This window comes from Manis pentadactyla, chromosome 2 (assembly GCF_030020395.1).
Source record: "Manis pentadactyla isolate mManPen7 chromosome 2, mManPen7.hap1, whole genome shotgun sequence".
Classification (NCBI taxonomy): Eukaryota; Metazoa; Chordata; class Mammalia; order Pholidota; family Manidae; genus Manis; species Manis pentadactyla.
The window spans coordinates 108,075,635-108,363,992 of NC_080020.1; the positions used below are offsets into that span (position 1 = coordinate 108,075,635).

Here is a 288,358-nt window from a genome sequence, read left to right on the forward strand (position 1 = left end):
AGTGGATTCTTAAGGGTTTTTTATGTACAATATCATGTCATCTGCAAACAGGAACAGTGGAACTTCTTCCTTGCCAATCTGGATGCCTTTTATTTCTTTGTGTTGTCTGATTGCCGTGGCTAGGACCTCCAGTACTATGTTGAATAAAAGTGGGGAGAGTGGGCATCCTTGTCTTGTTCCTGATCTTAAAGGAAAAGCTTTCAGCTTCTCACCATTAAGTATAATGTTGACTTAGGGCTTGTCATATATGGCCTTTGTTATGTTGAGGTACTTGTCCTCTCTACCCATTTTGTTGAGAGTTTTTATCATGAATGGATGTTTAATTTTGTCAAATGCTTTTTCAGCATCTATGGAAAAGACCACGTGGTTTTTGTCATTCTTTTTGTTGATGTGGTGGATGATGTGATGGATTTTCGAATGTTGTACCATCCTTGCATTCCTGAAATAAATCCTACTTGATCATGGTGGATGATCTCTTTGATATATTTTTGAATTCAGTTTGGTAATATTTTATTGAGTATTTTTGCAACTATGTTCATCAGGGATATTGTTCCGTAATTTTCTTTTTTTGTGGTGTCTCTGCCTGATTTTGGTATTACAGTGATCCTGGCTTCATAGAATGAGTTTGGGAGTATTCCCTCCTCTTCTACTTTTTGGAAAACTTTAAGGAGGATGGGTACTAGGTCTTCACTAAATGTTTGATAAAATTCAGCAGTGAAGCCTTCTGGTCCAGGAGTTTTGTTTTTAGGTAGTTTTTTTATTAACTATTCAATTTCGTTGCTGGTAACTGGTCTGATCTACGTGACTCATTTTTAAGAGAGGAAACCATCAATTAATACCTCTTTCAAAGATGGTCCAAATGTTAGAATTATCAAAGAGGGACTTCAAAATAACAATTATAAATACAGTAAGAAATCTCATGAAAAAGGTGAATTGCATGTTTATACAGATGGGGAATTTTAGCATGACGATGAAAACAACACAAAGGAGCCAGATAGTAACTTAAAAATGAAAAATAAAAGATGAAGAGTTATTTTTGATGGGCTTATTAGCATACTCATCAGATGAAAGTATCAGTGAATTTGAAAACAATAAAAATTATTCTAATTAAAACACAAAGAGAAAAAATTTTAAAGGGGGTGATCCAGAACATCCAATAACTGTGAAACAATATCAAATAGGCTATCATTTGTGTAGTTGAAATCCCAAGAGAAAAGAACAGAGCAGAAGAAAAATTGGAAGAGACAATTTTTCCAAAATTGATGAATGAAAAACATCAATTCAGTGACCTAAGTAGTTCAGTGAAACCCAAGAAGAGTAAATACAAACAAAAAACACACATAGGCATATCATAATCATACTGCTAAAAATCAAATAAAGATGAAATTTTGAATCAAAGAAAAAAAAGAAATATTCTATACAATGAACAATGATGAGAATGATAGCTGACTTCGTATCAGAAAAAATGATGGGGATTAGCAATGTAATGTCATCTTTAAAGTACTTGTGGAAAAATTTTATCCAGAAGTGTGTATCTAGTAAAAATATCCTTTAAAAATGAAGTCAAAATAAAGTCTTTGGAAGCAAGAAAAACTGAAATGAATCATCTCCTGTAGACCTGCAGTATAAGAAATATTAAATACTAATGCTGTAGGTTTATTTTTCAATCATTTTTCTGTTTCATTTGTATAGTTTTGATCACCCAGTCTTCAAGTTCAATAACCATTTCTGCACTATTATTAATCCTACCAGTATTTTATTTTTCATTTCACACATCATAGTTTTCATTCCTAGAAGTCCAATTTTGGTCTTTCAAATCTTCTATCTTTACTTAAGCATGCACTTCATTTAGCATGCACAACATTTACTCCAGCTTCTTGAACATAGGGATTATATAATTGTTTACTGTCCTGGTTTACTAATTCTGTCTTCCATGTCACATCTAGATTGGTTTAATTTAGGATTTTTCTCCTCTTTATGAATCATAGTATCTTGCTTCTTTGCATGCTAATAAATTTTTGATCAGATGGTAGACATTATGAATTTTATCTTGTTGGAAGTTGTATATTTTTACATTCCTATAAATATTATTGAGCTTTATTCTTGAATGCTATTAACTAACTTAGAAATAGTTCAGTCCATTCAATCTTGCTTGTAAGCATTGTTAAGAGGAACCAGAGCAATATTCCATTTAGGGTTGATTTTGCTATTGCTGAGGCAAAACACTTTCTGAGTACTCTACACCACAGTCCATAAATAATGAGGTTTCCTACTTTAATTGGTGCCCTCTGTAAGCTCTGGATATTATTCCAGTTCTCTCTGGTGGTTCTTTTTCCAGGCTCAAGTAGTTTCCTCACCTTCATGCACTGATCAATACTCAGTTGGAGACTTACAAAGGATTCCAGGTCTCCAGAGATCTCTCTCCCCCTCTCTGCACAGCTCTTTCCTCTGACAGCTTCCTTGGCTTCCCCGGACTCCCTACTTCATCTTCTCAACTCAGGGAGACCACTAGGCTCCTCTCTCTTCTTTGTGGCCTGGGAAATTGGCAGGCAATGAGCTGGTGCAATTATAGGTCTCATCCCATTTGTTCATATAGTGAAGGGAATCACCACCCTTCATTGCCTGATGTTCAATGTCTTGAAAACCATTGTTTCATATACTTTATTTAGTATTTCATTGTTTGGACAAGAAAGTAAATCTTGTCCCTCTGGTTTTGTCCTCCATCTTGACTAGAAACAGAAATCTTTGTATGATGCTTTTTAAAATATTCTAAGTCTCTGTAGTCTGTACATTATGTCAGAAATGCTGACTTTTCCTATCAGACCCATTTAGGTAGGAATCCTTCTAGGGTTTGTATGACATAAAATTTAGGATACAATATAAATAGTAAGTACTGGCTTTGGAATGAGTAAAATAATCCATACATGGTAGTACACACAAAAAAAGAAAAAGCATTTGAAAGAACATTGACCCTATGACACTCATCCAGGTTTACCTACTTTCTTCTACTTTTTAGAATTCTTCTGACACTACTTACCTTTAGGAACATATGTTTTTGCATTTCCTGTGATACTTCCTACTTTGGGGAGGAAGTAGTATAGGATGTCTAAAAACCCTTTTAGATAATGAAGATTTTCTAAGTTTCAAACTTTGTTTTGTCTAGGTAAAGTAGCCTTGTGTGCTTTCTCCAGAATCTCTCCAGAAGCAAAAAAATGCAAACACATGCGACACACACATATCTACCAATTTCATACTAAATCAGTGTCTATGCCTTAGTTTTGGGCTGGACATGTAATTTAAGGATTTATTTAACTGAAATTAATCTCTGATGTCTCTCTTTTGGACCTCCCTTCTTCACTTCAGATAAACGTATTTGTTACAATCAATGATTATGAAATGATTAAAATAAAGTCACATCCTGTCTTCCAAAGTACACTGAAAAAGGCAACATGAGTAGTTTATTAATGCGTCTATCATTTGCAGTATTGAGAATAGACCACCAGCTGGTGTTCATATAACTAAATCCTTTTACTGAAAATTTAGAATGGAGAGATTGGCTAGATGTGGATGATGCATTGATTATATGAGTCAGTGCTATGCTCAGGCCTTGTTGCTTGGAGGAGAATGGCTATACAGTTCTAATGACTAAGCATCTTAATTTGAAATTCATATTACATGTTGCCTGCCAATGAAATAGAAAATGGGATTATATGACACACATAATACTTTTTGCTTCCATCTCTCATGTTAAAAAATATATAACATCTTATGAAGTTTCTACTGTTCAAAATACCTTTAAATTTACCATTTTAAAGTAAAAATCATATTAGTTTTTAAATATTACAGTTAAAAGTTAAAAAATACAGTTTTAAATCCTTACAAAGACAAACACTTTAATTTTACCTCTCTCAATTATGTTTGAGTCTACTAAAACAAAATAATGTTTAAAAATGTCTTAAAAATGAGAAAATTATTTGGATAAATTCAGGCAAAACTTTCCTAAGTAATGTTTGAAGAAGAAAATTGTAGGAACTGAAGCATTGGGTTCTATATTAAAAACTTTTGATTGAATGCTGTAACTCTGGAATTCCTCACATCAATCCCTTTTTAGCCATATTCCATAGTTGACCTCTGAATAGGAGGGTGATCTGGCCTTTTGGCAAAGTGTCCAATTTAAGACCTTTAGACCTGGAATGCTAGCTTTCTAGTTCAGTGGTTTTCAACTCTTGCTTAGCTTTGACACATAAAGGATGATGTCCCCATGCATTATACAAGGCATATGCATTATCTAGACTTCCCATCTGTAATTCCACTTCACGTTTAAGAAATTTGGGGAGGCAAGTGAAATGGCATGACTTTTTTATGGAATTAAACTTGAATCTTACCGAATTTACTTCAAAGTAAATCATCGTCAGGGTAGGAAATAACTTGATGCATGTAGTCCCCAAGTACTTTACTAATAAGCAGGCTCTCTTAGATAACAGCCAATTTAGGGATAGCGTAACTGTCTTGAATATTTGAAGCCTTGTGAATGTCAAGTGCCTGCTTGTTCCTTTCATTCCTCACTATATGCATAGACACTAACCTAGTATTAAATTGATAGATAAGTGTGTGTTGCACATACTCAAATTTTTTATTAGTCTAGTTCTCCTACTACAAAGCCACAAGTCTGTAAGTATTTGAGTATTTAAGCTAACAATGAATTACATCTCATCTTCCTAATATGTTGTTTTCCAATGACTATAGAATACATGAGTTTGAGTATTGGCTCTGTCACTTATTATCTGGGTGTCTATGGGTATATCACTTAATCTTGATGAGTCTCACGTTATAGACATAGTTTCTTTAAAGACTTAATGAAATAATGAGGAATGTGGTAGATAAACTAGAATATATGCATAAATATAAGGAAATTTCAATATCAGTGCCCTAATTTGTGAGGCAGTGATGACATTTATATTTTTTTGTCACTATTTTGTTCCTATGGTCCCAAACTAGGTAAGTTTGTAGATTTTTTTTTTTTTTTTGCTTATCCTTTATGCTCTAGGCTTAAGTTCATATTTCTTTCTTCCACACCCAAATCTTCAGGTTTATTTCTCTGCTCTTTAATAAAGATATGAGATCACATGGAAGTAGAGGTGGGAAAGCCACATAAGGAAAAATACATCATTTAGCTTTATTAAGTCCCATTTTTGGTTTTCACTAGTAGCCACCACCAAAGTTGGTAAGAAAATTCTTGCCAATCATATATGCTCATGCTACCTTCTCAACTTCCACTGCCCCATTCAATTTCCCCATCATCTCATTAAGGTGTCTTATCATCTTCCTGTTTGAACCCTCTAAGTTCTGTGCTCACTGAAGTTGTTCAGCACTTCAGGATTTGCTTGCATCATCACATAAAAACCCTCTTGGTGCCACATAAATGAGAACAAGCAAAGCAATACTCTTTTACTTCATTAGCATTCACTTTGCAGCACTAGACTTCTAATGAAGATTCCTAAGTATTCATATTCATTCAGGCTATTCTACATTTTATTTGACACATTTGGCTAGAAACATTTAGACACATTAACTGTTCTGCCAGTCAGAACAAATGCTTCCTGTGTTTGTGGATAAGCCAATTGATAATTATCCTTTGTTGAAAGCAAAATATAAAAACATGTTTTTTCCCATTTTCAATCTCCCTTTCTCTCTGTATGTAAATCATTGTATTTGGAAAAAAGGAGGTAATTGTTCTTAGAGAACGTTTGAATTGTTATTTTTAGCTTCTTCCAATGGTAATAATGTCCTCAAATTATGTTGCCAAATACAATATAGATATGAGCTGGAGAAGTTGGCATCTTTGATAAAAAAGAGTGATCTGATGGAGGAAAGGGTGACTTGAAGCTCCACCACCTGAGTAATGGTTGAAGGATCAATAATTATTCCAGAGAAAATATTTTATGGGCTAGAAAACAGAATTTGTTAGAGGATAAGAGAGGAATTTGATTTACTCTGTGTGGTCTCTCACGACACATAAATAGAAATCATAAGGAAGAAAATTGCAACTCAAAAAAGGAAGACCTGCTTAACAATTATATTTGTTCAAAAATAAAATGATCTGATTTTGGAATTCCACCGGATAATGGGGCCACCTACATGAGAACCTCAATACATCTTCTGAATACCATACAGATCAGAGAGAATGAATAAAGCCACCAATAACCCATGCCTACAGCATGACTAAAACAGAATACTACTTCAATTTACATATAACTAGGAAAATAAACATTCAGAAACCAGCAGAGCCACCCCAAGAGCCCCCTGCAGAACAGTGAGTGGGTACCTGGGGCATGAACACAGATATAATTATCTTCCAAAAGATGAAAGTCCTATCTTGAGAGCAGAAATGCTGAAAGCTGTATAATCCAGTAACTGTGTGTTCAGACTTGTGGTAATGGGGAATTGAGAAGGGCCTTGAAAGTGCCTGCCGTCAGAGGTGGGAGTTGTACCCCTTCTCTGGAAGAGTGGGATGCTTGGAAGGGGCAATGATTTCGAAGGGGAAGGGTTTTATGGATTTATTCGGGTAAGAAAGAAGTCGTAGAAAGTAAAAATTCTACAGAAATGAAAGAAAATAGAAACATCAGAAGACATCATTATCCTCTGCCCCACAAAGAATGCAGACATTAATTAAAGAACCTGCACTTCATGATACCAACAGAAGAGAGCACACTTGAAATAAAAAAATCTAATAAACCACTAAGCATACTTTTCTACATAGATTTGTTATTGCTGCCCTAGCAAATATAAGACATTCCAAAGTTAACAGAAAATAGAAGACAACATCCATTCTAAAGGTATTGTAATAAAAAAATATGAAAAGCAAAACATTTCAGAAGATGAAAATTATTCCCCCAAAAATCACAAAGCAGAGAAAAACTGTAACAAAATATGCCTATCTAAATTAAATATCCTTAAACAAGATGCAGTCTTGGGAAAAAAGTCTCGAGGGATATATTTTAAAGTTCAAAATAGAAATGAACATAAGAACAGGAAGATGTAAAATGAGAGTTAACTGAACTCAGAAAAAAAAAATGAAGATAAAGAAAAAAATCATCTATGAAATAAAGACTAAATTGGACAACATCCAAGGGAGAACAGATTAGACTGAGTATATAATAAGGGACATAAGAAAAAAAATAACAAAAATAAAAGGTCAAAAGGATCATCAAGAAAGTGACAGGGAAAAATTTTAAGGAAATGAGCATTAATGAAGATATTAGTGCAAAGATAACCAGAAGGACAGAAATAAAAACACCAACATAAAATACATAATATTTTATATACAACATGTAAAATATAAAAAATATTTAGAGAACATATAAAAACATAAATAGACAATATAGAAAAAGAAATGCAATAAATATACACAGTACAATATTACTTAAAAGAATATGTAATAATCATATCAATAAACAAAAATGGACTTAACTGACCTATTAAATAAAAACATTCTCAAATTGTCTCATGGAGCAAAACCCAGTTGCTGAACAAACCCAACTATTAAATAAACAGACCCACTTTAAACAAATTGATTTAGAAAAACTAGACCAAGTAAATGCAAGTAAACAAGAAGCCCTGATATTCTATAAGGGAAACTTGAGGCTTTAAAATATTAAATAAGACAAAGAGTTTACTTCATAATGTGAAAGGATCCAATTCACAGTGAAGAAATAATGGCTATGAATATATATTCACCAAGTAATGCAGTAACTTTCTTAAAAAAGCATAAATTACAGAAAACACAATGAGAAATAAATACAGTAATAATAGGGGATTTTAATACTTCACTCTCAAAAATAGATGAAGAGAAAAAACTAAGTAAAGATATATACAGCCTATATAATGCAATTAGTAAGGCAGATCTTATTGATACACATCAAAAGAACATACCTTCTTCTCAAGTACACATGAATCATTCAGTAAATTTGACTATCTATGAGGTCACCACAAAACTTCTGTTTCACAAAGGAAAATCAATACCACGTTTGTGATTATAAAACAACAAATAATGCTCAATTAAAAACAAAATAAAAAGACCTTCACTGAAAAATTTAAAACTTTCTATTCAACAATTCTTTGGAAAAGAGGAAATGAAAATCAAAATTTCAGAATTTCTAACATATCATAGTAAAACACTACATTAAAGTTTAATTCCCTTATAACTTGGGTATGGGTAAGGCATTTCTAATTATGACTCAAAATATAGATACAACAAAATAAAATATTAATAAATTGGACTAGATTTTTAAAACCTTTGCACAGAAAAAAATAAAGACAGAAAACAAATTATGTGCTGGGAAAAAATCCTTCCAACATGCATCAGAGATAAAGACTAGTCTTCCTGATGAAGAGTGCTTTTAAGTTTGAGGAAAAACAAGAACAATCCAAAAGAAAAATGGGAAAAGGAAATGAACTGAAAGTTCATAGAAAAGAAATACTCAAATGGTTCTTGAACATAATTATCTTTATAATAACCTAGAAAAATCAGGCTAAAGTAAGAGTTGTCTATACAATTACAACATATCAATTTATTACTAGCTACTATTTCATTTAGTAAATTATTTGTCTAGATTTCTAACCTAGTAATATATTGTTTTCACATGAAAGAAATACATATGCTTCAGGATTAGCCACTGAAACTCAGTAATGTACAGTGTAACTCTTCAAGAAGAGAACCAAGTGTCTAGACAGATGTTTGAAATAAATCTTATTGCCATCCACCCCCATCACCCTCTCCCCAGCCCTTACCAGTCAATAATTTAGTCTATAAACTTGCTTATTTTGGCTATGTCATATCAAAGAATTCATATATGTAGCCCTTTGTGAGTTGCTTCTTTGACTTAGCATATTTTCAAGGTTCATCCATGTTATAGCAGTCATTACTTCTTTTTATTGCTGGTATTCCATTCATTGTATGATATACAGCGTTTTATTTACACACTCATCAGTTGATGGACATTTGGGTTATTTTCACTCTTTGGCTATTATAAATAATGTTGTTATGAATACTTATATACAAGTTTTTGTATGCACGTTTTTTATATTTCTCTTAAGTATGTACCTAGCACTAGAATTTCTGGGTCATATGGTAACAGGTTTAGCATTTTGTGGAACTGCCAAACCATTTCCCAAAGTAATTGCACCATTTTACATTCTGACCAGGAATGTGTGTGCTTTTCTATTTCTCAACATCCTGGCTAACACTTCTTGACTGTAGTCATCCTAGTGGGTATGAAATGGTATCTAGTTGTGATTTTGATTTGCATTTCTCTGATAGCTAATAATGTTGATTGTCTTCTCATATGCTTTATGGCCATTTGTAGATCTTCTCTGGAGAAACGTTTTTTTAGATCCTTTGCTCATTTTTAATTGTTGACTTTTTATTATTGATTTCTAATAGTACTCTATACATTCTAGATACAACTTTTATCATATATACCATTTGTAAATTTTCTCCCATTCTGTGAGTTGTCATGAAAATATTTAAAGTCATAGTTTATTGGGTTTAAATTCCTCTAAAACCATTTTCCCTAAGTTTGTTCTACAAATATAAATATGTGTGCATGTGTGTGTGTGTATATATATATATATATAATGTATAATATCCTTAAATATACTTTGTAAAAAGGGGATCAAGTATGAAATAAGTAAAATGAGAAATGCCCCCAAAGTAAATGATCTTTAATTCACATTTCATGTTAGCATATAAAATTATGAGATGTTTTGGGAAATTGGCTTTATTTAATCCACTAAGAATTAGAGTTAATTCAGTTATCAAAAGAATTACTATACTTTAGAATACTGAAAATTCAATCTGATCAAAATCATAAAAGTCAAGTTAAAATAGTTATTTGTTGGTCACAAATTCTCTTTCTGTATGTAGCAATAGTACCATCTCATAGAAATCTGGGGATAGCAGGTGACAGGATTAAAGATGGTGGCATGAGAGGTGAGATAGAGGCCTCCTCCTATAACCACATATAATATGAAAATATAATTAAAACTAATCCTGGAAGAGCAACAGGAAAGAAGGCTGCGCCAGACTACATACATCCGGAGAAAGAACAGACCTCATAGAACAGAGTAATGTACCAAAGCCATGACCGGGCAGGACCCAAGCCATTCCCGCACCCCAACTCACTGGCAGGAGGAAGAGAAACAGAGCAGGGAGGGAGTGGAGGCCTGGGACTGCTGAACACCTAGCTCTGGAGATCTGCTCTGGGAGCACAAACCTATATTGCATGGTGCTGTGGTGATTAGTGGGGTTCAAAAGCTAAGACAGGCAGAATATCTGGAGAGACAGATTCCAGCCACTTGTGAAAGACAGGGATCCATATTCGGCTGCTCTGGGACGAAAGAAAGGCAGGCAGTCTGAGAGACTTTCTAACAGCAAGAGGGCTGCTAAAGAGGCAAGGATTGCACAGAGCTTACTGCTCAGGAGAAAGGACAGGTAGACAAAATTGTCCCAGTGCACTCTGCCCAGCAGGTTGGGAACTTTCAGGAGCTTCAGGCACTCCATCCCTCTGGCTGGATATGCAGATCATGGCCCCCCACTGTGACAACACAGCCTTCCTCCCAGCTAGCCTTCACCTGGCTTGCCGACCAGCAGCCACTGCCCTGGCATCAGGCCAGCCAGAGGGAAGCCCTGCCTACAGCAACTACAATCACAAAGCATAGAGGCTTACACCTGTGTGTTCGGCCCACTGGTTCTGGCAATGAACAGAGGCATAACAGCCAGGAAGCAGGAAACACCTCTTTCTCCCCCCAGGCAACAACATCACTCCCCTGCAACCCCCGACAATGCTGCAGGGGCTTAGCAGCTCCAGAGACTAGAGCTTCTGGACACTAGAGGGCACCACATACAAATATAAAATATCAAAGGAACCTGGTTCAAACAAAAATTGAACAAACACCAGAAAAAGAGTAAAAGGAAACCGATCTCATCAATCTTCCTGAAAGAGATTTCAAAATAAAAATCACAAACATGCTGATGGAGCTACAGAAAAATATTCAAGAACTCAGGAACAAATTCCGGTCAGAGATCCAATCATTAAATAACACAATGCAGGGTTTTAAAAGCAGATTAGATATGGTGGAGGCGACGATAAATAAAATAGTAATTAGACAAGAGGAATACAAAGAAGCTGAGGCACAGAGAGAAAAAAGGAACTCCAAGAATGAAAGAATATTGAGAGAACTGTGTGACTAATCCAAAAGGAACAATATTCGTATTATAGGGGTACCAGAAGAAGAGAGAGAAAAAGGGATAAAGTATTTGAGGAGATAATTGCTGAAAACTTCCCCAGTCTGGGAAAGGAGATAGTCTCTCGGGCCATGGAGGTACACAGATCTCCCAACACAAGGGACCCAAGGAGGACACCACCAAGACATATAATAATTAAAATGGCAAAGATCAAGGATAAGGACAGACTATTAAAAGCAGCCAGAGAGAGAAATAAGGTCACATACAAAGGAAAACCCATCAAGCTATCATCAGACTTCTCAGCAGAAACCTTAAAGGCCAGAAGGGAGTGCATGATATATTTAATGCAACGAAGCAGAAAGGCCTCAAACCAAGAATACTCTCTTCAGTAAGATTATCATTTAAATTTGAAGAAGGGATTAAACAATTTCCAGATAAGCAAAATCTGAGAGAATTTACGTCCCACAAACTGTCTCTACAGTGTATTTTGGAAGGACTGTTACAGAAGGAAGCGTTCCTTGGTTTAAACAACTGTCACCAGAGGTAATAAAAACAAAGTAAAGAAAGTAGAACAATTAATTATTAAGCAAATATAAAATTAAATTAACTACCCCCCAAAGTTAGTCAAGGGATAGACAAAGTGTATAGAATATGATACCCAATATATAAAGAACGGAGTAAGAAGAAAAAGGAGGAGAAAAAGAAAAAGAACCTTTAGATTGTGTTTGTAATAGTGTACTAAGTGAGTTAAGTTAGACTCTTAGATAGTAAGGAAGTTAACCTTGAACCTTTGGTAACCACAAATCTAAAGCCTGCAATGGCAATAACTACATATCTGTCGACAATCACCCTAAATGTAAATGGTCTGAATTCACCAATCAAAAGACATAGAGTCACTGAATGGATAAAAAAAGAAGATACATCTATATGCTGCCTACAAGAGATTCACTTCAAACCCAAAGACATACACAGACAAAAAGTGAAGGGATGGAAAAAGATATTTCATGCAACTAATAGGGAGAAAAAAGCAGGAGTTGCAGTACTTGAATGAGACAAAATAGACTTCAAAACAAAGAAAGTCACAAGAGACAAAGAAGGACATTATATAATGATAAAGGGGTCAATCCAACAAGAAAATATAACCACTATAAATATCTATGCACCCAACATGGGAGCACCCACATATGTGAAACAAATACTAACAGAATTAAAAGGGGAAATAGAATGTAATGCATTCATTCTAGGAGACTTCAACACTCCACTCACTCCAAAGGACAGATCAATGAGACACAAAATAAGTAAGGAGACAGAGGCACTGAACAGATGGACCTAACGGACATCTACAGAACACTCCACCCAAAAGCAGCAGGATACACATTGTTCTCAAGTGCACATGGACTATTTTCCAGAATAGATGACATTCAAGGCCAAAAAATGAGCCTCAGTAAATTCAGAAGAACTGAAATTGTACCAACCAGCTCTCAGACCAAAATGTATGGAACTAGAAATAAATTATACAAAGAAAACAAAAAAGCTCACAAACACATGGAGGCTTAACAACATGCTCCTAAATAACCAATGGATCAATGACCAAATAAAAACAGAGATCAAGTAATATATGGAAACAAATGAAAACAATAACTCAACACCCCAAAATCTGTGGGATGCAAAGACCATGCTGAGAGGGAAGTATTTTGCAATTCCGGCTAATCTCAAGAAAGAAGAGCAATCCCAAATGAAGAGTCTAAACTTACAATTAATGAAACTAGAAAAAGAAGAGAGAGAATAAAAAAACCAGAGCTTTGCATGGAGAGGAAGAATTAATATTGCCAAAATGGCCATCCTGCTTGAAACAATCTAGAGATTCAATGCAATCCCTATCAAGATACCAACGACATTCTTCAATGAACTAGAACAAACAGTTCTAAAGTTCATATGGAACTACAAAAGACCCCGAATAGCAAAAGCAATCCTGAGAAGGAAGAATAAAGCAGGGGGATTATGCTCCCCAACTTCAAGGTCTACTATAAAGCCACAGTAATCAAGACAATTTGGTACTGACACAAGAATAGACCCATAGGTCAATGGAATAGAATAGAGAGCCCAGATATAAACCCAAGCATATATGATCAATTAATATATGATAAAGGAGCCATGAATATACAATGGGGAAATGACAGTCTCTTCAAGAACTGGTGTTGGCAAAACTGGAGAGTTGCATGTAAAAGAATGAAACTGGATTACTGTCTCTAACTCCATACACAAAAGTAAACTCGAAATGGATCAAAGACCTTAATGTAAGCCATGAAACCATAAAACTCTTAGAAGAAAACATAGGCAAAAATCTCCTGAATATAAACATGAGCAACTTTTTCCTGAACACATCTCCTTGGGCAAGGGAAACAAAAGCAAAAATGAACAAATGGAACTACATTAAACTAAAAAGCTTCTGTACAGCAAAGGACACCATCAGCAGAACAAAAAGGCATCCTACAGTATGGGAGAATATATTTGTAAACAACATATCCAATAAGGGGTTAACATCCAAAATATATAAAAGCACTCACACACCTCAACACCCAAAAAGCAAATTACCCTATTAAAAAATGGGTGGGGATAAGAACAGACTCTTCTCCAAAGATGAAATTCAGAGGGCCAACAGGCACGTGAAAAAATGCTCCACATCACTAATTATCAGGGAAATGCAAATTAAAACCATAATGAGGTATCACCTCATACCAGTTAGGATGGTCAACAATGAAAAGACAAGAAACAAATGCTGGCAAGGATGCAGACAAATGGGAACCCTCCTACACTGTTGGTGGGAATGTAAATTAGTTCAACCATGTGCAAAGCAATATGGAGGTTCCTCAAAAAACTAAAAATAGAAACACCATTGGACCCAGGAATTCCACTCCTAGGAATTTACCCAAAGAAAACATGATCCCAGATTCAAAAGACATATGCACCCCTATTCTTATAGCAGCACTATTTACAATAGCCAAGATATGGAAGTGACCTAAACGTCCAACAGTAGATGAAATATTTAGCCTAAGAAAAGAAATCCTACCATTTGCAACAACATGGATGGAGCTAGAGGGTATTATACTCAGTGAAATAAGCCAGGCAGAAAGACAAGTACTGAATGATTTTGCTCATTTGTGGAGTATAACACAGCAAAACTGAAGGAACACAACAACAGCAGACTCACAGACACCAAGAAGAGACTAGAGGTTACCAAAGGGAAGGGGTTGGGGAAGGTGGGTGGGGAGGAAGGGAGAAGAGGATTAAAGGGCATTATGATTAACACACATAATGTAGGGGAGTCATGGGGAAGGCAGTATAGCAGAGAGAAGACATGTAGTGACTCGATAGCATCTTAGTATGCTGATGGACAGTGACTGCAATGGGAAGTGTGTGGGGGGACTTTATAATATGGGTGAATGTCATAACCACAAGAGATTTTTGTGTATTGATTTTGTATATTGTGGTTCATAAGATTGTATATCAATTATACCTTAATTTAAAAAAATGTATGTATTGACCAAATAGAAAAAGATAAACTAAGTTTTACTGTAAGAGAAACACTTAAAAATGAAGACAGATATTTTTTGAATGTAAATGGATTGAAAAGATACACCATGAGAACATCTTTTTTTTAAAGCTGAAATGGTTATATTAATACTAGGGGATGGACTTCAAGGCAATGAGTATTGTATTATCAGCAAAAAGAAGGATATTTCATAATGATAAAAGGGTTAGTTCATCAGAAGAATGTGTCATATATATGCATGTGTGCACCTAAAACAGCACCAAAAATAAATGAAGCAAATGGCAGAATTAAAAGGAAAATTAGGTAATTCTACATAGTTGAAGCTTTTAATATCTATTAGTGAATGATAAAATAACTATAAAAATTAATATAGCCATATAGAATATCTAAAAATTATCAACTACCTTGACCTAATATATAGCTATAAAATTTTCTACCCCACAACTATAGAATATAAACTCTTTTCAAGTACATGTGGTACATTCACCAGAATAGATGACAGCTGGGCCATAATGAAAGTCTCAGTAAATTTTAAGATTGAAATTTTCCAGAGTATGATCTCTGATTTTAGGAGAACTGAATTTGGTATCAGTAACAATGAAGTTACTAGGAAATAGAGATTAAACAACAACAAAAAATTTCCTAAATAATCCATGGATTGAAAAAGTAATCATAAGGGATTAGAAATATTTGAACTAAGTAATAAAAAATATACATTACAATATTTGTTAATATAAACTAATTTAAAGAAGGCTGGGGGGAAATCCAGAGCTTTAAATACTTATTAAAAAAAAGAACAAGAATCAATGACCTACATTTCTAACTTAATAAATCTGAAAGGAGAAAATGAAATAAAGATGTTCTAAAAATCTAAAAAGCAGAAAAATATAGTATAAAACAATAAAGTAGAATAAACCCAAAAGTTGGTTCTTTGAGAAGAATAAAATTAACAAAACTCTAGCCAGACTGATCAAGAAGGAAAAAGACAAATTATGGGATGAATGAGGTGATGTAACTACACATATTAAAAGGAAATAGGGGAATCAATCCACTTTTGGCATAACAGCATGAGTTTCATGGAATGGCTTCTTAAAGAAACTGGAGAATATTATTTTTAAAAAGCAACTATTTAAAGTATCTGTAAATGGTCCTAAGGAGCATACAGCAAAATGAAGTAACATTTATTCCAAAAAAAGTCTACTAAAAAGCAGTAAAAACATTAAGAGTCTATGAGATTTGAACCAAGACCTTTTCCCTCCTTCCCTCCTCCAGCTTAGCAAGAGGGAATCTCCAATTTAGATTGAGCCAAGAAATAGAACTCCCTTTCCAAGTCAGAGGGCTGTCTTCCTAGGAGGGGCAGGAGAAATGTCAGCATTTCTTATCCTGCCCCCAACTACATGCTGCTGAAGCTAAATTATAAGATGAATGTGCCTGAGAAGTGGGAGCTCCCTTCTTGGGAACAAAATCCACTTGTGGGATGGAGTCTATCTTGGGGCAGCACCAGAGAGAATACTATGCTCTTTTATTATAATCTTAAAATTCCTCATTTCCAATGATAGAGGAGGGCTGTAACATTTCCTCTGCAAAGTGCAAGTCGTTTGTGAGGAGGAGGTCAAATGATTGTGAGTCTCTTGAATGTTTTCTCTATGAGTATGGAATAGAATTTGGCTTTACTATCTTGTGAGCTTTCAAAGTTATCTGAAAATAGCAAGGACTTCCAGGAAAAGTTATTTTCACTGATTTAGTAGTAAATGTGATATAAAGTTAATTTATACTACCTCAGAAAAAAAACAGAAGCTGTATGACCATAATATTAAATGCAATGTCACAGAATATCCAGCCAGTAAATAGAAGCAATATATTTACTAAAAAAGAAAAACTTCTCTGATAACCAGTCAAAGACCTTTGAAAAGAAGCAATAGAAAGCTTAGTATATTTGCCATTCCCCAGTAGGGCAATCTTTGAACCGAAAAAAGAATAAAAACCACAAGGAATGAGAGAGGCACAAACTTGTTTTTTCCAGAATTTAATATTTTTAAGAAGACAGAAAGCAAAAAAGTTATCAAAAACATCTTAAGAGGTTCATTTTGGGGCTAACTGCTACCACTGAAACTTTTTCTTATAATTGATTTAAAGGAAAAAGGAAAAATTATGTTAAAAACACAGCAGCTAGTGTCCAATAAAACCCACCTGCAAAAAGGCAGGACAAAATGAGCTGACTGAGGAAATATCCACATCATGACCTTTGCAGCAAGTATCAAATGGTTTCAGTTTCCAAGGTCTAAAAGGAGGATTATCTTGCATGCTTAGATTCTACTTCTTCAATAATCCACTGAATGCCATTTGAAAAACCAGTTAGAGTTTCAGCCTCTGTATCCTGGACCTGTGAGGAGATAAAAGAGACCACTGTTAGTTAAGAAACTGAATAAAAAATTTTATGATTGTGAGGGACATTTTTCTAGACACTAAAAACAGGACTTAAAAAAATCCCAATAAACTTTGGGTGAGTCATTCCAGTTTTGTCTTTAGAGAGCTTACAGAGAAAATATAATCTTCTCTTCCGTCTTATAATTATTACCAATTTGAAGCTTATTATTTATCTTGGGACTCTGTTTTAGAAATAAGAACTACCATTTCCATGACTTGCATGTATTAGGGAAAAAAATTCCTCTGAAGAATCCACTTCAAAAAGTAAAACATTTTTCAAAGAACCCAGCTTATCAGTTGATAAATGTGACACCTTGTTGCAAAAGTCTAGCTTTAGGACTGCCACTCCTCCTACTGATAAGCTAACACTCCCACCACTCAGAAAGGTATGCCTCTATCAGCAGCTTTCAAACTGTGTTCCAAAGAGTCACCAGGGCTCCATGGAAGGAGGAGAAACAGGAAGGAAGAAAATACTGTTTTTCAGCAAAAGCATTTACAATTTTTAGTTTTCTTTATCTATTTTATCTAGGGACTTTCATGTAAGACTTCATTTGAAGAAAGGATTCCATAAAAACTAAAATTTGGAAATAAACAAACTGTAAAATGGAATCTGTATTTCTGATGGCCCTTAAAGCATAATACATTAATGCCGAAAAAACTATGTAGCGGCATCTAAAAAAAATCCCCAATTACTATCTCATTCTATCTATGAGAAGAGAGGCAAGTAGGGAGACATACAAACACCAATCAAATATCTCCCATCGAGTAATTCATTAAAACTGACTTTAGAATGGTATTTCATTAAAGAGAATGAGTAGGAAAGAATAAAATCAAATAGAAAACAGAGTGAAAACTAAAATCAGACTTTTCTCACCAGATAAAACAGTACCTTACCATCCATGGGTGGTTTAGATGATTCAGTTGCAGCTCATGGGCCAAATAAAAACAGGGCATTCTTTTTACATTCGCTTGAGAAATACAAGATAAAACCAGCATTGGTCTTCCTGAAGATCCAAAAGCTGGATCTGTCATTGCCATAATATGAGAAAATTCATCTTGCCATTCATGTCCTAAGGAATGTAGTCAAAATCCTTAATTTTCATTATTTGTAATTATTTTTGAAATAATCAAAAAATTCAAATTAGATTTAAAAAACAAAACAAGGGTAGCAAAATATTACCATGATTCAAACATAATAAACTGCTTGTATTGCTGTGTTAATTTACTGATTGTTCATAAAATGACATTAGGTAGTCTTGCAAGGATAGGAATTAAGGGGAAATCGGAGGGGAAAAAGCACGATTTAGATATCTCAATAGTTTAAAAGCTAAAGCACTCTGATACAGATACTTCCCTCTCATAAATTATGTAGCTATCATCACCCTTTCTTTCAAAGGCTTCAGGTTCATAAATGTAAGCATAGTTGCATCTACCTTTTTTATCAAAACTGACAATATGCCTTTCATTGAAGTGTGTAAATCACTGATTATTTTGTGGTAGGCAGAATTCTAAAATGACTCTCAAAGATTCACACCCTTTATTATCCCTTCCCCCTTGAGTGTGGGAAGGAATCTGCAAATATGATGGACATCACTGCCATGATTATGCTATATTATAAGGCACAGTTGAATTTAAGAAAGGCAGATTTTCCTTTGAGCCTGACCTAAGCAGGTGAGTCCTTAAAAGGTTCTTCCTGATGACAGGGATTCTCCATTGCCGGATTTGAAGATAGTGGGAGTCACAAGGCAAGGAATGAAGATGGCCTCTAGAAACTGAGAACAATCCCCAAATGACAGCAGTCCCCAGCTGACAGCCAGCAAGGAAACAGGGACCTCAGTCCTACAACAATAAGGAACTGAATTCAGCCAATAACCTGAGTGAGCTAGGAAGCAAATTTTTCCCTACAGCCTCCAGAAAGGGATGCAACCCATCAGATACATTAATCTCAACCTGTAAGACCCTACGCTGAAAACCCAGCCATGCCATGCGCAGACTTCTGACATAATGAACTGTGAGCTAATAGACAGGTGGTGTTTTAAGTCACTATGTTAGAGGTAATTGTATATTAATAGAAAATGAATAAACATCTAATGTAATTATCAACACAGTGCATTTAAATCTATCACATACCTTTTGGATTTTGACTTGTCTCATCTGATCTTTGTCCATTTTTCCCCTCTTTTCCTTCCTTCTTGTGGACTGAGTTTATTAAGGGTTCTGTTTTATCTTCATTACTGGCTTATTTAATTATAACTCTACTACACATTGTCTTGCCAATGGGTTTCAGCCCTCGGCAAGTTCACTATGAATTCAGCATGACCAAAGAAATGACAGTAAAACGTTCTTGGGGTGAAAGGGTTGTACCCAACTTCATTTCCATGGTGGCAGATCCGTCACTAAAATCCCACTCACTCAGAGTGAGTCTGCATGCAGCAAGCCAGTCTCTGCCTCTGGGCCTCTCTACCTGAGCAGCCCTCTCAGTCTCTGTCCTCAGCACTGCCACCACTCCAGTCTCATCTCTGCTCCCCTGCAGCCTTGCAGCAGTGCCATCATTTAGCCCAGAGTACTGGGCAGAGCTCTTTATACAGAGTCAAAACAACATACTGCCCACACATGTGTAGTGAGCTAGCTGACCAAGGCCAGGTGAGAATCCTGGCCACGGGAAACTTCACTTTATCCACACTCTACTCCTCCAGAATTCTCACCTCTCAATCTATGTACCTTCAATCCTCTGCAATGGTCCCTATGCAAGGAAGCTGGAATACTGTAAAAGAACCATGGGTGGGCCTTACAATACCCACCTTCTCCAGCCTCTCCAGCAAAAAGTCTTGCAGTCATACAGGCCGATTGTTGCTTTATCTCTGCCTTCTGCTTCATCCTCAGCAGCCGGAACTGCTGCTACAGTCTCAGTTGTTGCCACAGCACCAGTCATCCAATTCCTTTCTGTCTGCTCCTGCCTTTTCAAACCAACCCACATCTGGGTCCTCGTGACCTTCACGGGGCCCTTTAAATTCTTCCTTCAAGAAGCAGACTGTATTTCCTTTTGTGCTTGAGCCTGAGGATAGAAGCAGAGCATGAAGTGCTCCACAACCTGAGGCGGGGCCGCACCTCTCCTGGAAGAAACCGTGGTTGCCGAGTCCTTCTGGCTTTCCACCAGCTAAAAACCAGGTGGGGTTTCAACCGAGGATTGGCTGATGCCTCAGGCACCAGCAGGGCTTCCCCCACCCTGTTCATCAAACCTCTGCTCCTCCATTTCTGGGGCTGATGGCTCCACTACATCCTTCACCTGCCCCACAGCACCTGGCAGCCTGCATTCCCATACTGTTTCTTCTTGTGCTGCTCCTTCTTGGGCCGCTCCTTTTTCTTGTGCTGCTTCCTCTCAGACATCCTTTACTATTTCCACAGCACTTCACAGTGACTCCATTTCAATCAGCAACAAATTTTCTTTCTCGAGATGGACCCCAGTCCTCTACCCCTTCACAGTACCACATGTCCACAGGGGGACACTTGAATGTTTCCCCTTTCATTGGTGCAGCCTGCTGAAACACTCCTCCCATGAGAGCAGCCTTTTCTTTTCCTTGGTCAACAATGAATCCTGTCAGCTGTCGCCAATTTTCTTGTGAATATGGGTTTCAGCTCCGGGCAAGCTCACTATGGATTCAGTGTGACCAAAGAAATGACAGGAGAACGTTCTTGGGGTGAAAGGGTTATATTCAACTTTATTCCCATGATGGCAGGTCAGTTACTAGAATCCTGTTAACTCAGAGCAAGTCTGCATGCAGGCTGGTCTCTGCCTCTGGGCCTCTCTACCCACACAGCCCTCTCAGTCTCTGTCCTCGGTGCTGCCACCACTCCAGCCTCTGCTCTCCTCTCCTGCAGCCTTACAGCTGTGACATCGTGTGGCCCAGAGCACTGGGTGGAGCCCTTTATATAGAGCCAATAACAACGTATTGCCCACACATGTGTAGTGAGCTAGCTGACTAAGGCCAGGTGAGAATCCTGGCCACAGGAACCTTCATTTCCTCCACACACACATTTTAGTGGTTGCTCAAGGATTTACAATGTACATTTTTAACTTTTAACAGTCTACTTTTAGATAGTATTCTACAACTTCCAGTTACATATAAGTTAGAGCAGGGGTCAGCATGCTATATTCTGTGAATCCTTTTTTCACAAATTATTTTGGAAAACAGCTATCCCCATTCACTTACAAATTGTCTAGGCTACTTTTGCACTGTAACAGCAGAGTTAAGTAACTGTGAGAGATCATATGGCTCATAAGCCTAAAATATTTACTATCTGGCCCTTTAAGAAAAAGTTTGCTGACCTGAGTCAGATCCCTTGATAGGTTGTCCCAGCTCTTGGATGCTCTGTTCCCCACCACTACTCATTTTTCTCTTTGTATTTTAATTCGGATAATTTCAATCGATGTATCTTCAGGTTCACTGAAGATTTCTTTTGCTGATAAGTCTACTGAAGGTACTGTTTACCTAGTATATTTTTCATATTTTTGACATTCTTATTTTACTTTTTCATTAGTTTTTTTCTCTCTACTAAAAATCCCTGTTATACATAGTGTCCATCTTTTCCAGTAGATCCTTTAACATATTAATCATAGTTATTTAATGTCCCTTTCTGATAGCATCAACATACAGGATATCTCTGGGTATGGTTCCATTGACTGCTGTATTTCTTGACATTGAGTCATTTCATTTTGATATGTATCTTATAATTTTTTAATTAATGTAGATGTTTTATATAGAAGAACAGTAGAGACTGAAGTAAAGAGGATTTACTCCCAAAAATGGACATCCTTTTTCTTGTCAGGCCACTAATACAAGCGGGTAAGTCTAACTAGTTAGTAGTTAAATAGGATTTGGCTTTTATTGCTATAGTTAACTTCAGTGCACCATAATTCTTTCAGCAATGGGCTGCTGCTATCTTATTCTGAGTGAGAATAATGTATATATGTATGCCTTACTTTGTACACAAAAGATTTGGAGAAGAAATTATAATACTGGCTTGTGGCCCAAATATTCTGATTTCATGCCTATATAGCTTTGTGAATGGCAATTATTCAGCATATAGTGTTCTTAACTAATCTACTTTATTTAAAGTAAATACTCCATGCTACACATCTCTCTACTATATGGGTAATTAAAACAAAAGTAAAACTTTTTCAGTTAACTGTATAAATTATTTGAATAGGGCCAGAGGCAGATAAAACATCAATAAGAAAAAGTACAGAGGCATACAACAAAAAAATACTATATGGTTTTAGTATTAAATTATGGTATGCATCAGAATTCTGTAGGTACTTGTTAAAAAAAGCAGTAGCCCAAGACACAACCCAAATCTATGAATCATAACCAGGGTAGAAATCAGGCAGCTGTGTTTTTAATAAGCTCCCTAGGTGATCCTAATGCACACCAAGGATTGAGAACCGCGTATTAACAGTAATGATCATAGAATCATACTGACACATTAACCATTGTATTCTTAAATAGCCACAGTAAAGTCTAAAAATGTACTTTTTAATTTGCTTGGGAAAGAAAGTACTTTTAAAAAGAAAATAAGATAATGCTTACTTTTATGAGCTTCAGCATTTGCAACGTAGATGAACCCATCAACAACTTCACACACCTTCTGAATTTGTGGAATAACACTGTACCGGCTTCCTTGTTGATCATCTCCTTCATTCTGTAGACTGAACATCTTGTTAACTGCACTTGTATGCTCTTCTCTTGCTCTATCTCTTTCCTTCCTATAATAAAAATGTAAATATAAAACATAGACACTAAACAGGCTCCATCCCCATAAAATACTCTAGTCCTGATGTCTCAGGTAGGCCACCAAGTAGGTAGCCTTACCTGGTAGTTGAATATAGTATCAGGATGTTGAATTTATGTTGGTTGCACAACTGAAAACTGACTCCTGATCCAATACCTAAAGGAGAAAAATTACAGTTTTTAAAACAAGTCATTAATAAAGACACCAAAAGATCCCATTGAAAAAAATTATCCAGTTTAAGCAAAAAGAGAAAAAACTATACCAAGTTATATATAGCTTTGGAATAAAATGAAATGATTGTATTGAAGATGCTGTATGCAGTTTTCATTCCCATGGTAAAAATATGGATTTAAAAAAAAGAACTACTAGGCAAATAACATTCCTTTTCATATCATTATCATCATTAACTTTATTGCTATCATGTCAGAAGCAGCTGCATCAAAACAGCTACTGCTATTTATCCTTGAGACTAAGACTCATTTTCATATTTTTGTTTCTCATTAGTCTTACTCTCCACATATACATTCAATGAAATGTCTTTTTCTCCCTGTGAGAAGGTGTTTTTGAATTGATAAGTCACCAAAGCCACCTTAGAAAATTGAGGAAATAAGGCAGATACTAAAATTTGGAATTAAACTTGGGTTAGTATCCTGAGTCTGCACATATAGCCATGTTCATGTTGGCCTTAGTTTTGACAACAAAATGTAGAAATAATAGATATTTCTTAGGGTTAATGTAAGCATTAAGCAAGAAAACAAATGCAGAACTCCCAGAAGAATGGTAAATAACAGGTGGTAAATACTAGTTTCTTACCACTTTATAACTAAATCATTCAACTTTGTCCTTTCTTAACCTCTTCTCTTTTGGCTGTGTTAACACTCAGGGGCTAATTCTCCTCTTATCTCCTGGAAAGACCCTTCTCTTCTTCCATGGCTGTCCTTCTTTTTGCTATACAAATATCCTTTTACAATCTGTCTACTTCTCTCCTCCTCACTCCTACCTTTTGGTCTAAATTATCATCATTTCTCACCTAGACTTCTGCAATCACTTCTAACCAGTTTGCTACATCCATTTTGCCCCCTACTGTCCAGTCTTCCAACAGCATGTGGAAAGATTGCTTAAAAATGCTGATCTAATTATGCCTCTTCCCTGTTATTCAGATAAAAAAATCTTAATATTATCTGGCCTCTACTTACCTCGTTAGAACAACTCTATCTTTGTATCTTTAATCCCTGTGTTATAACCAATCTAGTTGTTTAAATAAGCCATGCTACGCTATCTTAGGTTACCATTCAAGGCAACACATACACAGAGATCTTAGTGGCTGGGACTGCAAGCATCCCAGACCAAATGACTAGTCTTCTGATCACCAGGTCTGGTGCACAACCCCCCCAAAAATGTCTACCAAAACAAATTCTACCATGTCTCTGATCTGTTTTCACCAATTTAACCTGAAGAGATTACGCTCTCAACATACCTCATTTCAGCCCAGTATGATCTCCATGCTGTTCTGTACCACCTTACCTATGACCCACCCCATTGTCCTTCCATGATCTTGCAAGATTTGAGGCATAATTAGAACATTTTAAAACAATCACTCCAGCTGCTGTCTGGAGAATTAAATTGCCATTTCATTATCAGACTTCCCTGTATCTCCAGTCTCTTCTGAAAATGTTCCTGCCACTCCATGACCTTAAATGAAACTGCCTTGCCTCTTGCCTCTAGATGTTGCTTCTCTTGCAGTGAATTCTTAAGTAACAAAGCTGCTTATTCTGTTACATCTCAGGGTAAAGAGGTGGGGTCAATGTTGTCTTTACTCCCCAGTGGCAGGTCCTGACCATTACTCACCCATCGTCTCCAAAAACCTCATCTCTTTCAGACACCCACACCGCTCAGCTGTAGTACCATCTCCCCTTCCTTAACCTTGACATTTATGAATTTCCTTTTGATAATTTCTTCCTCCAAACATTCACTGAAGATTTCAGCACTTGGTTCCCAATCTTACTCTCCATCCTCAGAAACTTCCAAGTCCATGAGGACTCCATATAATTCCCAAGTCTTGGTTTCTAGTCCAGATCTTGCTTGAGATCTGGATGCAAAAAGTAATTCATAAATTCATTCATTTATTAATCTATCAAACATATTGAGTGCCTACTGTGTGCCTGGCCCCACAGATACATCTAAGAATAAAGCTGACATGAATTCCTGCCCTAAGATTAATGGAACTTCCATTCAAGAGGATTGCTTAGAGCAAGCACATCTCCTATTTCCCAAAGTTATCAAAGTCACCATATTTTAAAGAGTAGCTGTCATTCTCTCTATGCAGATCCCTCAAAAAAATTTCTCTTTCTCTTCCTCTGTTCCCTTATCCTAGGTGAATGGCACCACCATCCAATGAAACCACACCAGAAACCTGGAGTTATCCTTTTTACTGCTAACACTCATTCACAGTGGTTGCTCAATAGGTCTCCATGTCTTTATAGTTCCTTCTAATCAATTCTCCACTCAGGTGCCAGAATGATCTTTCAATATTCAAACTTGACCACCCATTACTCTAATTAAAATCCTTCAACTGCTTCCAAATGCTCAAGCATGGCACAGAAGTATGCTCTCACCTGACTCTAGACACACAGAGCTCCTTTAGAAGTGTCACACACACCCAGGCCTTTGTGCTTGTAGAAATGCAGTTCTCAATGGTGAGAATATTTTTAACCTTTTTTTGATGGCCTACTCCTACTCATGCTAATGACTCATGTTAGGCACAGTGTCTAATGTGGAGCCTTCTCTGACCATTACCTTTCTAACCAGGAACTAATTATATCACATTCTAATTCATCTGCTTACTTATCACTGCCCTAACGTAGATCAAGTTTCTTCAAAGCAGAGGTTTTTTTATGCTCTACAATTCTAGCACATAATGGGTGTTCCCAATAAATAAGTACAACATAAGCTAGATTCTATACTGTTTCTTATATTTGTTACATATCCTTCTCACCAACTGTATTGTACTTTTTGTTGTTGATTTTAACAGAAATAAAGGGAAGGTGATAATTTAGCTCTTTTTAAAAATTCCAATATATATCAAAGTACTTGGCATGCAGTAGATGCTGAATGGTTTTTGCTAACATCTTTTAAAATATGCTTAAGTACTATACAAATACAACCTCTTCACAACATATAATTTACTTTCACATGATCTTACATTCTGGATTACACAAATTCAAGGAACTACGAGGAAGCCTACCTCTTGTAAAAAGTTAATTATTTCAGTCCACTGGGACCTGGGGGGGACTCCCAATCATGAAATCGCTATATTACATCAAAGAGTTAATGAATTAAAAAATTAATTTCTTTCTATTCAACATTCTGTTTCAAGCTTAAGGTGTTTTAATTATTATGTACTATAGACTAACACGAAAATTACCATCAATCTGCCTATGAGGCAAACCAGCTGTTGGGCAAAGTTCCTCAGAAGACATCAAGCTCAACACCAAGGATGTATTCAGTTCTTCCAAACCTGGTCCAAACATAGCAAACCGTGGTTCATTCTGAATGATCAATGAGTGTAAAAATGAGGTGACAGCTCCATACACAGGATGGCTAGATTTTGAGGATCTTCTTGTATACGGACAGCACATTTTATAGCTGTATAAAGTTATCACAATTGGAAAATTAACACAGAAAAAATTATTTAGCCAATTATTCATTCAACAAGATATAATTTATTGAGAACTTGCTAAACACAAGGGATACAATGACTACATAGTGCTAATCCTCATAGAGGCAATGGATGAGAGTAATCATAATATGTATGCCAAGTGCCATGACAGGAAAAAGCACAAAGTTCTATGGGAATAATAGTGGTCCAGAGTTGAGGAAGACTTTCCCAGAAAGTGATTACTTACTTTGTAATCTTTCATTTAGATCCTTTCATAGAACACTTGGTCTAACACCTGATTCAGTAGTTAAAATTCACTACAAAGAGAAGTGATTCTCAACCTGGGGAGATTTTTCCCTTCTGGGGAATATTTGGCAATGTCTGCAGACATTTTTGTCATCACAACTCGGGGTTGATGGGGCAGTGCCCCTGGTATCTAGCAGAGTGCCCCTGGTATCTAACAGACAGAAGCCAGGGATGTTGCTAGATGTCCTACAATGTATAGGACAGTATACCATCTAGTCCAAAATGTTAATAGTCCCAAAATTGAGAAACCCTGCATTGAAGATAAATTACAATTACCATAAATGTCCCCAGAAGTAAACAAAACAACACATACACACAATTATTAAGGCCACCAATATAACCAAATTTCTTAGGTATTCTTATTAACAACATCAAATCTAACAGTTTAGTAAGTGTTAAATATACAGGGAGGCTCAAATCTGCCCTTACAGATAACCAAGCCAACTAAGAATCATGTGAAACAATGTGAATTCAATAGTGTTCAATTTCTAACTAGGAACATCACATGCTATCAAAAATTAAAGCAAAGTTACCCAAATAAAAATAAAACCTAAAGCCTCTTTAACTAAATACAGCTGGTTAAGACAATCACTAACTTAACAAGATAATTATCTTTATTTAGGAACCTTGTAATCCATTAAGGAAAAAAATCAACTTTGAAGCTAGGTAGAGCTGACCAAGTCTCTCTTTTAGTTAGTTATGTAGGCCACTTATCGTCTAAACTTCAGGCTTTCCATATGCATTATTTGAGCAATATCAACCAACCCAGGGTTATAAGGATCAGAAATAACTTCTATGATCGCAAATGGTAGTTACTATGATTATTACTATCCCAGTGGAAAATTTGGTTCCACAGCATCAGATACACTTAATGATGTGGCTGCTTGTGGGACAATGTAAAAGTAAGTTAACGTCCAGCAAGTGAGAGTACAGTAACAATAAAATTACAAATAACATTCACACACATTTTAATCAAGTAGTGTCACAGACTTGATGTAATGGTATCTGGATTTGAATAAGGAAAGATTCTGAATAATTTAATAAAGGTGGAAGAATATTTGTACTTTAGGTAAGAACTGATTGTGTGCTTCATTTAATTTTTTCCCTATCATTTATTCAAGATATTTATTTAATTTTATCGTGTATGTAAGAGACATTATTAATGTTATTGAGCAACTGCAGTGTGCTGGATTCTATGAGGGATACTTTATGTGTGTTTACTTATTTAATCCTCATGCAGTAACAAGGTATTCACTTTATGGATGTGGAATTGAGGGTCCTTAAATTTGGGGCTTTCAATAAAGCAGGTTATATCCAAATCCAACAACATGTATTTTTAAGACAGCCTGATGGGGTTCTAATGTGAGCAGTCCTGTATTAACTATATGACTTGGGAAAATCCACTCAACTTCAATTACATATCCATAATATGAAGAAAAATACCTTCTTCTTACTGGGTGAGAACTAAATAAGCAAACATACATAAAGAATCCCTCATAAAATCCAATACACTATAGTTGCTCAATAACATTATTTTACCATTCGATATTTGAAAATGTCAATGTTTTTGGATAACAAAATCTTATTTCCCAGAACCTTGAGAATTGTTTTGTTCCCTGTCAAAGAACTGCTCTCTGATCTCTGGCTATTTCTTCTTTTGATATGTAAAAGTATTTATTACTTAATAAAATGACAATGTTCTAAAGATAATGAAAATTCTAAGAAGTGTTTTACTTCTTGACACATGAACTACCTATAATTATTCAAATATTCTAATCAGGCACTGTAGGGAAAATAAAAAATGTTAAAGTTGAAAGTGTCCTACAAAGGAAGTCAATTAGTTTAACCCCCAGTTTTTACAAAAGGACACTTAGACCCAAAATCCATGAAGAAACTTAGTAGCAGGGCCAAGACTTAGACTATTGACTTGCAATACAGTCAAATATAGTACCATCTTTTTAGTTCATTAAACTATATACTTACACTGCCATGTAGTCAAAAAATGCAGCATCAGTGATTTCAGATATAGGCTTTTTTAAGATTTCCAGATCCGGAAGAGACTTCCAGTCAACAGAAGACCAAGAAGGAAGATCCCGCATCAGGAAGTATCTCCACAGGATTGGATCTCGTACAGTTTCATTCCAATAATGACTTGTACTTCCCAACTGACACAGATCATGAGGTGAAAGAAATGACAAAATATATAGCTGTACATCAATCTGAAACAGGGAAGCAACAAGTAGGTAAAAGGGATGAATAATTTATGTTGGAAAATTTTTCTCTTGATACTAAATTACAAAATAACAAATAATTATATTACACTAGGAAATCAAAGACCAACTAAACAGTCTTCCAGCAATTAAATCTATCAAGATAAGTTACAAAACTAAAAGAATTACTATACCAGATAACCAAAGATCAACTTAAGAATATTTTTAATAATTAAATACATCATTCGGAAGTCACTTTCCTGCCATAAGGAAAATCTTAACTGAACATCAGAATCTTAACTGAGCACTTAATTTTGGACACACTGAAACATTCCTGAAAAACCAACTCTGATTCAAGTATTTTTCAAGCAAAATCACCAGTGCCCTTAATTTCTCCTCATGGGGATTTTGCCGCACCATTTATTTCAATAAATTACTTAAGGAAATAATTTATTCCTCAAAATAAAACCCTTATCAAGTGGACAAACCTCTGATTTTATTACTACATCAAAGAGTAAATTTGCTCTTTCTCCATAAAATCTATTAAGTCATTTCAAAGAATATCTGCAGGGGGCAGAACCTTGGAGGTATTCCAAGTCTGCAGTTCTCAATTTTCGACGGATGTCTGAGCGAGCTGACATCCATCTACCTGAAAAGTTTTAACAGTAAATGATGTGCATAATTCTTGTGGCCTGCTGTAACGTGTGGCGCTTATAACTTACTCATTTTCAACTGAGTGGAAACTCTTGTTACATGAAATACGGTATGATAATAGCCACAATACCCTCGAGTGTTTGGGTGACCCCCAAGTGTTTCGGTACGTTCAGCCTGGGGTGAAAGATGCTGAGAACACTGACGCTGGAGGATTTCCCGAGCTGACCAGAAAGACTAAGATGGTCTCCTTATTCCCTTAACCTGACATTCAGGGTGTCCTAGGCCCAAGATCTGTTTTGCCGGGTAGAAAACCTGAGAGTGCCCCTCAAAGTTGGTGTCGCCGAGACCTCTGGCCCGGCTGCGGGGCACCGGGGTCAAAGCCAGGGCGTTTCTGGCTAACGGCGGCTCCTACTGACGACAGTGCCCGGAATGGCACAGGGACGGCGCCAGACACAGCCCGGGCCGCGGGGAGGCCCCCAGGAGCCGCCCGGGCCGGGCGCCCCTCCGACCCCGACCCTGAGTCCTCCGCGGCCGGGGGCCGCCGCTCACCGGCAGCCGCGCCAGGGTGCAGGCCCCCTCATCCGCCTCCTCTCCGGAGGCCCGCGGCGCCGCTGTCTCCTTGCCCACCGACTGCCAGAAGCTCCTCCAGCCGCTGAGGATGGCCGTCTCCAGGCGGCCCCAGTCACTATGGTGCGGCAGAGGGGAGTCGTCCCGGCTGCGCCGCTCGCTTCCCGCCATGGCCGCCGGCGCCGCACGTCACGCGCCGCAGGGCCACGCCGCCGCGTCTGCTTCCCGATAGGCCAGCCCCCCCGCCTCTCGCCGCCCCGGGGCGCCTCCCTCCCGCCTCCCGCCTGGCGGGCGGGTTGCCCTCTGCAGGCCGATCAGCCTCCAGAGCTGGGCAGGGAACGGCGAGAAGGCCGCGTTTAAACGTGATTCCGAGCGGGACTTGAAGTTCTCGCCAACAATCCTTGCTCCGTTCGCTTAAGGCCTCAACCTCAGCCATGCTATAACCCACTGCTGTAAAATAGGCCCCTTTTAACTTGGTTACGTCACCAAGATGGTCCCTGTGGGGGGCACCCATCCTTCTCAGCATTACCTGTACCTAGTATAGGTGTGGGGTATTTTGGTTGGTTTGTCTGTTTTTCTGTCTCCAATTTACTGTTTGTTTTCTTGGGTATTAGCATAAACAGACTAGACGGGTCTTTAGGAGCCCAATCATAAAGGACCTTATGCCAAAATGAGGAGTCTAGATCCACTATATAAAAATGTAAGTACATTTTAAAAGTTGCTGAATGTATGCATATCATTAAATGGCAACAAAAATCAGATACGATAGTGTTGAAATCCCACTAGTGAGTTTTCTTATCTCAGAGAACAGCGGTCCGTTTTGCTCTGTCCAGCCTTCTAAAAGGGCTTTATGAAATTCTACCACGTTACAAGATAGTCGTTTATATTAAATGGGGCCTGGTAGGAAGGACACAAATACTTGGTAGGATGTGTCGGTCGTTTTCAAATCAATTGCTTCACTTCGTTTAATCCAAACACGTCGCTCAAAAACTGAATCTGTTTCTTAAAGGTATACTTCAATCTAATGTCATCAATACATAACTTAAAATCTCTAGGATTATCCAATAAAGATCATAACAGCATTATTTTTTAATACCATTCAATAAGATAAATACACCTAAATCAAAGTAACCCAGTGGTTTTAAAATTCCATTCTTGAGAGCAGACATAATAGATTACTACATAATCTAAACTGTCAACAGTAGTTGCTTACAATATCCAGGACATCCATTTTCTTTGTAAAGATACTCAATTACGGAAATTCTAAATTTTACAATCAACCTCTGTCCACCATTGTTTTATTATCTCACTTGTCAGACTATTCCTCAGATATAACCCAAATCAAATGGTAAAAGAATTAATCCCATTTTTAACAGTCTTCATAACAGAAGAATTCAAAATGGCAACTTCATAAAAAGTCTTCTGAGGATCATGATAGGCCATATATGAGAAACATATACATAAATTGGGTGTGTGTGTATACAAATATTTAAATATTCATGTACTTACTATACACTCACACCTACCTTTCTGCACATAGCAGAGTGCTTAATGCTTAATAATGGACACTTAGTGCTTATTGGCTTAAATTTACACTTCAAAAGCAAGTATCTGGAGATCTAAATGTCAAATGACAGAAATCCAATAAAGCCCAGTAACAGGTTCTATGAGATCTGAATTTGAATTTTCATTATTTTTCTTGCATGTTGCTAGAGAACGATAACCGAACCAATTGCAGGCATAGTTCTGAAAGGCTGTCTGGATGAGACAAAGACACACAGTTGATTAACCATGTGGCATTTTTCCTTCCTTTCTAGGAGCAAGAAAGAACTAGCACAAGAAAAAAAATACTAGTTCAAGTATGAAGTACTGAAATGGCTCTCAGCTCTCCTATAGTTATATGTGAAAATCTGTAAATGAATAGCTTACTATAATTTTTATTGGGGAAAATTCTGAATATATAAATAATATAATGAAATCCCATGTATCCACTAGCTAAGATTCAATAGATTCAACACCGGTTAATCTTGCTCCATTGCTATCTCCACCTAATACACACATTCCCAAATCTAGATTATTTTTAAGCAAATCTCAGATATAGTTTCATCCCTAAATATCTATGTCTCTCTAAAAAACAAAGTAACTTTTAAGAAACATAAAGCACTATACCATCACACTTAAAAATTTTTTTTTAGTATCACCAAATATCTGGTCATTGTTTTACTTCCCTGTCTACCTCAAAAATAATTTTTTTTACATTTAGTTTGTTTGAATTATAACCCAGATAAGATCCACATGTCACATTTGGTTGACATACTCCTAAAACTTTTTCATTCAATAGGTTTCCCCTCCTTCCCTTGTAATTTGTTAGAAAACGAGGTTGGTCTTTCTGGACTTAAGGGCATTTCAATTGTGTCTTTAACATATATTCCTGTCTCAGGCTTGATCAAATTTAGGTTGGTTTTGTAAAATATTTCACAAGTAGTACTGTGTGCTTAAATTGGGTGCTATAAAATCATTCTGTCTTCTAATGTTCAAAATGATCAATAGTTTCAAAAGCCTGATCCATTCATTATGAAATTCCCCATAAGCTTTTCAACCTCAAGGATTTAGCATTATCAATAATTGTTTACAAGTTACAAAATTTTACTCATTTTGTAGAAAAATTACTCCTCAGCAACTGATTGCTTTGTCCAAGATCTAGAATCAGCCTTATCTCCAGGGAGCATTTGTTCATTTTAATGGGAAATAGTATTTGGATATTATTTAGGGGTTTTTATATAAAGAGAATATATCCCACATTAAGAATTACAGAATTTTTCTTTGATTTTATGTGTCTTTTAAACTGGAAACCCTCATTTCTCATTACACTAACATAATTATTGACAAAATGATTACTGAGGAGTTTTGAGTTCTTTCCAGTTCTTTTTTTCCCTTGGGGATATCCTAGTACTTGAACAAATTACTGTGCTTTAAAGATAATTGAAACATTCAAGCCACCAACTCAATGAAGACAGCTCTTTTGTTTATTTTGCCTTGGATTTTTAGGGACTACTTTAAATTTTGATGTAATCTTCTCTTATAAAAACGTAGTACCTGGTTCCAAGGTGAAATGTACAAAATTCAAAGTTAATATTGAGAGAAGCCTAGGTTCCATCCCCGTCCCCTCCATCCTTTCCCCCCCACCTCCCACTGCCACCACAGGTAGCTGTTTTTAAGGTTCTGGGCTTTTTTTTTTTTAAATATAAGTAAAGTTACACATGAACATGTTTATATTCCTTCTTTCTTAAATGGAGTGTTATATACCTCCCTGTTTTTCAGGTGTTTTTCACCTTGTTTTAAAAAGGCCATTCCATAACTTCACAGAAATATTCCTCTTTACTTTTTACAGCTACATACTACTCAATGATATAAATTTACCGTAGTTAAATCTATTTTTAAATACGGCACATGTGATATTTAGAAGATAAATAGTTCATTAAATGCCTCTGACTTGTGAGGTAAGAGTGAGACCTAAAGGTACCAGAAACCAAGTCAATCAAGCTAATTGGTAAATGTAGAACTTGGTATACAGTGCATATATATATATACATTTGGAGGCTGGGGCTGAAACATTTCTAAATATTTATTGTACATTTTTTTCCAATCATACCTATACAAACACTTGAGATGCCTACCCAGCCAGTGATTTCCCTGAAACCTGCTTCCCATTTAAAATGGCCAGCACCACTTGAACTGAGGACAGGGCAGTGAGTGAGTACTCACTGGCGAGAACAAGAGGCTGTCACTCAATTATTCTGGCTGATGAGTATTGTGGTATTTTTCAGCATGATCAACAAGGTGTGCCGATACACAGAACTAGACATTAAGGAAAATAATAGTAATAACTATTTGAACTCTTGAACTGGCACTGAGTGAAGCACTTTGAACTATTCACTTGATCTTCAATAATCTGTGAGGTAGGTACTATTATTACTCCTGTATTAAATAATAGGATTTTAAGGCACAGAAAGGTTAAGTAATTCATGTAGAGTCATACAGCTAGGAAATAACAAGGCTGGAATTTAACCTCAGGTCTCGGCTCCAGAGTCCATAATCCTAATTACTATGCTACCCATTAGGACCAGAAGAAATAATGTTCAGATATCAATAATAAACGGAGATGATGAAAGTTTTCATTCTGAAACAGCATCCAAAATATAAAAGAAGACAAAGAACAAGATATAAATATGGTAACATGGTTTTATTTGTTTTTTTTAAGTTTATATGCTTAACATTTTACTTGGAAATCTTAACTAGAAGTAGGGGAAAAAAATGTAAAGAATACCAGCATGAATATGTAACATATATTTTAATTATAGATACGTTAAAGGTTTTTTAATGTAATACTTCCATAATATGGTATCTCATTTATGCTAAAAATTAATACAAGGAAGTGATACCAGAGAACAGATCCTGTATTCTGTGATAAATGGGGTATCCCTATGGGAGCCAGAGAAGGAGTCCTAGACGGTGGAGAGAGAAAAATGACAAGCAATCTAAACTAGCATGTCAACCAGCTACAGGTTTTTAAAAATGCCATTAAAATGAATCTGAGAATGCCTTTACCCACAGTTACCACTTTAATGAACACAGGGAATTCAGTGAGATTGTAAAGGCAGGAATGTAATTTTATTGTAGAGTTTTAGCCATGACTCTTATCTAACTTTACTGTATGCAGAAGAATAAAGTCTTTTGTCACCATTTGTAACTTAATCAGCATCAAACAATGAACAGAAGCCAGAAACTCTATAAATGCAGCAAAACAGACAGGCCCTTAAGTAAGTCTCAAAGCCTTAAACATCAGAAAATTCATGCTGGGAAAGAACCATACAAATTTAAAGATTATGAAAAACCCTTTAACAGAATTTAAGTTTTAGTAACCACCAGAGAATTCAAAATGGAGAGAAACTCCCCAAGTGGAATAATTGCAACACCTTTAGGTTATCACTCACCTACTAGTAAAACAATGGAGAAAAACCCTTTAGATATAATCAAAATGAAGTGCTTTTAAGTTGTAGCTCATTCCTTAATTCAGTATCACGCCTTCCAAAAGGGAAATTTTATAAATGTATTGAATGTGCAAGGCATTTTAACCAAAGGGGTGGAATTTGAAGACACAATCGCTAACAGAGGTGGTGTTTAGGGATGCCATTCCAAACCCCCTCAATAAAATAACACTCTTCTCCAGAGTTGCACTAGCCCGACCCTACTTTATTCTTCAGAGCACTTTCCACTTAACACACTGTACATTTAATTCTTAAAATGGGTTAACTTCCTCCACTAGAATACAAACACTGAAAGAAGGTGTTTTACAAAGCTAGCTCCTCAGTGCCTAGGACAAAACTTGGCATGTAGTAGGTACATATAGTTGTTGATGAGTAAATTATACTACTTTCCTTATTTGGTATCTTGAAATTACTGTATTCTAAATGAAACAGAATTTACTTGGCAGGTTTTAAGACATACAAAAATGCATTAGTAATACACCAGAGTAAAAGTCATTATATTATAAATGTCATGGTCTACAAATCACTCTCCAATTGTGTGGGGGATGGAAAACTTGTACAAAAAGCACCCAATTGTACCCTCCTAACTATACCAACCAGTGAGAGACCCAAGTGGTTCACAAGGGTCATGAAGGCAAAATGAAAGTTCCCGGCTTCTAAAGGGAAAGTTCTCCTGTTTTCTCAGGTTCTAAATCTAAATAATACTTTATTCCTCTAAGGAGTAATTTCCTATTTGCCTTGTCAACCACTGGTGTAGAGGGCATGGCAGTTTGGAATCCAATAGCAGCAACCCTTTTGTGCAGAGTTCTGCAATTAAGAATCATGTCTCTTATTAACTAGAAAATATTATTAAGGATCTACCAGTCATTAAGCACTATGTATAAAGACAATTTTTAAAATACAGAGTTCACCAATCATAAGGAAAAAAACTATAAAGCAATGTGATCAGTGTGATAATATGGGAGGGGAAGCAAAGGAACACCTAACTGACGAGAAAGGGCTTGAAGAAAGCCTTACATTTGCAACTGAGACCTAAAGCACAAGTAGGTGTTCACTAGGCTACAAAATGGAGCAAGCATTCCAGGCAGAAGTCATGAGGTCTTCAAAGGGTAATGAGGGAAAAAACACACAGCACACTGGGGAAGGAACCAGAAGTACTTGTGACTGACTATGATGCTCCAAAAGCAGTAGGGTGGGGGTGGGTGGTCTAAAATTCTAAAAGCCATACTAAAATGATTTAAATCTTTATATCTAGAAAGCTCAAAGGTATTTTCATAGTAAAACTTGTTAAAAAGCTAAGTTAAGTAAAAATATTCTTAGCTGTGTAAGGATAAGGACACAGGGGCAGAGATAGGGAGTGTCTCCATGTTCCAAGAGGCTCTATCAGTAAGTTTATGTTCATCAAAAAGGAAGCTGGGTTTTAAATTGAGGAACACTGGACTAGAATATGATTACACAGGATGAATTACAGAGAGGAGGCAGGGAAAGTAGGCAGAAACTAGGTTATGGCTTTCTGTGTTGCCCTGCTCCGCAGAAAACAGAAAAAAGAGGAAACACGAACTGGAAAAGATTTTAGATGACGAGATTAGTTGTTTGGACATACTGAATTTGTAATTATTATGAGATGTCTAAGTGAAGATATGTAATAGGCAGTTAGATAGTAGATTTACAGGGCAGGAGAGAAGCTGAAATTCAAGTTTCAAGATTGGAAGTCAGTGTAACATTACAGGTGGTGGAAGAAGCCATGGCTATGAATAACGTCACGTGAATATCTATATAGCAAATTAAAAAAAGAAAAAGGAGAAAGGAAAGAAAATGTAGAGAAGAGGAGGGGCAAAAGACAAAAAAAAAAGAACTCTAGGGAAGACCAATAACTAAAAGGTAAGCAGAAAAAAGGAAGCCCTGGGGGAAATGAGGGAGATGACAAGAGAGACAAGGTAGAAATGAGGAAGATTTCAACAGCAAGCAGGCTACCTATTTTCCTCTAAAAAAGGGGAAAATGAGTAGGGCAGAGCTGGTATGTAGAAGTCAACCTCCTTACAGTCTCATTTTTCTGTAAGATGGGACCAAGATCCATATGCTAGGGGAAGCGACCAAGGGCCTGAGGAAAATGATGAGGGAAGCCAGAGGTTTGGATTAGCCACCGTGGGAAAGGAAGAGGGGTTGAGCTAATGACAAGAGCCTTATACTGAGGGCTTTCTAAAATTGAAGGCAAGAGACTGTGATTCCACTTTGAAGGGCTGTGCTTACTTCCCATGGAATCAGCATCCCAGAAAAGGTTGATGACAGGGTTGTTAAGAGCTTGCAGAATGATTAGGCTGACAGACAAGGGGAAGACTATGGAGGGTACTTCATGTGGTGTCCCATAAAGCTGAGGCTGGATAGAGAAGGAAGCACATGTCAAAGGGGCTGATAGTTTAGGAGAAAGGGGAGCAGATAAGAGGGGGAGGCTACAAAGAAGTTAAAGAAATAGTAGAATAGAAACAACAGAGAGAGGAAAATCAGTAAAAATAAGGAAGTGATGAGCTGGAGAGATGAAAACTGCCATCAGTTACTGAAATTTAAGATATCAGAAAGAGAAACTCAGAATGGCGATATTCCACGTGGCCATGGCAGTAAGTTTCTGGAATGTGATGAAGTCACTGGCACAGAAGTCAAGGATATCAGCAAGGTACAAGACAGATCATCCCAAGATGACAACAGGAATTGAGGTAGACAGAAAGACTGTAAGTAAGATGCCGTTAGGCTCTCTGGCCTTTATCACTCACCTCTACTATTAAAGACAGAACATATTAGAATTTAATACATATGAAAAGATGTACCCTAAAGACATATGAGCTAACGGTAGACTAACCTAACTTGATTTTATCTTCGTTGTGCATTTGATAAAACATGCATATTCTGTTAAACAAAATAGGGAAATCATTTAATTTTCCTAAATGCCTAATAGAAAAAAAATTATAAATGCTGTTAATAATACATGGTAAATTAAACAATTACTTTGTGGAATCTTTCATCAGTATCTTATTCTGAAAATGGAATCTGAATATGTTAAAATTTTGTATTTCGCCAATTTTATGTCCCCAACATATATCCACAGTAGTGAAGTGACTTAGTTTTAATCATTGAAGCACAGCAAACTTCAAGACAGGAGATCAAAAAATAACCTAAAGATAGTTAGAATGGTCAATTTTATGTTATGTATATTTTACCATAATAAAAAAATGTGATCTAAAATAATAGAAAAAATCATTGTAAACTAAGTTGGATTCCTTCTTAGTATTGGTTACAGGGTATCTATAGTTCAGGTTGAGTTAGAACAGCATAGATGCCACTTTAGAAATTAAAGAATCGTTCCTTAACAGGTTTAAGAATATATATTGAAGATGGTGATGGCATTTAAAAAAGGGTAACCATGCTGGATATCTTTATGTACTATAACATTCTTAAATTCAGTGTCACTATGTCTTCTTTTCTGGAACTTTCCCATTTCATGGGTCTCTCTGTTTTTCTGTTTGAAAAGGAATAGATGAACTTACTAGTTAGTATGATGCCGAAAGAAGTTTAAAATTTGCTTTGCATTTGTTGTATTCCATTCTTGTTCTTTCAGGGGTCCTTCGCACACAGATACATACTTTTTCAAAATTTTTTCTCCTACTTCTCGGAAATCCAAGGGTTCTTTGTATGTAGTGTAGCTTGCTCCAGAAGCACCAGTATCCACTTCATGATTTTCTGGCTGTTGATCTGCACAATGCTTCAAGCCCCAGTAACACATTTCTCCACTGTACATCATTGCCAGCAAATGAATGTCACTAAATATTCCTGGGGAAGCCATTTAGAATTTAGAAGTTTAAAAAGCAACTCTGGTCACTAAAACTCTAATACATTCCTTTTATGTCATCAAACTTTTTCTTTCTCATTTAGCACTTACACTTAGAAAGCCAAATTATCACTAATATAATCCTCATTTAATTAGCACTTCTATCTATATTTTACATATAAGAGAGGTCCATCAACCCTGGCCAAAAAAACAGAGTATGGTCAGGTAATTTTTTTAAAGAATGATTTAGGTCTATGTGTTCTTAATCTTTTCTGGAGTCTCTTTAGGACCTCTTTGAGAAGCTAACCTAATCAATGGAACCTCTCCCAGAACATACACCCCAAAATCTGCATACAATTTCAGAGTACCCAGAGATTTTTCTGAACCCCACCCATAAACACAACTTTTATTTTGGGGTCTACTCTAGGATCAATGATATAGTTCCAGTTAAGTATTCTATACCTCCTTTATCTCTAAAAGAGTCTACACAAATTATGCATAAATATGACCCTTAGAGGCCACATAATTCTACATAACCAAAGATGTCAAATTGTATCTAAGATGCTATATGTTTCCAGGAAAAAAGAAATGTAGACTGCAAGATCTTCATCAAAAATTAAAAACATTATTATGGAATAAGGTAATTTTATAAACATTTATGGCACACCAAGTATATTAATTTTATAGAAAGACAGACCTAGGATCAAAAAAATCTGGTTATAAATTACTGATTTTCTAACTTTGAGCCCCTTTTTGCTAATCTGAAAAATGAGAATTACATGTGCCCTACTTATTTCATGGAATTTTCTTAAGGAATACATAAATAAAAATGTTTAAGAGCTTTAGAAACCATAAAATGCTATTAAATATGACTATTCAACTTCTTAAAGCCACTAAAACACGATGAAATGATTTATTCTAATGTGTGATTAGGAAAGTTTACCCCAAATAAATGAGAATAATCTCAGTTGCTCACCTAATATGGCTTATCAAAAATGACCAGGAAGGTACTAGAGATATGAAAATAGAAAAAAAATTCAACTTTCATAACTGTCAAGTTTCTATTATCTTGAATCTATTGCAAGCTTTCTCAAGTTTCAGAATTTATCCTTATAGCTATCCTTTTCCCTTCACCTCAAACTCAGCTTCTAAATAGTTGCAAGAGAAGGAACAGGTTTAGCAAAAGAGCTGACTCAGTTTATTAAACTGTTATAACAGTAAAAATAATCATTTAAGAACAGAATCTGAGGCATTTGTGAAAACATGATAGTGACACTCTAATAATTATGCTTTCTATGTATAAAACTATCAATAAGCATAATCATTTCTAACTTTATTCCTTCATAGTTAAAAGATCATAAACGTCAAAGAAAAAGCTGGATATAGCATTAGATGTTATTCAGAATTGTATTTTGTATTAGATATGGCATTTTGTTGAATATCCTTCTTATTTCCGTGGTCCTATACTCTGTCTAGTTAATCCTAAACAGAATGGTGGAGTGGAGTAATGAGTTAGAAGCAAAAATGAGGGAAAGGTTGACATTTTAAGCAGGCTAGAGCTTTGAGAGGAGGAACTGGCATTTCCTACAAAGTGAAACCTCTTGGGAAGGGGAAGAAGTGTTTGCCAAAGGAGATCTGGGATCCAATTTATGCCCAACTCTAATTAAGCTTCATTCTTTATAGCAACAAGGAATGATTGCTGCACAAGGTACACAGGTATCCTATGGCAAGGTGGTACTAAGCAGAGAATGAATGGCTATACGCTAAAGAGTGGGTCTCAAACCTGAGATGCATTAGAATTATCTGGGTATGCTAAATGCTGACTGCTGGGCCTCCACCTCTGGAGTTTCAGATTCAGGTATGGTACTGAGTCTGAGAATCTTCATTTTTTTCTCTCTTTTTACTAGTTTTTAATTTTCTTTTTAAATTTTTTTCTAATTGATATACAGTATATTGGTTTCAGGTGTACAATGTAGTGATTCAACAATTATATACATTACAAAATGCTCACCATGTGTCACTACACATTTATTACAATGTCACTGACTATATTCCCTATGCTGTACTTCTCAATTCACGTGACTTACTTACTTTATAACTGGAAGTTTGTACCTCTTTATCCCCTTCACCTACATTGTCCAGCTTCCCACCACCCTCCACAACAGCAACCACCAGTTTGTCTTCTATATTTATGAGTCTATTTTCGGTTTGTTTGTTTTAGATTCCACACATAAAGGAAATCATATGGTATTTGTCTTTATGAATATGTATAACAAAGTCCTATAACCTAGGCTGATGGCTGTTGGTCCACAGACCATGCTAAACTAAGGTATTAAAATATCAAAGGAAGGGATGAACAATAAAAGTAGGCACTTTCTCCTTCTTTACTCCCAAAAGAAATCCACTACTCTACAGTACTTTCTGCTGCTACAAATTTTCCCTGATATTTTTTCTATTAATACTTAGGATGCTTTTTAGTAAAATACTTCACTCTGTGCTATGCATGTCAGTGCACTTGCTGAACACACATGTGATGGTGTGGGGTGCAAGGAGGGAGATGGAGAATAACCTAGGAGGTCTGAGTGAGGGCAGGAAGGTAACTTTCACAGAAGAAAAAAGGGGGCCAGACTGACATGCCCTAGGAGCAGTGATGCCTAAATATGGCTCCATCATAATATGGGAGCTTATTAAAAATAGATTCCTGGACTCCATATATTGAATCAGAACCTGTATGTGGTACACAGAAATCTGTATTTTTAACAAGCTACCTAAGCAATTAGTGATGTCAATTCAGAGCTGCTCCTTTAGGGGATCTGAAATCCAGGTTCTGGGCTAAGCAATGAGCCCAAAAGGCTACTGGGACGGGGAGGTCCTCAGTAGTATAAAAGGGCAGAAACCAAGGGTGTGCAATGTTCAACAGTACTTTTGATTTAACCCACTTGACTCAAGGGTTATTCTGACAAGGCTATTTTTATAAGCACCCACAGAAGAATGAGGCTCAGAAATGAGGTGAAGAAGTTTACTGAATACAGTACTTGGCAATTTTTAAAAGCCGAAAATTTAATGGCATACATATAATGGTAAAAGGACAAAACGATTATCTCAGCTTGAGAAAAATAAAAAAAAATGGTACTAAGGATACACTGTTTTGAATTTTATCTAAAATTAGGTCGATTTTCATTAAGATCTGGCCACAAAAATATTTTGATGATTGATATAGAACTTTTCTTTTGGCAGTATTAAAGATTCTTCAGAATTACGTTACATATTAGCTAATTAAAACCAAAAAAATTAGAACCTTTCCAGGGGGGTCTTAGGAGTAACTTAGCCTATGAAAAGTAGGCTTCCTGGTTTCTAACCTACATCTTAAGAGAGATGGGTAGGGAAGAACAAACTACTTTAGATAAGAGCAAGAAGTTAAAACCAAAAGAGGACTAAGTCCTGTGGCAAAATGGCTATGGAGCAGATGTTTTCTCTTTTTGGCAAGAAAAGACATCCTTTTTGATTCCCCTGTGGAGGAAGCAATGGAAGTTAGGGGCCAGTGCAATCAGAATTATGACCTAAGAGAAGACACCAGTATCACACACATGGTGAAGAAAAAATTCCAGGCCATGAAAGTATCTTACCTTATGACTACAAATGGGAGAAAAGGGAAATTGGTGACTCATACCACTTTCTTTGGTTCAAATAGGTTTTAGTGTCCATCCCTGCTTTTTCTTTTATATCAATCTATGTGGATGGGTGAGGAGATTTTTAAAAAGGCATTTTCACTGTAGCTAATCAGTTCACTAGTTATCTGGAATAAACACTTACCACACATAAATCAAAACACCCCATGTTGTCAAAACTTCATGTACACTGAAGGAGCAGTATGCATTCATAGTAAGTTTTTTTAGGACAAGCTATTTGCCTGAATTAACTAAAAGTAACAACTTTTGGACACCAGTAGTCGATCATATGTTAATGATACTTAAATCATGCTCTTTTCTTCAATGTTTTGAAATAGAAAGGAAAAGCCTATAGAAGCTAACAGAGAAAGAATAATTAAAACACTTAAAAAATTAAAATATAAAATTTTCCCTAGGTTTTCTAATTATTTGATTTTTTCCCATCAAAATTTAAGATGAAATATAAATGAAAGTTTAGATATATAATCTAAAGTCACTTATGAGCTATGTGACCTTGAACAGGTCATCTGGCTTATTATAACCTCAGTTCCTCCATTTGTAAAAAGAGATGGTAAAAATAAGTGGTTCTTCCCTCCGGCATCTCAGTCTAAAACCCAAATGATACTCTACATCCAGTTCCTAACATTTTTAAGTGCACAGACACTTATGACAGAAGGTAACTGTTACCACCTAAAATTAATTCTTCACTTCTTCCTAAGTAAAGACTCAATTTTATTTGGGATGGTAATGTATCAAGCACAGGGCTATACATCACATGTTTTCTTATAGCTGTAAAAAGCCACATGATTAAATTCTGGCCAGAATATAGGTGGAAGTGTTGTAAGAAATTTCCAACAAGGTTTCTCCAAAGAAGCAGACTTGGCTGAAAGAAACATCCTTTTGCCATTTCTGTAGACTGAAATGTAGGTGAGATGGAAGGAGCTCCAGAAGCATCTTGACATATTGAGAATGGATGCAATATCTTCAACAGGGATGCATGTTGCACAACTCTGGGGAGTATTGTATACATAGTAGTTCTACATAAAGTGCTTTCCTCTGAAGCTGCAGTATTCCATCTCCAAAGATGATGGAGGAAAAAGATAGGACCCTGATGATACCATGGAGCCACCACAACAAGCTCTGAACCTTTTTTTATGTGAAGCAGTAGTAAATTTTTACCTTGTTTAAAAGTTACTTCCAGTCTTTGTTACAAGTAGCCAAACCTAGTGCCAGACTGGGGCTATGTGGGGATGCAAACTAACTAAATACAACACGACACATAACTCTCCCTAAATTACTAAACAGAGATTAGCAGCATTTTCTGTATAACTGAGAAGATATTTGAATTTTTTTAAGAATCCTTTTATTATTTTTGTCTATAATATAATTTGAAATTTATTTAAATCAGAGTTAAATCTAATAAAACTTCTTAAACTTAAAAAGGTTTAAAACACTTAGAAAACTTTAAAAAGAAATCACATTACCTTCACTCAGTAACTTAGCTGTGTCTAGGTCTTGGAAAGAAACACCTTCATTTAACTGGATAGGACACCGATAGTTTAGCATCTGTAGCAAGTAACTGATTCCATCAATAAGGTACTAAATGAAAGTCAAAGCCAAAGAATTAAAACTATAGAAACTTCAAATGTTAACTATTCCCCCATTCTTTACTCAAGAGACAATTGGCTAACATATAGCTAAGTCTTATGGCTGTTACATTACAATGGTAGGACCCACCACCCCAAAACTTCTGTAGCATAACCCTCCAACTCCAATTAGTAAGAGTTTGGTGAGTGGGTAATATTAACTAAGAACACAATTCAGTAATATACTTGTCAAACATTATCAAAGGAAGAAAAGAGTAAAGATAATAAAGATGTGCTCAATAACAATTTATTAAAAATATATGTACTTATTATAGTTTATAAATATTATGATCAAACTTTTACATCTCACAGTGTGACCTCTCATTTCCAGGTCCACATAAACCATGTGTACAATCAACCCTAGTTAGAATCCTTAGTAATACAGTACTAAGACAGGGTCTTTGTAATTTATTTGGCCAGAAGAGTCAAGACAAATTAGAGGCCACAATTTTCCAGAAACAGGGAAATGTGGATTCTTTAGGAGTGATCTGCTGAGAGTGAGGACTTACTACCAAGTCTGTTTTTTTCTGGCCAAAAAATATACTTAGAAATTAATACAAACTGTCTGTCTTACATTTAAAAAAATAAAAATCCAGAATTTACATAGAGCATGTAGAACTTCCCAGTTTACAAAGGGCTTTCACATCTTTTTTTTTTTAAATCTTCACAGTAATTCCAATTTGTTTAAGATTACATAGCTAGTAAGTAAACACTTAGAATGACGTTTTGATTCCACTACTCTTAATATTTTACCAAAGCAGCTTATTGAAACCTACAAATGTCAACAATCTAAAATGTATAAGGAATGTCCTTTACCTTTTTAAGCAAACTAGATTTTCTTGTGAGCCACTCTCTCCTTTTGGTCAGAGAATGACAATACATGTAGAGTAGGGCTCCTCGTCTCCAAGAGAGACATTCCATGAGTTCATCCCCAAGCAAATCACAGTGCTGAAATACAACAAACATACAGCTAAAAAATAAACTTTACATCTGTAAAAATCAAAATTAAATTACAAGATACTGAGTAATTAAGAACACACTCATTTCACAAAATTTGCCCCTCATTTAACTACTTACACAGGAATCAGTAAGAAATACAGAAATCTATTCCTACATGAAAATTAATATAACTACTCCAATTTACAAATTTTAGAAAATAATTCTGTAATAAACACTATTATATTTGTAATGTAAATATTCCATATTCATATTAAAAAGACAGCTTTCAGAAATATGTTACTTGAAACAGTATCATACCTATTCCTACTATTGCTAGAATAATGAAAAGATATACACAAAAACAATTTTAATAAATCAAGCATTTACTGTGTTTTGTCATTTAAAACTTGGGATTGTTTCCATAGTTAGCACCCCCAGAAAAAAAGAACAAAAAAGTTATCCAGATAGAGAAAGACAGCAGGAAGTTAAAGATGAGAAATTATTTGCTTGAAAGAGCAGCCAGGGCTAGAGACTTGGGAAAAATCTTGGGATCATCTAAACAAGGGATGGCAGTAAAAAAAATGCATACAGGTTGTCAGGCAAGACAGAATGGAGACTATCAGATGATTAAGAAAATATCCTTGTTATAAGTCACTCTCTCCTTGTAGCCATAGGGAGTGCCTATGTTCCTAGAATGGGAGAGAGAGGAGATAATCAGGAAAGATCAAGAGCAAGGCCTCTCAGAGATAATGAAGAGAAGTATAATGGTCTGAGAAGTTTGGGAGAATCAATGGTAAGAAAAGTAGCAAATATCCAGAAGGATAAGGACTATTAAAAAAAAGAGATGTAGTAATTAGATTACTAGGGACCTTTAAGAAATCAGAGCATATGCAAGAGTAAAGGAAGCAAAACTAACAAATATCTGTGTTTAGAAAATGTTTAGCCACTGTAATTATAATATCATGCCATCATGCAAATTTTCTGAAACATATTTACTAAAATATGATACTTTAGTTGTGATGTTAGTCTGAAATGTTAAAATCTCATATATCCTTCAATTTTAATTTAAAACAAAGATACACTTGAGAAGAGCAGTATAGCAAGAATTAGCAATATTACACCATAATTCAAAGGAGTGCAAAACTTACTTTGGGATGCATATTATTTTCTTTAACTACAATTTCTGGTTCTGAAAGAAAACTGATCAGTTCTTTCACTTTCTGTGAAGAGTCTTCAGGAAAATCTTCATCTACTAGCTTATTCTCCTCAAAATACGTCATGTCCAAAATAGCCTGAAAAGAGAAAAAAAAAGTATAAATGATTTAAACTTGAATGAATACTCTTACAGTTTAACTTTACGTGTATAGATGCTTCATTAGACATTTAAATCTTCTAGCATAGTATTTAAACTTGAAAAGTAGTCAAAATGTCCAGCTGTATACATAATGGACTTTACAGAAAACTTCATAGGTATTTTATTGAATTACTCAATTAATAATCTTGTTTCACTCTGAAAATGGAGATCTTTTTAATTGAGATAAGCTAATCACACCGATATTAATTATGAGGAAAAGTATAATTATTATACTTGACTATTTACACATACATACTTCCTGAACATTTTCTAACGCCTGCTATATCAAGTTAAGGTCACTACCTCTAGTTTTGTATATTGAATCGTCAAAGGATTTATCTGTTTTCCCAAATGCAGAGACAGTATTTGGGGACTTATATCCTGCCACCCAATAAAGACAGCATACCACTAACATTATGCAATTCAAATGGTAAGTCCCCAAGATGCTGTATTCAAGCACCTTAAAACTACCCAGTCCTTCTTTCTCTTTTTAATCTACTGGACTACGAAGTATTAGTTCTACCATTCATCACCTAACCAACCAAGGATAAGCTAATTTTATCCTTGGAGCCTCGGTTTCTTCATTGGTAAAATGAAGACACTGAGCTAAATGCTTTTTAAAGTTTCTTGCTTTGAGGGTAACATGGATTAATGTATGTAAAGCACTTAGAGCATTACCTAGCACACAATACCACTTACATGGCAAGTGTTCTCATATGGAAGACCTAAGTCAGGATGGGTGACATCTTCATTCTATGGAAAATGACCTGTTGATTCAGGTCTGGAGAATTTAAATCTATATTTTTAGGTCTTTTGCCTTCTCCTCAGAAATAAGTTAAAATGTTTAGAACTCTCCCATGTGAAAGAAATGAAACAAGCCTTCTGAATGCTAAGAAAGCCAGACAGTTCTTCCAAATTACAACAGCTCTTTGGGGTTTGTGAGTAGTTGTTATAGGCTCATTGAACCATGATGTCTGAAGGCAGAAATCATCTTTATATACCTCCTGGAAAGCAGAGTGCCAGCACCTAAGTGCTATAAATGTGCACTTTGGAAACTTAATTTACTTTCTATAACCACTTTATCTTTATTATCCCTTAGTAATCAAAGCAGGACATATGAAGCACTCTATCAACTATAAAATGTTATATCAAAGTTAGTTACTATAATGAAATTATGTTTTTTAATATCAACTTGTCTCAGCTGTATTTGAGAAAACCAAGAAAACATGTCTTGGACAGATCCTGAATTTGAGAGAAAAATAAATGCAAAAAGGGGGAACAGAAAAATCTTCTGGACCTGCCTGACCATAGCAGTGGGTATTATGTTAAGAATCCTAAGGAAAGATGAATTTCAGAGGAAAAAATCAGGGCCCTTAAAGAGACACCATTCCCTATTAATAACCTTTAAGAGCTTGGAAATTGCATGCTTTCATGTTTTGCTTAATTATCTATAAAAGGAAGTACTTCTGTTATCTGCATAGAATTTTTTCTTATCAACATATCTAACAAATATTACTGTGCATACTGTCTAAAAGTTTCACATCTATAGGCTTTATACATATAATTTTGAACAAAATTAAACACTTTAAAACAAAGAATGAATTGATTTTATTCACCTAAACTTTGCCGTCAGCTGTCTTAAATAAGCAATGTGCACCCAAAACATTTCAAAAACCACATCTGTTTCAGTACCTGTGTGTAAAGTTCTAGAAGATCTGACGGATTTGAACATTCTTTGTCATCTCCACACAGAAGTTTCAATTTTTCTAGAGCTGCGGAGGCCCGAATTAAAAAGTGATCTGCAAGAGAGAAAACACAGTTTCAGAGTGTTATTTAAACACAAAGTTATACATACTGAAATGATGAAATGAAATTAAGGTAATAGAATCTTTCTTAAAACATGAAATATATTTTAATGCCTAATTCTTAAGTTTACCATGGAAATTTATTCTGGGGAGTTACACTGAAAACTTCCTAGGCTCAGGTGCCACTTCTTAAAATGCAATCTCTATTTTTATTGTGCTGCTTTTATGATGTCAATTCACTCAGAATGTTTAATAAATTTAAATTTTTTATTGGGATAGTACAAATAATACACATAAATTTATACAAAGGGCTTCCACGAAACTACAAGTTCATAAATGTATTTTCCAAAAGAATATGATTAAATCAAATGGCTCATAAAATGTAAGCTCTAGCAATTACAACTTTCTCATAAATTTATGTAAATATGTAAAAAAATTTACAATTAAAATTACCTAATCACCTGTATATTTTATTCCTTTAAAAACCAAGAAATGGAACAAATTAGGATCCTTCAAAACCTGGAAATAATTCAACTAAATACTTCTGATATGCCCTCTAAAAACTACTCACCCTCCCACCCCTCATATTACCTAATTTCTTCCCTTTCCCTAATGTTATATTCTCTTTGCTCCTATGGTTTCACTTTCTCTATGGATTTTTCCTCCCTGTCCTACAAAGTGTTCATACCAAGGTGCTATCACCCCTCTGCATCACTTCATGTAGTCAAATTTAGATTTGTCCACCATCAAGACACTAAGTCCCTGAGTTTGTCCCCTTTGCTTCCCTCTTAAATATATACCCTTTCCTCCTCACTGACCAATGGATGAAAAATTGGTGCGGGCTTGTCTAATCCAGCCTCAGCACTTACAATGACAATGGGTCAGATAGATGAGCTGCTCAGTGTTGAAGTGAAAGACCACCAGCTTAAATTATGTCTGTGGCAATTGTATGAAGACCTTACTCTCTCAGGCGAGGACTAACCTGTAACTAAGCCAGGTACTGATTGCTTTAAGGTCCACTATTCACCTGAATTAAAAGCTACTTCGTTTGCACTGTCCTCCCATCTCTCCTTAGCCCAGAAGTATCATCCACACAACCCAAAAAAAGATTCTGTAGTGAAATGAAATTGTGTGGAACACAACACTCCTTATATACTTCTTTAGAGACTTAATTGATAATTATATTAATTTGTAGGATTATTTTAAATTTAAAAACTTGGACTGAATTCACTAAATCATTGCTGAAGGAATATCTCATGTGAACTCATGATGTAACTATGGGGCAGGGGTGATGGCTCACATTTTAGAAAATTTTTATAGAATGCAGTGTTCTTACTGTAACCATTCAAAGTAATGACTGGCAAGGTAAACACAAAAGTGATTCTATAGAATCCATGGAAAAAAATCCCTCTCATTGCATACTTCCATATAGTAAACATATTGTGCTTGTACAATGAGAAATAAATGAAAAAAAATTGACCAGAAATAAAAAGGAGGGCATTCTTAGATGGAATAATGTCTGGATGTATCTGATCTAATTTGAAGAAGACAACAGGAACTATCAATCCCTAAAACCTAATATAAATATACAGTTGTTACATTAAAGGACACATTTTGAATATATATTATTTTTGTTGTGTGGGAAAAGAATGCCAGGTTCAATTCAAATACATTCGAGATGTTTTAATTTACATCATAAAACTAGAAAATCTTGGTATTAATGTTAAAGCTCATGTGTACCACTACCATTATAACATTAGTAAATTTTCAGAACTTTACAAAGCCTCCAAACATGAATATATACCACTTTATTTTTATTTCCAGCCCTTATTCTAGACTGAATTAAAAAAAAAACTCTTTCATGGGAAAATGAGAAAGGCTTTTGAGTTCAGTGATAAATGAGGAAAAACATACTTCAATTTATTTAGATTAGTTCAAATGGTGCTGAATGGGATGGAGATCATTTAGACTGGTTCAAACAGTGCTGAGTGGGGTGCTGTATGGCTTATTTAGAGGTAACTCAGGTACACTGCTGCTCCTGTGCATGAACTAACTACTCGTGTGAATCTTGGGATTCACTTACCACAGACCAAAAAAGTAGGCTTCAGGGTGGTGTATGGGTTTTGATGAACATAATCCTAATAAAATACAATCCAGTAAATGATCTTCACCTAAAATAGTTATTTCACATGGAACCTATTCAGTAAATTCACCAACTGTTCAATCACCTAGGAAAATGTTCCACTCTTACTACCTAGTCCGATGACAATGGATCAGTCCACAAGAATTTAAAAACCTATCTCTAGTAAAGGTTCAAAACTCAAAATGAAATAATGTAGAACCTCTAGCAGCTGAGAAGTAACAAAAGAGAAGTAGAGTTAAAATCAAGTCAAGGTAATTCTCTAAGCCAGTTTTTCCTAAGAAAACGGCTTAGACATTTCCAAAAGTGTTCTAATACTGACAGAGCCCTCGTGAGAACTGACGTGATGTATGTAAAAGAATCGTCTACATTATACCAATGTAAATAAAGCTCTTCTGTAGACACTGTTCACGGTTGAGATTATAATCCAAAACACAAGACATAAATTTACAATGCAGCAATGAAAAGTGGAACTGTTACATACGCCTGGCTATCTTACCGCACGCAAAACCACCATTCTTTGAGTATTATCATCCAGCTTTAACTACTCATTTAAACTTGTGTGTACTTCTGTGCAGATTTTGCCCTTCTCCCAATCGCTACCGAGACAGTTGAAGGCAAGCAGCACTGATTTTACTGAGATGTAAGAGGTTTCCATGGGTTATGAAAACTACGGTTTGAACGCAAACGCCTTGGTTTATGGCAATGTGAGTTTTGGAGGTGGACATTTGACGGGGCAGCGGGGGTCAGAAGCTCAACACCTTCTGTAGCTCTGGCCTGGGATCCGCTCGGACCGTAGGCCGCAGCTTTCAGTACTTACGGCTGGCGAGCGCCAGCTCTGAACCACCGTCCGTCCGCCCGCCTCCCTCTCTTCCGCTCCCTCACCATCTTCGCCGGCAGCTTCGCTAAGTTGCTGTATGTGAGCCTGAGCCAGGTCACCGAGCTCCTCCACTCGCCTCACCACATTGGAGCCTGCGGCCGCCATGGCCACAACTGGCGGGCGCGCCCCAGCCACGTGACTGCGCGGGCCCTGGGTCACCTGATCCCCGGCTCGGGCGGAGTCTGAGGGCGGAGCTCGGCTGGTTGGTGGGAGGGGATCTCAGCCCCTTAAGAAGGCTGGCGCTGGCTTGGAAATGTTGTTCCGGGTTACTTTCTTCCTCTACTTCCCATAATCCCTAGCAGCAAGATGTCGTTAGGGGCGGGTGTGACTTTGTGACACGCCTCTCTCCCAATGGGAAGGCAGCTTTCTCCGCAGGGCGTAGGGCAGATAGCGTGGCCGCTGCTAGCTGGCTGGCGCTCCGCGGCCAGGACTAAGCTTTCCCATGTATAGTACGCTTTCCAGTTGTAATCAGAGCCGGCAGGAATGTCCGGCAATAGAACTGTCCGGTTTGGGCCTGGTAGCGAGGTTACCTAAAATAAAAGGATTATAATCTGATCAGAAATGTAAAATCTGACGGCCCCCTTGTAGCACATCCAAGTCTCAGAGGTTATTGTGCGTCTGGGTGAGGAGCTCCAAACACTAGGAGTTCCTAGTCTACATGGTTGAATGTCACTTTTCTAAATCTTAATAATAGCAGCTGGGTTTGTTTTGTTTCTGATATGCATTGGTTAGCCCACATTTAATTTTACTTGAACCGTCTCGTGTCCAATAGTACCACGATTTTGCAAATACAAAAATTTTGTTGCCGTCTCTTAAAGCGCACACTGTTGTGCAGTTCATTCTCTCAACTACGAGTTTCAAAGCACTTAGTCAACGAATCTAATTTACATTTTACATTCCCTATTTTCCTCCCTCTATTTCAAACAAATCTTTGACTCAGTTTTTCCGTTTTTTGATTTGACACAGTACATCTTGAATCATCTCCATCTTATTTTACTTCTTATGGAAAGTAGTCTTTTATTTAATAGGAAATACCAAAAGTAGGGAAACAGTGTGTTGTGATTTATAAGCGATTGACCACAATGGGTTTCTAACTGACCTTTGTAACACCAGTTTCTTTCTCCTCAATCCACCCTAAACATAGGGACAACAATCATGTATTCTTCAGTGCCTCCCACAGTGCCTGGCACATGATAAGTGCTCAGAAAATGTTAATTAATTGAACAAAAACTTCACATTATCTTGTCAGTATATTACTCTCTAATCAGGAAGCTGAAAGACAGGAAAGTTGCATTATATGATCAATGTGGGCAAAGAATTGAAACTTTAGTATTTAACACCTCAAAACACCAAACCTCACTAAGTGTATATTTTGAATAAAATTTACAATTCCAACGAGTCATTAAACAACTGGACTTTCAGCGGTAAACATACTTAATGCTGCAAATTATTCCCAATTGGTACTCAAGTGCACGCATGTCTTCAGAGATCCCTTTGGAAGGGATGAGAGCATATAGTACAGCCTTAATTTCCAGATGAAGAAATTGGACAGTATTCAATTATTAACAACTCCAAACCCTAGAATACATTATGCTGTGATTTGTCCACGATCATATCAAAGTAAGCGCCTGTAGAAGACTGTCTCACCATAGATATTAACAGGTAAAAGCCAACCCTCACCACTGCACACTGAAGAAAGTTCTTAAAGAGACAGAAACCCTGTCCTAGAGAATAGGAAATATGAGGAATTTTCTCCAGTTTTATAGATGGTTATTTTTACTTTAGGAAACCTACATGAATAGGTCCAACAGGAGAGAGAAACCACACAGTAATCTGAACAGGGAAAATTCAATGTAAAGAATTGTTGTGGGTTGAGTTAATTTTCCTCAGTTCTTGTCCCCACCACAACAAAGAATTGAAGGGCAGAGACACAGTAGTGAAGCAGAATGAAAAGTTTTATTTGAATACACTCCAAGGGAGGAGTGGACTAGAGTCAAGGTAGACAAAGGCAGATTTACTTGAATAAAGCAGAGAGGAAGGGGAAGCTCATAGAACGCCTGCTCAGCACTGGGCAAATTCCTTGCCAATTCTTAAAGCCAGGGTCACCTAGTGTCCAGTGTCCGCTTGAATCTACATGGCGTGGGGACTAAGTTCATACCACTCCAGGATATGGGGGAGCCACAGAGCACTGGATGGAGTGAGATTACGTTCTGAGAACTTCCCAAAAGCAAAGAAAGGAGATTTTCAGGCAGACTACTAAAGCGCAAGACTGTACAGCTGCAGTCCTGTCTGGGTCACCCAAATGACAAGGAACTCCTGAGCCCAAAACAGGGCTCTCAGTAGTTGCCCCTACTTGTCTGGAATAGAACGGGGAGAGTGACACACTTGAAGAAAGGGGAGTATGGGCAACCTAAGACAGGAGGCGTGCTTATGGGTTTAGGATTTGGGGTTTTATAGGGCTTTTTGGGTAGGAGTCAGCATAAGGCATGATGTATACAGGTGATTAATTATTCTTTTGAAGTTTTGTCTTAATAATAGGGTTATTTAGGTGACTGTGTTGGTTTGGATTTCAGCACTCTTTGTCCACATAGGTTTATTTATACTTTGGAGATCTGTCTACTGCCCTAGTTACAAAGTTACTTGATTAAGGGGCTGGAAGAAGAGGAAAAATAGCATGTAGGTTAAGTTAAAGAATAAGCTGGGTCTTTTTGCAGGCTAAGTAGATTTTATAATGACATGACCTTGTCTTGTTTCCCTACTCTACTTCATGGGGTAGGGCAGAGAAGTCATTGATTGGGGAATATCTGGACATTCCAAATTGTTCTTGGTCTTTGAAACTTCAACTAATTAACTCATTAACTCTGTGAGTCCTTTCTGGCTTTCTGGTTTTGTCTGGTTAACTTTGAGAGTCCCTTTTAGTGAGCTTTACTGGCTTTATTCTCTCTCCACCCATTCATATCTACTTTTCTGCTTAACAGAATTATTAACTGTAACAGGAGTTTGGAGTCACAATGGACTGACTAGTAACAAGAATAGGATAGCAGAGATAAGAGGCAGCCATTGCCCCTGGGGTAGAAATCCAGACCTTGTTCGAGATTTGTGACCTTGAGTGGTCATGGGTTGCTGGCTGGCAGAAGTCACTGTAGCCACACACCAGTGGAACTTGTTGGAACTTCACCTTCTGGAACTTGCCAGAAGTCTGCCCTCCAGGATGCTGGGGAAATCTGCTCATGGCAAGGTATCTCACAGGAGGTACTCTGCTATAAAGCTGCCCAAGATGGGTGTCAGCAGAAGTGGCTGGCTGCCATGCACTTCAGGAATCTGGTCCTAGGGAAGATACATATGTGGTGGGGTCCTGGTACCAGAGAAGCTGCCCAGGCTGCAGAAGCCTGCCAAGAAAGGACTTCAAAATCAGGAAGGCCTTTGTCTCCTACCATGTCTCTTTAGTTCCCTCTACTGACAGTTTAACATTGTAACAGCAAACAACAAAAAAATATTTTAAAGGTCCATACGTATTTTCATAAAACAGGCAAAAAGGATAAATTTGGAGCTGAGAGGCAATAAATCTATAAAGAGCACAGTGGAGAAGAACATGTCTGGCACAGTGAATAGCATACGCAAAGACTCTGAGTTTGACAGTTTAGAGGGATGAAAGAAGGCCTAAAGGCTCCTAGTATGAGGGGAAAAGTGGAGAAAGGTGAGGCTGAAGAGGACATGCAGTGGTTCTCTCTTGAGGTGGGTGCCTCATTCACAACCAACCCTGGAGTGAGCCCAGATTGGCCATGTCTATATTAACTGACCCTGTCTTCTGGCCATGGTGCATTCAATTATTAAATGAGGTGATCATTAGGTCAATATTTAATGAGCACCTACTATATGCCAATCAAAAGTTATTTGGTAATATATATATTACCTACCTTTGTGGAGATAGATCCAAGGGTAGATAATAAACAGATTCAGGGTACAACTCTGACAGAAGCCAAGCCAATCACATTCTTAATCCTGGTAATTTGAAATATTGAAGAAAGAAGCACAGAGAAAGACTAATCTCATTAATGTCAGCACTCCAGGGAGACAAACCCACCTGCTACTGCTGAGGTCCCTGGGGAAGGCCTTGATTTCTTTACCTCCCTGTACTTAAACTTTCCCTAACAGTCTCCTTTATTTTTTTCCTGAAACTAATTAAAAGTCAGATTCTGATGCTTGAAAAAGAAAAAGTTACACAACACAGGATGGCTATAGGTTAGTAGAGTCAGATCAGGTAGGGCCTGAGATGCCATGTTAAAGATTATAGACTTTACCTTTAGTGGAACAAAATGCTATTGATGCATTTTAAGCAAGGGAGTGATATGATCAGATTGTATTTTAATGACCTCACTCTGGTGCTGTGAAGACAGTGGAATGACAGAAGCATGAAAGTGGGCAGTTTGGTTGGGAGACCATATTGTTCTCTAATGACAAAGTAATTCATACTGGAATGGGGAGAATAGAAATGAGAAATGAGAGACTCAATTTGATACACCATACAAGTCAGTAGGACTTGGTGATCGGATTGGATGTGAGAGATGGAGGAGAAAGAAAGAGTCCAGAGTTACTTGGCCAATGGCACTGACATTTACTGACTCATACAAATCTGAAGGAGGAACAGATAGATTGGTGAGGGAGAGCAAGAATTCAGTATTATTGATTTTAGAGGTTCTTATGTAAACTCGAGCTAAAAAAGACTTTTAGTTAATGTACCTTTTTACATTCATCTAAAAAAGCAATTGGCGGCGGAGCCAATTTGGTGGCATGAGCAGAGCACCAGAAATCTCCTCCCGAAAACAAATATATTTATGAAAATATAACAAAGACAACTCTTCCTAGAACAGAGACCAGAGGACACAGGACAACATCCAGACCACATCCACACCTGTGAGAACCCAGCGCCTCACAAAGGGGGTAAGATAGAAGCCCCGGCCCGGCGGGACCCGAGCACTCCTCCCCCAGCTCCCGGCGGGAGGAGAGGAGTCGGAGCGGGGAGGGACAGGGAGCCCAGGACTGCTAAATAGCCAGCCCTAGCCATCTGCACCAGAGGGCAGAAACAGTGCATGCGTGGGTTCCTGGAAACTAGGCAAACAGGACAGTAAGACCTGTGAGCAGGTCCCTGTAGCCAGCACACCTGGGACAAAGAAAAGCAAGTGCTTTTTGGAAGTCTTAAAGGGACAGGGACCCTACAGCCGGATGGAAGGAAGCGTCCTGGGACACTTAGTTTAGCAGCAGAGAATCTGGGGAACTCTGGGCACTCTAACCCCCTGGGCAGCAGGGAGCACAGAGGCCCCTCATGGAGATAAATAGCCTCCCGGCCGCTCCCCCTTCAACGCGGCTCCACCATTTTGGAGCAGCGGCCAAAGCCAGGCCACGCCCACAGTAACAGCGGAGATAAACTCCACAGCAGCCGGGCAGGAAGCAGAAGCCCTGTCTGTGCACAGCTGCCCAGCACAAGCCACTAGAGGTCGCTGTTCTCCCAGGAGAGGAGGGCCACAAACCAATAAGAAGGGAAGTTCTTCCAGCCATGACTTGTCCCAGCTCTGCAAACTATTTCTATCACCATGAAAAGGCAAAATTACAGGCAAACCAAGATCACAGAGACAACAACAGAAAAGGAGACAGACCTAACCAGCCTTCCTGAAAAAGAATTCAAAATAAAAATCATAAACATGCTGACGGAGATGCAGAGAAATATGCAAGAGCAATGGGATGAAGTCCGGAGGGAGATCACAGATGCCAGGAAGGAGATTACAGAAGTGAAACAAACTCAGGAAGGATTTATAAGCAGAATGGATAAGATGCAAGAGGCCATTGATGGAATAGAAACCAGAGAACAGGAACGCATAGAAGCTGACAGAGAGAGATAAAAGGATCTACAGGAATGAAACAATATTAAGAGAACTGTGTGACCAATCCAAAAGGAACAATATCCGTATTATAGGGGTACCAGAAGAAGAAGAGAGAGAAAAAGGGATAGAAAGTGTCTTTGAAGAAATAATTGCTGAAAACTTCCCCAAACTGGGGGAGGAAATAATCGAACAGACTACGGAAATACACAGAACTCCCAACAGAAAGGACCCAAGGAGGACAACACCAAGACACATAATAATTAAAATGGCAAATATCAAGGACAAGAAAAGAGTATTAAAGGCAGCCAGAGAGAAAAGGGTCACCTAAAAAGGAAAACCCATTAGGCTATCATCAGAATTCGCGACAGAAACCTTACAGGCAAGAAGAGAATGGCATGATATATTTAATGCAATGAAACAGAAGGGCCTTGAACCAAGGATACTGTATCCAGTATGATTATCATTTAAATATGATGGAGGGATTAAACAATTTCCAGACAAAAAAAGCTGAGGGAATTTGCCTCCCACAAACCACCTTTACAGGGCATCTTACAGGGACTGCTCTAGATGGGAGCACTCCTAAAAGAGCACAGAACAAAACACCCAACATATGAAGAAGGGAGGAGGAGGAATAAGAAGGGAGAGGAGAAAAGAAACTCCAGACAGTGTATATAACAGCTCAATAAGCGAACTAAGTTAGGCAGTAAGATACTAAAGAGGCTAACCTTGAACCTTTGGTAACCACGAATTTAAAGCCTGCAATGGCAATAAGTACATATCTTTCAATAGTCACCCTAAATGTAAATGGACTTAATGAAACAATCAAAGACACACAGTAATAGAATGGATAAAAATGCAAGACCCATCTATATGCTGCTTACAAGAAACTCACCTCGAACCCAAAGACATGCACAGACTAAAAGTCAAGGGATGGAAAAACATATTTCAGGCAAACAACAGCGAGAAGAAAGCAGGCGTTGCAGTACTAATATCAGACAAAATAGACTTAAAAAACAAAGAAAGTAACAAGAGATAAAGAGGACACTACATAATGATAAAGGGCTCAGTCCAACAAGAGGATATAACCATTCTAAATAGATATGCACCCAACACAGGAGCACCAGCATATGTGAAACAAATACTGACAGAACTAAAGGTGGAAATAGACTGCAATGCATTCATTTTAGGAGACTTCAACACACCACTCACTCCAAAGGATAGGTCCACCGGGCAGAAAATAAGTAAGGACACGGAGGCACTGAACAACACAGTAGAGGAGATGGAACTAATTGACATCTATAGAACTCTACATCCAAAAGCACCAGGATACACATTCTTCTCAAGTGCACATGGAACATTCTCCAGAATAGACCACATACTAGGCCACAAAAAGAGCCTCAGAAAATTCCAAAATATTGAAATTCTACCAACCAATTTTTCAGACCACAAAGGTATAAAACTAGAAATAAATTGTACAAAGAAAACAAAAAGGCTCACAAACACATGGAGGCTTAACAATATGCTCCTAAATAATCAAAGGCTCAATGAACAAATTAAAATAGAGATCAAGGAATATATGGAAAGAAATAACAACAACACAAAGCCCCAACTTCTGTGGGATGCAGCGAAAGCAGTTTTAAGAGGAAAGTATATAGCGATCCAGGCACACTTGAAGAAGGAAGAACAATCCCAAATGAATAGTCTAACATCAAAATTAGCGAAACTGGAAAAAGAAGAACAAATGAGGCCTAAAGTCAGCAGAAGGAGGGACATAATAAAGATCAGAGAAGAAATAAACAAAATTGAGAAGAATAAAACAATAGCAAAAATCAATGAAACCAAGAGCTGGTTCTTTGAGAAAATAAACCAAATAGATAAGCCTATAGCCAAACTTATTAAGAGAAAAAGAGAATCAACACCAATCAACAGAATCAGAAATGAGAACGGAAAAATCACGACAGACTCCACAGAAATACAAAGAATTATTAAAGACTACTATGAAAACCTATATGCCAACAAGCTGGAAAACCTAGAAGAAATGGACAACTTCGTAGAAAAATACAACCTTCCAAGACTGACCAAGGAAGAAACACAAAAGTTAAACAAACCAATTACGAGCAAAGAAATTGAAATGGTAATCAAAAACTACCCAAGAACAAAACCCCCGGGCCGGACGGATTTACCTTGGAATTTTATGAGACATACAGGGAAGACATAATACCCATTCTCCTTAAAGTTTTCCAAAAAATAGAAGAGGAGGGAATACTCCCAAACTCATTCTATGAACCCAACATCACCCTAATACCAAAACCAGGCAAAGACCCCAACAAAAAAGAAAATTACAGACCAATAGCCCTGATGAATGTAGATCCAAAAATACTCAATAAAATATTAGCAAACCGAATTCAAAAATATATCAAAAGTATCATACACCATGACCAAGTGGGATTCATCCCAGGGATGCAAGGATGGTACAACATTCGAAAATCCATCAACATCATCCACCACATCAACAAAAAGAAAGACAAAAACCACATGATCATCTCCATAGATGCTGAAAAAGCATTTGACAAAATTCAACATCCATTCATGACAAAAAACTCTCAGCAAAATGGGAATAGAGGGTAAGTACCTCAACATAATAAAGGCCATATATGATAATCCTACAGCCAACATTATACTGAACAGCGAGAAGCTGAAAGCATTTCCTCTGAGATCGGGAACTACACAGGGATGCCCACTCTCCCCACTGTTATTCAACATAGTACTGGAGGTCCTAGCCATGGCAATCAGACAAAACAAAGAAATACAAGGAATCCAGATTGGTAAAGAAGAAGTTAAACTGTCACTATTTGCAGATGACATGATATTCTACATAAAAAACCCTAAAGACTCCACTCCAAAACTACTAGAACTGATATCAGAATACAGCAAAGTTGCAGGATACAAAATTAACACACAGAAATCTGTGCCGTTCCTATATACTAACACTGAACCAATAGAAAGAGAAATCAGGAAAACAATTCCATTCACAATTGCATCAGAAAGAATAAAATACCTAGAAATAAACCTAACCAAAGAAGTAAAAGACCTATACCCTGAACACTACAAATCACTCTTAAGAGAAATTAAAGGGTACAGTAGCAAATGGAAATTCATCCCATGCTCGTGGCTAGGAAGAATTAATATCGTCAAAATGGCCATCCTGCCCAAAGCAATATACAGATTTGATGCAATCCCTATCAAATTACCAGCAACATTCTTCAACGAACTGGAACAAATAATTCAAAAATTCATATGGAAACACCAAAGACCCCGAATAGCCAAAGCAATCCTGAGAAAGAAGAATAAAGTAGGGGGGATCTCACACCCCAACTTCAAGCTCTGCTACAAAGCCATAGTAATCAAGACAATTTGGTACTGGCACAAGAACAGAGCCACAGACCAGTGGAACAGATTAGAGACTCCAGACATTAACCCAAACATATATGGTCAATTAATATTTGATAAAGGAGCTATGGACATACAATGGCGAAATGACAGTCTCTTCAACAGATGGTGCTGGCAAAACTGGACAGCTACATGTAGGAGAATGAAACTGGACCACTGTCTAACCCCATACACAAAATTAAATTCAAAATGGATCAAAGACCTGAATATAAGTCATGAAACCATAAAACTCTTAGAAAAAAACATAGGCAAAAACCTCTTAGACATAAACATGAGTGACCTCTTCTTGAACATATCTCTCCGGGCAAGGAAAACAACAGCAAAAATGAACAAGTGGGACTATATTAAGCTGAAAAGCTTCTGTACAGCAAAAGACACCATCAATAGAACAAAAAGGTACCCTACAGTAAGGGAGAATATATTTGAAAATGACACATCCGATAAAGGCTTGACGTCCAAAAGATATAAAGAGCTCACCCACCTCAACAAACAAAAAATAAACAATCCACTTAAAAAATGGGTAGAGGAACTGAACAGACAGTTCTCCAAAAAAGAAATACAGATGGCCAACAGACACATGAAAAGATGCTCCACATCGCTAATTATTGGAGAAATGCAAATTAAAACCACAATGAGGTACCACCTCACACCAGTAAGAATGGCTGCCATCCAAAAGACAAACAACAACTAATGTTGGCGAGGTTGTGGAGAAAGGGGAACCCTCCTACACTGCTGGTGGGAATGTAAATTAGTTCAACCATTGTGGAAAGCAGTATGGAAGTTCCTCAAAATGCTCAAAATAGACTTACTATTTCACCCAGGAATTCCACTTCTAGGAATTTACCCTAAGAACGCAGCACTCAAGTTTGAAAAAGACAGATGCACCCCTATGTTTATCACTGCACTATTTACAATAGCCAAGAATTGGAAGCAACCTAAGTGTCCATCAGTAGATGAATGGATAAAGAAGATGTGGTACATATACACAATGGAATATTACTCAGCCATAAGAAGAAAACAAATCCTACCATTTGCAACAGCATGGATGGAGCTAGAGGGTATTATGCTCAGTGAAATAAGCTAAGTGGAGAAAGAGAAATACCATATGATTTCACTCATTTGTGGAGTATAAGAATAAAGGAAAAACTGAAGGAATAAAACAGCAGCAGAATCACAGTACCCAAGAATGGACTAACAGGTACCAAAGGGAAAGGGACTGGGGAGGTTGGGTGGGTGGGGAGGGATAAGGGGGGGAAGAAGAAAGGGGGTATTATGATTAGCATGCATAATGGGGGGATGGGAGAAAGGGGAAGGCTGTGCAACACAGAGAAGACAAGTAGTGATTCTAGAACATTTTGCTATGCTGATGGACAGTGACTGTTAAGGGGTTTGTGGGGAGGACCTGGTATAGGGGAGAGCCTAGTAAACATAATATTCTTCATGTAATTGTAGATTAATGAAAACAAAAAAAAAAGGAAAGAAAAGGGGGATTACTCCCTTATAGGATAAAACTAACTGTAAATCAATGATTAAAGCATTCTTAAATATCCTTAATTTTGATCATTTAAAGGATGTCAGATGATCAGCTATGGAAGTACATTTTTCTGATAATATTCCTTTCTCTTAAAAAAAAAAAAAAGCAGTTCCTGTGTGGTGATCTCCAATAAGTTCTTCACAATGATATAAAGGGCATATCAAAGTGTGGGCAAAGGGTTTGTTTGTGTTTATACAGAGGATCAAAGTCTAATTTGGCTACCCAGAAAACGAATTAAGATACGATATGAAGAACTTCCAGCATCAACATTCTCTGGAAGAGTCATTCCAGAAGATGAACATCAAAAAACTTCAACAAAGATCCTGGTGCTGTTGCAGTTGTAGCTGCATTCATCCCACTGGTTCCTGGACTTGCCATTGGAATAAAGAAGGAGATATCTAAGCTGGCCTGTGCATACAGTAAAACAACAAATTTGACTGGACCTATACTGTCGGAACTCAATCAAGAATTAGGAGATGTGCAAGTTGCAGTGCTCCAGCATCTTGCGACTACAGACTATCTACTGTTAAAAGAACATATGGGATGTGAACAGTTCCCAGGAATGTGTTGTTTTAATTTGTCTGATTTTTCTCAAACTATTCAAATTCAGTTAGACAATATCCACCATATCATTGATAAGTTTTCACAAATGCCTAGGGTGCCTAACTGGTTTTCTTGGTTTCACTGGAGATGGCTGTTAATTGTAGGTCTGCTTTGGTTATGTAGCTGTATTCCTATTATGTTAATGTGTGTGCGCAATTTAATTAGTAGTTTAAAACCTATACATGCTTATGTTACTCTACAAGAAGATATGTCAAAGAAATAATCAATATTCCCATATTTTCTTCCGTCTGCTACTTCTATAGCTTTACTTCTTCCTTCCTAATTACAACCTTTAAGTAGAATTCGTGCCTCATAATGAAATTACCGAGTATCATAATTCTTCCAAGTGGTAAAGATACCTCAAGACAAATGCTGGGCATAAAAGCCACAGGGCATAAATCTGCAAAGAAGTAAAAAGCTAACCTTTTCAAACAATAAGGCTTCTCTCTCACTTACCAACTTTACATTTCCCTGTATGGCCCCGGAAGATGACGGTTAGCCAGAGACGGGTAAGATTCCTCAAGGGAGGAACAACCTAAGACAGGCACAGTCACAGGGGGGCCATCAGGTGAGAAATTGGGGATCAACAGAGGTGAGGCTTAGAACCCCACCCCCCCTGTTTTGAGAGAAATCTTCTGCATCCGTGGATGTTTTGTTGCCCTTGTCTAGCTTGGATTAATACTTAGTCTATAGGCACAGACCTGATCACCTACATTTGCCCTCTTACAGCACTAAACTATGTTTTCTACCTTTATCTTGCATCTACCTACTACTTCAGCATTTTATTAAAAATAATAATAATAATAATAACAATAATAAGGGAGAAATGTGGGATTCACATATAAATCAAGTATAAAAATCAAACGAATATTCATATTTGACCTGATTGTTTATAGTTCATAATGCGTGATTAAAACCGAAAGTTTCTGTGATGACTGCCCTTGCACTGTTCACCATGTAAGAACTTATTCACTATGTAAGAATTTGTTCACCATGTAAGAACTTGTTCGTTATGCTTCAGAAGATTGGAGACTGTTGAGAATTAGGCTTGGGGTTGATTAATGATTGTGCATTGAGTCCCCTATACAGAATTTTATTGTTGTTAACAACCATTTGATGAATAAATATGAGAGATGCCCTCTCAAAAAAAAGCAATTGGCAATTCATTTTTGAATTTTATATTTGCTGAGAAAGAGAGAAAATTCCTCTGTCGGCATAAGAGCTGCTCTGTATGAAAGGACTTCAAAATTAAAGTTATTATAATTGAAGGAGTTGTAACTAATAAGAACTTTATATAATTTAAGCTTTAGAATAAATTCATTCTGGGACAGAACAGAAAGACTGTTAGGTCATTTAGGTTTTCTAGGTTTCATTTCACCTCACAAGAAACTATATACCCTCCTTTACTCTGCAATATAAAATTGAGCAAGGAAAGACAAGGCTGTGAAACAACTAGTTGAGTTTATTTGGGGTCTTAGAGATTGCAATCCTGGAACATGGTTCAGGAGGAAACCCAACTACATGCTCCAAATTGGGAAAAGGGATTAGGGCTTTTAAAAAGCAACAGGTTTTTAAGGGGGGAATTCCCAGGGGACTTACATGAACTGTTTTGAAAGAATTACCATCCGCTAAAGCTATTGTACCTATATTTAGCTATACACAATTGGTTGCTTAGGCTATTTGCTAGGCAAAAGTCTATTTTATTGCAGGCAGCATGTTTGTCCAAGATATTTGTGGTTCGAGGGAATGTGAACTTCAACATTCTTCCAAAAATAACCAGTTCCCGAAAAGAGGACATGCATAGACCCTACTTACCTAATGCCCTCCTGGCTCTATTTTAGTTCCTCTCATTGTCAATGTTAACTCCATTTTGTCAACCTTACAGTAACTAAACCTTTTCCATATCCTATGGGCAGTCCTGTTTTATGATTTCCTTTAATGCTTTTAATGATATCTGTATTACCTGCAAGACATGTCTGCAAGATAAACAAGTTCTGGTAAGTGTGTACTATTGCTGCAATATTATATAATTTCCAAGTTCTGTGCTTTGTCAGGGACCTGACATTTAAAGATAAAGTGTATTATTAGAAGTTCCCTAGAATATTAAGAATCTTAATACTTCTAAAACAAATTAACAGAACACACTGAAGCCTTCAAATAATTGTTATTTAAATTGCAAAGATTCTGTTAAAAGCTACACTTTGACTTATATTATCAATTTTTAATTCTTAATAGGCAAACACTTTTAAACTACAGCATGATTTTAAACTAAACATGATTTCCAACTGGCAGATCAGCCATATCAGCTTCTTAATATCCTAAAGAACATACCTTAAGGAAAGCATTGTATTAGGTTGAATAATTTTGGCTGCAGCTCTCATAAAATCCAAGTACAACCTAAACAATGAAGGAGGTACCTGGTTAGGAAAGCGAATCCCAGAGTTAAGACAGGCTTCAGTGCTGACATAAACCAGCAGCCCAAGCTCCATTTCTCTGCAAGTCTCTTGGCTCTGCCTTTGTGTGTTGGCTTCATCCTTAGCTTGACAGTGAAAGGGGTGTCAGCTATCCCAAGTCTCATATCAAAGGAAACTACTGTCAGAGGAAGAGAGAGGCAGTTACTACTGAAGGTCTCACAGAATTGTAAGGAAGAATTTGTCCAGAACTGCAGATCAAACATTTCCTCACATTTCATCAGTTCAATCTTGGTCACATGCCTGGCCCAGAACAACCAATGACAAAGGGTTAAAATTATCCTTATACTGATCAAGCCTGTATCAGTCAGAGATCCCCAGAAAAATGGAACTAAGAGGGGATATATATATATATGTATATATATATGTGTGTGTGTGTGTATTATACAAAAATGTGTACATTTAATATAAAATTAAAATAATTACAAACTTAAAACAATAATATATATGTATAATTTATATATATAATAAGGATATTCTCCTTAAAGGCAACTGATAGTGGATGTTAATCACATCTACACACTACTTTATAGCAACACCTAGATGAGTACTGGATTAGGTAACTGAATACCATAGCCTACCTAAATTGATACATAAAACTAACCATCGCAACTTCCAATCCAAACTTGTGAGGAGTGTGTCAAAGAAGGGTGGAAATGGAAACCTCTACAAAATCGGTATTCTTTTAGGAGGAGGAGGAGTGGAGGTCAACTAGTAAAGAGAAAACATCCACTTCTAAGATCTATCATAAATAAGTCCACTTATCTCTCTCATTTCTACTGGCAATCCCCAATAACATATTTATAATGATGAACATTTTCTCATATTGAAATTGTGTCCATATCAGAGAGTTGAGTTTCGTAAATGAATTTATAGGCAGTATAATGTTTGGAGAGGCAGACACACATAAAAAGGGTTTCTTTCAATTATACACTGTATCAGTGAATTAGAATTAATTAATCTGTCAATTATCGGAAAAAACCCCAGACGTTTAAACAAGATAGGTGCTCATTTCTCTCACATTCAAGATGTCTAAAGGTTGTCCAAAGTTGTATAGCACTCCATGGTGTCAGGGTGCCAGACTCCTTCTGTCTTGTTGCTCAGCCAGAAGTGGTTCCATTCCCAAGGTTACTGGTGGAAGTCTCGTCATCATATTCACAATCGAGCCAATAGAAAGGAAGAAAGTGAGATCATGTTCTCTCCTTTTAAGGGCATTTCCTGGAAGCTGAGCGACTATTTCCACTTACCTCCCACTAGCCAGATCTTAATCATATGGCCAGACCAGGCTATCAGAGGCTGGAAAATGTAGGTTTTATTCCTGGCAGCCCGTGTGCCTCCTAGCGGGGAACAGCTATCCTGGTCTGCCCAAAATTTAGGGCTTACATGAGACACAGGACTTCAAATGCTAAACAATTGGTCACCATAGTTGCATTACTCTGGTAGGAAAGGAAAATGCATATTGGCCATCTCGCCAATGAGAGAGATGCTTTTCTGTTGTAACTGACAAGAAATCAGACCTATAATAGCTTAATATGAAAAATAACTATTTGTTGGCTAATACAACAGAAAAACAGGCCTAGATAAAGTTACTAGAACGAGGTTCCTCAGCAATTGTCTATTTCCCTCTCTGTTGGCTCCATTCCCAGGCAGGTAAAAGGCTGCCAGCAGCATCGAGCTCCCAACCTAAGAAGAAATTCATCAGAAAAGGAGAGCCATCTCTTCACTAACAACCAGAACTAAATCAAAGAGCCTGGCTCTCATTTACCCGAATTTGACCATGCTTATCCCTGAACGCATTCCTGTCCCTAGAGCATCACTGTCTCTCAGGGCAGGGGGTCCATATCACCCAAACATTCAGACCTGAAAGAAGGAAAAGAAAGGTTTTTTTAAAAGAACTGTGGGTACTATTGTCAAGAAAAGGATGACTGGAGGCTGCTGAGTCACAAATACACAAATGTCCACTACAAACTGGTATTTCTATGGTTCCTAATCTCTTTGCTAAGACTACAATGTCTGAGGAGGGGAGAGCTTCAGTTCACTGCCAGGAAGAACATCTTGCTGTTACAAAATGGCTACATGCACAGGATACCTAGATGATGGCATAAAATGTTTTCTTTTTCTTTTTCTACAGACAAACATGTATTTATTTCTAATGTCTTATTTTTTGTTTCTCATGTTAACTTTATTTTAAAATTTTTATTAAGGTATTATTGATAAACACTCTTATGAAGGTTTCACATGAAAAAACAATGTGGTTACTACATTTACCCATATTATTGAGTCCCCACTCATACCCCAATGCAGTCACTGTCCATCAGTGTAGTGCAATGCCACAGATCCACTATGTGCCTTCTCTGTGCTACAGTGTTCTCCCCGTGACCCCTCACACCATGTGTACTAAACATAATACCCCTCAGTCCCCTTCTTCCTCCCTCCTGACCTGCCCTCCCACATGCCTCCCCTTTGGTAACCGCTGGTCCCTTCTTGGAGTCTGTGAGTCTGGTGCTGTTTTGTTCCTTCAGTTTTGCTTCATTGTTATACTCCACAAATGAGGGAAATCATTTGGCACTTGTCTTTCCCCAGCTGGCTTATTTCATTGGGCATAATATCCTCCAGCTTCAACCATGTTGGTGCAAATGGTAGGATTTGTTTCTTTCTTATGGCTGAATAGTATTCCATTGTGTATATGTACCACCTCTTCTTTATTCATTCTTCTACTGATGGACACTTAGGTTGCTTCCATATCTTGCTATTGTAAATAGTGCTGCGATAAACATAGGGGTGCATGTGTCTTTTTGAATCTGACAACTTGTATTCTTTGGGTAAATTCCAAGGAGTGGGATTCCTGGGTCAAATGGTATCTCTATTTTTAGTTTTTTGAGGAACCTCCATATTGCTTTCCACAATGGTTGAACTACTTTACATTCCCACCAGCAGTGTAGGAGGGTTCCCCTTTCTCCGCATCCTCACCAGCATTTGTTGTTCTTAGTCTTTTCAATGCTGGCCCTCCTTACTGGTGTGAGATGATATCTCATTGTGGTTTTAATTCGCATTTCCCTGATGATTAGTGATGTGGAGCATCTTTTCATGTGTCTGTTAGCCATCTGAATTTCTTCTTTGGAGAATTGTCTCTTCATATACTCTGCCCATTTTTTAATTGGGTTATTTTCTTTTGGGTTTTGAGGCGTGTGAGTTCTTTATGTATTTTGGATGTTAACCCCTTGTCAGATATTTTGTTTACAAATATATTCTCCCATACTGTAGGATGGATGGCATAAAATGGTTTTAAACAACACTTTCTGTTTGGCTTTCCTTCCTCATACCTCTCCCACCCTTTCCTCATGATCTTTATTAATCCTCTACTCTTACTCCCAATCAGTTTAAATCAGTTTTCCTACGTGGATATAGAAGAAAGGAACTTCCGATTCTTCAAGTCTCTGAGAGAAAATTATCCAAAAGGTCAACACACTCTTGTTTAGTTAATCTGGCCATATATTAGTTTAACACCAGTGATATTATGCAGACCATTTCTGTTGCTTTTTTCAGTCTTACGAAAACACCTCCTCCACACCCACACATATATATCCCTGCAGATATGTATCTTTTGTGTGTGTGCATGTGTATGAAGCAATTTAAACTTTCCAGAGATTACCTGCATCTTTATCTCTAAATCCTTTCAACAACTTTAAGTAGGTAGATGTAAATATTATTCTCCACATTTCACAGTTAAAATCCTGAAGCTCAGAAAACTCAAGTAACTTGCTTATGTTAGCAACTAACTAGTGGCAGAGTGCAGATTAGAACCTTGCTTCTCTCAGTTCCTATATCTCTGATCATTCCACAAGCCTGCTACCACCCTCACCTCCTTCCCCATTTCTGCACTTTGCAAAATTTCAACTGTTTTATATCTGGCACTTTGGGGAGGCTCTGTATTATACTAGTTACCAACAGGGGCTTCAGACAATGAGAGACCAGGGTTCAAATACTATCTACTCTTCTTCTCACACTTCTTCTACCCTGTTTAATATAACCCCATGCTTATGGTTTTGCTACCACTTATACAAATGATTTGCAAATTTATCTTCACCCCATAACTCTTAACTGAGCTTCACATTTCCATATACTCCTACATGAAATGCCAACTGGCTCTTTTTCAGTTGCAAATGCCATAGGCAATTCAAATTTAAAATGTCCAAACCTAGAATTATCATTTCCTACCCTTTCCGTGATTCCCCCAGGTCCTATCTTGGAATCATCCTTGAATCCTTTTACCCACTCAGTTCCATTCCACTCCCATTCAGACACAGAGTCCCAAATATTTCTCCTCTTTTCTATTTCTAAGTGGAGATGTATGACTATCCAAGCCAAAGTTTTGTTTACTGTCTTCAATTTTATTAGAAGGATGATTAACCCATTGTAGTAGGTAGAACAATGGACCCACAAATTGTCCACATTCTAATTTCTGGAACCTGTAAATATATTACTTTACATGGCAAAGAAGAATTAAGACTGCAGGTGGAATTGAGGTTGCTAATCAACTGACCTTAAAATAGGGAGATTATCTTTGATTATCTGGGGAGACCAGTGTAATCACAAAGATCAAAAGAGGAAGGGGGAGGCAGAAGAGGTCAGACTGATGCCATATGAGGACTTGGCTTGTCTCTGCTGACTTTGGAGATGGAGAAAGGGGGTTAAGCCCCAAGGAATGTGGGTGACCTCTATAATTTGAAAGACAACAAAGCTGATTCTCTTCTCCAACCTCTGTGTATTTGTTTTTTAGTTTCTGCCACAGATTGCCACAAAATTAGTGGCTTAAAACAACACACACTTATTCTCCTATGGCTCTGGAGGTCAGAGTTCCAAAATCAGTTTCAGTGGACTGAAAGTCAAGGTGTTGGGAGGGCCATACTCCCTCCAGACGCTCCTGTCCTTTCCAGCTTCTAGAGGTGCACTTCTTGCATTCCTTGGCTCACGGCCCCTTCCTGTCTTCAAAGCTAGCTAGCAGCGTGACATCTTCAAATCTCTATGTTTTTATCACATCACCTTCTCCTTTCTGAAGTCACATCTCCCCACATCCCAGATTCTTCCTTAAGAATCGAACTTCAAATAGTTTGTGAACTCTTTCAGGACTTGTTAGAAACTACGCATTCCTAAAGAATAACCAGCCTTTCCATTACTATTAGACAGACTAGCAGTGTCCAAAAGAACTTTCTGTGACGATGAATATGGTCTATAGTTGTGCTATATTTAATATAAATGGAACCATTTAATATGTGGACTTTCATGACTGGCTTCTTTCACTTAGCACAATGTCTTCAAGGTTCATCTATTTTTATAGGATGTGCCACTATTTCATTCCTTTTTATGGACAAATAAGATCCCATTGTTTGGATATACCACATTTTGTTTATCTGTTCATCAGGTGATGGGCTTCTGGGTTCTTTCTGCCTTTGCCTATTATGAATAATGCTGCTATAGACATTCCAGTCTAAGTTTCTGTGTGACCATGTTTTCACTTCTTTTGGGTATAAGTTGAACTGCTGTGTCATATGGCAACACAGTTGGAGGAACTGCCTGTTTTTCAAAGTAGCTGAACCATTTTACTTTTCTACCAGCAGTATATGAAGATTCCAGTATCTTCATATTCTTGCCAGTTATTATTTCACTTTTTGATTGTAACCATCCTAATGGATGTAAGTGGCATATCATTGTGTTTTTGATGTGGCTTTCACTAATGAATAATGGCGTTGAACATCTTTCCATGTGTGTATGGGCCATCTACACCTCTTCTTCAGAGAAATGTCCAAATACTTTGTCCATTAAAAAATGGGGTTAATTTTTTTATTACTGAATTGTGAGAGTTCTTCCAATACTCTAGATACATATCTATGAGAATCCTCAGAAATGTATGGTTTGTAAATATCTTCTCCTATACTGTAGTTTGCTTTTCACTTTCTTAAAGGTGTCCTATTTTTTTCTTTTCCTGCTCATGCTTTTGGAATTGAAGCTAAGAATCCATCACCACATCTGAGGTCATGAAATTTACTTCTATGTTTTCTACTAAGAGTTTTACTGTTCAGCACATTTTATATTTGGGATTTGATTTCTTTGAGTTAATTTTTGCATATGGTGTGAGGAACGGGTCCAAGTTCATTATTTTAAGCAGCAGATGTATCTGAGTAGGACATTCAGGTATTATATGCTTATACAAATTTAAGTGAATCAACATGCAGAGCGCTAAATGAGAAAAAAACAAGTACAGAGCTACAGCTTTATTTGCCATTGGCTTATTTTGTAAATTCAAATATAGGCATTGAGATAATGGAGAAATTCATTCTGAGGTCTGCCTCCCCACTGCCCAATCTGGGAATTTTTAATGTGTTAAAATCAGAGATACATTACAGTTGAGTGTACATGTTACTGCTTTGTTAGAGTTAACAGAATAAGTAGTTCAAATATAATTTAGAATTTAATTTCAAAATACAATGTTTGTGTAATCCCTGAAGTACTTCTACAGAGCCTTTACGAATAGATGGATTAGAAAGCCTAGATTAGCTAACCCTGGATTAGAAAGATACTGGCAATAATTGGACATTGTAGCATACTTTAACTTGTGGCCTATATGGATTTCCTGAAAAGTTTGGGAGAGCATGTGAGAAGACCAGATGTGTATTTGAAATGATAATTTAAAAAGTGGTTAACTTTGAGGGAGAAAGAAAGTTCATAAGGAAGCAATTGCAATACAATAATCCAGATGAGAGAAACTGAAACTGAAGTGTTGCACTGCAACAGAATGAGTAAAACTGGGAATTGGGGTCTAAGATATCTTGTAAAGAGGGAAGCAGTTTTTAATACCACATAGTTCAGGGGGGTTTCTGTATGATGGTTACCAGTTTACAAAAATATTGATAGCATCTGAAAAATACGTAAATTCACAGCGGGATAATCATTTAACACCTTGAAACTGGTGCAGACATGACTCACATCTTGCCATTTTGCAGCTCTCCTTAACCACTGCACCACAGGAGGCCACACAGGCAGGGAACAGAAGGGCTGAGATCTGAACCAGGGAAGCCTAGCTACAGAGTTCATGTTCTTTGCCATTTTGCCATCAACATTCAGTCCTGAAAGTGTACAAATTCATCCTTGAAAGTCAAGAGGCAAATATAATTTGGAATATGGAAGATACACAGGTGAGAAGAAAACCAGAAATGACAATCCCCTTCCATGTCAAGTTAAGAAGCCTGGACTCTGGATCTTAAAGGCAGTGGGGAAAACCATTCAGAGGTTTTAGGCAAAGGTAACACAATGAGACATGAGTGCATACAAGACCACTCTAGAGCATTTTGCTCCTTTACGTTTCCTTAGCACCTCAACATAATTTTCATTTTTCATTCCAGGAGTTGGGCCTTCTCCAAGCATCTCATACATTTATATTCCATTTCTTTTTCCTGAGAAAATGTTATACTTCAAAATTTGATTTACTTTTTTATCCATTAAACAAATGATAAGTACACATTACCTAGTATGAGGCACTGCTTCAAAGAGACTATGAAAATAAACTTACAAACTAGGTAAATTAGGGATGATGATTTGCATTATAAAACAGTACTTAAATGTACAGATTTATGTAACACCTCAAATTTATGTCTTTTGAATAGACTGGAGGAAAATTATTTGTCTGAAGGATTTTTTTTGCCATATATCAAAGGACCACTGTGTAAAATGATGCATGCATACTTTTTTCCCCCAAATGACCTAATTAAAAACTACTATTACTAGTTAAACCAAACAACATTTAATAAACAAGTCTTCAAATGTCTGTATTAATAGCCTGAAAAAATAAATACTCCATCAACTGCGAGAGCAGGAAGTCCTCGATAATGAGAGATGATGTTAATGCATTACATTTTAGGAAAATTTAAATCAAAATTCCTCAAGCAGAGATGACAATTTATAATCTAACTCTGACACACTGCATTTATTAGAAGGGGAATATATATATCCTACATATATAGTAACATAATACATGCTCTCTCTCTATATATATGTGTGTATACACTCACACACACACATAACATGACACAAAATAAACTTTCCTCATTGCCTGTCTGGAATTACTATTGAATTCAACTCAAATCTGTGTAGCAGATTCTCAGGGCAAACTTTCTCTACACAAGTCAGGGCCAGGTGTGGTGAGAGGGGACTGAGAAATGGGAGAAATGGGACGCTGTCCAGGCTCGGGAAGAGAAGTAGGGGGGCAATCCCTTTGCAGCCCACACTCCTGCCTTAGACAAGCAACGAAGTCCGCGAGAAACTCCCTGCGCCGCGGGAACACGAGATAAAGGCTATCCCCGACCTTGGGATAAGTTGAAGGGCCGACAGGGGGCTGCGGCGGCAAGGGCACGCCGGACGGGGAAAGCACCCGGCCGCCACGGGGGACGTTCTTCCCCCGAGATCCGTCCCGGCTGCGCGAGACCTACGCGCGGCCCCGGGCCCCTCCCAGCCTCGCTGCTCCGCGAACCTGCAGCCTCAAGGGCCGCGGGCGTGCCGCGCGAGAGGCCCCGAGGACGTCACAGACGCGCGGCCAAGCCTCCAGCCCTCCCCGTCGCGCCCACAGCCCCTCTCCACCGTCCCCTCCCGCGGACACGGGCGCGCAGGCTGCACACTCGGCCACACTCCCTCGCGCGCGCAGCCCGCCGCCTCCTCCCGCCCCCCGAGCGAACATGGCGGCTCTCAAACTCCTCTCCACCTGGCAGCGGCTCTGCGCCTCCGCCCGCGGGTCGGGGGGCGCCTGGGCCAAGGTAAAGTGCGAGCGAAGAGAAGGACGCGATGGTGCCCGCGTTTCCTCCGCTGTCCGCACCCTCGCTCCAGCTCGGGAGCTGGCCTCTGGGGCGCCGGACCCGGGGCACCCCCGCTCTCCTTGCCTCGCCTCTCCTTCGATGACTGCCTTTGCTGGTTTTGCATCCGCTTTCCCGACGGGGCCACTAGAGGCCAAGGAGCGCCCTGGCACTGCCTTGGCCTTCGGGGCTCGCTCGCATCTTCCCGGCGCCATCTCCGCCTCGCCGGCAGCCTCTTGGGAGAGGCTCTGGCTGCCGGAACGGGGCGAGGAGGGCGCGCGGGTTTACCGAGGGGAAGGGGTGCGCCCCGCATTGGGGCTCTCGGGGCGGGGGCGCTTCCAAGGGCCCTGGGTGCAGGGCCGGTTAGCCACCGGTCCGCGCGAGTTCACCGCCAAGGGGGCGGATGCTGGACGCCGCGTGGGTGGAGCGCCGCGCCCCCGTTCCGTCCCTTTTATGGCTGTGCGGCCGCGCGGCGGTGGAAAGGGGACCACGGAGTGGAGCGCTCGCCCTGGCACCCTCTCCGGCAAGCGGAGAAGCCCGTCGAAGCTTGGTCGTGCTTCGCGCCTGGTCTTCGGGCGCGGGCGACACCTCTTCCGAGGCCCTTTGGGGAATTGGAGTTAGAGGATTTCCGTTTTCAAAGCCTTTTGGAAACCTTTTTCCCGCCATTCACGGCCAACTCTCCACAGAGTGGTATCCGGAGGCACCCGCGTTGCGATCGCTGGTTCCTGTGGTGTGTTGTCCCGTGCTCTGTCCCCGCCCGTAAGCCCACACTCAGGTGGGGTTCCTGTCCAGAGCCTTCCTACACGAGTACTGGACCACAGCCCTACGTCCAGGAGGGTGGCTTACTTCGTACCTCCTTTCATGGAAACTTGGAAGCCTCTTCTTGGAAGGGAAAACGAAAGAGTTGTTTTTACTTAGTAGCTTGTTGAGTAACAGTTCTGAGCTCGAAAGCGTGCTAGAGCTCCTGCCCCACCCCATTACTCTGTTCTCTTTCCCATAGTCAGTCTCTGAGGGCAGTGAACACAGGCAGCCTAGCCCTTAGTGCTAGCGGATGGTTTAGAATGGTACATTTTACTAATAAATGCCACTTGGTGAGCATTTTGATAATTGCAACTAGCTTTGATATATAAAGCATTATTAAAAGGGAACTTGACTTTCAGATTGCTGCGGGTGCTGAAAACTAATGCAAACCCGGAAACGGAAATACCCTTGGGTCAAAGTCAGTAACAGTCTGTTTGGGCAGTTACTTATTTGCCCAAATGTAATTTACTCACTTTCCCTCCTTATGCATATTATTATTCCTTTTCCAAAGCCCACCAAACCTCTTAGGTGGCAGAGCTACAAATTGCTGGTTTTGCTGTACCATTGAAAGATCGTAACAAGTTTTAAGCTTTCGCCTTTCAGGCTTGATCGTCATAGTTCCAACTCCTGCCTTTCAGTGCAACCTCCACTCTTGGCACTTCGTGTCCTTGCTGCTTTAACTCTTAGACCCCTTTTCACCTCCTACTTCTGTTAACCTGTAACAGTGTACTTCTTCAACTTTTCTAATGTGTGCCTTGTCTTAACTAGATGAAAATTTGTTGGCTGGGACCACATTGTATGGTTTATTTTCTATCGGTCTTAACATTACGCACTACCCAGTACAGAGCAGTCACTTAATACATGTTTAATACATGGATGAGAGGACCCTGTGGGCAAACTTAGGCAGTAACCTTGATAATTGTTCTGTCAAACATAACAGGTAAAACGAGATAGGATTTGTTTGTTTAATACTAGGTAAGTCTCAAACTTGAGTGTGCATAGAATTACCTGGAGGCTTTATTAAAACAGATTGCTGTATTCACCCCCAGGGTTTCCTGGGTGGAGCCCCAGGCGTTGCATTAATGAGTTCGCAGGTAACGTTAATGCTGTAGGTCTAAGGACTGACCTGTCAGAGCAGAGCCCTTGATAGGACTTAGGTTAGAATAGACTCTCTGAAGGTATCTTCCTTTCCCCCAAACTATTTTGGAGGGAGCATTTAGTACTATTTTCCGTTTCCTGTGGAAAATTATTACTGGGAAAACTCATGAAACTACCAGTAATACTTTACCTACTTCTCTTTCTTGCAGCTATCGTTTTCCAGATCTGTCTCCAACCCAGACTCCTGCACTGCAGTCCTTTTGGTACAGCTTCTGTCTCCTCTACCTGGATGTCACTCAGCACTTCAAACTCTTTCTAACCCGTAATGAAGAAGCCATAACGTGGCTTTTCTCTCCCTTGTTTTCTTGTTTTTTGTTTTCATTGTGGTTAACTACACCAGTATCCATCCAGTGTGTGAACTAGAAATCTTGGAACCATTCTTCCCTCTCCTCCTTTCTCCGCCTCTAATGTTATCACGGGTCATGTTTGCACTTTTTTCTGAAATGCCCATCAGGGTTGTGCTTAGCACAAATTCCCAGCAACCAACTATTTCTTTATGGTAGATCTCTAATTGAATATTCCAGTTGTATTTAAAATTATTGTAATTGTTTATGGACTACTATCCTTACTAGTTTGTAAATTTCATCAGAGCAGAGACTATGCCTGCTCTGATGTGTGCTTTTGTTTGTTTTCTGTAGCCCATGCATTTAGAGTATTTGATATAACATGGATATTTTTCTGAAAAATAGATGAATAAATGAAAGAATGGGTTCCCTTGCCACTTCCTACTTCAGGCTCTTGTGTGAGAGTTGTGATATCTGTTTCAAAAGCTTTGCTATCCTTTCCTCATCGAAGGATGAAGCAGAAACTCTAATGTGGTCTTTAAGGCTTTTTACAACCTGTGTCAGTCTCTCCAATCTGTTTTTCATGAGCTTCTCCCAGTGGAACCTAATACTGCTTTTCCCTGAACACAGTGAACCTTTTTGCATCTCTGTGTTTTCATGCAGGCAGCTCTCCCATTCTGGATTACTCATCCTCATTACTATTTTAACTTGACAACTCTTCAAATTTTTTCATCCATGAAACAAAATGCATTGCTCCTTCATCTGTGCTCCTTTAGAGTGCTGGATATCCCTTCAAGGTTAGAAGAGAATATGTATGTTTCTGCAAAAATAAAGTGTGCTACTGCTATAGAGGATTGCCTAGTATCTGTAACTCTCCACGGGCTCCTTGTGATCTATTCATCTTGAGTGCTTAACTGGCAGAATTTAGTTCAAGATGAACATTTTACCTTTGGTAAACACTGTCCAATGCTTGACAGCTAAAGCATTTCAACACACCTCACCACCTCCTGTTGTCTGTGTTGTCACATCCTTTTTGCAATAATTCTGCAAGTGTTTCAGCCACCTGCATGTTACTGCCTTTTCCTCCAAAAATGGTTCTCTTCACCTCTTCCCATTTGGCCTCCCCTCCCCACTTTTGTTAATCAAATTTTGATATTGAAGTGGGCAGAATCAATCTTCTTATGTTCTGATTTAATTTAACTGTAAGGTGACATGGTAAATTTTACCTGAGTGTACAGTTCCGTGTATTAAGATAAGATTTATTTAAATATATAAAAAAGCAGTATGCTTCATGGATTTTTCCTTTTATAGATCTTCAAAGTGAAGTGAATTTTCATTAAGTTCTGGAGAGTTAAATGATGGGTAAAGAGAAATTTAGGTGAAAGAAATAATGGTGGAAGTGACTAGAAAGAAAGGAGATTCTAGTCTAGGAAGTCATAAGATATAATTTAGGCTCAATAGTGGAACCAGAACTCAAAAGTTATGCATAAGAATTTGAAGTAGAGGACAAAGGGTGAAGATAGGAAGGATTTTAAAGGGAGAAATAAATTCACTAGAAAAATTTTTCAGTGTAAGAATTTTGAGTATTTCTTATACTTCAATACTGAAATCATTATTATATACCTCCCCTAATGGTAATAGCAGAAATTAGTGGCAACATAAAATGGAATTTTGCAGAAGGTAGGAGAATGGAAAAACAAAAAAAGATAAATTAGGTGAGTGCAAAGGGAAATCTTGGTGAACAAAACTATCCCCAGAATAAGTAAATGTTGAAGCTGGTACAATTCGTTACTCTTCATCTTTTTGGGTAACCTCTGGAAACTTGAAGGCTATTTGCTTATATATTAATTTTTGTAGCAGGTGGTGTTTGGCTCTTTGAACGTCATCATTTTAGTACTTAAAATGTTATCAGAGGTAGAGGTCAATTTATGAACAGTTGAGGGCTCCGCTTTGAGTTAAGTTACCTTAGGAAAAAAAGGTAGGTGTTATTAGAGACATACTTTTCCCCACCTGCCTGCCTGATCTTAGGAGTTGTTAGCAGTGGATATTCCTTGACTCCCAGAGGCAGAGAGTGTGGGAGAGAATTTGGGCAGGAAAGAAGCCCATTGAGAGAACAGGCCCAAAGGCTTCCTTGGGCGCTGCCTCCCAGGCTCCAAGCAGCAGCTCTCTGGGCTCCAGGCCCTGAAGATCTGCAGTAAACAACGCCCGTGCAATTGGCTTCCAACATCCTGCTCTGTTTTCACCCACTGTCTGGACTCAGACTGCTAGATTGCTTCAACAGTCTTTGAACACTTAGACTGGCAAACTTGATTGCAAATAAAATAAATATATGAAAGTAATCTTAAAGCTAGAACCCATTTTTTTTTAAACCCTCAACAATGATGGCATGGATTAATTTGCCACATATGGAACATGCTAAAAAAACATTATTTATAGATTCAGTTATATGTGCATGTGTGTTTATGTAGGGTACAGTGGGGAGGTTAAAAATTAAAACTAAACTCCAGTCACTGACAAGTCAATGTTACTGGTGGGAAATGGGGAAGAGGTTGCATTTTTCCCAGAGGAAGCCAACATCCCCCTGGGTATCTTTCGCAGTCCAGACATAGGGCGGAGTGCTTCTGTACACATCGTTATTTAAATCTTATTACATCCTTAGCAAATAAACATCATCCTTTTGTAAACTGAAAATCACCCCGTCCCCACTGCCAAAAAAAAAGTCAGATTATGTAATTTTCTCAGTTTCATACAGTTGTGGCTGAACTGGAATTTGAAAGAAGGGTATTTTTAACTCCAAGATTACTGGAGTGTGTGACCCATTATGGCACACTATTGGTTTCTCGGTAAACAGCTATGAAATCTCAATATAACAAATATACATATAATAGTTGTCAAATATTGTTACCTGAATGTATGAGAAATGAAAATTACAGTGCCTGTGAATTCTTCATTACCTTGAGCCCTACTCACATTCCCTAAAAACATGAGTCACTGTTAATTGCCTTTTACTTCAGTATCTGGATAAATGTCAAACACTTGGGTGTTTTCTAAAATACTTCTGAGGTATTTTTAGGGGGTATAAGGCAAGGTTCTCAGTAATTTCTGACTCTGTAATGAAGTCAATTATCAGCTGAACAGAAGGAACGGAATTCGTGACAAGTATGTTCTTATATGCTTCTGTTTGTTTTCATGAATCTAATTCTCTCTGGTTCTATAGGAGAAATGAGTTTTCTTCTGACTTCCTCTCTATAGAATTCATGTTTCCCATCTGGAAAAATAGATCAGGTGACTAAGGTCTTGACTCTTCACCTTTTTTTTTTGAGCAATAAAATATTGTTTATTTATTTCAGTTTCTTGCATCTTTTATTTTTCCAATTTTATTGAGATATAATTGACATATAATACTGTGTAGGTTTGAGGTGTATAGTATAATGACTTCAGAGTGGAGGTAATGACAGCAAAGTTCTTCATGAAAAAATAATACACTTATAAATTTTTGTTGTATATAAATAATGAATTAGAAGTATAATAAGATGAAGGACTTTTAAAAAAACACTGGGATCTGGTCTTGCTTTAATAGTGTTGTGTAAATTACAAGATCTTGCCAAGCTTCAGAACTTGACCTATAAAATGAATTGTTGGATTAGATAACTGTATTTTTCTCTTTTCTCTTTTGAGGACATATCCTCAACTTTGTAAATGACTCATCTGTTGACTTAATTCAGGCTATCAAACTAATTTCTCAGATTAAAAATATACTTATGTATGTACATGTTTTTTTTAAAGAGAATTGAATAGATTGTTGTAATTCCACTTATTTCCTGTGTTTGGGCAGGGGGCCAGGGTATTCCGCCCTTCTTACCTGACCTTGACCATGGTTGAAATTTAAAGGGGCAAAAGTCCTCTGTATAACCTCTACCTCTGGATCTCATTTGACTTTCAGTCTAGTTCTTTTAAATCAGCTTTTGTACTAATTGACACTTTCAATGAAAGGAGTTTTTAGAGGAAGAAATGATAGAAACTCATTTATGCTCTTACCTTGAAACCATCTGGATGTCTGGGAGACTGATAGTGGGTGTGAGTTTACAACAGCTGTGGGCTTGTTAAGATGGCAGGTATCAGGAGTCAAGTACCATTCTCACTACTCATTCTCTTTTTAGATTGGATTTGTAATAAGAATAGAGGAAAGGTGATGTTTAGTGTGAGTGATTAATTGCAACACAAACAACTCTCTAATTTTCTCCTGTCCATATTGTGGATGAAGTATGAAGAGGAAAACAGTTTAAAACTGATCTTGAATGCTCACTAGATAACCTGTTTGCACAAAGTAGTACACTGTGATAAGACTTTCTATGCGTCCCTTGTAGGTAATAGTTTTCTACAACCATAACTCCAAGCCCCATAGGTGAATGGGCCTTTTTGTGTGCTGTTCTTTATTTGTCCCTTGAGGAAGCCTTCTTTGACCCAAGACTGGATCAAGGGCTCAATTCTAATTCTGTAGTATTTGTAGTATTGGTTATGCTGTACGTAACTTCCTCCAGAGAAGTAGTCTTATCTGAAGACTCACTAGATTGACATAAACAGCACAGTCCTTGGCACGTGGTAGTTTTATGTGAATATTTGTTGATTGAATGGAAGGTTAGGTTGCTTTCAGAAATTGATGCTTGATGACATTTTTATTGTGAATATCTGTTCCTGGATGTGGGCCATTTTCCCTCTTTCGGATGGCCACAAATGACACATTGGTCATAAACACCAGGGGATTACTCTGATAATCTGTGGATCGAGTATTTCCATCCCACTTTTAAGATGAACTACTTACATTGCCACTCTTTCCAAGATCAGATAGTGAATTATCTTTGTGTATATACAAAGTGAATAAATTGCTGTATGTGCAAAATAATGATACTCACTTAAATTTTATTTTTTAATGTTTTAGGAATGTGTTTGCTACTTTTCAACCAGCACGCATCGACATACCAAATTTTACACGGATGCAGTAGAAGCTGTAAAGGACATCACTGATGGTGCAACACTGCTGGTTGGTGGTGAGTAATAGTACTGTTTTCCTTGCATAATGTTAACATCCTTGTTTTTTAGCAAAGCAGGGAAATCACAATGGCAAAGCTATGTAGATTAGAAATGCCAACTATTTTATTACTTAGTTATTGTTTCTTTTTATTTATTGCATATTAGCTATGTTTTATTATAGTGTACACTTAGTGTTTCACTTTTTCTCTGTTTGTGTTTTTCTATTATTTTTAAAAACTGAAGCTTTAAATGGTGATATATTATTGGTAGCTTTGAAAAAAATCCCTAGCTCCTTGGGAATTCTGTGTAACTTAAAATATTTGCATTGATTTTATCAGCCTGTACCTAGCCCCTCCTTTTGTTACTCCTCATTGTGAGACAAAGAGTACACAAGCACCTGTCTGGTGTTGAGGCTCCCAGGTTCCGTTGTTCGTCTTGGTTGGAATGTCTTTTAGAACCATTGCTTCATGTTCATTAAACTTACTGCCTGATTCTTACAAATTTCTTTGGATTTCTAGGTCTTGGTCACAGATATCAAGGCTTATGTTTCGGTCTCCTCGTTCACTCACTCACTCACTCACTCACTACTCATTCATTCATTCATTCATTCATTCATTCATTCAACCTATCAGTCATTGAGTGGACATTTTAAACCCAATACCCTTTGAGGAATTGTGGAACATATAAAGAAGCAAAGACCACTAGTCAAGGCTCCCAATTCTGCAGTCTACTCAAGCATATAAAATAAACATGCTTGAAAAAGTAACTGTATAAGGGTTGAATTACATTGCAGAACAATAATAAATATGTAGTTAAGTGCAAGTTAAACATTTTGTAGCTATATTAACTAGTTGTACTTGACTTTATTCTTATGATTCGAAGATTTGACAATGATGTCTGGTAGTATAAATGGTGCAAAACATTTAGATCCAGCAATATAACCATATATTGAGTTGCTGAGATATATCTGTGTATTTTGCTTAGTAGATTTAATAACATGCTTTCTATTTCCTTTCTTATGGAAAAGACTAGGATACACTTTCATAAAGCAACGTTACCTTCTTCAAAAAGTATTTATCTTTTTGGCTTATAGGTTTCGGGTTATGTGGAATTCCAGAGAATCTTATAGGAGCTTTACTAAAGACTGGAGTGAAAGGGCTAACTGTAGTGAGCAACAATGCAGGGTGAGTGTGCATTTTTAAAACAGTTGGCTTGAAAAAATTACAATTCTTTATAATATTTATAAAAAGTTTATGAAATGAAAACTTTCCCTATTTATGTGAGCAATATGCTTAAGCACCAAAAGATAGTGTTTAACAAGCTCAAGAGTGGAGGTTACATTTATTCAAATATTTTTGGTACCATTCGTCATAAGTAAAGCAGACATGCCTAACTGGGTATCTTAATCTGATGTACTTTCGTTTTTCTAAATTTCAAGTATATTGTTAAAGCAAATATATATTTTCAAATTGAATCTTGCATTTTATAATTTAGAGATGTTCCCTTATGTTATATGTCATTATAGATTGTTATTTTTAAAGGAAGGTGGATATCACTTTGAAATCTGTTTCAAGTCCTTTCTTTTGGCTATGCCATTACTCTAGATGATAGCTAAGGAATACTATTAACCATTAATTATTGTTGTTATTAACCAGTAACAAAATTTTGTCGGTCTTGGGAGAGGGAGGAGAATATGCAGCTAGCATTCAAGGCAGCAGGATCACCATCGAAATGGTCAACAGTACGCCATAACGTTTTAATAGTGAATGGCATGCACGTTAAGATATGTTTAGTTATAAAGGAAAAGCTGATTTTATACAAATTGGTAAATCATCAGTTCTCTCTCAACAATGAAGGACGTTAAAGATCTTAGAAAATTTTAAAAATTAACTAAATTGGTGGTTTAGCTTATTATAAATGCAATTTAAAATAAATAGGTCAGATTTAGGAAACAAAACAGTTTGTACCTCTTTGCTCACTTTTCCTTTGTTGAGTGTATTTATGCCATTGTTTTCATCTGGGAGATTTTCCCACCTCTTCTCTGCAAAGCCACATTTTTCCAGTTTTTCAGGATTCAACTCAAGTTCCATGTCTTCAAAGAAACCTTATCCAGTTATAGAACTTCTCCAGCCTTCATTGATCTTGCCCCTTTCTGAGTTGTTCTGGAGACTTTCAGCCATTCTTTTTTTACTGAATTGTGCTTATTTTGTTGGGAATAGAGGCCCATCCTATGCCTTGGAACGGTTCTGTATTCCCTCCTGTGCTTAGCTTGTGCGTCTGAGTCACCATGTGTTGGAGCTGGATGGGATTGTAGAGGTCATCTGTTCCAGTTCCCTCATTTAACAGAGGAAACTCGTCTGTAAATAGAGAAGTAACTTGTTCATGATCACTTGGTATGTCTTAAACATATCCCATGCATTTTTAGCTGACTTGATATTTATTAAAAATACTTTTGATTATTAGTCCTTGATTGGGTTTTTCAAATAATTCGGTGCTTACAAATGATGATGTAGCTCGACAATTTCTTGATGCAAAGTAAATATTGATAACGTACTTCATTGAACGCAAAGCACTTTGTACATCCTCATTAGCATATGATTCTCTTAATTAGAGGGGCTTAAATCCTAGAGGTCTCCAGGAACAAGGGCTTTGTTCTGGTTATTAGAGGCAGATAGGTGAGAAAAAATTAACATTGCCTCATTGCAGAACCAATGACATAGTTTGAAATATTGGGTAAATGGAAGGAACTTGGAATTAGAAGTAATAACTATTTTCTCATTTAGAAAAAGCTTTATTTTTATAGAAAGATTGGCCTGATTTGGAAGTATTTACAAAGTTCAGGTTTCCTGATTGTTTTTGTTTTGCTTGCTTGTTTTTAAAAGTTAGTAAGACCTGTTGTTATAACATACCACTTACCTTGATATGGTATATTAACCGTTAGTCTTGATAAGATAAACCTTCCCTTGGGGTCACTCAGCTGAATTAGTATTTTGAGATGAATTGATTAGGAAATTAGGAAAAATTGAGAATATGCCTCTCATTGACTTTTGGAAGACTTTAACATATGGATTATAAGTCTGTAAGAAACAAAAGTTTTACAATAAACTGTGAATCAGTCAGTTAAGTCACAGAACCAAGGGAACGATAGGCACACTATATAGTCATTTCCTCATAGCCAGATTATTTTAGATAAAAGTTCTTAAAAGGGGATTTAGACAATTCCAAGGACACTCCACTTACATGCAGAAGACTAATAAATACTATCTGGTACTATTTATGTACCTGGTCTTATGATTACAATATTATTACTTGTATATAGTGCTATACTAGTCACATGTAGGAATTCTGTGAGGATCCAGGAAGCAGTTTCTTACTCTACATTAAATTCCTGTTTCTGCACCAGTGCTTTTAAATCAGGAGATAAAAGCAGGTAGCCCCTTTGCTCTGCCCTCTTTCTTGTTTGTTAAGGCAGCTGCAGCTATAAAATGCTCACCGGAGATACCTAGTCCACCTTTTGGTTGGTTATAATCATTCCACCAATATTTGGTTATTTTGGCTGGAAAGGGCTAACTTCTTCCTGGGATGTGCACTTGAATTTCTCTGTTCAGCTCATGGAAGATTTCACTTGGCTCATCTAATAAGGTCATAAATTCATCCTATATCCAAGTACAATATTTTCTTTTCTTTTGATACTCTTGATATTATCAGAGTAAATATAAATTGTGCTTTAAGTATATCTAAAATGAGAGTAAACAACAGAAATACAGTTTGGTAAGTGGTTGCAACTTCATTTTTATTAGTTTTCTTTTGACAAGAATTGCCAATTAGATCTGAGAAAATGAAAACTCAGAAAATGAAATTATAGATTCAGAAGGTGAGGTATTTGCAGAACACTGATGTCTTTCATGAAATACTTTTTTGTTTTATATTGTATCTCTTTAATGAATTCTTGACTTTAGACTTTTTTCAACCACTAAAATGTTTAAAATCTGAATTTCTTGTGTTGCAGGAAAAGGGTCAAATCTCTTATTTAGGTATGCTAGAAAAATGTTGGCTTCTAAAGGCAAGCAAGATAATTTCTTTGAAAGTCCATCAGAATTATCTTTAATATCAAAGAGCCACAAGATACTTTAATAAGTATGTTTTTCTGTTAGCAATGGTATGTTCCTCATTTGCAAAATATCAAGTATGTCTTCTCTATATTGTAAGGGTCTTGCCTTTTCACTTTTGAATCAGTGTCTGATCACAGTAAATAAGGGATACCTGTTTTCAGAATTTGTGTGTTAGAAAGTTTGTGGCTAGAAATACACTCTTATTATAAGCTATCTAACAGCATTTTTTGAGGCATAAACACTAACTTCGTACCTGGTCAGGTGGTAGCCTGGGCTGAGCATTTTATGCTTGGCTTGGCTGCCATCCAGTTTACTAGTCCAGAAATGAAGCAAAGGGCAAATACACATGGTTCTAAAGCTAAGGTCAACAAATACAGTAAGTTCATCACCAGAGTCAAGTTCAAATGTATTATGGGTTGAAAAGCCAAACAGAGATCAATGAAAGATAGATTAGAAAAATTCCAGGTCAGTAGACAGCCAGGTACATTCTGGTTTATGGTATGGACCTGGATGCTTGGAAGGAGTTTCAGATATTTGAAACTACAGAAAGCAAATGAACTATATGCACCTTCATGGATTATTTTATTGTTATGACTTATTTACACAGGTCTCCAGATAATACCAATGGCACTTTTCTATTGGGTAATTGAAGAGAGTTTACCAAAGGGACTTTTTTTTAAAAAAGTAATGATCATGGCTGAGAGAGAGCAACCCTGGAGTTCATAACAGAGGAGAGCTCCAGCCCTGGGCCTGATGGGGTGAGGGAAGGGAGCTGTTACCAGGACCTGGAGGGAAGCTTCACGGAGAGGAGAGGGCTGTTAGTGTGTGGCAGCTTGCTGGGGAGAGAGCCTGGGGAACACTAATCCTGACAGCAGGGTTCTCCTGCCCGCTGACCCTCCGGACTGTGCCCCCTGTTGGCCGAACCCAAACAAAAGTGGCTGAATCCAGTCAAGCTAGAGGACCAGGGAGCCCCATGATTCAGTCTGCACAGGTCAACCATGCCAGGCACAGGGTTGGCTGCACGTTGGAGAGTGGATCCCAAGGGGCAAATAGAAAATATCCAGCATAAGGACTTCCTGAATTTTATTAGAGAGGAGCCAGTGAGGTGGGTGAAAATGAAATTGAACCACAAACTCATTTGACAAATATTCAGCAAATGTTTATGTAGTGCTCTTTGTGCTGCGCATGCTTCCAGGTGCTTGTGTAAAACCGTGAACAAAGCAGACCACATTCCCTGCCTTTGTGGACTGTACAGTCCAGTTGGGGGAGGCAGACAATGGGTAGTACATGTAATAAATAAGTAAATGTTCCAATATGTTCGAAGGTTATAGTCCAAGAAAAAGAGCTGGAAAGGGGGTTTGGGAGTGTGAATGTGGTGGGACAGTTAAAATGGTGTGATGGGAGTGGTTTTCACAGTGATGACCGCTGACCAGAGACTTGAAGGCATGAGGGAGTGAGCCATGCAGATATCTGGGGGAAGAGTTTCGGAGACAGGAAAAGGCCAGTGCAGAGGCCCCCGGGCAGGATGCCCAGTGTGTGAGGGGACAGTAAGTGTGTAAGGGCAGCCAGTGGAAGTCTTGCAGGCTGCTCTGGAGATCTTTGCTTTTACTCTGGATGAATGAATACCATTGCCGGGTTCTGAGCCAGAAGAGTGACATGATCTGACATTATGTACTTATATTTTTGACTGTCATTTTGTGAATTGATTGTAGAGGGCAGGAGTAGAAACAAGGAAGGTTACTGCTGTGTCCAGGCAGGAGAGAGCACAGGTCACAGAGGAGGGAGTGAAAAATGCTCAGACTCTGGAGAGATTTTGAAGGCAGAGTAAGCATTTCCCTATAAAGTTCATGTGAAGTGTGTGTGAGAGAAATCAAAGGTCACGCCATGAAGTTTTGTACTGAAGATCTGTAAAAAAGGGGTTGCCATCAGGTGAGATGGGGAATGCTGCAGTTGGACCTGAATTTAGGGGAATAAAATTGTTAAGCTAAAAAACTGAGGGCCTAGCTAGGTAGTAATGAGGAGTACGTGAAAAATAACAGAAGGTATGAGCAATTGTGGGTAGGGAAGAACTAATTTTCTAAGGTGAGACTCTCTAGTGATTTGGAGCCCTCTAGTGGATAAGTGTATTATTACTCCAGGGAATTCTCCCCGTTGTCTTAGGTTGATCTCGAAGATAACTTGTTACTTGGGCTTTAGTTTCCTTTTGACACAAGTGAGAATAAATCACGTAGCTATTTCTTTTCCATGCATGGTGGGTGGGAAGTGTTACTAGATTCAGTATTGGAAGGCTAGAACTGTAAAACAAGTTTGGTAGAAGGTTGACTGTACCTGTTACCTGGCCTACTTTGAGGTATTCATTTGGTGTATCAGGCCTGCCTGGTGGAGGTTAGGGGCTTGGAAATGGTGCATCTGAGAATTCGGAAGGAGTTGAATGAGAATGACGACTTGTGGGTGTGAAGACTATGAGGATGGAGAGTGGAGTGAAGGAGGGAGAACAGGAGATGGTTAAGAGAAATGTCAGTGGCTTGTCACAGGAGGTACCCCACTTACCACTTTTCCCATTCAAACAAGTGGATTTGACTAGGAATCATTAGACTGATTTCTCCCTGACCAGTTCTCCTGCTGTATTCCATTGCCAAAGCGAGAATTCTGGAGTGGGTCAGCATCTGTGTAGGATGGGCAAGTCATAGGACTTATTTCTTTCAAATATTCCCTGATTTGTCCCTTTCCCATTCCCATTGCTACTGCCTTCATTCAGACCCTCCTTGTTGCTTGTTCATCCTATTTCAAGCCTCTTAATTGATTTTCTGCCTTTCATCTCTGAACCTTTCCAATTAATTGTATACCCTGTTATTTTCTGCTTAAAATTATTCACAGGGTCTCCCATATCCTTTGGGATGACACACAAATTTCTTGGTGTGGCTTATGGTATGTGGTGGCCTGCCTGCTGCCTCTCCTGTCTTGCTTGTGCTTCTAGTCTGTGTTTCAGGCATGCTCAGCACGTAGCCCATCCCACCATTTGATACCTTTGGAAAGCTTCCCGTCCACCTCTTCCTCTCTTCATGTCCACACCTCTGTTTTACTCTCTCATATTCACTTCCACACTTCTGCTCTACTCTCAAAGGCTTTTTTTTCTTACATGAGGCTCAAGTGTCAGTTTCTGCCAGCCTTTTTCCACCCTCGTCTCCTCTCTACCTGTTGGGTTCTCTATCTGCAGTGTTCTCATTGCCCTTCTGGCAGACTTCTCTTAGCACATCTCTCCCTCTGTTGCAGCTATCCCTGCTGTAATCTCAGAGCTGGCCACGCCAGGGACCTGGCATACCTGCCTCAGGGTAGAGTAAGAACTCAGTAAAGTGCTGTTGGAAGAAAGAATGGTGTAGATGACACAAGTTCTGTTGTGGAGGAGCCAGCAGAGCATTAAAAGAATTTGATGGGAGAGATCATAAATGAAGACTTATGTTTCTAGGAGGTACTCTGGCCTTTATCGCAACCTTTCCATCTTTTAAAAAACTTCACTGAAACATCACAAAGAGTGACACAGAAAAGGGAACAGATCATAGGTGTACAGTTTGATGGATTTTTACAGGCTGCAGACCCGTGTAACCAATCTCCAGATGAGGAAACGGGCCATGACCAGGACCCCAGAAAGCCCCCCCTTTTGCTCCTTCCAGGCATTCTCTCCCACTACCAAGCTTAATCATTGTCCTCATTTCTGTTCTTACCCTTAGTTTTGTCTGACTTTGAACTTCATGTGAAAGGAATACAGTGTATTCCCTTCTCTGTATTTTGCTCAGCATTTGTCTGTGAGAGTCATCCATTGTTGCTAGCGGTTGTAAATCATTCATTCTCATTGCTGTGTGTTGTTCCACTTTGTAGATACACCACCATTCATGGATCTATTCTGTTGAGGGGTATTTGGGAGGCAGCACTTGTTGGCCATAATGAATAGTGCTACTACTGTGAATGTCTTTGTACCTGTCTTTTGATGAACGTAAGTGTGCACTCCTGTCGGGTATGGACTGAGAAGTGGAGTTCCTGGCATAGCGTATGAGTATGTTCAGCACTAATTGGTACTGCTGATGGTTTTTCACAAGTGGTTGTGTCAGTTTACATTTCTCACAGCATGTATGAGAGTTCTGGATATCCCACAGCCCTCCAACCATTGGTATTTCCTCCTTTTTTATTTTTCCATCTTTCATGTTTATGGTGGTGTCTCATTATGGTTTTCACCATTTTCTTTTTTAAAATAGTTTTATGGCTTAGATTCAAGTATTCTTTGTTATCTTACAAGTATTTTCTTTACCTAGTTGGTCAAAGTGTTTTTTGAAGTGCCTGAGTGGAAGAGGGATAAGGTGACTAAAAATGGAAAAGTATTCATTTAATTACTCAACTCTCTTATGGCATTGACTTTGCTTGAAATTCCAGGTGCATTTTGTTTTGAAAAAGAACAAAAACTAGAAATGGACGAACTTTTAGGGACCATCACCTAATGAAAAAAATCAGTGCTACCTGCACCACTTTTAAGAATAAATTGAATGTCAACTTTAATAAAGATATTAAACCATAGTACATGTAATTTAACAGATATAGCATTATTCCAGCTACTTGTAATCTTTTCACTGGTTTGTGATTCATTTCCTGATTTTTTTTTGTTAAAAATGTTTAAGTGATCAACTCCTCTTGAGCAAAATATCTATGATATAAGGAAGTGTTCATAGTTATTTATTATAAATTAAGTCCATATTTCAAGAGGAGGCTGTTCTTTCTCTTCTCTTATAGGAGAACGCCTCTGCCCCCTTTGTAGGACAGAAAGAGTTTCTCCATCCCAGTGCCCCTCTGGGGTCAGTGCAGGCCAGGACAGTGGCATTGCCGTTGCATCTGCATGTGCCTCCAAAGCGTAGGTCAGGGACCAGTCCGTCTCTCTGCTTGTCTCGTAGCCTAGGAATCACTTTGGAGCAGTCGAGAATGGTTTGGAGGAGAAGTGTAGGACTGATGGGGTTTGAATATTGGTTGTGTCACTTATTGCCCAAGCTCTTGGAAAAAATCACTTAAACATTCTGAGCTCTCATTTCCTCAACTAAAATAAGTGAATAGCCACTTTGCAAGGCTTTTTGGAGTCGTGGGGTACTGAGCGAGAATGTAGTTTAAGTAGCCAGCAGAGAGGATTCCTTTAAATTAATAATATTTCATGCTTTTGACTGTAAGTGAAAGTAGTGTTCTGTCAGATGCTCCTCTGATTGTGAGCTCCTTACGTTTTCCTCGTAGGGTTGACAACTTTGGCCTGGGCCTTCTACTTCAGTCCAAGCAGGTAAAGCGCATGATCTCTTCGTATGTGGGAGAAAATGCAGAATTTGAACGACAGTACTTATGCGGAGAATTAGAAGTAGAGCTGACGCCTCAGGTAAGAGAGTTTCTCTTCTTTCCTTCCATGATACTAATGTATTTTAGAATTACAATACTAACTTACATAAAATTTAACAACTTTCTCCTCCTAGGAATTTCTCTGTGTAGAGAGGTAAGGCAGAGAGAGGGTGCTCTTTTGCCAAGTAAGTTTTGTTTGTAGGTCACACCTGTCGATCGCTAGGGGATTAATCTTTTCTGTCACTGCACTGAAGAAGGCATTTCTAGTAAAAATATCCAGGTGAGAGGATACATTTTTAAGTTGGGCACTATAACACATATTTGCTGGAAGCATCAAAAGGACTTGCTGCATGTTTGAGGATCAGCCTAGAAGTCAGTTCCTACTAATCATAGAACCAGAAATTTATGAGGAATCTGGTCTTGCTGAGAAGGTGAAGCCTATGGAGGGTAAGACCAGCTATGAGGAAGGAGACTTGTAATCACTGAAAGGTTCTTCACCAGGAAGGTGAAGCCCGTGGAGGGTAAGACTAGCTACCTCACAGAGTCAGGGCTGGGATCAGAGCCCAGGCCTCCCAGGAGCTGACGCCGTTGCAATGTAAGCACTCACTGCAGATCATCTAGCAGTTTGCCACTCATTTTGTCCACTACCTCCAAACCGATTGAAGAGTTTGTCATAGAAGAGACTTTTGAAGCCATTTGAGTAAAATGGTCTTCAGGATGTATGCACTGGTTTTCCATTTTGACACGTTCTGTCTTCATTTCTGAAACTGAGCCCACAACTCTATTTTATTTTTGAAATAATTTGGAAATATTATTACCACTGACTTTGCCAAATTGGCAATAATGTACTTTAGCAGAATTATAAAAACATTCAATAGTTAAATCACAGTATATGCTTGTCCAGAGAGAGCATGCATGGGAGAACTGTTCTGCCTACCTGGGGCCTCACGGTGGCGCTGACGCCGTGCCGGATCCCTCTCTGGTGTGGGCACCTGGCTTATCGTAGCAGCGCCCTGTGCTTGGTGGTTTTATGATTTCAAGTTTTTTGTCATAACAAAAGGTATACTGTCTTAGTCTGCTTGTGTTGGTGTAACAGAATCCCGTAGACTGTGGCACTTAGCAGACATTTATTTCTCACTTGCCTGGTGGCTGGGAAGTACAAGGTCAGGGTAGAGGCTGATTTGGTTCTTTGAGGGGAGGAGGAATAAGAGAGAGAGAGAGAGAGAGAAGGAAGCCAGGGAGGGGAGCAGAGAGAGGCTGTGTGAGCGAGTGAGTGTGAGGGAAGCTCTGGGGTCTGTCACAAGGACACCAGTCTTGTCGGGTCAGAGCCTTCCTTCGTGGCCTCATAACCCTGATGACTTTTGCAAACTCTCCATCTCTAAATAGTCTAGTTGAGGGGTAGGGCTTCAACACATGGATTTTGGGGAGATAGAATTCAGTCCGTAGCATATACTTTTCCTCTTCACATTATAGTTTGAGATACTTTATTCTTTGGCTTGTGGAGCTATTGAAAATTAATTTTACAGTTACCTTTTTAATCTTCACATTATCCCTTATTTTGTCAGAGGGCATATACGTGCGAGAGGGACTTCCTTAATATTTTATATTCTTTCTTAAAACTGAAAGAAGTCAAGTGTCTCCCTCCCCAACTTGGTGGCACATAAACATGGGCTCTGATAACTTGTTTTGCAGCCGGGAGGCAGGGAAGATGTATCGATGAAACAGAGGGATTAGGACTTCCTTGGGGGCTGGGTGTGGGGGCCGTGGGGGTACCTGCAGGAAGCCTTAGGTAGAAACAGTCTGCTTTCAGGCCCTTGCCCAGTTGCACAGAGAAAAGGAATAAAGTAGTCAGGGAGGTGGACATAACAAAATATTATGAAGTAGGGGGTGTTATTCTGATTGTTCTGATGATTTTATTTTTGTGAATTTTATTAATTTAAAATACCACAGCACAAAGTGGAGTCATCTCTGTCCACTAGCTAGTGTGGAGAACTGATTATCCAGAAGGTTTTCAGTGATCCTACGAGTCTCCTTCAGATTGTCTCCTCTACTTGAATGGTTCAGCATCTGAAATGCCAACGAGTAGGCCCTTCTTGAAGTCCTACTAGTTCAAGGCCCTAGTTAAAGTAGAAAGTAGTTTTCAGGGTGGGACAATACTAACACTATATACCTGTCATTTATACCTAAACCGGTTCTCTTACTGTTGCTTAGCCAGGCAGTTACCTAGTGTGAACATGAGAGAGCCAGACTGTAACAGTGGGCTTCAGTGGTAGGGAGAGTATCAGGGAGTGTTTAGGGCCGGAGTTACTGTCCTGTGGAAAACTGGGTGGGTGGAAAGGTGTTTGCGGGAGGGAGAGAGCTAAGGAAAGTAGGTTTAAATCAGGAGTAGGATTTTAATCATGAAGATGATCAAAGCAAGATACAAAGAAACTTCGCACACAGTTGTGTTTCTACTCTGAAAGGAAACTTTGCCTATCTTTGGATTTTTCCTTAGATAATGGAGTAGATGAAATACTCATGGAAATGGTTTAGAATAAATTCTAAATAAATTTGAACATTTTACGTTATTATTATATAATAATGACAGTGTTATTAACGATAAGATTCAGGCCATTCCTACATATAGCACACAATACAACACAAAATTTAATTATGTTTTTAAATGTATATAGTTAAAATTATGTACTTCAGATTAGAAAATTGATTCAAAAATATTTCAAACAGACTAATGGGTACAATATGATGTCAAAGAAACCAGAGGAAGACATGGAAGCAGAAAGTATGATTATACAAATAAGCAGTTACATTTGAGTATGGATTAAGAATGGAAAGGTTGTTGTCTAGAGGGGCAGTAATTGTTGTAAATTAATCTTCCAGCATATGTGTTAGTGAAACACACCAATATGCAATGCTAGGTTTAGAATGATCCGCCTCCGGAGAGGGGAACCATGTCTACAAATGTTTTTGTTCCACAACAGAGTGTGCTTAGTGGGCTTTTCATGGGGTGTTGGTTGTTTACTTGTAGGGCACGCTTGCAGAGAGGATCCGTGCAGGTGGGGCTGGAGTTCCTGCATTTTACACCAGCACAGGCTATGGGACCTTGGTGCAGGAAGGAGGAGCTCCAATCAAATACAACAAAGACGGGAGCATTGCCATCTCCAGTAAGCCCAGAGAGGTAAGGGTGCCCTCATCCAGGTAATGCTAGGTTTCCCTTTCAGCAGAGGTTCTGGGCAGACCCGCTGGGTGAGTGAGTATTAAATCACCTTTGAGTGAGGATAAGCGCTGCCATTCATTTCCAGGAACAAGCTAGGTAAAGTTTCTGGGTAAAACTGAGTACCTGCTAGTAATTAACATCACACAGAAACAAGAATAAATAAATGAGAAGAAAATACACTGGAATCCATATAAGAAGTACAAGTCAACATTAGTTTTATGGTAGGCTTTTAACACATTTAGGAGCATTTGTAGTTGCAGATTATGCTAATGTGGAAAGTAGCATAGATGTATGATGCATATGGTATTAAACTCCTCATGCCCAGGCCCCTTCTGAATGTGACTGAGGGAGGGGGGAAAAAGACAAGGAAATCACAAGTTTGTCTACAATGTTGAAAAGCAGGGACAGCTGTAATTATGTAATGAAATAAAGTCCCTACTATCTTCTTTAGCCTTCATTTTATATACTGGGCACATTTGAGTTTTAGACTGAATATCTTGTTTTATTTAAAGTGCTGGATAGGATGGAGTACCTTTCTACTAGGTAACTTCACATATTAGAAGAGAATAAATATAGGTATAAATACTGGTAGATACAGTGTTTGAGATAATCAGATTTGAGCCAGTTTTTAAAATTACACAGGTCAGTGTTTTTAGTATCTTTCCCTTCTCTCTGCCCACATGGCTCAAGAGAGTTAATGGGTTGCAGAATTGCTGAGCTTAGCTCTAGGGAAATAAGAACTTAGTAAATCAGAGGTTGTTAGAGTCCTTCCTGCTTTTAGGGGTGTTAGCTCTGCACCTCCGTGTTTTTGAGGGACAACGAAAGGTCACTGGATGTGTCCCCTGTTGTCACTGTTTGTCTCCAGCAGTGTCCTCCATCTGGAGCTTTGCCTTTCTGCTTAGAGTGACCTATATTAACTCAAAGTGCTTATTAACATTTTTTATAGTCTATCTGCTTCTTTCTTTGTGCTTAATTAGGTTTAAAATGTTTTTGACAAAGTAAAAGAGAGGAGCTTAATTCTTAAAATGGGTGTCAACAATATGGATAAAGATGACCAGAAAAATTGAGTCAGTACCTTGAAAGCTTGCCACAAGTTATGGCATTAATGGGAAAACCTAGGGTGGATTGGAATCTGTCCTGAATACCGAGGTTCCTTTCTGCCTGGAGTCAGGTCCATGAATCTAGTTTTGTATTTTGTTTGACTCCCTTAGGAATATGACAGGTTCTTGAAATGGCCATGCTAAGCCCTTTATTTCTTCCCTTGTTTATGGTAGAAAGGGGAACTGAGTGAATTCTTTAGTTCGGTGATATTTATTGAGGTCCTTTGCCAGGACACTCTGCCAGGCACTGGTCTCAGTATGGTGGGAAAATAGATGATCAAGACAACGTCCCCTACTGCTGGACGGACTGACAAGGAATGAATAAACAAACACATACTGCCACTAGTGAAAGTGCCATGAAGAAAAATCAAGTAGGGCCCGGGGAAGAGAGAAAAATCGGTGGCCAAGGAGGTGGTAGACCAGACTGGGGTGGGGGGGTTGAAGGTCGAAGAGGGGCGGGAGCCATGTTGTATGAATTTGGACTTTACTGAGTGTGGTGAGAACAACAGACAGTTCTGAGTGGTGACAGGACAGTGATGTGCTGCTCTGCGTTACATTTTGGAAAGATCACTGGCGGTTGGGTGGGGAGGTTTTTGCTGGTGGTGCAAGAACAGAAGCATCGAGAGAGATTAAGAGGCGATTGTGTTAATCCAGGCGGAAGTGGAAGGTTTTAGGTGGTAAAGGTGGAATTTGTGAGGGAAAGTTGAAATCAGGATATACGTTGAGAGCAGAGCCCCAGGATTCACCGACGGATTGGCTGTGGGCTGTAGGAAGAGACGCGACTGCAGGAAGGGCGCAGCGCGGGCCCCCAGAGAGCTCCGTGTGGACCGGGTGCCCCCGAGGTGCCCAGGGGCTGCAAGAGGTGCACGGGGGCAGCACTTCGGGGAGGGCTTGGAGCCGCCGCAGGCCCTTTGGAGGTGTTAAACGGGCTTCCTGGAGGGATCTGAAGGAAGCCCATATCCCCTGAATTGTGAGGGAGCCCGGACCGCCCGGACAGGTCCAGCTTGGCGAGTCGTTGAGCCTTAGGAAGCGGAGGACAGCCTTCAGGGGCTGCTCTGGTGGTGGTCGCCGCCCTGCCGCTCGGCTGGCTCTTCCCAGGGAGCAGAAGGGCGCTGTGCCGCAGGGAGGCAACGCCTTCTCACCACGGCGTTTGTCTCCAGACACAGCAGTTCTGAACTGTTTGTGCCCTGCCTAGCGTTAGGGGGACGGGGGCTTCCTCACCGTTCTTGGACCCGCGGAGCAGAGACGCGCCCAGCAGCTTGTCCTGAAAGGGCGCCTTCAAGCAGCTTGGCTTCGCGTGGCTGATTTGGGAGCTCGGCCTGTGGGACGAGCGCCGAGGGCAGGAGCGCAGATGGAGACCCTGTCTGTGTTTGAAGGTGGGGAAGATCCAGGTGAGCTTGGTCATTTGAAAGGCAAGGAGTGTTTTATAAAGGCGGGAGTGATCCACTGTGTCAGAGTGTGAAGAGGCTGGGTAGTGGACTGTCATCCGGCCATTGGATTTGGAAACAGGGGGGTTGTTGGCGACCTTCAAGAGTGATTTTTCTGGGGCGGTGAAAAGTTACTTGATTACAGTGGATTCAAGAAAGGACTGAAAAGACTTCGGATGAAACTGAAATGAAATGCACAGCCTTTCAAGTGACTAGAACAGCTAGTTTGAGGAAACCAATTCCTTTCCTGTTTAAAAAATTTTTAAGAGCTTCTCAGCAACCCCTGGTGTGTAGTACACCCGTCAGGAAATTATACAATTGGAGTGGAAAAAAAAATTTTTTTTAAAACTTTGCCCTGGGTTAGTAGATGATTAATTAGATCTGTATGTAGTTTTCTAGATTTGTATGTAAAATACTCAACTATCGTCACTGGTGTTACCGTAATGACTTTGAAGTACTTAAGACCTAAAAGTGTATATTGCTGTGTAGCTTATAAATATCTTTCATATAATTTGTCTAAGTTCATAGTAAGATCCTCATTCATCAGTGATTCCCTAAATTCATTAATATTTTCTATCAGGAAAGTGGGATGATGCCTTTAAGGAAGCTGATCTTCAAGACATGATTTCTTTCTTAAACCACCGTTAAAGAAAAAGTAAATGGAGTTAAACTTTCTACTGAAGCGTTCTATTAAAAAAAAAAAAAAATGCATGCAATTGTCCACTAGGTGGTGGAGTAGGAATGAGAATGGAGTTTGGCCACCACCTGGCTGCCATCCGTTTGGTGACGGAGTGGACACTGATGATGACCCTCTTGTTTCAATTTCCACAGCTAAATCTCCAAGAAGAAAAAAGCAACCAAATGCAATGACATATTTTTGCTTTATGCTGCTTCTCCCCTCCCTGCCATTTGCAGTAGAATTAAAAGGCAATAAACTTAGAAAATCAGTAGTATTCTGTTAGACCAGCAGTGACAAAAGAAAAGGTCTATTAGAATAAAATATAACATTGGTAGTGGCATCAGAAACTGAAGGTACCAATGAGTAATCCCCGAAAATATATACAAAGGTTTTTGGGGAGGAATTATCAAACTATTATAGGAGGTAAAAGATTTAAAAAATGTAGGCATATATTATGCTTGCAGGTAGGAAGATAGGGCATGTCAGTTCTCTCCAAATTAATCTACAAATTCTAGGAATCCCAATAAAATCTCGGTACATTATCATAGATTAATTAGAGATGAATGGCGTTTAGTAAGTATTTTATATACAAAAGTAATACATTGCCTATTTCATGTTACTTACATAGTTTTTTTCTGGGGTGGAGGGAAAGGACTGTTTTTATTTATTATTATTAAAACTTTTCTCATTGAAGTACATATAGTAAAATGTATAGATCTTAGTGCACAGCTCAATGCATTTTGAAATGTGTATATACTCATTGAACCATCCCTTCCAGGTCCAGATACCAAACATTGTCACTAATTTTTTCCCTCCCTTCTCCTATTTTATCCAACCCCCTTCTCTGTGGCACCACCAGTCTGTTCTTTGTGTCTATGAGTCTATTTCTGTTTTGTTTGTCCATTGTTTTGTTTTTTTCAGTACTACATGTAAATGAAATCATATGGTATTTCTCTTTCTCTGTCTGACTTATTTCACCTAGCATAATACTCTGTAGCCCCATCCATTTTGCAAATGGCAAGGTTTCATTCTTTTTTATGGCTGAATAATATTCCATTATATATATGTACCACATCTTTACCCATTCATCTATCATTGGAGATTAGGTTGCTTCCATATTTTCACTATTGTAAATAATTCTGCAATAAACATGGGAGTACATATACCTTTTTGGATTAGTGATTTTGTTTTCAGGTAAATTCCCAGAAGTGGAATTGCTGGGTCATATGGTATTCTTATTTTTAGTTTTTTTGAGAAACCTCAATACTATCTGCCTCCCATAGTGGCTGCACCAATTCACAGTCCCACCAGCAATGATGAGGGTTCTTTTTTTCCACATCCTCCCAAAACTTGTTATTTCTTATCTTTTAGATAGTAGCCATTCTGACTGGGTGAAGTGACATCGCATTGTGGTTTTGATTTGCATTTCCCAGATGATTACTAATGTGGAGCAACTTTTCATGTGTCTGTTGGTTATGTTTCCGTGGGAAAAAATGTCTATTCAGAAGACTCTTTTTCATGTTCAATATATAAGCTATACACACAAATAATAAAATGAATGCTAACACATATAGTCTATGCCTTAAGCATATAGAACTTACTCACATTTGTCTCTTGCTGTGGAGCTTTTGCACATGCTGTTCCTTCAGTCTGCCCCCCATCCCAAACCTTTGACTAAATCCCACTTGCTCATTCTTGATGTCTCAGTTTAGATTCTTCTCCTTCTGAGAAACCTTTTCTGACCAGGCTTGTGTCCCATTATCTGCCTCTGTCAAGCAGATATCACAATCACAAGACCTGTGTAAAAACTGACAATGTCCTTTTTGTCTCCTGCAGGTGAGGGAGTTTAATGGCCAGCATTTTATTTTGGAGGAAGCAATTACAGGGGAATTTGCTTTGGTGAAGGCTTGGAAGGCAGACCGAGCAGGAAATGTGATTTTCAGGTAGTATGATGCTCTTAAAAAAAACATTAATGTAATGCATTTTAGCAACTTTGTATTTCCTAAGTTATGATTAAAAAATAAGATACCTTCATGTGTTTGGTATTTAAAAATTTCTTTTTAAAAATGGCTTAAAATCAAACACACCCACATGTATGTATCTGTGTGTATACAGGGCTGCTGCTGTGCTTGTACAGTGTGTTTGGGGGACTCTGTTCTGCGTGCTTGGTGTTCATCTTGCCCTGCTTGTTAACCGTGTGACTCTGTATACTCGTGTGGGGTAGAGTCCCATACAAGTTATTTTTGCCCCTGCTCTATTTCAGTTGCTAAAACTAGTTATAATGTTAAAATTTTATTTAGAAATGTGACAAAAGCATATAGTTATATTTAATTTTGATACCGTTATTTATCTGCATTGTCTTAACAATGCCTGTTAACTTCGATATTCTGGAAAGATAGTGGTAGTAATCATTTGGGTCAGTTCTTTTCTACTCCTCTTCTGTCAATTAAGAAATGATTTTAAAAGTTCTATCTGAAAAGTTGATGAACCTTAATAATGCTGCATGTTCATTCTCATTATCTGGATAGCCACAGATATTAAACCATAGGCCTTAATAGAGTTTAGGGTCTTTTGAGTACTCTAGTTACACTCAACACAAAGTATTTAGTGTCTTGGATTTATAGATTATATAGTAGTTTTTTTGAAAATTATGCCGCCTTTGAATGTGCACATAAAAATTTTCCAGAATGTTTGGTTTTGAAGATTACCTGTTAGGTTACAGAAATAGTTTTCTTATTCAGAAGATTGTCATTTGCTTCTTTTAGTTAGCAATTTTTTATCTTTACCAAATATAGCTTGTGATCACAAACTCTTAGTGACTACTCTCAGGTTTTTGTTCATTTTGAGGAACTTACTATAGTAATACTACATTTGATATCTTGAATTCAGCCAGTTTTTAAAAATTACAACTAATTTGACAATTGCAGATGACATTTTGCATCATGTCTATTTTATAAGACACTTTGGTGTAATGTTTGCAAAGCTTAGTTGCTTTTTGAAAAAGAATAAAGAATTTGTATGGTAGCCAATGGAAATGAATTATTTAAAGTATTTCCCTGAGTTTGCCCTGTGCTGTATTGCTTGGCTCTGAAGACTGCACAAGGGCTATTCTAAGCGTCCACTGTATGCCTGTGGTTAATAAGCTTTGGAGTGAAACAAGACTGCTCATCACCAATAGTCAAGTGATCTAGATTCCTAAGAGCTGGCTTCTAGAACAACCTTTACATTTAGTGGGACAATACAGATGTCTGTCTAGGCCATTGTTAAAGTGGGACAGCTCTGCATGCTTTTGCCTCTGGCCTCTCTGGCCTTGGAGGTTCTGATGCTGGACGTCTGGTGGAATCCAGCCCAGCAACTTGTGAAACATGCGAGGACTCCTCTCTCAAGGACACACTTACCCTTAAACCCATCCTTTAATCCAAGTGCAATAAACATTGGTGGCCTAAAAGAGCTAGTAAAACATAGCTGTGACTTACTTCCCTTTACAAAAGAAATTTTTCTATTTATATTCTCAAAAATAAAAATACATTAAAGTTTTTATGGTTAGACAAGGTACATTAATTTAGGAACTTGGGAGTGTAAAACCATCAGCAAAATTGCAACCTTCTTGAATTTTTTACCCCTCAGGGTCTGATGTGGATATTGTACTTTAAAAAAATTTCATTAGAAATTGGTTCTCTAGAATGATCTTTATAGGTGACTCCCACATTGCCAATGAGTGTTTCATTTAATTTCGGCAATAGTTTCATTTAATTTCTCAATTTAAAATTGAGAATATAATTATCATACCTTCTCATATCAAGCATTTGCCAAATCCCTTAATATTTTAGCAAGAGCAAGTTTAGTGAAATATTTATCTACAGAAACAAAATGGCATCCCAATGAAAAATATAGGGATATTAGTTTTAAATAGATTTATTAATACTCATTTTATTTTTCTATGTATAATCTGTATGTTGAATGTGAAAAATAGTACCTCTTTTCTTCAACCCCATAAAAGACTACATAATTGAATGAAGTGTCCATCATATTGTTTTATTTATAAAAGTTACTAAACTTACCTAAAACATGATAACTTTTTAACAAATAGTCACAGGTTCTTAGTTTTTAGAAATTCTTTTAATGTATAAAGCTGAGAGAGACATGCTTTTCTTATTTTTGGTCTTCTTTCCCCACTTCTTTACTTTTCCCATTCCTAATGTAGGAAAAGTGCAAGGAATTTCAACTTGCCAATGTGCAAAGCTGCAGAAACCACAGTTGTAGAGGTAAGAGAAGAGGTTGTTTCTGATTTTCTGATGTTACTTTTTAAACTTGATGTTATATATTAGTTTTTAAAAAGTACAATAGTTTATTTGTTTTTGGAGGGCAGACAATGACCACTTTTTCATTTTGGATAGTGAAAGATTCTGTTTAAATATGTAATAGTTGAAATTTTGCTGTAACATTAGCTTTCTTGTTAGCTAGGGTCTCACTAAAATGTTCCTCCTGGGGATCAAGCCATGAGACTGACCAGCTTATAAAGGTCCTTTGGTACTTGAGTAAAATAGTCCTTGGGTAAAATCACAAGATGAATTTTTTTATACAGAACCCCAGGAAAATAGTAAGTTATATCAGGAGAGGAGAGTTCATTATCTTACTGTGTTGGATACTGTGAATTCTTTAAAGAGTAAGGAGGGTAATAAAAAAATTGCTGTGATGTGGTTCTGTTTGGAGCAGTTAGAACTGACTGACTTTTCTTTGGGTTATCTCAGGGCTTGGAAGAGAAGAAGTGTTCTAGAGCCTTTGGGATATCTCAGGGCTTCAGAGAAACTTGAATAATTCTAGAGCTTTCTCAGGGCTATAACTCTGGGATGAAAATAGGGGCTTATACCAAACCCCCTGTCATTTGTTTATAAATATTTGAACCTGAAAGGAGGCTTCAAAATGATTCTTAACTGAGGCTTTGAGGACCACCTTGGAACCAGATTTTCATGGGAGTTTGAGGCGGCTTTCCCTTGGAGGGCTTTATAGGACTCCATCTTGGGATCTGGAGATGAGAATGTATGTACTTGATTTTTCTCATGATGGTAATTTTGTATGTGGCATCTTTTGACTCTCCATGTGATACTTCATGGAGGCAGTACAGTGGTATTTTTGAAACAGTCGAAAGCTGGAATTCTGTTCCTCTCTTGGGAAGTGATACATATTATTTTTACAGTGCTGGAGGATGTGGTACTTTCAGCCCAGGCATGGTGGTTTCTTTTGCAGTGGCGTTAGTACATTTTCTGCATTTAAAAAAGATAATGTGGTTCACTCTGTCTGTGTAGTCTGTTTTTGAATCCTCTTAATGACTTGTCCATGGCACACATCTATAACATGACTGGAAAAAAGCCTGTAACAAAGCTTAAAATCGTCTGTAATTGAACCCTTTATTGGTGGCATGCACTTCTGTAGAAGTGCCAGAAAGCAGCGTTTCTCCTGAGTGGCAGGGGCGGTGCTGTGCACTGACCTGGGCCAGGTTCTTTTTCTTTTCTTCTTCTTTTGTGATCTGGTTCTTTTCAGCCAACCTTACTTCTTCCAGAGCAGAATATGGCACTCTAGTGTCTGAGAATCAGTGTAGGAAATAGAAGAGAGGTTCTCTTTGGCATAAGGAATGGGGAGATAAAGCCTTAACTGAGTCTGCAAATCTGGTAAAGGATGTCCTCCCGTGTCCTAGCACGCACATCTCCGATCTGTCCTAGCGCTCTTCCTGCTGCGCCTGAACTCACTTCAGGATCCCTTTCAATACAGTGCTGCAGATAGCCACTCCCAATGGACTAGACCCATGCTGTTGAACATGGTAGCCACTGGCTATATGCAACTTTTAAATTAATTAAAATTAAACAAAGTAAAAATTCAGTTTCTCTTCAGTAGCCACATAATGGCTAGCAACTACTGTGTTGGTTGACATAGATATAAAACATTATCATCACTGTAGAAAGTTTGAGGGGAGAGAACTTACTTAGAAAGTTCAAGATGAAATTTAATTTGTCATTCTAGTTCACAAATTATGCAAAACAGCTATTTAAATAATAGATTTTTGTAAGCCCCGCCTCTCTGCATGCCCATAGGTTGATTTGTTAGAACTTGCTCTTAAAAGTGGGAAATAATTGAAATTGGGGATGGTGAGTAGATTGGGTGTTTTCTGATATGAGAAGTCTATTTTGACGTGACTTTTATGTTATTCTGAGTTTAGTGGGTACCCTGGACCTCCAGCTCCTCTTCTCTGCTATGTTCTGTTTACTCCATTACCTGTGTCAGTCTCCAAGATGGTGTCATTGTTTTAATCTAGCCTTGTCCTGCTTTATTTTGTTGTGGTCCTACTGGCATGGATGATTACAAGCCAGTTTCTGAAATGTAGTATTTAATAGGAATCTTCAAAGATCATAAATTGTCCACATATTCTCTTGCCTGGTAAATATTAACAATAATAATAGCTACCGTTAATCAAGCGTTTATTGTGTATTAGTCATAGTATATCCTTCATGTACATTATTTTTTTAATCCACTTAACAGTCTTATGATATAGGAACCTTTATTAGTATTCTACAGATGAGGACTTTATACATCTACCTGAGGTCACACAGCTAGGTGGGGCTAGGATAGAACCATAGATGACTGATCCAGGTGTCTGCTCGTTTCCATTATTTTAGAAAGTGCCCTAAAATCATCATAAATGGATGATGTTTCAAACTCTTGAAAGATATTAAATCTTCAGAAATAGTCCATTTCAATGCTAACTTTAAAATCAAGCAGAGAAGGAGTTTTTTGGCTAATTGATTTCTTTATCCTTGACCTTCCCTGCCAATTATTCTGATGATGGTCTTTTTTTCCTGTAGTACCATGTGCCTGGAGATGGCTTTGAGAAAGGCATCATCCTGTGATCAATAGCTCAATGGATTCATTCAGTCTTTCCCTTGGACTCTGTGTGTTCTATTGTGTGGCCTCTTTGAACCTTGCAGCTTTTCACAAATTTCCCTAAACATAGTGACTGAATGTCTGGTACTGCACTATCTTCAGCAATGGGAACTCTAACAGGGAATGCACCTTACATCTCAGATAGTCAAAGACTATGTTTTTACAACTCTTAGCTCATCCCCTTTGCCACAGATGAGGAAATAGAGGGCTTTTCAGTAGGAGAATCTGGGTTAGAGCCTGTCTCTTAAAGCTCCAGGCCAATCCACAATGCTGCATCTTTTCAACCTTTCTCTCCTGTGTACATCCTGAAACTTGAGTTTTAAGGGTAGAACTATAAATATTTAAAATAGTAGTGCTGATTCTCTTAGACACCTTAAACTTTTTTTGAACTTAGAAGCAGGGTGGCAAAGGAACATACAGGCTACCTTTTGCTTTTGTTCATAATTTCTCTAATTACTTTACAGTAAACGTTTTATGTCAAGAAGTAAACCAATGTATTTATCTTGAATTAAAGAGAATATCAAATTTGCCCTCAGTATGAATTATTTCCAGTATGAGTTATTTTCTAGTGGTAAAGGGGATGTCACTGCTTTTGGAAAAGTTTTCCCTTTCAGGTGTGCTCTAAGCAAATGTGAGTTGTGTAAAACCAAAGAGGTGATCAAGTATGTTTGTTTTCTCCTTTAACAAAACTAGTATGAGTATTTCATTTGTATTTCTTTAAACCTGCCGCTATTTGCATGCTTCACACAAAGTTGTGCCATAATGACTGTTGGCTGTATTTCCGTCCGCTTCAGTCACTGGGGAGTTACTGGGAAAAAACAGTGCAAGTGGGTGAACATATTGACACACATGCCAGAAAGATGTTTCTCTTTTTAACCCAGCAACGTTATTTCTGGACTTCCTTCTCTCTGAGTGGGTGACGTCTTCCCTAAACTTCACAAGTTTAAGTGCAAAACCAGGCAGGGACTGTCTCTTGGCATTGTGTTCTGTGTGTAGTAAGGAGATGAAAGCACTGTTGTGTCTTCCCAGGGGAACTCATTTGGCTTTTGGGGTGGTCTTGTTAACCACTTAACTCCCTGTTAGCCCCTCTACCAGCCTCCTGGTTGCATATCCCACCATGCTGGCTTTATCTGGGAAGTTTCTAAACTTTTTTTTTTAAGTGACTCATAATACAAAACCTGAGGTGGGGGGCGGTGGCAGGAGTGCTTCACTCAGGAGACTTGATGATGCTTTTATCTTCACAAGCAGCCTGGCATGCCTGTGCTGTCAGAAAAGGTCGTCTGACTCAGCCACTGGAGGCTGTTGCTGCCTGAGATGGAAATAACACTGCTGATCTTGTCAGGGTTGTGCCGTGGCTGGTGTTAGAAGACAGCAAGGTTTATACAAGGCTTCTTCAACTCTTTACCTAATTTCAGCTTTAGGTTAAAATAGTATATTCATTTATCATAACTTAAATAAAATTATTTTTATTATGTTTATATTATGATATGTCTATATATTTGCTTATGAAAGAATTATTTATGTTGCATGGTATTTGATGCACAAAAAAAATATATATATAGCCTGTGTGGGTTATGAAGCATAATAATAAATTGAACACCTGTAAACCCACCTAAGATGAGAAGTAGAGGATTGCTTGTACTCATTTTCATCCACCTGCTTCCCCTGGGTGATAACCATTATCAGGAATATCGTGTCTGTCAGTCCCTTGCTTTAAAAAAATTTTAAGTCATAAGGTATGGATATATGGGAAACTTTGCCCTCAAGTGATATCCTAAGCCTTTTTTGTTAGAAGAGGCAAGCTTTGGGAACTGACTTCTGTGTTCTGAATGAATGCCTGGCACATGCCATTTCTCCATAGGAGATCAACGAGCTGAAAAGATTTAGGGATACGTCTGCCTTCCTGCCAAGCAGACATGTGTTGTTTCTGATCGGTGGGTGAGGAAAGGGGAAGATTTCAGTGTAGATCATGTTAAAAATTTTTGTTTTTAATGTTTATTATGAAGGACAATGATCATATACAACAGTAAGCAGAGGACTACCGTGAACCCCCCTGAGCTCGTGACCCAGCTCCAGTGGTGGTCAGGCCGTGATCCCTCCCTCCTCATCCACACTCCATTGCTATTTCTCTCTTCCTATATCATTTATAAACAGGTATCAGATATTATATCTCAATGACATTTTCAGGAGAGTTCAATGAAGCTCAGAAATTCTAGTGTGCCATGTACCTTTCTAGGTTCTGGAAATAGAGCAGTGAACAAGACAGAAAAATCCCTGCCCTCATGGAGCTTGCATTCTGATGCTCAAGACAGACAATAGATAAAATAAACAAGTAAAATATATAGTGCAGTAGATATTGATAAATGTTAAAGAGAAAAAACAAAGGATGGAAAGGGACATGAAATGCCAGGAGAAGAAACTCAAGTTTTGGATAGGGCGGTCAGTAAAGGGCCCCTCTTCCAAGTGAGAGCTCGCAGGGAGGAGCCAGCCCAGCAGCTCTCTGCGGGGAGCAGTCTGGGCAGTAGGAGTAGCAGCGGGGGAGGCCCGAGGTGGGAGCACTCCTGGTGGGACTGAAGCCTAGGGATGAGGAACTGTCCCTTTGTTGAAGGCTGAGGAGTCTTATGTAATGGTAACTTCCTGGAAAGTCGTGGCATTATCTTCTTCTGAGGCCATGTGAAATATGATTTCTATTTCTTTCTTCATTTTGTAATGGTTCTCAAGAGTTGGTAAGACCAAAATGTCACTTTAAAACTCTGAGGTGAGCGGACAATGTGATTTTGAGATCGGAGCCTCTTGGCTTCTGTGACTCTCTGGCTCTGTTTGGAGAAACTTGCACTGAAAACTCCTCAAGAATTATCGTAGCAGGATTGATCAAACTTGTTGTTTCAATCTACAGTGGAAGGTAGGAACATGGTGGATTTTAACCATGTGACTTAATCACTTCAGTGGATTCTATGAACATTCAGTGTCCACCAAGCCAGCAAATTTGAGTATCAGCATTTTAGAGACTTTGGTTGTCTTCTCTCATGCTTTAGAGAAAATGGTAATACCTAAGGGATAAAAATAATTCCTTTCCTCTTAAGCTTCTTTATTCCCAATCTTTAGATTGCAAGTGCCTTGTGTTATTATTGTTTCAAAAGCAGTGAAACTCAATTTTTTCAAGATACAGTGAAAGGAAAAAGTTGGTATAAACAGGAAAAAAATTAAAGCTTCTATCCATTTAAGAGAAACACTTCTAACCATGTTGAGATACTTCATTAGACAGATTCAGTTTCAGGCACTCAAATCCTTACAGAGGCAACTACTTTTCATGACTGTATGGAATTTATTCCCACACACAAATCTCTAATTGACATGCAGAGACATGATATTTATGAGAGCTTGGCTGAAATGTCAGTTATGACATTGACTGTGTGAAGCATAATATATTAAATGCCCTTCACTGCACTTTAGTATTTATCTGGTAAAACTACTTCAGATAGAAGAACGAGGACAGCAAGGAATTGTTCATCCCATTCCTTTTTGCTTCGTCCACATGGGCCCCTTGAGTCAAACACTTGCCAACGAGTTCTTTTACAAAAAGGTAGGAGAGGTAGAGTAAGAGAGCTGTTTGATACAACACAAAAAGAAGGATCACCCTTTTCCCACCAACTCCCCATGAACTTTGGAGACCCTTGATCCTAAGGCAAAATAGAGTCACCATCCTGAGTGTTAACTATTGGGATGAATGTGGTGAGTGATTATCATTTACGTGGATTGATTTTTAGACTAGTTAAATTATGTACTATCTTTAATTTATATTTCTTTCTCTTCTAGTTTTTCATTTATAAGATTTTATTCATGCTTTGTGGATTTCATTGTTTTTAAATTAATTACCAAACCACTCTGAAAGAGGTATCTGTAAATTCTTATGCTATATACTTAGCCAGATATAGAATGCTTTTGACAGGTAAAATGGTAATGTCCTTTACATAAGTAAGTGAAATGAACAGATGGATTCTATTTACTTTAAAGCATTGAAGAACTGAAAGACTTCATTCATTTACTTGAATTTTCATGAAATGCAGTATTGGTTTGAAAATATTTGAATGCTAATAGGGGGGATATATTTAGTGAACACATGTTATACTTGAGCATTTTGGCAAAATAATCTTCTCAGTAATAGAATTACTATTACATTAATATGTGCTTTTTCTACTAAGGAAGCAGTAAATATTTTTAAAAAAACATGGACTTTGTAATGGGCCAGGGTTAACTTTACTGCATTTTTTTGCATACTCTTGTAGATTATTAAATACCATTTTTAGCCTAATGACCGTTTACATCCAGAAAAGTAGCAGAATAGAAATATGGTTTATTGATGATAAAAATATATTAAATCAAGTGCTATTCCTGACATTCTATTTCTTGTTGCTTGGTAACAATGCAGCAACTATGTGAGAGAGTTCCATTAACTCAGGTACAATGGACATTGTTGCATCGTGGGGTAGAAATACCAATTACAGCAAGTTATTTGTATGCCATTATCCTTACAGAATTTTGGAGCTATTTTTTATTGTTAGTGCAGAGATCCTAAAAGAAAGTGACTTTAATAATACATCCCCCCTTTTTTTGATGGATTGGTGAATTTTATTCTAGCTATTCCTGGCTTTTTGACTTTGTATCTATTTATAATTTTTGAGGCTTCACAATTTGTTTTATCAACCTGCACTGTATAAACTTAAGCTTTTAAATTTCATTGTTAAGTATGTACATTACAAGTGATGCTTCATTAGTTCTTAGTGAACATCTTTTATTCTTGAGCACCTAGGGAGGAGAGAAAAAATACCAGGGGCAGAATGTATTGCCTCATGAAAAATAGGGCATATTCCTCTTCCTTCTCTAATACAGAACATTCCTAGTTTTAGTACAGCTTCAAGAAAAGGAAGCCTGTTGAACCAGTATGTTTTAAATGAAAACATGTTGTTTTGTTTTGTTGTGCTGATTCGTGTTGTGTGTATCTGTGTATGTTCTAAATACCATTAGTTCAGTTATTATTTACAAGGGTTGACAAACTACAGGCTCTAGCCCAGTTTTATACCACCCAAGTGCTAAGAATGTTTTATATTTTTAAAGGGTTGTTACAAAAAAAAGAAGGAAAGAAGTTTATGTGGCAGTATGTAGCCCACAAAGCCTAAAATAATATCTGGCCCTTTATAGAAAAAGTTCACAGACTCTTGACTTACAGCAAAATTTGCATTTCTGTAGCTGGAATGTATTAAGCATCACTCATATTATTTCTTAAAGAACCAATGAGCTTATGTAGAACTGAAATAAAATAATGATAACTGGTTTGGAAGGAATCAGCTGAAAATTAAATCAAATAATAGGAATTTGTGTAAAAGTAGTGAAATGACTATGCAATTTGATAGGCCAGTTTTGGGGGCAATCATGAAGAAAGGAGTATTATTTACAATGACTTGCTTATCTATCCACAGTTGTTACTGTTTCCTTAAGATCTTTTCCTACAGTTTCCTTTGTCAATAAATATGAATTTAATGTAATTGTGTTATCAGTGGACTCATTTTATTAGAAAAAGCTTGCTTTTCTCTACCTATGATTCATCACATACTCAAGGGTCAGTTTCTTGTGTACACAAATGCAGAGCCAGGTGAATGTTATTGCCCTGGGACGATGGAGTGAGGGCTGCTCCTGAGCAGTGTCTGGCATACGGCTGCAGCTCCTGCTCACTGTCAGAGTTTCCAGGAACTGTGGAAATGGACCACAGTTGGAGTTGGCCTGTGTCCTTCGGTTTGAGGGGCCCTGCAGCCCTGGGTTTTCATCCCCTTTGGAGCTGTGTCCTCCATGTCCTGGAGGGAGGAGAGGACTGGAGGGAATTTGGGCATGGTGAGGCTGATTTTCTCAGCTTTCCAAACTGGCTTTTAACTTCCTGTTTCTTTTTAGTCAGAGGCATGTTTGTAAGATTTCTCCGGTTATTTCTTACTGGTTGGTAAGGTAAAGTCTGAAATCAAGAAGTTAACCAGGGCAGCCAGGTGCATTCTTGTCTAGCTCCAGTCCTCCTAAGCAGTAGAAAAGGCTTAAATCAGCTGAAATGTATATATTCTAATGACGAGATGAAGAGTCAGTTATTTTAACTTAACTTCTTTAACTCCTCTTTCTTATAAATGAAGGCTCAGAAAACTTCATACTTGGTGCCATTTCTGCAGTTGCATGTGTTTTATATTACTTTGTATAATGCTTTATGTTTTTCAAAGCATTTTCACAGATACTATCTCATGTGATCCTTTTAATCACCAGGTGAGGTAGGAAAGAAGCAGTTTTACTGTAATATTACAAATGAGAAAAGTGAGACATGTATACATTTCTGAGACTAGATTGCTAGGAATTTGAATGACTTAATGAAAAGGACACTTATTTGGAAGACTTGGTTTAAGTTCTGACTTTCCATGCTCTGTCTGCCATTGGCATGCCGTGACACTACTGAGGCTTTATTTTTGAGATGCTTGTCGATAAGAATTGTAAAACTCCAGAAATGTAGGTAAATAGGTAGGCATGTGGGATATTATAGGAGCTTGACCTTTTTTTAAGTGCAAACAAAAGCTAAGTTAGCTCGGTTGCTGTGTGTAGAATGGATTTTAGGGAGACATGAAAGGAGGCAGGGTGACCAGTGAGGAGACTTGCGCTGGTCCGGGCAAGAGGTGATGGCAGAGTGGAGGTGGGGAGGGCTCATGGGACTGAGGTACACAGTGTTTGGGAGAGGAATCTATCAGACTTGCTGATGCCTTCAATGTGGAGTGCTGGGGTAGAGGAAAGGCAGAGATTAAAATATAACTTCTAGACTGACTTGCGCAGTGGTTCACTTAGTGAGATGAGGAAACCTGGAAGGAACAGCTTTTGTGGGAGGAGCAGAAACAAGCTCTGCTAAGCTTGATTGGTCATTTTAGGAATGCAAGTGATGATGCTGCAGGTGTAGAAGGACACGGAGGTGTTGACCTCAGTGGAGAGGTCTGGAAGGAATGATGCTACTGGGAAAAATCAATATATTTGCTAAATTAGAGTCATGGATTGGAAAAGAACACTTAGAGAAACAAGTTCAGGACTAAGCCCTCAAGAGTCTCAGTGTATTTCTTTGTCCTTTTTTTTCCTTTTTGTGAGCAGAACTAAGCATCACATCTTTGCCTATTATTAGCCTTGTGACCTTGGACAGACTACTTTAGAATCCCAACTTCTTTATAGTATCTCCTGTTTACCCATTTCACAGGTATATTTTCAGCGCCGGTGGAACAGGGCATTTAAATGTGTTTCCTAAAACTCTAAAATACTATGTCCTCACCTTGATCCCTTGGCTGCTTTGGTTAATAAAACTCAGATTACTGCTGTTGTTCCCACTGACCCAGGGATGATGATTACAGATGTGTGCAATGGATGGCAGCTAGCAGGATGCGTCATTCCTATTCTTTCTCTGTCTTCTAATATTCTTGAGTTCCAAGGGAATGAAAATTCTGTAATATCTGAACTTCTAAAATCCTCATGTTGTTATAAAAAAATGAACCTAGATTGTGTTTTAAATATATTGTTAGCTTTAATCATCAGTGACTTGCCTGCTATTTAAAATTCATCAAAATCAGCCTAAATATGTTGATCCCATATGTCATTCACAAACTGTGATGACTTTTAAGGGGAGCATTATTGGACACCTTGAAGACAGGAAAGTTCTTATAAATCTGCCATTTCATTAGCTTAAGTTGCATACACTCAAAAATTGATGAGCTCTCTCTGTTGTTATATTTTAAATGGAGAATTAGTCAATGACTTATTTATCTCTTTTTGTACTTTGGTTCAAAAAATTCAGATGTTTTGGTTTGGGATGAAAACTAAAGATTGTTTCCTGAGGAAATTCACTCATGCTGAATATCCATCTTGATCTCTTTTGCGTGAAAGTAACATTTGCTATTCTTTTGTGAGCAAGAGAAACAAAATGAATAAAGAAGGACTCGAATTCATTGATGATTTTTGTTCAGCCACAGGCATGCCACTGCCTGCAAACATCAGAGAGACTAAGGTTCACAAATAGTTGTTTTCCATAGTCCCTTAGGAGGGAAGCACACTATTACCTACAAATAAATTAGTCTGCAAGTGTGTTTCCACTCTTGCTTCCAAAAACTTTGCCTTACTGAATTTTCACAGATGCATGAAAAAGTATGTTTGGTTTTGTTTTTTAGATGAAAAAATTTGTAACAGTAGGCTAATATGGGAGAAATAATGAAAGATTAGAAAGCAAGAATTACTTAACTGTGAGGAAATAATGTTTTTCTACTCTGTGGTTCATTCTGTGAAGAAACCAAGACTACTCATGTCCAAGAGCACAGTCACTTCTGCGATTTGGCTTCTGAAATTCCACATTAGTACACAGTGTCCTGTAACTAACCAAGCCCACATTCAGTTACTTTGAAGGGAATTTAAAATCCAAATCCATGGGAAGGAAGTTAAACAGGAATGTGAAGAACCCTAGTACCTTTTACATGTTTTCTGTGAAAAGGAGCTGGGTTATTCATTTAAAGAGCCTATTTTAGTTTCCTTAATAATTGAGAAAGAAGATATAAGTTTTGCTTTGTATTGTGAAAAAGTTCTCTTAAGCTTAGAATTTCATTTTAAATCTTGGGAAAGCTTTGCTGGTGCAGACAAAACTCAAGGAAGAAAACTCATCGTTATCAAACTCAGATAAATGCAGGTTGACTATAAAAAGCTACAGGATTAAGGCTGTTGAGTTTGAAAGTTTTGGTGTAGCACTTCTGTAAATTAACTCCTGCTTTAAGAAGAAGTAGTATTTTCATTGCTCTTTTATTTATACAGTTTTCCCCAGTGCTTTTGCCATTATGTCTGCACCCAAAAAAATTCTGCTTATTTTTATTCTTGGTTTATATTTTTAATATACAAAGTAGCAGTTTGTATGTAGATGGATGAGAACTAGGTTTTATAAGGAGAAAGGAAAACAGAATGTAAAACTTTTCTTCATGATATTCATTCCCCAAAAATAGGAGGGGCAGTAAAGTGGTCTAAGTAGAATGGATACAGCTAAGGTATGCCCTACACAAAGTGCAGTGGACTGTATAATAAATATTTTCAATAGTGACAATAGCAGGTGAAGGGAGCTATAGCTTAATAATAGTAAAAACAATAGCAATACCAAAAGAAGTGATAAGTGCTATTTATACCATGCACTTAAGTGCAAAGCACTTCAAGTCATCCATTATAATAACCCAGTGAGGTAGGTTTTATTATCCTTGGTTTATAGAGGGAGGAAATGAGCATAAGGAAAAACTATAATAATGAAGCTAATAAGGGGAGAGAGTCAAGATCTTAACACATTTCTTTCTGTCTCCAAAGCTTATATTCTTCAGCAAAAGCAAAGGAGAAGAGGGTATATTTTAAGATGCATTTTGCTTTACATTTTGTAATATTAACATTTTTAACATAATTTACTACCTCCTTACCAGCAGGTTTATAGATCTTTAGCTAATCGAATTTTTTAGTCAACTAAGTGTAGCTCTAGGACAATGTTAATACTTAACATAAACACAAAATTAAAAATCATTCAGTAACGTTAACCTCTTAAAACTAATAAAAAATGTCTCCATAAAGCTGTGAAATGAGTGCCTTCAGACTTGGAAAGCTAGAATGGTTCTCCCTTATTGCCCCCACCCCCTGTCAATTGAAAATAAGGTAAATAGTGTTATACAATAGTGTGAAACCAAGATAGAACGTTTAGGACTGTATATAATGAATACTGGCAATGATTATTTGCTTAAAAAGTACAGTAGTCCCCTCTTATGGTTTCACTTTCCATGGTATGAGTTACCCATGGTCAACCATGGTCAGCCAGATGATCCTCGTCAGAAGGTCAGTAGTAACCTCATGCTACATCACAGTGCCTTTGTCATTCACTTCACTTTATCTCATTGTTATAGGCATTTTGTCATCTCACATCATCACAATTAGAAATAGGGTTAATAGAGTATAATATATTTTGAGAAGAGGGACCACATTCATGTAACTTTTATTGCAGTATATTGTTATAATTGTTCTATTTTATTATTAGTTGTTAATCTCTTACTGTGCCTAATTTATAAGTTAAATTTTATCTGAAGTATGTATTTATAGGAAAAAACATAGTATGTATAGAGTTTGGTGCTGTCCATGTTTTAGGCATATACTGGGCATCTTGGAACATATACCCTGTGGGTAGGGGGGATGACTGTAGGCATTTCTAGTTTTCAGTACACCATCTAAGGAGCATGGAAGTCACCACTCTTGCCCTCACAGTAAGAAAAGAGCTAAACAAACTAAAAATCCACAATACTTCTTAGATTCATCAGAGAACTGAGGTCACAGGGCAACCCATTGTCTCCAAAATTAGAGAGACAGACAGGCTGATACAGAGAATCATAGCTTACTGGAGCAGATGCCCACAAGCAGAAATCCCTGTGGGAACCAGCACTGGTGTAGGAAACCCTAAATTAATTGATGAGTTGCTGGATATTCAATGGGGACAAGCTTGAGTGTTAAAAGTTTCAGGTTGACCCAGTCTTGGGTGGGTGGGGAGCAAACTTTTATGAGTTTTACCTCCAGGATTACTACCAGATTATCACAATGAAAATTGGAGAAAAAAATCTCCTTGTGTTTCCAGCAGGAGAAGGGAAAAAGTAGCCATTTTGAAATACAGCAAGAGCATTCTGTTATTCTTAACAAGGTCTGCCCTCGCGAGAAACTTTTTCACCAGAGCCTAACTTACTAGGTTTTACCAGAGCCCAGCTGAGCTGAGGTAAAGGAAATCACTAACTCCAGTTCTCTCTAGCCTTCGTGTAGGGGATGTGAAATACCCAACTGTGAGACCCTCTCATCTCAGTCACATGTAAGTGGTGGGGAAACCACCACACTGGAAGTGCTAGGGAAGGTCACAGTCTGGGGGCAGACTCACTAAAAGACTGCGACCTATGCATAGGACTATAGATGCTTCCCTCTCTTCCCTACCCCACAACTAAAACCAAAACCACATAGTAGGGCTCCTGTGCAATAACAGGTAATACAACTGAGAGAATTATATGTCTCAGACCTTATTTAAGAAGTCTCTAGGAAAACCTAAAGACAACAAAAGGGACAAAAACAAGGACACCACAGAAAAATTTAGCATCTGACACCTACAGCTAGCTACAGCAGACAATAAAGACCACCTAACACCTAGCCAGATAAACATAAAACATCACACTAAAGGCTCATTTACCTCAGTTCCTTTCACTCAGTTCATCATGTCTGGCTTTCAATAAAAAGTTACAAGAATTATTAAAGACAAACAATACAGTTTGAAGAGACAGAGCAAGCATTAGAACCAAACTTTGTAATTATCAGACTGGGAGATTAAAACAACTATGATTAATATTCTAAGGGCTGTCATGGAAAAAGGACAATGTAAACTCTAAGAAAGAATCAAAAAGGAAATGCTGGAAATGAAAAACATTGTGACAGAAATAAAGAATACCATTGATGGGCTCATTAAGTAACTGGATACAGCCAAGGAAGGAATCAGTGAGCTTGAAGAACTGTCAATAGAAACTTACAAAAGTGAAATACAAAGACAAAAAAAGAGTCAAAAAAGAAAAGGATATCCAAGAACTAGAACTGTAAAAGGTGTAATATATGTCATGGGAATACAAGAAGGAGAAGAAAGAGAGAAAGGAACAGAAGAGATACTTGAAGCAATAAGCAATAATGACTGAGATTTTCCTAAAATTAATAATAGACACTAAACCCCACAGATGCAGGAAGCTTAGAGAACAACAGACAGGATTAATACCAAAGGAAGTATAGCCAGGCATATCATATTCAAACTGCAGAAAATCAAAGACAAAAGAGAATTTCTTGGAAGAACCCAAAGGAATAAAATACCCTATGTATACAGGTGTGAGGATAAGAATTACATCACACATCTCTTTGAAACCATGCAAGCAAGAAAAGAGTGAAGCAAAATATTTGAAGTACTGAAAGCAAAAAAAGCCACCAACCTAGAATTCTGTATCCAATGAAATTATCCTTCAAAAGTGAAGGAGAAATACTTTCTCAGAGAAGCACAAATTGGGAGAATTTGTTGCCAGTAGATCTGTCTTGCAAGACAGATATTAGTATAATATCTTAATATTTAAAAAAAAATGTAAATAGAGAAGGAAAATGATATAGGTCAGGAACTTAGATCTACATAAAGAAAGGAGAAGCATGAGAGAAGGAATAAGTGAAGGTAAAATAAAAACTTTACTTTTTCATAATTTTTCTAACAGATGATACTTTGTTCACAATAATAGCATTAATATTTCCACAATTATAGCTTAGAGCTAAATGAAATGAATGATAACAATGGTAAGGCACAGTAGGGAGAAATGAAAATACTCTAAGATATGTGCACTACCCATGAAATGATAGAGCATTAATTGAAAGAGGATTTGGATTAAGAGAGGTGCAATTGGTGTGCTAAGAGAGGAGAAAAAAATGGAATTATATAACAAGCTTAATTTAAACCCTAGAAGGCAGAAAAAAGTAGAAGACAAGAAAACAAAGAACAAGGACAAGAAATAGAAAATAAAACAACTATGGTAGATATTAATCCAACTATATAGTCACTTTAAAAGTTAATGATCTAAAATACCAATTAAAGGACATAGACTCTCAGAGTGGATTAAACAAGACTCAACTATATGTTGTCTATAAGAAACTCACCTTTATCTTTTCTCCAGCCTTATTAAGATATAATTGATGTAAAACATTAAAGTGTTCAATGTGTTGATGTGATCCACTTACATATTGTGAACTGATTGCCACCATAGTGTCAGTCAGCACTTCTATCACCTCACATAATCACCATTTCTTTTTGTGGTGAGAACCTTTAATATTTATTCTTTGTGAATCTTTCAAATATATAATACAGTATTGTTAACTGTAATCACCATTCTGAACATTAGATCTCTAGAACTTACCTTATTACTGGAAGTTTGTATCTTTTGACTAACATCTCCCCATTTACTCCCAGCCCCTCGTAACCACCATTCTACTTTCTGTTCCTATGAGAAACTCATTTTTAGTGTAAAGGCACATTAAAAGTAAAGGGATGGAGAAAGATATACCATGTTAATATTAATCCAAAGAAGGCTGAAGTAACTATATTACTATTGGACTGAGCCGACTTCAGAGCAAGGAGAGTTGTCAGGAATACAGTGAGCCATTCCGTGAGGTAAAGGGGCCAATTTTTCATGAAGACCTAACAGTCCTCAATGTGTATGCAGTGGCGGTTGGTTCTTGTTCCTTTTCTCCCCCACATTCTTAGTACATTATGACCTTCAAAGATGACCAGCACCAGCTGCCTATTGCCATCTTCCCAGTGGTTTGGGTCCCGGCTTTGTGAAGCCCCTTTCCCAGCACCAGTGCCAACCACTTCCTTTTGCTCTTCTTGGAGTTACTAGATCGGTGTCATCTCAGTGCTGCATTTTCCCTTTTCAGTTCTATAATTACTTATTTAAATTCTCCTTATTAAAATAACTGATAAAAATTAACTCAAAATAGAGCATAGGTCTCAATGTAAAACATAAAGCTATAAAACTTCTTGAAGATAACATAAGAGGAAATCTAAGTGACTTGGGATTTTAGATATAATACCAAAAGCATAGTCCTTGGCAAAAGAGCAATAGACGCTTCAGCAAGAACAATATATGTATGTCAGATAAGCTTATGAAAAGATGCCTAACATCATGTCTTTAGAGAATTTCAAATTAAAACAAGACAGCGCTACACATCTCTTACAGTGGCTAAAATCCAACCCACTGACACCACCACATGCTAGCAAGAAAGCAGAGCAGCAGGAACACTCGTTCGTTAATTGTGGGAATGCAAAATGGTACAAGCACTTTCAAAGACAATGTGGCAGTTTCTAAGAAAAGTAAACATATCTTACCACATAATCCAGGAGTTGTACTCCTTGGTATTACCCACTATGCTGGTTGGAACACTTCTTGAAAGATTAATAAATCACCTGTTTTTTGTTTCCATATAGAATATATACTGGGGCTTGCTCATGCTCTGAATCTGAGCCATTGTTGAGTTTCGTATTTGATTATATTTGTCCCAAACATCTGAGAACCACTTTCTTTGTACTATGTGCTCACTTCCATAAGGAAGTAGAAGTTTTATTTTTTTGAGATGTTACTGCACTTTTGACCATGTGTTGATAAAAGCAATATTTTACTTAAATGTGGAAAATGGACACTAGGCTAGAAATCCAGTCTAGCTGCACACTGAGACAAGTTCATAGCCTATCTAAATAAATGCCACCTTCAGAGTTGCTTGGGAATATAGTAAAAAAACATGACTGTTAACTTCACAAATGATAAGGATCTGCTATATGAGACACAGTGATTATCTTAGACTTCTCACTTCTTAGTTGATGAGATGGGACTAATTAGAAGTTGCATGTAGAGCAATGGTGTTCAGTTTAATGATAAAGGTAGTCATTCTTGTGGGATCCTGATAGTTGTTATGGGCTGTGGGTTTGTAGCTCTACCCCATAAGACCTCTCTCTATTTCATGACCTTGTTTCTTCAGATATTTATATATGGTGGATTGTGAAGGAAAGATAGGACTCCAGGCATTTTACTGTCTCCCTTTTGACTCACAGCTCAAAGGACATTTGGGTGAGGATGGGCCAAAGTGGGATGTGGAAACACTTCCTGTACAGAACCAAGGGTCTTGAGGTGAAAAAATGGAATTGGCCATCTTTTGGCTTGATTTTCTTAATCCCTGTTCATACATATGTGTTTTTAGAAAATTAGGACCACATTGCATATATTTTTTCCATTAAATAAAACTTTAAGAATGTTTTTGCAGGCTCTCCCCACTGTTATTTAACATAGTACTGGAGGTCTTAGCCATGGCAATTAGACAAAACAAAGAAATACAAGGAATCCAGATTGGTAAAGAAGAAGTTAAACTGTCACTATTTGCAGATGACATGATATTGTACATACAAAACCCAAAAGACTCCACTCCAAAACTACTGGAACTGATATTGGAATACAGCAAAGTTGCAGGATACAAAATTAATACACAGAAATCTGTGGCTTTCCTATATACTAACAATGAACCAATAGAAAGAGAAATCAGGAAAACAATTCCATTCACAATTACATCAAAAAGAATAAAATACCTAGGAATAAGCCTAACCAAAGAAGTGAAAGACTTATTCCCTGAAAACTACAAGACACTCTTAAGAGAAATTAAAGAGGACACTAACAAATGGAAACTCATCCCATGCTCTTGGCTAGGAAGAATTAATATAGTTGCCCAAAGCAATATACAGATTTGATGCGATCCCTATCAAATTACCAACAACATTCTTCAACGAACTGGAACAAATAGTTCAAAAATTCATATGGAAACACCAAAGACCCCAAATAGCCAAAGCAATCCTGAGAAAGAAGAATAATAAAGTGGAGGGAATCTTGCTCCCCAACTTCAAACTCTACTGCAAAGCCATAGTAATCAAGACAATTTGGTACTGGCACAAGAACAGAGCCACAGACCAGTGGAACAGATTAGAGACTCCAGACATTAACCCAAACATATATGGTCAATTAATATTCGATAAAGGAGCCATGGACATACAATGGCGAAATGACAGTCTCTTCAACAGATGGTGCTGGCAAAACTGGACAGCTACATGTAAGAGAATGAAACTGGATCACTGTCTAACCCCATGCACAAAAGTAAATTCAAAATGGATGAAAGACCTGAATGTAAGTCATCAAACCATAAAACTCTTAGAAAAAAACATAGGCAAAAATCTCTTGGACATAAACATTAGCGACTTCTTCATGAACATATCTCCCTGGGCAAGGAAAACAAAAACAAAAATGAACAAGTGGGACTATATCAAGCTGAAAAGCTTCTGTACAGCAAAGGACACCATCAATAGAACAAAAAGGTATCCTACAGTATGGGAGAATGTATTCATAAATGACAGATCCGATAAAGGGTTGACATCCAGAATATATAAAGAGCTCATGCACCTCAACAAACAAAAAGCAAATAATCCAATTAAAAAAATGGGCAGAGGAGCTGAACAGACAGTTCTCCAAAGAAGAAATTCAGATGGCCAACAGACACATGAAAAGATGCTCCACATCGCTAGTTATCAGAGAAATGCTAATTAAAACCACAATGAGATATCACCTCACACCAATAAGGATGGCTACCATCCAAAAGACAAACAACAACAAATGTTGGCGAGGTTGTGGAGAAAGGGGAACCCTCCTACACTGCTGGTGGGAATGTAAATTAGTTCAACCATTGTGGAAAGCAGTATGGAGGTTCCTCAAAAAGCTCAAAATAGACTTACCATTTGACCCAGGAATTCCACTTCTAGGAATTTACCCTAAGAATGCAGCACTCCAGTTTGAAAAAGACAGATGCACCCCTATGTTTATCGCAGCACTATTTACAATAACCAAGGAATGGAAGCAACCTAAGTGTCCATCAGTAGATGAATGGATAAAGAAGATGTGGTACATATACACAATGGAATATTATTCAGCCACAAGAAGAAAACAAATCCTGCAATTTGCAACAACATGGATGGAACTAGAGGGTATTATGCTCAGTGAAATAAGCCAAGCGGAGAAGGACAAATACCAAATGATTTCACTCATCTGTGGAGTATAAGAACAAAGGAAAATCTGAAGGAACAAAACAGCAGCAAAATCACAGAACCCAAGAATGGACTAACAGTTACCAAAGGGAAAGAGACTGGGGAGAATGGGAGGGTAGGGAGGGATAAGATTGGGGAAGAAGAAAGGGGGTTTTATGATTAGCATGTATAATGTGGGAGTGGGAGAAAGGGGAGGGCTGCACAACACAGAGAAGACAAGTAGTGATTCTACAACATCTTACTATGCTGATGGACAGTGACTGTAATGGGGTTTGTGGGGGGGGTACTTGGGGTAGGGGAGAGCCTAGTAAACATAATGTTCTTCATGTAATTGTAGAATTATGATAACAAAATAACAAAATAAAAAAATAAAAAGAATGTTTTTACAGGTCACTAAATATTCTCCTCCAAAAGATATCTCAATAGTTATACTGAAATTTATATTAACACCTCTCTATTGTTGGACTTTTATGTTGTTTTCCATTTTTCACTATTATTAATGCTTTAGTGAGTATCTTTGTTTCTGTACATTTTTGATTATTCAATGAAATTCCTAGAAGTGGATTTATGCATGTGTGCATCAACATTTTACAAACTTGATAACTATTGCTAAATTGTTCTCTAGGAAGGTGATTTCAGTTACAGCTCCATGATATGTAAGAATATCATTTTGAACCATTCTCTTGAATGTAGATATTATAACTCAACTTTTTATTTTTGATAATTTGCTAGGTGGAAAATGCTGTCCTATGGTTTTAATTTGCATATCTTTGATGACAAAGGAATTGAATATTGTCTGTTTTATTTCCTTTGTAATCTTATGTGTTGTATTACTATTGTTATTTTAATGGAAAGTCTCTCGTATATCATTCCCAGGGGTTCTTGAGTCTTCTACTTAGATGAGACATTGTATAAGAGGGAAAAATAGGAAGTGTATTATTGTGGTTGATGAGTGCTCTGCAACTAACTAGGCAATATGGGTTTGAACTAAGCTTCCTGGGAAATCTTTCTAGCTGCTTAACCCCAGGTAAGAACTTGATTGGCTCTAGATAGCAGACTAGAAAAGGAAGAGCATCTTGAGCCCTCAACATTAACCCCATTGTGTAAGTAAAGATGGTTAAGCCTCTCAGAGAAGTTAACCATGACTGGCAGCTATACTCACAGAACCCATTCCTAAAATAAGGTGTGAGTCAAGTGCTTTGTTGATCCACTCACTGTTTTGAGAGAGCTCTCTAAAGCTATGATCATGATTCCTCACAAAATTGTCTCATTGCAAATGAGGACATAGATTCCGTTGAAAAAGAGAAGGGAAGAAAGGGCCGGAGGGCATTTCTAACATAAAATAATGGTTTTGGAATCTTTACCTATGATACTCTCTTCTGAACGTTATTGAGTAATAAAGCACAGTATGACTAACATAAACCAAGGAGATGGTCTCTTAAAAACTGTCTTATTGCCAAAAAGGACAAAGAATAGATTTCCTAATTTTGCTTTCTTCTTTAGTTTAACTAACAACTTTTGCCCTACTTATTCATTTATTCCATGTTGGTGTTCAGAATTTAGCTTGTGATTTTAAAGTCACTCCTCTTAAAATAATAGTGGCTTTCCTCACTCCTTCCAGAGACCTTGTCAAAAAAATGTTATTTTTCCACCTCAAATATAGATCTAGTCTACAAATACTGAAGTGATAATTAGGGTTTATGCAAGATTGTTTCATTTTAAAAATTGGTTGCTTTTTTTTTTTTTGGAGTTACTCTCTAAATCATCCTGGTTCAAGACTGTAGCCAAAAAAAGAAGGCATTTTAAAGTCATGGCTTGCATAAATGATTTAAGTAAAAATGTGTGAGAAGGAAAATGATAAACATTACTCATTGACCCCTTTTGTGTTCTGGCCATGTTTTTTTATAAATACATTTCTGCATGTGTCATTATTGTAGTTAGAGCACAAAGCATATTGCAGCCTCCTAAAATTAGAATATATTCAAATTTCCCAATGCCCTTTTGCTGGACCCCTAGGAAATCCAGGTGCACAACAAATTTATAGAAGTGAAAGGGTGTTATTGCCAAGGTGTTAAAAATGCCTTTCTGGAAAGAAGCCACAGTAATCAAAAGAAACTGTCCTAGCAGCCTTAGTTAAGGTGAACTCTCTTGTGAGTTCTTTGAAGGATAAAGGAAATCCCATTTCTTTTCTGTTCAAGGTAGCTATTGCCATTTCTGATAGCTTTTCCAACATTAAGTTCCATATTCCATAAAATAAAAATTTCGAATTTCTTTCTGCCACTCCTCCTCCTGTGCATTCTAAATCCTTTCACCGGTACCATCTCTCCACATTCCCCCGCAGGACACCTTGTTCCCTGACTCCATGTCTTTGCTCTTGCCATTCCTGCTGCCTGGAATGCCCTCCGCATCCTTTGTGTGGCTTATTTTCTGCCTTCTCAGTGGAGCGTGACCTCTATTACAGCATTTATCACTGTTACATTCTGATTAGCTGTTTACCTCTCTCCTCCAATAGGCTATGAGCACCTTGTCCTTTGCAGCTTTGTATCCCCAGGATCTGACACAGTGCCTGGCACATAAGAAATGTTCATTAAATGATGTTTGAGTCACTGAGTCAGCAGTTTTAAAATACAAGCATCACTTTGCAGGCTTAGAAGTGTTCTCTGCCCATTCTACTTGATTGGCATCATTATCCTGCTGTAGTCCAAGGATGTGAAAACGCCTCTTCTGACAGCTTTATGTTTTTGGGCCTTTGTTGGGCCCTGCATTGAGAGACTTGATAATTTGCCCCCAGTTATTCTGTAACTCCCTTCTTTATTACTGTGACTAGCTTCTTCTGACTTCTCTGGGATCACTTTATCTCAAGGTGTGCCTATTAACACTGGCTGAAACAGATAGCGTGTCGCATTCAGTAGGCTTTTATTACTCAGCTAAAGTGGTACAAGCCATATGATTGTTAACTAGGTCTACAAAGGGTTGTAAATTGGTGGCAGATAAACTGGCCTTGTATATTCCATAGTCTGGCATAGCAGATTCACAGGACAGAGTATTGAAGACACCTAAGTAGCATGGAATTAAAAATCCTGTGTTATATTTTACAAAGTGAACCCAGTAAGAGGAGATTAGTCCAGTGTTCAACCACCCAGAATAATCAGGAAGATATGTTCATGTATATATTTTAAGATCTTGTTAGGCAACATCCAGGAACTACTATAGACTTACAATGTGCCAGAGTTGCAAAGAATATTAGGCATAATTTAAAGTTCAACTTCTGAATTTTAGAGATGGAATTATTATTGGGCCATAGCCAGTGTTTGAACACAAATTCGTGTTCTCATTGCTTGAAAGGTCAAAACTCCCGACATGGGTTGGTAAAAGGAAAGGTTGCTTTATTCAGGAAGCAGGCACCCCAGGAAGATGGTGGACTAGGCGGCCAAGGCCATCTCTGAGGTGCCACTCCTAAGCCAGAGTGTTTGAAAGGGGGGCTCCATGAATTCAGTGGCTCACAGGAGACTTACTTGGTGTCATGGAGGCTGTGTGCTTAGAAGCTGCCTGGGGAATGAATATCCTTATCTGTAATTTCCAGGGGGCACCAGGTGAAATTCCTGGAATTCAGAAAAGTCTGATTAGAGGGCAGCAGCACATAGGGAGAGGTTTCACTTCTTAGCTTGTTTCAAAATGGAGTGAGCTAGGCTTTCTTAGAGCCTGTAACAAGATGACCTTAAGTGATTCACATAAGAACATAATACTAGATATTAGGACTAAAACCAGAATCTAAATCTTCAGACCCCAAATCCATCATATTCATATACTCTCCATCGTTCTCTGTTGATTGCTTATTTTTTAAGTATAGGTGAAGTCAGAGAAATACATGACAGAAGTATATGAACAAAAATTACTCTCTTACAGAGTATTAGCATCAGTAAATTACCATTTTCTATCAGCCATAGCCATTTCAGTTTCTTTAGTGGGGAAAATTCTGTCTAAAAGATCAAATTGCTTCTTATAATTGTCATTCTTAATGTTTTGAATATGGTGTTGAGTTTCAGGGATGAGCTGTATATGCCAAGAAAGCATTTTAGGCTTGGGAGCTCCATCAACCTTATTCCTTGTAGGTTTCAGCCATTGCTGTGAATCATAGCCTCAGAGTTAAAAATGACCCTGCCTTCCTAGTAATGACAGAGGTTGAAATTCAGTTAGGGGAGAAAAAGAGAGAGCCAAGTGATGCCAGCCATAAAATTGATTTGTGTGTCTCTGATATTTGCATAAAGGGACGTGCTACTTGTTAATGCTAAAATCACAGTGGAGAATTTGATGAAATATGTTTGAATTTCTTTAGGACCTAAATATCTAGTTTTGGAAATTGAACTATAGGAAGAGGAAAAAGAATATTTTGTTTTCAAGTCTATTTATTTTTACATCTTATGTCTACCTCTCTTACATTCAATCAGAGAAAACATGGCATTTAAATTTCCTTATTGAAGTAAATAGGATTCTGCTTTGCTTACTGTTCCATAGAAATGAAAACACGGAAAACATTTAAAAGATGAAATGATAACAGAAAACTCTTATTCTATTGCACATGCTAAATTTTAAATTTAGGAATTACTGAGTCATTTACAAGGTGAATTCTAGTCACATCTCTGTTAGATTAAGCAGCCATTAACTGTGATCTGGAAATGCAAGTTTAACCCAATTCTGCTTTGCAGTTTTTGTGTTCAAATCTGTGTACTTGCATTATAAAAAGCTCCAAGGATAATTAAGAGCCCCAAATTGACAGAAACAGTCTTTTAAAGAGTAACCTTTTCAAGTTTCAGTTGGCATCACAAATAGGCAGTTTTTCTGTGGCTGTGAAATCCAACACAGACTATTTCTCTCCTGTTTCTCCATAACTCTCTTCATTGAAAAATATGTCTAGTTTAATTCTATTAATTATATGTCTTCCTGTTTTCCTTGGGGTATGTGATAATGGTGTAATGTTTTTTTCTCACTATTACAGATAAGATTGTTGCTTTGAATGAACATGTTAGAAGTATTTTAATTCCTTTCAGTAGATGTGCTCATTTTAATTACTTTTCTGGATTTGCTACAGCCCTAATAAAATTTCCTTTTAGAAGGAGATGTGACAAATAAAATTTGGATTTTTATAATACTGCCTGAATGTTATTAAATCACATACTTAGTGAAGGTTGGTATTTTTGGTCAAATAAAAAATAGTAGTAAAATACTAGCATGGACTAGACTGTTAGGACATAGTATTAGAGCCAGAGGAAATGAAAATAATATTCATCATACATTTTAAACTTGTTTAAAAAAACAACAGTCTTCCATGTTACAAAAACTGTTGGGATAGTTTGTGGAGTAATAACCTTGCTTTTTTGGATCAGTAAGTCCTCTTTTGCTGCCAGTCATAGTTTTAATAAAGTACTTAATGTGGTAAAGCATTTGTTCTAAGGAGTTGCAACCAGTTCACCCCTGTTCCTTCTCATCTCTTCTTTACCTGAGACACTGTGGGGAGGAGGGACTGTCTTTGTTCTGCAAAGGGGGCCTCACCTTGGCTCACCACCCACTGGGATGTTGGTTGAGATGGAGAAAGGAAGATCCTTTTGTGTTTTTGGTATCTCTGTCACATTATAGTCTTTGTGTTGGCAGTTAACTAAACTCTTTTATTTTCTTTTCAAAAAAATTATTAGACCAGGTATTATTTTACAATAGTTGGTCCCTGCTTAACTTTTCAGTTAATATTGGTCCATTTCATTTTTCTAACCAGTAGAGATTGTTTTCTTCTTCATCATATAAGCTGGTTTTTTTCTGGCCTTGTACCAGTTTGGTCAATGCACTTCTTGATATTTACCAATTTTTTTCTAGAGATGATATGAGGTTTCTTATAAGATACAGCAAATGTACAAGATAACATCTTTAAAGGTAGGGCTCTGAGAAGAAAGAACAGCAATGGTAGGGCTGTAAAATGGAGCTAGGGTTGGACTAAATAATTAAGCTATAATGGCAAACATGAGTGAGCCACAAGATGTCAAATAAAAATTACTCACTTATATAGTTGATAGTACTATAATTTAAAGGAAATTAAGATTAGGTGAAGTACAACTATTCTTGCTATTAAAACTAGATAAAATTTTATCTTGGGTCCCCTGTTTGAATTGGAAGAAATAACTCACTTGATTGCAAGAAAGAGAAACTGATTCTCTGTAAGTGTGGTTGGTATAAAGACATTGGTTGCTCCAGGGGCATACTGTTCTTGAAGCATTAAAAGACAGTTTGGACTCCTTGACTGTTTATTTTCTCTTCCAAACTTTCAGTAAACACTTGGAAATCATGAGCCTCAGGCTGTCTTCTCTGACAGAGGTGGGAATGCATCTGTTTAGAATTACCTGTTCTACCCAGACCCATCCCCCTTACCATAACGGGCTCAGAATGTGTTCCCTGTCATCATTTAAGGCCTTGATGAAGTTGTTAAACAGAATAGGATACAAGACCCAAAATCACTAGAGCAGGGGCTTCCTTCTGATCTGGGGTCTAGCTAAGGCTGGAGAGTAGAATGGGGGAGATGTTTATAGATAAATCCTCTGAAATCTCAGGAAGGATTATTTTTATATTAAGGTGTCATTGATACATACTCTTATGAAGGTTTCATATGAAAACATTGTGGTTACTACATTCACCCATATTATCAAGCCCCCCCATACCCTATTGAAGTCACTGTCCATCAGTATAGTAAGATACCACAGTCACTACTTGCCTTCTCTGTGCTACACTGTCTTGCCCATGATACCCCCCACACCATATGTACTAATCATAATACCCCTCAATCCCCTTCGCCCTCCCTCCCCACCCGCCCTCCCACACCCCTCCCCTTTGGTAACCACTAGTCCCCTCTTGGAGTCTGTGAGTCTGCTGCTGTTTTGTTCCTTCAGTTTTGCTTTTTTGTTATACTCCACAAATGAGGGAAATCATTTGGTACTTCTCTTTTTCTGCCTGGCTTATTTCACTGAGCATAATACCCTCTAGCTCCATCCATGTTGTTGCAAATGGTAGGATTTATTTGCTTCTCGTGGCTGAATAGTATTCCATTGTGTATATGTACCACCTCTTCTTTATCCATTCATCGACTGATAGACACATAGGTTGCTTTCATATCTTGGCTATTGTAAATGGTGCTACAATAAACATAGGGGTGCATATGTCTTTTTGAATCAGAGATCTTGCCTTCTTTAGATAAATTCCTAAGAGTGGAATTCCTGGGTCAAATGGTATTTCTATTTTTAGTTTTTTGAGGAACCTCCATATTGCTTTCCACAATGGTTGAACTAATTAATTTATATTCCCACCAGCAGTGTAGGAGGGTTCCCCTTTCTCTGCATCCTCTCTACCATTGTTGTTCCTAGTCTTTTTGATGTTGGTCATCCTTACTGGTGGTGAGGTGATATCTCATTTGTGGTTTTAATTTGCATTTCCCTGATAATTAGCAATGTGGAGCATCTTTTCATGTGCCTATTGGAGCACATGAATTTGTATTTCTTCTTTGGAGAATTGTCTGTTCATATCCTCTGCCCATTTTTTAATTGGGTTATTTGCTTTTTGGGTGTTGAGGCATGTGAATTCTTTATATATTTTGGATGTTAACCCCTTTTTGGATATGTCATTTACAAATATATTCTCCCATACTGTAGGATGCCTCTTTGTTCTACTGATGGTGTTCTTTGCTATACAGAAGCTTTTTAGCTTGATGTAGTCCCATTTGTTCATTTTTGCTTTTGTTTCCCTTGCCCGAGGAGATGCATTCAAGAAAAAGTTGCCCATGTTTATATTCAAGAGATTTTTGCCTATGTTTTCTTCTAAGAGTTTTATGGTTTCATGACTTTATATTTGGGTCTTTGATCCATTTCAAGTTTACTTTTGTGTATGGAGTTAGACAGTAATCCAGTTTCATTTTCTTATATGTAGCTGTCCAGTTTTGCCAACACCAGTTGTTGAAGAGGCTGTCATTTCCCCATTCTGTATCCATGGCTCCTTTATCATATATTAATTGACCATATATACTTGGGTTTATATCTGGGCTCTCTATTCTGTTCCAATGACCTATGGGTCTATTCTTGTGTCAGTACCAAATTATCTTAATTACTGTGACTTTATAGTAGAGCTTGAAGTTGGGGAGCATAATCCCCCCACTTTATTCTTCCTTCTCAGGATTGCTTTGGTTATTTGGGGTCTTTTGTGGTTCCATATGAATTTTAGAACTATTTGTTCTAGTTTATTGAAGAATGCTGTTGGTATGTTGATAAGGATTGCATTGAATCTGTAGATTGCTTTAGGCAGGATGGCCATTTTGACAATATTAATTCTACCTATCCATGAGCGTGAGATGGATTTCCATTTATTCGTGTCTTCTTTAATTTCTCTTATGAGTGTCTTGTAGTTTTCAGGGTATAGGTCTTTCACTCCTTGGTAAGGTTTATTCCTAGGTACTTTATTCCTTTTGATGCAACTGTGAATAGAATTGTTTTCCTGATTTCTCTTTCTGCTAGTTCATCATTAGTATATAAGAATGCAACAGATTTGTTTGTATTAATTTTGTATCCTGCATCTTTGCTTAATTCAGCTATTAGTTCTAGTAGTTTTGGAGTGGATTCTTTAGGGTTTTTTATGTTCAACATCATTTCATCTGCAAACAGTGGTAGTTTAACTTCTTCCTTACCAATTTGGATGTCTTTTATTTCTTTGTGTTGTCTGATTGCCATGGCTAGAACCTCCAGTAGTATATTCAATAAAAGTGGGAGAGTTGGATCCTTGTTTTGTTCCAGATTTTAAAGGTAAAGCTTCCAGCTTCTCACTGTTAAGTATGATGTTGGCTGTGAGTTTGTCATATATTACCTTTATTATGTTGAGGTACTTGTCCTCTATACCCATTTTGTTGAGAGTTTTTATCATGAATGGATGTTGAATTTTGTCAAATGCTTTTTCAGCTTGTATGGAGATGGTCATGTGGTTTTTGTTCTCCTTTTTGTTGATGTGGTGGATGATGTTGATGGATATTTAAATATTGCACCATTCTTGCATCCCTGGAATAAATCCTACTTGATCATGATGGATGATCTTTTTGATGTATTTTTGAATTCAGTTTGCTAATATTTTGTTGAGTATTTTTGCATCTATGTTCATTAGTGATATTGGTCTGTAATTTTCTTTTTTTGTGATGTCTTCGTCTGCTTTTGGTATTATGTTGACCTCATAGAATGAGTTTGGAAGTATTCCCTCTTCTACTTTTTGGAAAACTTTAAGATAGGTATTAGGTCTTCACTAAATGTTTGATAAAATTCAACAGTGAAGCCATCTCGTCCAGGTGTTTTGTTCTTAGGTAGTTTTTCAAGTGACCAATTGACCAATTCAATTTTGTTGCTGGTAATTGATCTATTCAGATTTTCTGTTTCTTTCTCGGTCAGCCCTGGAAGGTTGTATTTTTCTAGAAAGTTGTCCATTTCTTCTGGGTTATCCAGTTCATTAGCATATAATTTTTCATAGTATTTTCTAATGATTCTTTGTATTTCTGCGGTGTCTGCAATAATTTTTCCTTTTTCATTTCTGATTCTGTTTATGTGTACAGTGTCTTTTTTTCTTGATAATTCTGGCTAGGGGTTTATCTATTCTGTTAATTTTCTTGAAGAACTAGCTCCTGCTTTCATTGATTCTTTCTATTGTTTTATTCTTCTCAATTTTATTTATTTTTGCTCTAATCTTAATTATGTCCCTCCTTCTACTGACTTTGGGCCTCGTTTGTTCTTCTTTTTCTATTTTTATTAATTGTGAATTTTGACTGTTCATATGGGATTGTTCTCCTTTCCTTAGGTAGGCCTGTATTGCAATATACTTCCCTCTTAGCACAGCCTTCTCTGCATCCCACAGATTTTGCAGTGTTATTATTGTCATTTGTCTCCATATTTCTTGATCTCTGTTTTTATTTGGTCATTGATCCATGATTATTTAGGAGCATGTTGCTAAGTCTCCATGTATTCGTAGGCTTTTTGTTTTCACTGCATAATTTGTTTCTAGTTTCATACCTTTGTGGTCTGAGAAGCTTATTGGTACAATTTGAATCTTGTTGAATTTACTGAGGCTCTTTTTGTGTCCTAGTATATGATCTATTCTTGAAAATATGCCATGTGCACTTAGAAGAATGTGTATCCTGCTTCTTTTGTGTGGAGTGTTCTGTAGATGTCTGTTAGGTCCCTCTGTTCTAATGTGTTGTTCAGTGCCTCCTTCTCCTTAGTTATTTTCTGTCTGGTTGATGTGTCCTTTGGAGTGAGTGGAGTATTGAAGTCTCCTAAAATGAATGCATTGCATTCTATTTCCCCCTGTAATTCTGTTAGTATTTCTTTCACATATGTAGGTGTTCCTGTGTTGGGTGCATAGATATTTATAACTGTTATATCTTCTTGTTGGATTGACCCTTTTATCATTATGTAGTGTCCTTCTTTGTCTCTTGTGACTTTCTTTGTTTTGACTTCTATTCTGTCTTATACAAGTATTGCAACACCAACTTTTTTCTCCCCATTAGTTGCATGAAATATCTTTTTCCATCCCTTCACTTGTCTTTGTATATCTTTGGATTTGAAGTGAGTCTCTTGTAGGTAGCATATAGACAGGTCTTGTTTTTTTATCCATTCAGTGACTCTATGCCTTTTGATTGGTGCATTCAGACCATTTACATTTAGGGTGATTATCAATAGATATGTTCTTAATGCCATCACAAGCTTTAGATTCGTGGTTACCAAAGGTTCAAGGGCAGCTTCTTTACTATCTAACAGTCTAACTTAAGTCCCTTATTACTCTATTTCAAACGCAATTGAAAGGTTCTTTTTTTTTCTTCTCCCTCCATTCTTTATATATTAGGTGTCATATTCTGTACTCTTTGTGTATCCATTGTCTGACTTTGTGGGTATTTGATTTCATTTTGCATTTGCTTAGTAATTCATTGGTCTAATTCCTTTACTGGGGTTTTATTTTCTCTGGTGACAGCTATTTAGCCTTAGGAACATTTCTATCTATAGCAGTCCCTCCAAAATACACTGTAGAGGTGGTTTGTGGGATGTAAATTCTCTTAGCTTTTGCTTATCTGGAAATTGTTTAATCCCTCCTTCAAATTTAAACAATAATCTTGCTGGATAGAGGATTCTTGGTTGGAGGCCCTTCTGCTTCATTGCATTGAATATATCATGCCAATCCCTTCTGGCCTGCAAGGTTTCTCTTGAGAAGTCTGATGATAGCCTAATGGGTTTTCCTCTGCATGTGATCTTTTTTCTCTCTCTGGCTGCTTTTAATACTCTCTCCTTATCCTTGATCTTTGCCATTTTAATTATTATATGTCTTGGTGTTGCCTTCCTTGGGTTCCTTATGTTGCGAGATCTGTGCACCTCCATGGCCTGAGAGTCTATCTCCTTCCCCAGATTGGGGAAGTTTTCTGCAATTAGGTCCTCAAAGTCTTTCTATCCCTTTTTCCCTCTCTTCTTTTGGTACCCCTGTGATGCAAATATTGTTCTGTTTGGGGTTGGTCACACAGTTCTTTCAATATTCTTTCCTTCCTAGACATCCTTTTTTCTCTCTGTGCCTCAGCTTCTTTGTATTCCTGATCTACAATTTCTATTTTATTTACCTTCTCCTCTACTTCATCTGATCTGGTTTTAAATCCCTCCATTATATGTTTCATTTCAGATACTGTATTCTTTAGCATTTGCATCTCATTCTTGAATTCCTCCCTGAGTTTTTAAATATTTTTCTGTAGTTTCATGAGAATGTTTATCATTTTTATTTTGGAATATTTTTTCAGGAAGATTGATGAGTTCAGTTTCATTTGTGTTCAATGTCACTTTCTGGTGTTTGTGAGAGTTTGGTTTGAACCAGGTTCCTTTGACGTTTCATATTTGTAGGTGCACCTTCTAGGGTCCAGAAGCTCTACTCTCTGGATCTGCTCTGCTCCTGGAGCAGTGACTGGGGTTGCAGGCAAGCAGCACTGGTGTCTGTTGGGAGGAAAGAGCTCTTTCCTGCTTCCCATCTGCAGTGCCTGCCTCCACTGCCAGGGTTTGTGGGCCGAAAGCACAGGGAGAAGTCTCTATACTTTGCACTTGTAGCTGCTGTATGTGGGCTGCCATTTGACTGGCTTGGCGCAATGGCAGGGGCAGCCAGTTTGTGAGCTGGTGCCAGCTGGGAGGAAGGTGCAGGAGGTTGTGTATCATGATGGGGGGCCTCGTAGCTGTGTAACCCTCCAGGGGGATGGATTGCCTGAAGTTCCTGAAAGTTCCCAACCTGCTGGGCAGAGTATACCCAGATGATTTTGTCCACCTGTCCTTTCTCCTGACCAGAAAGCTCTGTTCAGTCCTTGCCCATTTAGCAGCCCTCTCAGTGTTAGGAAATCTCTCAGACTGCCCAACTTTCTTTTGTCCCAGAGCGGCCTGTTGTGGATATGTGTTTTCCACAAGCAGCTGGAATCTCAATCTCTCCAAGTATTCCACCTGTTTTAGGCTTCCAACACTAGTAGTCTCCAGAGCTCCACGTAATGTAGGTTCATGCTCTCAGAGCAGATATCCAGGGCTGAGTGTTCAGCAGTCCTAGGCCTCTAACATCTTCCCACTCTGTTTCTCTTCCTCCCTTCATTGAGCTGGGGTAGTGGAAGGGCTTGGCTCCCTATGGATCACAGTTTGGTACTTTCCCTTTTCCATGAGATCTGCCTGTTTCCCCAGGTGTAGATAGTAGTCTGTCGCAGCCTTCTTTTCTTTTGCTCTTACAAGATTAGATGTATTTGCTATATTTTCCTATTATATGTGTTTTTTTAGGAGGTTTCTGTCTCACCTCTCACCCCACCATCTTTAAGCTTCTCTCCACCATCTTTAAGCCTCTCTCAGGAAGGATTTTATAGGTAAAGGAATTTTTCTGTGTGGGAATAGACTTCGTAGCTTTCATCAGATTGAGATTTCATCAGAAAGAAATATGCTTTCCCCTGAGAGTTAAACAGACATGACACTGGAGACTCCTGAGATTTCAAGCCCTCAAATAATTTGTGATTCCTCATTTAGCTATCTACCTGTCTGTATATCAGAGTGGCTCCCTGTTCCTTTATTGCTGTATCTAGAGCTTGATTTATATTTGTTGATTTTAAGTGGATGTATCCAAGTCAGATTTTACCACTGTGTAGAAGACTCTGGCGGGGTACTTGGTCAGGCCTTTTGTGAATTCACACCCTGTGCTTTTCTGCTGGCTTACCTGTGTGTTAACCTGATCTGCAAATTAATGAAGTTCATTTGGCATGGCTTGGTTTGGTTGGAATCTTGTACTAGTATCTTAACAGTATTCTTTTCTCTTTTTTATAGACTATCTGTAATAATAATCCATTATTGAACACTGGTGTGGATCAGGTCCTCACTTTGCAAAGGACTCTCTATTTGCCTCTTTCTATCTGCTGACATCTACTGTTTTTCACTTGTGTGTAATTCTGTGACCACATTTTCAGGTCCTTTGAGAATCTTGTGGGTCTACAGCCTAGAATTTGTTCAGAGAATCTAGGTATCTCTTCTTTAAATTCAATTCCTTATAAGCCATATTAATTTTGCCTTTTCCTTCTCTCTAGAGGGGAAGTCAGGAGCAGAATGGGATTGAACTGGTGTGCTCTTCTCTGTCGTCTTTCTCTAGCAGTGGTGATTATCATTTCTGAATTCTCCTTAATCAACAACAAGGTCACCCTACATTTTCATCTTTAGCATTTCGTCATCTTTCGTATTTGGGACGTGGCTCATCTCATTGCAGTTTTGCACTTTTTGACATACCTCTTAAGGTGTCATGTGACTTACACTTGTATTGGTCTTGCAATGTCTCTTTTCAGTATAAGCCCTTTTAAAATATGAGGAAACACTTAGCTATCCAATCATACTCAAGTTTCTTTATAATTAATTCTTTTCATCATCAAGACACTCCATTTTCATATTATCACAAAGAGGGTTTTGAGAGCCTCATAAGCCCATTTATCATTTAGAGTTTCTCATCACTTGATCTTGCTTACTTTCTCTCTCAACTTCTTGAAATCTCCTTTTCTTCAAAGACCAAGATACATCTATGTATGTCCTGGATGTAGTTCCTGGTCTGTTATAAATTCCAATTTTGCATTGTCACTTTCTCTCAGTGTTTCCATCATTTCTGCTTTACCAAGAAGTTTATTCTTACTCATTAGAAGTCCAGAATCATAATTTCTCTAACTGTTTCATTCTGAAAGCTAGAACTTTTCAGAGGGCAATACAGAATTTATCAGCAGAATGTGATGAACAGATGTTCAAATAATTGGTGTCTCTTGTATCACTATCTTATTTCTGAGCCACTTTTGTCATTTCTATTAAAAAGATGTCAATATCTTTAGTGAGCACTCTGCCAATATGGTCATTAGTGTAATATTCTTTCTCCTTTTAAACTCACTTTAAATATACTTTACATTTTATGGGTAGGTTTGTAGCTTTCCAAGCATGTGTGTATTTTCTTGAGAAAGCATGTTTTCACATGTCAGTTTGTTTTCACTGGATGTAGAATGTCTGTTGACATGAGATCCAATCAAGCAGATTTAAATAATGACTATGCAATCATATATATCACTGTGTTTAAGGTTGCAAATTCATTAATAGCCACTTATCTTTTCAGCCTTTGTGCATTTTTATACAGACATTCAAGACCATATGTATTTGTTCCAGGTCCTTTTAGCTTTCATGCTGTTTTCTCTTATATACCTGTATCTGTCCTTTTGTCTTAGCATGAAGCTTAAGAAGACATGTACCTGCTTTCTCCTTCGGCTTTTTTTTTTTTTTTTTTTTTAATTATTATTTTTTATTGAAGGGTAGTTGACACACAGTATTACATTACATGAGTTTCAAGTGTACAACACAGTGGTAGAACATTTATATACATAATTCTAGGTTCCAGCTATCACCCTACCAGGCTGTTACAATATCTTGACTATATTCCTTATGCTATACCTTACATCCCAGTTACTAATTTATTTTACCATTGGAAGTCTGTCCTTTTTTTTTTTTTTTTTTTTTTGTGAGGGCATCTCTCATATTTATTGATCAAATGGTTGTTAACGACAATAAAATTCTGTATAGGGGAGTCAATGCTCAATGCACAATCATTGTTCCACCCCAAGCCTAATTTTTGTCAGTCTCCAATCTTCTGAGGCATAACAAACAAGTTTTTACATGTAGAACAAATTCTTACATAATGAATAAGTTACATAGTGAACAGTACAAGGGCAGTCATCACAGAAACTTTCGGTTTTGCTCATGCATTATGAACTATAAACAGTCAGTTCAAATATGAATACTGATTTGGTTTTTATACTTGATTTATATGTGGATACCACATTTCTCTCTTTATTATTATTATTTTTAATAAAATGCTGAAGTGGTAGGTAGATACAAGATAAAGGTAGAAAACATAGTTTAGTGTTGTAAGAGAGCACATGTAGATGATCAGGTGTGTGCCTGTAGACTATGTGTTAATCCAAGCTAGACCAGGGCAATAAAACATCCACGTATGCAGAAGATTTCTCTCAGAACGGGGGGGTGAGGTTCTAAGCCTCACCTCTGTTGATCCCCAATTTCTCACCTGATGGCCCCCCTGCGACTGTGCCTGTCTTAGGTTGTTCCTCCCTTGAGGAATCTTACCCGTCTCTGGCTAACCAGTCATCTTCCGGGGCCATACAGGGAAATGTGAAGTTGGTAAGTGAGAGAGAAGCCTTATTGTTTGAAAAAGTTAGCTTTTTACTTCTTTGCATATTTATGCCCTGTGGCTTCTATGCCCAGCATTTGTCTTGAGGTATCTTTACCACTTGGAAGAATTATGATACTCGGTAAATTTGATATGAGGCACGAATTCTATTTAAGGGTTGTAATTAGGAAGGAAGAAGAAAAGCTATAGAAGTAACAGGCGGAAGAAAACATGGGAAGATTGATTATTTCTTTGACATATCTTCTTTTTATTTTTATTTTTATTTTTATTTTTATTTTTTTAATAATTATTTTTTATTGAAGGGTAGTTGACACACAGTATTACATTACATGAGTTTCAAGTGTACAACACAGTGGTAGAACATTTATATACATAATTCTAGGTTCCAGCTATCACCCTACCAAGCTGTTACAATATCTTGACTATATTCCTTATGCTATACATTACATCCTGGTTACTAATTTATTTTACCATTGGAAGTCTGTCCTTTTTTTTTTTTTTTTTTTGTGAGGGCATCTCTCATATTTATTGATCAAATGGTTGTTAACGACAATAAAATTCTGTATAGGGGAGTCAATGCTCAATGCACAATCATTATTCCACCCCAAGCCTAATTTTTGTCAGTCTCCAATCTTCTGAGGCATAACAAACAAGTTTTTACATGTAGAACAAATTCTTACATAATGAATAAGTTACATAGTGAACAGTACAAGGGCAGTCATCACAGAAACTTTCGGTTTTGCTCATGCATTATGAACTATAAACAGTCAGTTCAAATATGAATACTCATTTGGTTTTTATACTTGATTTATATGTGGATACCACATTTCTCTCTTTATTATTATTATTTTTAATAAAATGCTGAAGTGGTAGGTAGATACAAGATAAAGGTAGAAAACATAGTTTAGTGTTGTAAGAGAGCACATGTAGATGATCAGGTGTGTGCCTGTAGACTATGTGTTAATCCAAGCTAGACCAGGGCAATAAAACATCCACGTATGCAGAAGATTTCTCTCAGAACGGGGGGGTGAGGTTCTAAGCCTCACCTCTGTTGATCCCCAATTTCTCACCTGATGGCCCCCCTGCGACTGTGCCTGTCTTAGGTTGTTCCTCCCTTGAGGAATCTTACCCGTCTCTGGCTAACCAGTCATCTTCCGGGGCCATACAGGGAAATGTGAAGTTGGTAAGTGAGAGAGAAGCCTTATTATTTGAAAAAGTTAGCTTTTTACTTCTTTGCATATTTATGCCCTGTGGCTTCTATGCCCAGCATTTGTCTTGAGGTATCTTTACCACTTGGAAGACTTATGATACTCGGTAAATTTGATATGAGGCACGAATTCTATTTAAGGGTTGTAATTAGGAAGGAAGAAGAAAAGCTATAGAAGTAGCAGGCGGAAGAAAACATGGGAAGATTGATTATTTCTTTGATATATCTTCTTGTAGAGTAACTTCAGCATGTATAGGTTTTAAGCTACTACTTAAATTGCACACACACATTAACATAATAGGAGTATAGTTACATAACCAAAGCATATCTGTAATTACCAGCCATCTGCAGTGAAACCAAGAAAACCAGTTAGGCACCTTAGGCATTTGTGAAAACTTATCTATGATATGGTGGATATTGTCCAAATGAACTTGAGCAGTCTGAGAGAAATCAGACAAATTAAAACAACCCATTCCTGGGGACTGTTCACATGCCATATGTTCTTTTAACAATAAATAGTTTGTAGTTGTAAGACTTTGGAGCGCTACAATTTGCATTTCTCCAAATTCTTGGTTGAGTTCCAACAGTATAGATCCAGTCCAATTTTGTTGTTTTACTGTATGCACAGGCCAGCTTAGATATCTCCTTCCTCATTCCCATGGCAAGTCCAGGAACTGGTGGGATGAGTGCATCTACAGCTGTAGCAGTGCGTGGATCTTTGTTGGGGTTTTTTGATGATCATCTTCTGGCATGAGTCTTCCAGAGAGTGCAGATGTTGGAAGTTCTTTTTCATATCGTATCTTAGTTCATTTTCGGGGTAGCCCAATTAGGCTTTGATCCTCTGTATAAACACAAACAGACCCTTTGCCTACACTTTTATATGCCCTTTATACCCTTGTGTAGAACTCGTTAGAGGTTACCACACAGGAACTGCCCTTTTTTTTTTGCTATCACTAATCTACACTTACATGACGAATATTATGTTTACTAGGCTCTCCCCTATACCAGGTCTCCCCTATAAACCCCTTTACAGTCACTGTCCATCAGCATAGCAAAATGTTGTAGAATCACTACTTGCCTTCTCTGTGTTGTACAGCCCTCCCTTTTCTCCTACCCCCCCATGCATGTTAATCTTAATACCCCCCTACTTCTCCCCCCCTTATCCCTCCCTACCCACCCATCCTCCCCAGTCCCTTTCCCTTTGGTACCTGTTAGTCCATTCTTGAGTTCTGTGATTCTGCTGCTGTTTTGTTCCTTCAGTTTTTCCTTTGTTCTTATATTCCACAGATAAGTTAAATCATTTGGTATTTCTCTTTCTCCGCTTGGCTTGTTTCACTGAGCATAATACCCTCCAGCTCCATCCATGTTGCTGCAAATGATTGGATTTGCCCTTTTCTTATAGCTGAGTAGTATTCCATTGTGTATATGTACCACATCTTCTTTATCCATTCATCTATTGATGGACATTTAGGTTGCTTCCAATTCTTGGCTATTGTAAATAGTGCTGCCATAAACATAGGGGTGCATCTGTCTTTCTCAAACTTGATTGCTGCATTCTTAGGGTAAATTCCTAGGAGTGCAATTCCTGGGTCAAATGGTAAGTCTGTTTTGAGCATTTTGATGTACCTCCATACTGCTTTCCACAATGGTTGAACTAACTTACATTCCCACCAGCAGTGTAGGAGGGTTCCCCTTTCTCCACAGCCTCGCCAACATTTGTTGTTGTTTGTCTTTTGGATGGCAGCCATCCTTACTGGTGTGAGGTGATACCTCATTGTAGTTTTAATTTGCATTTCTCTGATAATTAGCGATGTGGAGCATCTTTTCATGTGTCTGTTGGCCATCTGTATTTCCTTTTTGGAGAACTGTCTGTTCAGTTCCTCTGCCCATTTTTTAATTGGGTTATTTGTTTTTTGTTTGTTGAGGCGTGAGAGCTCCTTATATATTCTGGACGTCAAGCCTTTATCGGATGTGTCATTTTCAAATATATTCTCCCATACTGTAGGGATCCTTCTTGTTCTATTGATGGTGTCTTTTGCTGTACAGAAGCTTTTCAGCTTAATATAGTCCCACTTACTCATTTTTGCTGTTGTTTTCCTTGCCCGGGGAGATATGTTCAAGAAGAGGTCACTCATGTTTATGTCTAAGAGGTTTTCGCCTATGTTTTCTTCCAAGAGTTTAATGGTTTCATGGCTTACATTCAGGTCTTTGATCCATTTTGAGTTTACTTTTGTATATGGGGTTAGACAATGGTCCAGTTTCATTCTCCTACATGTAGCTGTCCAGTTTTGCCAGCACCACCTGTTGAAGAGACTGTCATTTCGCCATTGTATGTCCATGGCTCCTTTATCAAATATTAATTGACCATATATGTCTGGGTTAATGTCTGGATTCTCTAGTCTGTTCCATTGGTCTGTGGCTCTGCTCTTGTGCCAGTACCAAATTGTCTTGATTACTATGGCTTTATAGTAGAGCTTGAAGTTGGGGAGTGAGATCCCCCCTACTTTATTCTTCTTTCTCAGGATTGCTTTGGCTATTCGGGGTCTTTGGTGTTTCCATATGAATTTTTGAATTATTTGTTCCAGTTCATTGAAGAATGTTGCTGGTAGTTTCATAGGGATTGCATCAAATCTGTATATTGCTTTGGGCAGGATGGCCATTTTAACGATATTAATTCTTCCTAGCCACGAGCATGGGATGAGTTTCCATCTGTTAGTGTCCCCTTTAATTTCTCTTAAGAGTGACTTGTAGTTTTCAGAGTATAAGTCTTTCACTTCTTTGGTTAGGTTTATTCCTAGGTATTTTATTTTTTTTGATGCAATTGTGAATGGAGTTGTTTTCCTGATTTCTCTCTCTGTTGGTTCATTGTTAGTATATAGGAAAGCCACAGATTTCTGTGTGTTGATTTTGTATCCTGCAACTTTGCTGTATTCCGATATCAGTTCTAGTAGTTTTGGGGTGGAGTCTTTAGGGTTTTTTATGTACAGTATCATGTCATCTGCAAATAGTGACAGTTTAACTTCTTCTTTACCAATCTGGATTCCTTGTATTTCTTTATTTTGTCTGATTGCCGTGGCTAGGACCTCCAGTACTATGTTAAATAACAGTGGAGAGAGTGGGCATCCCTGTCTAGTTCCCGATCTCAGAGGAAATGCTTTCAGCTTCTCGCTGTTCAATATAATGTTGGCTGTGGGTTTATCATAGATGGCCTTTATTATGTTGAGGTACTTGCCCTCTATTCCCATTTTGCTGAGAGTTTTTAACATGAATGGATGTTGAACTTTGTCAAATGCTTTTTCAGCATCTATGGAGATGATCATGTGGTTTTTGTCTTTCTTTTTGTTGATGTGGTGGATGATGTTGATGGACTTTCGAATGTTGTACCATCCTTGCATCCCTGGAATGAATCCCACTTGGTCATGGTGTATGATCCTTTTGATGTATTTTTGAATTCGGTTTGCTAATATTTTGTTGAGTATTTTTGCATCTACGTTCATCAGGGATATTGGTCTGTAGTTTTCTTTTTTGGTGGGGTCTTTGCCTGGTTTTGGTATTAGGGTGATGTTAGCTTCATAGAATGAGTTTGGGAGTATCCCCTCCTCCTCTATTTTTTGGAAAACTTTAAGGAGAATGGGTATTATGTCTTCCCTGTATGTCTGATAAAATTCCGAGGTAAATCCATCTGGCCCTGGGGTTTTGTTCTTTGGTAGTTTTTTGATTACCTCTTCAATTTCGTTGCTGGTAATTGGTCTGTTTAGATTTTCTGTTTCTTCCTGGGTCAATCTTGGAAGGTTATATTTTTCTCGGAAGTTGTCCATTTCTCCTAGGTTTCCCAGCTTGTTAGCATATAGGTTTTCATAGTATTCTCCAATAATTCTTTGCATTTCCGTGGGGTCCGTCGTGATTTTTCCTTTCTCGTTTCTGATACTGTTGATTTGTGTTGACTCTCTTTTCTTCTTAATAAGTCTGGCTAGAGGCTTATCTATTTTGTTTATTTTCTCGAAGAACCAGCTCTTGGTTTCATTGATTTTTGCTATTGTTTTATTCTTCTCAATTTTATTTATTTCTTCTCTGATCTTTATTATGTCCCTCCTTCTGCTGACCTTAGGCCTCATCTGTTCTTCTTTTTCCAATTTCGATAATTGTGACATTAGACCATTCATTTGGGATTGCTCTTCCTTTTTTAAATATGCTTGGATTGCTATATACTTTCCTCTTAAGACTGCTTTTGCTGTGTCCCACAGAAGTTGGGGCTTAGTGTTGTTGTTGTCATTTGTTTCCATATATTGCTGGATCTCCATTTTGATTTGGTCATTGATCCATTGATTATTTAGGAGCGTGTTGTTAAGCCTCCATGTGTTTGTGAGCCTCTTTGCTTTCTTTGTACAGTTAATTTCTAGTTTTATGCCTTTGTGGTCTGAAAAGTTTGTTTGGTAGGATTTCAATCTTTTGGAATTTTCTGAGGCTCTTTTTGTGGCCTAGTATGTGGTCTATTCTGGAGAATGTTCCATGTGCACTTGAGAAGAATGTATATCCCGCTGCTTTTGGATGTAGAGTTCTATAGATGTCTATTAGGTCCATCTGCTCTACTGTGTTGTTCAGTGCTTCCGTGTCCTTACTTATTTTCTGCCCAGTGGATCTATCCTTTGGGGTGAGTGGTGTGTTGAAGTCTCCTAGAATGAATGCATTGCAGTCTATATCCCCCTTTAGTTCTGTTAGTATTTGTTTCACGTATGCTGGTGCTCCTGTGTTGGGTGCATATATATTTAGAATGGTTATATCTTCTTGTTTGACTGAGCCCTTTATCATTATGTAGTGTCCTTCTTTATCTCTTGTTACTTTCTTTGTTTTGAAGTCTATTTTGTCTGATATTAGTACTGCAACCCCTGCTTTCTTCTCACTGTTGTTTGCTTGAAATATGTTTTTCCATCCCTTGACTTTTAGTCTGTACATGTCTTTGGGTTTGAGGTGAGTTTCTTGTAAGCAGCATATAGATGGGTCTTGCTTTTTTATCCATTCTGTTACTCTGTGTCTTTTGATTGGTGCATTCAACCCATTAACATTTAGGGTGACTATTGAAAGATATGTACTTATTGCCATTGCAGGCTTTAAATTCGTGGTTACCAAAGGTTCAAGGTTAGCCTCTTTAGTATCTTACTGCCTAACTTAGCTCGCTTATTGAGCTGTTATATACACTGTCTGGAGATTCTTTTCTTCTCTCCCTTCTTGTTCCTCCTCCTCGATTCTTCATATGTTGGGTGTTTTGTGCTGTGCTCTTTCTAGGAGTGCTCCCATCTAGAGCAGTCCCTGTAAGATGTCCTGTAGAGGTGGTTTGTGGAAAGCAAATTCCCTCAGCTTTTGTTTGTCTGGGAATTGTTTAATCCCACCGTCATATTTGAATGATAGTCGTGCTGGATACAGTATCCTTGGTTCAAGGCCCTTCTGTTTCATTGTATTAAATATATCATGCCATTCTCTTCTGGCCTATAGGGTTTCCGTTGAGAAATCTGACGTTAGCCTAATGGGCTTCCCCTTATAGGTGACCCTCCTCTCTCTAGCTGCCTTTAACACTCTTTCCTTGTCCTTGATCTTTGCCATTTTAATTATTATGTGTCTTGGTGTTGCCCTTCTTGGATCCTTTCTGTTGGGGGTTCTGTGTATTTCCGTGGTCTGTTTGATTACTTCCTCCCCCAGCGTGGGGAAGTTTTCAGCAATTATTTCTTCTAAGATACTTTCCATCTCTTTGCCTCTCTCTTCTTCTTCTGGGACCCCTATAATACGGATATTGCTCCTTTTAGATTGGTCACACAGTTCTCTTAATATTGTTTCATTCCTGGGGATCCTTTTGTCTCTATGTCAGCTTCCATGCGTTCCTGTTCTCTGATTTCAATTCCATCACTGGCCTCTTGCATTCTATCCATTCTGCTTATAAACCCTTCCAGAGTTTGTTTCATTTCTGCGATCTCCTTTCTGGCATCTGTGATCTCTTTCCGGACTTCATCCCATTTTTCTTGCGTGTTTCTCTGCATCTCTGTCAGCATGTTTATGATTCTTATTTTGAATTCTTTGTCAGGAAGACTGGTTAGGTCTGTCTCCTTCTCTGGTGTTGTCTCTGTGATCTTTGTCTGCCTGTAGCTTTGCCTTTTCATGGTGATAGGAATAGTCTGCAGAACTGGGACGAGTGACGGCTGGAAGGACTTCCTTTCTTGTTGGTTTGTGGCCCTCCTCTCCTGGGAGAACAGCGGCCTCTAGTGGCTTGTGCTGCGCAGCTGCGCGCAGACAGGGTTTCTGCTTCCTGCCCGGCTGCTATGGAGTTAATCTCCGCTGTTGCTGTGGGCGTGGCCTGGCTCGGGCAGCTACTCCAAAATGGTGGAGTCGCGTTGGAGCAGGAGGTGCTGGGAGGCTATTTATCTCCGTAAGGGGCCTCCCTGCTCCCTGCAGCCCAGGGGTTAGGGTGCCCAGAGATCCCGGATTCCCTACCTCTGGATTAAGTGGCCCGCCCTGCCCCTTTAAGACTTCCAAAAAGCACCCGCCAAAACAAAACAACGACCACAAAAAAAAACAAGAAAAAAAAATTTTTTAATTAAAAAAAAAAAAGGTGGTCGTTCGTTTTTCTTTATTCTCCGGTGCCAGCCTCAGGCCTCTGCTCACCGGTCTTTCTGCCCTGTTTCCCTAATATTGGTGTCCCTGTCCCTTTAAGACTTCCAAAAAGCGCTCGCCAAAACAAAGCAGCAAAAAAGCAAAAAAAAAAAAAAATGGTCGCGCGCTTTTCTTATGTCCTCTGTCGCCCAGCCTCCAGTGCCTGCTCACTGTTCTTGCTGCCCTGTTTTCCCAGTATCGAGGGCCCTGCACTCTGGCCCGGATGGCTGGGGCTGGGTGTTCGGCAGCCCTGGGCTCCGTCTCCCTCCCGCTCTGCCTGCTCTTCTCCCGCCGGGAGCTGGGGGGAGGGGCGCTCGGCTCCCGCGGGGCCGGGGCTTGTATCTTACCCCCTTCGCGAGGCGCTGGGTTCTCTCAGGTGTGGATGTGGTCTGGATATTGTCCTGTGTCCTCTGGTCTTTATTCTAGGAAGGGTTGTCTTTGTTATATTTTCATAGATATATGTTGTTTTGGGAGGAGATTTCCGCTGCTCTACTCACGCCGCCATCTTCTGCCCCCTCCTCCTTCGGCTTTTTTAAATTGTTTTTTTGCTCCTTGGAGTTTTGAGAAGGATGCCCTTTATGCCGACCTTCTTTTGTCTGCACATTTCCTCTTCATCTTATCCATTCTTTGGGTTAAATTAACATGAAGAGCAACCCTGCATCTCAACTTGTAACTTTTTCTGTTATTGTTCATTGCTTCCCTCTTTCATGTTTCTGGTCTTCCACAGCTTTTTTGGTGTTACTTGTTTTCTATGATTCTAGACATTATCGTGGGTTGTTGTCTGCTTTCTTATTTCTTGGTAAGAGAAGAACATTCATCCTAAATTGTTTTGCAAGTTAAAATGACTCAGGAAAAAACCCTGCAGTGTGATTCCTCCCATTGCTTCCCAAGCAGCCCTCACGTCATAGCGCACAGCAAGGTTTGCAGGTGTGCATCTTTTGTCAGCAGCAATCTCCAGCATCGGCCCCATTTTTGTGGCTATAATGGACTGAGATTGTCACTAAAATAAAATAAAAAGTCAGAAAGTTATTGCCTGGCAGCTCCTCTGTTCCCTTACTTGAGATATAAATAATGTTTGCCAAGTAAGAACAAAAACATTGTCACCTAAGGATGTATTCTTACCCTTCTCCTAGCTTTCAAATAAAACTTTTCAGATTTATAAAATAGGAATGGTGTAGTGCAGAGAGAGCATCCTTTTAAAATAAAGTTCAAATCAATAATAATTAACATTTGCTAGCCTCTATTTTCCTGCTAATGACAGAAGATACGTTCTAATTAGAGAAGCCTCAAGTGTCTGGATTTCTAGATGGAGCAGATGGTGCTACATAAGAACTGTGCATGGTGCCAGGAGAATCTGGGGTGTTCTTAGCTACCTTTCCTCCATCATGATCTTGTCGCCATCTTGATCTAAGGACACTTAAATATGCTTATTGCTTTGCACTTAGGCTTTTTCTTTGTTTTTTATTCTCTTTCTTAATCAACTTCTGATTTCAGAAGGTGCATTTCTGGCATTGTTAGTAAGGGCTCTTGTGAGCTTTTACTTTGACTTACTCTTTAATCTGTTCTTTAAAAAAAATTTTTTTTATTAAGGTATTATTGATATACACTCTTATGAAGGTTTCATGTGTGGTTACTACATTCACCCATATTATTGAGTCCCCCCCGTACCCCATTGCAGTCACTGTCCATCAGTGTAGTAAGATGCATAGATTCAATATTTGCCTTCTCTATGCTACACTGTCTTCCCCTTGACCCCCACACCATGTGTACTAAACATAACACCCCTCAATCCCCTTCTCCCCCCACCCCCACTCCTCCCCTTTGGTAACCACTAGTCCCTTCTTGGAGTCTGTGAGTCTGCTGCTGTTTTGTTCCTTCAGTTTTGCTTCGTTGTTATACTCCACAAATGAGGGAAATCTTTGGCACTTGTCTTTCTCCACCTGGCTTATTTCACTGAGCATAGTATCCTCTAGCTCCATCCATGTTGTTGCAAATTTTAACGTGCTCATTTTACTAGTCTTTTTCTTTTCAGATTTCCTTTGACTTTAATGTTATCACTTGATCTCACTAGTCTTTTCCCCACACACAGGTTCCTTCTTACTGTTCTTTCTCACGATCACACAAAACTAGCACAGAGGCCTTCAGTCCCTTTCATAGCTGTCATCCAGATAGTTCTGCCTCTTCAGTTTTTTTTTTTTAACTCTTTTCACAGATTGTCTAAAACATGTATATTCTTCTTTTGGTTTGAACTTCAAATATTTTCTTCCTTTACTGTGAACTCTGCTAACCAACTCTGAGGAAGCTTTGATGTTTGTATAGGAATTTTTAATAATGTTGAGTGTTGATACTGTGTGACAAATGCTGTACTTGCATTTTATACAGTATGAAAATAATTCATATTAGAATGACAAAACATGGAACTGATTATGTTTAACCAGGTTCTTGCTTTTAATCAAAAGTTTCACCAAAACACTTTCTTTCATTCTATTTGTTGTGAAAGTCATGATGTAATTGCCCTTGACGAAGAAATTTTGTCTTAATTCGGTGGAAATAGTGATTGGTTACCATTCACATTTCTGGTTTCAGTGAGAAGTATTACTTTTTATTTTCTTCTCCTTTATATTTCATGCCCCTGTTGAAGGGTAAAGGCAGGGACATCAATTGGGAAGCTGTTGCAATAATTTAAGCAAGAGATAAGTACTTTAGAGACAGCATTAGGCATGCAGAATAATCCTCATTATCTTAAAAAAAATAGGCAAAAGGTTTTCTTAATTTATTTCATAGTCTAAGTGCTTTAGAGTTTAGAAACCAGTTTTTCTTGGAGTCCCTATTTTCTTTTTAACATGTCCTTTTTGTACATGTCTAACTAATAAAGGATTTATCACATCCTCCACTTACGTATTTCCTACTTTGGGAAAAGGCTTAATTTGGTGTCTATTGCATCTTTACAAAAATTATAGGTTTTCACTCCTTGATTATAAAAGTAAAATGAAACAAAAATAACTAATACTATCACCCAGAGATAAAATTTTTCAGTATGTTTTCTTTCAGTTTTTATAGGTATAGAAATGATTTGGTCAAAGAGCATATCTGTAAATATTGATTTATTTATACAAAATCTTGTATTTTTATAAAACATTGAATTATGAGATGTCATTACATATTGTGAGAGCCTAATGTTGATTTATCATGTGGATGCACCCTGTATATTTTAACATTATCCCATTGTTGAATGTTTCGGTTGTTTCCAACTCATTATTATTTTAGCAAGTGCTATGCCCAATATTTCCATGAACAATAAGGCTTCATATATATATCCTCAGGATAATGGGTGAATGTGTAAACAAAATTTTAAAGTGAAGAACCTCTTTGCAGGCTTGAATAAGTGTAAAAATGTGAATGAGCCTTGATGGCTGACAGACCAGTTGAAGAGGTAGCAGTAGTGTTTAGCTGCCCTGCACTTCCCACACCCATTTCCTCTTTACCTGTTCCCCACCTTGGGTAGGAAGTACCAGAGCATAGAAGAAGGGGAACATGCAGAGTACAGTAAAGGGGAGTCCTCTTGCCTCTCCCTTACTCATTCTGGGATGAAGGTAGGTATGCTTCTACCCACTTTGTCAGCTTGGAGCCCACATGTTTACTGACTTCCTTAGAGTTTTTATTTGATTTTGGTCCAGATCCTTCTGTTCATAGAAGAAGATAGCTTTATCTACCATGTCTGTTCTTTTGCAGCTATTTCGGAGCAGTGCACAACAACTAAAATGACTCTTATAATCCCTGGTATTCTTTCGGTGTGGAATGTGGACATATGTGGTAGAATAAAGAGGGCGACTTAACCTCAAAAACTTCTGGAGAGTTTACTTATTAGGTAAACTCTTAGCAGGTTTAGGACACAAGTTCAGTATAGCTCTGCTTGTACAAGTCAGTTCATTTAAGCAAATGGTTCTTTGCTTTGAGAATAGTATGTATTAAGCTGAGGCTCATATTTTTTTCTTGGCATCAGAAAGGTAATTCTTTGACCCCAACAACATTGACCTTAATTTTTCTTGATTTTTGTTATTCTGATTTTTTTTTTAATGTTGTTGTAAAATATTTCTTCTGCCCTCTTTAAAAAATGAGTTCTAAAATAGCAGATTAACTTGGGGCATTTCATATTGCTATAAAATGCCCTTTTGCTCTGCGAATGACTTTAATTCTAACCACATTGAGTATTTCTAGTTATTAGCTTATATTTCCATTTTGAATTCCCATATTGAAATTAATAATCTGTCTTTAAGTAAAATCACTTCAGTGATTGCAGTTCTGTCACGATCCTATGAAGCTAATAACAGAAATAATTAAAAACTGTTACAAATAGCATTTGTATCTATATTTAAAAAGCTCTTCAATTGACCAAGCAGATGTTATTACAGATTTTTGTCTTTGATATGATAAATTTTGCATTAATTTTGAAAATCTGGGTTTAAAGGATGTGCTTTCAAGTTTTGCATAGTTGAGCTGCAATTTGTGAAAGTTCAAGCAGCTGTACTGACAAACCATTTGACAAATTTGTAACTGAGGCTGTTTTAGGCAACAACTAAGTTCTAGAGCTTTATGTTCTATATTTTATGTTCAGGCACATGTATTTGAATTCTTTTTTTGGTCTAGAAGTGAGAGAGAGAGTGTGTGGGGGAGGCATTTTTTTTTTTTTTTACATTGTATATTCAATCTACATTAAAGAGGCATATAGTTCACTTTTTGTGAAAATCAAAAAATGTTCAGCTGAAGCTCCCACTATTTAATTTAAATTTTTTTTCCTATATGCCTAGGTTGAAGAAATTGTGGATATTGGATCATTTGCCCCTGAAGACATCCATATTCCTAAGATATATGTACATCGCCTTATAAAGGGGGAAAAATATGAGAAAAGAATTGAGGTAATGGACTTAGTTCTTTGTCAGTTTTTATGGATCTGATTACCAGAGATATGTGACCTTGGGGCCATTCCAGAAGATAGGGAATTAGAGCTGAACAGGAAGTCCTGCTTTGGATCTTAGTCAGAGCTTATCATGTGTCCTCCTTGGGGGGGATATGATTGTATGTGTTAGTGTCCAGCCCAACAGTACCTTGTGTTCACAAAGTGTGTGTCACCAAGATCTCTCAGCTGTGTCTTCCAGGCTTCTGAATCTGTCCTAATTTATGATACATAGTTTTGGCTGGCTGCCCTGCAGGGTAGTGAAGGATACTTGGGCCTTTGGTGGCTTTACCCCTGTTGGTCTCTTGGTGTGTGATTGTTCAGCAACGTTTATTTATCTTAAAGTTGCTTCTCACTTTATAGAGTCTGGAAAGAATATCATATCCCATTAGTGTTGGGTTCTGGGCAATTGATGAGTATGAGATTGGGGCAAGGAGTGGTTACCAGAAGCATTGGAGGTATTCCAAGGCTCCTGAGAGCGTGCAGTAGGACCAGCTGAGCCAGAACGGCTACCCAGATTCAGAAGTATCTAGGGATCAGCAACAGAATAGACATGTAGTAGAAGATATCAGGGAATCAGAGATACCCTCTACCCTGTGGACATCAAACAGAAAGATATTCTGCAGTGTTAGAGGGCTAGGGAGAAAGGATGGGACATTCACAAATCTGGAAAGAATCTCCTGGCTGGTGTCTTCATGTTTGTGCAGTTGCTGCGTTGCTCTAGCAAAGCCAGAGTAGACTCTGGAGGTAGAAACAGGCGATTGGCGGCAGCACCTAATAGATGCATCTGGTGACCTGCAGATTCACTCCCAGGGCTGTTCCCTTCTGTTCTGGCTCTATTCCTCCACCTGAGGAGGATCCAGTCACCGGATTCTTAGAGTAGTAGTAGTAGCAGTCGGTGTGACAATAACAGGGATTTTTTGCTTCAAAGAGGCAGAGCACGTATATCTTTCTCTTCAAACAGATTTGACCTTTCACTTACTTTCTGAAGAATTATTTCTGTCATCAAATGTCATCTGTATTTATCTTTTCAAAAACTGTTATATTGTAGAGTTCCTTCATAATACTAATAGGAGAGAGTTAATTTTTTTTCTGGTAAAATTTTGTATTTCAGCAGTGATAAAATACAGGCATAAATAGAGGTATACCTCAATCATGAATAATTTATTTTTGTTTATTTTAAAGCGTTTATCAATCCGGAAAGAGGGGGATGTAAAAACCAAATCTGGTAAACCTGGAGATAATGTCAGGGAACGTATCATCAAGCGGGCAGCTCTCGAATTTGAGGACGGCATGTATGGTATCCTTTGTCTTTCTGGGGCTGGGCAAAGATGTGGCTCTTTGCTTTTTCCATATTCATCAGGCTACTTGGTCCCCTGCATAGTGATTCTTTCCTAACCCATTGTAACTTTTAAAGCAACTGGTCAGTTTTTATAAAGTGTGGCATGTAACCTAAAGATAACAAATATATGACATTGAAATTATAATCTGCCTTCTTTTGAAACAATATGTCAACCAAAATTTTCTTAGCTATTTTCTAATATATGATGGATTTCAGTACAGTTTGGTATTTGGCTAGCAGTTAAGAAAAGAGATTACCCAAGATGAGGATTTCAAATCTCAGAAGTACTAGTTATAACCAGTGCTATTTACTTTCTCTGTGTTCTGATATTTGCATCCTCATTAAAACACAATATCCAATTTCTTAACAACTCCTTGTTTCTCTTGACAAAGACCTTATGAGTGTACCCTTTTATGTCTAATGTTTTATAAGTATGTTCAGTGAATGACTAAAGTTCTGATTTAGATACTTTATTTAAAAAGAGGTGGGTAGAGATAATTAGTACAATTAATATTTGGATTTTGAATGTGTTTAAATAACAGTGAGTTTATTTGCTATTTTGCTAATTTTTGAGACATCAATTGTTGAACTATATAATACAAACAATATGTATAAATACTAATAGTGTACAATAAAATAAATGTTTGTTGAACTGGCAATACAGTAAAGCTGTACTTAAGAGACCTAGGACAGGAACAATGAGAAATGTGACAGGTTTCTTCATTCTGGGAGCTTCCCTAGTTCCTGAATATCATCTTTCAAACTGATACTGACTGGGAGAGCTCTTTTTCTACTTTCCTTTTACCTCCACCACTTCATTTTTCTTTGTTTTCCAGTTTATACCTTGTGTTATGGGGAGAATTCACATAGGGGAAGAGAATATAATGTAATCTGATAGTGCTTCTTCTAACTGCTATATCAGTAAGACACGAAGTCAAGCAAGTTAACTTAGGAGGTGAAACCTGGCCTCGGGTTTCTTCTTGCTCCAGTCTGTTGGCTTCCCATTGATATTTAAACACTGACTATATGATAGCACTAATTTTTGATGGTAATAGCTTATAGGTATACTTAATACACCGTTATGGTATTGCCTATGAGAAATACTTGCAAGTCAGTTCGTATGAAAGGTCTTTCCATATTACTTATTCTCCTTCAACCCAAAGTACATAGACTTTTTTCTCCCTGGCATTTGACCCACTAAGAAGTATTAGTAAAAAAACTAAGCAAAGTACAGAATATTACAAAAGAATTTAGATATAAAGCTTGTAATTTGAGTTGCCCTTACCTGAAAATACTTGCTCAGAATGAAGTCGATATCTCAGTATGTTCTGTGCCTTACTGCATAAAATGAAGTATATTAACAGTGCAGTAGATTGCGATACAATAAGGGGCGAACCAAGTAACTCTCATCATATAGCTTCATAGACTTACTGTAACTGACAAGCAGCGTCCTGGTTCATTGAGTCTTTGCACAATAGCCTTTGTAGTCTATAATATGGCAGTGTATATAAACTTTATATTTTTCTGGCCTTGATTCATAAAGGTCTCACTGTTATTAGAATCTCCTTAGGGTGCCATCATTCTTTGCGCTAATTCTGGCAAGGTCTCTAGTGTGCAGCGGTTGTGGACAGCATGGACAGCAGTTGCAGATCAGAGTACCTGTCAGCCTCCTTTGTGCTGAGAGGCAGGATTAAATTCACAATCTGCATGCATATCAGGACCCTCTTTTGGTAATTCAAGGAAGAAGGCCTTTGATGTCTTAGCTCAGCTATTTTTTATACTATTTCAGTTATATTCTCTGAAACTTAAACATCCCCCCCCTTCCTCTCTGTGTCTCAGAGAAGATTCAGTTACCAATGAATGTATCACAGTGAACCAAAGGAATCAGTGTACTCTTAAGTGGACATTTTGATATTATCAGTAAAGTTTTTTTAAATGCAAAAATAGCAGCTCTTTTTTAGAATATTAAATCATTTTTATTTTTAGTGTTTTGAATAGTAAAAATTACTTTTATTTATTTTTAATTTAAAGTTTTAATTGGCTTTCTTGAGCAATTCATGAGTTGGGCAGCATCCCATTTAGCAAGGAGAGAGATGTTCCCTGAAACTGCTTTTAAATAAAGGACAAGTCATGATTGATAATACATCAGTCATAATAAGTCATAATATATCAGTCCAAATTTGCTAAGCACATAAATGAAAATAAGATGTGTCTTACAATAAATATAATATCTTGGCTAGTCTTCTAAAGTCAACACTTTGATATCTTTATAGGAAAGCATATTAATGGTATTGAAAAGCTGTGATTAGAGATTTTCTTTTTTTTTTTTAATTACAGAAAAATGCCTAGAGGATGATGGGAGAATGCATTCATTCAGTGGTTACATTTGGAGCAAGTACTTTTAAAGAAGGCTTCTGTTCTTGTTTAGATTTGTAGTTGGAGAAGATTTATGGCACAGTCTGTCTACCTTTTCTACCCTGGACCTTAACATCTTTTTTACCAGCTAATTTAGGCATAGGAATCCCACTTCTGGCCAGCAACTTCATCAACCCAGATATCACTGTTCATCTGCAAAGTGAAAATGGAGTCCTGGGTTTGGTAAGACAGAAATTAAAGTCTTATTCTTTCAGTCTTGATGGAGAGCAAGATATTCTGTAATGTGAAGTCTTTTCTTAGCTGACAGTTCTTAGCTTAAAGTTCCCAATCTTATTTTTCTTATCATCATAAGGAAGTATTTAACTTTTCCCATAAAACAGTAGTAATTGTGAGCATGTAGTGTTGTATTTTGTGTAGTAGATAGTCGTTTCCTGAGTTTGTGAACTTTCTGACTGCTCCTTGTCTGTCAGTTTATCGGCTTCCATCTCTCCTCTTGTACCTGCATCAGGTAGCCTTCACAGATAGCCCTGTTTAGTTAGCTGTTTTTAACTTTTGTGTGGTTGGATAAGATAATGAAGGTCATTAATAATTCTACATTAAATAAGTCTATAAGGATCTGAATGAGAAACTGAAGAGTAAGATTTCTACTTCAGGATGGGGCCATTTTTTGACAACTGTTAATTTAAAATGTTCTTCTCCACTAATTTTCATTTTGAGGCCATATTGTTCAAAAGAGTAGAATTTTCTCTTCCTCAAGATTAATCTTCCAGATGACCTCAATACTCTTATAGAATTCAGCAATGCTTTTTATTCAGTATTTTAATTTAAGAAATACTTTTGTTTCCCAGATGACATTTTTTATTTAATTGTTAACTATAGCAGAGATTTATAGCTTGCCAATTTGTAATATTCCTAATCTTTTATTGTTTCTCAGTAGATCTTAATTGTTAATGCAATAAAAGTGTGCATATGTAAAATGTGTATCAGTATTTGAAATATAAATAACGATCATGAGCATGTAGTTGATACTGATTAAGGCAATAATTATGACCATTTTCAAAAACACAAGAGTGAAATGAATCTTGATAAAAGCAGATTCATATTGCAAAGACTCACATCTTTGAAGCACCTTCAGGGTTACATAGAGAGACTGATTGCCTAATTTTGAAGACAAAGGAAATAAGTTGATGTGAATTACCCATAGTCCATGTCTAAAGGAAAATTTACATAGGTCTAAAACATTAGTTGCCACTTGAGTTTACATAAAGGATTAATTTTTGGTCCCTCTTTTTGAAAGTACATTAAAATTTCACAGCCAGTACTTCCTCATTCTTGGCTTTATTTTATGCATTTTTTTCTTTTTCCTTTTTCCATTTCCTCTCTTTTTATTTGATATATGTTATGTTATGAAACAATCAAGCCAAATCAGGCAACCATTTGGTTTGTATTCATTGATACTACCAGGGAGATTTATGAGTAATGGCTGCATAATAGGTACTAAATGATTACTTTTTAATTTACTGACCTATATTTCTGATAGCTTAACATTTCTTTCAAACTCAGGTAATTTTTAGAAATGTTTTATTTATCCTATCACAGTTATTAGGGTGAGAAGGCTAATCAGTGAGAAATTGCCATATACACATCAGAATTAATTTTTAAAAGTTCACCTCCAGGCTTTTGATGATACTTTCATAGGGCTTTTAGAGAAGTTATTTAAATTATAGTTCTTTATTATAGTATATGATTCTGTGAGAAGCTTCTTTTACTAATTGAATATGTGCTTTATTTGACAGGGTCCATATCCATTACAAAATGAAGTGGATGCAGATCTAATTAATGCAGGTAACTCACTCATTACAGGTTTTTCCAGCATTTCCTTTGCTATTAATTTAGTTCTATGCTGAATAATAGTAAGGAGTTGGGCTTGAGTTTTTTGTCTCTTTCGGAAAGTGCTATGCTGTATTTTCCATTGAGGAAAGAAAATAAGACTTTTTAGGTCCCACTTTGCTTGGCTTGCTTGTCAGAGCTCTCTCCTTATTTAGGGCAGACTTAAGATCAAGGAGAAATTATATATGATGACAAGAGCTCTGATGGGTTCATCAGTCAGGGTGCTGGCTATGCATAGAGAGCACTCTCAAATGGGGTAATGAGAAGTAAAGGAAGGAACATGTTACAAGACTGTGAATGGGATTATAGGAAACCAGGAAAGAATGGTGAAGCACTACAGGGAGTTATTATCACCCTGAGCTTAAAGGGTCAGCTCTGGGAGAAGGCCACCTAACAGAAACTATTTCCCTTGGTAGAGAAACATAGCCATCTTCCAGAAACCTGGGTGAGTGTGAGGGGTAGGGGCCTCCTGTTCTGGGTCTCCTGCTTGTACCTCCCATTGGCCAGTCCCAAATTGAAATAAGTCGGCTTTCTCATGATGAGAAGGATGGGGAATGGACCCATAGTGGTGAAGAGAAAAGATACCCTGGGGTTTTTATTCTGGGTGATACTGCCCTATGGTTGTAATCAGAGCAGGTGAACATCCTTCAGAGTTTCAGGGGCAGGTACTCTGCCACTAAGTATGACCCAGGGATGTGAGTAATACATACAATCTCTTCTCCTTTGTTCCACATTGATATGCTTTGCCTTTTATTATTAGCTTTTTATTTGACTGAGACATAGAGTCACATATAGAGACAGCCTAGAGGAGGACAAACAGACCAGACCTTTTGGCCATTGCCACTGCCCAGGCTTGAAGCAACACTGGCTCCATGTTGGGGCTGAAGATTATCCTTAGAATGGGGCTTCCCATAAGAAGCTGATTTTTATATTACAGCATGATTTTCTTTACCCTTCCTTTACTCCTATTCACTCAACCCCTGGAAAAGTATTATTCTTACTTCACATTTAAAAATAGTACATGCAAATCTCAAAAGAAGCAATATGAGCTGAACATAAAGGTCAGCTGCCAAGTAGAATTGATGTTTGATACTTAGAATTTTTGGAAGCAAAACAGCTTCTGGTTGAATAGTTGAATTAGTTAACACAACTCAACTCTGAAAGGCCCACTGTGATAAAGCAATGACATTTAACCAAGGCTATAATTTAATTGTACTGTACCCTTTAGCAGTAGCTCATTGATCTGTGAAAATATTTGCCGCTTGGTTCAATTAATTTATGATGTTAGTGAGGTATTTGCAAAATGAATAGCTCCATTTTCCAAATTTCAAGCTTGGGTTTATAAAACCTACTTTCCTTGGAAAAGGAGTTAATCTTTTCAATGACACTTTTGGACAGTAGGCGTTTCTGATTCCATTGAGCTTAAAAGTAGCTCAATCCTAATGAAGCCATCAGTTTTATATTTCAGCTTCTGAAATACCATGTCTAATCTTAAACTGCTTTGTAAAGCAAGAATTCACTGCTTTTGGGAAGCCAAGCTGCAAATCTGTTTAATAACATTCTAACTCTTATCAGAATCCTCTTTGGGGTTTATGATGCTTTTGATTTTGATGCTGTCTAAATTATGGAGGAAACAGTTTGAGCTAGAGAATCCAGACACAAATTGGTGGTTTCCTCAATTCCCCAAACTTGGAAATTACCTGGAAGTTCAGGCCATTGTTTGTGTTATTTTGGAAGGATTTTTATAGAAATCCCTTGGAATGAATACAAAGAATTGTTTCTAGATATAATTAGTATACTAAAATTTTAAAATAATAATACAACTATTTCTAAAGCTCCTTTTTCTAAATAATCTCCCATGGTTATTTAAAAATGAATTACCACCTGTATAGCTCTAGTTTACAATATACTTTTTTGCAGTGTACACATTGTGTATTTTCACAGTGGGTATTATCCCATTTGAACTATAATTAAAAACTTGTTACACAAATTTGGAAACAAAGGCCCAGAAAGTAAAGTGATGTGCTCAAGATCGCATTGCTGGGGACTGGATTCACACACAGTCTCCTATTCCTAGTCTCTAGCCTTTTTCTTTACACAACTGAGTTACAGCCACTGATAACCTGAGTTTTACAGATATTTCAGGGGTCCTGTGAAGACTTGCAATATCCCAATGCAATTGTGAAATTTCTAGTAAGTCTCATGTTTTAGCTTTCATATTAATGTACATTTTGCATTCTTCTCTATTTCTTAATATTGTTTTCTCATTTTAATATACAAATGTTTTTTAAAGACTTAACCTCTGATTAAAACTGCTTTAGAAAGAACCACCATTGTAATCTCATGGCCTATAAATATCCCTGACCCCTGTCATGTGCCTCTAGAGCAGTGGTTCTCAGTGGGCAAGGGGGGGTGATTTTACTCCCTTGGGGACATTTCACAATGTCTGAAGACATTTTCGATGGCCAGTGTTATTGGCATCTAGTGGGTAGAGGCCAGTAAATATACTACAATAACCAGAACAATCCCTCTCAAAGAGTTCTCCAGACCCAAATGTCAGTAGTGTCTGCTCTAGAAGTCAATGTGCCATATTTGAAGAATCACAGGCCTGCAGACTAAAGTACAAATAGTACAGCATTCAAGATCCATCTAATAGCTGCAGTTGACCTTTCCAGCTTTATCTTTCACTGCACCATTTAAGGACTCCTGTGTCCACCAGTACTGGGCAGCTGGGTCTGTTCTGATCATGATTCATGCTTTCCTTCCTCCATGCCTTTGCTCTGCCTGTGCCCTTCACCAGATTTTTGTTCTGTCCCCTTTCTTTTTCATCCCCATCTTCCTAATAGTAACTTCCTGTTGGAATGCATTACCTGTCTTTCAAGCCCCAGTTCATTTGTGTTCTCCAGACCCTTCTGTAGCTCAGGGATGTCCCTCCTTTGAACCCACAGCACATCTAGGGTCTCTCAGAAACATGCCACATTTTGCCTTGGAATTATTTGTATATATTCCTCTCGCGCTGGATAGTGTATTCCTTTTGCTTAGGGCAGTGGTTCTTGAAGTGTGGTTAGATCTACAGTGTTAGCATCACTATCAAGGTCTTGTTAGAAATGGAAATTCTCAGGCCCCACCACATGCTTACAGAATTACAAACTCTGGGAGTTAAGCTCAGCAATCTGCCTTTCTGTAGACCTTCCATGTGATTCAGATGGTTGTTAAAGTTTGAGAACCATTAGTTTAGGACATCTTGAACACTATTTAAGGCACATAGCAGACATTTGTTTGATAATCAAGTGAATGGCATGTTAAATCATGAGCGAAAGGACTCTGTAACTATAAAATTGAATAATTTTATTGCCCAAATATTTTGAAGGGATCTAGATGTACAGAGAAAAATTAGAGGACAGAGAAATCAATCAGAAATAGCTAAATAAGAAAGCTCTTTAAGATATTAATTGTATTATTGATTACAGTTATTTCTTGACCAAATTTGGACTTTGTATTTGAAAACCATGGATTCACCTTTAGGATATTTATTTTTGTTTAGATACTGGATGTTTAAAAATACTGAAAATTAACTTTGCTTCCAAAGAATTTAGTTTACAAGATGCCAGAATGTATGAGCAGGTGCCTAACAGTCTTTCCTTCCTGAGAGTTGTTTTGTGGGCTCCTTATTAAATTCTGCTCCATAAATCACACGGGGAGAGCCAAAGCTCTCCTCCCTGATCTCCAAATTTCCTGTAAAGTGGTAAATAATGCCTTCTGTGTGCTATCAACCCACGGACATTGGCCTTTGGAAATCATTGTGATTTAGCACAGAGAAAACAAAGAGTTGAGATTTTCAGGTTTCACTGCTTTTGTGTCCTACAAACTCATCCTTTTTGCCTCTCCACACAGAAGAGTGATGGCATTGTGTCTTTTTATAAGTAGGTATGGAGTAGGAATAATACCCTTGACAATAACAACAGCTAATTTTATGGAGCCCTTTCTCTGTGCCAGTGTCTTGCCAATGGGTTTCAGCCCTGGGCAAGTTCACCATGGATTCAGTGAGACTGACGAATGACAATGGAACATTCTTGGGGTAAAGGGGTTTATTACCCAGCTTGTTCTCCCGCTGATAGGTTGAGCACTAGAATTACAATTACGTTTGCATCCAACAGTCTGCAGGTCTGTAATCCTTGTCTCTGACTCCACCCAGATATTGACTCAGTCAATAATAGCTTATTGCCTACAGGGTGGAAGCAGTAGCCTAGCAACAGGCCAGTTACATCATCAAATAGTTTAGGTTCAGGGGAGAATCCTGGCCATAGGAACTTCAGTTTTCCCCACAGCCAGATACTTGAATGAGGACTTTACATGCATTATTTCATTTAATCTTCCAACTCTTATATGCTGTCTGAAAGCCCCAACTAACATGTAAAAGTGTTTTCTAAAACTTTTCAGATTTATGGGACTTTGAAAGATGTGAAAGTGTTCCTTTGTTTGGAATCAAACTCCTTTGGGAAATAAATATTTCAGCATGATATAAAGAGTCTATACTTGAGCTTGAAATGGGGGGAGGGGAACTATGATGGAGAAGTTGGCTTTCAGGCAAGACTTGAGAAGCTGAGGGTACAGCCGTCTTGCAGAACTGGAAATGTTCAGACCACTCTGGTCTTGTTATCATCCAGGAGATTTTCTGTATTCTAATCTTGGAATCACAACTTTTTTTACTCTTCTTTTTGTCTGCTCTATTATACTGGGGTAATGCATGGGTGTTCTCATACAGTTGACTGATGTTTTGCACTTTTCTGGCTGAGGTCAGACACATCTCCTGGGCACTTGAACCTTCTGAACAGACAGGAAGTAGATCACAAGAAGAAAGCAGGTTAGATAGGAGTCAGGTGATACTGATTGTGTGGGGACTGGATGACCTTGAAGATCTTTTTCTAGTTCTGAACTTTTATTGTGAGAGGTAGGTTTGGGGTTCTCTTGGAAGTTAACATTAAATACATTGGCCCAGTATTAGGATGTTTTTTTTGGATCTCATCAAAGTCATTTGGTTTTAATAGAAATTTACAGGAGTGAGAGAGGAAAGATGCTGCAGAGAGAGGGAGATCGGAAGAAGAGATTCAGGCCTAATGACGTTAAAAATTAGGTAGGACCTCTTTTTCTAGATTCTTTGTTGATTTTAAGAAATATCTGAGGAGCATCTTGTCTTGCCAGTGGGTTTCAGCCCCAGGCAAGTTCACTATGGATTCAGTGAGACTGAGGAATGACAATGGAACGTTCTTGGGATGAAAGGGTTTCTTACCTGGCTTGTTCTCCCACCTATAGGTCGAGCACTAGAATTACGTCTGCATCCAGTGGTCTGCAGGTTTGTAGTCCTCCTCCATCTCTGCCTTCCCCCAGAGTAGTGGGCAGAGCTCTTTATATATTGACTCAGTCAATAAGAGCCTATTGCCTACTGGGCGGAAGGCAGTAACCTAGCAGCAGGCCAGTTACATCATCAAGTAGTTTAGGTTCAGGTGAGGATCCTGGCCTCAGGGACCTTCACTTTATCTACAATCTCTTGTGTCAGTCCCTTCAGTATTGCATTTCTTCATGTTTATTTCACAGTCTGTTTGCTCCAGTGACTTGCAGTAGCATTGGATTCTGACAGGACATACCAAGAGTGCCTTTCCTTGTCACTGCCATTAGCATTCAGCAGTGGCTTGTAGTGGGAGTGAAGCTAGTGGGAGGTGGGAATGTGTATAGGCAATAGGGGAATGCACTGTAGAGATTTTCAGAGCACTAGTGTCTTGCCAGCCCCGGGTTTCAGCCCCGGGCAAGTTCGCTATGGATTCGATGTGACCAAAGAAACTGACAGCAAAATGCTCTTTGGGGTAAAAGGGTTATACCCAACTTTATTTCCAGGTGGCAGATCAGTCACTAGAATCCCATTCACTCAGAGTGAGTCTGTATGCAGCAAGCCAGTCTCTGCCTCTGGGCCCCTCTGTCCACACAGCTGTCCTCTGGGGTTCTCTGCACAGCTGTACCACACAGCCATCCTCTGGGCCTCCCTGCACACTCGTCCCACACAGCCATCCTCTGGGTCTGTCCTCAGTGCTGCCACCACTCCAGCCTTTGCTCTGCTCTCCTGCAGCTTTGCAGCCCTGCCACTGTGTCGTGCCCAGAGCACTGGGTGGAACTCTTTATATAGAGTCAACAGCCATGTATTGCCCACATGTGTGCAGTGAGCTAGTCATCTAGGGCCAGGTGAGAATCCTGGCCCCAGGAACTCTCATTTTATCCACAGCTAGTAAAGTTAAAAGTTGCTCTGCTTGTTATTATCACCATGCAAGAACAAATCTGAACCATGTTAATGACAAAATGCTCCTCTTCATAGGGTGGATGGTTCACACAGTGTCCCCTGCACCCTTATTGCCACTGCATTTTGGTTAAGGAAGTCTTAGTTCTTTAGGAAACAGAGGAGGTACAGGTCACTCTCACAAATCTAAAAGACTTCTCTTTCCTGTTTTTGCTTCTTTCTTGTGTGTGTGTGTTTAGGCAAGGAAACGGTTACTGTTCTTCCAGGAGCCTCTTATTTCTCCAGTGATGAATCATTTGCGATGATTAGAGGGTATGTAATAACGGAGCCCCTTGTGTTTCACATGGTGTGGAATGAGCTGAGTCATCCCCTGAGTGTGCTGGCAAGACTGAAACAGCCGCATCTCCCAACCAGCAAATGGTCATGGGCTTGCTTGGCTGCCCCAAGACACAAAGTTACTCACATTGAATGTTGGGAATTGGAACATGCAGCCCACTATTAGTAAAATAACCCCTCCCCCTGCATGAATGTGTATCTGTGTGTCAACTCTCCTGAAGTAAACATTAAGTTCTTTTTGAGGATGCTGTGTTTTCATTCTCTAGCTAGTGTTTGCCTTCAAGTCCAGCCATATTCTTCCTTACTGAAGGAAACAAACTCACTGTGTACACCTGTTCTTAATTTGTTTTTGGAGACAATGTAGGCTGTAATTTTTCTAAAGAACTCTTAATGGTTCTACATCAGCTTGAGCTGACCTATTTGGAAATCAGGTGTCGGGTGGAGGAAAGCAAATATGTTTTGTTGGATATAGAATTACTTAATTGCTGGCAATTTCAAGCAAATGGAACATAAACCTTGTAAAGTTTGCTTTGTATCTCCTTTTTCTTTCTCAGGGGCCATGTCAATCTAACAATGCTAGGAGCAATGCAGGTTTCCAAATATGGTGATCTGGCTAACTGGATGATACCTGTAAGTAGATATTTTTTTCTGCTGAATTATGCTTGGCTCAGAATAATTAGTTTTGAAATATTAAGAATTTTATCAAATGCCATGAGAGCACAACATAATTATTAAAAAATAAATATTTTAATGTGGGTTCATTTCAGTCAAATTTTAAAACAACTACTGAGAAGTACTCAGCTTTGCCAATTTACAATGTAGTTGGGACTAAAAATAGTCAAGGTCAGGGCAAAAGCATAATTTTCCATAAAGGAACAGAGAATTGCAAAAGATTTTAAAAATGGGCTAATTATACTCTGATAAAAGTAAGAAATACAAATACTTATCATAACTGTTTTTAATAACTAGAAAGAACAATTAACAAGTTCATTGATTTTATTTTAATTGTTATTTTCTTATTCACGGTGATTAAAATCCTCTCTTGATTGGTCATTTGACCCCATAAGTAATCAATCACATTGTCTTCTATTATGGCATACAAAACTTGTGATGTTTAAACATGCTTGTAAAATGCCCCCAGTTTTTATTTACTAATGATGTAAATCATTAGGTCAGTCAGGTCAAATTATTTCAATCAAGGAAGAAACCTCTTAGAATTAGCTTTGTAAAAAGAGTGGCAATCAGTTAATTTGTGAGTGTGATTTGCTGTATTCTGGTTTGTTGCTCTCTGATCCACGCATGGAAACAATAACGAGTGCATGTCTATGATCATGAGTTCATTTTGGCTGGTAGCTCCGGTTACTCTTTGTATGTGGGAGTTTAAGGATTTGTGTGTATTTCTAGGTAGCATCAGTTGAAAGGATTTTGTTTAAATAACTGAAGCTGGTGTTCTATGATTTGAGAGTTTTTTTTTTTAATCTAAGTTATCTCTTAGGTTTTTCTCCAATTTTTGAAATATATTTTAAAATTTGAATAATTATTAAAGCCCTAGTTCTCAAACTTGGTTCCATATTGGAATCACCTGAGAGTTTTAAAAAGTACTGATGCCCAGGTCCCACCAGAGTTTACAATTTTATTACTCTGGGATATTGCCTGGGCACTGGGCATTTTAAAAGCACCATGGTGATTACAATATGGAACCAAGTTTGAGAACCCGTGTACTAAAGAATGATCACAAGTCATATTAAAAATGAAGGGAAAAGTATCATTGATCCAGTAATACTAAGAACCCTTAGCAAATTAAGGATTATGTGGGGAAGTTGGGGTTTCTATGGGCAGGATCCTCACTGAACTTAAACTACTTGATGATGTAACTGGTCTGTTGCTAGGCTACTGCTTCCACACCTGTAGGCAACAAGCTATTATTGCACTATATAGAGAGCATGGCCCAGTGCTCTGGGTGGAGGCAGAGATGCCAGTACTCAGCCTACCACCAGGAGAGCAAGCCGGGTAATAAACCCTTTTACCCCAAGAACGTTCTACTGTCGTTTCTTTGGTCACACTGAATCCATAGCGAAATTGTCTGGGGCTAAAATCCACTGGCAAGACAGATTATGTTGTCATTTAGTTTAAAAATGTTTATCATTGCACATTAGCCATAATTATAATAGTTGGCAGGTTTTAGAGGCTTCATAGAAATCAGGGAGCATCTCCTAAGCATTGTACAATGAGTCAGCTAGACGGTTTATGGAAATCCTTGTATGTGTAGGAAATCAGAATGTATTTCTATGTTTCAATTTTCATAAAACGCTATCTGGGGTAGTAGAAGGAGCATCCAGGAAAGCAAGCCCTGGATTTTAGCCATGACTGACAGTGATTAAGTTGTAACCTTAAACATGCCACTTAAGCTCTTTTTCTGTAAAATGAGGATTTGAGACTAGGTAATTTCAGGGGTTCTGACTGGCTCTCATTGTTTAGTGTTTAAGAGCAAGGGCTCTCTAGTGAGACAGGCCTGGATTGGAATCCAGTATTTGTCACTTGCTAGCAGTGTAACTTGACGCAGTTGTCTCCTTTTCTTTATTTATAAAATGGTTATGATATACTACTTCTTACTTTGTAGGACTGTATAAAGGAATAAATGATACAGTGCAAAGTACATATCATAGAGCTTGACACATAGTACATACTAAATATTGGTATTTGATAAGAAGGAGAAAAGTTGGGGATACTTGATAGAGAAGGAAATAGAATTGGTTGCTGTGAACAGAAACAACAGAGTTTTAAATATGTCTGTTTCTCTGGACTATTAAAGAATTTTGAAATCAGTTTGCATGGTGATCCTCGCTATGGAGCAGAAATATGTTCAACACATTTTTTGTCTTAAGAGAACTTTAAGGCATCTTTAAGAAGTCAGTATACAGTTTGTTCATGTTATGGTTTAGCTTGCAATGAGGCTAGAAGCTCTCAGAGTATAACTGTATTGTAGGTGTCATTTTTAAGAAAGTTTTCTAACATGTATCACATTTTTATATTCCCTGTTGAAAATCCTGTGAATGATTGAAACATCGGTGTTCATTACTTTATCATTTTCTTAATACTGTTTGGAGCTCATGGAGTCCAAAGGATTGGACTTTGTGGGGCAGCAAGGGGGATTAGTTCTAAAAATATTAAGCAAAAAAATGTTTTCGTGTCTGGTGCTTCGTTTTTAGTAATAGAACTTGATAATGTCATTTCTGATGAGGATTCCTTCATGGATTCTTTATATATGATGCACAGTATATGTTTTTATTCTTTTGGTTGCAGGATAACTTTAGAGTCAAGACCATGAGCTTTAGTTTGGAAGAGATCTGAATTGAACTTCAGTTCTACCCCTTATAAATTGTACAATATGGAGTATATGTTTTTGTTAGGTTTAAGTGAGAAGAAAACAAAAAGTGAACACTAAAAACATTCCATAAAATAGTGGCCATTATTTTTATCTTCTTCAGTGCTCTATTGCTTAACATTAAGGAGGGACTATTTGCCTTAAAATATACTAGAGTAAGCAAGACTGTGTTTTACAGTAACTAGTACAACCTGCTTATCCTAAGTTTATATTCAAGTATCAAAACTTGAACCGTTTGAGACACATTTCTTGCTCTTGTTGATTATGGATAAGGTACAGCCTCGTCTCCTTGTATAATTTCAGTTAGCAGTCTATTTCTATTTGTCCCAAAGGTTTATGTTGATTAATAAAATTTAGATATATCTTTATTGAAAGATCTGTCAGTAAAGAATCTGAAAAGTTCAGGTTTATATAATTTTTCATTTACTTTTATCTTTTTACAGAGTTTAATAATCTTTTGATGGTTGTAAAACCTTGAGTTTCTCTGCATTGTGGCATCCCCATCAGTCATTACAATGTCAGAGTATAATAGACATTAAGCTTTTAGGCAGGCAAGTAGCATGGATGCTATTTATTTATACTTTAATAGCTTCTTACTATGCAATGTGGATCTCATGTACACAGTTTTTTAAGAATCCTTCCCTGACAAAAATCACTTGAACATAATAAGCCCAAGTAGTTTTTTTCTGTATGTCTCTCTGGGCAAGGGAAACAAAAACAAAAACAAGTGGGATTACATCAAACTAAAAAGCTTCTGAACAGCACTAAACACCATTAACAAAACAAAAAGGCAACAACCTATAATATGGGAGAATATATTCCTAAATGATGTATCTGGTAAGAGTTTAATATCCAAATATGTAAAAAACTCACAGGATTCAACCCAAAAGAACCCCAGATAACCCAGTTAAAAAATGGGCAGAGGACCTGAATAGACATTTTCCTAAGAAAACATACACATGGCCAACAGGCACATGAAAAGGTGCTCCACATCACTAATCACTAGGGAAATGCAAATCCAAACCACAATGAGATTATCTCACACCAATCAGAATGGCCATTATCCAAAAGGCAAGAAATAACAAGTGTTGGCAAGGATGTTGAGAAAAGGGAAGTCTCCTACACTGTTCGTGGGAATGTAAATAGGTGCAGCCACTGTAGAAAGCAGTATGGAGGTTCCTCAAAAACTAGAAATACTATGTGACCCAATAATTCCCCTTCTAGGAATTTACCCAAAGAAAACAAAATCCCTGATTTGAAAAAAACACATGGAGCCTTCTGTTTATTGTTGCATTATTTACAATAGCCAAGATAAGAAAGCAACCGCACGGTGTCCTTCAGTAGATGAATGGATAAAGAAGATTTGGTATTTGCATATACAGTGGAATATTATTCAGCCATAAAAAGTAAATCCTGCCATTTGCAACAACATGGATGGACATAGGGGATATTATGCTAAGTAAAATAAGCCAGGTAGAGGAAGACAAATAAAATGCAACTTCACATATATGAAATATAAAAACAAAACAAAACAAACAAAGTAGCAGTAAACTCATAGACACTGATAAGTGACTGGTGGTTACCATGGAGAAGGAGTTGGGGTAGGTGGGTGAAATAGGTGAAGTGGATAAAGGGGCACAAAATCTTAATATAAATTAGTTGAGTACAGCATAGAGAATGTAGTCAATAGTAATGTACTTTTTGTGTTGACAGATAGTAACTATGCTAGTTGGGATGAGCATTTTATAATTAGTTAACTGTCAAATCACTATGTTGTATACTTGAAACCAAGTATATTGAATACCAACTATACTTCAATAAACAATATCTTTTAAAAAGTACAGCAGAGGGAATATAGTAAAAAAAAAAAAAACTGCCCTGACCATCTGAAGAGAAAAAATTTGACAAAATCATAGTTGGTTCCTTCAAGTTCCCTGATTGTGGTGAAGATGATAAAACCCTAGGCCAGCTATGAAAATGTGGAAAGAGATGCAGTCAGTTAAATCTACATTCAGAACTGCTGTGACTTTCCTAATGCCTAATTTTGGAAAAGAGCTGCCATAGATTGACTTGGGGAAGCAGGTGTGTATGGTCAGATGTGGGAGCTGGTTACTGAAAGATGCAGTAGTGGCCCGCTGAACAGGGCTGCTGAATATGAACGATGTGACAGCCAGGGCCTGTTCCTTTTATGCAGGGAGAATTGAAATGATGGATTTTTAAGGCAAAGAAATATAGGATATTTTGGTGTTTGTTTTTCCCTCACATTTTTCATTTCCTTGTGCATTTAAAAGAATAAATGGTAATTAATGTCATACTTATGTATGCTTCATGTAAGGGCACATACAGTTGATTTGGTCTTCTGCATATGATGTCTGTATTAAATAAGCTAACTCTCTTATCTTTCTAGTTGTACAACTTTGGGGTTTGTGTTCAAGATTTAATCTAGTGGTTTAGTTGTATCATTTGTAGTTCAAATAGTAAGTCAATAGATACAGATATAGAAATACAAACATTACAATATAAAGATAAAAACATACAGAAGTAGATATGATTTTAATGTATTGATGTCTTGTTCATCTGGTCCAAAGGCTGATGAAACTAAACCATGAGTAAAAAGTTAAAAAGACAAGTAGAAAATACTTACATAATGGTATAATGCTCTTAAAACTATTCAGTAATGCTTTTAACATACCAGTGTAATGTAGTGGCAAGTGTACCAAACTTTGGAGTTGGATAGACCTGTCTTTAAATACTAGTTCTGTCACTTACGGTGCTGTGACAAATCATTTCATCTTAAGACGTTCATTTATAGTGATAATATTTAACTCAATACTTGTTCTGGGTATTACATTAGTTCATCCAGTCAACAAATACTTAGGACACATGTGTTAAGGACCATGCATTGTTTTAGCCCTTTGAAAATGTTGCAGTTAAGAAAACAGGTGAAACTCTGCATTTATGGAACTGATACTCTAGCAGGGATCAGCAAAAATGGCCTGTTTGCCAAATCTGATCCACTGCCTGTTTTTATAAATAAAGTTTTATTGTAACACAGCTATATCCATTCATTTATGTATTATCTATAACTGCGTTTGTGCTGCAACAGCAGAATTGGGTAGTTGCAACATTAACTGTATGGCCTGCAAAGCCTAAAATATTTAGCTCTTTACAGAAAAGTTTGCTAACTCCTGCCTTAGATCGTTGATTTGAAACCTTTCCTTTAACATAAGCTTGTAATGCTGTAAATTTCTAAGCACATTAAGGACATCCCATAGATTTTCATGCGTCTTCATTTTATTCTCTTCAAATATTTTCTAATCTCCTTTGTAATTTATTAATGACTGCTTATTTAGAAGTATGTCATTTAATTTCCAAATATTTGGTGATTTTTCACAGAACTTTGTACTAATTTCTAGTTTAATTTTATAGAGGTCAGAGAACATACTTCATATGGATTCCATCCTTTTATTTGAGATTTATTTATGGCCCAGAATATAGTATATCTTAGTGACTATTCCACTTGCACTGTAAAAGAATGTGTATTTGCTTTTTTTGGGTAAAGTATACTATAACTGTTATGTCATCAAGTAGGATGTTAGTAACCAAGTCTTCTTTGTCCTTCTATCAATTACTGAGAGAGAAATAATGAAATATTCAGCTATAATTGTTCATTTGTCTATTTTTCCTTTCAGTTGTATCACTTTTTGCTTCATATATTTCAGAGCTCCATTACTAGTTATATTAGTACATATCTAAGATTTGTTCTTTAATGAATTGAGCTCTTTTTCATTATATTCCTCTTTATCTCTGATAATGTTCCTTATTCTCAAGTCTTTCTGATATTAATAAAGTCACTCTTTTTTTTTCCCATTCTTCTGCCTGCAGCCTATCAGCATCTTTATTTTTTTTTAAAGTATCATTGATGTATAGTTTTATGATAGTTTCACATTTAACAACACTGTGATTTCAACATTCACCCCTATTATCTAGTCCTCCCCTGCTCTACTGTGGTCACTATCTATCAGTGTAATAAGATGCTATGGAGTCATTACTTGTGTTCTCCATGTATGAGCATCTCTATATAAGTGACTTTTGTAGTTGATATATAGTTAGGTCTTGCTCTTTTTGTGAGTCTTACAATCTCTGACTGTTAATTTAGGGATTTAGATCATTTACATTTAATGTAATCATTAACGTTATTGGGTTAAACATCTGTCAACATGTTTTTTTCCCATTTGTCATTTTTCTTCTCATTTCTCTGCTTTCTTTTGGATAAGTATTTTTTATGATTCCATTTTATTTTCATGATTGACTTGTTTTTTTTGTTTAGTGGTTCCTCTAAGGTTTGTAATACACATCTATATCACAGTCTATTTCAAGTAATATTATATGAAATTACATATAATGTAAGAACCATACAACTGTAAACTTCAATTCCCTGCCCTTATCCTGTTTGCTATTATTGGTTATACATTTTATTCTGTATGTATTTTAAATCCCATGATACTTTGTTATTATTTTTGCTCTGAATAGTCAACTCTTTTAATAATGTTTTAAATGAGAAAAAAGTGTTATATTTTGTATATTTTTCCAACATGTTTTCTCTTTCCTACACTTTCCCTTTACATTGATCCAGATTGCCATCTGTCATTTTCCTTCTGCTTGAAGGATATCCTTTGATGTTTCTTGTTTTACAGATGTCACCAGGTTAATTCCTTCATATTTGATTTTAAGCTTTTTTCAGATTAGTTGGAAGCAGCCTTTAGTTTCAGTCTGCTGAACTACTAATTACCACTACTAAGGCAATTTCCTTTTGCAGATTCTACCTGATGCTGCATGTATTATGAGGCCTTTTCCCTCTGGCCAGTAGGAATGTGAATTGTCCCCAGACCTGTGTGAGTTCTGGGCATTTTTTTGCCTAATATTTAGTAGTGGTTCTCTCCCAGGCCTTGGATAATTGCCTCTCATATATATGTACCAAAGACTTGAGGTGAGCCTTTTGCAAATTTCAGCTCTCTCCCTCTGTGTATCAGCCTCCTCTTTAGTGTTTTAAGATCTCAAGTCAAATCGTGGTTGACTTGGTCTCTTTGAACCTAACAAGATGGCGCGGTTCCACCTGGATTCCCCTCCCTGTAGGCTACAAATGCTCCAGGCAGTAGGCTGGGGCAATTGTGTGCTCACCTCATTGGCTTCCTTCTTTCAGAGATCCCAGTCCTGAGCTGCCTGTTGTCTAATGTCTGAAAGCTACTTTTGCCTATGTTTGTTGACTTTTCTAATTGTTTAATACCATTAATAGTATTTTTGAACTTGTGTCTTTATATATTTCTTGGGTGATTTTCTTAGTATAAATCCCTAGTAGTAGAATATCTTGGTCAGTTTTTAGGGGTTTTGATACATATTGAATTACTATCTAGAAAAATTACCCCAATTCACACTAATACTGTTTTTCATTCTATTACCAGCATTGGTATTGGCTTTTTTTGTATTTTGCATCTCTTTAAAAACAGTCTGGGATTGTTTGAAGTGCAGGCAGTACTCTACTCTTCTGGAGGGGCACTTAATCCTCTTCTCTTTGGTTCTGAAGGTCTTCGTTTTGGCTTTTAGCAGTTATTAACTCTTATCAAATGTCACTCCAGTGCTGGTGTCTTTGGTCATTTTAAAGGACAGCATGGAGGTGACTATTCTCTGTGTTAGTGAATGTGTCTTAAGAGACCAGCTATAAAAAGTGTGTGTGTGTATTTTCTGTATGTTGAACAAGCTCTGCATGTGGGATAAAATCAAAACAGCTATTTTTATCTCCTGTGGTGCCTCTAACATTAGTTGGGGAAGCTTTCCCTCTATGTGACATTTTAACTTATTTTCAGATAATAAACTTAATTGCATCACTTTAATTCACAAGCTCAATCTTCATTCAGAAATTAAAGGGCCCAATCTGAAATAGTGAGTGAGCAATGCTTCAGTATGCTTTGGAAAATAGCAATGCATCTCCTGCCACTACTGCTCCCCAGCTACAGATAGGGCAGGCCACCCATATTTGGGAAAGGTGTTGTGGTATTCTGCTTTTTTTCTTCACTCACTTCCTCCCCCGATTCACTGTATGACTGCCAGAAGAGTCAAAATTCAGGATAACAGGAAGGTAAGGAAATACGGCAGGTAAGTTCTTACATGGCTGGTGGCTGGTGACTGGTGACTGGTAATGCGAGAAGCTGGCTCCGAACTCCCTACTCCTTTTAAATGTTTAAAGCTAATCCCTTTCTTTGTGTGTGTTAGTGGGGTCTTTGGAGACCCCCACCTGGGCCCCTCTGTAGTCTACTTCACACATACATTCTCATAGAAAGGGCCCTTCCTTCCTTGGGTAGCATCCTGTAGAGAAAATATTAAAGCATCTTTAGGTTGGCCTTCTCCCACATGACCCATGTCTGGAAGGCACCTGTGCGTTTCTTGGCTCACTCTCAGCGGTAGTGTAGTTACTTCCCACTAAATGTCATTTAGGCTTTCTCAGAAAGAGGTCAGGCACACCATTCCCGGCTGCATCCCGGCTCTTCTCCTGTGGGCACGGTGCTCTGAGGTTGTTGCCCAGCCTCTGTGAGTTGTCAGTGATGAGGCGCAGGGATACACTCATCCCTGTCTTGGCTGCTGGGGCAAAGGGGGAAGGATCACAGCACACTTTTCTTCAAAGTCCTTCATGAAGAATCTTCTTCTATGGGCTATACTGTTCTCCTTATCCTTGCCAAGGGTCCTAAGTGTCTTGACCATTTTCTCTGTAAATTTTGCTCCTGAACATCTGTCTCACATTCTGGTCTCTCATAGCTGTCATATTTGAACACCAGCCAGAAGTGAGAAAAAATTTGCAGTGAATCATCTAGTTACTGCTGCCCTGACTTGTGGGCCTGCTGGTTCCTTGCTACCATTATCAAGCTTATATTCAGCTAAGCCTCTGGCATGTAGGGGTGTCTTCCATCTGTGGATCCTGTGCATTAAGGTAATGCTCCCAACCTGTTGTATTTCCTAGCTGCCCTAGACAGAAGAGAGGCCCAGTGAAGAATCTAGCCAAGTGCTCCTGCTCATTCTACCAGGGAATAAAAGCTACACTGACCTAATAGATGGACCTTTACTTCAATGCCACTTACAGAATTTAATGCTTGCAGAATTTCCAAGAGCAAGGACTGATTCCTTCTTGCACAGCAATTTAACAAATGAGCATACATTTAAAAAAAAGAAAAGTTAATGAAACTTATGAAGTTAGGGTGTTGTTAGAAACATAAGCTGTTTATTACTGTTCTTTACTTGGAAACTATATTTGGTTTATCCAAAAATATCTGTGACTATCAGGAAAGCATTATGTTAAAAACTAATCCTTAGTTTTATTATTTACATCCAATATTTTTCAGACTAAAAGTATATTTATAGACTAACATTTTATGATATATTAATTTTATAGGGACAATTCCTCCTACTTGGAGGATCCTGTTGACTATTAAAAGCTATACTTAAGATTTGAAAGCCACAGCTAAATTGTAAATCTTATATTTTTTAAAGGGAGGGAACTAAAGCTATTAAGTACATGCCATTGGCCAGGTACTGTGGTATTTATTTGTGTATTTATTGTCATTTAATCTTTGTAGAACACTGTGAGTTATATACAACCATCCTGTTACTATAGATGAAGAGACTCAGGCCAAGAGAGTTAACTATTAAAGTTTACATATGTAGCAGCTTATGAAGTGGGGATTCGATCACAGTCTTCTTTGCTCTTATGTGCTCTGCATTCTGCCACAAGGTATTGGGGTGGTATTTAACTAAATGCCTTTCGTGATGGAAGCAAAACTATCTACAAAATAAATATTCTCAAAACATTTCTATAAACTTGATACATAAATCATTGTTTGATTGTGTGGGATAAAGCCTGTTGCAATTGGGTGGATACGGGTTGTGAATGTGATACTAGCTCAAATTGAGGATTTTGAAAGACACTGGATCGACCATTGACATGTTCTTTCGTCTGTATCATACTACTTTTTAAAGCTCTCATTCATTTTAAAGTCTCCACTGCCTACTCACATATAATTAACATGAATTTCTTATATGAAGTATTTTATTCACTTTATTCATTTCATTTTTTATTATCTATCAACTGAAGAGTTCTTTGGAAAAGTTCAGGTCCTCTACTAGGATTTTAATTTTACCTTTCAATACTTCTTAAATGGGGAACATTGAAACATAACTAAAAGTATGGGAATCACTGTAAATGAGAATCCTAAATAGAAGTTAAAAAAAAAAGATTAAAGATGAGAAAGGAGCAATAGAAAATACATTAGCAAGTCAGTTCACTTAGCCTAGTGACTAACATTTACCAAGTAACCTTTACCTAATTAACATTAACCAATGTTAATCTTTTAGATAGGCAAAGGGACATAAAAAAGTGAAATAGACCTTTCTTTTTGGAATATCTCAGTTTTCAACAATCTTAAAGAGATTTTTGTGTTTTGCTCTCTGAGTCTGTTTTTGCTCTAGAGAAAAGGAAATAATTCCATTTTTAAAAATTTTGTTATCATTAATCTATAATTACATGAAGAACATTATGTTTACTAGGCTCTCCCCTACCCCAAGTCCCCCCCACAAACCCCATTACAGTCACTGTCCATCAGTATAGTAAGATGTTGTAGAATCACTACTTGTCTTCTCTGTGTTGTGCAGCCCTCCCCTTTCTCCCACCCCCACATTATACATGCTAATCATAAAACCCCCTTTCTTCTTCCCCACTCTTATCCCTCCCTACCCTCCCATTCTCCCCAGTCTCTTTCCCTTTGGTAACTGTTAGTCCATTCTTGGGTTCTGTGATTTTGCTGCTGTTTTGTTCCTTCAGATTTTCCTTTGTTCTTATACTCCACAGATGAGTGAAATCATTTGGTATTTGTCCTTCTCCGCTTGGCTTATTTCACTGAGCATAATACCCTCTAGTTCCATCCATGTTGTTGCAAATTGTAGGATTTGTTTTCTTCTTGTGGCTGAATAATATTCCATTGTGTATATGTACCACATCTTCTTTATCCATTCATCTACTGATGGACACTTAGGTTGCTTCCATTCCTTGGTTATTGTAAATAGTGCTGCGATAAACATAGGGGTGCATTTGTCTTTTTCAAACTGGAGTGCTGCATTCTTAGGGTAAATTCCTAGAAGTGGAATTCCTGGGTCAAATGGTAAGTCTATTTTGAGCTTTTTGAGGAACCTCCATACTGCTTTCCACAATGGTTGAACTAATTTACATTCCCACCAGCAGTGTAGGAGGGTTCCCCTTTCTCCACAACCTCGCCAACATTTGTTGTTTGTCTTTTGGATGGTAGCCATCCTTACTGGTGTGAGGTGATATCTCATTGTGGTTTTAATTAGCATTTTTCTGATAACTAGCGATGTGGAGCATCTTTTCATGTGTCTGTTGGCCATCTGAATTTCTTCTTTGGAGAACTGTCTGTTCAGCTCCTCTGCCCATTTTTTAATTGGATTATTTGCTTTTTGTTTGTTGAGGTGCATGAGCTCTTTATATATTTTGGATGTCAAGCCTTTATCAGATCTGACATTTATGAATATATTCTCCCATACTGTAGGGTACCTTTTGTTCTATTGATGGTGTCCTTTGCTGTACAGAAGCTTTTCAGCTTGATATAGTCCCACTTGTTCATTTTTGCTGTTGTTTTCCTTGCCCAGGGAGATATATTCATGAAGAAGTCATTCATGTTTATGTCCAAGAGATTTTTGCCTATGTTTTTTTCTAAGAGTTTTATGGCTTCGTGACTTCCATTCAGGTCTTTGATCCATTTTGCATTTACTTTTATGTATGGGGTTAGACAGTGATCCAGTTTCATTCTCTTACATGTAGCTGTCCAGTTTTGCCAGCACCATCTGTTGAAGAGACTGTCATTTCCCCATTGTATGTCCATGGCTCTTTTATCAAATATTAATTGACCATATATGTTTGGGTTAATGTCTGGAGTCTCTAATCTGTTCCATTGATCTGTGGCTCTGTTCTTGTGCCAGTACCAAATTGTCTTGATTACTGTGGCTTTGTAGTAGAGCTTGAAGTTGGGGAATGAGATCTCCCCCACTTTATTCTTCTTTCTCAGGATTGCTATGGCTATTCGGGGTCTTTGGTGTTTCCATATGAATTTTTGAACTATTTGTTCCAGTTTGTTGAAGAATGTTGTTGGTAATTTGATAAGGATTGCATCAAATCTGTATATTGCTTTGGCCAGAATGGCCATTTTTACGATATTGATTCTTCCTAGCCACGAGCATGGGATGAGTTTCCATTTGTTAGTGTCCCCTTTAATTTCTCTTAAGAGTGTCTTATAGTTTTCAGGGTATAGGTCTTTCACTTCTTTGGTTAGGTTTATTGCTAGGTATTTTATTCTTTTTGATGAAATTGTGAATGGAATTGTTTTCCTGATTTCTCTTTCTATTGGTTCATTGTTAGTGTATAGGAAAGCCACAGTTTTCTGTGTGTTAATTTTGTATCCTGCAACTTTGCTGTATTCCGATATCAGTTCTAGTAGTTTTGGGGTGGAGTCTTTAGGGTTTTTTATGTACAATATCATGTCATCTGCAAATAGTGACAGTTTAACTTCTTCTTTACCAATCTTGATTCCTTGTATTTCTTTGTTTTGTCTAATTGCCGTGGCTAGGACCTCCAGTACTATGTTAAGTAACAGTGGGGAGAGTGGGCATCCCTGTCTTGTTCCCAATCTTAGAGGAAAAGCTTTCAGCTTCTCACTGTTCAGTATGGTGTTGCCTGTGGGTTTATCATACATGGCCTTTATTATGTTGAGGTACTTGCCTTCTATACCCATTTTGCTGAGAGTTTTTATCATGAATGGATGTTGAATTTTGTTGAATGCTTTTTCAGCATCTATGAAGATGATCATGTGGTTTTTGTCTTTCAATAATTCCCTTTTATGTTGCATATAATGTGTTTATAAACAGCTCTTTAGTTCTAAGAACTTTGTACACTGGAACTCAAATGTATTCAAACCAGAGACTGAGAGAAAATGAGCTAGATATCTGATTGATTCCAAGCCATGGTGCTACCTGGCCTCCCAGTAACTCGTGTAAGAATTTGATCAGATCCTCTCCTTCTCTGGTATTGGAAGACTACCTTCTGGTGCATAGAGGGGAGTTTGGTCACTTTTTTGTTTTTAAATCAATGCCCCGTTCTCTTCCTCTTTCTCTCACTCCTTTGTCATCTTTATAGAGAGAAAGAGCAATGAGTGAGATTGATATTTTCAATTATTCCTTTGGCCAATGATGTATTTGTATGACTACAGCGGCCCCTCCTCATTAAAAAGCCCACTTAAGAGAAGGACTTTTAAAGAAGGAAACATTAAAAATGATAGATGAGTTCTCCTAAAAACCCATTATTAGTAATTTCATAAATAATGTTGCTGCTGATATGACTTAGCAGGAAATAAAGCCAAAGGGCTGAAGACAGTGTGACCCTGCAGCTAAAGGCTAATGAATCTTAATGACTAAATTCTGTTACATGACTGAATTTGGCATTTCCAGTTGATGAAATCTTATTTTACTCTTGGTTTTAGAGATAATTTTTGATCAGCACTTTCATTAATAAAAAAAGGGAAAATGTCGAGTATATATATATAGAATAGTGAAATGTCTATGTCCAGCTTAGACAGTTATCCATTTATTTCATCTATACTCCTGTTCACTTTCTCTCCTCTCCCCACTTTATTTTGAAGCAAAGCCCATATATCATGTCATTTTATCCATAAATTCTTTGTATTATCTCTGAAAAGTAAGGATTCCTTTTGTAAACCACAATTCTGTTATTAATAGCCATGAATTAAGGATATACTTTTAATGTCATCCAGCCATAGAGTACCCTAATTTTACTGACAGGGAAACCAAATCCAAAGAAATGAAGTGACTCGACCCACGTGTCTTGTAGTCTAAGAGGCAAGCTATTTCCACCATATGGGGAAAAGTTATCTTTTGAAATACAATATTGCAATACAAAGAGTCTTCCATATTTCTTTCAAGTACACTTAGAAGCAGCTCTGTGTCTCTGTGAAGTCACTTAACTTTCTAAACCTCAGCTCTGTGTTTTTAAAATGTGGTCAATAGAATGAGTTTTAGTCAACAAAATTCATTAGAAGTTGGGTTTTTTGTTTTTGTTTTTTTGTGTTAGGTGTTAAGCATTCTGGATGGAATGGTGAGACAACACAATACAGTCTTCTTATGAAGAATCTTATTTCTGTGGTGAATATGATAAAATAGGGGTGTGAAATGGTACTGTGCAAAACCTGTTGTACACTCAACATTAAATATGTTGGATTTAGAAGAACTAACTGATAGGTTTACAATAGTGAAGTCTTCTTTTCCAGGAATATGGTTTATTTTGTCATTTATTCAGGTCTCATTTTATCTCCTTTATTACACTTACCCCTAATTATTTTTAAATTTTTGTCAATATTTTGAGCTGGATATTCCATTTCAGTTTCTATGTGGTCATTGCATAATATAAAAGAAAACAACTAGTTTTTGTATATTTATCTTACATTTATTCACTTTACTGAATTCTATTTATTAGCTATTGTAATTTTTAAAGAATTCTTTTATTTTACACAATTCTTTTCTTATCTGCAAGTAATTTTTCTTTTCTAAAATGTATGCCACGTGGTTTATTTTCTTTGTTTAATATAATATTCAAAACAGTATGTGTGCTGGTGTTGAGGACTTTCTTAATTTTGATGGGAATTCATTTAGAATTTTAACTTTTAATATTATGTTTGCTTTTTGTATGTCTAATAAATATCCTTTATGTTGTTCTAGAAGTTGCCTTTTGCTTATAGTGTTTAAACTGAATGTCTGTTGAATTTAGCCAATGTATTTTGTTATTGATTTAATCACAGTTCTTCACCTTAAATTTGTCAATGTCATTATTTAAAGTGATGGATATTGAATTACTGTTATTTAATAGAAATGATTAGTTTTTAATAATCTGTAAGATATTTCTATGCTTACTGTCTACCTCAAATTTTATTATCTTTCTTGTGGCAATTTGCTAATTTGTGTTTTTCTAGAAGCATCTGTTTCTTTTGGATTTTCAAATTTATTGGCCAGAAAACAATGAAATATTGTGTAATTTCTTTAGTATCCTCAAAAACTGTTACTATACCTATTTTTCATTCCTAAATTCAGTAAATGTTCTTTTCCTGTCATCTCTTTTAATTAGGCTTGTAAGAATTTTGTCTATTTTTAAATTAATTCTACCTTAAGAAATATATCTTATTAATTTCATCATTTTAATTACTTATCCTCTGTTTTATGTTATATTAGTTCTAGATTTATAAATTGAATGCATGTTTTATTTTCAATCTTTTATAATAATAAAAACATTTAGGACTCTATTTTTTAGTGTAATTTTAATTATAGTCTACAAACTTGACATAAAGTCCTTATTTTTTTCATTAGTTTCTAGGTAATATGTAATACCAGTTTTTATTTCATTTTTGATTTAGTATTCAGTAATTTTTTAGAAGAATTTTTTTTCCTTCAAATTTCAAAGGTTTACAGAAGTTATTCACTATATTTTTGGAATTGATTAAGCTTTCTTGGTGCAAGGTAATTCATTTTTCTAAACTTTACATGGAAATAAGATAATTTTATATTAAATTCAGCTTGTTTCTTCTTGTATTCAAATCCTTTCTTTCTTAATTAGTTCTTAGGGGAAGTATGGTTTTAATAGAAAGCAAATAAGAGTAGAATTTAAAAGTCCTGAATTTTCATTTTAGCTTCGTTACTAACAAACTGTGATATTACATAAATTACTTTCTCTATTTTTGTCTGACCCAGTGCTGTCCAAAAAATCTTTCTGTGATGATGGGAATATTCTCTATGTACTTTGTACAGTATGGTAGCACTAGATGTGGCCTTTGAGCACTTGAAATGTGGGTGAGGTGACTGAAGAACAAAATTTTTCATTTTACTTAATTCAAATTATAAAGTCACATGTAGCTAGTCTACCTTATTGGACAGTGTAACCCTAATCTATGAAATTATATAATTGGACTCAGTAAATCTTAAGGATTCCAACTCTGAAATTTTGTTTTTACTTTCAAGCTGTGGATTTGCACATTTCTGAAGATGCTATGATATAATGGGAAATAAAAATACTTAGGAAAAATAAGTCATTTGAGGTGTGCTAAAATTTCAAAATTTTTGTTTCCAGTTCAGAATTCTAACAGTTATGAGACCTAGAAATAATCTACATTAAGTAATTGAGCCTCTGGTAAGCTAAAGATTTTTGAAAGGAATAAACTTATTTATCCTGGGTAGCTTCTAAAAGTCAACCCTAAAGTAAAAAGCACATGATTCAAATCTATTACGGGATCTTTTCCTATAGGGCATTGAATCAAAAAAGAAATCAAAACTGAAACTACAAATTACCCTGAAAATTAATGAAAATTAGAACTTAATGTCAAAGTTTGTGCGATACAATTAAAATTATACTCAAGAAACAAGTGGAGAGCCTGAATTGCCTTTATTATTTGCCAAAGCTGTGCATTGATGCTTCTTGCTTGCTTGCATTCCTTCCCAGTGTAATGCATTGGTGTGACAGTGTTGAAGGACTTCTAGCATTTGATCATATTAGCACTGGGATATATATTGGTAAGACACTCAGTAATAGAACTAGATTAGATCATGGTTATTGTTGTTAAGAGCCAGATAGAACAGTTGGGTTCCATTTGGGGGTCGTATGCTTATAGCAACATATATCTTTAAACCCTGGAGTTATCCTTGTAAATTCACATTACAAGATGCATATGGGGTTGAAACTGTGTGACTGTTAGTTTCACATCTCCCTTCTTGCCCTTTTTCCAGATCTTCACTATCTAAATAGAATGCCAGGAAAAATTGTCAGCATTTTACATTTAGCTTTTTCTACCTTTTTCTCTCCTCAGCCAGTATAGTGGAATTTGCCTAAGGAAAAGCAGATAGAGTTTTTGAATTTGATTTTACCCAGTAAATTCTACATTGCCCATCTTATCACTTGGTAACTGTAGTGGGTCATTGGAATATTTACATAATACTTCATTTATAGAGAATTATTGGAGAATTAGATAGCTTATGTATATGATTTTTTTTTAGATTATCCAAATTAGCTATATAAGTATCAATTTCTAAATATGATTTTGGATGGAAAACCAGATTATCAATTTTCTTGCAATTGTGTATGAAAGAGTAAGTATGTTTTTCATAAAGGCCTGACACAGAATCCTTTGAGGGAGGCTCATAAACTGTAGCTCAGGTACATGAGATTTGACATGTTTTAGACATTTATCATTTGTTTTGTATATTTCTGGATTATAGTTATAGTCTTGAATGTGAACACTATTGGATGAGGTAATTTCTGATCGATGAGTTGTTACTTTGATTTGGGTCTTCTGTTTTTGGAACTACCATCTTCTGTTGGAGATCATGTACTTAATATCAAATTATAAATACACATTAGCATGAAAACAAATAAGCATATCATCTAAATCAGAACCTGAAAAGCTAATTCACAAATAATATAGAAATAGCTCCCTGTAAAAATATTTTTTTCTTACTGCAAGAAGGGTATGAAAAATAAACTTACTGCTCTGTCAGTTAGCTTTATCAGCTAACATATTTCTGTCTTGAATGTAAGTTCTGCTTATAATCCAGTAGTTTCTAGGAAATTTAATTTCTCAAATCATGGCTTTCAGGTTGGTGAAAGATGCATGGTTTGTTTTATAAGTACATTTGGAAAATTTTGTAATTTTAGTCCTAAAGGATCTGACTATATTTTTAGAAGTTGTCTAAATTGGAGTTACATAGGGCATTTCTAGGCTTGTTGTTGGCCTCTTAACTAAATTAATTAACACCAACAGATTAGGAAGAATAAGAAAGAAAAATAGTGCAATAAGTTCAACAAAAATGGACATTTTGAAATATAGGAAGCATTTTCTATGGGGATTCAGTTACTTTTTTTCTGGAAGCTAGGGAGACACTTCAGTTGTTTTTCTGACTTGTTCTATAACTTTAGGTAATTTATTTAACTTGTATTTTCTCTTTTTGTAAAGGAACCTTAAATTATATCCACTTACACTCCACAAGTACTGTTCAGGTAATGAGGAATTATCTCCATATAATTATGTTTATTAAAAGATGTTTAGTATGGAAAAATCAAGCCAAAGCAAAAAAAATGAAATAATTATAGTAAAAAAATAGAAATGATATGTTTATATGTCATAGAACAAAGATCCAGTCTTCATTCCTAATTTTTTCAAACTTGTGATAACATAGTTACAGAACATTGTTTTAAAAGGTCTTTGTTATCATATTGGATTTTTTTTTAAGTGCTCTGTCAGAGATATAAACTATCTAACATCAGAACAGGCTTATCAAAATAATAATGACAAAATAATAGAAGTTTTATTTACTGGAAAAATCAGACACAATGAAGGAAACCATTAACAAAATGAAAGGCCACCTACTGAATAGGAGAAAATATTTGCAAATCATGTATCTGATAAGGGGCTAGTATCCAAAATATATAAAGAACATACAACTCAATAGCAAAAAGTAATCCAATTAAAAAATGGGCAGAAGATCCGAATAGATATTTTTACAAAGAGGACATACAGATGGCCAAATATGTGTGGTTTGCAAATGTTTTTCCATTCCTTAGGTTGCGTTTTCATTTTGATGATTATTCCCTTTGCTGTGCAGAAACTTCCTAGTTTGATGTAGTCTCATTTATTTTAGCTTTTGTTGCGTTTTGTTAGCCCTCTAAGACTCTAATATTATTCCTTTGTATGTCAGTATCCACTTTTCCCTATATCCACTTTTGTCAGAGTCTCTATTCCCTATTGTGTATTCTTGACACCTGTGTTGAGATCAGTTAACTGTATGTGTTGATTTATTTCAAGGCTCTCTGTTCTACTGGTCTATATGTCTGTTTTTATGCCAATATCATACTGTTTAATTACAGTAGATTTTTAATGTATTTTTATATCAGGAAATGTGATATCTCCATTTTTCTTTCTCAAACTTGCTTTGACTAGGTAGGGTCTTTTGTGGCTCCATATAAAGTTTAGGACTATTTTTTCTATTTCCGTAAAAGAAAAAAAAGTGTACCAGCAGTATTTTGATAGGCATTGCTTTTTATCTGTAGATCGCTTTGGACAGAATGGATATTTTAACAATATTGTCTTCCAATTCATGATCATAAGTTGTCTTTGCATTTATTAGTGTCTTCTTTAATTTGTTTCATCAGTGTTGTGTAGTATTTAGTGTATAAATTTTTCATGTACATTACTATTAATTAAATTCCATACTCTACTTGGATTTTATCAGATATTTCATTAATGTTCTCTTTATTTTCAAGGATCCAATTAGAGTACCACCTTACATTTAGTTATTACATCTCCCCAGTTTTCTCTGGTCTGTGGCAGCTACTCAGTTTTTCCCTTTTTTTCATGACTCTGGTAAGAAGTGCTGGCCAGATGTCATATGGATTGTCCCCCAATCTGCCTTTCTCTGATGTTTTTATTATGATTAATCTGGGATTATAAATTTTTAGAAAGACTGCTGTACAGGTAAGGTATTGTTCTTTTCACATTATATTAGGGAATATAGGATTATTTCCATGATATCCCTCTTGACATTAACCTTAATCACTTGATTATAGTAGTATTTATAGTAGTATTATAGTAGATTATATAGGTTTGTTCATGATAAAGTTGCCATTTTCCCTTTCTCCACTTTATTCTTTAGAAGCAAATCAGTAGATGCAGGGAGGGGTAGTACATATTTTTTGCAAATCTTCCAGAAAGAACATTTATCTCTCTTCTACCATTTATTTATTTATTTGTTTATAGCAGTGTGGACTCTTACATATTTTATATTTTGAGTTATAATCCAATGCCATGATTATTTTCATGTGCTCAAATTGTGGCTGTGGCTGTTGGGAGTTCTTTCAGTTTCTTCCCTGTACACTTCCATTCTTTTTATTTTTCATTGACTACTTCCTTTCTGTTACCACAAGTTGCTTATCTTACATTATGCCTGCCTGTAGAATCAGCTGTTTCTCCAAGGAGTCTTGATTTCTTTTACTTGGGAATGGTATTTTAAACCGGGATCTGGGTGTTAGGAATGCTTGTTGCCACTTGGATGGCATGGCTTCTAGGCCTTCTCAGCTTAGTCATGTATATTCATATACAGGCATGTTTGGATATGATGCAGTTTGATTGCAGACCACTGCAATAAAGCAAATACCACAATAGAGTGGTCAAATGAATTCTTTTCTCTTCCAATGCATACAAAAGTTATGTTTATACTATACTGTAGTCTGCTAAGTGTATTGTGTCTAAAAAATACTTAATTTAAAAAATACATTATGCTAAAACATGCTAACTATCATCTGAGCTTTCAGTGAGTCATAATCTTTTTGCTAGTGGAGGGTCTTTGATGTTGATAGATGCTGACCAATCAGAGTGGTGGTTGCTGAAGGTTGGGGTGGCTGTGGCAATTTCTGAAAATCAGACAGCAGTGAAGTTTACTGCATTGACTGACTCTTCCTTCCACAAATGATTTCTCTGTAGAATGAGATGCTGTTAGCATTTTAACCACACTAGAACTTCTTTCAAAATTCGAGTCAATCCTCTCAAACCCTGCTATTACTTTTTCAACTGAATTTATGTAATACTCTAAATCCTTTATTGTCATTTCAACAGTCTTTATAGTATCTTCACCAGGAGTAGATTCCATTTCAAGAAACCACTTTCTTTGTTCATCTGTAAGAGGCAACTCCTCCTTTCAAGTTTCATCATGAGGTTGCAGAAATCAGTCACATATTTAGGCTCCACTTCTAATTCTATTTCTCTTGCTACTTCCACCACTTCTATAGCTACTTATTCCACTAAAATCTTGAACGCCTGAAAGTCATCCATGAGGGTTGGAATCTACTTCTTCCCAACTTCTCTTAATGTTGTTTGACATCTTCCCATCAACCATGAATGTTCTTCATGGCATCTAGAATGGTGAATCCTTTCCAGAAGGCTTCTGATTCACTTTGCCCAGATCCATCAGAGGAATCACTATCTATGACATATATAGCCTTATGAAATGTGTTTCTTCAATAATAAGACTTGAAATGGGAAATGACTTCCAGATCCATGGGCTGCAAGATGGATGTTGTGTTAGCCTGCATGAAAACATTAATCTAATTTTACATCCTCAATCTCATTTTACATACTCATCAGAAGTCCTGGGGTGACCAGGTACATCGTCATTGAACAGTCGTATTTTGAAACGAATCTTTTTTTGGAGCAGTAGGTCTCAGCAGTGCGCTTGAAATATTGAGTAAACCATGTTGTAAACGGATGTGCTGTTGTTCAGCCTTTGTTATTCCATTTATAGAGCACAGGCAGAGTAGATTTAGCATAATTCTTAAGAGCCCTAGGATTTTTCAGAATGATAAATGATCATTGGCTCTAACTGAAAGGCACTAGCTGCATTAGCCCTTAACAAGAGAGTCAGAGTCTGTCCTTTGAAGCTTTTGAAGTCAGGCATTGACTTCTGCTCTCCAGCTTTGAAAGTCCTAGATAGCATCTTCTTCTAGTAGAAGGCTGTTTTGTCTACATTGAAAATCTGTTGCTTAGTGTAGCTGCCTTTATTAGTATCTTAGCTAGATCTTCTGGATAATTTGATGCAGCTTCTCCATCAACACTTGCTGCTTCATCTTTCCTTTTTATGTAAGATGCTTCAGAACATAAACATCAGTTTAGGGGGAAAAAAACACATTTCTTTCCTTAGTCTCATGAATCCAACTCTGCTAGCTTCAAACTTTTGTTCTGTAACTTCTCACTTCTCTCAGCCTTCATAAAATTGAAGAGAGTTAGGGCCTTGGTCTGGATTAGGCTTCAGCTTAAGGGAATGATGTGCCTGGTTTGATCTTCTATCCAGACCACTAAAACTTTCTCTGTATCAGTAATAAGACTGTTTCACTTTCTTATCATTTATGTGTTCATTGGAGTAGCACTTTTAATTTCCTTCAAGAACTCTTCCTTTCTCTATATTCACAACTTAGCTACCTGTTTGGCACAAGAGGCCTAGCTTTCAGCTTATCTCAAGTTTTTTTTTTTGGTATCATTAATATACAAGTACATGAGCAACTTATGGTTACTAGACCCCCCCCCCCCATTATCAAGTTATCTCAGTTTTAAAGCCTTCCTCAGTAAGCTTAATCATTTCTAGCTTTTGATTTAAAGTGAGAGACTTGTGACTCTTGCTTTCATATGAACACTTACTGGCCATTGTAGGGGTATTAGTTGGCCTAATTTGAAAATCTTTGTGTCTCATGGAATAGAGATGCCAGAGAAGAGGGAGAAAGATGGGGTAATGGCCGTTTGGTGGAGCAGTCTGAATGCATACATTTATCAATTAAATATGCCGTCTCATATGGGTGTGGTTCATGACATTCCATAACAGTTGCAAAAATAACATCAAAGATCCCTGGCCACAGATGAGCATAACAAATATAATAATGAGAAATTAGAAATATTGTGTGAATTACCAAAATGTGACACAGAGACATGAAGTGAGCAAATGCTGTTGGAAAAGTGGTGCTGATAGACTTGCTCAATGCAGCATTACCATAACAAACCTTCAATTTGTTAACAGTGCAGTATCTGTGAAGTGCAGTAAAGTGCACTAAAACGAGGTATGCTTGTACTAACTCACACTCATAGTTTTGAATAATAAAGATGAGTAACTTCCCATTTTAGACCTGCTCACTGAAGTGAAAAGAAAAAAGTAACCGCTTTCTTAATAGCTAAGTCTCAAGGTGATTATCAAGTGAATGTATTTCCTCCTAGAAACTAGACATAAAAAATGGCATTGTTGGGAATAAAAATAATTTTAGCAAGTACACCCCAGCTCCAAGAATTTCCCATGCTTAGGTTCTAGGTGAATGTGAATTAAGTCATATTTGCCTTAGGGTGTTGTAGAGGTAAAAGCAATAAAATCCTTTCACTTACTACAGCTCTTGCTACTTCCTGAGAATGTACTAGATTTCAAATGTACCTCACCTGAGGCTCCGTATAAAGTAGATCTAAAAAAATCAAGTTTTTAAACTCACATATTGATTTTCAATACTGTTTTGCCATAATATAATATCTGTCTCTGCTGCTATGGACAGTTAGAGGTAAAGTTATTGAAACCATCAAGATCAGAAACTTAAAAGGTTATTTATGAAGTTGAGGGAGTTAAAACACGAGCATGTCAAGAAATGAGTTAAAGTTTACAAGTGTGTCTGTATTTATACCTCTTCTGATCTTTCTTTGTATTTTACTTCAAAATAATATCTGCTATCTTGATTTCTGCAATACCAAGCTTTTTCCCAAAAGGTGTTTTTTTCTGACTTGTTACTTTGTCTGAAGACACTTCACTTCATTTTCATTTCCAGCATCTTTTTTTTTTTTGCCATCTAGATGCTGGCTCTGGCACAGCTGACTTGATAAGAAGATAAGATAGGAATGAATGCTCCCTCAATTTCCCTTGTTTTTGATCTTTTCAAAAATTTATGGCAAATTCTAACTTCATGGCAAATTCCCCCAAGTAATTCTTTTAATCTGTTTCAGTGTTTTAAAAAGTTCTTTGTTTACACCTCATTCTGCCCAGTTTGAGGAAGAACCACTTTACCTTCTGTGCACTTTCAGTTCCAGGGTCTTCAAAGGAGAAATTGTGTTCTTGATTTCTAAAACCATCCAATGACTCTGATGTTAGGACCCTCCCATAGTGACGGTCTCCTTAGCATTCTCCGTTGCCCCCAAAGGTGGGTCATTCTCACAAAAATGATGGGCTTCTCCTTCTTGCCACTCATTCCTCATACTCATCCCGTGATCTGAATGTCTGTGGAATGAGGTGGCCCCATGGTGCTTCCAGTCCTGAAAATGGGGCTTGCTTTCTGAGTAAGCCAGAGGTGAGAGCCATCCTCACATGTGAGAGGCACTGGGTCCCCATTTTGCAGATTAAAACTTAAAAGAGTTTCCAACAATGACCAACAAATTATCAATTCACCAGGATTGTTCATAGCTGTTGACTTCCAGTAGGTACTTAGCACTCATCAAACTGGGTCATCACCTGAGTCTAGAGGACATCCTGGGAGTAAAGGGAGTTTATTATTTATATAAATAAGCTTATTAATAACTAATTATTAGTTTTTTAGTAAACTTAATGTATTAATTTAGTATAGAATCAAAATGGTTTTATGTTCTTCCACTAACCCTCTAACATTAATGGGGCACCTACATCTGGTCTACATAACATGCTCTTTCACAGTTGCTTTAAGTGTTTTTTTTAACTTTTAAATTATATTCTACATTCTTTTTTGATCTTTTATACTGTGGGCAAAAACACTGGTAATGATTTCAATGTATTCCTTAATAATATTCTTTCAGTCACTGTGTGTCTCTCTCTGAAAATTCCATCCAGCTGTCAGAGATGGCAGTGTAATTACAATAATTCTGTAATTGTGCTCTTTAGAGCTCTGCAGATAGTGGGAGGAGGTGATGGAGCATGTGCCCGTGCCCATAGTTCTAGTTCTCACACCCTCCCCCTGCATCCCAGCCAACCCACACCCCCTTTGAGGAATCAGAAAATAAAATTTCTGAGAACAACTATTTCCTGTTTCCAAAAGAAAGTAATAATTTCATATTCCATGAGAGTGAGTTGTTGAGGAGATTGATGTATTTTAGTACATAAAGGCACATAAAATGATTAATTATTACCTTTCCATTTATATTTTAGCTGACTTTTTGTTTTGATTATCTAGGGATTTCCCCCAAATAATATAAGCCTTTTTAAAAAAATTCTGTGTAATAGTAAAAGTGATCTGTTTTCCTACCATTAGAACATTAATTTGAACCAACCATATCAATTTCCTGTGTTTGTAAGTTAGACGTAGTCATATATAGGCGATTTTATATGATTCTAATACATCTCTCTCTCTTTCTGGGATCCAATGGAAGGAAGAGGTTGCTAATGCCAAAACAATTTACTCTTGGAGTTTTAAATATGGTACTGATTCTGTTTCTGGATAATGTACAGGGCCAAAGCTCCAGTGCTTAGTTGTATTTAATAAATTCAATTATATAACTTATTTATGTATAATAATACTTAATCATTTTAAATAAAAACAAATCCCTTTTTATCTATCCTGGAGCACTTGCTTGAGCTCTTTCCAGTGATGTCTTCTGTAGGAGGCCTGATGAAACAAAGTGCATTAGGTAGGATGTTTGATGTCTGTTTTCATCTCTGCAGAATTATGAATAGACTTTATGAAAACTGAAACCACAGCTTCAAAACAGTGCTAAGAATAGCACAGAGTTTTTCTCCTGCTGTCCATTTTATTAATCCAACAAATAGATCATAGTGTCAGTATAACTGACCTTGTACAAAGAAGTTAGCCTATCCAAAATGCCTCGTTTATAATCAAAAGAAACTTAGTTACACATTGTACTTTAGGAAAAGAAAGCATGGAAGTTTCATACTTCTAACTATTCACTTAAGTGCTTATTAATTTTCTATAGGAAGGTGGAGTTGACCTACAATCAATTTATGTGCATTGGGATTTTTTACTTGGAATGATGAGGCTTCATAAGTGAACTGTGGAGACACTATTGGATGTATACTTATGCAAAATGAGAAAATCAGTGTAGTTAGTAACTAGAAACAACTCGTTTTTCCTATTTGAAGTTAATTGATTTCTTGTACATAAACACTGATTAATCAGAATAGATGTGATCTTGCATAACAGATGGTAGTCATAGCTAGATGGGATCTTGAAGGCCTGCTATTGTTTTAAGTTGCTACATGGCAAGGAAGGGAGAGTGATTAGAAAGTGGATAGGGTTCCTCTCATGAGGAAAATTTCTATTGTAACCACCAGTATGATCTTGCCACTACCTGCTGGTGGATGATCAGCCCTGCTCTTAATGCAGGTCTTGTCGCAAATTGTACCGTGTGTCTCACTTAAGACCAAAATAATTAGAGGTGACAAATCTGCAAAGAAACTGATACTATTTATATGCTAATGATGAAGGTGATGACAAGGATCATTTCAGCGTGTTCTGTATTTTTTTAAATAGCATTTCACAGAACTGTTCAAATGTGGTCATTTTACCTTTTCATAAAAACCTTAAAATATCACCAAAGGTCATGTTTAGAACTTGAATTACTGTTTCTTTGGGAGTGCATTTAATATTTGTACTCTGATGCATGGAGGCTATTTAATAGTGTTACTGCATTATTAACAAAATTTCTTTTACTTTTTAAAAAATTCTGATATTAGGAAGCAGGATAAAAGTAAGTAAAATATTTTTAAAAATACTGATTTTTGTTTAAATCTATTTTCAAGGAAAAAAGGTAGATGATCATATTCATCTTTTATTCCTAATTCCTATCCTGGTACCTGGTTTTTAATAGACCCTGGATAAATATTTGACTTGAGAATAAGACTTGAGTCAGTACCTTTTTAGAAAAGTTTTGTAACTGTGTTGTATTTATCAAGCGTCATTTCTAGTTCATTTTATTGCAATGTTCTTTCCTTACTTGATATCAGAGTTAGTCCTTAACTGCAAAAAGATGAGTTGGCTAAGAGATGAGTGTCCAGCAATCATCTCTCCATTATGCTAGCCAGAATACATTTCAGAATTAAAGCTGTGCCATTCAAGAAATGTATTTTGGTGATGAGATTTTAAAGAAAGCCCCATTTTGTGTCACTCTCGTCCAGTGCTTTAATCATACCCCAAATCTCTTCTTCATTATAGGTCTATTTTTCTCCAAGTATCACTTTCCCTCTTGTGATTTATTAAAGGTATATTTTTAGCTCTTAACCTCTTCGTTTTATCAGCTTCTTGTTTTGTTGAATAGGATGTTGGATATTAGGAGGGAGACGAAGATGGGAGTGAGGTCTGCATCTAATGTCTGTAAAATGTCAAGCAGTGTGTTGGACATTTGGATAGAGAGGTAAATTATAGTGTCAAACACAGTATATGACATAGCCATCTCCCTCAAGGAGCAATAGTAAAATGTCCCTTTGAGAGGCCTGCTCAGGTTCCCCTTCTGTTGTGCAACTGTAACAGTTTGTTCTAATTCTATACTGAATCCTGCCCCTTCAGTAGAACTCATTTGGGTAGTACACTGTTACATTAGTCACACTAGCTGAAGTAACAAATAAGCCTCTCAATTTCAGTGGCTTAACGTTCTATACATTTATTTTTACTCATGTTGAACGATGCAGTGTGTTTTCTGAGTAAGTGGGCTCTGTTATATATACGTGGTCACTTTTAAGGATCCTACATGAAGGAAGCTCAGTCATACTCCAGGGTCAATTTGGATGTCAGCATCCAGATTGCAAAAAGTGAAAGAGCATGAAAGATTGCATGATTGCATGCAGGAGGTGTTTATGGGCCAGACCCTGAAAATCACGGGTAACACCTCCCTCTCTTCCGTTATCAGAACTCAGGCACATGGCCACCCCTAACTGCAGGACAGAACTGGGAGATGCAAGTAGTTGGGTCCCCAAAGAATGCCTGCTAAGCTGGTTGAACGATGGTGATGAATTTCCCACTAGTATTGGAGAGTATATCTTCTGTAACCTTTTTTTTTTTTCTGCCAGTATAGATAGGATAAATTTTTTTCCTTTACTAATTGATTCTGTTTAAGAAATTATTTGGGAATTGAAATGGAAGGAAATTTTTTATTTTCCAATATAATAAACTTACTATACAAATTTGGAAAACCAAGTATTTGAAGGTTTTCCTGTTAACCTGGTAGAAATGCTTTCTATTAGTTGATCCTGCTGTTCTCTTTCCCATCTGGCCGATTGCTTTTGTGTAATCCCCTCCTCTGTGAAATGCCCCCCATCCCTGCCGCACAGCTAGCAGTTGCATCCTCTGTTCTCTGCTAGGACTTGAACATACCTATGTTAATGTAAATGCCACTTACTCACATAAGCACCTGTAATGCAAAAAAGAAGGAGGGAAGGAAGGAGTTGAAAATCACTGTGAAAGAATTACATATTTAAGAGGGCAAGGACACAGGGGAAAGGCACTTTAGCTCTACTGTGGGCATGAGGAAGAGGTGGTGAATTCTTCTTTTAGAGGGGTAAGATTTGGTCCAGTTCTCTAATTACATGTGGATGCCTTTTCCTTCCCCAGATGATAACGTTTATGAGAAAGAGAAGCCTGTTTTGATAGTCTCTTAACTCCAGCACCAGTACAAGACCAGGCTCATATTAGACACTCAGTAGACTGAATTGACTGAAGGAAAATATCAATCAATTTATAAACTTTATTTACTCACAATTTTCTGGACATTATCATATGTACCATGACAGATTTATGATAGGACAGATGTTCTTATTCCTGGTTTATAGGTAATGAACCCAAATTAAAAAACATTGGTGTTTTTCCAGTGTCACAGAGTAGACTAAAAGAATAGATCTCATATATTCTGCACCTAATCTTGTGTATTTTTTACTCTTGGCAACAAATATTTAACTGCAGTATCAAAACAGGACTTTTAAATCTATAGCATGTGCTTTGAGGGTAAAACATCATAGACCACTTGAATCTCTGAGTGACAAAGACCATTCACGTACTTTGAGTCAAGTAAGAATGCTCTTTTTAACAGAAACAAAGATGGTTCTTCCACCATGTTTTCTAGCTCTTCATATTCCTGCCAGCAGTGTTATGTACCCAGAAGGTCTCTATAAATATTTCTTAAATAATTGACAGTGATTTAAAATGTGGAAATCAGGTTCACGTAAGATGGACAACTTCCTATCGGAGGCTGTCATCAGATTTCACCTATATACTATTATTGTGTCACTGGACAAAATTCGCCTTTGGTGTATTCTAATTCAAGGAATTTTTAAACATGCCAGCTTGGTTTCTAATTTTCTTTGGCCTCTTCATTCTTGTAGCCCACACTGACAGTCCGCCCCAGGACACTGATTACGGAGGCCAATACTGACTGAATGTGCTCACCACAGTGGTTGAGACTTTTTTTCCCCAAAACTTATTGTTCAAGTACATTTTTATTTTATTTTATTTTTTTAATTGCAGTATAGTTGATATACGATCTTATACTGGTTTCAAGTGTACAACACAGTGGTTCAACAGTTACCCACGTTATTAAATCCTCACACCACCTAGCACAGTTACTGTTAGGCAACATGGGAAGATGTTACAGAATTATTGGCTATATTTCCCATGCTGTACTACCATCCCTGTAACCAATTTATATTATGATTGAGAGTTTTTGTGCCCCTTTATTCTTCACCCTCCCCATCCACCTATCCCAAATCCTCCCCCCTACCTACCAGTCACTTCTCAGGGTCTATGAATCTACCACTATTTTGTTCATTTTGTTTTGTTTTTTAAGATTCCACAAGTAAGTGAAAACATATGGTATTTGTCTTCTCCACCTTGTTTATTTCACTTAGCATAATGTCCTCTTGGTCCTTCCATGTTTTCAGAAATGGCAGGATTTCTTTGTTTTTATGGCTGAATAATATTCCATTGTGTATATGTGCCACATCTTCTGTATTGATTCATCTATTAATGGACACTTTGGTTGCTTCCACAGGTTGAGACATTTTATAATGGACTTGGTTTAGTGTCTTGATAATCTAAAAATCTCAGACTTTTTTAGTTTTGGAGATTGTAGACCAGTCATTGCTTCCATCTCCAACTTAATTTCTGTTTCATACCATGAAGGTATATCAGTGTTCTCTACAGAAGTATTATGACCTGGTACCTAACTTATTGAAATGGCAGCTAAGGATGAAGACATGGCTTATGGAAGTATTAAATTGCATATTTCCATGTAGATATTGGACTTCACCTCAAGCTTAAGACAGACTAATTTTGTACCTTCCACCCCTTTCCTGCTCCCTGCCCACACCGCCACCACTGCCAGCTGCTGCCCATCTCATTTAGTGGCAGGCTCCAAGCTCCAAAGACATCCTGACTTCCTGTTCCTTTCATTTATATTGCACATTTAATTCATGTTCATGCAATGTCACATTGACCTCTAAAATATTTCTGAAATTGGGATCCGAGACTGTTTTAAAGCCAGGTGTGAGTGTATTGCCTAATCTCTTCATAGCTGTGAAACTATGGGAAACGAGCTGAGAGCCCTGTAAAATTTACTATCAAATCAGCAAGAGGACTTGGATTAAAACATAAATAAAATTTTATGAAGGTTTCAATGTTAGAAGACATTTCTCTTCAATATACTTGAGCAAGATTTTATTAAATTGTCTCTGGAAACACTTGCTTTTTCCAAACTGTAACCAGGAGACAGAACAGACAGTAGGAATTATTCAGAATGTATGGCACATACAAGGTGGTTGGTAAATGTTTAATGAATGAGGCCACATGGGAACAGATGAACAAAAATAAAATGGTAATGGTAAAACTGTCCTGAACTCTGCTTCTGTTTTCTGTTTTTGCTTAACAGAAATATATTTTCATTTTATTTTTGTTATTTTTCTAAGAGCAAGATAAATGTCAAGTTCTTAGAAAGACAGATCCACCTTTGATATTAATCATTACTAGGGAATAACCATTAGTGCCTTAATCTGCTACCTATGGGCATTTTAATCTGCAGGAAATCCAAGAGAGTTTTTTTTAAAAAGAGTCTATAATTAAAGACTCAGTAGTGCTGAGTAGATTATGTGTTTAAAAGGAAAGCAGTGGATGTCAGGAATACATGAATTTCAGTCTCGTACTATTGTAATGATGGTAAAGTGCTAGAATTCTGAAAAGATTCCCTTAAGGTTTTTCTTACCACTGATTGTCTTATTGTAATCTGTCATCAACAAAACATTAGCTACACTTAATAAAAGTGGCATCATAATATTTATCCTGAACTTATCCTTCATCCACAGAATAATAGAATAACAGAATATTAAAGTTGTAAACCTTGAGGCACTAAGGAATGAAGGTCAATGAGCTTTTCTCATTAATTATTCCAGTGGCTATTCTTACAAGTTAATTTTGTTCTCTAACATAGTAAAAAGTGCAAGATAGGTAATAACTCCATATTTCCTGTTTCTGTTTTGCAGGGGAAGATGGTGAAAGGAATGGGAGGTGCTATGGATCTGGTGTCCAGTGCTAAAACCAAAGTGGTGGTTACCATGGAGCATTCTGCAAAGGTAATGTGTGCTGCTTTTTGAGTCAGTGCATGACGTCCTGTATGCCAGGGCACGTGACTGTGGTTTTTACTGCTTTCTCTGGCTCGTTCAAGTTGAAGCATTTATATTTTAGAGAGAAAGGCTACAATGAAGGCAGTTATTATTATCATCCAGCTAAATGATTGTTTAACTTTGCATGAAGCAAACATCAGGGCTTTCTTTGATTATTTGCATCACATATACATTAAAAGTGAAAGCTCTAATGTCTTCAAAAGATATTGGCAGATGTGTTGATTCAGGTTTAAAGATGATTGTCGAAGTTGCTAGCTGTGCACAAAATGAGCAACATAAAACATATGATTTTTTAACACAGTTATTTTGTCCTTATTCTGAAAAGTATTATACTTTATTTTGACAAATCATCAAGTATTTATTGAGTGCCTGTTATGCTGTTATGTGCTAGGCACTGCTAGGATTTTATAATGACCAAAACAAAACAAAAATCATTGACCTCATAGAGCTTGCATTTGATGATGAAAATGATGTCATTGCCTACAATAATAGGATAGTTACCATTTATTGAGTTTACTGTGCGCCAACAGTACACAAAGCCCTCTGTGTGTGTTTATATGTATAAGCCCATGAACTTGATACAGGTATTTTTTTTATTTTCAAAAACAGAGCTTCAGAGTGGTTAAATAACTTGCCTGAGGTTACGTAACTAGTGAAACTAAGGTATCTTAGTCTTAGAACTGGCTCCAGAGCCCTGTCTTCTAACTACAGAGCTATCAGATAACTTTCTTCCTTGTTCCCAATGCAGTGTCTTTAGACCAGCTGAGCTTAACTGCCTTCTTGACCAGAATCCACTGTTTTCTGATGATTTACAAGGTTGATATTTGGTGGTACCCTCTACATTTTCTGTGCCCTTTGTTCATTCTCCTTTACACTTTATAATTCTTTATTCTTTATAATTCTTAATCTTAAAACACAATCTGCTGGTTCTCACCTTGAGACCTGCTAATTTGAGTGGAGGTCATAGTTTGTTCACCCTGTTTTTATTTAGTGATGCAGCACCATGGGAGAGCATGGAGCTGGAACATTTATGTCTACATGAAGGAATTCTGTTACAGAGTGATGTGTGCCATGAAATGGTTTTGTTGTTGAAACTGTAATAAATATGAAATTACCATAAACTGTTTTGTAAGCAATGGAAAGTGAGCAGTGGAGCATAAACATGTAACAATAGAAATGAAACCAACACAGGTGACTTCTGAGATATGCCTTGCAAAACATCCAAAGTACTTCATTCAGAGGCAAAAGGATGCCAAGCTTGCCGATCAAATCCAAATCTTTGCTGGAACATAATGTCTATTTGGTGAAAACTCTATGACTGTCCTTTTGTTGTTAGTTTAATGTTGTTGATGCATAGGCACTAAAACCAGACTCATTTCAGATTAGTTTTGTGCATTTGTTTTTAAAACAGTAGGCCTGTACTAGCAAATTCTCTCCATTTTTTTTTTTTTTTTTTTTGCATAAGTCCTTTCTTTCTCCTCAGCTGGAATTTCTGATAGAGGAAAAGAAATGGTGCTTCAAAGTTCTGATTAGAAGTCCCTTAGTAAAGCTTTTTACAGAGGCAACATAATATTTTCACCATTTCTTCTTTCAGTGGAAACGTTGACATTGAGTTTTAGACTAGAATTGAAGTTAGGTATTTTTCCCTAAATACTTTCATATGAACAAACTAACAGAAACTGTATTTGGGATTAAAATAACAATAATGATTTGTTCACACTCAGTAGTTAGATAACCTTGAACACTAACCAACAGAATTTTCTTCTCACCACCTTCACTTTTTACTCCTGGTCCCAGGATTTATGGTTACTACTGTACATTGATCTCCTGGACTCATTGTTACAGGCCCAGTTCAAGGGAACAGGAGCACCTCCCCACTTCTTCCCTGCATCTTTTACTCTGGCTAAAGCTTTGTAGGGGCTTGAAAGAAGATAGAGAGAAGAGGGTTTTCACCCCGGGTAGCCTCTCCGTTTAATGATCTTTCCTTTAGACATACCAGGTAACTCTGCTGCCTTACAGTGAAGTGAACAGATTAACCTAGGGGATGAATCCCTAGAGTTCTGTAAGACATGAGAGTAAAAAGTTTGCAATGAAGAATTAAAACTTAAGAAGAGAAGTATAATCTTGTACTCTTATGCTACTAACTTTTTTTCAGTAGGAAGGTGGAGCTGTCAACTTGTTTTCAGGGGCAGCTTCCTCTTTATGCCTTTTCTTTATCTGTTAGGTTACAGATGTGGGTTGCTTATAAATACAGCATTATCCGACCTTAAGAAACATGAATTTTTGTTGTTTTTTAAATCAGAAAAAGGAAACTCTTCCCTTGCAAGTCTTGGCAATCAGCCAGCAGCTTCTGGAATTTAAGACCTGGCTGCCTCCTAGTGCTGATCTGAGTAACAATCATGATGTTTCCCCTGCTTTAAAACTATCTCTAGAGATGTATGATAGGCACTGGTGTTAAGCTGGCGTTGTAGCATGATTTTCATTCAAGCTTAAACATCAGGGTTCTAGGCAAAATTGCAAAGTAGGCAAAGTTTTATGAATCGATCACATGCAAATCCCCAACATTTTATGAATTTTCTGGCTTAGAGTACCTTCCATCCTCTCCATATTATGAATGACCGAGTGAAATTTGTTTATGCTTTGTCTTGAAATTTGGTAGAATTACCTCATGTTAGTTTATGTTAATTTACTTGTTTGTCCAGCATCAAACATTTATAGAGGACCTATTATGTACCAGGCACTATGATAGGGTCTGAGGAAATAAAAAAATGGAAAGATGTGGTCCTTCCAAAAAATGGAAAGACATGGTCCTTCCTTTAGGCAGCTTAGAGTCTCATGGGGATGAAGCCAAGAAATCAATACTTAAAATAGAAGAATGTACAGAATAGAGTGCAGAGTAGAGCAGCCAGTTCGTGTGTGGGGCAGCTTCCCATGGGATGTGGTACTTGCACGGAGATCTGACAGATGGGGCAGAGTTTGTTAGGGACTGGTGAGTTGCAGGTTGAGGGAATGGACACTGGGCTCTCGAAGGACAGTGCATGTTGAAGGATTTGCAGTTGTTGGAGAACAAAGGGAGTAGAGTGAAGCAGAAAAACACACCTGCTAACACACACACCGTACTCCATACAGTAACCAGAGGGATTTTTAAAAAATGTAAATCAGATCTTATCACTTCTTCCTCAGCTCGAAAAGACTCCTTCCTATCTCCTATTTAGTGTAAGTTCAAAGTCCTCCTCATTGTCTCCAAGACCCTCCAATGGCTTAGCTCCGAGTCTGCTACCGATCTGACTCCATCTACTACCATTCTCCCTCTCCCCCACTGAGCTCCAGCTATATTCTCTTCCTGTAAATTTCTGGAACATTGCAAGCATCATCCTGCCTCAGAGCCTTTGCAACTATTATTCTCTACACCTGGAATGCTCTCCCTCAGGTCCTTGCACGGCTTGCTCCCTCCGTTCACTCAGGTCTCTGCTCAAAATACGAGAAGCTTTCCCTGACCACTCTATTATATGAAAGAAAAGCCCCCCTCTTCTGATGAACCTCCATCTCCCTTCTTCACTAGACTGGAAGTTCCCTGAGAGCAGGGGCTCTGTCTGTCATAAAACTGAAGAGAATCATGCCTGATGCATATTAGGACTCAATAAATACTTGTTGAATTCATTAATTCCTCAAATAATAGTGAAACCTTGAATGGATAGAGCACTTTTAACTTTTTCCAAGCAGTTACATGCTTACTGCCTCCATTGTACCATTAAAATACTCTTGTGAGATAGGTCTTATTATATCCTTTCCAAAGACAAACGAATCAAATTCCACAGAGGTTAAGTATTCTAAGAGTCAAGTAGAAAATTTAGAGCAGAGGCAACCTGGGAATGCATGTATCTTGCCTCTGGGCCTCCATTCTCTTTTCCTAAACTTTGCCATCTGCGAGGACATCACCACTAACAATGTGAAGAAAGTGCTTTGCTCTCAGTGTTGTGTACTGGAAATATGTTCCTAACGGTGTAACTTTGAGAGCACAAAGGCAAAGAAATACAGTCATGGTTGTCATTTATTGGAAACAAGCAAAGCTTGGATAACCTATTTGAGAGAACATAAATGAGAACTCTATTCCTAAAACAGGTTTAGATTTTATTTTTATTACAGTAGGAGGTCTGGATTCTGAAGGGATAAAAAGAATCATAATTTTATTGTTATGAAGTTGAGGATAATCTTTGTGAATTTTTTAAAATTAAATCCACTATGTGTCTGATAATGCAGATGTCATATAGAAGTCTTAGATGCTGCTTTACCTTGTCTTTACTTTTTGTGGAGAGGAATTATAAAAAGTACATGAGGTTTATTAGTCCTACTTATCTTGGACCAAAAGCCAAAAAATTCGAACGATTTAAAAAAAAAAATCCTTTCCTGGGAAACATTCTTGAGATACTTTTCAGCAACATTAAAAAGTATCTCAAGATAAGTATTCTTTTGTTAGGATAGCTCATGTTTTAGTGTTTTAGTTTTTTGTTTCCATTCATAAAAGCTTGTCAATATTTTATATTTTGTTAATGAGACTATTTCATGGCTAGGATCTGTTTGGAAAAAATATATTCACCTTTAAAAAATAGAAATCATTACATGGTTTTGCTTTTTTATTTTTCCTTTAATGGAAATGCCTTCAAAAAATGTTGTAATGGAAGAAAAAGGGGGAACATAGTCCAGCTACCAGTAAAACTCTTTAAAATGTCTTATAGGATTTAATTAAGCTAATAACTTTAATTCTGTGACTTTGAGTACCCACAGTTTTTAAAAGAAAAGCTAATGCTAAGAGAAACTTTCTGAGGCACTCAAACAATTCATGAATGAAAGAGAAAATCCTGCTTATTCCTGGTCTCTGCCGTCTTGAGGCTAGTGATCATAGAATGCAATCTTTAGAGAGAAAATAAAAGGCCATGAGATTTTTGTATTATTAAAGAAAAATGGCCTTCTATTCTAAGATCTCAAAGCCCTGAAGACTCTTTTCAGGGAAATGTCTTGCTGTCTGTATCATCTCATTTGGCTAGTGTCCCCCATGAGAAGGTGCCTGTAACCACAAGCTGTTATTACAGCTCACACAAAATCCATTTGTAATAACAACTGTTCTTCACTTAGAGCTAGCTGAGTCTCACCACTGAAGTCCTATGTGGGGTGTTGCAATCCCTACCAAATAGGTGCTATGTAAAGGCCAAAAATATCCCATGAGGATAAACTCAGTGTGGGTAATAAGATCATCTTGTCCTTTTATTTTTCATACCTTGATGTTCTTTATTTAGCAGATCCCGTTTTTCTTTTCTATATTAATCATCGTAGTGATTTGACTGTCATTTGTTTTAAAATACAGCCTTCCTGAATATTTTATATCTGTGTGTGTGTGTGTGTGTGTGTGTAGAAGCCATTTCACTTGGTTTAAGCATTGAGACCAATAGGGACAAGAAAGGAACAAGGGGCAGTGATATGTGGGCTTCTGTGGCAAGCCCGGAAGTACATCATAGATACTGTGCTGTCAGACAAAGTCCTAAAATTTCTCTTGCCAGGTTCAGCCTTTGTAGTCCCTCTTCAAGAGATTAATACAAGCCTTGAAGCCTTAGGAGAGAGCAGGCCGAAGAGGTGGAGTAACCTAATTCACTGGGTTTTCTTGCTTATTACTTGTGTGCTGCCTACTGTAGTCTTGAGATGTCTTTGCTTCTCCCTTTGATCATTACTTTATCTGTGCCCCTCATTCTGTAAGTCCTTCCACATACTTCTTGTAGCTGTATTTTTGGCAGCTTGGTGATTGCGGGAATGTACAAGTACATATCTCGGGACTAGAAAACAACCTTTAGTGTTGTATCTGCATGTAGATTCTACACCTCCCAAAGACACTCAGTCATGTGGCATTTTACAGCTCCAACACTGTTGCAGGTCCTTGAGTCAGTTATAATATTCCAACAGCATTTATTTATCACTGTGGTTTGCCTAGTGTTCTACTTACTGCTCCTGATAGAGAGATGATTGTCTTAGCATTCAGTAAACTAAGAGTCTAGTGGTCTTAAAGGGAGGTCAGCAGTCACATCACATGTGTGGTGAGGGAGGGAAGCACAGAGGTACCTAAGAGGCCCACCAGACTGGGGATGTCCCTGGGACACCTGAGTAGGAACACCAGTTAGAAGATGTTGGAGATGGTTTCTCCGGGGAAGATGACATCTGAGCCAAGTCCAGAAGGATAGGGAGCATGTTGTCATTTGATGTGGGGTGATGGAGTACATAGTGGTCTACATTTTAGGTAGCATGAACAAAGGTTTCAAGACTTGGTCCCTTAAAGAGCAACCAGCTTCTAGAATTTCCCTTCTTTTACTTGGTCATTCAGGTTTTTCCAAAGAAAGTGCCTGAAAGAAAAAAATCTACTGCAGCCAGATTTAAGAATTACTTAACAGAAAAGATGGGAGTAAGTGGGGTTTTATGTAAAGCTAAATCTTACATCAATTCTCCATTGTCTCAGGTGAATGAAATGTTGACATCAAATGCGTATATCATCATGTTGTTAAAAAACGAGCTTGTTATTTGGGATTAAGTTAATTGTGATAACATGAAGCTTACACTTAATGATGGCAAGGGGCTTTGTTATCATTTAACCAGAGTTGTTTACTACTGAAGAATTCAGGCTGAGTATTTCACACAAATATCTGAAAAATTAAAGAGAGGTCACCGTGAGACAAGAAATAGAAAGTACTAAGGCCCTAAGGCACTTGAAAAGAAAATGGTGAATTCCTAGGTCTTGCATGAGGCCTGTATGTGAACAGGGAACAGAGGAAAAGAAAAACTGGAGAAGCAGGTGGAGACAGAGACTGAGCTGTTCATCAAGGTTATGATGAAGTTAGCAAATGAGGGCATATTGAAATCAGGAGCCCTCAGGACTAGTCAGAGCATTTTTTTTTTTTTTTAAATAATTATTTTTTTTTGAAGGGTAGTTGACACACAGTATTACATTACATGAGTTTCAAGTGTACAACACAGTGGTAGAACATTTATATACATAATTCTAGGTTCCAGCTATCACCCTACCAGGCTGTTACAATATCTTGACTATATTCCTTATGCTATACATTACATCCCGGTTACTAATTTATTTTACCATTGGAAGTCTGCCCTTTTTTTTTTTTTTTTTTTTTTGTGAGGGCATCTCTCATATTTATTGATCAAATGGTTGTTAACGACAATAAAATTCTGTATAGGGGAGTCAATGCTCAATGCACAATCATTATTCCACCCCAAGCCTAATTTTTGTCAGTCTCCAATCTTCTGAGGCATAACAAACAAGTTTTTACATGTAGAACAAATTCTTACATAATGAATAAGTTACATAGTGAACAGTACAAGGGCAGTCATCACAGAAACTTTCGGTTTTGCTCATGCATTATGAACTATAAACAGTCAGTTCAAATATGAATACTGATTTGGTTTTTATACTTGATTTATATGTGGATACCACATTTCTCTCTTTATTATTATTATTTTTAATAAAATGCTGAAGTGGTAGGTAGATACAAGATAAAGGTAGAAAACATAGTTTAGTGTTGTAAGAGAGCACATGTAGATGATCAGGTGTGTGCCTGTAGACTATGTGTTAATCCAAGCTAGAGCAGGGCAATAAAACATCCACGTATGCAGAAGATTTCTCTCAGAACGGGGGGGTGAGGTTCTAAGCCTCACCTCTGTTGATCCCCAATTTCTCACCTGATGGCCCCCCTGCGACTGTGCCTGTCTTAGGTTGTTCCTCCCTTGAGGAATCTTACCCGTCTCTGGCTAACCAGTCATCTTCCGGGGCCATACAGGGAAATGTGAAGTTGGTAAGTGAGAGAGAAGCCTTATTGTTTGAAAAAGTTAGCTTTTTACTTCTTTGCATATTTATGCCCTGTGGCTTCTATGCCCAGCATTTGTCTTGAGGTATCTTTACCACTTGGAAGAATTATGATACTCGGTAAATTTGATATGAGGCACGAATTCTATTTAAGGGTTGTAATTAGGAAGGAAGAAGAAAAGCTATAGAAGTAGCAGGCGGAAGAAAACATGGGAAGATTGATTATTTCTTTGATATATCTTCTTGTAGAGTAACTTCAGCATGTATAGGTTTTAAGCTACTACTTAAATTGCACACACACATTAACATAATAGGAGTATAGTTACATAACCAAAGCATATCTGTAATTACCAGCCATCTGCAGTGAAACCAAGAAAACCAGTTAGGCACCTTAGGCATTTGTGAAAACTTATCTATGATATGGTGGATATTGTCCAAATGAACTTGAACAGTCTGAGAGAAATCAGACAAATTAAAACAACCCATTCCTGGGGACTGTTCACATGCCATATGTTCTTTTAACAATAAATAGTTTGTAGTTGTAAGACTTTGGAGCGCTACAATTTGCACTTCTCCAAATTCTTGGTTGAGTTCCAACAGTATAGATCCAGTCCAATTTTGTTGTTTTACTGTATGCACAGGCCAGCTTCGATATCTCCTTCCTCATTCCCATGGCAGGTCCAGGAACTGGTGGGATGAGTGCATCTACAGCTGTAGCAGTGCGTGGATCTTTGTTGGGGTTTTTTGATGATCATCTTCTGGCATGAGTCTTCCAGAGGGTGCAGATGTTGGAAGTTCTTTTTCATATCGTATCTTAGTTCATTTTCGGGGTAGCCCAATTAGGCTTTGATCCTCTGTATAAACACAAACAGACCCTTTGCCTACACTTTTATATGCCCTTTATACCCTTGTGTAGAACTCGTTGGAGGTTACCACACAGGAACTGCCCTTTTTTTTTTTTTTTTTGCTATCACTAATCTACACTTACATGACGAATATTATGTTTACTAGGCTCTCCCCTATACCAGGTCCCCCCTATAAACCCCTTTACAGTCACTGTCCATCAGCATAGGAAAATGTTGTAGAATCACTACTTGCCTTCTCTGTGTTGTACAGCCCTCCCCTTTCTCCCCCACCCAATGTATGCTAATCTTAATATTCCCCTTCTTCTTCCCCCCCCATCCCTCCCTACCCACCCATCCTCCCCAGTCCCTTTCCCTTTGGTACCTGTTAGTCCATTCTTGAGTTCTGTGATTCTGCTGCTGTTTTGTTCCTTCAGTTTCTCCTTTGTACTTATATTCCACAGATGAGTGAAATCATTTGGTATTTCTCTTTCTCCGCTTGGCTTGTTTCACTGAGCATAATACCCTCCAACTCCATCCATGTTGCTGCAAATGGTAGGATTTGCCCTGTTCTTATGGCTGAGTAGTATTCCATTGTGTATATGTACCACATCTTCTTTATCCATTCATCTATTTATGGACATTCAGGTTGCTTCCAATTCTTGGCTATTGTAAATAGTGCTGCAATAAACATAGGGGTGCATCTGTCTTTCTCAAACTTGATTGCTGCGTTCTTAGGGTAAATTCCTAGGAGTGCAATTCCTGGGTCAAATGGTAAGTCTGTTTTGAGCATTTTGATGTACCTCCATACTGCTTTCCACAATGGTTGAACTAACTTACATTCCCACCAGCAGTGTAGGAGGGTTCCCCTTTCTCCACAGCCTCGCCAACATTTGTTGTTGTTTGTCTTTTGGATGGCAGCCATCCTTACTGGTGTGAGGTGATACCTCATTGTAGTTTTAATTTGCATTTCTCTGATAATTAGCGATGTGGAGCATCTTTTCATGTGTCTGTTGGCCATCTCTATTTCTTTTTTGGAGAACTGTCTGTTCAGTTCCTCTGCCCATTTTTTAATTGGGTTATTTGTTTTTTGTTTGTTGAGGCGTGAGAGCTCCTTATATATTCTGGACGTCAAGCCTTTATCGGATGTGTCATTTTCAAATATATTCTCCCATACTGTAGGGATCCTTCTTGTTCTATTGATGGTGTCTTTTGCTGTACAGAAGCTTTTCAGCTTAATATAGTCCCACTTACTCATTTTTGCTGTTGTTTTCCTTGCCCGGGGAGATATGTTCAAGAAGAGGTCACTCATGTTTATGTCTAAGAGGTTTTCGCCTATGTTTTCTTCCAGGAGTTTAATGGTTTCATGGCTTACATTCAGGTCTTTGATCCATTTTGAGTTTACTTTTGTATATGGGGTTAGACAATGGTCCAGTTTCATTCTCCTACATGTAGCTGTCCAGTTTTGCCAGCACCACCTGTTGAAGAGACTGTCATTTCGCCATTGTATGTCCATGGCTCCTTTATCAAATATTAATTGACCATATATGTCTGGGTTAATGTCTGGATTCTCTAGTCTGTTCCATTGGTCTGTGGCTCTGCTCTTGTGCCAGTACCAAATTGTCTTGATTACTATGGCTTTATAGTAGAGCTTGAAGTTGGGGAGTGAGATCCCCCCTACTTTATTCTTCTTTCTCAGGATTGCTTTGGCTATTCGGGGTCTTTGGTGTTTCCATATGAATTTTTGAATTATTTGTTCCAGTTCATTGAAGAATGTTGCTGGTAGTTTCATAGGGATTGCATCAAATCTGTATATTGCTTTGGGCAGGATGGCCATTTTAACGATATTAATTCTTCCTAGCCACGAGCATGGGATGAGTTTCCATCTGTTAGTGTCCCCTTTAATTTCTCTTAAGAGTGACTTGTAGTTTTCAGAGTATAAGTCTTTCACTTCTTTGGTTAGGTTTATTCCTAGGTATTTTATTTTTTTTGATGCAATTGTGAATGGAGTTGTTTTCCTGATTTCTCTCTCTGTTGGTTCATTGTTAGTATATAGGAAAGCCACAGATTTCTGTGTGTTGATTTTGTATCCTGCAACTTTGCTGTATTCCGATATCAGTTCTAGTAGTTTTGGGGTGGAGTCTTTAGGGTTTTTTATGTACAGTATCATGTCATCTGCAAATAGTGACAGTTTAACTTCTTCTTTACCAATCTGGATTCCTTGTATTTCTTTATTTTGTCTGATTGCCGTGGCTAGGACCTCCAGTACTGTGTTAAATAACAGTGGAGAGAGTGGGCATCCCTGTCTAGTTCCCGATCTCAGAGGAAATGCTTTCAGCTTCTCGCTGTTCAATATAATGTTGGCTGTGGGTTTTTCATAGATGGCCTTTATTATGTTGAGGTACTTGCCCTCTATTCCCATTTTGCTGAGAGTTTTTAACATGAATGGATGTTGAACTTTGTCAAATGCTTTTTCAGCATCTATGGAGATGATCATGTGGTTTTTGTCTTTCTTTTTGTTGATGTGGTGGATGATGTTGATGGACTTTCGAATGTTGTACCATCCTTGCATCCCTGGAATGAATCCCACTTGGTCATGGTGTATGATCCTTTTGATGTGTTTTTGAATTCGGTTTGCTAATATTTTGTTGAGTATTTTTGCATCTACGTTCATCAGGGATATTGGTCTGTAGTTTTCTTTTTTGGTGGGGTCTTTGCCTGGTTTTGGTATTAGGGTGATGTTAGCTTCATAGAATGAGTTTGGGAGTATCCCCTCCTCCTCTATTTTTTGGAAAACTTTAAGGAGAATGGGTATTATGTCTTCCCTGTATGTCTGATAAAATTCCGAGGTAAATCCATCTGGCCCGGGGGTTTTGTTCTTTGGTAGTTTTTTGATTACCTCTTCAATTTCGTTGCTGGTAATTGGTCTGTTTAGATTTTCTGTTTCTTCCTGGGTCAATCTTGGAAGGTTATATTTTTCTAGGAAGTTGTCCATTTCTCCTAGGTTTCCCAGCTTGTTAGCATATAGGTTTTCATAGTATTCTCCAATAATTCTTTGCATTTCCGTGGGGTCCGTCGTGATTTTTCCTTTCTCGTTTCTGATACTGTTGATTTGTGTTGACTCTCTTTTCTTCTTAATAAGTCTGGCTAGAGGCTTATCTATTTTGTTTATTTTCTTGAAGAACCAGCTCTTGGTTTCATTGATTTTTGCTATCGTTTTATTCTTCTCAATTTTATTTATTTCTTCTCTGATCTTTATTATGTCCCTCCTTCTGCTGACCTTAGGCCTCATCTGTTCTTCTTTTTCCAATTTCGATAATTGTGACATTAGACCATTCATTTGGGATTGCTCTTCCTTTTTTAAATATGCTTGGATTGCTATATACTTTCCTCTTAAGACTGCTTTTGCTGTGTCCCACAGAAGTTGGGGCTTAGTGTTGTTGTTGTCATTTGTTTCCATATATTGCTGGATCTCCATTTTGATTTGGTCATTGATCCATTGATTATTTAGGAGCGTGTTGTTAAGCCTCCATGTGTTCGTGAGCCTCTTTGCTTTCTTTGTACAGTTTATTTCTAGTTTTATGCCTTTGTGGTCTGAAAAGTTGGTTGGTAGGATTTCAATCTTTTGGAATTTTCTGAGGCTCTTTTTGTGGCCTAGTATGTGGTCTATTCTGGAGAATGTTCCATGTGCACTTGAGAAGAATGTATATCCCGCTGCTTTTGGATGTAGAGTTCTATAGATGTCTATTAGGTCCATCTGCTCTACTGTGTTGTTCAGTGCTTCCGTGTCCTTACTTATTTTCTGCCCAGTGGATCTATCCTTTGGGGTGAGTGGTGTGTTGAAGTCTCCTAGAATGAATGCATTGCAGTCTATATCCCCCTTTAGTTCTGTTAGTATTTGTTTCACATATGCTGGTGCTCCTGTGTTGGGTGCATATATATTTAGAATGGTTATATCCTCTTGTTTGACTGAGCCCTTTATCATTATGTAGTGTCCTTCTTTATCTCTTGTTACTTTCTTTGTTTTGAAGTCTATCTTGTCTGATATTAGTACTGCAACCCCTGCTTTCTTCTCACTGTTGTTTGCTTGAAATATGTTTTTCCATCCCTTGACTTTTAGTCTGTACATGTCTTTGGGTTTGAGGTGAGTTTCTTGTAAGCAGCATATAGATGGGTCTTGCTTTTTTATCCATTCTGTTACTCTGTGTCTTTTGATTGGTGCATTCAACCCATTAACATTTAGGGTGACTATTGAAAGATATGTACTTATTGCCATTGCAGGCTTTAAATTCGTGGTTACCAAAGGTTCAAGGTTAGTCTCTTTAGTATCTTACTGCCTAACTTAGCTCGCTTATTGAGCTGTTATATACACTATCTGGAGATTCTTTTCTTCTCTCCCTTCTTGTTCCTCCTCCTCGATTCTTCATATGTTGGGTGTTTTGTGCTGTGCTCTTTCTAGGAGTGCTCCCATCTAGAGCAGTCCCTGTAAGATGTTCTGTAGAGGTGGTTTGTGGAAAGCAAATTCCCTCAGCTTTTGTTTGTCTGGGAATTGTTTAATCCCACCGTCATATTTGAATGATAGTCGTGCTGGATACAGTATCCTTGGTTCAAGGCCCTTCTGTTTCATTGTATTAAATATATCATGCCATTCTCTTCTGGCCTGTAGGGTTTCTGTTGAGAAATCTGACGTTAGCCTGATGGGTTTCCCTTTATAGGTGACCTTTTTCTCTCTAGCTGCCTTTAACACTCTTTCCTTGTCCTTGATCTTTGCCATTTTAATTATTATGTGTCTTGGTGTTGCCCTTCTTGGATCCTTTCTGTTGGGGGTTCTGTGTATTTCCGTGGTCTGTTTGATTACTTCCTCCCCCAGCGTGGGGAAGTTTTCAGCAATTATTTCTTCTAAGATACTTTCCATCTCTTTGCCTCTCTCTTCTTCTTCTGGGACCCCTATAATACGGATATTGCTCCTTTTAGATTGGTCACACAGTTCTCTTAATATTGTTTCATTCCTGGGGATCCTTTTGTCTCTATGTCAGCTTCCATGCGTTCCTGTTCTCTGATTTCAATTCCATCACTGGCCTCTTGCATTCTATCCATTCTGCTTATAAACCCTTCCAGAGTTTGTTTCATTTCTGCGATCTCCTTTCTGGCATCTGTGATCTCTTTCCGGACTTCATCCCATTTTTCTTGCGTGTTTCTCTGCATCTCTGTCAGCATGTTTATGATTCTTATTTTGAATTCTTTGTCAGGAAGACTGGTTAGGTCTGTCTCCTTCTCTGGTGTTGTCTCTGTGATCTTTGTCTGCCTGTAGCTTTGCCTTTTCATGGTGATAGGAATAGTCTGCAGAACTGGGACGAGTGACGGCTGGAAGGACTTCCTTTCTTGTTGGTTTGTGGCCCTCCTCTCCTGGGAGAACAGCGACCTCTAGTGGCTTGTGCTGCGCAGCTGCGCACAGACAGGGTTTCTGCTCCCTGCCCGGCTGCTATGGAGTTAATCTCCGCTGTTGCTGTGGGCGTGGCCTGGCTCGAGCAGCTACTCCAAAGTCGTGGAGTCGCGTTGGAGCAGGAGGTGCTGGGAGGCTATTTATCTCTGTAAGGGGCCTCCCTGCTCCCTGCAGCCCAGGGGTTAGGGTGCCCAGAGATCCCGGATTCCCTACCTCTGGATTAAGTGGCCCGCCCTGCCCCTTTAAGACTTCCAAAAAGCACCCGCCAAAACAAAACAACGACCACAAAAAAAAACAAGAAAAAAAATTTTTTTAATTAAAAAAAAAAAAAATTTTTTTTAATTAAAAAAAAAAAGGTGGTCGTTCGTTTTTCTTTATTCTCCGGTGCCAGCCTCAGGCCTCTGCTCACCAGTCTTTCTGCCCTGTTTCCCTAATATTGGGGTCCTTGTCCCTTTAAGACTTCCAAAAAGCGCTCGCCAAAACAAAGCAGCAAAAAAGCAAAAAAAAAAAAAAATGGTCGCGCGCTTTTCTTATGTCCTCTGTCGCCCAGCCTCCAGTGCCTGCTCACTGTTCTTGCTGCCCTGTTTTCCCAGTATCGAGGGCCCTGCACTCTGGCCCGGATGGCTGGGGCTGGGTGTTCGGCAGTCCTGGGCTCCGTCTCCCTCCCGCTCTGCCTGCTCTTCTCCCGCCGGGAGCTGGGGGGAGGGGCGCTCGGCTCCCGCGGGGCCGGGGCTTGTATCTTACCCCCTTCGCGAGGCGCTGGGTTCTCTCAGGTGCGGATGTGGTCTGGATATTGTCCTGTGTCCTCTGGTCTTTATTCTAGGAAGGGTTGTCTTTGTTATATTTTCATAGATATATGTTGTTTTGGGAGGAGATTTCCGCTGCTCTACTCACGCCGCCATCTTCCGCCCCCTAGTCAGAGCATTTTTAACACTATATTTTGTATTTATTCCTTTGCCTTTTCTGACATTTTTCCATGGGGAAAGAAAGAAGCAGAATGATAAAGATGTACAAGGCCCTGCTAACCCTAAATATCTACACCTCCTAGTTGACTGCACTTTCAGAACATTTCATTTGATTCCTACAGTGATCAGGTGAGAAGACAAGGCCATCAAAGAGTAAACTACAGCACCAAAAACTTACGGGACCAAATGACTATTAAATGGAACAGTTAAGATGAAAAACCAGGTCTTTGGACTCCTAATAATAGTGTTCTTTGCTATTACACTACACTGCATCCTTTTTTAAGGATTTATTTTTAAGTGTTAAAAACTCAGCAATTGTTCCTTCTTTGTGAATCATTAATCTATGCAGCTGCCATACCACATTGTAAGGCTCAGCCCAGCATGGTTAGAATAGAGTGCAAAAGTGGGAGTTAGTCATATTTTGGCTTCAAAGCTAACCTATTGTTGAATATTGAAATTGTGACATTCTTTAATCTTTCTGCATCTCATTTTCATTTTTCCTTGATCTGTGTTATGTCTTGGAGCTAAATGTGAATGGAGTCATCTAGCTGCATTGTTCTCACTGTAAGAATACACTTGGTGCCAGTTTCCTAGGCCAGCCATATGATTTGCCTCCCAATATTGGTTGTGGTTTCATTAGTTTTATGGGTCTTAGGAATTGTGTGTAAGCCATTTATTGTGCAGTTTTATGTCCGACTTCACATAAGAATTTAAAATCTCCTAAAGCATTCTCTCGTAGAGGATAGAAATGTTAAGTATAGGTTATATAAGCAATGCTAGCTAACATTTACTGAGTACTTGCTAAATGCTGGACACGTGCATCTCATTGGAGCCTTGTGGTAACCCCATGAGCTAAGGTGGATGGGGAAGTGCAGACCCAGGAACCTTGTGCTGTCAGTGTGGACCAGAGCCAGATTTGACACTCAGGTTCTTTGGCTCCAGCCTATACTCTTAACCGCTGTGCTATAGTCTTTATATGGAAACTGGCCTATAAAATGTCTCGATTGGTAGTACACAGTTGATTCTGTCAGTTGAAGTCATAATTCTTCCTAAAATGGAGTTGGTTCTTCGTTAAAATCCAAGTGACACCTTCCATACCAGATGTAGATCTTGCTCACATAATGAGAACAAAGTGGGAGCTCTCTGCAGAAAATGTTCTTCAGAGGCCCACAGATTGTTCATGTTGTTTGCAGGCAGGCCTGGAATTCATTGTGACATGGCTTACTGGGGTTATATTAAATGTAAGAAGACCCGATGACTATACAAGTTCGAATATTCATCATTAATTTCAGCTCTTTAATTAAGCTTCTGTGACATGTGCAAACTTTCCTTGAAATCTTGAAAGGAAAATGGATCATTAAAAAAGAAGTCAAAATGAGGTTTTATTTCTACTGTTATAACTTTTCTTATACAGTTAGATCCAGAAGCATATAACTTATTATTAAAGGTGTAATGTCTATTCACTTTATATGTATTTAGCCATCGTTTTGGCTAAATTAAAGTAATAGAGTTTGTCTTCTTTTGAAATCCATCCAAGGTTCCTAGCAGACTTCCATTTCTCTTACCATTCATTCGTTCAAAAAATACTAAATACTTTTTGTGCCATGTACTGGGTTAAGTACACTTAAAACCTTTCAATTACTGGTGCTTTGGTGAGTTGACAGGTTATCACGAGGAGTAAAATCTTAATCAAACCTAGTTATTTGAAATTCCTTGCCTCTGACCATACACTCGGTCTGACAGTAGTTTTGAGAGAGATATAAACTTGGTAACAGGTGCATATTTTAGTAGTAAAGCGCTGAGAAGGCTAAAGGTGATGGGGACACATGTTGTGCTTTTAGATCCAAAAGAAGCAAGATGCATTTTGCCATTTTTAATAGATCATCTAGAGTATGATAGGTTATCTTTAGCCTTAAGGGAAAATCTAGTTTAGGCTCCTGGTGCTTGATACTTAGAACAGAACTTAATCATAATCATAATCAGATCATCAGAGCTAATGTTTCAACTGTGCTCCATAGACGTGCTCAGGAACCACCTCTATATGGGGCAAGATTGGAGGAAGAGGGTTAATGGGTGAAAATCCGCCTCCTACTTTAAATCCCCCTTTTATTTTATGTTTGAAGAAAAGGTACTGTGGCTAAAAGAAGACTTTGAAAGAATATGTAGATTTAGACCCACTCACTTGTTTTACTAATGAGTAGACTGAGGCTCAGACAAATTCCAGGAGAAACAAGTAGCTGTAGTCATGGTGTACTACGCTGCCTGGCCCAGCATTAACAGTTTGACATGGTCATTCAGTCAGAATGATGTAAACTCTGACTACGGAGTTAACTACAAACTGTGACATAGTTCTACAAGAGAGTGGGAGCTAGTGAAGGAGGTTGGGGGTTTGCAAGAGAGTTAAGTCTTCATTCGCCACAATAAGAAGTTAGTAGGTAATATCTGAAAATTGATCAATCAAAAAGTAGCAGAGCAAACATAATATTTAGAAATGAAAAGGTAAGAAGTAAATGTGTCCAAGTAGAAAAGAAAATGCTAAAAGAAATTGAAATTGATTCCTGTTGAGAGCAGGTCTATGGGTAAGGAAGGGAGGCAAGGCACTGCTGTTTTCTGAGTATATTTTACTTGTTTAACAAGTAAAGTTAGTTTTTTAAAAAAAGGGTGATTATGAATTGTGTTCACATATGCTTGCTATCCTTGGTGAATAATAGCTTATATTTGTCACCAAGACCATTCCCTGGAAGAGAGGAGTAAGAAGGATGTTAAAAGTGAGATCTCTGACTAGGTGATACAGGAACTGAGACTTAATAGGTCAAATCTGGGGCAGAGTGTTTCCCAGCTAAATCAGTTACACCTTTGCCTATTATTTGACATTCTCCCTAAATTAATTTAGGGACAGAAACTGCCTCCAGAAAGAAAATAAAAGCATGACTGTGCAAAAACTTTGAAACACCTGTACTAGAAGACAATTTCTCTAATAGTTCTTGTTTGTCCTATAGTTACACCAGTTCTAAATAAGAATTGGACCCTAACTACTCTTTCTGATGTTTCTTCTTTATATCAGGGAAATGCATATAAAATCATGGAGAAGTGTACATTGCCACTGACTGGAAAGCAATGTGTTAACCGCATCATTACCGAAAAGGTAAAGTGCCTTTCTTTTTTTATTTCCTCTAAGGTCTATCACTGCGTTTTAAAATTTATGAGTGTTTTCGAAGATTTTTTTGTTACCTTCTGAAAGTGTTTTACATTGGATTATTTTAGTCTGTGGGTAAACTGAAGAGGAAATTTCATTAGTTTAATGCTTCTAAATTAGAATTCTAATGTGCAACTCTCTGTAAATACACTACAAAATTGAACTACTGTTCTTGGTAACCTTGATATTATAATACAATAAAAGAAAAGTTTTATTAACTCTTTTACGAGGACTATAAAGATGTCTAAGCTGGATGATATATATGAAGTTAAGAATATATTTATCATTCCTAACTTTCTTCTTTGTTTTCCCAAATCACCAGTCTACACTGCTGGATTTCACTATAGGAAACTCAGTCAAAATTGGGTTTCAGTCATTTGGGTTCACAATTGGGTTAGATTGCAGTATGGGCTCCATGGTGAGCTAAGGAATCCATCCCATGGCTCTTGCATGCTTTCAGCCCTCTTTTATAAGTGGACTTCTGAACACAGCAGCCATTTTAGTGCCCCTCTAGGTTTTTTCTCCTTATGTAGAAAATACTGTCCAATGGTAGAGCTGAAAGCTCCTTGCATCAGAGAAAAGCCTCACTGGCAGTTGCCTACAGTCACCCTAGTGACCCAGATCTGAACCTGGGATGTGGGAATGATACAATTTTCATAAGTGTGCCAAGAGGATGTCATTTTCTTGATTCAGTATCTCGATGAAACCACAAACCAGATTATCTATACCAAGGTTTGTTTGGCTTTTTTTCTCCTGATGATAATTCCTCTTGCTAAGAGCTGTGGCCGTAGTGTCTCAGCACTAATTTGACTCACTAGCCCTCATTGAAGTGTGGTACAAAGTGCCCTAAAGCAGCCCTTTTAAGTAGGTTAGAAGGTTCATAATACTTACCAGAAGCCACATTTTAACGAGCATTCTGTCCTATATGGTGCCTTCCCCTGGGACTGTTTATGTGCAGTTCAATAAAGATGACTTGCAGAAAAGAACAAGTAGATAAAAAAGAGTATTTTATCTTACCACTTATTCCCTGAGTCTTAGCATTTATTGAATCCCTCCAAAACTATGGGCAGGACTTGTTGAAAGGAATCCATATTTTTGGATCTTTGAAAATAAAGTCAAAGCAGTCATTAATTGTGTCTTCTTTAATAAAGTAGAGTGGTAGAGCTTCTGAGGATAATTCCAGCAATATTCCTGCCACTCAGATCTTCTCTTCTAAGTAAGTCCTCTACCCCCTCCCCCATCCCTGTTGCTTTGCCCTCATTCTTACCAATTCAGTGCTTTTACCAGCAATACTTCCCACTCGACTCTGCCTCCCCAATTCTTACCATCCTTTAATTCTAATGCAATTTCTATCTTCATCATGAGGAGATTTCTGAGCATCTTAGCACTCATAATTTCATCCTCAGAGTGGTCCACCATTCCTTTTGATACTTAAGGTCTAATACCTACATTTTCTTATGACATAGATTGTTATTTAACTTTACTGCCATTAAAAAAAACTTACATTCCTTTGTCTCCATCCACATTGTTGTTTTATACATTAATTCATTTAATAACTATTTTATAAGCATCTTCTGCGAACCAGATTATTCCCAACAGTGGGCTACAGCAAGGAGGACAATGCCTGTCCCCAAGGAGCACATTTCCGGAGGGGTGGACATCTGTCATCCCAGCAGCCGGAGTGACAAATGTGATCAAGGCTGTGATAGAGATACACGCCAGAGGCTTATAGGAAGGCTGTTTAACAGCCTGGGGGAGTTACAGAAAGCTTCTAGGTGGTATCAAGAGTTGTGGAAAGTTTCTAGGTGGTATCAAATATAAGCCTTTAATGTGTTTTGCAAGGTATTTCACAGTCTGTGCCTTTACTTTTCCAGTGTCAGTTTCTCACTTTCCACCTTAACATTCTCTCCACTCCAGCGCTACTCAAATGCTGTGGATTCTGTTGTATTCTCCCTGGCCATGTTCTTCTGGGACTCTTCACATCCTCTCTCCCTGGAATGCTCTTTTCACCCCCTCCATCTGACTAATTCCTGCTCTTCTTTTATGTCTTAGCTATATATTTCTTTCTTGCCCTATCCTTGAGTCTTTTGGTACATCCCTGAATCCTGGTACCTCACTTAGCACTGACCACCATATTGAAATAACCTCTAGCTTTGCCTGTCTCACTCCTCATTGTTGATCCAACACTTAGCAGGGTGCTTGTCCATGCACAGTGGATGCTTGTTGAATAAATATGCTATGCTATGCTTTTCTTGACTAGAAAATTGACAGATTGAGTGGTAAGTCTTAAAAGATAAGGAGGAGTTTTATAAGTGAGAATAAGACTGAAGAGGCCCTTCCAGCAAAGGAAAGAACACAGGCAGAGTCACGCAGGTATTAAGAAAACACAGTCTACTCAAGGACCTGCAAATGGAACAGTTGCAGTGAGGGTGTGACCAGATTCTGAAGGCTAAGGTCGAAAAGAAAGTTGGGGGGCCAAATTATGAAGGAATGGGAATACCTTGTTAAGAAATTTGGGTTTTATCTGAAGGCGATTGTGAACCCATCAACCATCTTTTAGTAGCTGGTGACAATTGATTAGATTTGCATTTTAGAAAGAACACTGTAGCTTTTACATAGAGTAGTGGTGAAAGAGATGAGACAGAGTTCTTTGGTGATGTAGGCCAGAAGTATCAGGATTCTAAATCACAGGACGAAACGAGAGATTTGAGAACTTTAGGAGATATACTCAAGTCATGATGAATTGGACACAGTTGCCAAGGCAGCGGTGATTCCTGAGTTTTCTGGATAGAGGAGATAGTTGACCTGTTGTATCCTTGGTAAAGCCTGGGGCTCTAGAAAGAGAAAGAGAGGAGCATTGGGAGTCAGGAAATGAATAGGTTCAGTTTGGACATCCTCAGTTTGATATTCCTAAAGAAATTAAGATCCTGAACATCCAGTTAGAGATCTCTGATAAACAAGGGGAGGTGTACATCTGGAGCTTAGAAGAGAAGTCAGTACTGTAACAGACTTGTGGAAGTTATTACCACAGGGGTATAATTGGACCCTTAACTATGGATGACATGGTACATGTCAATGAGTAAAGTGAAAGGCAGCTAAGAAGGGAACTTTGGATACCTCATGAAAAGCAGTGCATGTTTACCCCTGTAGGGGCTCAATAAATATCTGTTGAGTGAGTGAATGAGAATGCAACAATGTCTTTAATGGCAGTTAATGTGTATAGTCCTTCCATAACAGATATGGGACTAAAATTCCATTTTCAGCTTTTAAGGAGAATTCCATTAGTTTGCTGTTTAAAAGATGCTTTGGAGATGCAGTGATGCTGATTTCCTAGTGGTGGTGCTAGAATGAGGTTATGAAAGACGCCTTCCTTATTTACACCTGGGCTGTGATTAATGGCTTTATCCATAATGTAGCCTTTTATGGTAGTGATAAAATAATTAACTTACTCATGTATAAAACAAATACAATGGGTGCAATATCAGTCTTGCTGCTTGAACAAGCTTTTTGTAGCTTTCAGATTTTAGTCTCCATTTTTATCAAGTTTACATTTTCTACCAGTACATGGAAATCTTCCTAAATATTTTTAAAGTAAATTTCTTTCATTTTAGTAATAGATACTCGGGTTCCCAAATGAGAGCTAATTAAGGTTTGATAAAGGTGTTAGTAAATTCTTTTAAAAGCAATAATTCAATTTCCCATAAATTTTATCTTCCTGATCACTTATATTCATAATAGCACAGCCATCTTCTCCCCAAATCCCTACCCTGCTTTTTCTTAATAATATGTTCTAGATGCTCTTTTTGTTTTATTTGTTCTATTTTGATAAGTTTACAGTTATTCAGAATGCAAGGGAAAAGAAAATCGGTATTAATAGTGCTCTGGACACATTTTCTGCAAAGGAAAAGTGTCCATTAAAAAAATTTTTCAAATTGTCATTTTGGAATTAAATATGCTATTGCAGCATACAGACATTTCTAAGTGACTATTTTTTTCCCCTCTGAAAACACATATTTCTCCTGGGAAAAAAGGGTTTTTTTTTTTTGTTTGTTTGTTTTTAGGAACATAAAAATGTGCAAACAAAAAAGTAGTTAACTGAAATATTTCCTCCTCAGTTTAAATTACCTTTTCCACCAAAACCAACCATGTTATCTGTGAATTCATCAAACAAACAGAGAATGCAAGTACCACTGGTTCCCTAGATATTTCCCTAGAAAAATAACGATTAACTGGAGACTAATAAACATTTCAGGTCTTTAAGTTGGGTTCACATACAAATGACAATAAGTTAAGCTATTTAAGGAGAAAGAATATATCTGTACACTGTCCCTGCTGTGTCCCAGGCATGATGCCATGTGCTCAAAGGATGTCTGTTATTATATTTCTCCTTTATAACAATCTTGGAAAGTGGGTTTTTTGATATCCATCTACAGATATGGAAGCTTCACTAAAGACTGCATGCCTAGTGTGCAGCAGAACTGGAATACTAGTCCAGCTTGAAAGCCAGGGCTCTTTACTCTCTGTTACTGTTTTCCTATTAGCCACCCAACCAGGAGTGTGTTTAAAAATGACAGTTCAGGGCTTGGCTTCCAAGCTATCTGAAAATAAATAGTGTATATCTGCCAATAATAGTTGAATTCAAGGTAAATGTAGAAGAGAAAGATGATCTGGGAAACATAATATTTAAGTCTGAGGAAGAGAAAACTAACAGCTCTAGAGGACAACTGGTAGACCAGTGAGTTAAATCATAGGGAAGTGGTTTTGGCTTTGATGGGTAGAGCTTCCCACCAGTAGACAATCTGCCTTGAGACAAGTGAGCCTTGTGCCACTAGAAATTTCTAAGCAGAACCCCAGTGACCTCTCAGAAGAATGTTTTGAAGAATTCCTGAGTAGGAAGTTATAGTAAATGACTCAAGTTGTCATATTACTAAATGTAACAGCATGTGTTCAAAACCAGAGACAACAGGTTGAGTCTACCTGCTGAGGTCAAGGTGTCCCAGTTGACACTGCTATCACCTGGTGTTAGTAACCAGAATGTTGCAATGGAACATTTAAGGTGAAGTTGGCCTTCTCGTGCTTGTTCCAAACATAAGCATCTTTGTTTTGCATATCAGAGGGATATTCTGGAGCTAGCCTCTTGGACCTACGTGTATTCAGAGGACTTAAAGGGAGAATTTTAATTTTAAACTCAGCAGAGTGGGGGTCTTTCAGGGCCAGAACAACTACCCTTTATAATTACTCCTGGCCATTTCAGCATGTTTAATTTCCTGTTAACTCCTTATCAAGTAGCACTGACCAACTTTTTCTTCACCATCCCTGTGCTTTCACTTTTCTTCACTTCTTTCTTTCTTTGGATCACTATTAATCATTTAATTGAAATTTTGACCAAAAGTGTTAGATCTAACAAAAGGGAAGTAGTTTAAAAAAATTAGGCAAAATAGCAAATACCATCAATAGCCAACACTCATTTGTTTTCTGGCATCAGCAGCTGTGCTCCACAGTGAACTGCCCATGAGGGAGCTGGTATTTATTCTCACCAAAATTAAATAGTTACGGTCAACATGTTTTCATTGATGATTTTCAGTCTTGTTCTGGGTCTTGTTTCTCCTTTAACAACTTAAGATGCTATTTTTGTTTTGTGTTATTAAATAATTACTGTGGTAGAGATTGTCACTGTCATTTTCTTGACTCCAACAGGCTGTGTTTGATGTGGACAACAAGAAAGGGCTGACTCTCATTGAACTCTGGGAAGGTCTGACAGTGGATGACATAAAAAAGATCACTGGGTGTGGTTTTGCAGTAAGTGTTTCTGTGAACAAATCCAACCACTTATCCTATATCATGAGCTTGATCAGTGGGTATTTACAGGACATGAACCATTAATTTGTGGTCATTTGGAGCTGACCTTTGCAGAGAACAGAGTGGAAGGAAGGGTGCCTTCAGATGAGAGCAGGTGGGAGCAGGAACGGGCTCTGACTCACGGGCCAGATTTGGCTCAGAAGTCAGTAGCAGAGGGGGAGGAACCACCAGGAGCTGCTGGAAACAGAAGGTTGAACTTAAACTCTTTGAAACTTTCTGTAAAGTCCCTTGGAATCTTCAGTTCTTAGGTTACCTATCAACTGTGGCTAAACTTAACACAAAAGTGAGAGCCACCCACACATGAAGAAATGATACTTCCTTATTTTCAAATTCATCTATTATGGCTTTCTCTGATTCATTTCTATGCCTGATCATTCCATCCATTGAAGGTAATAGAATATTGACTTTCTACGCCCTCAGATTTATAGTCCAAAATAGGTGTATCCTGCATTTGAAGAAAAACTTAGTGCATAAAAACTGAGACTTATAAAGCAAATAAGCACATCAAGGGAGTATCCATTTAAGAAAACCCCAAATGCCTTTTTAAAGCAAAGAGATTAATACTATATAAACCCTATGTAATACACTATAAATAATCACCCTTTAATGTAAGTGCTTGTTTATAAATCACTAATCACCTGCCTAATGAGGGTTGAGAGAATGGCTTAGCCCACTTGAAATTAATCAGAAGTAAAGATGAAATGTCTCTAAAAAAAATGAAGGACAACAATTTGCTTCTTACATACCTTTTTAAGATCAGATTTATGAGTTGAAATGAAATATATTTATAATGAGAAGAAGTGCTGCAGTTACCCATCCTGGAGAAAGTAATTAACAAAACTTACTTGATAAATCAGACATAAATTTCATACATTTCTTCCTTAGCTACTGCATGCTTGGCTGGTAACTATTAGTGCATGACAAATTTCTGTAAAAACAATTTTGCTGCATAATTTCATTATCCACATATAACTGTTTCTGGTAGGTCTTTTTCCATTAACCTTGTTCAAATTTCCCTTTGGAAAAAAGAAGTCTGCCAGCAATACCTTGCATGAAAAGCCCATCTTTAATTAGCTTCCCAATAACCTTAGGGGAAAAAAAATGAAATTTGTTTATACTTTAACTATTTAGAATTCCTTACTCTAAATAAAAGCAAACAATTCTTCTTAATCAGCTATTCTTTATATTTTTTCTCTATGTGGATGAGTTAACCTTTTCTTTATCAGGTAGCATTTTTGAAATTCATAGAATGTTCAGTTTTTGTTGCAAAAGAGAGCATGCAAAAGGAAGGCCCTCATTATTCTTTTTATTCAAGTAGGTAAGTCAGAAATGATGAAGATAGATTTTTACTATTTCTGCCTTTTTTTAAAGTGCTAGTTTCCATATCTTAATACATTAAAACATATCTCTATGGTCCCTTTTTTATTACTGTACCACCCCCTCACTTTTGATGCTGACCTGTAATTTTGTTTCTGACAAATTAGGCTGTTGAGATGAAATGTTAATTTGTATGTCAGTGTTGTCCTGAAAATGAAAAGGTGTATGAGCTGAACCATCTAGACAAAAGACCTAGTTTTTGAAGATCTGATGATCAATGGCGTCTCTTTAGACCCTGACAGAGAAAAATCACATTTAGCAAATAGTTTATCTGTAATTACAGTCTAGGGACTGGAATGCTCTGATTGGTAAAATGTTCTGTTTAATAGCTGGGTCATCAATCAGATAGAGTTAATAATAAAAGTAGATTGAGGATATCATTTTTTATTTGATAATTCAGAAGGTATTCCATGTCATAATTCAGAAAATATTCTAAAAGATTACTATTACATAGGTAGCAGTAATTTGACTCTATATATGACTATATATACAAGTTACTCAAGATTTCTGTTAGAGAAAAGGCCCACTCAGTTTTTACTGTATAATTGGAAGTGAATATTCTAGAAAGGATTAGACCAGCCAGGTTGTTGCATAACAAAGGAAAAAGGTAAAAACCTAAGTCAAAGTAATTGTGAAAATTTGTTAACATTTCCTCATATTAAAGCTATGACAAGCTAATAAAAATGTCAATTTTCTTTATTTTTCACCATAGTTATTTCAGTCAGTATGTTGCTGCCAGTTACTTGATGGGCCAAAGTAAAAATTTTTTAAAAAGGTGACATTCTGTCGTTTAAATACCATCATCTCCAAAATATCTTTTTCCAATGAATAGTTAATTCAGTTCTTTATTCATTTCTTTCTTTTTTGATGCATACCTAAGTTACATAAAATATGTTTTTCTTTACCATATATGTCTGTGGATCTAGTTTGAAATAGAATATTTTCTTTGTATTTATTGTTTAGCTTAAAAAATTAAAATAAATCTGTATTTGAACATCATGTGGTAAAAGAAACTTCCAGAAGTCACTAGTATCCATGATTATTTATTAAACACCCAGTGTATGTCCCATATCAAACAATGAAATGTGAATAAAATAGAACAGATTGATATAGTTCCTACTCCCAAGGACCTTGGTCTTATTCTACAAGGAGGAATACATCTAAACCATCAATGGCAAACAATTAACTAAGAATACTGCTTATTTATACGTTTGTAGTGGAATCTGAAAGAAGTCAGCTCTATCCATTTTTTGCCAAGTTGAATAAATTTATACACTTAATATCTACAGTGACCTGGCATTGTACCAGAATTAAACATATAGGCTCGGGATTTCAGTGGACTGGGAAGACAAATTGTTGGCTTATCCCCTACACTTAAAATCATATAGTCTTTGTGCTTGGCCTGTAGATCACCTTGGCAGGATTATCTGCTTCAGTTTGCATGGGCTTACAAAGTTGATGAGACTGTGGGATAATAGAATGAAAAATGGTGGTTTATGAAATGTTTTTCATTACAAAGAGACAGGCCAGGTCAATCTACATAAAGCTTCATCTTCTTTTCTGATAAAAGCCAGTTTCCACATTGAGGATATAAATGGTATTAAGAGCTCAAAATGAGGCTAACATGACAAGGAAGAAAAATCATATGTTTAGTTAAAAAATTAAGGTGTCCAGTTTCCTTTTAAAGGATATCCTATAAAGCATTATTGGAAATGATCTGTTTAAAAAAAAATTTTTTTTTTCATTAAATTATTTCCACAGATGCTCTGTTGTTTAAAAAAAGAAAATGGATTGTTTGTGAGACACACTCTCTAAATTCTAAGAGCCCATAAGTGTTTTATTCTTTTCAGTAGAGTTTAAGATCTGTGCAAATGTGGGCTGTGGCTGTGGGCTGTTTATTATATGTCTATTATTTCTCTACTGTTACCTGTCTGCTCCTGGAACTGACAAGTCTGGAGGAGCTCTCCTTTATCCTGAGCTTTATATACCAAGCCATATACCAAATCTCTTTGTTTCCTGGTCATGTCATTCTTTTAGTAGAAAAATGGAAAGAGGGCAGAAACTCTTGGCATTGTGAAGAGTTAATACAGAAACAATTTATAAATGAACTAAAAATCTTTAACCTCAGCAAGGCCAAATAATTCCTTTTTCCTTCTATTTTTAATATTGACATAACCTCTGTTAGAAACCTTTCTTCTGGTTCTTTGAAGCTGATCTAATCCACTCACTCATTTGTTCATTCATTAATTTAGCAAAATATTAACTCTTTATTTTGGCAGAATGCCTCTTAGACCCACTTCTATTGCCATATCCTTGAGAGGCTCAAAAAACTCACCAAGTTTTTAATATATATAGCTGTGCTTTCCATGGGACTCAGTGCGTATTTGCCAGATTGAATTAAAAAATCTGTATCTGTCATTCACCTTAAAAGAGCTGTCAAAGTTAAGCAAGACCACTTACATTTAGGTTTCTTCTTCTATCAGCTCAACCATTAAATGTAGACCTGTCCTCATTTTTCTCTGCTTCAGGACTCTTAGGAATGCATTGGCTGTTCTGTACCTTAAACATAATTTAGTCAACATTTATTTTTTTTTGTTGAAGTATAGTTGATATATAACACTATATTGGTTTCAGGAATATAACATGGAAAGTTCAGCAATTACATATATTATGAAATAACACAATGAGTGTAGTAAGTGTAGTGACTGTCACCATACAAAGATATTAAAATATTATTGACTGAATTCCCTATCCTGTACTTTTAGTTCCCATGACTTACTTTGTTCATTTGTTTACTATTATTTTTCACACTCTTACCTCCTTTATGTAATAATTTGAAATTTTTTCATTGCCTTTATGTAATTTTTATTCTGATTCCAAAATTTCTGATAAAATTTGTTATTTATCATACATCTCTTCACCAACGTATGTATCTAGTTAATCCAAAGACTACACTGAGTGTCTCAACAAAACTGTGACTGGGCCCACTTTGAGGATTTTGAGACCTGCCACTTAATTTGTATCTCTGTTTTTGAGTGAGGTCTCAGAAGCATCACTTTCAGCGCTCTGGTCCATTCAGTAGAGAGCTTAGATATCAGGACCCTTTCTCTGTCTCCCTCTGCTTCTACGCTCTCCCTGTTACCAGTCTTGGTGACGCCTAATTTAGGAGCTATAATGCAAGAAGGTGGGAAACTCCTAAATACAATGTCAGTAGTAAAGAAGTTCTCCATTTCAGGGGTTCAGAATGGAGAATAATGAGGCAGCTTAAGGTGATGGCCATGGCAATGCTACATGTTTCCTATATCTTTCAGGTTTGGAAATTTATAGGAGAGATGCAAATACCATGAGGCTTTTCATAATTTGGTTATTTTTTTCTTTTTCTTTTACCAGGTTTCACCAAATCTCATGCCAATGCAGCAGATTTCAACTTGAAATGTGGAATAGACATTTGTCCCAGGCTATGTGTTTTTCATTTTGATCTCATAGGATTTCATTGAAATGACATCAGTAATCATAATTGTATATTCAACATGCAGTTTTTGACATTTCCTGCTATCATTTTATGCTTTGTGCAGCCGTATAGACTTTGTTCTCTCAAGTATGCTGTGACATTTTAATGAATATCAGAAAGAAAAAATATAAACGATTATCTTGATTGTTTTATAAGTGCTAAGAAGGCTATCATTACAGTTGGTGCTCACATTGGATTTATCTTCATCTTCTGTGGTATGTACACTAAATTGTGTGCAGTTTGTGCCAAGATGGGCCCTTAGGAAGTGTTTCATTGATTTGCTGGCCCTCCTAACTAAATCATGACATGCAGAGAAAGAAGAATGAGGGGGAAAAATAGCCCAGATTATACCCAAGGCAGCATTATATTAGTCCTGAGAGAGAGCGTATACATGAGTTTGGATTAGGAGAAATGCTGTCTTAATGACTGTTTTTCCTTCAGCCTCCTCTGACTTTGCTTTTGCAGGCCCCTGATTTAATGATTACATCATGTGTCAGTAGGACATCTCTCTTCCTCCCTCACTTTTTGTAACTATATAGGTGCCCATGAAGGCAAATAGGAACATCTGTGTGGGAGAAGTAACTGACTGTGGGAGGGGCTGATGGGTATAGGATCTATAGGGGCTGACATCCCACCAGGAAGTTGCCTTTATAAACCAACCAACCAACCAACCAACCATGCATTGCCAAAGATGAAGGTTTATTATAGGAAAAGGGCTATAATCATAACTGGTCTAGCCATTTTTCTCATTTTAAAACAGTGCTATATTCCTATGTATCTGAAAGAGTTTTCTCTATATCATTCAGGCCCAGTGGGCTACTTGTACAAAGCCAAGAGGGACTGTAGGATGATTCACCATGAATCCATCCAGTCACAATGACAGCAGTGTTTTAAAAAAGGGTTGGGGGTGGGGGGCGCTTTCATATTTCTAAATATTGAATGCCTTTTTCTATAGAACAGTGTTCTTACTGCTGCCTAGGCTACTTTCTTGAACAAAGTACTTTTACTTCAGCTTTATCCTAATAGAGGAAATAATGATAAACCAAATTCAGGATCTGAAGAGCTGTGAACTTTCGTTGTTAAAAAATAAACATGGTGGATTAACTTCTATAAGGAACTTCTCCTCTGCCATGTCTTCAGTACCAAACAGTTGCCTGGAAGCATAGCAAGCATCCTGGATATCAAATGGGAGAAAAATACGGGCACCTGAGGACAGGCCAGGCAGCTGTCCTGTAGACATAGCATAGTATAGTGCAATCAATCATTCGTCAGCCACCAGGTAGAGGAATTCACAGGTGTCATTAGGTGTCATCACCTGAAAGCCATCAGGTACAGCTGCATTGGTGTCATAAACAGTATTAAAAGGAGGAGAGAGGCTTTTTTGAGAGTATCACACTCTATATGTAAAATAATCTTTATGGCTGGCTGTTGAATGCATATTCTCCTGGTACTGGTAAAAAGGACTTTGCAATGTCAGGAGAATAATATATATCTCTTTTAGAGTTATGATTTGGAAAAATGCATGTTATTGATGGTTGCTATACTTGCAGACTTACCTGCTTCTCATTCCAGACTGTTACTTTAGAATAATGTGATTCTAAGAATGTTCCCAATTTTGAGTGTCAAAATCTAAGTAGATGACTGTATATTCTTGATTAAAGAGTACCGTGAATGTTAAGAAATACAGTAAATATTTTGAATTGATATAGATTGGTGTGATTGCTCTTTTTTCTCATTCCACAACAGTGTGACTAAACATGAGACTAACAACAAAGATTGGTGGAATGGCCTACAATAAAGTCAGCACACTTTACTGCTTGTAATCTAGTTTTTCTTTTCTTTTTATCTTACCAAAGAAAAGATACTATCCTTCATAAAAGAACAAGTGAAATATTTACCCAAATAAATTCTGACTTTTCTCCTTGTCAGACCAATTATTTATTTGTCTATAAAAATTGATTATCCCAGGTTTCATGTGTTAATATTCTTTTTGCTTTTATCAAACTTTAGGTCACACATACTTTAGTTGGCCAGTGGTGTGTTGCGTTTGCTGGCATTTGGAAGTGGCTCTAGTGGTAGGCTACCCAGCATCTGCATTGTTCTGGTAACAGACTCACCCCCTGGCCAAGGGGTTGGATGTGTGCCCAGGACATGTCTCCTTTGGTGGCTCTCCTTTGTCCATAGTGGTTATACCCAGCAGTGGGCAAATGACCCAGGATGTACCAGCTAGTTTATTTCTCCCATATTTAAAAACTGGAGAGAGAAGCCAATTTTCTTATACCTTTGCAGTCACTAAGCCATAAGAATGTGAGTCTGGAACCAACACACCCAGTTTCCCCCCTTCACTGATGTGTGTGGGCACACACACGTACATGCATGCATGCACCCTACCAGGTGAGCTCCAGTTGGAGAGAAAAAAGCTGAAATTCAAACACACTGAGCTGTAGGAAGGGAGCATCCCAGTGGTATTTGTGCTCCTGGTTCTGGATACGCCTGAGGTCAACTTTCCTCCAGCCATGTTTGTGCATGGGCCAGTTCTACTGTTTTGCTTAAGCTGGGTCTTAGTCACCTGAAATCAGAGAATGAACTCAAAAAACTTTGGCAGTACTTGGCTCTGGGAGGGACCTGATCTCCTGCAGAAGTTATACAGAATATGAACAAAACTGTTTGCACCAGGTCCCAGAGAACACATAGAAAAGAATTTATAGAAGTTACCAATGTGTAGGGAATATTGCAGGAAGAGGTTTTCTTTCTCTTATCATCTCAGTATAGGCAGCACAACTTTGCAAATTATTCCAGTGGAAGTATAAGTAGAGATTTATTCTGTGAATGGGTTTCTTTGCACTAACATTCTCCCTTTCCTCACAGGGTGTGATCTCAAGTTTCTTAAGCTTATCTTCAGATTTTCCATCTTTAAAATGGGTAGAATATGCTCTTTTCCCCATGGTTCTGTAAGATGTATGTAATTAATACATCTGGTTGCAAAAATACTGACAGATGTTTGTAAAATGCTGTCCTGTAATAGTAGGTTGGGAAAATTAGCAATTGTTCCTCTCCTTTATTTTTCATTGTCTGTACTGACTTTTTACCTAAGACTGTACTGAATATCAAAGTATGCTTAAGTTTAAATATCACTGTCATGTGATCTGAATGCATATCTGTGTGACTTAAATTCTCCTGCCTCTATAATATTAGACATGTTTGTGCAAAATTTTCCAAAGACACTCTTTATGGACCATGTAGCAAGTCCTGTGAGAATAGTGTCTGCACCAATCCTGGTAAACAGTCTACAATTGTACCTGTAGTTAACAATATGGTATTTTATGTTAAATGTTGTTACTACAATAAAAAAATAATGGAGTCTTATATTCAAAGAAATACGACAGTAACATAATGTTCTCATGTGGCGTGTGTCTTCATGGTCCTGTTGCCTTCTCACCCATACACCCACCCCCACGAGCTTCACAGGCTCGTGCTATGCCAGGTTTTTTCTTTCCATGGCCCTGTCTTCCATTGGCCTTGCAAGTCTACAGTTGCACCAAACAAGACAATTCCTTCCCTGAAAGCCGCAATTAAACACAAATGATATTTGGTTGTGGATGTTATATATGTTTGATGATCACCATCATTACTTTTAATGGGGTGCCATTCTGGATGGTGCACTTGTGAACACCTCAGGCAGCTGTTTGGGCTGTGTGGTAGCATGGAGTCTATTGGAAACACTCCTATTTCCACTAACACAATATGGGAGCCCAGGTGCCCAAAGCAGTCATTTTATATCTTCTGTTCATTCCTAGGCATTCCATCTTTTACCCCTTAAAATCTCAGGAGGAAATCAGACACATTTTGAAATATCAGTCAGATATTTCAAAATGTGCGCATAGTGGCCTCACTTTGGAATGTAGCATATATATTGTGTGTGTATGTTTTGTATATTAGTAAAACAGCTGCATGACTTGCCAGTGGTAGGTTTCAAAAATGTTTGTTGAGTCAGTTTACTAGTTGGAAACATGAGATGATAATAAGCCAGGCTTGAGGATGTCCTTCGGGTAAATAATTAGGTAAGACCTCTAAGAAAGGTAGGTAGAGAAAGGGAAAGAAACTAGAGGTTGAATCTAGAGGCTGTCACAAAGGTGTAAAGAGACCTGCAATAATCATCTATACTTGTTTGGCATTTTATAATTTACAAAACACCTAAAATATGCTAGCTAGCTTATTTCACTCTCACAATAATCTTCCAGGGAGATATTACCTCCATTAAAATTAACCTCATTAGAGTGAAGTAAATAATGTCCATCAAGTCTTCAATCAAATTAGCCTTTCAGAGCTAATGTTGGACTTTGCCAAGGTAGTTAATGAGATGTGAATTAAATCCCCTGAATAGAACTAGATTTGTTGCTCTCTGGTAAGCTATAAAACAGTCCAAAACCTTTAAGGAGGCAAGTATTGAAGCATTTTGTTCTTCCACGTAGCTCTTGTGCACAACCCAGTTTGTAAGGAAATGGGTAGTTGCCAAAATAAAAAGGCTAATGGCACCCACTGGGCAAAATGTCCCTGTGAAAGACTTGGAATTACTGGGTTTGCTCATATAAAAGGCCCTGTGTAGGCACCCACAGGTAAGAATGTTCAGCTGATACCAGCAGGAGAGACTGATAGGCATTGCTTCATCTTTGTAGCTGAACACCTTTCTGAAATTTGTTTTCCATGGCATTAACCTTTACCCACACTCAAAATCGCACTTGTGGCTCAGAACCCCAGAGATAAGGTTGCTACTGACAGTCTGAAAATACATACTCCTGGTGACATGGAGAGAGCATCACTCAGTGAGATCTAGTGCCATTCCCTTCACCTGGGAAGACAGGGGCCATGGGAAGAAAACCAGCACAGCCCTGGAGCCTGTGGAGCTATTGGAGGTGGTATAAGGGTGAGAAGGCAATAGGGCTGTGAAGACATACACAGGAGAAAATGATTTGGTACTACAATATCTTTTTGAATATAAGACCCTGTCAATTTCTTTTTTATTGTAGTAAGAACATTTAACATGAGATCTACCCTCTTACCAAACAATATAGTTAACTATAGGTACAATGTAATACAGCTGAACTCTAGAACTTACTAATCTTGTGTAAGTGAAATTCTGTACCCCTTGAACAGCAACTCCTCATTTCCCCTTCTCCCAGACCCTGGCAACCACCATTCTGCTCTCTGTTTCTATGAGTTTGACTATTTTAGGTATCTCATATAATTGGAATCATGCAGTATTTGTCCTTCTGTGACTGGCCTAATATAAAATGTCCTCCAGATTCATCCATGTTGTTGTATATGGCAGTATTTTTCTTTTTTATGGCTGTATAGCATTCCATTTAGTGTGTGTACCATATTTTCTTTATCCATTTATTCATTGATGGGCATTTGAGTTGTTTCTATGTCTTGGCCATTGTGAATAATGCTGCAGTGGACATGGGAGTGCTAATCTCTTCGAGATCCTGATTTCGATTCTTTTGGATATACACCCAAGAATGTGATTGAGAGATCATATGATCATTGTATTTTTAATTTTCTGAGGAACTTCCATAATGCTTTTATAGCAACTGCACCATTTAGTGTTCCCACCACAGTATACAAGGATTCCAGTTTATTCATGTTCTTGTCAACATTTGTTATCTTTTGTTTTGGTCATAGCAGTCCTACTAGGTTTTAGGTGATACTTTATAGTGGTTTTGATGTGCATTTCCTTGATGATTAGTGACAATGAGAATCTTTTCATATACCTGTTTGTCACTTGTGTGCTTTCATTGGAAAAATGTCTATTCAGGTCCTTTGCCCATTTTTGAATTGGGTTATTTAAACTTTTATTATTGAGTTGTAGGAGTTCCTTACATAGATGCAGTACCACTAGTCTATTTTTACTTCTGTTGCCTGTGCTTTTGGTGTTATATCCAAAAAGTCATTCCAAGACCAATTTCCAGAAGATTTTCTCCCCTGTTTTCTAGTAGTTTATAGATTTTTGTCTTATGTTTAAATAATCCATTTTAAGTTGGTTTGTATGTGGTAATACATATCTAAGTGTCCTATTCATTTACATATGGATATCCAGTTTTCTCAACACTGCTGAAGAGACTTTCTTTTCCCCATCACATATTCTTGGTACCCTTATTGAAAATCAGTTGACCATATATACATGTATTTATTTCTGGGCTCTCTATTCTTTCCATTGGTCTATATTGAAGACACCATCAATTTAAAAATGCATTATGATTTTATTTACTTTTTATCACTTAAAAATTTTATTGTATGTATGCATATTGTTTTTTTTTAGATTTTCTCTCAGTCTCAGATAAGTTTGCCTAGTATTTAAAACAAAGAAGTTTCATTAATGATATTTTATTCAGCTGATAGACACATGTAATTAGTGGCCCAAGGACATTTGTTCATTGGTAATCCAGGGGCTTCTCACTGACAAAGGGTTTATGTTGTCTAAGAGATAGGTTAGGGATGGGGATCAAGTCAGGACAAGGATGAGAGGGGCTTGCGGTACCTGCCTCAGCCTCTCCTGGAGCAGTGGGACTGTCACAAGGTGGCTGAGGGAGCCAAGGCAATCACAGGATACCATCCTTCGTGAAATGCTTCTCAATTTCAGAGTCGCTAAAATGTGAGAAACTGCTTATCTTAGAATCAGTGAATTGGAGGGGTCCTCTAAGGCCTTTCTGAATCAGCATAATGTCTGATTAAAGACTCTTTTAAAGAAACATATCGTTATAACTTTCAAGTACATACAGAACTGACTGCATAACCCTTAGGGACCAGCTGTATGGAGAGAAGAGTTAATAATTGTATTAGTTTTGTGTAAATAATGCTTTAAAACAGTTCTTCCAAGCAGTCTGAATAGTTACGTAATCTTTTCATCATGGTTTGTCTCCCAGGTATGTCTCTATGTCCTCCCACCCTTTCCACCTAACTCCCATCTTTTCCATAACCATAATTCTATCTTAGGTATATATGAGTTTATTCTAAATGTGAAAAATGTTCAATATTGTAATTGAAGGTGTTTAACATATCACAGATACCCAAATACATAAACAAACATAGAAAACCAAAGCATTTGAGGAGGCACTTCCATTAAGTCAGTATCATCAAACTCTATGTGAGATTGTTGAAGAAGGAAGAATGCCATTTAGGATGAGTGTTGCTATGGAATAAATGTTTGTGTCCCCCACAAAATACATATGTTGAAACCCTAATCCCATTATGATAGTATTTAGAGGTAGGGCCTTTTTGGAGGTAATAGGTTTAAAGAAAGTCGTTAAGAGTGGGGCTTCCATGGTGGGAATAGAGCCCTTAGAAAAGATCAGAGCCCATTCTCTGCCTTGTGGATGCAGCAAGATGGCAGCCATCCGCAAACCACGAAAAGGGCCCTCACCAGACCCAGATCTTCCAGCATCTTTATCTTGGACTTCCCAGACTCCAGAACTGTGAGAAATAAATGTTTAATGTTTAAGCCACTCTATGGTATTTAGTGTAGCAGCCTGAATTAAGACTAATGTGATCAACTTGGAAAAAGCCCAAGAAGACAAAGATTTAAAAAGAATAAAATACACAGAATATTTAACTCATAGAAGAGACTCTAAAGAAGTGATAATACAAATTTAAGGAACTATTACATATATCTAATGAAGAATGCCCCAGGTCAAGAAAAGGAGAAGAACTGGGGCCGAGAGTTGGGGGTGAGAAATTTAATTTAAGCAGCGTTTCCAGACATTGAAACCTTAGAACAGGAATTAAATCATTTACCTATTTATTTATTCACTCATTCATTCATTCATTGGTAGGAATTGAGGGAGGGATAGGGACTGGAGAAGTTTTGTGTAGTCTGATTTAAAGACAGTCTTGATATTTAATATTCCTGAAGTATATTCAGGGATATTGGCTTTACAGTCTAGATCCTCTTTGCAAGCTTACCAACTCTCATTTAACCCAAGAAATACATTAGCATATGCTTGGCAAACTAGTTGCTCAATAAATTTTAGTGAGGAAGTGAATAAAGAGTGGATGAATTAAGGAAAATAACTCAGTGGTATAAGTATCATGGTCATACAAAATTCAGTTTGTCTTTTTACCCATCTAACTCCAAATAATAACAACAAATAAATCCACAACTGGTTTTGGGGATATGACAGTGATAGTTTAGATCTTCCTTTATCTCTCTCTATTTTCATTTTATTTAAATAGTTTTTCTTTGTTTCTTCTCATCTCCCCTTTCATTTTTCCTTCAATTATTTTCTTTCAACATACATTTTTTGAGCACTTTATCAGTGAGGATCCAATCAGGAGACAGAAACTACATGGTAAATTGAACAGGGAAATTTTACTATAAAGAATTATTAACTATAACAAGGAATTGGAATAATTAGGAATTGGCTGGTATGAACAGGAGAGGAGTCTAAACAATACTGGTAGTGGATATGAGGAACCACCACACCCCCTAGGTTTGAGATCAAGCATCTCAAGAAGAGGCCTGCAGGACTGAGATCCAGACCCTTTGGAAAGAGCAGTGCTGTGGCTCACTGGATGACAAAGGAACAACTTGTAGTGCCATGCCAGCAGAACTTGCTGAAAATCTGCCTCAGAGGAGGCAGAAGAACCCATCCCCAAGGGGATGTTCAGAAGTTGCCACAAAGCCACCTAAGGAGATGCCAGGGATGCCATTGGGACATGGTGAGGTGTCTCACCTGCAGCGCTCCACTGCGAAGCCCCTGAGGGAGTGCTGGGGGAAGCACGTGGCACTGAACCCCGATAGCCACCACACACTGCAGGAACCACCAACTGGATAAGCCAATTGTGCTTCAGTTTGGGATGCTGGAGAAGTTGTGTGGACTCTAGGGGCTGGATGGGGGAAAACTGTGAGCTGCAAGACCCAACAAGAGAAGTACACCATATCAGGAGGAGAAGCCACCTCCTCCTCCAGTGCCTCTCACAGCCTCCTATTGACAAAGCTGAATGTTGTTCCAGTTGGCAAAGGAGTACTGTTTTCAGGGCCCATCTCCATTACCTTGGTGAAGACAATGAAGGGTGGATTTGGAGCTGAAAGTCAATAAATTGATAGCCTGCATAACTACCTCCCATGAGTCACAGGGTGCTAAGCTCTAGGAATATACCAGTAAGAGTGTAGAGAAATAGCTCGCAATCAAATGATCACATTATTTAGAGTAAATTTATAATTGTGTTGAGATTTCCTTTTCTATGAAGGAAAAGTATGTGTACGGTGAGACACTGTCTAGGGGGGTCTTGAAACTTCATACATGCCTTTTATTAGCATATCCTTAAATATGCCATAGGTCATTCAGTAAAATGAATAGCCATGTTTAGAAAGAAACTAAAATGACTCTCAACAACTGAAAGAAACAAAACAATAGGGAGATCAAGTAGTGTATGAATTACTATGATCTACATAAAATCAGAAGGAATTCTGCCATAAACAGTGCAATATTCCTGGTAAGGAGCAGTTGGAGGCAAGACCAACCATCATTTATGCTTGATTTAAGAAAATCTGAACTTTATAGTTTCAGTGAGATATTAGAATTACTTGAAAGGATTAAAACTAGAATAATCCTGGTCCAGTGTAAGGGGCATACAACTCAATGGCTATTGTAGTCATTTGATTATAGATGTTTTATTGTGGAAAGGATGTTATATAGATATGATCTGTTCTGAAAGGGTCAATGAAAATATACAGTTGTGAGTCAGGAAATGCATCAGTGAGAAAGTTGCTGACCAAGTGGAGCCAGCTGTGTTTTTCAGAGAGGAAGCAATTGTGAAATGACCTCATTGTCATCTGTAGTCTCAGGAAGGACAGAAATGTTCTGAATACAGCAGAGCTTATGGTACAACTGGACATGTTTACAAAGTCAAGTCAGGCAGAAGGGGAAAAGAGTGCTTCAAGTCAGAACACCAGCTGTACATAGAGGAGATGCTCATGTTTTATCTCATATGAATTTCCATTTAATAAGGACACATCTTTTTCATTTCATCAAGATCATAGCAAAAAGATCAATCTAGTCCAGAAAAACAGTAATTATGGTAAAAATAATTCAGGAGATTGAGGCGGAGCCAAGATGGCAGCGTGAGTAGAGCAGGGGAAATCTCCTCCCAAAACCACATGTATCTATGAAAATATAACAAAGACAACCCTTCCTAGAGTAAAGACCAGAGGACACAGGACAATATCCAGAACACATCCGCACCTGAGAGAACCCAGCGCCTCACAAAGGGGGTAAGATACAAGCCCCGGCCCCGCGGGAGCCGAGCGCCCATCCCCCCAGCTCCCAGCGGGAGAAGAATAGGCAGAGCGGGAGGGAGACGGAGCACAGGACGGCCGAACACCCAGCCCCAGCCATCCGGGCCAGAACGCAGACACAGTACGTGCCCAGGGGGCCCTGGATGCTAGGGAAACAGGGCAGCAAGAACAGTCAGTAGGCACCGGAGGCCGGGTGCCGGAGGACATAAGAAAAGCACGCGACCATTATTCTTTCTTTTTTTTTTTTTGCTGTTTTGTTTTGGCAAGCGCTTTTTGGAAGTCTTAAAGGGATAGAGCCCCCAATACTAGGGAAACAGGGCAGCAAGAACAGTGAGCGGGCATCGGTGGCATGGCGCCGGAGGACACCAGAAAAGCGTGCGAACATTTTTTTTTTTTTTTTTGCTGTTTTGTTCCGGCGAGCGCTTTTTGGAAGTCTTAAAGGGATAGGGCCCTCAATACTAGGGAAACAGGGCAGCAAGACTGGTGAGCAGATGCTTGAGGCTGGTGCCGGAGAATAAAGAAAAACGAGTGGCCACTTTTTTTTTTTAATTAAAAAAAATTTTTTTTTTTTTTTTTGTGGTCATTGTTTTGTTTTGGCGGATGCTTTTTGGAAGTCTTAAAGGGGCAGGGTGGGACACTTAATCCAGAGGTAGGGAATCCGGGGATCTCTGGGCACCCTAGGCACCCTAAGTCCTGGGCTGCAGGGAGCAGGGAGGCCCCTTACGGAGATAAATAGCCTCCAGGCCTCTTCCCCTCCAACGCGACTCCACCACTTTGGAGCAGAGGCCTGAACCAGGCCACACCCACAGCAACAGCGGAGATAAACTCCATAGCAGCCGGGCAGGAAGCAGAAACCCTGTCTGCGCGCAGCAGCCCAGCACAAGCCACTAGAGGTCGCTGTTCTCCCAGGAGAGGAGGGCCACAAACCAACAAGAAGGGAAGTTCTTCCAGCCGTCACTCGTCCCAGCTCTGAAACTATTCCTATCACCATGAAAAGGCAAAGCTACAGGCAGACAAAGATCACAGAGACAACACCAGAGAAGGAGACAGACCTAACTAGTCTTCCTGACAAAGAATTCAAAATAAGAATCATAAACATGCTGACAGAGATGCAGAGAAATACACAAGAGAAATGGGATGAAGTCTGGAGGGAGATCACAGATGCCAGAAAGGAGATCGCAGAAATGAAACAAACTCTGGAAGGGTTTGTAAGCAGAATGGATAGGATGCAAGAGGCCATTGATGGAATTGAAACCAGAGAACAGGGATGCATAGAAGCTGACATAGAGAGAGATAAAAGGATCTACAGGAATGAAACAATATTAAGAGAACTGTGTGACCAATCCAAAAGGAACAATATACGTATTATAGGGGTACCAGAAGAAGAAGAGAGAGGAAAAGGGATGGAAAGAATCTTTGAAGAAATAATTGCTGAAAACTTCCCCAACCTGGGGGAGGAAATAATCGAACAGACAACGGAAATACACAGAACCCCCAACAGAAAGGATCCAAGGAGGACAACACCAAGACACATAATAATTAAAATGGCAAAGATCAAGGACAAAGAAAGAGTTTTAAAGGCAGCTAGAGAGAAAAAGGTCACCTATAAAGAAAAACCCATCAGGCTAACATCAGACTTCTCGACAGAAACCCTACAGGCCAGAAGAGAATGGCATGATACATTTAATACAATGAAACAGAAGGGCCTTGAACCAAGGATAATGTATCCAGCACGACTATCATTCAAATATGACAGTGGGATTAAACAATTCCCAGATAAACAAAAGCTGAGGGAATTTGCTTCCCACAAACCACCTCTACAGAACATCTTACAGGGACTGCTCTAGATGGGAGCACTCCTAGAAAGAGCACAGCACAAAACACCCAACATATGAAGAATCGAGGAGGAGGAACAAGAAGGGAGAGAAATAAAGAATCTCCAGACAGTGTATATAACAGCTCAATAAGTGAGCTAAGTTAGGCAGTAAGATATTAAAGAGGCTAACCTTGAACCTTTGATAACCACGAATTTAAAGCCTGCAATGGCAATAACTACATATCTTTCAATAGTCACCCTAAATGTTAAAGGGTTGAATGCACCAATCAAAAGACATAGAGTAATAGAATGGATAAAAAAGCAAGATCCATCTATATGCTGCTTACAAGAAACTCACCTCAAACCCAAAGACATGTACAGACTAAAAGTCCAGGGATGGAAAAACATATTTCAAGCAAAAAACAGCAAGAAGAAAGCAGGGGTTGCAGTACTAATATCAGATAAAATAGATTTCAAAACAAAGAAAGTAACAAGAGATAAAGAAGGACACTACATAATGATAAAGGGCTCAGTCCAACAAGAGGATATAACCATTCTAAATATATATGCACCCAACACAGGAGCACCAGCATATGTGAAACAAATACTAACAGAACTAAAGGGGGAAATAGACTGCAATGCATTCATTCTAGGAGACTTCAACACACCACTCACCCCAAAGGATAGATCCACCGGGCAGAAAATAAGTAAGGACACGGAAGCACTGAACAAAACAGTAGAGCAGATGGACCTAATAGACATCTATAGAACTCTACATCCAAAAGCAACAGGATATACATTCTTCTCAAGTGCACATGGAACATTCTCCAGAATAGACCACATACTAGGCCACAAAAAGAGCCTCAGAAAATTCCAAAAGATTGAAATCCTACCAACCAACTTTTCAGAAAACAAAGGCATAAAACTAGAAATAAACTGTACAAAGAAAGCAAAGAGGCTCACAAACACATGGAGGCTTAACAACACGCTCCTAAATAATCAATGGATCAATGACCAAATCAAAATGGAGATCCAGCAATATATGGAAACAAATGACAACAACATCTATAAGCCCCAACTTCTGTGGGATGCAGCAAAAGCAGTCTTAAGAGGAAAGTATATAGCAATCCAAGCATATTTAGAAAAGGAAGAACAATCCCAAATGAATGATCTAATGTCACAATTATTGAAATTGGAAAAAGAAGAACAAATGAGGCCTAAGGTCAGCAGAAGGAGGGACATAATAAAGATCAGAGAAGAAATAAATAAAATTGAGAAGGATAAAACAATAGCAAAAATCAATGAAACCAAGAGCTGGTTCTTCGAGAAAATAAACAAATAGATAAGCCTCTAGCCAGACTTATTAAGAGGAAAAGAGAGTCAACACAAATCAACAGTATCAGAAATGAGAAAGGAAAAATCACGACGGACCCCACAGAAATACAAAGAATTATTAGAGAACACTATGAAAACCTATATGCTAACAAGCTGGGAAACCTAGGAGAAATGGACAACTTCCTAGAAAAATACAACCTTCCACGACTGACCCAGAAAGAAACAGAAAATCTAAACAGACCAATTACCAGCAACGAAATTGAAGCGGTAATCAAAAAACTACCAAAGAACAAAACCCCCGGGCCAGATGGATTTACCTCGGAATTTTATCAGACATACAGGGAAGACATAATAACCATTCTCCTTAGAGTTTTCCAAAAAATAGAGGAGGAGGGGATACTCCCAAACTCATTCTATGAAGTTAACATCACCCTAATACCAAAACCAGGCAAAGACCCCACCAAAAAAGAAAACTACAGACCAATATCCCTGATGAACGTAGATGCAAAAATACTCAACAAAATATTAGCAAACCGAATTCAAAAATACATCAAAAGGATCATACACCATGACCAAGTGGGATTCATCCCAGGGATGCAAGGATGGTACAACATTCAAAAGTCCATCAACATCATCCACCACATCAACAAAAAGAAAGACAAAAACCACATGATCATCTCCAGAGATGCTGAAAAAGCATTTGACAAAGTTCAACATCCATTCATGATAAAAACTCTCCGCAAAATGGGAATAGAGGGCAAGTACCTCAACATAATAAAGGCCATCTATGATAAACCCACAGCCAACATTATATTGAACAGCGAGAAGCTGAAAGCATTTCCTCTGAGATAGGGAACTAGACAGGGATGCCCACTCTCTCCACTGTTATTTAACGTAGTACTGGAGGTCCTAGCCATGGCAATCAGACAAAACAAAGAAATACAAGGAATCCAGATTGGTAAAGAAGAAGTTAAACTGTCACTATTTGCAGATGACATGATACTGTACATAAAAAACCCTAAAGCCTCCACCCCAAAACTACTAGAACTGATATCGGAATACAGCAAATTTGCAGAATACAAAATCAACACACGGAAATCTGGGGCTTTCCTATACACTAACAATGAACCAACAGAAAGAGAAATCAGGAAAACAACTCCATTCACAATTGCATCAAAAAAAATAAAATACCTAGGAATAAACCTAACCAAGGAAGTAAAAGACTTATACTCTGAAAACTACAAGTCAGTCTTAAGAGAAATTAAAGGGGACACTAACAGATGGAAACTCATCCCATGCTCGTGGCTAGGAAGAATTAATATCGTCAAAATGGCCATCCTGCCCAAAGCAATATACAGATTTGATGCAATCCCTATGAAACTACCAGCAACATTCTTCAATGAGCTGGAACAAATAATTCAAAAATTCATATGGAACCACCAGAGACCCCGAATAGCCAAAGCAATCCTGAGAAAGAAGAATAAAGTAGGGGGGATCTCACTCCCCAACTTCAAGCTCTACTATAAAGCCATAGTAATCAAGACAGTTTGGTTCTGGCACAAGAGCAGAGCCACAGACCAATGGAACAGACTATAGAATCCAGACATTAACCCAGACATATATGGTCAATTAATATTTGATAAAGGAGCCATGGACATACAATGGCGAAATGACAGTCTCTTCAACAGATGGTGCTGGCAAAACTGGACAGCTACATGTAGGAGAATGAAACTGGACCATTGTCTAACCCCATATACAAAAGTAAACTCAAAATGGATCAAAGACCTGAATGTAAGTCATGAAACCATTAAACTCATGGAAAAAACATAGACAAAAACCTCTTAGACATAAACATGAGTGACCTCTTCTTGAACATATCTCCCCGGGCAAGGAAAACAACAGCAAAAATGAATAAGTGGGACTATATTAAGCTGAAAAGCTTCTGTACAGCAAAAGACACCATCAATAGAACAAAAAGGAACCCTACAGTATGGGAGAATATATTTGAAAATGACACATCCGATAAAGGCTTGACGTCCAGAATATATAAAGAGCTCACACGCTTCAACAAACAAAAAACAAATAACCCAATTAAAAAATGGGCAGAGGAACTGAACAGACAGTTCTCCGAAAAAGAAATACAGATGGCCAACAGACACATGAAAAGATGCTCCACATCACTAATTATCAGAGAAATGAAAATTAAAACTACAATGAGGTATCACCTCACACCAGTAAGGATGGCTGCCATCCAAAAGACAAACAACAACAAATGTTGGTGAGGCTGTGGAGAAAGGGGAACCCTCCTACACTGCTGGTGGGAATGTAAGTTAGTTCAACCATTGTGGAAAGCAGTATGGAGGTACATCAAAATGCTCAAAACAGACCTATCATTTGACCCAGGAATTGCACTCCTAGGAATTTACCCTAAGAATGCAGCAATCAAGTATGAGAAAGTTCAGTGCACCCCTATGTTTATCATAGCACTATTTACAATAGCCAAGATTTGGAAGCAACCTAAATGTCCATCGATAGATGAATGGATAAAGAAGATGTGGTACATATACACAATGGAATACTACTCAGCCATAAGAAAAGGGCAAATCCTACCATTTGCAGCAACATGGATGGAGCTAGAGGGTATTATGCTCAGTGAAACAAGCCAAGCGGATAAAGAGAAATACCAGATGATTTCACTTATCTGTGGAATATAAGAACAAAGGAAAAACTGAAGGAACAAAACAGCAGCAGAATCACAGAACTCAAGAATGGACTAACAGGTACCAAAGGGAAAGGGACTGGGAAGGATGGGTGGGTAGGGAGGGATAAGGGGGTGTAGAAGTAGGGGGGTATTAAGATTAGCATGCATGGGGGGGTAGGAGAAAAGGGAGGGCTGTACAACACAGGGAAGCAAGTAGGGATTCTACAACATTTTGCTACGCTGATGGACAGTGCCTGTAAAGGGGTTTATAGGGGGGACCTGGTATAGGGGAGAGCCTAGTAAACATAATATTCGTCATGTAAGTGTAGATTAGTGATACCAAAAAAAAAAAATAGGCAGTTCCTGTGTGGTAACCTCCAATGAGTTCTACACAAGGGTATAAAGGGCATATAAAAGTGTAGGCAAAGGGTCTGTTTGCGTCTATACAGAAGATCAAAGCCTAATTTGGCTACCCCAAAAATGAACTAAGATACGATATGAAAAAGAACTTCCAACATCAGCACTCTCTGGAAGACTCATGCCAGAAGATGATCATCAAAAAACCCCAACAAAGATCCACGCACTGCTACAGCTGTAGATGCACTCATCCCACCAGTTCCTGGACTTGCCATGGGAATGAAGAAGGAGATATCTAAGCTGGCCTGTGCATACAGTAAAACAACAAATTTGACTGGATCTATACTGTTGTAACTCAATCAAGAATTAGGAGAAGTGCAAATTGTAGCACTCCAAAATCTTACAACTACAGACGATTTACTGTTAAAAGAACATAAGGGATGTGAACATTCCCCAGGAATGGGTTTTAATTTGTCTGATTTCTCTCAGACTGTTCAAGTTCAGTTGGACAATATCCACCATATCATAGATAAGTTTTCACAAATGCCTATGGTGCCTAACTGGTTTTCTTGGTTTCACTGGAGATGGCTGGTAATTACAGGTATGCTTTGGTCATGTAACTATACTCCTATTATGTTAATGTGTGTGCGCAATTTAATTAGTAGTTTAAAACCTATACATGCTGAAGTTACTCTACAAGAAAATATGTCAAAGAAATAATCAATCTTCCCTTGTTTTCTTCCACCTACTACTTCTATAGCTTTTATTCTTCCTTCCTAATTACAACCCTTAAATAGAATTCGTGCCTCATATCAAATTTACCGAGTATCATAATTCTTCCAAGTGGTAAAGATACCTCAAGACAAATGCTGGGCATAGAAGCTACAGGGCATAAATATGCAAAGAAATAAAAAGCTAACCATTTCAAACAATAAGGCTTCTCTCTCACTTACCAACTTTACATTTCCCTGTATGGCCCCGGAAGATGACTGGTTAGCCAGAGACAGGTAAGATTCCTCAAGGGAGGAACAACCTAAGACAGGCACAGTCGCAGGGGGGCCATCAGGTGAGAAATTGGGGATCAACAGAGGTGAGGCTTAGAACCTCATCCCCCCGTTCTGAGAGAAATCTTCTGCATACGTGGATGTTTTATTGCCCTTGTCTAGCTTGGATTAACACATAGTCTACAGGCACACACCTGATCATCTACATGTGCTCTCTTACAACACTAAACTATGTTTTCTACCTTTATCTTGTATCTACCTACCACTTCAGCATTTTATTAAAAATAATAATAATAAAGAGAGAAATGTGGTATCCACATATAAATCAAGTATCAAAATCAAATGAGTATTCATATTTGAACTGACTGTTTATAGTTCATAATGCATGAGCAAAACCGAAGGTTTCTGTGATGGCTGCCCTTGTAATGTTCACTATGTAACTTATTCATTATGTAAGAATTTGTTCTACATGTAAGAACTTGTTTGTTATGCCTCACAAGATTGGAGACTGACGAAAATTAGGCTTGGGGTGGATTAATGGTTGTGCATTGAGCATTGACTCCCCTATACAGAATTTTATTGTTGTTAACAACCATTTGATCAATAAATATGAGAGATGCCCTCACAAAAAAAAAAAAAAAAAAGTATACACTTCCAATGATAAAATAGTAAGTAACCGGGATGTAATGAATATAGTCAAGATATTGTAACAGCTTGGTATGGTGATAGCTGGTACCTAGAATTGTCATGTATATAAATGTTGAATCACTATGTTGTACACCTGAAACTAATGTAATGTAATACTGTGTGTCAATTACCCTTCAATAAAAAAATAATTATCTGTCTTGAAGCCAGGTAAGGGCTGGCACATGGCTGTCTCTCCCTACAATCCTGCCAGCTTCCATCCCAGCCTGTCAGCCCTCACAGCCCCAGCTCTGCGGAGCCCTCTTCTTGCTGCGGCTACAAGCAAGTGTGTGGTGAGAGCCTGAAATAAATAAGTGTAAAATGGGAAAAAATAATAATAATAATAATAATTCAATAATTAATAATACATTCCATGGAGTACACCTGCCTAATAGATCATGTTCTGAAAGCATTGATTTTTTTTCAACAACGCAAAAAGAAAGGATTTTTGAACCTTTGCTCCACAATTAGTTTATGTCCTCTAGCTGAGAAACTTCATGATTTGACCTCATCAGAAAAGGTATTCATTTGTGGGTGAAGTTATATGACAGAGTCTGGATGAAAAATACTCTGGCAAATAATAATAACAATAAAAATTGGGAAAAGATAGATGAGATAATACTGGAGAAATTTTGGTAATTATTGAACCTGGGGGCAGTGGGTACAGGAGAGTTCATTATACCATTCACTTTAGTGTATGTTTGACGTTTTTCATGTTAAAAAAGTTTCCAAAGGAAATTATAAGTGACTATACATTTCAGCATCTTTATAATTACAGTTCTGAATAAAAAGATTTAGTGATGATCTCTTGGATTATGGCTGTGAAAGTTAGTCAAAAAGAATGAATCTCAATGGAGAAAAGAATATGAGGAAGGATTTTTAAAAATCAAATTTTATTTTTCCAATCACTAGTAATGCAAATCTTGGTTTTAAATAGAAGAATTATAGAAGTACAAGAAGCATGAAAAGACAGCCAACATCATTAGCTATCAGGAAAATGTAAATTAAAATCTCAGTGAGATGTTACTACACACCTATCAGAATATCCCCAGTAGAAAACAATGACCACCAAATTCTAGTGAGGATGTGCACACACTGAAGAAAACCTGCATTGCTGTTAGGAATGTAAAATGGCAAAGCTACTCTGAAAGACAGTTGGGCTTTTTCTTTTAATATGGCCTAGCAAATGTACTATTGGGCATTTACCCCAGAAAAAAACTCATGTTCATACAAAAACCTATACGTAAATGTCTATAGTAGTTTTATTCATAAAAGCCAGGAACTGGAAGCAGCCTGGACGCCTTTCAATAGGTGAATGGTAAGCAAAGTGGTAAATCTCAAAGTGGAATTCTGCTCAGCATTAAAAAGGAATGAAGAATTGATAGACTTAACAATGGAGACTCTCCAGGGAATTAGGCTGAAGGAGAAAAACCAATAGGAAGAGATTATATACTGTATGATTTCATTTATGTAACATTTTTGAAATGACAAAACTTTAGGTTGGATAACAGATTAGTGGTTACCAGAGGTTAGGGACCTAGAAGGGAAAGTGGAAGGGAAGCAGGTGTGGTTGTAACAGGATGACACAATACGATGTGATCATGTGTGGTGGAACTGTACTGTATCAACTGTGGTGTGGATATGTGAGCCTACACGTGATAAAATTTTAACTAAATACACAAGCACACAAATGAGCACAAGTAAAACAGTAATATAAATAAGATTGGTGGGTCATATCAGTTTCATTAACCTGGTTGTGATATTATAATACAGTTTTTCAAGATAATATCATTGGAGGAGGTGATATGTTATTTCTCCCAACTGAATGATAATCTAAAATGATTTCAATAAAAATTTCAATGAAAAAAAAGTGCAAAAATAAAAGTCCAAAGACTGTCTTTTTAATCTCTAACCTTGATGGATGTTCTCCCTGACTTTTTTTACTTGGAATAAAAGAAAGGTTATACTCTTCCTATTAATAACAGGAAGTGTTAACTCTTTTTTTTCTAGCAGTGCCACCCATTAGTTGGATGTCTCTGAATAAATGTCCTACCCTTACTGCGTCTGTTTTCTAATATGTAAATGGATATAATATCTTCCTCACAAGACCATTGTTAGTATTAAAAATGTATCTTAAGTGCCTGATATACATATAGTAGCCACTTAAAAAATCCCCCTGCACATTGGAGATATTTTTTCATTTGTAGGTTTGTGTTAGGATCCCTGTTTTTTCCACTTCTGCTCACTATTCTGTCTCTGGGAATTTTCCTACATGTTTGTGTGTCCCTTAGAACATGCAAAATATTTACGTACAGTAAACTCTCTGGTTAAGAAAAAAGTTTGGAAAGAAAGCTTAAAACTAATGGGCAAAAAAAAGATACTGGATTATCTGTGGTTTTCAGTTATCTATCCTCTTCCTGGCCAAGTGTAGCATGTGAAATCAAGAATTACTGGCATTGAAATTAATAGCAATTTGAAATGCTGAACTCAAGTCAGGTTATTAAAGATGAATATAAATTTTCATGATGGTCTCTCATTAGTTCTCATTTATTGCCAAGGACACCTGTTGATTTAAAAATGTAAAAGTCCTCAGTGAGAGCTTGTTCTGGCCTTGTAGAACTTTGGAAAAACCCGCACTGCACCATTGGTAATTATATGCATTCAGAGTTCACTACTTCTGGGAAACAAACAATGATCTTTTTTTTTTTAAGATCAAATGAGAAAAATTAACTCTTAAAAAGCAAGCAGGCTATTTTCTCGTAGTAATGGTGGTGCAGATTGCTATAGATGAATCTGGCCACAGAAAACAATCAGGAAAGCTGGATAAAAAACACTCCCCCCCCCAAAAAAAAACATTTGGGGTTATCAAAGAGTATGTAGTGCAGATATAGTTGCCTGGAGCAAAAACGAAGCACAGTGCAGTTAGTCTTACATTCTTAAGCTTGACATTCCATTTTTCTTCTTGAAGTATTTGTTAATTTATAAGATTTGTGGAGCCAAAACACTGAGAAAGTAAATATAAAGTGACAGCTAAGAGTCTGAAAAACTTAGAAGAACTTAAACTGCCTTAAGAAGTTGGAGAGACAAACTTTAGAAGTCAGGGCCAGCTGAAGAGGAAAGGTCCCAGTCAACACTTTAGAATTGCCAATTAGTTCCCCAGAAGGGCTCCACCTAAGAGGTAAGGATGGACCAGAAATAGACAAGTCTTTATAGAGACAGAAATCTATAGTCAAAACATCTCAATCCCTGGGTGAAGTAGGGTAAGCTGACTACTCACCAGAAAAAAAAAACAGAACTCTTCTCAAGCAGACCTCAGCAAGAGTCTCAAATTACTGCCACACATGTTCTAACAGATGATCCAGAAGTTGGAATCATCAGACACAGGCTTTAAAAAAAGGTTAATATATTCAAGAAAATAGATGTTGAAACAAAGAACTTAGCAAGAGAAATTCCTAACAGACAGTAAATCGAAATTAAGAGCTCAATAGATGAGTGAGCATTAAGTAAGAGCAGATGACAGTGAGTTTAGTAAACTGGAAGATAGGACATATATATAGCATCCAGACAAGCACAGAGAAACAAAGGGATAAAGAAAATACTGAAAAGTGTGTAAGAACACATGGAATATAGTAAAATGGGGTTTAATAATTGTGTAAAAATGTTAGGAAGAAGAAGAAAATGGAGCTACTGGTTTAGTGGACAAAATATTGGCCAAGAAAGACTGTCAGAAGAATTTAAGCCACAGATTTAAAGAAGCTCCACCAAGCTAAGCAGGATTAAAAGCAAAAACAAAAGCATAGGCCCATCAGCACCCAATATTTAACAGGAAAAGGCAAAGAGCAATTTTAAAAGCAACCAGAGAAACAAATGATACATTACTTTTAAAAGAGGAAAAATAATCTGGGGAGTGACTTCTTGGACCAGGGTGCCCAAGAATTCAGCTCAGTTGTGGCACTATCTACTGTGAGATAACAATAGGTTCCACAGGTTAGGGCTCAGTCCTACGAGACTCTGCCCCCCACCCTACTCCAAATGCCAGTCAGTAACCTCAATCATTCCCTGTATTTCTGACATATTGGCTGTAAATCAGAGGTTCCCAAGACTCTCCTTGGGTTGGGTTAATTTGCAGTAGTGATTCATAGAACTCAGACATTTTACTTACTAGATCACTGGTTTATTATAAAAGGATATAACACAGGAACAGGCAATGAAAGAGATGCAGAGGGCAAGGTATGGGGAAAGGGCAAGGAGCATCCCTGTCCTTTCCAGTCACACCACTCTCCCAGCACCTCCATGTGTTCACCAGCCCAGAGGCTTTTGGAATCCTTTCCTTTTGGGTTTTATGGAGGCTTCATTACATAGACACAATTGATGAAATCATTTGCCACTGTCAGTTGATTCAACCTCCAGGCCCTGTCACCTCCCTGGAGGTCTGGGGGTGGGAATGAAAGTTCCAACCTTCTAACCACATGATAACTTCTACTGGCAACCAGCCCACATTCCTAGGAAGGAGTCCAAAAATCACTCTATTAATCTAACAAAACTCACCTTTATCATCCTCAACACTCAGGAAATTCCAAGGGTTCGGTGAGCTGTGAGCTAGGAACAGTAAACAAAAACCAAATATATATGAGAAATATATTTTGATCATCTAAATGACCAAATATGTATTTCTCATATATCACAATATCACAGTTCACCTGCTCCTCTTTGAACAAATCCTTATAGCAAAAGAATCATAAAAGTCAAAGATACTGGCACATTACTAACATCTCACTCAGTCATTAATAACTATGCAGGCCAGTATCATATGGAAATGTATCTCAGGGCAAGGCCACTCAGTTGTGCAGACTTCCATTTGATCTTGTCTGGTTCTAAAAGCAGGAGTAGCCTCAGCAATATATGGCTTCACCTTTCAGCATCTCTTGTAATTGAACTAAGGACAAAAATCTCTTGCTCTGACCCTCTTTCGAGGTGTTAATGTAATATTGGATTTCCCTTATTATGTAACCCATTCATTCCCTTCCCTTCAGCTGCTATTTTTTCCTTCTCTCCATTTATACCCAAACTTTTCCACCTCGGAAAGGACGTTGAGTTCAGCCACTGTGCTGGTCTATATAACTGGCAGCAATACTAGTCTAGCAAGTGCCTCCCCCACAGCTCACTCCTGATCACACTGAGTAAGGTTTCATAGCTGCAACTATGGGCTATTTTTACCACCAGGCAATATAGCTGAATTCACTGTTAATCCCAATCTGGCAGATGGGTTGAAGGCAAACCCCTACTCCATCAGGCCCTTAGGAATTGTAATGTAAAGGTTAAAAACGTTGTTACAGTTTTCTGCTTAGGAATCATCCCTGCACTTGTATTTGCAGTCCTGGTCATATGACCACTGCATCAGGTAGGGGAAGGTATACCAGCAGCTTCCCTACCGCCTCTTCCCAGATGCACCAGAAGAACAGAGAAGTCTATCCAGTGGGGACAGTCCTTGAGTCACAGTCCCATTCATGGTGAGTGTGAGCACCCCCTGTGATGGTGTGTCAGTCAACCCTTCATGTTTTTGTCCACCTTCCCTGGACAAGTTCCTCCCCCCTCCACCTACCTCCTTGTCACCAGATAGCAGAACATGCCCCAAACCCCTCCTGTTTATGTCTGAGTCTTCTGTCTTATCAGGGCCAAACAAGTAAAAAGCCCAGCAGAGGTTCCAGACCTCCAACGCAGGTTGGCCACAGACACACTAAGACCTCAGCTACCTTGGGGTTCATTATGCCATAATTATAATAAATTTAGATTGCAATTTTGCACCCCCACCCTCACCCCATAGGTTTCACCTGGATACTTACCAGTAAGCACCTGTGCACAAGAAGGTTATGTAACCTGAAATTCAATCATGTCAATTAAATGATGTAAGAAGTAGGGAGGGACTTACCACCATTTTAAGGACCAACCCTAACACTAATGGCAGGGCTGCTGCTGGTTTTCAGACAGCCCACTCCCTACCCTTCTCCTTGTACTTTCACTTTGCCTAATAAACTCCTGCTCCTTAAGAATGTCCTAAATCTGTCTCTTGATTGAATTTTTTTATTCAAGAAGACAACCAGTAACACTTTTACCTCACCCCTGTTTTAGACAACCAATGTTTTAATCACCCTTTCCAATTCTCTATACTCTGAGGAGGATATCTCTACCCCTTATTGGACATTATGGGCTGTAGAGTATGTTCTTTGGTCTAAAGAAATGATGATCACTAATCCAAACTGATGCAATATCTTCTGTTCCAGTTCTTTTAAATCACCCTGAGCACTGGCATTTACCACCAGATAAGCAAAACCCCACCAAGGGTCAGTATCTATTCTTGTCAGGACCCATTTGTAGCTTCCCAGAGCTACCAGCATCCATCTCACTTGCCAGCTATGTTCAAGGCCTTCCTAGCAGGGAATCACCACATAACCATCTAAAGTCTCTGTCTCTTATTGACAGAACAATTATTGGCATTTCGTGCCTTGCATAGCACAAGAGGAATATGTCAATAGATTTAGCTCATATTCGCATTGTTGCAAACTCCATGTCACTCATTTCATAGACCTAGATAGCCATCTCAAGAGAACACACAGAGATATCTACTCATCCACTCTAAACACCTTCCAAACCTGGAAGGGAGTTCTTCTGATAGGCATTGACATGTCCTACTTTAATGCACCTTTCACATTTCCATGGTAATTTCCACAGAGCCATGCTTCATAAAGGCACACTTTTGGTAGTCCAGGTTTTCATTGCTCTTCTGCTTCCTATATGGCCAGACCATTGGCTACTGCCCATGAGTCAGTGAAAATTAAACCATAGGAGCTTTACCACTGTTCAATTCTTCTATCACTGCCAGGAAAGCAGCATGTAATTCATCCCACCAAGCTGATTTGTTTTTATCTCTTTCTGTCAGTGTGGTGGCCTTCCAAATGGGATGTCATCCATTCACCTTGGAACTGCCTTCTACAAACCTGGCAGCTCTTTGTTTGCCAAGAGCTGTTAATAAGACACTGTCCTGCTAATGACAGAATTCAACAGCTCCTCATGAAGTTCCAAAGTTAGTCCTAGTTTGGGAAAAGATGTTCCCCTGTGCATATCTCACATTCCCCAGGCAGCATGATCTTGAATAAACCATTACCATTTCCATGTACCTATGGAACTCTTTTGGATCCTGCTGTCTTCATAAGAGTTTTTCTTTGATATTATCCTGATATTATAGTTATTTCAGATTTTAAGTTCACCTTATATCTGTAAGTAATAGGGGTAGCTTCAATTTATAATGTCTAACAGCAGGGTAGTAAATCCCCCTCAAATGGAAATTCTGTAGTTCAAAGTCCCAGTAGTAGTCACTGGGAGGTGCTCACAGGCTCTTGCCATAAGCCCCAGGCTATGCCCACATAGGGCCATCACACAGAGAATTTACCCCTGCCAGCACTCATGCTTCTACTTCACATTATGTGGGCTCAGGTGATCTTACTGGTTCTCATCTAGCACGTCCAATTTATATTGCTTGAAGGGTAGATTTACATGCCCACTGTTTTACAATACCAGATGGGGGAAACATTCCCCAGTGAGACACAATGTCCACTCTCATAATATAATCAGGTGAAAATGATGCAACCACTTCACATAAAGCCTGTTCAAATATACCAATTCTCCTACATTACTTAATTCCATCAACTCTTACATTCATAAATGTAGCCTCCATTAGGACTTCAATAGGTTTTGGTTTTACAGTACAGGGTAGGGAAATTGTTCCTGGCCAGACATAATATCCATTCCCATAAAACATGCAGCTGGGGAAAGTGAGAACAAAATGGAAGCCATGGAAATAAACTAGGACCCTTGCTTCTGTCATCACCTCCAACTTGAGCACATGTGTGACCTGCGGAAGGAGCCTGCACCCCTCACCATGGATCAGCAGCCACACCTGATCCGTGACTTGGAGAAGCTGAAGGAGGACATCTGGCAGAACCTTCAGGAGCTACAGTCCTAGCTGTTGATCCATACTAACAACTGAGCCAGATTAGTAACAATGTACGTAACTCCTCTTTCTCTTCCGCTTCCACATTTCATGGAAACTTATTTTATGGCTAACCCTGGCCTAGAGCCAATTCTAAGAAACATACATCAGGTTACATGGTAACTTGGTAGCCACACTCAAGTATTCAGCCTCCCAAGCCAGAAGCTATTTCTCAAAAAGAAGGGTCATCTTCAGAGGATGGGATACCTTGCTCCAAAACCCTAAAGGTTTGTACTGTGACTGACTTACAGAGAAGGAGCCTGCAGAAGATTCCATACAGATTCTCATTTGCCATGGACCCACCAAGTTCCATTGAATCCTTGTCATGTGACTCAAGAGACAGAGAACAGCAGGCACACAGCAGCCTGGACCAGCTATAGAGCATTTTTCTCTGGGCACCCCTAAGAAGTGACAAAATACCTTGGAAGGAATATTTTGACATATTCCAGACCACTGGTCCTCTATAAAATCTCACAAGGTAGCAGGTCTTTGAATACTTGCGGGATTTATTCTCTACCCTCTCGCACACGTGTCTTACCAAGGTGTCTAAACTAGTTGCTACTTTCTGCTTGCCAGATCCAATCAACACATTATCAACAATGTAATGGACTGGTGTAATACCCTGTTTATCGGAGAGGTGATCAAGGTCCCCACAGACTACCTTATGATTATAAGGCCACAAAGTTGATACACTCCCCAAGGTAAGAAAGTGAAGGTCTGTTGTAAGATCTGTGAACTGAAAGAAAACTGCTTTTGATGGTCTTTACCAACTTATATAGAGAAAAAGCATTTGCCAGGTCAGCAGCTGCATACCAGGTCCCAGGGGTTCTATTTACTCCAGCAATGAAATCACATCTGGAGCCACGTCTTCAATTAGAGTCACCACCTAACTACGTTAAAGATAAGCCACTGTCTTTCTCCAAGATCTATCTGTCATTTGCCCAGGCCAAATAGATAAGTTGAAATCACTATCACCATATTATTCAAGTACTTCATAGTGGCACAAATCTGTCAGTTCCCTCTAGCAGTCCAGCATTGCTGTGAGTGTACAGTTTTGGTAGGTAGAAGCAGTTCTAGTAACTTCCATTTCTTAGTATCATAATATTATTCTTTCTATCTATCTATATTTATCTATCTGTATCTATATCTGTCTGTCTGTCTGTCTACCTATCATAACGGCCCTCAATCCATGGGCCAAAGAACCAAGGTGGGGATTCTGACAGCTGCTGAGTTGTGTATGCCAATAATGCATTCTAGAACAGGGGAAACAATCAGAGTGAGTTTGGTGACCCTTTGGGCCCGTGCTGAGATGTATCCAGGCCAGAACACCCTTGATCACTTACCCACCATGAGCTGTTCTCTTCATTCCAAAGGTACATTCAAGGGATTCAACTTACTTTCCTTAACTTCCCCCATATCACCACCCACAGAAGTAATATTTGTGTGTAGGATATAACAAGTTTAGAATGACCAAGGGGAGGTCCATAGCAATTGTTAATGGTCACCTGGCCATCCCTGCCCCACAGTCTCTACTCGGTGTTGCTCTGGAAGTCCTTCTCATCATTATGATGACCAGCTGCTTCTTCCCTTTATTCCCTTCCTCACCCCCATTTTCTGCTCTATCTTCAAATTCCTTTTCATTTTGCATTTGTAGGATGATATGATTCTCTCCTTGCTTATTTGTCTCCTTCCAGAGCATGATCTGGTAGCCTCATGTTTCTTTCCCAAACTGGTTGATCAAGACATTTAATCAAGCAAAAAGCCATCTTCTCCCCAAGGGCAAACAATTATGGTTTAAATAACAAGTATAATGTAATATATAGATAGACACAGATTGATGATAGATAATAAATGGTAGGTAAATAATAGATAGATAAAAAGATAGGAGGAAAGAAGGAAGAGAGGGAGAGACAGAGGAAAGAAGAGCTGGCCCTACTTTTATCCTCTCACCATTACTCTCCTTAAACACAGAATTTGTTTTTTTCCTCCTGTCAGATAATGCAGTACTAATAAACATAAATTATAAGACATTAAAAACAAACCAAATAAAGGAACTTGCCCAAGAAACAGGTCTGCAAATTGCAGCTGATTTACTTGAAATGATGGGGCGAAGGTCCACTTCACATTCCCCAATCTATAGAAAGGCATAGGATGTCATGAAGGAATTTAAGAGTGAAAAGACTCTCAGGGGTAAATCCCTGGGTCTTGTATTTCAAAGCCTGGAATATAAATAAAATTTCTACAGGAACATAGGTTCTTTTAGGCAGACACTCCTGAGATCTGTAATGGTAGATACAATATATATGTGGTGGTGGGGGGGGGGGGGTGGTTTTTCTAGAATGGAATACAATGTTATCAATAGGGAAAGCCATCATTAAAGAAGATGAACAAATAATGGTTATTGTAGATTTTGGCTATTTGGTTACTTTTATTTTATATTTTTATTTATAAATTAAATTATTTTATTTTTACAGTCTATTTGGTTATTATTAGATTTAGATAGACACATTCTTGAAAGTCATTCAGTACTAAATACTATGTCTGGTCCCACCTTATCTACTATCTTTTTCTGAAGTACTGCCCTCATCCTCCTTCTACACTAATTAAGGAGTCACTTGTTTGCAACCTATAGACACTCTATGCTTGCTTTTGTTTTGGTATAAAGTCTTCTGCATTTACACTACCTTTCTTCCTTTTCATTTACCTGTAATGTACTTTAAGATCCAAATGGAGTCCCATCTCTTTCAAGCAGTCTGCTCAATTTAATTCAGATCGCTCTATTAGTCTCTTTACTGAATTCCTGCTGTATTTTCAACTGGTTTCACACCGATTGGAAAATAATTGTTCCCTAGAACTTGTTTTTGTTTTAGAGGCCCTATAATTGCCCTGCTCCCTCACCCCTCTACACACAGGGTCCATAATTGGATGGTCAATCTTACGTAATTGGTTAATAGATTGATAGCAGAATTATTAGTGTCTCAGGTGATTTGACCATTCTCCATTACAGACTAGAATTTAGCCATGATCAGCATTATAGCAGTGGAATTTTCTAGTGGAATTCCATTTTCAGCCAGTGTTTTTTCAAGGAGTGACGGTTCAATTTTTAGATGGGAAGGATTCTAGAGAAATAAGCAAAAAGCCATGAAAACTGCAAAATACCACGAGTTGTTTGACATCTGTATGGTTGGTAGAATGGGCCCTGATTGAACTTATTACCATCATTGTTCTGGAAAGTAACAATTCTCCCTGCAAGCACTGAAAAGGAAAGAATGGAGATGGGAGAAGCATGGTTAGCATGGTATGATAGAGGAAAAAGCTCAAATAAAGGTTAGGGGATATAGGTTTATTTCCAGTTTTGTCATTTATCTGCTCTGGTGTCCAAATCTTGGGAGCCTATTTTCCATTTCTGTCAATGAAAACATGGACACTCGCTATCCCCCAGGAGCAGCCTTTCTGTAGACAGAAGAAAATGGTTTTGACAATGGACAATAAAACCTCTCAGACCCTTAACAGTGATCATTCCAAACAGTGCAAGAAACAATATTCTGTAGGGTCAGGGAGAGGGAAATTATCTAATTTAATAGCAATAGTGGCTAATGCTTCAGGGGAAAATTAATCTTTTTTAAGTCATGGAGTCTGAATTGTAAAACACAGAAGCCACTTCAGTTTCAACAAAAACTACTTGACAATTGTATAGGGTTTTACATTTTCTTTTTTCTAAATGAGTCTTGAGAACGATTTTCCATGAAAGACAGGTAAGCTTTGGAAGTGAAAAGAAACTCAAAGCTAGGAGAAGTATATAAGGACCTGGATGTGACAAGTTTCAGTAGATTTGACTCCAATTTTCAGGTTTTAATACTCAGTGGGAACCTGAATATAATCACACAATATTTTTGAGTTATATTCCATGAATTAAATGGGAAGGTCTTATGTTTTATGAAAGACTTATGGGATCACAAAGTCAAATGTCTACAGGGACCAGTGAGGTAAAGGAAATAGATGAAATGAGCTGTAGTAAGTAATAGGGAGTGGTGGGGAGTGTGGCACAATGGAGAGATCAGACCCCATTTAAAGTAGCTGACTGGTATCAGGCAAGCAAATTGTTTAGCACATTGTTGTCATGCCTGTTGATATTTGAAGTGTACCTTATATATAAGTCTTCATATTTTTGGCACTTAATTTAAAAATTTTAGATCACTGTGCATATTAAACAGAGCTTGTCAGTGGGTTATCATGTGGGCACTACCTCTAAATGTACCATCAAAAGAACATTAAGGGAAGATCACACCTGATTCTCCAGGTTCTTATGTTATAAGTACAGAGTCCAAAACCACAAGGGACCACCTGGCTGATAAACATTTAATGTGTTTAACAAATATACTAGATATTATATGGAAACTGGAGATACATTTAGTGAACTGGATAGACACAGTCTCTAATATTATGAAGCTATCCATCTGGACCATGGAAACTTTGTACCCAAGATAATTGGAACCCTTAACAATCAACTTGGACCCCTTCTGAATGCATTCATAGCTCCCACAGTACAGTGAATCTGATATTTGATAGGTTGGATCAAGCATTGTCAGTCACTGGAAAGTTCAGATAATCAGAAATATTCTGCAAAGATAATTGGGCTGTGTTGCAGCCTCTTTCTTTACTACTTTATCAAGAAAGACCTGAGTAAATAGTATTAGAGGAAATGTACTAAAATGATGGAAAAGCCTTTCTTTCCATACTTGATAGTAGAAATGGCATTTGTAATTTTAGCTAATATAGTAATTTCCCAATGTGATATGGCTTGGATGTCTTAAGTAAGTCTATGAGAAATGAAAATTCTTTTAGAAATAAGTATTGTGTTACCACTTGGTGAGTAGTTATTGAGATAGCAGGACAATTAACACCTTACTGGTACTTGCATGATCTTGATCCCTTCCTACCTAAAAGACATTGATCATTCTATTCTTTCTCTCTCTGAAATGTCCTTCTATATGTTTAAATCCTGCACATCTTTCAAGGTTTAGCTCCATGGTGTCTTTTCAGTGAAGTGAGATGTTATCTCTTCCTCCACTAAATCCTTATTTGTGCTTACTTCTTATTCCATTAATAGATGGCAAAATTTTTTAAGGCATAGATAAATGAATTAAGTGATTTTTTGGGCTTAAAATTATGGAGTACACTACTCTGTTGTTAGAATAATAGTATAATCTTAAATTGTGTGTTCATGTGTAAATCTGTTTTACTAGCGAAATGACATAAATACAATAAAAATTAAAATGTATGACCCCGGTGAAACTAAGAAGGACATAGTCAATGTCCCTTTCATACGTTTTACAGAAAATAAAATTTGTTTGGAGTCAGGGAAAGGAAAGGGCCAGGAGAGGAAGTCACTTTTTCAGATCTGTATGGAGAAAAGCTTTTGTATGTAGTAAGTGTGGGTAAAATTGCAATATTTCCAGAATCTCTTGCCTGGCCTTAGTGCACCTCCATATCAATAGGTGTTTCCAAGGGGTGAAGAGAAGTAGTCCATCTCCATATCAATAGGTGATTAAAGGGCATATCTGGACCAGAGAGGTTTGGTTGGGTCCTTTTGCAGCCAGATCATGAGAGACATGAGAGAGCAGAAGTAGACTACTACTTGTAAGCAATAAATGGGTTTCTCTGACTTTATTTCTCCCTTTGACTGATTTTGGATTCAAAGGTTATTTGCCCCAGGCTGGGAACATATTTTCCCCCAGGAGTTATCCTAACTACACTCTTCTGATCTGCTTTAGAATTCTTTCTCATTCAGAGCCAAGAACCCTCCCCCATCCAGTTTGAAGTTTCACCTGGTGCACAGGGAGAGGCCTCCTGGATGCAGCAGTCCAGCAAAGCTTCTCCTAGGAAAATGTAGAAATTAGATTTCTCAAGAATTTAGGCAAAAACTAAGATCAAGGAAAAACTATGAGCACAATCTTGCAGAGAAACCTGTGCTTACCATGAGTGATACTCCATCCTGTTCATTCCTTGTAAGGCTGAATTAGCTCTGAGGTTAAATTGATACAAGGGAGGAGAAGGCCAGCATCATTATGTAACTTCAAGATGTTGATGGAATAAAGGACTAATATTAGAGAAAAAAAATGAAGAATCTCTAGTAGCTGAGGAACTGTGCCTCAGGAAACCCATTTGGGGAGAACTTTGGGGTTCCCGAGAAAACCATGACCAGGAAGTGCTATTGGAGTCAGAAAGAAAAGGATGCTTAAAGACAGAGCCAGTGTAGCCTTCATGGGGGACACTGGGATCCTTAGGGCTCCAGGTGCCACATACAGCTGCATGTTGGGACTGAGATAAAACAACTCACTGATTCAGGAGGGCTCTAAATACGGCTAGATTTTCTCAGAGGCACTGAGCCTTATTTGAAACACTGTTCTGAACCCTGCATCCTCTCTTAGCTCTACTGTGCCTGTGATCACAGATGAATCACTGTCACCTACAAAAACTGGCTAATGACCTAAATCCCACCTCCATCTTGGAGAAAACATTTGTAGGAAGAAATGGATTCTGTTCTCCCTCCTGGACTCTTCCTCTTACCCCATCCTCATATTCTTCACCTCGGAATCAGTTAAAGGCAGTCCGGTATAATAATTATTTCTATTTAGTGAATATCTATAATGCATTAGATACTCGTTGAGAGATGTACTACCTGTCTTTGGTCATATATTTTCATCAACCCTACAAAGTTGGAAAAAACAAAGGCTCAGAGAAGTTAGTGGAATTGCTCAAGGCTATATGGTTAGTAAATGGTAATAGTAGGTTTTGACCATAGACATGTTTAATTCTAAAGCCTGTCATAGGCTTGAGAAAGGAGTAGGAGTTAAATACACCCTAAATAATTAAAACTATCATCTTAGTTGGCTAATCCCTTAGCTGCACCAATAATATGTCACAAATAGTGGGCAGACAGCTGGCTTCTAACAACAAACTGTAAGGAAGTTTCAAATGAAATATAGTTGTTATACGGATTGCCTAGCTTTGGAGCAAAAAGCAAACAAAAGCCAGACCTTTAGTAGGAACTTTGAAGATAAAAGCTTTTAATAAGGAGTAAGTGATTGTTTAAGAATGCTATTGAATAAGGAAAGGCTATTGTTATTTTTGAAAAGAAAATCTATGTTCTTTTAAGTAGCATAAGACTGCTAACAGTTTCAAGAGGGACAGTAGGATTCTGGTTCAACTAATTTACCCAAAATGTAAGCAGCAATGTCATATGAAGCTCAAGGTATGAGCTCTCCTGGAAAAGGCAATTAGCAATTTACAGCCATCATTCATTCACTCATTCAATGTACTTTTTCATTTTTATAGTGCTGAAATACACAGAAGAGTGTATAAACCATATGGAATGATTTTAAAGAATGATTATAAGTCAAACGCCCAAGTAATATAAGGAATGTAACATTACCCGTTCACTAGAAGATGCCCTCCTGAGTGCCTTTTTCCATTCAGTTCTTATTGAAAAGATATCTTTTGAGTAATGACCTGAAGGAGGTGAGGGAAAGAGTTATATATTTCTGAGAGAAGAGCACTCTGGGCACAGAGGGCAGAATGTTTAAAGACTCTAAAGAAGCAGCAACCCTAGTGCATTCTAGAACAGTGAGATGAAGTCAAATTATCCATGTAATTTGGAGAACATTTGCTTATATTTTAATCACTTGTGTATTGTGGGTAAAATTGAAACATTTCCAGAATATCTCCCCTGGCTTTGGTGTATCTGCATATCAACAGGCATTCGGAGGTGGAGAGAAGTATGGCTTTAGGACATTTGCATCTTTCCTCAGGGGTGGAGAAGTTCATCTCTATATCAGTGGGTAATTACCCGGGCAACAGAGGCCTTATCTGTACCTGATAGGTGAAGGGGAGGGCAGGTGTGGTTGCTGCTTGAGCAGAGAAGAAAGACGGCTGGGACTGCAGTTTGTGAGCAATAAACGGGTTTTAAACTTTTTTTCTCCCTTTGACTGATTTTGGTTTTTGGGGGTATTTTGCCCCAGGATTTCCTTTCCCCGGACTTACAATTGGCGGAAGTCAGCAGGATTCCTGTGAACCTGAAACCTGTCATAATGGGTGCGACCTTTGGGAGGGCCGCCCCTAGAAATGATGGGGAGAAGCAGTGCTTGCGCCGAAGGACATGTGTCTACACTCATGTGGTCATGGAGGTGCCACCACCGCCGCTGGCCACACCAACCCCAGCCCGTGGCCCGAGCCTAAGACTACTGCTTCTGCCACTGCTGCTGCTCTTGCTGCCGGCCGGAGCCTGGCCACAACCATGGAAAGGAGCAGAGGTCCGGGTCACCTTGAAGCAATTGGCTGCTGTGTACCATGCTTTGCTGGCTATAGAGCCCATCGCCTGAACAGCTCTGACCAAGGTAATAACCTCCTACCTACATTGTGGGATGGGTGCGAGACTGGACCCAAAGGCCACAGAGTGGCATGACACAGACTCCTCAAAAGACAATGTGGGCCCATCGGTGTGGCTTGTCTCTCACCTTTGAAGAAGTCAGCTGAGCCGGGAAGGAGTGTCCTGCATGTTGTGCAGATCAGCAAACCACCAAGAGGGGCCTAGAGCATCTCTCTGCAGCCTATGGTCGGTCGCCGGTTACTGAGAGTGATCTATGTACCCACTTTATTGGACATATGTTGCAAGGATGGGTGAAGAAATTAGGAGTAAAATGGACATGGCCCTGGACATTTCAACACGTGGATCGGCGATGGCTGGCTCTTCTGGCACCTTGGGGAAAAGGCCTGGAAGCTGGCCTTCTGTGTATTCCTGAAATAACAGCAAATTGGCCCCCGACAATCACGGTTATTTGCTTCTATGGTCTTTGTGTCCTGGATGAGCCCCCTGGCTGCAGCTGCCGTGTGATGGCTGGAACGGATGAGCTTTGGACTTAATCTGCATGGGACTTTGAACCTAGCTGAATCCTCTGGCTTGAGAATTATGATTGTGTTGCTGTTGTCAAGAAAATAATGTTTAAAGAGAGGCTTGACTTTGTCTAATGTTTGGTAAAAGTTTTGTGAGCAACTAGCATGATTGTTAGGAATGAGTAAACAAGTGTAGAAACGTATTTTGTGCTTAGTGAGAGATTGTGCTGTAAAGTACATTTACTTAATCTGCATAGGCTGAATCCTCTGGTTTGAGGATTATCAAGATTTTATTGCTGTTGCTCTTGCATGTTACTAGATGTGTCAGAAGAGGGGTATCAAGTAAATTATAAGGCGATATTTCTGGAGGGGTGGACTGTGGGTAAAATTGAAACATTTCCAGAATATCTCACCTGGCTTTGGTGTATCTGCATATCAACAGGCATTCTGAGGTGGAGAGAAGTGTGGCTTTAGTGCATTTGCATCTTTTCTCAGGGGTGAAGAAGTTCATCTCCATATCAATGAGTAATTACCCGGGCAACAGAGGCCTTATCTGTACCTGAGAGGTGAGGGGGAGGGCAGGTGTGGTTGCTGCTTGAGCAGAGAAGAAAGACGGCCTGGGACTGCAGTTTGTGAGCAATAAACGGGTTTTAAACTTTATTTCTGCCTTTGACTGATTTTGGTTTTTGTGGGTATTTTGCCCCAGGATTTCCTTTCCCTGGACTTACATGTATGCTTAAATATTCCTTATATGTGCTTTACTTATCACTTTCTATGCTTTTTATTGCTTCTTGCATCATAGATACATCTGTGATTATTTTCCTTCTTGCTTTTGAATTTCCTTTTGTGAGGGTCTGCTGGTGTCAATCTTTCTCTTCTTTTTTTCTGAAAATGAATTTTTCTCCCTTACCTTTGTTGCCAATATTGTCTCATCAAATTAAGATATTTTTCCACTCTCAGAAAGGGGAATCCTCCTACACTGCTGGTGGGAATGTAAATTAGTTCAACCATTGTGGAAAGCAATACGGAGTTTCCTCAAAAAACTAAAAATAGAAATACCATTTGACCCAGGAATTCCACTCCTGGGAATTTACCGAAGAAAACAAGATTACAGATTCAAAAAGACATATGCACCCCTATGTTTATTGCAGCAGTATTTACAATAGCCAAGATATGGAAGCAACCTTAGGGTCCATCAGTAGATGAATGGATAAAGAAGAGGTGGTACATATACACAATGGAATATTATTCAGCCATAAGAAGAAAACAAATCTGACCATTTCCAACAACATGGACAGAGCTAGAGTGTATCATGCTCAGTGAAATAAGCCAGGTGGAGAAAGACAAGTACCAAATGATTTCACTCATTTGTGGAGTAAAACAACAAAGCAAAACTGAAGATATGAAACAGCAGCAGACTCACAGACTCCAAGAAGGGACTAGTGGTTACCGAAGGGAAGGAGTTGGGGTGGGTGGGTGAGGAGGGAGAGAGAAGTGGATTAGGGGGGTATTATGATTAGCACACATAATGTAGGAGGGTTATGGGGAAGGCAGTATAGCACAGAGAAGACAAGTAGTGACTCTGTATCATCTTACTATACCGATGGACAGTAGAGGCGGGGGGACTTGATAATATGGGTGAATGTAGTAACCACAATGTTGCTCATGTGAAACCTTCATAAGACTGTGTATCAGTGATACCTTAATAACCAACCAATAAATAAATAAATAAATAAAAGATATCATTCCATTCTATTATGGCTTCCATTATTGCTTTTAGTCTAAATATTGCTCCTGTGACAGTAATCATCTTCTCCTCTCTAACTGCTTTAAATTTTCCAGTGGCCTTTGTTTTTGGGCAATTTCTTTATGATATGATCAGATATGAGTTTCTTTATATTTATCCTGCTTGGGCTTCTTTAAGATTCCTAATCTATGAATCAGTGTATTTTATTAGTTGTAGAGAATGTCAGCCATTACCTCTTCATATATTGCCTCAGTCTCTTCTGTCTCTTCTTTTCTGGGATTCCAGTTATATATACATTATGCCTCCTTACTCGGTCTTCTCTCTTAGCTGGCTCATTCATACTTTCCATCTCTTTTGTCTGTGCTGTATTTTGAAGTGTTTCCTTTGGTCTCTTTTTTCAGTTTACGTCTTTGTTCAGGTGTGTCTAATCTGCTGATAAACCCATTTAAGTTTTCTATTGCAATTATTATATTTATCATTTCTGAAAGTACTATCTTATTGTTCAAATCTCTTACATCATTTTTTATATTTCATGCTTGTATTTATTTTAAATTGTGAGTCTAATTATTTCAATATTTGAAATTTTAAGAGCTTTATTTCTGCTGGATTTTACTCATAGTCTTATTTCCTTGAGTATTTTTGGTTTTTGACTATGCATTATCCATCTAGAAGTGTTTGTGGGTGTTTCTGAGGGCTAGTGTTCCTTCAGAGAACTTTCATTTGCTTGGAGAGCATAGAACATTAATAGTCTGGAAACTTTAAAAAATAAATCCTCAGTATCAGCTTTTTGAAAACTACCCTGGTAAATTTTTTTAAGTTAATAAACTTTATTTTTCAAAGCATTTTTAGGATCAGAGCTAAACTGAATGAGAAATATAGAGTTTTCAAAATACCTGCCTCGTTCCCCCACTGCCAGCATCCCCCACCATAAATGTACATTAGTGTGGTACATTTTAGTTCCTTGTGAATTGAATTTACTTTGAAAATCTGCATAATAGCCCACTTTTGTTTTTAACTTCTTATCCCTTCTTTGTTCAGCACTGTCTTGCTTATGGGTTTCAGCCCAGGCAAGTTCACTATGGATTCAGTGTGACCAAAGAAATTGCCCACAAAACGCTCTTTGGGGTGAAAGGGTCTTACAAAACTGCCGTCTGGCCCATCTCTCTCTCCTGCTCCAACAGCCATTCCCGGCCCTCTCTCTCACCTCTCAGGTACCGATAAGCCCTCTGTTGCCCAGGTAATTACCCACTGATATGGAGATGAAGATGCAAATGCACTAAAGCCTACTTCTTTACACCTCTGAGCGCCTGTTGATATGCAGATGTACCAAAGCCAGGCAAGATATTCTGGAAATATTACAATTTTACCCACAAGCACCAAAGCAGCTTTCCTTTAAGTGCCCTCAGAGGTGTTTTACTTCTGGTTCAGAGTTAACTAAGAATGGATGTTTATGAGGGGAAGGTTTCCTCCTCAACCCCCCACTTGGCAGGTTCTGAGTATGGTTTCTGTTCCTATACCAGTGGGGCCATGAAAACTAAAGTTCAGGTTTGCCAGGTTTAGCAAATGCTCTTAGGACAAAGTGGTTTCTGCTTATGAGAAAAAACTTCTGTGTTTTCTCTTAAAGGGAGAGTTGGCCTGAATAATCCCCACAGTCTTGCAAGGTCTTCAGTGCAATTAACAAGGCTTAAACATATTTTCCTCAGACTTTGTGGTTGTGTACAGTTAGATACCAAACATTTTATCTGAAACAGATGTCCATTCATTACTTCTCTCAATCAATAACAATACTCAAACATCTATCACTGTGCTGGATATTTGGAGAGTCAGTTATCCATTATATGTTACTCCTGCCCTGAAGGAGCTTACCTTCAAGTACAAGAGGAAGTACAGGCTATTCACTGCAAAATTTTGCTTATCTGTAGACAAGTTGAACATATGTTTAATGCAGTGTCTCTGTGCTTTTCCCAAATGCAATTGGGGTAATTAAGAACTCAATTCTGTGGCAAGAGACTCATGAATCTTTACTCTCTGTACCAGTACCCCAGTTTTTCCTGTCTCCTATGAGGTAACAGAGCTCCAATAGAAGGAGTCTGGAGAACAGAACTGGAATGGAAGTGGGGATTTCAAGGATATTATCACCAGCTTAAACTCTGTTCTAATGGGACCATTAAAATGCTGATACAGTCTGCTCTGTCCTATTTTCGGAACCTGCTTCACTCATGTGAACCATAAATATGACCTTCCTGGGGAGCCTATTATCACCAAAATTGTCAAGGAGATTTTGTAGGTGTTATTTCTAGTATTAATCAAAACAATGGATGTCCCTTTGTTTGGTTAATTATTTTACAGCTTCATGTGATCAAAGAGTAGTTCTGTGGACACTGGAAAACCTGAATAGGACCTACACCTGCCTTAAGAGTTAGAGTTCTTTGACACTTTCAAGTATACTTTTTCAATCCCAGGAAAAATAACATATTTTTCATGATTAGGATATTAGATTTATTTATATAAAATAGAAAAAAATCCAACAAATCAACTTTAAACAGTGATACTTGACACCGTTTCTTTATTTACACACCATTCTGGGACTAGCAGATCTGAAAGGCAAACCAAGGTTAATGTTCTGGCAATCAGCTAAAGTTAATTGATGGAGACATTTCAGAGTAAAATAAAATTATCTTGACAGCTTTTCATTAGGATAACAACCTGACAGTCAAGGACTACCTAATTTTTTCCCTAATCACGACAAATTATTATTAATAGCAGCTTACACATGTATTACACGTTCTGAGAGCTGGATCCCTGCAGACTTTAGAGCAGTGAAATAGCCTCCTTCCTATTTGCTAGTTCCTGGGCATTCCCAAAATAGTATTACAAGAGTAACTTATTCCAAATAAAGTTCAAAGGGCTGTTTAACTTCTTAAATTCAGACCATAAAGCAAAGATCTAAAAATACGAGGAGTGTTAAAAAATAATGTTCCAGAAGAAACTTTCACCAAATAATTGTAGCCTGCATGAGTAATTTTTCTTTTCCTTTTCTTTTTTTAAGAGAATGACTCACTGATCAGAATATGTTGCTCTGCTTACAGAATATGCATTCCATACTTGATGTGAATGAATCTCTTATAGTTTAGAATGCATAAAGGTCATAAGATGAACAGCAAGAAGGAAACTTCATTTGGACACACATCCCAGAAGAGATTTGAGAGTGGTTCCCCAACATTCTGGTGAGAATCTGACAGCTTTCATTCCCCTAATCCTTGCCATCATGCCTTTGTGTGCTCACAAGTGCTGGAAGAAAGAGATGAGCAGAGAAGGTAAAATCCTGGATGGAGTCTGGGGAAGCTGCATCGCATGAGTCCGTCATTATTCCTTCTGAGCATCCAGGGAATTATGGAAGACTAAGATAGAGAGAGGACCCTGGTGAGAGGCCATTAAGGTAAAGAAGAGCCGAACGCAGAATCAGAAATTCCTGACTAAAGACAAAGGACAGGCCTGCCCCAAGCATTTATGTGGCTTGGGCATTTGTAAGTTACATATCAATTGACATACTGTTAAATAAATTATGTTCTGTCTTCCTATCTTGAAATTTTAGCCTCATGCAATTCGGGGCAGGGTGCCTCCAAATGCGCCACTCGGGCATATTGACTATTTTGAATTAAAGTTCCTTAAGAAACAGCTGGTGGGAGAAGGACACTCTGCCCTCCTTTGTCTTGTCCCCCCCCGAAAGCAAGAAATAGATTACCCATGTAAAGGGGATCCTCCTCGCGGGAGGCAAAAGGCATCCTTATTGCCAGAGACAGGGAATTCAGAGTTGAGAAGGCTGTGTAAACAAGCCTTGTTACTTCTTCATTAATTTGCTACCCTAGCCCAAACTTCCTTGTGTGGTCAGTTCCTCATGAATTGATTGCTTCTTTTCAAAAAGGCATAAAAGCTGCCTGCTCTGGTCACTTCCTTGAGTCTTACATTTTTATGAGCTCCCATATGTATGAAATTAAATTTGTTCTCCTGTTAATCAATTTACATATTAGACTAGCCAAAGAACTTAGGAGGGAAGAAAGGAAAAAGTTTTCCTCCTCTACAACTGTCATAAATGACAAATTGAAAATTTTGTGTGAAGTTATTGTTTTTATGTAGCTTTATAACACTAAATCATTATCAATTAAATTTAAAGGCAAAAATGTAATAAATATCACATTTGAAATAAAAATAATTTAAATGAAATTGAAGTTTAAATATATTTTTAAATGTTTCTTAGTTTTACTAAATATTCTTATAAAAGTATTTGCAATTATATCATTTATCTCCCAACTAGTTGACAATTTAAAGAAATGGTATCATGCCTCTTAATGTTATGCCTAGATGTATACACTTAAGAGAAAAATGAATTGTTTAATATTGCAAAGTATTCCTCAGCCAAGTACAGCTGTTGTGAATATTGCACCAATCCATAAATATCTTCAGAATAATGAATTGGAACATAAAGAAGAGCAAGAAAAAACGTTATTCAGCACTACTGGGAAATGATGCTCTGTTCTCAAGGATCTATTGCATCCAAGCAGAGTGGAAAGATTTGACTAATTAATTTGTTAAAAATTTTTTTACTTAATTACATCTGCTGCCTAAATCCTCTTCTAACTCCATAGCTCTCATTCAACTTCTGTGTCAGTAGGAACATAATCTAAAACCTTCATGATGTTTGGATATCTGGGATATGAGGAGACAGATGAGAAGAAACATTTCCCTGAGGTGTGAATGGGCTTAGCTACAAACATGGGTGTTTAAGGTTATGATTTGCACATTACCAAAGTTGATCACCAGATTCCAAGTGAAAGAGGCACCTGTGTAGTTTTTTAAAATTCTAATTATGTGTATGTTTGTGATGTGTGGGGCTCTCTAAAGCCTGGAGCCCTGGGCAGTCCCTGTGAAACCCATCCATGTTAAACAAGAGAACTTGCACAGCTGACCTGTGGTGTCAGGGACAAGGGTAACAAGGCTCCCAGAAGAAAGCTTCTGGAGAGCTTGTTCCCTGATGGTTTGGGTGGAGGGAGGGGCAGTGAATGTGAGCATGGGTGGGAGCAGGGACAGGGGAAGAGGTATTTGGAGATGCAGCTCTTTCCTGAGGTTTCCTCATGAACTAACTTGGAAATAAAATTGTGATTGTTCACATGGATGTCTATAGATTCAAAGTGCCTGGTATGTTTCATGGAGTGTTTTTTTCTTCATCAGTATCTGTCAAGGATTCCTCAAATGACCCAAGACTCTCTTGGAATCTATTAAGAAGCAGTTTCAGGAATGTAATGCTCTCCAGAGCCCCTTTTAGTTGCTACAGTAAAGCAAGATAAAAGGAATGGAAACTACCTCAATGATGGGCTCAGCTTTTAAAGTATTTGTTATGTCTGGCTCCTTTTTTTTTAGGGCAAGGGTACAGAGGTTAAAGCTATGAAAAAGAGTAGCACAAAGCTACATGATAATGTAAACTGGGCTTTCATTGAATATTCTTTCATTTCTAAGGACATCAGACTACAATGTTATGCACATTTTTAATGAATTCCATCTTTTTGGCTGTGATTTATGCAATCAAATAACTGGATAATTTACATTTTTAAATGACTACTAAAAATTTAAAGAGAAGGAGGGTCACTATGGAAATTATTCTATGTACATGTGATAGGTGAGTGCCTCAGTTTGAAATGTGAGGTGGTCTCAGAAGAAATACAAGTTTACACTGCTATAGCAGCATTAAAATAATCTACTAGCCTAAGAGAGAAGGGCATTATTTGTGTTGAGGAAACTCTTATTTCCTTTAATTTATCCAACAAGGGGAATACAATCCTTTATGTTAATAGTATGTGTAGTCAGAAACTGAACCAAAAAGCTGAAAATTCCCATCATTATTTGTGTTTTATCAGGTGATACATAAGGATCAAGTTTAGGAGAAAATGAACACATCCCCTTTCAGGACAGAAGTGGGGCTGGTTCACTGATAAATATTCAAAAACTATAGTAATGGTGTATATGCCAAAATATCAGGGTCTAAAACAAAATCACTATATTGAGCAAATACATAGCCTCTAAAGGGGTTTTCTAGACAAATTAGAATGCCATCTGCTGTATTAGAAGGATTGGTTATAATGAAAAACATGTTAAACACAAATGTTCCATGACACAAGCTGGGTTTATGTAGATGTTGGAATTCCCACGGTACTGAGGAAGAAATTGGATGGGGTAGAAAGACAGAGGTACTGTTTTAACTCTTTGTTTAATAACTGTTCACTGAGGAGAAGCTGGTTCCTAGACCTATACATAATATGATATCTTTCTACAGTTACTAAATTCAAGAGATCTTATTTCTCATGGTAGGCTTCTAGAAGGTCTTGGAATTCTTAAAAATGTGTTTGTTAGAATGATCAAATTCCTGAGATTCTGACTGATAAGGCCCAAGCCTTTATTATTTAGCAAGAGCCAGGGGATTAAGTATAAAAAAACCCCAAAGTTCTAGCTTGACTGTGACTGCACTGCAAACAGCCTGCAGGAGAAATTAAAATTTTAGCTGTACCCAAGGACAGGCCCAGAAATGTGAGGACTATTTTTTTCATTGTAACTCAGTGCAGACATTAGGATCACCATTTATGTCACTCGTTTATGTGACATAGTTATTATGTTGTCACCTGCACTAAACTCATGGTTTTGTGCCAAGCACTAAAAGAGGTAGATCCACTTTTTGTGGACAGCAGGTGTTTAGCATGCTATTGTTGCTGTGTTCTTCATGATACCCTTAAAGACTTGAAAGGATTAATGTTCCCCCCTTAGTATCAGAAAGAAACTTAAGGCTCCACAAAAACTTGGGTTCTCGTTATTATAATTGGAGATAATGAGGGTAAATGTGCAGAGAAAATTGGTGCATGGCGACTGCAAGAGGACGACAAGCATGGACAACACACCATTTGGCAGGACCAAATGTTAATACACAGGGAGCAGCTGATAAGCTCCAAATGCTTTACTGCCTAAATCTATTCTGTTTTAGGTTTATACAGTGCCCATCACCTGGGCCCTATTCTTTATGACTGTCTGCTAAACATTGGCTGAGTCAAAATTATTTTGTCATGAGTTGTTCATATCACCTTAGGGAGGCTGGCTTTAATGATGAGCCTCAATTTTTCTGTAAGCCACTGAGCATGAAAACATATCTCAGAGTAAATCAGTTCCTAAGAGGAGGGTATGAGACTTTGAAACTATGGCTGCTCATTCTTCCTTAAGTGCTGAATGAGGAAGCAGTTTTTAATTTTTTATTCCCACTGTCTGTACTACCCTAAGGTCAGAGCACTTGCCGTAGATCCAGGAGTTGGGAAGGCACCAGAGTGGTGAGCGTCAGGGTTAGCCTGAGTGGGCTGCTAAGAAGACAATAACTTGGAAAGGCGTTTGGCTTGAGAGAACAAAGGAGGTAACTGTGAGCTGGTTCTGGAAAAAGAGCTGGAGATGACATGGTATCAATTGCCCATAACTCTCTGATCGTCATCAAGATGCAATAATGGAAATTGCTTCCTTCTTAGGCACCTAGCTTATCTTCTCTTGTCTTTTTATGATTTTCTTTTAACTGTAGGGTTACTCTTGGTGTTCATGTTACTCTGGTTTAATTTGAGTAAATTCATGGAGGAAGGAGAGAGAGGAACACACTTGTGTGTTATGCTTGCAGCCTGTATTTCCTTGCCTTTATACCAGATCACTGGTACTGCTGTACCTGAAGAATGTGCTCCACCAAGCTTTTTATCTTCCCAAAGAGCCAGTCTAGAATGTCACATTATAGTTTGTTACCATTTCTTCTTTAAACATTTCATCTTCTACCATTCAGATGCAAACATCTAAATTTACAGCACAGGATAGTTCCAATAACCAGTGTGTCTCTTACATACCGACAAATGCAAGTGGTTAAAATTTTTCGTTGATGAAAACCAGAGGAGTCGTGTTTAATTTTCCACATTTTTTCTCTCCCTTGATTTTGTAAAAAGTCTTCAGTTTCAGTTTTCTTAATTGTCAAAAGCAGATCGTTTTATTTTTTTTAAGGGCTATGTGGGATAGTGTTATAAAAATGTAAGATCGTACTGTTATCAGCTGGCACTATTATGCTTGGTGTTAGGAAAGTTATGATCCAAGGATCATCCAATAAATATGTAAGAAGATGACCACCCTCCACTGGAGAAATATGTTTTAAACTCCATAAAGACTAAAATAGAGTTTTAGAAAAGTTTTTTTAAATTGAGTCATTGAAAGTATTTTCACCAGTTTTATGAATAATGGTAAAAGGATAACTTCTAGATAACGAATGCTAGTGATTTAGGACCAAGGACCATATTCTTTATTAAGTAAAGTAGAGTGTAAACCTCAGGTAAAGCATGCCATGAGAAGCTGTGTGTGTGTGTGTGTGTGTGTGTGTGTGAGAGAGTCAAAAATCAATGCCAATTTCTTTAGCATATTTATTTCTTGATTTAAAGCATAAAATATTTTTTCATTTTTTTCACATAGTCAGTTTACACTATCATTTGGCCATGTGTAATTCTTACTATCTTGAACGTCACAGTTTTTACAGCCACATTCTTTATAGGCTTATGGGAAGCCAATCTCATTTCCAGTCATGCTCATACAGGAGACATAACTGAATTCTGAACTATTAGCACTTGTCATCTGGCTGAGTAATGTTTTGCTTTTGTCATGGTTAGCTGGACAACGAGAAATGAAGGTTATGAGTTCTTGATCTCCCTTGCCTTAGTTTGGCTGGGAGGACCACAAGATACCTCCTGACCTTGGGACAGGTTAATCCAACACTCAAAAATGGCATATTTATTTCTACTGTGACTGCTAGGGAACGGGATTTTAATGATATATCCACAAATCACTTATGTCCAAGAATTTGGTCTTGATAGTTCCATTACCAGCAGGAAGTTGCAATGGGCACTGATGCTCAGTCGCTGAGACAGCTACCATCTTGGACATGCCAACAGGCTGTAACCGGTTGAAAATCATCATGTGGCTTGTGAGGGACACTGACATATCTTCTCCCCAGAACCATTAAGGGAGTGATTCTCAACTAAGGACAGTTTACCCCTGCCACTTCAGGGCAACTTGGAAATGTTTGGAGACATTTTTGATTGTTATGACTGGGAAAATACTGCAGACAGCTATCAGGCTGGGGCCAGGAATGCCATAAAATGTCCTACCACACACAGGGCAGCCCCACCACCCCGCCCTGCCACACAATCATGACGTTATTAGGTACAAGACCCCAATAACACTGAAGTTGAGAAACCCTGGCACCCTTCACCCAGGGTGAAGAGTTTCAAGGACAGTCAGCTGGCAGGGGGCGGGGAGAATGAACCCACAGCCATGGGTCACACTGGCTATGAAAAAGAGTCAGATGTGGCAGTGATGAAGTATGATTCAGAGTATTGCTATTATGAGAAAGACATGAGGTTGCCCCATTCTTCTTTTGGGACCACATTAAGATTGCTCACACCTCGCTGCTGACTCTCTCAAATAAAGCATTCAGTGTTTACTTTCCCAGTTGTTGATAATCCTGCAGGCAGGGAAGAAATCCAGAGCAATTAATGACATGCCATATTCCCTTTCCTGCACAATCCAAGTACATGAGGGATTATAGGTTGTAATATGTAGCAGTTTGCATGTCAGCCTTTAATGAGGAAGCTCTTAGGAGCCGCACATCATCTCTGCACAGGATGTGCAGGTATTACGGCAAAGCAGCTGCCCAACAGCTGATCCAGTTGCCAAATTCCAAGGCTGATGTCAAGATTTATTCATGTCAAGCCAGCCTGGGCTCTGCAGTCTGTTGTAAACAAAACCAGTTTAATAAGGGCATCTGTTGCGTTCCCTTTCACATTGCCTCCTGCAGGCGTTCCCTTTTCATTATGAGCAAAGTTTTTGTGTTTGTGTCTTGTGACAGCCGCTCTGTCCTCCATGAAGCACAGACCCTTTGCCAACTTTCCAGCCACCTTCTGAATAAATCAACTATGTTCCGTCAGGTGGCAGAGAGGGCATTTTGAATTCGCTGTTGGCAGATGGTTTGACACACCTAATTGAAGTAATATATCTTTCACATAGTCTTGATATGCTATAAGGAAATGCACAGCATGTCACATTGTGACAAATCTCTACTGGCTGAAATAGGAAATTTGGAGTAAATGTGTTGCACTAAGCATTGACATGGCATTTTTTCAAGGGAAAAATATCCCCGCCTCTAGACATTCTGCTTTATTAAGGCAGACGTTTGTGCCAGTTACCTCCAAGAAGGGCATCTAGGGCTCTATTCACCAACTTGGGAATGGTATATTATAATGACCTGAATAAAGAAGTCCACCTGTTCAAAATTAGGTGTAATACAAGAAAGGAATGACTTTCAAGAAGTCCAGATTGAGGTACATAATTGTGAAAACCATACTCCCTGACTGGCTTTCAAGGTCCACAAAATGGAAGTATAGCAGAATCTCACTGGGGCCTCATGGCAAAGGAACATCTGACTTGGAGTCCTCAGTTCTGAGAGAGCTTTCAGGTGTGCTCAGATTAACAGCAGGAAAGACATTTCAAAGAAAATTCTGTTTCCACTAAATGGGTTTTTTTATATTTTTAGGTCTGGGTCTTCAGGTGGAGGAACGTTTGCAGTTGCACAGATAGATGGGGAAAGTCTGTCCCTTTAACAGAAACCTGGTGCCATCCTTCTTCAACCTCCTCAGGTTCATTTGGGGGCCTTGGTGGTGCAGAGAGGAAGCCATTGCTGTGAGAATTGCTCCCACAGTGCTGGAGCAGGGCTGTGGTTCTGAGAACTCACCAGGAGAAAATGGAATAATAATGCATTACAGGGGCAGGAGAGAGAAGAGGTTTATGAGAAGGGTGACCTGGCACCGGTGGCCTCCAGCACCCTACTGCTCAGCAGCAGCCAGAGGGGGCTGGCTGACAGCTCGTCTCCTTCCTCCCGCCTGGGCCTCACAGATTCACTGGCCCCAGACATGCACAGAAAGAGAACTTTAAGCCACTGCCCCAAGGGGGCTTGTTGCAATTTCTCAGAGGCCTGGTTCTTACTGTTCATTATAGATAATTATCAAATTGAAAGATAATTCCCCACCTTAGGGCTTGTTGAGTGAACAAAGCCCACATTTCCAGAACAATTTGTGTAGGTTCTATATATAGTACTTTAAAACAAATCTGGTTGTTATTGTATCCTGTTTCTCCCCTTATTCAGATCTCTGCTCAGATGTCACCATCTCAGGGAGGCCTTCTCAGATTACTCTTTCCCAAACACCAGGCCCTATTCCTCTACCTCCTTACCCTTGTCTAGTATGAGCTATGGTATTATTACTACTTGACATTATTTTGTATATCTGTCTGTTTATTTTCTGCTCCTCTTTCCTGGACATTCCAATTTCCTCTCCCCACCCCCATCATAAGACCAGAAGGCAGAAAAGTTTCTCTTGCTCATAGTTATTTCATCACCATGTGAACCAGTGCCCCAGAAGTAGTAGGTAAATAAGCAACTCCTTCAGATCATCTCCAAGTTGATTGCGACTTTCTGATTGACTTGGACTGTATGCAAGGAATGGATGTGTGACTCGCGTGCGCTGACATTGCCAGGTGTGTTACATGGTTAAGAGAGGTGAGCACAGAAGGATGTGTTTAAGACCCTCAAATGATCTTTTTGTGGCTGAGAGCTTGTTTTTCTTCTAAATCCTGACCCTGTCATGACGGGGTTCTCTCTTCAAACCTCTGCTCTTTCTGACCTTAGTATATCACCGAGGCTCGAGCCTTATGCATCCCTGACTTTGATTTCCAAAGGCCTGTTCTACTTTGCCCAAGATGGCAGTCACACTTGTGGTTTTGTCCCCATCCTCCATTGGACCTTTCTTACTCAATCACCAGGACCTTATTGTTGCCAAACCCGTTTGATCCTTGTCTAGCTTATCTGCCATCTCAGCAGCACTGATGCAACTCAGACCTCTTTTCCTTTCTTGGTTTCTGTGACGCTCCTTGTTCCCGTCTTTCTCCTTCCCCAAGACCACACCTCCCAAGTCTAGTTTATAGCTTTTTCTCTTTCCAACCATTACAAGGTGGAATCTCCAGACCAGTGCTTTTCAAAATTTTAATGTGCAGGGAACTTGCTAAAATGACGATTCTGATTCAGTAAGCCTGGGCTGGAGTCTGTGGGCCTGCCTTTCTAAAAAGCCTGGGTGATGATTGTGCTGTTGGTGCGAGGCCCTCTATGCCCAGTGGTGGGGAGTGTGGGCAGGAGAGTCAGACTTCCGGGAGCCCATCTCAGCTCTGCCACTCACTGTCCTTATGACCGGATGGAAAGAACTTCACTTCTCTGCCTCTATAAAATGGGAAAAATTTTACTTCAGCAGAAAGTAGGCAAGACTCCTCATTCTGTTTCCAGATTCCTCATTCAGCCTTCTCCCCACCCCACCACCTGCCACCAACACCTTGGTCTATTCCACATAGATTTACCTGGAAGGAAAAAAGAAAAAGAATTGATGTGTGTTGGCTAATTTGGAAGGACCTAGGGAACAGGCTTTGTGGAAAGGCAGTTGAGAATGAGAGGAAAAGACTTGGACCATTTTGGCCACTGGTAAATTTCTGTGACTTTTAATCATTTCTGGGTAAGTGAATAATAGAGGCAGTCACTTTTAATATTATCACTGGCATCTTTCTGCTAATGTAATTATTTAGTGTGATAAGAATTAGGACTTAAGAATGGACTCAAGGTTTGGTACCCTGTGTTCTCTTCTATGAGTTATTGTCAAATTAATTTTCCAAGGACTCTTTTTTGTACATGTCACCTTCCTGTTCAGCAATATTCAGTAAAACCCTTCTGCCTAAATAATATATTCCTAACTCTTTGGCTTGCAGTTTAAGGCCTGCCATATTATAGTCCTTTCCATCTCTCCCATTCTGAGTCAAGCTCCCTTTATGATCTCTTCTCTGCCAGAAATTTGCTTCACTCAGTTCTCTATACTGGTCATACTTCATCTTTTGCTCAGTGTTACTGCTGCATGCAAGATACTCTTTATCCATCTCAGGGTGTATAAGCCTCCCTTCCTCTAGGCCGAACTCAGTCAAGCTCCTCAGTAAGGTACTTGAGGGTATCTCAGGTCAGTGATCCCCCCAATCCTCTGGTGGTGGGCAGTCCACAGGAGACTATGTGGTGTGGTACTCTCAGAGCCCCTTCTGAATATTAAACTTATGAAGTGAATGTGAGATGTGGTATTAGCTATAACCAGGCGTTACCTTGAGGGACAGGATTACAGCAGATCTGGAAGGAAAAAGGCTTAAGATGACTAAATTGCTTAGTTTAAGTTACTGAAGAAATAATCTTTTAATTTAAAAAAAGAGATGTGCATGAAGCAAGAAAGAGTTGAAATTTGCAGAGAGTATACCTAGCTCAACCTAAGAAGAGAGAGCTTGAATGCGAAGGACACAAGGAAATGGCGTACTCTTGAGCGAGTGCATGCTGCAGGTCTCACTTGAGATTAACTCCTTTGGCCTGTGACTATCTGCTTCATTTCTCTTTGATCTCACCTCACTAAGTACCCATATGATTATGAATTCAGGTTCCTCTCCTCCTCTCTCACCCATTCAAGTATCTTGAGTCCTAGCAGAAGGCTGTCCCACCTCATTCAATTGGGTTTTGCCCCAAGCAAAGAATATGCCCTTGTAGATATTTTGGTATGCTGATTTATATATCACCCTCCTGTGAATATGGTTAGTGGAATCACTTGACCACATTCTGATCAGTTCTGGCCACCATAACTAAACTGAACTCCTGGCTCTGCAAACATGAGGTCCACATCCTGGAGCAGGGTGGTCCCCCCTAGGTCCTGCTCCTGTGAATATCTGGTGTCCAGATGGCATCATCCTCAGGTTTTTCACTTCTGGCTTCAACAGTACTCATTCAGTGGCCTTAGTAAATATGACTATTTCATGTAACTGCCCATGGTCCCCACAGAGACTGAAATCTCCCACAAGATAGGCCATATGTCTCAGCCCCAATGACTGGCAGAGTACCTTGACTGACCACAGTGAGTATGATATTTATATAGTCATTGCTGACCCTCCTTCACAAGAATGTAACACCCATGGCTTCTGTTTCCTGTTTTGCTCACCACTTTACCTCCAGTGCTTAATAAGACTGCCTGGTACATATTTCGTACTCAAAAATATTTCATGAATGGGTCTTCTGAGAAGCCATGATAATTGTATTCCTCTTAGGATCTATTTATTTTAAGGGAGAAAGCCAGTTAATTTAAATCCTTCATGCCCCCACTTCCTGACACCTCCATCCTTGCCTTGTCATACCTTCAGAAACACTTTCTCTGGTTGCTGGTCAAACATAGTTATGTTAATATTCCTATAGTTTAAGCACACGTGTCGTCGATTGTTTTGGGCACTTTGTATGCATTCAGTCTTTCAAACCTTTCCCCACTCTGTGAGGAAAATACCACAGTCATCCTCTGGTGCAGATGAGGAAACTGAGGGATGGGTAGTAATGCGATAGCATCAGATGTGAACCCGGGTGTTTGTGTCCCTAACCACTAGATCAGCTGCCTCTCTGATGGTTATAGCATCTATCCCTTTATTTGGAAACTATCCAGTTCATGAAATTATAGTGCATGTAAAAAGGGAGGTTGGGTTAAGACACATGGGGTGGAAGCCTTCCTTGTACGTTGTGTATAAGTCATATCAATAGTAACGATGGTTTACTTATTCACAGCATCATGGTTATACGAGCAGATCAACAGTAGATGCGATTAGCTCAGATAAAACTCCAGCCCTTCCCTGGAGAGCTAGTAACCTAAAGGCAAAAAATGTACTCCATAGACTACAAATGTGACACCAGCCAGGCTTGGAGCATGACACAGATTGTCATCCTTCCGCACCAGCAAATGGTTGTCTCAATCACTCTGCATGGTGGAGAGAAAACTGGCCTATAACAACCAGGAATTTTTAAGTTATAAAAACCCACATAGAATGCCCATCCATGGCTTTCTCTTTCCAGAACAGGGGTGCCCTTGCCAGTTGTTGTTGTTGGGGTTCAGGTTCCTCTAGTGTCCTCTGAAGTTTCTACAAGCCCCCCAGCCAAAGGCTGAAGCTCCTGCTGGCTTTGCGTGATCTGCACTCAAGAAGCCATTTGAATATGTCTTAAGAAGGTACATGTTGAAGCAGACATTTCAGCACTAATTAGTAGTCCTAGTTAACCTGGTTAATTAACCTCCCAGAACCTCTGTTCTTGCATCTGTAAACTGTGCACCTCATAGGCTGGTCCTCACCCAACTCAGTCCATTGCTCAACATGTGGTAACACTCTGTATGTATAACTATATGTATAACATACATAACTCTGAATGTATATATGTGTGTTCTTCTCTCTGAAACAACTTATAGGGCTCTGGGAAGGACAAGGAACTTGCACTACTGGCAGATCATTGGGTTCCAGCCCCAGGGACTTTGCACTTGTTTTGCCACCTATATGATAATATGTACGTACACAATTATATATGTGTATATATATGTGGGTATCTTTATATACATACATTGCATATTTGTATAATTTTACTGGTTTTATTAAAAAATATGAAACGTTTTTTGTAGAAAATTTAGAAATACAGCTCCTTCCTTCCCAAAAGAAAGTATTAATCAACTAGCTTTATCATCAGAGATCATATCTTTCAACATATTTGCCTATTTATTCATCATCTTTGATACATTTTTATTTTATTATCTTTCATTTCACTGTATGTATGAAGGCATGTGCGAAGATTTCAATGTGTCATGTACTGTTCTACATGCTTTATAAATAATAACTCAGTGATTCTCCTAACAGTCTTATGAGATATATTATTATGCCCATCATATAAATGAGAGAGATTAAGTAATTTGTCTAGATTCACATATCCAGTGAATGATGGAACTCACAGTCAAATTCAGGCAATCTGGTTTAAGTACCATTCTTAACCACTCTGCTCCACTGACTCTCATATACATAGGTACTTTCATATGTACATTACAAATCATTATACATTCCTGTTTTCTATCTTTTATTTTGCATCTAATTAGATGTCTTCAGCATGCATTCATATAGCAGGTTTTTTTCTTTATTATCCTAATCCTAGGTAGGCATGGAAAGAAATATTTCAGCAAGGAATAGAACAAGCCAGCAAGAAGCAGCTAAAAAGTCAGTTAGAAAAACATGCACTCCCCAACACACATACACACACACACACACTGAAGAAACCAAAGGAATAAAGTTCATATTTCTACTCAAATTTTGAATCATTCAACATGTAGAGTTACCTTCACATGGGTCATTTAAGTAAGACTCAATATATTTAATTAGCTCTGTGTGTTTATTAATTGAATAGGAGCAGAAAAAATTCATCTGCCATCAGTTAACTGCTCTGAGCATTTGATATATACAAGAAGCTTTGGGGATTTAGGGGTATGTAGGATAAGTTGTACAAGAAAGATGTATATGTACAGAGGAAGTGTTATCCCCTGCTTCAGATTCATATGTTGAAGTCCCTAAGCCTCCATGTGATGGTGTTTTGAGATGGGGCCTTTGCAAGGTAGTTAGGGTTGGATGAGGCCCTGGTGGTTGGATTCGTGACCTTGTAAGAAGCGACACTAGAGAGCTTCCTTGCTCGTGCTCTCTTTCCCCACCCTCAGATAAGAGGTTAAGTAAACACACAGGAAGAAGGCAGCCACTTATACACCAAGAGAAGAAACCTCCACATGAGATCTGCCTTGATGTCACCTTGACCTTGGACTTCCCAGCCTCCACAACTGGGAGACATAAACTTCTGTTACTGAAGCCACCCAGTCTGCTGTGTTTTGTTGTTGCAGCTGAGCACACTAACACAAGGAAGATAATTTTAAAAAGTAATTTAAGTCAGTAAGTGCTTAGCACCAAGTGAAGGTTGTAATCAATATTGCAGAGGAGAAAGTGTTCTGAGCAGTTGTGTTGAGATGGGCAAGTTCCCAGGGCTGGGTGGGACTGGGGAGGAGGAAGAGGCTGCAGACTCGCGGACAAGAGTACTTAATGACTGTGTGGATTCTCAACATGCCTGCTCGTGAGCTACGTGACTGATTAGCTGATGGAGCTCCTCTCGGGGCTCTGTATTTGCCCATCTCTCTGACTGGCATCTCCTCCCCTTCCCCTAATTAACACCTACTCAGCCCTGCGACTCAGCTTAAGTGTCTCATCCTAAGGAAAACCTTTGCTTACTCCCAGGCTTGGTTGTGGTCTCCAGTTATAGAATTCTCTGACGTCTTCTCCCAGAGCTCTTTCCATAGGGATATTTAACTTTTTTGTTTGTATAATTTTAAAAAAATGTTTTTCTGCTCCACTGAACTGCAAACTCTTTAAGGCCAGTTTGGGCGTTTTGCTCCCTATTATGGTCCCAAATCCTTGCACAGCCATAGTAGGCATTAAGTGCTAAATAAACGTTCATTGATTTACTATTCCCCCACAAAAGAGCCCTCCCCTGCTGTAACAGTGACATATTTAAAAGATCTTTTTTAGGTCTGAGGTAAGGACCACATATATAATCAAAAGAAATATCTTGAGCTCTCTGAGGCTATGTTTTAAAAATAAGCTGTTTGGTTCTGATCTGTCACAGCGTTCTTTAGAGCATTAATTTGTTTCTGATTTACAGACATTTGAGAGGGTGGGAGCTCACTGTCAGATGGCAAAAGAAACTGGGTGGAATTGATGGCTATCAATAGCTACACATGAGCTGGGGTGTGGTTCACCTGCTACTTCAAACTTTTATTCTGAAACTTACAAGAAATTTTCTTCTTGGGGCCTGAGCTCCTTAAGTATTTAGGGAGACAAGTGGGGAGCTAAACCGAGGATGTTTCTTCCTTTTCTGTTGGGTTCTCTATGAGAGTTTTTTGACTATACTTAGATGCCCCCATTTCCAGCTTCCTGTGGTACCAGATGTTTGGGAGAAAAGGCAACATCCATTTTCATAGACATCTGTTTAATAGAGTTCCGAAATCCCCACTCTGATGGTTTTGAAATTAGCTGCCTCTGACCTATTTCAGGGGAAGTCTCCATCTTTCTGAGGTGACCTTAGTCGTGGCAATGGTACTCAGACTTTCATGGCTCCAGCTCCTCTCCCCGTCCTGCCTCCACAGAGCACATGGCCACTCGCGGTCGCTCCGTCCGGATCCTGGAGAGGAGAAAGCCTGGTGAGGCCAACGTCACTTTCTCCTTTGGATGCTTGTAGAACCGCAAGGCCTTCCCTAACCAAAGCCCTTCGTGTAGGAGCTAAAAAAGGCCAAATTAATATTGTCAGTGGTTAAGGGATCAAAAAGAAGACTCAGTATACTGACTGGTTAATAACATCTAAGAGATCTTTCTTCATACAGAAGTTCCTTTCAATATCTGCCTCATACTCAAAATTATAACCTGGCCGATGAACTGTTTTACCAAAAATACGTCATGAACAGATATGACTCAAAGACATCTCAAAGCCATGTCTAAGTGCTGGAACACTTCCTTTTACCATTTGTCACTTATTCTATATGAAATGTAACTAATAATCAAGTATTAATAATTAAAAGCCTATAAGCAACCAGATGGATTTCTCAAAACTCTATATTAAATTCCTGTATTTTATATAGTCCCTTTGATCTTCACTTTATACTCTCTATTCTTGGGCTACAAAATTTTAACAAGCTCAGGAGTATGGTTTCCCAGTTCATAATATATTAGAAACAATATATCAGAAAGGGCAAACCAATTAGAATGAGCAAGAAGTCACAATGATGGTCATATTGTGATAAATGATGAAGAGAAATGAGAAAAGGAAGATTTGACAACCAGAGAAACAAACCCTGCAGTAGCTGAGGGCCATTTTGTATGGGCAAGTGGCCCTCTCCACCCCTATTGGAAAGCATTTCTATATCACAGCCCGGCAGGGTAACAGCAGGTCCACGGTGTGGACTGTGAACTGTCAAACAAAATAAAGAGGTAAAATTATGACAGGTAGTCTCTGTTTAAGAGGTAGAGAAGCATACCATCTATTTTAGAAATAATTTCAAACAAAACAGTTCAAATAAAACACATGCAAAGGCTCTAGTGGGTAAGTATGGTTACCAGGAAAATTCATTTATGTGAAACTGTATATTTTGTGATAAAGTCAAATAAGTGAAGTGAGTTATATGGTGAGAGCTGAAGAGTGTAGGTAATACAGTCTTGATTTCAGAGATATACTAGATATACTGAAATATTCATGAGATAGTATTTCCTCAAATAAAATCTAATAATAGTGTATTGTCTCTGTTCCTAACATGGCTGGAGTTAGGATTGGAAAGAGGGAGACAAGAATAGGCTTCTATGCCATATGCCAAATGTTTTCACCTGATTAGTTACCTCCAGTTGGGATACTGTGAGGAAGATAAATTCTCCAGCCTGTGTAAACTTCAGACAGTCTGATCAACAACAGATCAAAATTATTTAGTTAGTAAATGTTTTTAATAGAATGGAGGAATCACATTTAAATAACCAAAAGCAAGGAAGGAAAACCATAGCATCCTAAAAATTTGGCTCATCATATTTCAGTGTTGTATTTAGCAGATAGAAAGGTACTCAAATAATGCAAGCATTTGTTTAGACTTACCTGGTTTCTCTATAGAAGACACCAAGGCTATTTTCTCCCTTGTTACTAGATTCGTCTGTGTCTGCCTTCTTGGGTATTGTGGAGAAAAGTGCTTTGGAATTACTCAGAGAGATGAGCCAATTAATAGTTTGTTTTTCAAATATTTCAGTGAAAGGTTTAAAAATTTTTATTTGTAATGTTGTAAGCAGATACTTAATGAAGCATGGTGAGTTGAATATCCCCTCCAGATGCACGGAATTAGCACCAGGGACCAGAGACCCCAAAATTAAACTATTCCAAGCTAGTCAGAAGTCCTCATGGTTTCTTACTTACCTCTGCTTTCCAAATTTCGCTCCTGGGAATAACTCGTGTTTGTCTATTGAACACAATGTTTTGAGGTTTCTCCCAATCTTGCAGCCCGTGATAGAGGCCATGAGAAGCTGGCAGGGCTCAGGCAGTGTCTCATCTATCATCAGTTTGGGGAGTTTAGCATAGGTCATTCTAAGTCCCAGGATCCCAATCATTACACATCTTTTTCATGAATCCTGTATCTATCCTGTGCAAAACGTATTTATCGTAATGTGAGAAATGAGACTTAGCTATGACAACGGGTCCTTCTGAGAATGCAAAGAATCTTTGGGAGTGCCGTGACAAAGATTTGCTGATGGAAAAAAAGATATTTCCACTTAGAGATGTCCCACGACACTCCTATCTGTACTGGGTCATTGTTTCCTTTGTGTCTCCAGACCACAAATTCCATGGGTGCTCCTTAATTTTAGATTCAAGCCTCTACCGGTAATAATGGCTTCCCTTTACATCAGTTCTTTTCCTAGCTTCAACTTTACTAAGGAGAACGCCTTTTGTCTTCCATGTCTGGTTCACCTGCTGTCGGAGGGAGCAGGCTCTTGGAATCCACTCCCAGTGGGACTCTGTGGAATATGAGAGACCAACTTCTTCCAACTCCTAGACAGTGACTGCATCGTCCTAGCAGTGAACTCGAATTTTTGGGCACTGCCTCTCCAACTGTGCGCAGCTGGTTTCTACCTGTGACTGGTGGGAGATTATCACTCACAGTGGTGATGGTAAATAATTACTGAATAATTCCTTAAGACCTGATAGTGTTCAAATCACTGTCATATGTTTGATCTATTGTGAACTCAAAGCAGTCTTGTGTAGAAGGTAGTACAGGTATTAATAGCTTTATTGTCCTTATTTTACAGATAAACTGAAGAGAGTGAGTTACCTGAAATCACACACCTACGAGTTGGCAGAAAGCAGAGTGAACTGAGGCCTTCTGCATCCTCCAAATTTTCTACTTTTGTCTGCTGCCTCTCTTGGCCATTCTAGAGCCCCATGTGATGCCAGGATATGTTGACACGAGAGCAACAGCGTCGTCTCTCGGGATGTGAAGGTGACAGTATGCATCCCACAAAAGACAGGTACGAAATCATCCATCTTCTTGGCCCTCTTGTGGTGGCGGACATTTCCAGGTGTTTGGGATTCATGAGTAATGAGGCCTTGCAAGAGGTAAAACTAAGTTGTCTCTCTGGCAATGAAGACTTTGACCTGGTTGTCACCAGGCTCTATCTAATCATGTATAATGAACAGATTGATAAGATGCTTGCATTAAAGGGTAGAGAACACCAGAAAGTGCCTACAAATGTGTGATGCACCAAATTAAAAATCTGTTATGTGCCCTTCCTTATTTTAAATTTCATAAATGAATGTGCTTATTTCTGTCTTTCCTTTGGAATAGACAGTCCAGAATGAAATCGGTGAAGGCAAGGCACAGATGGCTGTGTTGCCAGGACTTGAGCCTCCCTGCTCACCCACATGGTCCAGGCAGATTTTAGAGGAGTCTTCACTTCCACACTCCCTCCCGTGGCCCTGCTGGCTTAATTAGAGGGGCCAGCCTGGCCTTTCTCATGGGGCCCTGTGGGAATGCCCTTTGATGCTGGTGGGGATAAAAGGCTGAATGAAAGAACAGAACGAGAAGCTGGCTCCAGGGGAGTATGTGATCTCAGAGCTGGGTCACGGTGAGAGCAGGCACCGCCTGGGAGGATAGTTTCATGCCAGCTGAGGTGGTCAGTCTCCACCAGACTGGCTGCAGTCAAACGCAGGTGTTTACCTTAGCTTAACCTTGAGTGACTGCCTGGGTACCAGCAAAGAGCATACTTGGTGAGCCTGGGTTCCGTACCCTCATGCCTCGTCAGCTTTCTGAAGCAGGAGGATTGCTCAGGTTCTCTGTAATGGAGCCCAGAACCTGATTCGTGGCTAAACCATAGGACGGCTTTAACCCCACCCCATTCTTACCACCCCGCCTCCCCACACCTGTCACTTAGATCTGAGAGCACTGGCCTTTTCTCTTACTGTCTGTTTTAACTGGGAGAAGAAAGGGAAGAAATAAATATGCAGAGGGAGGAAGCAGTTGAGGCAGGAATTAGTGGGACATAGGCAGCCTCAGAATTTGTGGCCCTGATAAGGGGAAGGCAGGAGGGAACTAGGATAGAGGTCTCACAGGAAATAAGGAGCCACATCCCTGACATCTAGAGAATTCAGCCTGAAAAACAAAGGGGTCTGTCTAGCAACAAGCCCCTCCCAATCCTGTAAACCTCCTTCTTTTTGGTTTATAAACCCTAGACGCTGCTGCTCTAACGGCCTCCGGTCTTGGAGCCCCTCCTGTTTAGAGGGAGTCTTTTTTTCTTTCCTTTTCACTCCTCATTAAAAACATTGCTGGCTGCTCTGTACTCTTGTCTGCTGGCTGCATTCTTCGTCGCCTCCAAGACACAATCCTGGGACAAACAGCATCTCAGCTGGCAACATGGTGAAGAGTTAAACAGCACAGGAGCAAAAGGAGGGGTGGAAAATGATGCAAGTTTCTGACTTGCTAGTATATCTGGGATAAAACAAATATCAAAACAAGTCCCATGCCAAACAAAGATCGCTTTTCTTTCCTCTGTACCCTCAATCTCAGACAATCAAGGTTCCTTCAGTACAGCCTTTACTCTTACTCACAGACATACACTCAAGGTTTATCTCACTCCCTCCAGTACTTGGAACACCATTACTGAGGACAGTGAGGTTCCCAGGAATCCTTGGTGGAGAAGCAAAGTGCCCATCCCTCGGGGAGCTTCAAGGCATGCTTTCCACTCTCCTGTGCCAATAAATGACGGTTGCAGTACATACAAGGCCAATCTGCACCCTGAACCATAGTATATATGGAGCTGGCCTCCCTTTGAGATAGTGTCATATGAACAGAGCTGGCCATGTGAACTGTATCATATACATAGGTCATATATATTCCATCTGAAGTCAACAGTGTATGCAGGGACAGCCTCTTTTTGGGGTGCTTTAGTAGGGAGAAATAATGTTGCAGAATAAGGTAAAAAGGAAGGAATGAGCTAAATTAAATGAACCTCTTCATCTCTTTTTGGTCCAATTTTTAAGAAGCATAAAAAATTAAGGAAACTATAATACTGGAACAATTTCTGCTATGAAACAAGGGCTCAGAGTCCTATAAATGCATATAGTTCATGATTGACATATAGTTCAATGATTGACACTCAGAAACCCCATATAAAAAGTCTCTGGAGGAAAACAACAAATTAAGGTCCATTTCAATTTCAGTGTATGAAAAATCATGGTGTTTCACCTCCAAAAAGGTGACTTCAGAAATACTTTTGGCTCTGCAGGGCTGGGAGGATTAGAGTCTTGTTTAAATCAAACAGCGTTAGTGACAGTCAAATTGTGTCATTTAGAATTACTGCCAGGAAATACTGAAGACCATCCCCAAGGTGGTCTGCAAGCTGTTTTGGAAACATTTGCTTCTGTAGCAATGCATGCTGCTCTATATGATCTGCATGAGTTATTTCCATTTTCAAAATATAGTACTCTGCTGGGACAGAATTAAAGGAATAAATTACTTTCTCTAGTTAATGCCTGAGGTCAGACACCTTCCTGAATCAAGTATTGTTACTGGCAGGATTGCCTAAAAGCGGAATGCGTGACTCATGAGCACATATGGCAATGATATTTAAAACAAGGTCTGAGTGTGGAGTTCCATTTTTACCTATGGTGCCATTTGCACTAATGAGGGCTTTGCAACGAAGACCAATTCAGCCTGGATAGTTCTAGCCTTGCTTAAGGGAGGAATGAAATATCTATTATAGGAAGTCATATCACTGGGTTATTTTCATGAAAGTAGAAAATAAAAACAGTGTTAACTTTTTCAAATAGAGAAAAATAGAAAAATATCAATTTACTATTACTTACTGACTTGAATTTTTTTTAAACTATGTTCTGTTAGAACCAGGAGGACTGGAACATAAGGCATGATGGGATGTGAGCAAAGCGTGGGTTCAGAGAGGACCTCTGCAAGTCATCTAGGCCTAGAATCCATAGGGATACATCAATTACAGCGGAGCTGGAATGGGATGTCTCATCCAAGGAGAGGGCACAGTAGTGTGGCGATCCCCCAGGCTATGCTTGAACACTTAGAGGGCAAGTGGACATCAACATAGCTCTGGAGATGGGATAGTGGGAGGGGGGAGAGACACTGGTTCCCTGGAGAAGCCCATTAATAAGATCCACGGGGCACTCAGAGCCTCCATGAACAGTTAGTCCTTCCCAAGGTTTCACTCCAGTGGCTGTTGCCAACTCTCTTTCTGTTTTTATTTTGCACCTTTCCCATCCCACAGGATCAGAGCAGGATCAAACCTGAACTAAGGCACTTTCCAATCATGTGACATCAGGGCTGGGAAGGAGATGAAGCAAGTGAGGTGAGTCCTGCAGGTACAGTCAGATTTTGTTTTCATCTACAACTTTATGTATTGTTCATCATGGGTTTTGGGAGATTGTCTTTCTAAAAATGTTTGAAAAATATTATTTACCTTGATGACTGAGTTTTGTTAAATACCTTTTAATTTTGTGCCTGAGCTGAGGGTCTCACTTGTGTCAACTTAGGTCCATGTTTTGACCCTCATTTTCTCTTAAAATATGATTTAAACAGCAGCAATCCAAACTGATATATTTCTCTAGTGGTTGCTCATGGAGTTTAGGGAACAGACTTTCTGCTCCCATACCTAGATGAGATTTTTTTTTTTTTTTTTAGTGGCTTGACATTGCTAGGATAGTACTGTCCCTGAAGGACACATATTTTTAAATATTACATTTGTTCCTGACAAGAAACCACAGTCAGCTTCGTATATTGATTGATTTGAGCAAATACTATGTCTCTTGACTCAGATTTTTGAGTAAATTATTTGTATCTGAGATGCTCAAGTAATAGCCTTTACTGTTTCGAGGCTCATTTTTCCCTACTTTGTAACCATTGTGACTTCTTTTTTCTGAGAATGATTGTTTTCCTATTTGAATTTTCCAGCTAGGTTTTCCTTCTTTCTCTTATAACCTCTGCTCTGTCCCTGCCTTCCCTGACCACACACCCAGAGAGACAGTTCATTTGCTGTGGTCCCTCTTTTCATGCCCTGCCTTCTTACAAGACACCACCTCACCACCTCCACGCAGCCCCAAATCTTTCTCTTCGTTACTCTGCAGCCTTCTGTGTTTCCCTTTTTCTTGCCTGATGCTCAGTGACAAAATAGCATTGAAAACAAACATTTTGGCTTTTTTTCCTCCAACTTTATTGAGGTTTAATTGACAAAATTGTCTACATTGAAGTGTATAATGGGATGATTTAATATACATATACATTCTAAAATGATTACAACAATCAAGTTAATTAACACATCTATCACCTAACATAGTTACCATTGTATGTGGTGAGAACACTTAATATATAGTTTCTTAGCAAATTCCAAGTACACAAGACAGTGTTATTAACTATAATCACCATTCTGTACATTAAAGCCCTAGAATTTATTCATCTTGTAGTTGCAAGTTTGTACTCTTTGACCAATGTTTTTCCTTTTCTCCCATTCCCCAGACCCTGGCAACCACCATTCTGCTCTCTATTTCTTTGAGTTCTACTCTTTCAGATGCCACATGTGAAATTGTATAGTATTTGTTTTTGTCTTGTATATTCCACTTTGCATAATATGAATAATGACTCCTCCAGGCTCATCCATGTTGTTGCAAATGGCAGGATTTCCTTCTTTTTCATGGCTAATAATACTTCATTGTATATATATATATTTTTTTTTCTTCCTATTTCTTTATCCATTCATCCATCCATGGTTAGATTGTTTCCATATGTTGGCTGTTGTGAATACTGCTGCACTGAATGTAAGAGTGCAGATGACTCTTCAGGATACTGATTTCATTTCCCTTGGGTATATACCCAGACATGAGATTTCTGGATCATATGGTAGTTTATTTTTAATTTTTTGAGGAACCACCATCCTGTTTTCTATAATGGCTGTGCTGGTTTACATTCCCATCAACAGTGCACAGAGGTTCCCTTTCCACCACATTCTTGAAAAACCATCTTAGCATTTTAATCCTTTATTTTTTAAAGTTAAATTCAAATATAAATACTTTTGTATATTGTCAAAGGATGGCTGCTTTTCATTTAAATGAGATAGAAGAAAAAGTGATGTAACTGAAAACAGTTGTCTACCTATGCAATTAATCTTTGTTTTGCTCTATAAATATCTAAAACTTGAATGCAAAGAGATGAGCCATTCTTTCTAGATGCTGGTGATGCTCAGAGCAGAACCTCATCAACTGATTGTTTGGAAGATCCTCTAAAGTAGTTTGAGTGGTTGGTGGGTGGGAGTCCATTGTGGGTTATTACATTAGACTGCGGATGGCATGGTTTTACTGATGAAACAAAGAGACCACCACATGTCCTTCTGCAGGGAATTTATTGCCATTCTTCAGGTTAATGTTTTTGATATCAGAATATATGTTATTGCCAGTGAGGTAATGTTTAAATAAATCAATTGTGCCACTTTATTATGCACTTGTAATGAAGTCCAGGCCTTCACATATCCCTTGAGCTTAAGTTTAGCTCTCAGAGCTGGCTGTAAGCAATTTCGCTGCCTTCCTCCTTTTCTGGCCTGCTGGAGATAATAAATGGCATGGTGTTGGGTAGATAGGGTTGTTCTGTGGGCTACATACCTGTGTGATGATGCCCCTTCTGCCACTGCTGGCTGGAATTCCTCTTTCCTCACTGTGCTGGCATCCTCCACACATACTAAGGCAAATCTGTCCAAGTGACCCAGACCTTTCCAGGTCCAAGTGGAAGCCAGGGAGGCACTTAAGTGGCTCCCTCTGCTCGCCTTTCCTGGAGTTTAAGGTTCATATATACTTATAAAGTTACTGAGAATAGATCCCATACTTTGAAAATTTGCATAAAGGCTAGAAGGTTTTCTCTAGGATTGACCTGTAAAAGATAATGGTCAAAGAGATTAAGTGTATTTGTCCTGTTCTCATAAAGAAGATTGGCTTGGGATCCAGGGCTATGTACAGATAGAAATAGAAGCCATAAATTCAGGATGCATAAGGATGCAAGCGGTGTTCCCATGAAGACCCATATCCTCTACAGAGGGTGATTATAGGCGAGTCTTGGGGACTTTCATCTACAGAATGACCTGTCAGAGTAATCACAACCCTGAGCTGAGGTATATTCCCAGTTTAACACAACCATTTAGGACCATGGGATACAATGATTAAATGGACAGATGGGCTGTTCACTCCATTCCTTACCCTTGAAGGCTACTGGGCTCTTGAAAGGTTAGCAAGATATTCTAATAGCAAAATTCCTCAGTTCTAAATAACTCTAAGAAGGAAACAGGCCTGTCACTCCTCCCATTTATGTGGCGGTTGGGAACTGTTTACCACTTAACCAATAGTTCTCTCTCCCAAAAGGATGTTGCCCCGGATCAGTCGTGTGTCAGGCAACTATTTTTATTACAACTCCAGTGAACAGCTCCTGAGTTAGGATTTCATAATGATAAGGAATAAGGTTGTCATGATCT

General features: G+C 38.1%; 3 protein-coding genes across 8 annotated transcripts; 1 reads left to right on the forward strand and 2 right to left on the reverse strand.

The window, feature by feature from the left end:
* Positions 1-16,808: 16,808 nt before the first annotated feature.
* FBXO4 (F-box protein 4) lies at positions 16,809-30,622 on the reverse strand. Of its 6 annotated transcripts, none has more exons than XM_036910887.2 (7): positions 30,393-30,621; positions 28,963-29,144; positions 26,440-26,660; positions 23,096-23,171; positions 22,814-22,989; positions 18,120-18,295; positions 16,809-17,181 (listed from the first exon to the last, which is right to left on the reverse strand). In XM_036910887.2, exons 1-7 carry the CDS (start codon positions 30,579-30,581, stop codon positions 17,092-17,094), a joined length of 1,110 nt encoding a protein of 369 aa, XP_036766782.1. In that variant the 5' UTR covers positions 30,582-30,621; the 3' UTR covers positions 16,809-17,091. The 6 variants fall into 6 exon arrangements, 3 of the variants coding, with proteins under 3 accessions (XP_036766782.1, XP_036766781.1, XP_036766785.1); XM_036910886.2 differs by having other exon boundaries at positions 28,963-29,198; positions 30,393-30,620; XR_008995069.1 differs by lacking the exon at positions 16,809-17,181 and adding an exon at positions 20,027-20,280 and having other exon boundaries at positions 18,159-18,295; positions 28,963-29,198; positions 30,393-30,622.
* A 4,016-nt stretch (positions 30,623-34,638) lies between these two features.
* RIMOC1 (RAB7A interacting MON1-CCZ1 complex subunit 1) lies at positions 34,639-52,926 on the reverse strand. Its single transcript, XM_036910884.2, has 7 exons — positions 52,810-52,926; positions 51,716-52,240; positions 48,578-48,684; positions 46,680-46,823; positions 45,409-45,540; positions 44,431-44,545; positions 34,639-39,280 (listed from the first exon to the last, which is right to left on the reverse strand). The coding sequence occupies exons 2-7, from the start codon at positions 51,813-51,815 to the stop codon at positions 38,997-38,999; spliced, it is 882 nt and encodes a 293-aa protein (XP_036766779.1). The 5' UTR covers positions 51,816-52,240; positions 52,810-52,926; the 3' UTR covers positions 34,639-38,996.
* Positions 52,927-74,081: 21,155 nt separating this feature from the next.
* On the forward strand, positions 74,082-225,588 carry OXCT1 (3-oxoacid CoA-transferase 1). Its single transcript, XM_036910883.2, has 17 exons — positions 74,082-74,451; positions 81,670-81,778; positions 82,855-82,945; positions 91,139-91,274; positions 94,260-94,409; positions 99,491-99,597; positions 101,859-101,919; positions 149,757-149,864; positions 151,088-151,202; positions 153,748-153,842; positions 155,417-155,465; positions 162,036-162,108; positions 162,687-162,762; positions 194,693-194,782; positions 213,006-213,086; positions 218,835-218,936; positions 223,764-225,588. The coding sequence occupies exons 1-17, from the start codon at positions 74,374-74,376 to the stop codon at positions 223,803-223,805; spliced, it is 1,563 nt and encodes a 520-aa protein (XP_036766778.2). The 5' UTR covers positions 74,082-74,373; the 3' UTR covers positions 223,806-225,588.
* The last annotated feature ends 62,770 nt before the right edge of the window (positions 225,589-288,358 follow it).

Excerpts from the sequence above, each read along its gene's own strand:
- FBXO4 (XM_036910886.2), bottom strand. The coding sequence starts at position 30,581 with ATGGCGGGAAGCGAGCGGCGCAGCCGGGACGACTCCCCTCTGCCGCAC. Across the intron at positions 22,990-23,095 it reads ATACTATATTCAACTACCAG|GAAGGAAAGAGATAGAGCAA; the intron begins GTAAGGCTACCT and ends TTTTTATTATAG. Across the intron at positions 17,182-18,119 it reads ATCTAAACCACCCATGGATG|GTCCAGGATACAGAGGCTGA; the intron begins GTAAGGTACTGT and ends ATCTCCTCACAG.
- RIMOC1 (XM_036910884.2), bottom strand. The coding sequence starts at position 51,815 with ATGGCGGCCGCAGGCTCCAATGTGGTGAGGCGAGTGGAGGAGCTCGGT. Across the intron at positions 46,824-48,577 it reads TTCTAGAACTTTACACACAG|GCTATTTTGGACATGACGTA; the intron begins GTACTGAAACAG and ends TTCTCTTTTCAG. Across the intron at positions 44,546-45,408 it reads AATCTAGTTTGCTTAAAAAG|TACCTTATTGATGGAATCAG; the intron begins GTAAAGGACATT and ends ACTTTCATTTAG.
- OXCT1 (XM_036910883.2), top strand. The coding sequence starts at position 74,374 with ATGGCGGCTCTCAAACTCCTCTCCACCTGGCAGCGGCTCTGCGCCTCC. Across the intron at positions 162,109-162,686 it reads TCATTTGCGATGATTAGAGG|GGGCCATGTCAATCTAACAA; the intron begins GTATGTAATAAC and ends TTTCTTTCTCAG. Across the intron at positions 218,937-223,763 it reads TCACTGGGTGTGGTTTTGCA|GTTTCACCAAATCTCATGCC; the intron begins GTAAGTGTTTCT and ends TTCTTTTACCAG.